This window comes from Microcaecilia unicolor, chromosome 7, assembly GCF_901765095.1.
Source record: "Microcaecilia unicolor chromosome 7, aMicUni1.1, whole genome shotgun sequence".
Lineage (NCBI taxonomy): Eukaryota > Metazoa > Chordata > Amphibia > Gymnophiona > Siphonopidae > Microcaecilia > Microcaecilia unicolor.
This window is the reverse complement of record NC_044037.1, coordinates 88,382,896-88,645,339: the sequence shown is the minus strand read 5'-3', so window position 1 is coordinate 88,645,339 and position 262,444 is coordinate 88,382,896. Positions and strand designations below refer to the sequence as shown.

At 43.2% G+C, this 262,444-nt stretch overlaps 2 protein-coding genes and 1 pseudogene across 2 annotated transcripts; 2 read left to right on the top strand and 1 right to left on the bottom strand.

The window, feature by feature from the left end:
• Positions 1-6,730: 6,730 nt before the first annotated feature.
• RAB33A (RAB33A, member RAS oncogene family) lies at positions 6,731-29,081 on the top strand. The gene is made up of 2 exons (XM_030209482.1): positions 6,731-7,247; positions 28,165-29,081. The coding sequence occupies exons 1-2, from the start codon at positions 6,999-7,001 to the stop codon at positions 28,609-28,611; spliced, it is 696 nt and encodes a 231-aa protein (XP_030065342.1). The 5' UTR covers positions 6,731-6,998; the 3' UTR covers positions 28,612-29,081.
• A 13,739-nt stretch (positions 29,082-42,820) lies between these two features.
• On the top strand, positions 42,821-80,138 carry SLC25A14 (solute carrier family 25 member 14). Its single transcript, XM_030209539.1, has 11 exons — positions 42,821-42,945; positions 50,714-50,800; positions 53,855-53,946; positions 59,387-59,534; positions 62,582-62,676; positions 67,185-67,270; positions 72,956-73,051; positions 74,819-74,943; positions 75,158-75,293; positions 77,174-77,254; positions 80,017-80,138. Exons 3-11 carry the CDS (start codon positions 53,883-53,885, stop codon positions 80,056-80,058), a joined length of 873 nt encoding a protein of 290 aa, XP_030065399.1. The 5' UTR covers positions 42,821-42,945; positions 50,714-50,800; positions 53,855-53,882; the 3' UTR covers positions 80,059-80,138.
• Positions 80,139-111,497: 31,359 nt separating this feature from the next.
• On the bottom strand, positions 111,498-244,430 carry LOC115475006 (annotated as a pseudogene).
• Between the last annotated feature and the right edge of the window lie 18,014 nt (positions 244,431-262,444).

The window sequence follows — 262,444 nt, the reverse complement described above, 5'->3', positions numbered from 1 at the left end:
TCAGAGGCGTGGCGAAGGCGGGACTGTGGCGTGGTTATCGGCCGAGGAGAGATGGGCGTCTTTAGCTGATAATCGAAACAAGAAGGGCGTTTTTGACGAGAATTTGGTCCACTTTATTTGGACCCTTTTTTTTCAGGTCCAAGTCCCAAAAAAGTGCCCCAACTGACCAGATGACCACCGGAGGGAATCGGGGATGACCTCCCCTGACTCCCCCAGTGGTCACCAATCCCCCCCTCCCCACCACCACCACCAACAAAAACCCACTTTACAAACTTTTTTTCCCAGCCTGTATGCCAGCCTCAAATGCCGTTCCCACCTCCATGACAGCAGAATGTGTTCTATCCGCTGACAGCCTTTCCCTGGTCTGATGTGGGTCTCGGGTGAGTGTGACACCTTTTCTGTTAAGGGCACTGCAGAGTCACATCAGCAATGCATTGTGGTGGGTGTAGGGTATTGGGCTTCGTGATTCCACTAGCTTGTGTTAAATGCTCACAATGTTGGTAGTTGGTAAGCTCTACTCCCATGGTGCTTTTCCCTCTGCTTACTGGGTCAGAGTTTGCCCTGTTTTGTTTCCGGTAGTCCATGAGGTAGTGGCCATTTGTGTAAGACACTTTTAGATCCCTTTCATGTGTTAGCCACGTTACAGCACTTAGTTCTTACCTTGAATGTTGCTGAAAAAGGGCATTGTACACCATTCTGCCAGCTTGGACCTACTGCTAATCTCAGTACCAGCGAGACTCGTTGCCAGTGGGGCACAACCTCTGATCTGCAGTTAACTGTGAGTAAAGGTGCTTATTCAAATAAAGGACGTTTTCAGCGAGATTAGTCTTCAGGTGTCAACTGCTGTGCCAAGGTTATACACCAGCAACAAGTCCTGTCCCTTTTAGTGGGTACTGCAGTGCACTTCAGGCAGGCAGACCCAGGCCCATCCCGCCCCCCCCCCCCCCCCCCCACCCGTAACACTTGTAGTGGTAAATGGGAGGCCTCTAAAACTCACTGTACCCACATGTAGTTGCCCCCTTCACCCCTAAGAGCTATGGTAGTGTTGTACATTTGTCCCTCCCACGACCAAATGGCTTAGATTGGGACGTTTCTGAGCTGGGCGTTTTTAGTTTCCATTATCGCAAAAAAAAAAAATGCCCATCTCAGAAGGGACCAAATCCATGGCATTTGGTCCGTCCAAACCGTATTTTCGAAACAAAAGATGGATGCCCATCTTTTTCGATAATACGGTCTGTCCTGCCTCTTCACATACCCGTTTTCGGACATAGATGCCCATGGAGATGGGCATTCGTGTTCGATTATCCCCCTCTTAGTATATCAGTAAACATAAAAAAAACAATACATTTTATGGTATGTGTATTGGCATTGCTAGAGGTCGATATTTATTTGTTTGGATTATGCTCGCACCTTTTTCAGTAGTAGCTCAAGTTACATTCAGGTTCACTGGGTGTTTCCCTGCCCCTGGAGGGCTCACAATCTTAAGGGTCCTTTTACTAATGTGTGCTGAAAAATGACTTGCAGTAGTGTAGACGGGTGTTTTAGGCGCGCAGAGAATTATTTTTCAGCGCACCTATAAAAAATGCTTTTTTAAAAATTTTTGCCGAAAATTGACGTGCGGCAAAATGAAAATTGCGTGTGTCCATTTTGGGTCTGAGACTTTACTTGCAGCCATTGACCTAGCGCTGAAGTCTGACACAGTTACCAGGCAGTAATGACCTATGCGCGTCAAATGCCACTTGGCGCGAGTCAGATATGTGCATCTGAAAATAAAAATTATTTTTTTAGACGCGTACTAAAACTGAAATTACTGCAAGAGCCAGGCGCTAACTCCATTTTGTTGCCAACGCATAGGTGCTTATGCAGCTTAGTAAAAAGGCAATTGAGGGTTAAGTAACTTGCTGAAGATCACAAGGAGCAGCAGTGGGATTTGAACTGGTCACCTCTGGATTTCAAGACTGGTGCTCTAACCACTAGGCCACTCCTCCACTCTACACACACATCACACAAACTTAAACAAGCTGTTTATGCCTTCCTTGGAGCAGGTGTAAACTGTAAATATGTGCACCTTCCTTTCCAGAGGAGCAGTTTTGTAAAGGCATGATAGGTACCTAGATTTCACTTATAAAAGCAACATCTGTGTGTGCTGTGCTTAGATGCCCTCTTATAAAATTATTCTCTATATAACACAGTAAATGATGGCAGATGAAGACCCACACGGACCATCCTGTGACCCCCAACAAGGTGGCCAGAGCCACACCTGCCACTCTGGTAGAACATAAATTGATCAACATGTGTAATCAGTTGGAGTGGTTCTCTAGTTCCTTTATTTGATTTGATTAGTTCTTATGGTTTGCTAAATTCCATTTAGATGATAAGCAAATTACATAAAATGAAGTCCTACATCTTAGGAGAATTACATTCAATCTTCCTCATCCTATAACAATCAAACCTTTCCAGAAAATAAATACAACCCCCCCACTAAGCTGTACTAGCAGCTGGTGGTGCACTAATACTGACACAGTATTGTCACACGGCTGCCACTAGCACAACTTAGTAAACAGGGGGGAGGGGGTAAAAGATTAAATATATCAGAATTTTACAAATTCATGGGGGTGAGTTCTTAAGTTTTCACTCCCAATACATTTTGAAGAAGAATGTCTCTAAAATAATTTCAGCTGATCTGTAGAGTACCAGAGGCTTCCACTTGGTCCCCTAATCTTTTTAATATCTTGATTAGTCCCCTTGATACAAAGTTTAGGGCTCAGCGTTTATTGCTACACTAATGATGTTCTTATCCTTGCCAAAATTTCACCAGAAACTTTAGATCTCTGTCAACTACAGAATTGTTTGTCTGCGGCAACTAATTGGTTGAAGGCAAATCTTTTGGTCTTTAACATCAATAAAATGTCAGGTATGCTGGTTCTCAGGAGGAAGCAATAGCACTGAACAATGATTTTGAAAACTATCTCATAAGTTTGTTTTAGTTAGGAATCATGTACTGACTTAGTTTTATAAGTATTTTATAACTTTGATGGCAGTTTGGTTGTACTTTGATATCTAATCACAGTTTTGTTGATTATATATTCCTGGAATCATATCCAGCTGAGTTATTGTTACCCACATTAAACTTTAATGACATGTGGGCTTATATGTTCCCTATTGTAATTGTAGACCAACATTAAATCCTATTCTGTTTGGTAAAAATATGGGTCCAGTTGATAACTTTAAATATTTAGGAATTATTAATCAGCTCATTTTTGAAAATCAGATTTCAATAATGTTAAAAAAAAAGGATTTTTTTTTACTTTGAGACAAATTTGGTCACTTAAGGGCCATTTTACTAAGCAGTGGTAGAGCTAACGCGCGGGTAGCATGCGCCAAATTGGCACTACTGCAGGAGTAGCGTGGGCGCCCTGCAGTGGTTTTGAAGTTTGTGTTCTGTTTCATGTGGTAGAAAATAATTTTGTAGTGCGTGGAGCATTCCCAGTGGTAATCGGCTGCGCAGCCACACTGGCACGTGCTACTTGATTTACCGCATGAGTAGCGCGTAAGCCCTTACCACTAGGTCAATGGGTGCCGGTAAGGGCTCAGGCAGTAAATAGCCGTATGCTACTTTTAATTTTAGCACACGGCCATTTACTGCCCATTTAAAAATGCCTTTTTTTCCCCCAGTCACATTAAAAAATGGCCCAGCGTGTGCCAAAAACATGTGCCCACACTACCGCAGGCCACTTTTTATTGTGGCTTAGTAAAAGGACCCCTTAAACATTTGTTGCATGTACTTTTCATATCTCACTTGGACTATGGTAATATTGTGTTTGCTGGTTTAACAAAAACAAATTGAAACAGTTATAAACTTTACAGAATTCTGCTATTAGAATGTTATGATTAAATTTACGTGCATTTCCCATCACGCCACTTTTTAGATTCTGTCATTGGTTGCCCATGTTATTGGTTAACATTTTAAAATCCTGTGCATTGCCCATATTATGAATGGCAGCCATCATACATGAGTTCTATGACCACCTCATATGTTCCACCTAGAGCACTTAGGGTCCCTCATACAAAGCTGCAGTAAAAGAGGCCCTGCGGTAGCATCGGTGTATGGATTTGCCATATGCTGAGGCCACCTTATACTGCAGCAGGTAAAAGGCTTCTTTTTTTTTTTTTTTTTTTTAAGGAATTGGCCTTGCAGTAAGTGACTTGCCATGTGGCCATTTCCCGGGGGGGGGGGGGAGGGGAACCTTAACGCTACCTATGTAGGAGGTGGTAAGGGCGCCGGCGCTAAACTGGTGGTAACTGGGCAGCACACACAGCTGCTCGATTACCACCAGATAAGCCCCCATTGCTAAAAAAAATGAAAGTATTTTTTCAGTGCCAGAACTTTATTTATTTAAAAAATGTATATACCATCTATAACCTTGGTGGTTCCCATATAAAACATACATAATAAAAACCAATTAAAATGGCATACAAAACAAAAGCATAATACAGAGCTCTGTTTCCAATATCAATGGACTGCTGTTCAGTAGCAAATCATACCCAAATCCAAAGCTGAATCAAAAAGACGCTGTCACAAAAAGGTGTCTTCAGAAGTTGTTTTGAACTGTGAGGTACTTGCACAATCACGAAGTGGACCAGAATGCATTCCATAACTGAATCCCTGATGCAACAAAAGCTGAGGCTCTAAAATAAGCATAATGTATCTGTACCACTATTTCCAGGGAAAGCCGCATTGCATTATCAGACCTCGGCATCCATCTTTCTATTTAAAACAACTCAAAGTTGTTTTAAATATAAAGGAGTATCTGCATATAAAGTCTGATGTACAATTGTCAATACCTTAAACTGAATTCTTTGCATTATGGGTAACCAATGCAGTTGTTTAAGAACTGGTATCACTTGAGAAAACTGACGTACCTACTATTACCCGAGCAGCCACATTGTGAATCAGCAGTGCCCTGATACTCAAAGATATCATCCCAAAATACAGTGCATTGCAGTAGTCCAGCCATGCCTTGAACCACACTTCTAAAATCATATGTGGATAACATAGGTTTCAGTTTATGTAAGATACGTAAATACCTAAAAGCCTTACTAACTTATGATCTCATTGTCAGCCTATTATCTAAAATAGCTGCTCATGTGTTGGGGGCAGGCAGTACCGTCGGGCTCCTGTGGTAGCCTGGTGGTAGTGCCAAATTGGCGTGCGGCAAAGTGGCGGTATGGGTACTGCTGCTTTGTAAAAGGGGCCCTTAGATTGCTCCAGGATCACAAGGATGTTTATGCCTCATTTAGGCTTTTTTGGAAGCTATCCACGAAGGACCTTTTTTTTGTTGATTCCCTCACTGTGGAACAATCTTCCAATAAGCAGGCCTTTGCTATGCACTGGGAGAGGGAGGAGAGGATTTATTAACAATGTTTGGTACTTACCTGTAACTTTTGTTTTTCCTTTTGGATGGATGGTTCTCTTTTATATGTTATTTTAGGTCTTTCCTTATTTTCTGTGGTGTTCCTTTCCATTTTATATGCTATGTATTTTTAGTTTTGTGAGGTGCTTTTTTATTCTGCAAAAGTTAAAGCGGTATATCAAATCTTAAATAAACATAAAAATTACTCCCAGCCTGCTCTCATTGGTGGTGGTGGTGGTGAAATGGGTTGGGCCCAGTGGGTGAGTCGTAGCTATAGTATGGTGCAGGCCTGCTAATATACTCCTGTCACAAAACAAAATGCCATTACAGAGAGAAAGAGATTCATGGAGAATTCACCAATGAGAGGGTTAGCCTTCCTCTCTCAGCAACGAGAGTTGGTCATTCTGAATTTTCTGAAGAGACTCGCAGTGATGGGAATAATATTCTTTCTGCCATTTTTTTTCCATTTGCTTAATTTTATCTGACAGCTCAGGAGTGAGATGGTTAACCTTCCTGTATGTTTTGAATGGAGGCCTTTCACTGAGGGGTCCATTTACTAAGCCGCATAAGCATCTACGCTCACCCAATGCGCGCGAAATGGAGTTTCCGCCTGACTACTGCGTGGCTCTTCTAATTTCATTTTTAGCACATGTCCGCTATGTGCATCTGAAAAAATATTTTTCATTTTCTGGTGCGCGTAGCGGACATGCGCCAAGTGGCATTTGGCACACGTAGGTCATTACCGCCCGGTTACCATGTGAGTCTTTACCGCTAGGTCAATGGCTGGTGGTAAGGTCTCTGACCCAAAATGAACACGTGGCAATTTTCATTTTGCTGCACGTCCATTTTCGGCAAAAAAAAAGGCCTTTTTTTACATGCGCACTAAAAAAATGGATTGGCGCACACCCAAAATCCGAGCCTACACTACTACAAGCCATTTTTCAGTGCGCCTTTGTAAAAGGACCCCTGAAAGAGTTAATCTCCCTCTGATCCCTTTTACATGCTGCAGTGAAAGGGTTACTCTCATGGCATGATGTGATGTAATGGTTAGGTTCTTCAAAGGGAAACTATTCTAAAACCAGACAATATTCTTTTGTTTAGTGCAGGTTTACTGCTGGTCCAATTGAATTTAGTAGAAGAAGGCTCTCTTACAAAGATTTATTTCACACAACACAAAGTGTTAATTTTCCTTTACAACAGAAACTCCATTTTGCAGAGTCATAGTAAATCATCTCTGTTTTTCCATTTCCCAAGTGTGAATTTCACAAGGGGGAGGATCTTTCTTTTGCTCCGCATAGCTACAACCCACCTGATCCTTCCTACCCACCCAGGATTTTCTTGTGACTGAATGTATAGTGAGGCATCTGAGGTTTTCCTAGGGCTGATTAACGTTCAGTATAGTTTGTGGTGCAGTCTGTATTTTGATTGAATTATTTTTATGACAGCACACTGAAAGAAGTGCCTTCTGATTTAGCAGCTAGCTGGTCACCCCCTCTGTCTGCTGAATTCACTAATGAACAATTGAGAGAGGGAGAATTGGAATTTTCCAACCGAGCTCTGGAGACAGAATCCCTCTGTTACATCATGGAAAATCCAGCATTAATAAATGGGAGTGTGCAGAATCCCAGCCTTTCATCCCTGGGCCTACAGTCTACTGTGGATCAATCTGTTCAGCTCCGGATATTTAAAATCATTGTTATTGGGGACTCAAATGTTGGTAAAACTTGTTTGACCTTCAGGTTTTGTGGAGGGACATTTCCAGAGAAAACAGAGGCTACAATTGGGGTAGATTTCAGGGAAAAGACAGTGGAAATTGAAGGAGAAAAAATTAAGGTAATGTATGGTTGTCTTTATGCCCAGCAGTGCCTAGGGTTTATAATACTGCAGCTGTTATCTGTTTTCCTTTCATTTCAAAATGGCTTTATCCCCTCCCCCCCTTTTTTGTTATTGTCTGCTACTGCATGCTGATTCAATGAATTTGTCTCATTTAAGTTTCTCTCTTATTTATAGAAAAAATGTGTGATATTTGTACATTTATCACCTCTGAGATTTCTTTTAGGAGGCTGCCTACAAAAATGCATTTAGCAAGTGCCTGGAATTAGATACAATAGCAGGTAACGTCTGATAGTGTTTTGTGCCCTGAGGCGGGATCCGTGCTTTATCTGTGGCATTCATATGGCTGGTAATATTGCAATCTGCCTGAATCTCCTTCAGATCTCAATTGTGTTTGTTTATACAGCCCTCTTAAGACCTCTAAGCGGCAGGCTTTTACCAGATGCCTGGGCTGTGCAGGTTCATTTTATATGGGGGATCCTTTGTGAGAAACAGTTAAACATGCAGAATGCATTCAGTGGTTCTCAAAATGTTCCTTCCATTCTGCTATTACATAGCCCTGTGCGTATGGATAGCACAAAATATATGGAATATAGAAAATTTAAACACACATAGGCCTGTGTAGACAGTGCCAAGCTGCATCCTATGCTTGCAACCCTGGTCTGTGCCAATGTGCTTAGCGTTTTTCAAAATGGGAGACAGCCTTTTGGCAAGGATGGTGAATTCGATGAGTCTGTTTTCCAGGTTTCCAGCAAAAATCAACAGATCTTCCATTGAACTCTGAAAACACTCAGAAGGTCTTGCTTTCATGTAACTAAAATATTATGCATTAATTATAAATATAAGATCACTTTACTGCCTTTACACAAGTGAAACCTGATGATTATGAATGCCAGATAGCCTGAAAACTAGGCCTGTTCTTGGCACTCAGACCAAAGTTTGCTGTCCCTTGGTAAGTATATATTTGACATCTAGGCCTGTGCAGACAGCACTACTATTGCAAAGATTTCATCTCAGAACATTATTTTATATATATATATATATTTTTTTTTTATTATTATTATTTTTTGTGGAGGCAAATAATATGAGAGACAGTTTATACCACATCTCATTTTGATATGGGCCTCTTCAGTTGGATAGTCTCTGTGACAATGCTAATCAGACAGGCCAAATGTCCCGGATCTTCCTGAAGTCTATTGAAGAGTTGCCAACTAGTTAATATGACCTGGCCAGTTTTCATGAAGGGTGGCTAGTGGGACCAGAACACCAGATAATAGAAGTGCCAGTTTTGTGCTAACCTCTGGCCTCTAGACTCCACTAAACCTCCCCTTATTGTCCCACAAACTTTCTTTTTTTTTCTAAGTTGGGCTGTCCCAAGGCCTGATCGCAGTAGTTTGATATTAATGAATAGACAACGGTAAGTTCGTCTTGTTTTTGTAAGAAAGAGAGATACCACATTGGAGCTAGCATGGAGATTCCACTTTCCACTCCAGCTGCATTGGTAAAAGGAAGCAAGCCAGAGAGTGAGCCAACAAGCACCCTGCTCTAGGCCACACAGAGGTCTGCCCCCTCCTGGCACCTGTATAGGAGACATGTATTAACCTAGACTCCTGCCACACTCAACACTGAACTACTGTTGCCATTGGGCTTTGGGATGGCCTATCTAGAAAAAAAAAAGTGCCACGGAGCAAGAGAAGTTTGGGGAGGGTGGGGGGGGGGGGGCGGTAAAACATTGGAAACCCTACTTCATAGCGCTGTTTACTCATCCTTCTGCTTCATGTCCTTATATTGTAGCCCCAGAGCAGCTTAGTGGTGGAGATGAAGACTGTATCTGAATTCAATGGAGCATGGGACAAGCACATAGGATCTCAAAGGGAGAGCAAGGGATAGTAGATGAGATGGATGGGCAGACTGGATAGACCATATAGTCTTTATTTGCCTTCATTTTCTCTGAGTTCAGCTGGAAGTAATGCAGTTGCAGATACAGAATACAGAAGTAACAATGTGAGGACAATAAGAGTTATTCTCTTCTCACTGCATGCTATGGTGCATGATAAGCAGATACCTACACTATGGTACAACTTTATACATTAAGATAGGCCTATTCTCCATGAAATGTTACTTGAAAATGGTGATCTTCCTAGAGAATGAAATGAAGAGCAGAATACCTGGAGCGAGGTCTTCAAACTGTTTTGCAGGCAACTTGAGGCCTTCTTTGACTATTCAGCTGAATTTAGCGAAAACTGCAGTGCTTTTTCTGGGGTCTCAGATAGGTAACAGGGAACTACAGGATTAGCTAGGAGCTGCAGCCTGAGTTCTAACATAATGAAGTCATTGCTTTCACTTATTTGCTGCAATTTGATTACACGCTCTTTCAAAGGAAAGGATAGAGTGAGTTATAATAACTAGCTAAACAACTGCCTTCTCACCTTGGACTAAACAGGTCAAAGGAAAGGTTATAAAAATTTGCTGAAAGATACATATACAGGCTCATTTTCAAAGCACTTAGCCTCCCAAAGTTCCATAGAAACCTATGGAACTTAGCCTCCCAAAGTGCTTTGAAAATATGCCTCAAAGTAACTTTGCAATGCTTGATAGTAATACACAAATTTATTCTGTATGGACAGACTTCCCCTCCTCTTCCTCTGCAGTGCACACTTCCTCTGTAAGCAAGAAATGTATGTAGTGATAATTAGTGGATAATGAATCTACCCCCTCTGCTTCTGCTTGAGCTTCTGGTGGCCATTCTGCTTACTATAGGCACTGTGACCCAAGGGAGAACGGAAGTGGAAGCAGCAGGAACAGTGGGGTGGAATGAGGCAGAGGAACAGATGAGATGGTGGATATGGAGGGATAATAGGGTGAGAGGCTGATGATGGAGAAAAAATAGTCTGATGAAAGGAAGACGATAGAGAAGAGAGGTATGACATACACATAATGTAGCACATATTAAATGAAGAATGGTGCTACATTGTTGAAATAGGTCAGATGTAAAAGACAAGTCAATGCACATAGCCATAAGCTCTTTACTGTTTGATAGGGGATGCACTGGAATTCAATCTCTCCCTTACACCAGTCTGGACTTCTCAAGATGTTAATATGTACTTCCCAAAGCACATAACGCCAGTTTTGCTGCCTGAATCCTTCTAGAACCTCTGGCCAAACCACTTCTGTGGCTTCAATAACTGCTCACAGTTGAATATTCCAGCTCCAGATTCTCCTTAGGTCTATATACTCTCTGTTCCTGGGAAGCTCCTTTCTTTGTTGTAAGGCCTATCTGGCCATGAAGAGAGACATTGCTTCTCAAAAACACTGAGCCCCACAGCCTCTACACCCAGACACAGTTAACTAGGCCCCCTATAGTTCCCTCTAAAACACAGCATGGAAATTCCTACTACTACTGATGGACTGGATACCTAGGCTCATATTCATCACCTCACCACACTCACAGCTTAGGAACAGGCACTCCAGATACATTCTGATGTCCTGCTACAAACAGAACAATGACAGGAGAAAGTGCAAACTTGCCCCCCCCCCCCCCCACCCTGTCATGCACACCTATATTTTCAATATGGATATTAGCTTTTAATTTTGAAATGTTTTTACTGAAGAGAATTTAAGTTAAATTTTTCATGTAAAACAATTAAGCAGTGACAAGTAGCACTCAGAATACTTCTGTCAGGGCTGCTCAATATTGGTCCTCAAGGGCTGCAATCTAGTTGAGTTTTTAATTTTTCCACAATGATTATGCCTGAAATCTATTTACATACAAAGAATGCAGTGTATGCAAATAGATCTCATGCATACTAATTGGGGAAATCCTGAAAACCCGACTGGGTTGTGACCCTCGAGGACCGACATTGAGCAGCCCTGCTCTGTGTAAAGTTTCCTAAGGCAGTGTTTCCCAAGTCCAGTCCTGGAATACCTCTTGCCAGTCAGGCTTTCAGGAGATCCACAATAAATATGCATGAAAGAGATTTGCATATAATGGAGGCAGTGTATGCAAATCAAGTTCATGCATATTCATTGTGAATATCCTGAAAACCTGACTGGCAACGGGCACTCCAGGACTGGACATGGGAAACACTGTTCTAAGGGGGTAATTCTATAGCTTGATGTATTCATTTAGGTCAGTGGTTCCCAAACCTGATCCTGGAGGCACCCCAGCCAGTCAGGTTTTTGGGATATCCAGAATGAATATTCATGAGAGAGATTTGCATGCTGTGGAGGCAGTACATGTAAATATTATTATTATTACGCAGCGCTGAACACCTTATACAAAGAGGCAGTCCCTGCTCTAAAGAGCTTACAATTTAAATATCTCATGAATATTCATTGTTAATATCCCAAAAACCTGACTGGCTGGGGTGCCTCCAGGACCAGGTTTGGGAACTACTGATTGAAGTACACCAATGCCACAAGCTGAGCCAGCGCCAATCCTATAATGGCCAAGATGCCGGTATAAAATACTAGCATAAACCTAAATTGATGGACCAAAATTTAGGATCAACCATGCACACCAGGTCAAGGGAAGGTGTAAATGGGTGCACCTAAGTGACTCGTGCAAAGCATGTAACTTACCATATTTTATAAATTATGTGTGTAAGTTGGAGACAAGCCCTTAGCCCTTCCATCCTCTGCCCAACACATACCCCCCTCCCTTGCAGTTATGCACTATAGCACTTAGGTGTGAGCGTATATAATTGTGCCTAGTGCACTTACATGTGTAACTGCCAATTTGAGCATCTCTGACATGTGTAAGTGCCACATCATAAGTATAGATGTCAGGTCGCAGAATTGCCCTTCACATTTAGAAAATAAGTTGCCACTGGTCAGCATCAGCCTGATCTCTCTCCCCCTGGCATGACCAGCCCCTCTCCTGATTTAAAAATTGCCCTGGTATCTAGAACACCCCTCTCTCCTTCAACTAAGAAAACCCACCTGCCCTGGTGTCTAGTGCACTGCATCCTTCTCTCCCCCCCCCCCCCCCCCCAATCTGATATGACTTCAACATTTGGAAAAAAAAGGCCCTGGTGTCTAGTGAAGACCCCTCCCTGTGACCTCTCTAAATGAGGTAGGAACGATGTCCACTCGCTCCTGCCTCCAGTGTCATCATCCTCAACATGGCAGTGCCCTTCCTCACACAGTACATTCTGGGATGCACCAGGCGGAGCTAGGATGCCATATAAGGGAAACATCTGTACACCTGCATTCTGAATTTGGCCACTAGGTGGTGCAGTCATATGATGGCCTAGATTTCCTTTACTTGGGAAGATGACATCGAACAGTAGTTGTGCTGACACAGCAGATAAGTAACGGGTCTAACCAGATGGGTCAAGAGGATTTTATTATTCTACTATGCTTTCTTTTCATGTTATGACAGCTGTTCAAACCTTACAGCTCCAATTTAGGACTGCCTCCCCCATCAATCCTCTTGTTGCAGGTGTCATTTCTATTTGTTAATTTCCACAGGCTTGCCACCATGAGTCAGGATTGCAGCTTTCCCAAGCTGACCACTAGTAACAGTAGAATGAAGTAGATCACAAAACCCAGGGCTTTAAAAATATATAATTTATTTAAAAGTGTCCAACATGGCCATGTTTCACCCACTTCTGGGCTGCATCAGGGGAGGGGACAGTACTGTAACATAGTAGAAAATACAGTTAAAATACTTGAAAAGTGCAAATAAGTAATAGCTTATTTAAAATCAAACCTAGAATTGAAGCATTTTCAAAAAAGAGTCTTTGTCAAAATAATATGTGCTAAAGGTTAACAGCTTTAAGGGACATACCAAACCAGTGACAGATAAGCACAAGCTACTTCAAACAATGGTCAAGCTGACCACTTACTGGTAGGATTTGCCATTGGGAGAGATCTGTAACCTTTTATTTGGTTCTAAAGTCCTCCCCTCCATCATGTTCATCGTATCCTAGACCGCTTGATAACAGTGATCATAATATGATCGGTTTTGATATTGGCATTGAAGGAAGTGAAACTAGGAAATCAAGTACGCTAGCGTTTAACTATAGAAAAGGTGATTACGACAAAATGAGAAAAATGGTGAAAAAAAGACTGAAAGGAGCAGCTCGCAGAGTAAAAAACTTGCATCAGGCGTGGATGCTGTTTAAAAACGCCATCCTGGAGGTTCAGGACAAATATATTCCACGTATTAGAAAAAAGGGAAAAAAGACTAAACGTCAGCCGGCGTGGCTAAACAGTAAGATAAAGGAAATCATTAGAGCCAAAAAACAATCCTTCAGAAAGTGGAGAAGAGAACCAACTGAAAGTAACAGGATAGATCATAAGGAATGCCAAGCCAAATGCAAAGCGGAGATAAGGAGGGCAAAAAAGGACTTTGAGAAGAAATTAGCGTTGGAAGCAAAAATACATAGTAAAAACTTTTTAGATACATTAAAAGCAGGAAACCGGCCAAAGAGTCGGTTGGGCCGCTGGACGAAAATGGTGTTAAAGGGGCGATCAAGGAGGACAAAGCCATAGCGGAGAAATTAAACGAATTCTTTGCTTCGGTCTTCACCGAGGAGGATTTGGGGGGGACACCGGTGCCGGAAAGAATATTTGAAGCGGGGGAATCGGAGAAACTAAACAAATTCTCTGTAACCTTGGAGGATGTAATGGGTCAGTTCAGCAAGCTGAAGAGTAGTAAATCACCGGGACCTGATGGTATTCATCCCAGAGTATTAATAGAACTAAAAAATGAACTTGCGGAGCTACTGTTAGAAATATGCAATCTGTCCCTAAAATCGAGTGTAATACCGGAAGACTGGAGGGTAGCCAATGTTACTCCGATTTTTAAGAAGGGTTCCAGAGGAGATCCGGGAAATTATAGACCGGTGAGTCTGACGTCGGTGCCGGGCAAGATGGTGGAGGCTATTATTAAGAATAAAATTGCAGAGCATATACAAAAACATGGACTGATGAGACAAAGTCAGCACGGATTTAGTGAAGGGAAGTCTTGCCTCACCAATCTAATGCATTTTTTTGAGGGGGTAAGCAAACATGTGGACAATGGGGAGCCGGTTGATATTGTATATCTGGATTTTCAGAAGGCGTTTGACAAAGTGCCGCACGAAAGACTCCTGAAGAAATTGCAGAGTCATGGAATCGGAGGTAGGGTATTATTATGGATTAAGAACTGGTTGAAAGATAGGAAGCAGAGAGTAGGATTGCGTGGCCAGTATTCTCAGTGGAGGAGGGTAGTTAGTGGGGTCCCGCAGGGGTCTGTGCTGGGTCCGTTGCTTTTTAATGTATTTATAAATGACCTAGAGATGGGAATAACTAGTGAGGTAATTAAATTCGCCGATGACACAAAATTATTCAGGGTCGTCAAGTCGCAGGAGGAATGTGAACGATTACAGGAGGACCTTGCGAGACTGGGAGAATGGGCGTGCAAGTGGCAGATGAAGTTCAATGTTGACAAGTGCAAAGTGATGCATGTGGGTAAGAGGAACCCGAATTATAGCTACGTCTTGCAAGGTTCCGCGTTAGGAGTTACGGATCAAGAAAGGGATCTGGGTGTCGTCGTCGATGATACGCTGAAACCTTCTGCTCAGTGTGCTGCTGCGGCTAGGAAAGCGAATAGAATGTTGGGTGTTATTAAGAAGGGTATGGAGTCCAGGTGTGCGGATGTTATAATGCCGTTGTATCGCTCCATGGTGCGACCGCACCTGGAGTATTGTGTTCAGTACTGGTCTCCGTATCTCAAAAAAGATATAGTAGAATTGGAAAAGGTACAGCGAAGGGCGACGAAAATGATAGTGGGGATGGGACGACTTTCCTATGAAGAGAGGCTGAGAAGGCTAGGGCTTTTCAGCTTGGAGAAGAGACGGCTGAGGGGAGATATGATAGAAGTGTATAAAATAATGAGTGGAATGGATCGGGTGGAGGTGAAGCGACTGTTCACGCTATCCAAAAATACTAGGACTAGAGGGCATGAGTTGAAGCTACAGTGTGGTAAATTTAAAACGAATCGGAGAAAATTTTTCTTCACCCAACGTGTAATTAGACTCTGGAATTCATTGCCGGAGAACGTGGTACGGGCGGTTAGCTTGACGGAGTTTAAAAAGGGGTTAGATAGATTCCTAAAGGACAAGTCCATAGACCGCTATTAAATGGACTGGAAAAATTCCTCATTTTTAGGTACAACTTGTCTGGAATGTTTTTACGTTTGGGGAGCGTGCCAGGTGCCCTTGACCTGGATTGGCCACTGTCGGTGACAGGATGCTGGGCTAGATGGACCTTTGGTCTTTCCCAGTATGGCACTACTTATGTACTTATGTACTTATGTTGTCTGCAAGGCTATTTGAAACATAAAGTATAAAGATTGATGCTGGTTACCTTGACAAGTCACTGTAATCAAACAGTGTGTGGCTGGCCCTGCACAAAGCTTTTTGCAGCTCTGAGTGAATTAATAGTTGCTGTCTTCTGGTGGGATTAAAAAATTGGGACGGGAGGAGCGGTGCTGCATTCTTCTGCCCTTGGCCCCTACCTCTGCTGCTTGGTCAGATGCAGCCACCTTGATTCAACGATTATTGCAAAATCCCCTATCTCTTTATTAAAATCATCCATTTACTGCCTTTTGCCTTCTGATATCCTTTATGCCTACAAACCACTCTCAGAATAGGAAGGATACATTAATGCTACTCTGCTGCATAAACATTTCCCCCCAAATTCTATATAGGTCACCCAAAGTTTGGTGTGCAGCACCTAAAGTAATGGCTAAATACATAGTAACATAGTAGATGACAGCAGAAAAAGACCTGCACGGTCCATCTAGTCTGCCCAATAAGATAAACTCATATGTGCTACTTCTTGTGTATACCTTACCTTGATATGTATCTGCCATTTTCAGGACACAGACCGTAGAAGTCTTGCCCAGAACTAGCCCCACCACCCAAACACCAGTGATAACAATTAATAACAAGCTCTAATTGGCACCAGTTACTGGTTATATGAGGATCTCTGATCTGTGCCTACTCTATAATCTGCATTCCTAATACATTTTGCTTATAACTCCAAAGGGCATTACCAAGGAAGGAGTATAGGTGGGTGGGTGTAAGATACATATATATATATAGGATGGGGGGGTATGGCCCATCCTGAGGGCAGAGGGGAATCCCCACCCTACTCAGACCCTTTCAAGAGTGCCTACCATCAACAACTTGGGTATAGTTAAGGCAAACAACAGGAACCTGTTTGGCTGGCAGTGGCCGAACACTAGGTGGGTGGTGGCAGGCTAAAACAAAACCCATTCTGAGGTTGTTGAGCCCATTCCCTGAACCAAGGAATGCTGAAAAGTGAAACTGAAAGAATGATCTGCATATGTTTTGCAGGGGCCAATGAACTTGTTGTTGACCTATCTTTTGGACCCTGTTAAAGGCTAGAGGAATACAGTGGGAATTTCCTAGGCTGGAGAGGTCCCAAAAGGGTTAGAGTAGGGAAGCCTCTGGGAACTCACCCTGAGTCAGGGAGGGAGCCCTGACCAGGACTTAACTGCCAGGGAATCCAGGGGGTTAGAACTAAATGGCTCCTTGTTTAGAAGTGAGAGGTCTCTTGGGCACATGAATGAGCCTTTTGAGGATTATCATGGACGTAACCCAGTTAGAGAGCCTCAACCTACATCTTTAGTAAACAGCATTTTTTCCACAGTGGGTTAAGAACCTTACCAGAATTTAGGTACAAACCTATAGAATACTTATATTTTTGTGCTTATTTACACCAGCTTTTGGTAGGCTTTTGGCACCTATCTTGCACACCTTACAGAATCAAGCCCTTTTTTAATGTGGTTTATCATCCTGATTATTTGGCATACATTAGCTCATATTCTTAGTGGGCAAGCTCTATCTCACTTAGGGGATCCTTTTACATGTTTTGTAGTGCAGTCTGATTTTTGTTGAAACACTTCAGCAACAAGGGACATCAGATATGTTAACAATTCCTGACTTTCCTGTTTACCTGAATATGAAGTGACAATCAAATTAACCAAGTCAAATATTGTTGTTTGACTTAATTTTCCTATTCCCATGGCTGGTCCAGCCACTAGGTGGACTAGGTAGCTGCCTAGGGTGGCACCATTTGGAGGGCAGCACTGAGGCCACTATCAATTTGCTTAAAGAAGCCTTACTGTGGCTGGCTCAGGGCTCTGAACATCCATGCATGCATGCTCAAGGCCAGCCAGATCCCATCCCCTCTGAAACAGGACAGCTGGAACCCATCCCTTCCAAAACAGCAAGTAGGAGGAGTCTTCAGCTGCTCCTTGGTGGTGGGTACATGACCAAAGGTTTGCCTAGGGCAGACTTGTCCAAGTTCAGTCCTCAAAGGCTGCAAACGGGTCAAGTTTTCAGCATATTCCTAATGAATATTTATGAAAAAGATTTGCCTGCCCACTACATCCATAAATGTAATACTATTTCTATAGGAAACAGTAGGAGAAGTGATGTTACTTGTCAAACTGTTTCTGCCAAAAATCTGGCCATCTCTGCACATCAGTTAGCCTCCACAGTGTACATTAAAATCTGTTTTCCTCCTGTTTCAGTAGAGAGCTATCCTTTCACTGCAACACGCAAAATTATCTCTAAGACCTTCTCTTCCATTTACTTGGTTCATCTAACACCTATTTATTTGTCCTTCACTCACAGCTGTAAAGGAAGCTAAAATTCTGGCATGTTTATATCTCAGCACATTTTCATCATATGGTTAAGGTATCTCATTATGTTTAATAGATTCTTGATATACTGCCAAAGCGGTTTATAAGTACATAAGTAATGCCATACTGGGAAAAGACCAAGGGTCCATCGAGCCCAGCATCTTGTCCACGACAGTGGCCAATCCAGGCCAAGGGCACCTGGCAAGCTTCCCAAATGTACAAACATTCTATACATTTTATTCCTGGAATTTTGGATTTTTCCAAGTCCGTTTAGTAGCGGTTTATGGACTTGTCCTTTAGGAAACCGCCCAACCCCTTTTTAAACTCTGCTAAGCTAACCGCCTTCACCACATTCTCTGGCAATGAATTCCAGAGTTTAATTACACGTTGGGTGAAGAAAAATCACATGCAGGTACTTTTTCTGTCTCTAGTGGGCTCACAATCTAAGTCAGTGATTTCCAAACCTGTCCTGGGGAACCTCAGCCAGTCAGGTTTTCAGGATATCCACAACAAATATTCCTTGGAATGCAAATATATCTCATGCATATTCATTGTGGATATCCTGAAAACCTGACTGGCTGAGGTTCCCCAGGACCGGGTTGGGAATCGCTGATCTCAGCTATGACATACAGGAGCTCATATTCTCAGTGGCCAAGCACTATCTCACTTAAGGACCCCTTTTACAAAGCTACGGTAAAAAGTGGCCTGTGGTAGTGTGTTTACATGAAAATTGCCACCCGCCGAGGACACTTTTACTGCAGCAGGAATTTCCATTATTTTAAATGGAACTCATAAATGGCCATGCACTAATAAAAATATTGGTGTGCTGCAATTTACTGCCTGAGCCCTTACTGCATCCTATTTAGCAGGCGGTAAGGGTTCATGTGCTAACCCGGCAGCAATTGGACAGCGCGTGCCAATGGCCGATTACTACCAGGCACGCCTACTTCCCCCCCCCCCCCCCATGCTAGAAAATAGGAAAAAATATTTTTTGGTGCGGGAAACGCTATGTGGCAAACACAGAACTGCCCCAGGGTACCACAGTGTTCCATGAAGTAGTTCTGTTTTATCGCACGGTAGCCCTACTGTGTCTTTGTAAAAGGGTCCCTTAGTTTTAAATACAGCCTATGCTCCCCCATTCATTAGGGATGTGCATTTGTTTTCAAACAAAATGAAAACTGTAACAAAGCTGGCTTGTGATCGGACTAGCACCAAAAATGAAATTACCACAAGAGCCACGTGGTAGCCAGGCAGTAACTCTATTTTGGCGTGCCTTGGGCGTGTATAGATGCTTATGTGGCTTAGTAAAAGGGCCCTTGTGTCTTACCTTACCATGTAAATGTATGAAGAACACAAATCAAGCACACAGATGAACTTTCTCCAATTTTATATATGTACTAGTAAAAAAGGCCCGTTTCTGACAGAAATGAAACGGGCGCAAGCAAGGTTTTCCTCGGTGTGTGTGTTTGAGAGAGTGTATGTGAGAGTGACTATGTGTGAGAGAGAGTGAATGTGCGAGTGTGTGTGTGTGTGAGAGTGTCTGTGAGAGAGAGAGAGTGGGTGTGTGAGAATGAGAGTGTGTGCAAGTGCGTATGTGAGACACAGTGTGAGGGAGAGAGAGTGTGTGTTTCACACAGATACAGTGTGTGTGAGAGAGAGAGAGAGAGAGAGAGAGAGAGTGAGTGTGTTTGAGACACAGACTCTCTGTGAGACTGAGTGTATGAGACCAAGAGAGTGTGTGAGTGACTGTGTGACACATAGAGAGTGAATGTGATACAGTGTGAGACATAGAGTGTGTGAGAGATAGTGTGTATGAGAGAGAGAGAGAGAGTGTGTGTGAGAGAGTGTGTGTGTGACAGAGATACCTCCCACCCCCCCTCTCTGGTGTCTGAGCGTTACTGTGTAGGACGCTGAGCTCTGGTTGTGCTTCAAGGAACTGACCAATCCTATTTAGTACAATGCACCTCCAACATTCTGAAGCCAAGAAACCTCATGTGGTTGGTCACTTCTGCTTGTGACAAACCCAGAAGTACGTGATGTCAATTCAGGAGATGGATACAGAGAGCAGGAATGCCTCAGCCATGCAGTCAGCTTCAGAATGTTGGAGGTGCATTTTATTATATATATATATATATATATATATATATATATATATATATATATATATATATATATATGAGAGAGAGAGAGAGAGCAACTAAATCCTAATTGTAAAAAAGATGGATAAGACTCATTAAATTTAAGGGTTTGCTTAAAGCATGCATATATTTATTTTAAATCAGGCATTGGGTTACTAGAAGTGTAAAGGACTCAGTAATACTCTCTCTGTGATTGTATTTGATGAGAACTTTTTTGTTTTGAGAAGTGTGATCTTTCCTATCTATTTATGGAGTTCTTTTTAAAGTCTGTTCTAATATATGTTTTTATTTATTATAAACAGTTGTGATCTATCATAGCTAAGCGGCATATCAGGTTTAATAAACTAAGCTAAACTAAAACTCTAAAATGTGCGTATGGCAAGGGGGCGTGGTCTGGGCATGCTTTGGGCTGAACTAAATGTGGACCTAAAAAATAAACATGCATTCCCCATTTCAGATCCAAAAAGATCAACACTGGGACTTACACCTGTTACCCAGGATGTCGATTTTTTTTTAGAAAAGTGCTTATATTGAGCAATACTGCAATGGAGAGTTTCAGAGAGGTCACCCTTAATCCCCCCCCCCACCCCCACCGTCTGTGGAACTGGCAAGGGATATCAGACTGTGTGACAACCTTGGATAAAATAAATATACATTCAAAGTCATTTAAACAGCAAGATTCAATTCCCAATTCAGTTGTTTATAATTTTTCTTTTTATTCTGAGCCCTCCGAGAACAGAAATGTATCTACTGCCTCTGAATGTATATAGTTTGTTACGGTTGTGAGTTCTTGTGCCTGTCGGGAGTACAGAGATGAAGACTCAAACCTGCGCTCCGATAGGCAGCCGAGCAATCCCGCGGCTTCATCTGTACTGACCGCCGTTCCCCGAGGGTTGAGCCCCCAGGTGCAGGCGGACGACAGGGCTTCTAGAAACAAGCGGGGAGCAAACTGATGTTGAGGCAAGGATCGGGTCAGGCAGCAGGCAAGGCATAACCCAGTATTCAGGCAAAGGTCAGGTCAGGCAGCAGGCAAGGCGTAATCCGGTATTCAGGCAAAGATCAGGTCAGGCAGCAGGCAAGGCGTAATCCGGTATTCAGGCAAAGATCAGGTCAGGCAGCAGGCAAGGCGTAATCCGGTATTCAGGGAAAGGTCAGGTCAGGCAGCAGGCAAAGCATAATCCGGTATTCAGGGAAAGGTCAGGTCAGGCAGCAGGCAAGGCGTAATCCGGTATTCAGCCGAGGTCAGATCAGGTCAGATAGCAGGCAGTAAACGAAGTCACTCAGGAGCACAATCCAATCTACACAAGTAGAAGCCGAAGCACTGAGGGCAGGGTTAGATGCTCCTAAATAGCCCCCCCATCGGGAGCAACAGGAGTCAGCTGAGACCAGAGGCTCCAGATAGGCTGGCAGCGGGAGAGGGGTGGAGCCGCAGTGTGAGGCCCAATCTCGACGGCTGGAGGCGGAGCCAGACCTCCCACGCCCCCTGGTCCACACCCGGAAGAGAAAGAGTTACCGAGGCGCCGGCACTGCCAAAATGGCTGGTGCCTCCACGCAGGGACCAGGATGCTCCCTCGGACCCGTGGTCCCGGGCGAATACGTGGCCCGAGGCCGCAAGACCATCGGTTCCCGCCACACGAGCCAACGCCCAATGCTCCCTCCCATGGAGACGCGGAGCGGAGCAAGCAGGGAGCGGGGCCGGCGACGAACGCACCGGTGAGGAGCATGACACAGTTTCAATAGAATTCAGGTTTACAGGTTCCTTATACATTGAAACACACAGGGCTGGCCTTAGTAATTGTGAGAACCTGTGTGGACCAGTTTGGAGCCTCATCCTCTCCCCCCACCCCCACACTCCCACCCCAGGTGTCAGGGATTTATTTGTTTAAACAGAATTATTTAATTGCCAACTACTATCATAACCTTAGGTGCCCTTTTACTAAGCTGCGGTAAAAATGGCCCTGCGCAAGAGGCGGGGGCCATTTTTACCACATACTGAGGCCCTTTTTTACCACAGAGGGTAAAAAAGCTGAAAAAAGACATGGTCATGTGGTAAGATTGCTCTTAGTCAGAGGTACAGTGAAAATCTGCCAACACTGAAATCCCACGGAAACAGGCAGACAGTGATAAGGAGTGGGAAGTAGACCAAGAGGGGCATAATCGAACGGGGTGCCCAAGTTTTCATGAGGGCATCCTTGCAGGACGGCCACGCGAAGGGGCGGGGAAACCCGTATTATCGAAACAAGATGGGCATCCATCTTTCGTTTCGATAATAAGGTCGGGGACGTCCAAATCTCAACATTTAGGTTGACCTTAGAGATGGTCGACCTACATGTTGAGATGGTTGTCCCCGTTTTTTGGCCAAAATGGAAACCGAGGACACCCATCTCAAAAACGACCAAATCAAAGCCCTTTGGTCTTGGGAGGAGCCAGAATTCATAGTGCACTGGTCCCCCTGACATGCCAGGACACCAACCGGGCACCCTAGGGGGCACTGCAGTGGACTTCAGAAATTGCTCACAGGTGCATAGCTCCCTTACCTTGGGTGCTGAGCCCCCCACCACCCAAACCCATTCCCCACAACTGTACACCACTCCCCACAGCCCTAAAGGGTGAAGGGGGGCACCTACATGTGGGTATAGTGGGTTTCGAGTGGGTTTTGGAGGGCTCACATTTACCACCACAAGTGTAACAGGTGGGGGGGGGGGGGATGGGCCTGGGTCCGCCTGGCTGAAGTGCACTGCACCCACTAAAACTGCTCCAGGGACCTGCATACTGCTGTCAGGGAGCTGGGTAAGACATTTGAGGCTGGCATAGAGGCTGGCAAATACAAATTTTAAGTTTTTTTTTAGGGTGGGAGGGGGTTGGTGACCACTGGGGGAGTAAGGAAAGGTCATCCCCGATTCCCTCTGGTGGTCATCTGGTCAGTTTGGGCACCTTTTTGAGACTTGGTCGCAAGAAAAAATGGACCAAGTAAAGTCAGCCAAGTGCTCGTCAGGGACGCCCTTCTTTTTTTCCATTATCGCTCGAGGATAGCCATCTGTAAGGCACGCCCCAGTCCTGCCTTCGCTGCACCTTCGACACGCCCCGGGAACTTTGGTCGTCCCTGCGACGGGAAGCAGTTGGGGACGCCCAAAATCGGCTTTCGATTATGCCGATTTGGGCAACCCTGAGAGAAGGACACCCATCTCCCGATTTGTGTCGAAAGATGGGCTCCCTTCTCTTTCAAAAATAATCCTGCTGGCCATTTAGGGCATCGTTTTGTGACTTAGACCAAAACATCTAACTTTTCCCTTTTTCTATTATAGCAGAAAAATATCCAAGTTTTGGGAATGCCCAGATCCCACCCACAACTTGCCCCTTTGTGATTTGGACACACTGCAGAGAAGAACATCCAAATGCCACTTTATGCCATTTTTTAGACATATTTCTCTTTTGAAACTGAGCCCCTATAGGGCTCATTTTCAAAGCACTTAGACTTACAAAGTTCTATAGGTTACTATGGAACTTTGTAAGTCTGGGCTTTGAAAATACACCTCCACATATCTTAGTACCTCACAGCAGACATTAAACAAACAGTCCATTAATAAAATTCTCCAATAGAAATGTTGGTGACTAGGTGGATATTGCATATTTCTCTTGAAAGCTCATGAGTTCTGATATACATATCTCCATATATGTTTAAAAGGACCTAGCTGAACTTTTTGCTTGTGAACTTTCAGAGTGGTCTTATTGTGATAATCCAGATTCAATCTTAGATTCAATTCCCAATTCAGTTGTTTATAATTTTTTTTTTTTATTCTTAGTTCTCCGAGAACAGAAATGTATCTACTGCCTCTGAATGTACACAGGTTCAATAGACTTTAGGTTTACAGGTTCCTTATACATTGAAACACACAGGGCTGGCCTTAGTAATTGTGAGAACCTGTGTGGACCAGTTTGGAGCCTCATCCTCTCCCCCCCCCCCCCCCTCCACTCCCACCCAAGACTTAAGATTTCAAAAGAGGTGTCAGGGATTAATTTATTTATTAAAACAGAATTATTTAATTGCCAACTACTATCATAACCTTAGGTGCCCTTTTACTAAGCTGCGGTAAAAAGGGCCCTGCGCAAGAGGTGGGGGCCATTTTTACCACATACTGAGGCCCTTTTTTACCGCAGCGGGTAAAAAAGCTGAAAAAAGACATGGTCATGTGGTAAGATTGCTCTTGGTCAGAGGTACAGTGAAAATCTGCCAACACTGAAATCCCACGGAAACAGGCAGACAGTGATAAGGAGTGGGAAGTAGACCAAGAGGGGCATAATCGAACGGGGTGCCCAAGTTTTCATGAGGGCGTCCTCGCAAGATGGCCCCGCGAAGGGGTGGGGAAACCTGTATTATCAAAACAAGATGGGCATCCATCTTTCGTTTCAATAATACGATCGGGGATGCCCAAATCTCAACGACCTTAGAGGTGGTCGTCCCCGATTTTCAGCCATAATGGAAACTGAGGACACCCATCTCAAAAACGACCAAATCAAAGCCCTTTGGTCAAGGGAGGAGCCAGAATTCATAGTGCACTGGTCCCCCTGACATGCCAGGACACCAACCGGGCACCCTAGGGGGCACTGAAGTGACTTCAGAAACTGCTCCCAGGTGCATAGCTCCCTTACCTTGGGTGCTGAGCCCCCCCCAAAACCCATTCCCCACAACTGTACACCACTACCATAGCCCTAAGGGGTGAAGGGGGGCACCTAGATGTGGGTACAGTGGGTTTCAGGTGGGTTTTGGAGGGCTCACATTTACCATCACAAGTGTAACAGGTGGGGGGGGGGGATGGGCCTGGGTCCGCCTGGCTGAAATGCACTGCACCCACTAAAACTGCTCCAGGGACCTGCGTACTGCTGTCATGGAGCTGGGTATGACATTTGAGGCTGGCAAAAAAAAATTTTAAGTTTTTTTTTTAGGGTGGAAGGGGGTTGGTGACCACTGGGGGAGTAAGGGGACGTCATCCCCGATTCACTCCAGTGGTCATCTGGTCAGTTTGGGCACCTTTTTGAGGTTTGGTCGCAAGAAAAAATGGACCAAGTAAAGTTGTCCAAGTGCTCATCAGGGACGCCCTTCTTTTTTCCATTATCGGCCGAGGACGCCCATGTGTTAAGCACGCCCCAGTCAGAACTATGGTCGTCCCCGTTACGGAAAGCAGATGAGGACGTCCAAAATTGGCTTTCGATTATGCTGATTTGGGCGACCCTGAGAGAAGGATGCCCATCTCCCGATTTGTGTTGCAAGATGGGCGCCCTTCTCTTTTGAAAATAAGCCTGCAAGCTAACCAGGAACACACGTGGAGCTTTCTAAGTACCTCGTGTGTTCCTGGTTAGCCTGGTCTACTTCCCACTCCCTATCACTGTCTGTAAGATTGCTCTTACCACGTGGCCATGTGGTGGGAAGCACTTACTGTTACCCACTGAGGTGGCAGTATGGCCTGGGCTTCCTCGCTAACCTGGCGGTAACTGGGTAGCGTGCAGTGCTGCCCGATTACCGTCGGGTAATCCCTGGAGGAAACATTTTTTGAATATTTCTGCTACCGCAGGAAATGCCACGTGCTGGGGGTGAAACTACTGCTGACGCCCATATTGGGTCGGCAGTAGCTCCAGATTGGTGCATGGTAGGCTCGCGGTGGGCTTACCGCTGCTTAGTAAAAGGACCCCTTAGTGGTTTAAAAGCTTGGAATACCCTGGACTGAAAAGGTAATAAAATGGCGCTATCCCTTTGAGAAGTGTGAAACCAAAGGATGAGGAGGAGTGAGAGGGAGGAGATGTAAGGGCTGGCTAGTGGTGCAGTAGGAAGAGCATCAGTGCTGAGGACCACAAATACCGAGGCGGAGAGAAAGAGACAGAGACAGAGAGGGAGATGGAAAGGAAAAGGGAAACATTACAAAGCTGACTCAGTGAAATGCAGGGCCCTGTGTGGCCGCCCCTGTTGCTCCTGCTTAAGGTGGGCCCTGCATGTACAGTAGGTATATTTTTGTCCCTGAAAGGCTCACAATTAAAAAAATAAATATCACAAACATCTGAAGTGGGATTTCAACCTGGGTCCCTTGGTTTTCAACCATTACACTAACCATTAAGCTACTCCTCCTCTACACAGAGGTCTAAGAAGTCAGTTTAAAACAGATTTTAGTACCATGATCATCCATAGTTCCTGAAGCTGCCACACAGTCCAGCAACCCTCGCTAATTTCACATTCAATGGAGGGAGGGGATTAAGGAGGTGAGTTGCCTTAATCCCTCCAGTGGACAGATGCCCAATCAGAACAACTATCTGTGACCTGGATATGCCAAGTACCAGGTCTAAATAAAAATGTCCAATATAAGATGCTCCTTCCCCTTCTGAAATTGGATAACCATATTTTGGCTCCATCCTAATCCCACCACCCAAAACACTCTCAGACCATGCCCCCTTGCCATAAGGATACACTGCAGTTTTAGATGTCCATATCCTGGCTTTATATAATTGGGATTTGAACCTCCATGCAATATGGATATCTAAATGCCGGTTTTCTGTCCAAAACATAAGTACATAAGTAATGCCATACTGGGAAAGACCAAAGGTCCATCAAGCCCAGCATCCTGTTTCCAATAGTGGCCAATCCAGATCACAAATACCTGGCAAGATCCCAAAAAAGTACAAAACATTTTATACTGCTTATCCCAGAAATAGTGGATTTTCCCCAAGTCCATTTAATAACAGTCTATGGACTTTTCCTTTAGGAAGCCGTCCAAACCTTTTTAAAACTCCGTTAAGCTAACCGCCTTTACCACATTCTCTGGCAACGAATTCCAGAGTTTAATTACACGTTGAGTGAAGAAAACTTTTCTCCGATTCATTTTAAATTTACTACATTGTAGCTTCATCGCATGCCCTCTAGTCCTAGTATTTTTGGAAAGCATAAACAGACGCTTCACATCTACCCGTTCAACTCCACTCATTATTTTATAGACCTCTATCATATCTCCCCTCAGTCGCCTTTTCTCCAAGCTGAAGAGCCCTAGCCGCTTTAGCCTTTCCTCATAGGGAAGTCTTCCCATCCCCAAAATAAAGCTTCTAAAAAAAGGGCCATAGCTTACAGTGCTCTATGTTACATATGGGAGTCCTGCCCATGCTCCACACAGACATGTCTATATGTATATAAACTTAAAAAATATACACTATGAAAGATAAATGTGTTAGTGCTTAGGCAGAATTTTGGCATTTATACATTATCCCCTGGATTCTATATATGGCGACTAAATTTGTGTGCTCAAATTAATTGATTAATGAGCCAATCAACTGGCTGCTAACAACCACTTATTGGCATTAATTGATCTTAAATGGGATTTACATGTGCATCGTATTCTATAATGATACATGCAAAAATCCTATAGTGTGTAAATTTAAGGGGGGGGGGCATTTCAGGGTTGTTCCCAGAACTTACACGCATTGTTATAGAATAGACCCGATCAGCGCTTAAATTAGGTGCCGTTTATGCTCTTAGCCGCTATTCTATAAAGAGCGTGGATCCTTTTTAGTACAGCGCTCAGTGCTTAAATGTTTTGGCTGTGGTCCTATATGTGAACACATAAGAGGGTACATGCTATTATTTTAATGAATTACTCACGTAATTGGTGCATAACTGTTCGCAAGCACAAAAGTAGGGGTGGAGTAAAAAATCACCAACAGCCGAATATGGATGACCAATCTTTATTGACAAAGCACCTTGTAAAAAAAGACCCGGCACAGACAGTGTTTTGGCTCGCCTGCTTCAGGGGTCCTGTGGTCTGTCCACTGCTGAAGCTAAATAATCACTGCGTGTTGACATCCATAAGAATCTGTTAAAAACATCCAAATCATAATACAATCAGCAAAGCGGGTCTTTTTATACAAGCTGCCTTGTCAATAAAGATTTGTCACCCATATTCGTCTGCTGGTGGGTTTTTTTGGTCCACTTCTACTTTTGTACTGGTTGCTGTCCACATAGGGTCTTTTTTCTCCATGTTTTCTTTTTCTTCTCTTCATTACTGTTAGTACATACTTTATATTCTTCCCCTGTTGGTGAGTGAACCATCGAAGGTCTCTTACCAGCATTTTCTTTTTCCAGGTACAAGTCTGGGACACAGCAGGGCAGGAGCGCTTCAGAAAGAGCATGGTGGAACACTACTATCGCAACGTACATGCCGTCGTCTTTGTGTACGACGTGACCAAGATGACGTCCTTCCAGAACCTGAAGACATGGATTCAGGAGTGCAATGGACACTCTGTTTCCCCAATGGTACCCAAGGTGCTTGTTGGCAACAAATGTGACTTAAGGAACCATATCCAAGTACCTTCTAGTATGGCATTGAAATTTGCTGATGCACATAACATGCTTTTGTTTGAGACTTCAGCGAAGGACCCCAAGGAGAGCCAGAATGTAGAATCTATCTTTATGTGCTTGGCCTGTAAGTTGAAGGCACAGAAGTCCTTGCTATATCGAGATATGGAGAGGCAGGAAGGCAAAGTACAACTTTCACAGGCCTCAAATAGTAAAAGCCCTTGTCCTTGTTGAAAAAAAGATTATTAGAGAAATAATAAAATAAAAAAAAGAGAGGCATTGTTGATGTGCTTTTTTTTTTCTGTGTTTGTATAACATTTATTGAAATCTGCTTGTTTCAGTTTGAATTACTATGAACAAAATAAAATTTGTATAGAAGATATTTGTTTCCCTAAGTATTCCCATTTACTAAAACTGACTTCACAGTTTTTATAGAGAGAGCTTTAGGTGGTCTTTTAAAAAGCGGAAGTAAGCCCAATGTGGGCTTACCACCGCATGCTAAATCAGAACTACCACCAGCCCAACACAGCCTGCCAAGGAACAAACGAGGAGACTTTAAAGATGGTAAAACGTTTATTGGTGCCTGCCTCAGAGGCCTTCTTCTCCTTTATTTATATGACATTTATTTTATATAACATTGTTTCTTTATGTAACACTGTTGTTTCAAAAAAGCCACACCTATTACATGTATTTTTTTTTTTATATTAATGTACCATTATATAATTTTTTCTTATACAAAGTTTTTCTTATACAGATGTATACATGTAATTTTTATTTCCTTTTTTAATGTATATGTACATATTTATATTATTGTTTTTAATCATTGTTTTTTAATTATTGTGTTTATTTATTGTAGGCCCAAGGCAGGCACTTTGCCGAAACACTAGGTGCCGTGTCGGGCATTATAAGAATAAAGGTTTTTCTACTGTAGTTTCGTCTTCCTATTGTTGTTGGTTTTTTTTTTGGAAGTGCCCTGCTGGTCACACTACTCCTTTGCATGTAACTTTAGGCATGGCTATTTGCACCAACTGAAACGTAGTGTAAATGTACACGCCTAGATTAGGTGCATATCCTTCCTTATTCTATAACAATGTGCATAAATGCTAGGAATGTCCCCGTTCCACCCATGACCCTCTCATTTCTACAACCCCTTCTTTTACTCACATATAAAATTTAGGCATGGATCCCACACCAAAATGTATGTGTGTAAATTCCATTTAAATCTAATTAGTGCCAATAATTGCTTGTTAAAAGCCAATAATTAGCACCAATTAGCTTGTTATTCAAGCTAATCAACCAGTGAGCCAGTTGATGTAGTGTATCTTGATTTTCAGAAAGCTTTTGATAAAGTTCCTCATGAGAGACTCCTGAGAAAATTAAAGAGTCATGGGATAGGAGGCAAGGTTTTGGTGTGGATTAGGAATTGGTTATCGGACAGAAAACAGAGGGTAGGGTTAAATGGTCATTTCTCTCAATGGAGGAGGGTGACGTGGAGTGCCACACGGATCTGTACTGGGACCGGTATTATTTAACATATTTAAAATGATATGGAAATCAGAACAAGGAGTGAGGTGATCAAATTTGTAGATGATACAAAACTATTCAAGGTTGTTAAAACGTGTGCAGACCGTGAAATATTGCAGGAAGACCTTAGGAAATTGGAAGACTGGGCATCCAAATGGCAGATGAAATTTAATGTGGACAAATGCAAGGTGATGCACATTGGAAATAATAATCCAAATCATAGTTACCTGATGCTAGGGTCCACCTTGGGGGGTCAGCTCTCAAGAAAATGATCTGGGCGTCGTAGATAATAAGCTGAAAAGTTCTGGTTGCCGTATCTCAAAAAAAATATAGTGGAATTAGAAAAGGTTCAAAGAAGAGCGACCAAAATGATAAAGGGGATAGAACTCCTCTTGTATGAGGAAAGGATAAAGAGGTTAGGGCTCTTCAGCTTGGGAAAGAGACAGATGAGGGGAGATATGATTGAAGTCTACAAAATCCTGAGTGGTGTAGAACGAGTAGAAGTAAATCGATTTTTTACTCGTTTCAAAAGTACAAAGAATAAGGGGCACTCGAGGAAGTTATATGGAAACACTTTTAAAACAAATAGGAGGAAATATTTTTTCACTCAATGAATAGTTGAGCTCTAGAACTCTTTGCTGGAGGATGGAGGATGCAGTAACAGCGGTTAGCGTATCTGGGTTTAAAGACATTTGGACAAATTCCTGGAGGAAAAGTCTATAGTCTGCTATTGCGGCAGACATGGGAAGCAACTGCTTGCCATGGGATTTGTCGTATGGAGTGTTACCATGATTTGGGTTTCTGCCAGGTACTTGTGACCTGGCTTGGCCACTGTTTGGAAAACAGGATACTGGGCTAGATGGACCATTGGTCTGACCCAGTATGGCTACTCTTATGTTCTTATGTTGTATCCGTTCCAAACTAGAGTACATTTTTTCCATTTTTTTACATAAATTACAGGTTACACATTTTTTTTTTCAAAAACAGTCCATGGACTACCAAGATGGATCCATAGTGAAGAATGAATCAAAGTGGATTCTTCTAGGTCATGCTAACCCTCTCATCACTGCTTTTCAAGGCATTGTACAAGATATTTCAGAATTAGAGAAGAGCTCACGAAAAGAGTTCTTCAACTTAACTAAGAAAGAAATGCGTTCTATTAATTCCTTGTCCCAGAATCAAAATATAGTCATTAAACCTGCTGACAAAGGAGGTGGTATAGTGATTATAAACAGAGACCAGTATGTGGGAGAGGTAGAATGGAAGATTTCCAATAGGGAGCATTATTTATCATTAGATGAAGATACCACCAATAAATTGCAGGCAGAAATCAGTCAGGCAGTTGCCTCTGCGTACAAAACGGGGTACATTACTTTGAAAGAAAGAGCTTTTTTTAACAGTTACTTGTTCTGTACTTCCCACTATTTATATTCTCTTAAAAGTGCATAAGTCCCTCACTAATCCACCTGGGAGACCTATTATATCAGGTAAAGGAACCTCTTTCTAAACCCACAAATCAAATCTTACATGAGAGATTGATCCCATATGATAAATCTGTTGGATGAATTCAATGGAGATTTGGAGGAACTTTTCTTAGTGACTCTCGATATTGAATCACTGTATACTAACATTCTCTAGGTTGAGGCCCTCTTGATTATTGAACAAACATTGAGAAATAGGACCACACATTTATGAATTCCCAATTGGTTTATTTTGGCCACGGCTACAATTGCTTTGACACAAAATTATTTTTGTTTCCAAAAGAAATTTTTTTTCCAGCAGATACAGGGAACAGCACTGGGTGCCTCTATGGGAGTGGACATTGCTAATTTGTAGGTTTCCAACTTTAAGCACAATTTTCTTCAGGACCATCCTTTTCGTACAGAAATTAGAATGTATAGGAGGTAGATTGATGATGTTTTTATCCTCTGGAAGGGAAACGTTTGGCAGCATCAGGGTCTTTTTTTTTACCGTTTACTGATATTGGCACTTGATTATACTACCTCAGTTCATACTTTGGTTCTTGAGTCCTGATGCAAGCTACCAAGCCAAAACACAGTGCCCATGTTGGGTCCTTTCAATAAAGGTTAACTTTACCCACACTCTACTCCAGTGTGTTTTGACTTCACTCCTCGTTTGCAGTTGGTTCTCTTTTTGTGGAAGTTTGGACTTCCTCTCTTCTTTGCGCTCCTTTGCCCCACCCATGCCTTGCCACACATCTCTTGCTACCCCTGCTATTACGCTCTTCTCCATCCTATCCCTGCACTAGGGGTTGCCATCTCAGAAGAAAGAAAATCTGCCATATGTTCTATGACTATTTCACAAACTTTACATAACAGAAATGGGTTAATTTTTATTCATATTGTAACCAGACGCCTCTCTTATGCAGCCAGAGATAGAACAATCGCCTCTAACCACAGGCTCCCGGTACAATGAAGAAACAGATATCCACCAGTTAACTTCAAACTCAAGGACTTTATTCCATGCAGGTTTCTAGTACACAGCCCAACAGCAGCATTCACCGTCAATCTTATACACATAAGCCACCTGAAAGTGTGTGGCCAGTAGTCCCCTTTAAGCCAAAGGCTCTTAGCACATGTCAGGATTCAATATAGGCTACAGTCAGCTTCAGTCTAGGCTCTTTATCCAGTGCACCATAAACATTAGTTCAATTCCAGCCAGCAGCAACCCCTTCAATTCATCATCATAAGTAAATCACCAAGCAGCAGTTATACTTTCTATTCTCTTCACCCTCATAATGAGTTCCATATTTTAGGGACTTCTCACACCCAAGGGATTCCCCCTGCAACAGCTTCACTAGTAAGGTCAATACTTTAGGGACTCCTTCTTACCCAAGGATTTTCAGCCTGCAAATACTTCCAAGACTTCAGTGCTTTAGGGACCTCCCTGCCCAAGGGTTTTCAGCCTGCAACTGCCTCTCGCCTTCCTTGCTGCTCTCCCTGAACTGAACTGCTGAGACTCCTTCCCACCTGCCTAATCAATCCCTGGCTTCTGCCTTCACAACCAATCATTCTCCACTCATTAGCTTCACTACACACCCATACCAGCTGAGTTGAGCATGAGCCTAATGAGGAGCTCCTGCACACAGGGTTTCCTAGCTCTCTTTCCCCCTAGTGGCCGCCAATCTACACCTCCTGTTTGCTTACACCCGTCTTCCCCTATTGCAGCTAGAAGTCCAGTCCAGGTTCCTCATCTCACCCCCTGGCTCCTTGCCTAAATGCCTTCTGGGACTTGTAGTTCAGACTGAAACTGCCTTAACCCAACTATCCTGGATGTGAGAATCACAATATGTAATGCAGATAATCCAAGCACTATATGGCAAGTATATTTTTCAAACTTTTTATTGATTTTTAAGACACATACCACAGCAGAAACACACTGCTGTTCCTCAACAGGGGAAGAAAAGGTAAGTAGTGTACTAGTTCTGTGATTCACATCTCACAACACTTAATGTGGAATAAAGAACAGGATACAAAGATGATCCAGAGGATTCCACACACCAGAGGACCCAGCAGAGATGGAAGATACAGAGAATGTGAAAATTCTGCATAAGAAGTCAATATGCTCAATTTAAACAGGCTGCTCAAAAGGCAAAAACCTTATCTGTGAAAAAGGCAACACTGTAAATATTAGACCAAGCCCGAAAACACCGATACACCACTTTGTGAGAAAACAGAACAAACAAGACTGCTACAAGATTTCCACACAGAACCCTGCATGCTAGCAGAACACTGCATCTTGGTCACATGCGTAAAGCACATACTCTCAGCAAAATGAAACAAGAGAGTACAGATCAGTAACAGTGATATGAAGACAAAAATCTGAACTGGAAACCTCGAAAAGTCAGGCTCTGCATATACAGCACATAAATACTAGAGAACTAGAAACTGAGATGCAAGACATCAGAGATGCACAATTCTAAAAAGTAAATAACTAAATAGCTCCTCCAATAACTAGATGACATGCACAGAGGCGGTATGGCACAGCAAAAACTGTCATATAAATATTAATAGTGAATAGTGGACCCTCAGTATCAATATAGATGATTGAGACACTCACCAGTGCTCTAATTCAGTAACAGTGATTGTGGGTCCCAATAGAGGATTTCACTTGCTGAAATGCTAATTGTAACTTGCATCCCAGGGTTCCACTATAACAAAACACCAGCTGAATCAAACATCAATCTAGTACTCAAAAACTGTACCCAACCTTTATATAGAGACATTCAAAATATTTAAACTCAAATGTTCAGAAAAAACTGACTCAATAGCAAATAATCTCCTAGTCCTATATAATAAAACTCACCCTCAACGTTCTGAGGACACTGACGTCAGTGTCACTTCCTTTGGGTTCGAAGGGTTCGTGGTGGTGAAGCCACCGAAATCACTGTCTCTGGGCCCCGCCCTTGCGTCAAACGTGATGACGTTGAGGGCGGAGCAATGGCGTCACAGAGGGCGGAGCAATGGCGTCAGTGGCTTCAGTACTCAGGAGATGAAGGTGGCGTGCGTTGACGAGGTGCGGAGCAATGGCGGTCAGTGGCTTCACAACATCGAAGGGGTGGGTAGGGAGGGGGGGGGTTCGGGAGGAAAACCTTGCTAGCGCCCGTTTCACTTGCTCCAGAAACGGGCATGTTTTACTAGTAGTCCATAAAGACTTATCGTCAAATAATGTCCAATATACAGGGAACAATCCAAATGTATCAGGAAGTGAGAAAGACCCTGGGATGTAAGATATGACGATTAGCATTTCAGCAAGTGAGAACCTCTGTTGGGTCCCGCAATCACTGTTATTGAATTAGAGCACTGCCTCAATCGTCTATATTATTACTGAGGGTCCACTTTTTACTATTAATATTTATATGACAGTTTTTGCTACCCTCTCTTTGCATGTCATCTAGTTATTGGAAGAGCTATTTAGTTATTTCATTTTTAGAAATGTGCATCTCTGATATCTTGCATCACAGTTTCTATTTCTCTAGTATTTATGTGCTAAATCCAGGGTCTGACTTTATGAGGTTTCCAGTTCAGTTTTTAGTTGATTTTTGTAACTCTTCTTAGAGTTTATTATTGTATGGGATTTACTTCATTTCTAGTAGAGAGGTGTGGTAGCCGTGTTAGTCCACTTTTAAAGGTAATCAATAGAAATCAAACAAAATAAAACATGGAAAAGAAAATAAGATGATACCTTTTTTATTGGACATAACTTAATACATTTCTTGATTAGCTTTCTAAGGTTGCCCTTCTTCGTCAGATCGGAAATAAGCAAATGTGATAGATGACAGTATATATAAGTAAAACATCCAAGCATTTCTTTGACAGTCTAACAGGGTGGGTGTCTGAGACTGTATTTTTCCATTCAATTTGATCCCAGTGCTCCTTTTCTGCCTTTCTCTGTTTCCCTCCTCCCCCCCCCCCCCCCCGTATTTGTAGGGTTTCCTGTCCATTTAACATTTCGTCTCTCTCCATGACACCATCTGTGTTCCCTCTATATCATCCTTTCCAACATCTCATCTCTGTGCCACTGTCCTTATTCTCCCTTCAACATCTGTTCTGTCTCTATTCCACCTCCTACCCCCATATTCAGCATCTGCCTTCTCAGTGTCCCTGTCCTCCTCCTGTGTCCAGCATCTTCCCTGTCCCTATCCCACCCCATTTCCAGCATTGTCCCTCTACATCCCTATAATATCTCCATACCGAGCATCTCTTTTCTATGTCCCTATCCCTCCCCTCTGTCTTCTGTTCCTCCCATACAACCCTCCTGGTGACCAGCATGTCTCCCTCTCTCCCCATTCCCCCTCGTGATCTGGCATCTCTCCCTCCCTCTGAGGGCCAGATGCACTAAACCTTAACGACCCTCTAACAACCCTTTAACGAAGGAAATTCCTAACCATTGCATGCATTAAAGGCCTTTTTCCAATGAAGCAAGCAGCTAACGAAAACGGAATACAAAAGAGTAACTACCATTGTAATGTGGGCGATTCGGGATGCACTAACAATACCGACGATCAAACCGAATCGTTTACCGCGACATATTAAACGTATGGTCAGAGCAGTCGTAAAGGCCTGAGCTGTCATCTCCCCGCTGCCCCCTGCACCATAAAAATCAAAGCTGGCATGTTTAAACAGAAAAGTGAGATAAAAAAAAATAAAAACACCACAAACACTGGCTCCCCGCTTTCCCCCTGCATAAAATATAAAAGCTTTACAAACATCAAAAAAGGATCGGGAGGGGGCAAAGGCGCTCATCAGGAGCGTCCTGTATGGACGGCCTTGCCCTCCCCCCCGAGATCGCCGCTGTTCCCCGCTTCCGCCCTTTACTAAATTAAAAACTGAAAATAAAAATCAAAACTTTTGCAGCGCCGGGCCCCCCTCCCTTCCTGTCTCGATCTTCTTCTTTTCCCAACACTGCTCTGCCTCCCGCCATCCTCCGCCCCTTGCCCCACCCCCTGAGTTCATCGCCACCGTTCCCCCCCCCCCAACGGACCCCCCCTCCGCTTTACCGGCCGTGCAGCACCTCTCACCTGTGTGTGAAGGCGCTGCACAGGATGAAACAACGGATCGTCGATCGCTTCTGCCTCCACCGACGTCTCTCTCCTTCTTCCTTTGCCCGCCCTCCTCTGACAGGCACAGGAAGAAGGAGAGAGACGTCGGTGGAGGCAGAAGCGATCGACAATCCGTTGTTTCATCCCGTGCAGCGCCTTCACACACAGGTGAGAGGCGCTGCACGGCCGGTAAAGCGGAGGGGAGGTCCGTTGGAGGGGGGGGGGGGAAACGGCGGTGACGAACTCAGGGGGCGGGGCAAGAGGCAGAGGATGGCAGGAGGCGGAGCAGTGTTGGGAAAAGAAGAAGATCGAGACAAGAAGGCAGGGGGGCCCGGCGCTGCAAAAGTTTAGATTTTTATTTTCAGTTTTTAATTTAGTAAAGGGCGGAAGCGGGGAACAGCGGCGATCTTGGGGGGGGGGGCAAGGCCGTCCATACAGGACGCTTCTGATGAGCGCCTTTGCCCCCTCCTGATCCTTTTTTGAGGTATGTTTAGTTTTGCAGTGATGCAGGGGGGAGCGGGGAGCCACGTATTTGTGTTTTTTTGTTGTTGTTGTTCTGACGTTTGTGGTATGCGCAGAGTAGCCAGCATAACGCTTGGCTGCTCCGCGCATGATTTAGGGGCTGATTACCGACGGGGATTACGAATCTTTGATACACTGTACTTTTCAATACCGCACCGAACAGGTGTGGCTTGTTTTTTTGGTGCATGCTTCGTTTTTTCAAATTCATTAGGGAGTTTAATGTTTTTGAATTTTTTTACGTTTGGTTGATGCATCTGGCCCTGAGTCCAGTGTTTCTTCCCTTTCCAAATCCCCTCCCCCTTGATCTCTTTCTTTCTCTCTCTTCCCCCCCCCCTCCTGTACCCCACCTCAAGGTTCAGCATCTTTCCTCCTCTCTCCCTCTCCTCCATTCTGGCTTCTCTCAGGATCTCCTCTTCCTACGCTCCCTCCTCTGGAGGATCCAACATCTTTCACTCTCATTCCCCCTTCCTCCCCCCAATGAGTTCAGCATCTCATGACTCCTACTTCCTCCCGTCCCTGGGTCCAATGTCTTTCCCGCTGCATCTCTCTCTCCCCTGGGTCCATCCAGCATCTCTCCCTGCCCCCTCCCTCCTGGGTCCTGAAATGTGCTTTGATTATCAGCAGCCCCAGAGATTCAGGCAAGCAGCGTCAGGGCCTTCCCTCAGCTGCATCCGGCCCGTGCAGCAACTGGAAATTGCAAATGGCAAATGTCAGTAATGTTTCCCATGTCATTTCATATTGATTATAAGGCAAAAAAAAAAAAATCAAACATACAAACATTTCATTCTGTTTCCTGACACTAATATTGTCCACTGCTGCGTAATAGGTACCTATCAAAGTGTTCCACAGGTGTCTATTCTTCTTTCTGTCTCTTTCCTATCAATATTTGTAATTTTTTTCCACACTCTAACATTAGCATTTATTGAAAACCACTTAGATAGTATGTTCACAGGTGGTATATGAAGATATAAATAAACTTGAAACTTGATGAGCAGAGACATACAATCAATGTCATGCCTAAAGTAACCATTGAAATCACAGCATCTAAACTCCATACACTGTTGAAATAAATCTGATAGGGAGTGTGTTCATTACTGCGTATTTGATTCATTGGAATGTTTTATAATATTGAGTGCACATGCTACATTGATTTAATTTCTATTAACCTTGAAAAGAGCAAGCTTTACATGAATTAGTGCACGTTAAAAAGTTTTAATGTGCATTCTGAAATTTTCATTTAAAAGAATGTGGGAAAACGAACTGAAAAAGTTTGCCTTGTGGACACATCTAGAACCTGAATTCCAGAAGGGCGTGTGATGACTTCCTAACACTGGTAAAGCAGCCCATTGAAATGCTGCAATTCCATCATTAGGGCCTTGGAATGAAAGCCTCATAAGCATTAGATTTAAGCTTTTCCACAAAATTCATTAAACCATGGACTGAAAAGAGTGTTAGATGTCATAAAGAATGAAATGGAAGCAGTTGGTTAGAACCTGTACTTGAATAGTTTGTCACTCATTCTATACAGCAGGTAGTAGTCTAAGGGACCCCTCCCCTTTTATTTTTTTACTAAACTGTGTTAGGTGCTAACACAAGCCTAACATAGCTTAAAATGACATACCATGGGATGCACTTATGCGTTCTGCAGTAGCTGCGAAATCAGCCCACGCTAACCACATGTGTCCAGGGGTGGAGTGGGCATTCCCGTAGCTGCACTAAATGATTAGTATGTTACCGTACACTAACTGGTTACTGTAGAAATTTTGCATGAGCTCTTACTACAATGTTGTAGCCACGGGAAAGGCCTTGGAGGCCTGGGCTCCCCCAATTAGGATTTGCCCCCCCCCCCCCAATCAAGATTGAGGTGCTGTCTGCTGCTTTGGCTGGAGAGGGTCCCTAAGCCCTGCCAGAAGAAGCCCTCCATCTCGCAAAGCCAGGCAGGTGGCGGTGCTTTTCCTGGGCTGCCACCATGCTGCCCCTCCCCCCACATGCTTGAGTTTTTGAAACAAAGCATGCATGAGGGAGGCTCGTCCCCTGCGCATGCTCAGTTTTTGCACACATGCATGGGGGGGGGGGAGGGCCTTCATCGCACATGGTCAGTTTCACAAATAAACAATTATGTGCATGGGGAGTGGAGGGTTTTGGTCGGCGCAGCAACCCAGGAAAATGCCACCAACTGCCTAGCTTCGTGAGGAGGGCTTCTGCTGGCAAGGCTTGTGGACCCCCACCATCTCAGATAGGTGGGTATGGGTTTGGGTGTGGATAGGGGTAGAGCAAGTTTTGTGCCCCTCCTCACTTCGGGCTCTGCCCCTCCCCCAAAATCTGAGGTCTGACTATGCACTGTTACTGCCTACAAAACAAGTGGCAGTAAGTGCTCATGTGGCAAAATTTTTTAATGGTTGTGTGCTAATAGCAACAATAGTGCATGGCCATTAATACAAAAAAATAGAGAAAGGTCATTGTTATGGCTGTGCAAGGGAAGGGAAATGGGACTTGATATACTGCCTTTCTGAGGTTTTTGCAACTACATTCAAAGTGGTTTACATATATTCAGGTACTTATTTTGTACCAGGGGCAATGGAGGGTTAGGTGACTTGCCCAGAGTCACAAGGAGCTGAAGTGGGAATTGTACCCAGTTCCCCAGAATCAGAGTCCGCTGCACTAACCACTAGGCTACTCCTCCACTAGCAACACTCCATGTAGAAGCCTGCCCTTGCAGATTACCAATGTGGCCGTGCAGACTTCTGTTTCTGTGAGTCTGACGTCAGACTCACAGAAACAGAAGCCTGCGTGGCCACGTTGCTGATCTGCAAGAGCAGGATTCTACATGGAATGTTGCTAGTGGAATAGCAACATTCCATGTAGAATCTCAAATAGTAGCAACAGAATCTCAATAGTAGCAACATTCCATCTAGAATCTCAAATAGGGAAAAGGGAAATGGGACTTGATATACTGCCTTTCTGAGGTTTTTGCAACTACATTTAAAGTGGTTTACATATATTCAGGTACATATTTTGTAACGTCTATTAGATTGTAAGCTCTTTGAGCAGGGACTGTCTCTCTTTGTTAAATTGTACAGCGCTGCGTAACCCTAGTAGCGCTCTAGAAATGTTAAGTAGTAGTAACAGGGGCAATGGAGGGTTAAGTGACTTCCCAGAGTCACAAGGAGCTGCAGTAGGAATTGAATTCAGTTCCCCAGGATCAAAGTCCACTGCACTAACCACTAGGCTACTCCTCCACTCCATTAAAGCCACTTTTTTTGCAGCAGCTTAGTAAAAGAACCACTAAGTGTGAGAACAAGTTTATTTATTTTTTTTTTTTCAGCAATTGATATATTGCAAGTGATTCTTGAAGTGACTATGCAGTTTACAATTTCTATTACAGGTACTCTGGACAGTCACTAATGGGCTCACAATCTAACTTGTATATTGTAGCTGGGGCAATGGAGGGCTAAGTGACTTGCCCAGGGTCACACAGAGCTGCAGAGGGAATTAAGCCTGCTTCCTCATGATCGTAGCCCACTGCTGTCAGGCAGCAGCAGGAATCAAACCTGGCTCCCCAGGTCTGCAACACACTACACTTCCACTTCTCCACTCAATTAAAAAATCCCTGATAAAAGATTCTCTTGAAAAAGCTAAAAGCTCCTGTTTTGGTGAAGGACCCTGATGCAGACACAAGGGCCTCAAGTGGGCTGATTTACAGGGAATTAGGGAAGAAAGTTACATCCAAGGCTAACACCCAAGGTCTGGACTGAAGAAAGGCCCTTTGTCAAGTCTGTATTGCCTAGCACATATCAGAAAACAGATAAATTATTTGACTCCTAAATGAAACCTCTTTTTTTTTTTTGAAAAATATCCTTTCAAATTTATCAGATTCAGTAAGAAAGGAGACTGGAAAGATGACCGAAGTGGGAATATCATCCAAAGATTCTTCTAGTTGAGAGCTGAATGCTGTCAGAAGATGCTACAACATATTGGGCCCCATCTGCCTCATTCCTCACTATCGTCCTGGAGGAAGCATAAAATACCTTAGAAAGGCCTGAAAAATTAAATATCTGAAAAATGAAGTATCTCATGAAAACAAATTTTTAACAGCTCCCAAAGGATATAAAGCCGAGTCTTAGGAAAGTCAATGTAAAGCCAAATTATCTTTAATATGAGCCACTTCAGTGACCTGAAAAACTGTTGCCTTTATCCCCAGCATGGATACTGAAGCTTGAACCCAGGCTAACTACACTAGTCTCATATCACATTTTTCCAGTGCAATATTCAACAGTTAGCTAAATCAGTTCAACATCTATGAGGAGGCTCAGGCTCTTAATCTCCAACTGTGTAACACAAATAATTGAAGAAGGAGCTTACTATATAACAGTGGCATAGCTACGGGGGGCCACAGGGACCTGGGCCCCCCCCAAATTGGCTCTGGGGCCCCCGGTTTGGCTGGCGGGGGTCCCCAACCCCCACCAGCTAAAGCGTTTGTCCTGTGCTGGTCTCACATTGCCTGACACCCTGTTCTGCTCAGTTTCATTATAATAAGCGTACACAGTGACTGAAAACAGAGCAGGGTACCAGGCAATGCGAGACCAGCACAGGACAAATGCTTTAGCTGGCGGGGGTTGGGGACCCCTACCAGCCAAGGTACCTTTGCAGTGGCGGTGGGGCAGAGGCGGGGAGGCAGACCAAAATGTGCCCCCCACCTTGAACTCTGCCCCCCCCCCCCCCCCCCATCGAGGTCTGGCTACGCCCCTGCTGTATAAATTGAAACCAAGTGGCAGAACCTATTCTTATTCAATATATGCAGGGTGAGTCGGTGCAATTAATTGCTGCCTTGATGGATTGTAGAATCAACTGAACAACTGTTGGAGCAGATGGTGAAAGATGAATGCTGAACCAGTGAAAAGAGGATAGAATTCTAGAGGGATGGAGGGGGAAAGAAAGAAAGACAGACAGACAGAGATTTTGTTCCCTAAAACGAGGGATGCAAAAGAATAGCTAAAAAGCTAGGGGGCTCTGGAAATGAGCACTAGGATAGCACTTAGGGCTCAGGCCCACCCAACAGTAGCACATGTTTTGTGGTAGCTGGTGGAGATCCCAGGGTCCACCAGCTGAACACTTTCCCCTGATGGTAAGGAAAACACTACTCTCCATCATACTGGCACCTGGGCATTCTCAGTTTTCAGTGCATGCCTGCAGCAAACTACCAAGGTGGAAAGAAGCATGCTGAGATTTTTTTTTGGGTGGTGGAGGGGAGAAGAACACTTGGTGCCCACCCACTTCTTGCCTAGGACCACCCAAAATCTGTTGTCTGGCTACACCCCTGAGGTGACCTGGGATTTCATAGAAGATCCGAAAGACAAGACTATTACTACAACAAATCAATTCTATAGCGCTACCAGTCGTACCCAGCGCTTCACTGAGCTGTCTATAATTAGGCCGGTCTCTTTATTTTTCTCTGTCTCTGATAAATACACTGTGGGATAGCAGAACTTTGAACTTGATGCTCCTCCTGTCTCATTATATATATGTACAAACTGTCATGTCCATACCGTTTCCCCAGTCTGGGGTAGTTTAGCATACCTACCTGTTTAGTATTCCCGCTATCATTCTTGCATTTATCTTGCTTACTTCAATATTACACACTTTGCAGCTACACTTAGACACTCTCTTTCTCTCTATCCGCTATTGTGTATCCTCTTCATCAATAGGACATAATTAAGGAGGAGTTTTTGTTTTAGGCAGACGAGTGATCGCGAGATCCTGCTGCATCCCCGAGACGAGTCAGCTTCTGCTTCCTCTCCATACCGTGCAGTTTCTGATCAGCTGATGGGATCCTGGGGTTCAGTCCCAGACTGGTTGGCCGACAGTCTGTCACCTCCCTCTGACATCACCAAGCAGTCCCGGAACCGAGCCACTAGCCCAATGCCGTGAAAATGCAGCGCTGTCCTTTACCAGGAAAACAGGTAGATTTCTTCTCCTCCACACTTCCCCATAAGCTTGCGAATTGCTGAGGTTCTGATGGTGGGGTTTTTTTTAACCTCTCCCGTGTGAGGAAGGTGATTGAGGTTTTCTGTCGCCCTTGACTATAAGGGGGGGGGGGGGGGGGTAGGTTACTGTGAGATGATGGATTCAGCTATCAGCTGGAGCAGAAATCTAAGTTTGCTAACAGCAGTAACGAGTAAAGAGCAGCAAAGAGGCAAATCGTGACTAACCTCCAGCACCTGAACTGATAGAGTAAAGTGATAGCAGCATCAGTGCAAAAAAAAAAAAAAAAAGTACTGTTATGAATGACACGGCATGCAAGGTGACATAAGAGACAGGGACAGAACTTCCCCAACACAGAGCAGGCTTTATTCTAAAAACGTGACAGTTTCCTCCTCTCTGCCTCCACTATCAGCACACTGTGATCTCGTTTTCTTCAGTAGAAGTGTATCAAAGTTCTGAGCGATCTTGTTTTCATGCTGTTTTTGTGCAGTTGTGTGGATGAAAGACCTGTCCCACTAACAGATCTGCTGGCAGGGGATTTGATGCCATCCTGATTCCACATTCAGTTTCAGCTTCAGCAGGGGTGATGTTCGATTTCCTTGCAGAGATTTAATAGTGCTGGAAAAATTAGTAGAATAGAACATAGATGATCCATATAATAAATAGCAATGTACTATTTAGTTAGATGGGCCAGCAATGCCTCCTTGAGAAATTTAATAGTGATCCCAGGCAACAAGGATTTGGAAAACAGAAAAATATTATGCTGTATTGATGTGAAACCCCACCTAAATTTAAATACAGTTTATGCGGTAATGATGTGATAGTCATCTGAACGATATATAGAGAGGTATTTTCAATATGATGTCTAAATTTGATTAAAAATCCAGTATCAGATATGACTATTTTCAAACGGGAAAAAGGTCTAACTTGTTGTTTCAAAAATATCCATTTGCTAGATATTTTTGTGTTCAGTGCGTCACACAGACATCACAGAAGAGCACTGGGGCATCCTAGGGGGCACTGCAGTGGTCTTCCCATAAAAGGTCCCAGGTACACATTTCACCGTTACTCCCTTATATTGTATGGTGAGCCTTCCAAAACCCACCAATGTACCTAACTGTACACCACTACAATAGCCCTTATGCCTGCATGTGTCACCTAGATGTAGGGGCAGTAGCTTTTTGGAAGACTCACACGTTCCACTGCAAGTATATTAGTTAGAGTGTAATGTGGGCCTGGGTCCCCTTCTCTACAGTTCACTGCACCAACCATTAGGTTACTCCAGGGACCTGCTTGCTCTCTAATAGGACTGGCCATAACATCAGAAGCTGTCACAGAGGTTGGTATGTATTGTTTCTTTGACATCTTTGAGGGGGGGGGGGGGGGTAGAGGGGTCAGTGACCACTGGGGAATAAGGGGGTCATGCCTTAATCCCTCTAGTGGTCATCTGCTCATTTAGGCACCTTTTTGTGACTTAGGTGTGTTATTGAATAGCATGCAGTGAACTGCACGCTCAAATCTCAGTTGATGCAAATTAACACCATTGTTGGCATCCAATTATTGACTTAATTACTTATTGGCAAATTGGGTTGTGTGTGCAACTCATTATTGAGCCCAATTTTTGTGTGCAACTTTCAGCGACCTTTATAAAATCTAAGGGTCAGCATTCAGTTTAGCAGCAGGTAAATGCTAGCGCAGAGCTGCGTTAAGGGGGAGATTCTATATGTGGCACCTAAACAATTGGTGCTGAAATCGGTGTTGACTAAGCGTATTCTATAATTGGCACCTAGTTTTAGCACCAATTATAGAATATTATGAAGAAACTGTGTTTTAAGCCTGTAAAATGTATTGGATATTTTCCTGCATTAATTATGTCTTGAAGTGTATTTCTCCTGTGTGGCAGCACGTGGGTTCTCTGCTGTAAAGCTGTTACAGAGAATGAATGCTCTTTAGTTAAACACAAACAAGAAGCAAGATGCAGTACATTTTTGAAATGTTGTGTTCTGGGCTCTGATTGGCCTGGAGTTTGAAGCTAACTAGTAGTTATTGGTTTTGAGTTCAGTCTTAGCCAGGAAGAAAAGAGAGCAGGATCTCTTTGCTGAGGCTCTGTGAACAGTTATATGTCCTGATCTTCCCAGGTACTATTTAGACAGTATACAAATCTTTAGTTAGTTTTCTAATTGATCCATTTTCCAGTTACCTGTTATTGGTTGCTGATTGCACGTTTTATATCCACTGTTCAAGTTCTGAGAATAAACATAATTGTTTGTTTGCCCTGCTTGTCTGGACTGATAAAGAATTCTGGTGGTTTGTATGTTGGGTCTGTAAGTGCTTTTTAGGAACTGTGGGGCCACTGGGAGTGTGGCTCCAGTAACCTAGAAATCACTGAGGATAATTGGAGAACAGGAGACTCGCCCAGAAGAGGTTGAGACCCAGTTGGTGGGTGGAGGGTGCTAGTATATAGTACATGCGGCAGGTGCAGGCAGACCTGAGCTGTGCAGGGGATAGACCCTCTAAGTGGCTGTGGGGTAACTCCAGGCAGTTGGCTAGGCATTTCATGACAAATATGCTTAGTTGATATTTCAGCGCTGATATCTGCGTGCATCCATTTACACCAACAAAAACCTGGTGTAAATCTCAGCATGTAGATTTAGGCGCACTGGGTCATATTGTATAGGCGCCTAAATTTTGGAACGCCCATGAAATGCCCATTTCACTGCCCATAACCATGCCCCTTGTTGCCTCCATGCGTTAGAAATTTGGTGCACATCGTTACAGAATACACTTAACGAGTTGTGCACCTATATTCTAGTTAGTGTCAATTAGTGCTATTCCACTGTGTTTTTTTCTGTTTTTTCTGTTTTGAAGTTTCCTTTTTTTTTTTTAAAAGATTAGCTCACCTTGGAGACAAAAACAGAAAAAAACACAGTGGAGTAGCAAAACTTCAGCTAAGCTAAGTGCAAGTTTGTTTATATTATATTGAAAAATCAAATTAATGGATGAAAGTTTAAAGATTGAGAATATTAAAATTGATGGATAATGACGAATACATGCCCACCACAGAAAAGTGCCTGGCTCATAAAATAGCCTGAATGGTGGTGACATGGTTATCTGATGGATCCAATATCTAATACCCTTTAAAGAATTTATATGAGATAGGTTAAGAAATGCTTGGAGCTGGCTAGTAATTGGGAAATGTATTCCTATGGGCATCTATAGCGTTTAGCACGTGCCTATTTTTATTGGGCGCTAAAAACGCCAGCACAACATAGTAAAAGACCCCCTCAATCCTCATTTAGGGGGTCTTTTACACAGGCGCGCTAGTGTTTTTAGCGCATGTTAATGATTGGTGCATGCTAAACACCAGAGAGACCTATAGGAATATATAGGTGTCTCTAGCATTTAGTGAACACTTATTTTTAGCTTGCGCTAAACACGCTAGTGCACTTTTGTAAAAGACCCTCTTACCTTGTTGTTACTACTTAATGTATACTATCCTGAGTCACTTTTTGTACTGTTAATTACAATAAGTTGTTAGCCACATTGAACCTGATCTATTGGGATAATGTGGGATATAAATGAAATAAATACTGGGAACACCTCCAGTATTGTGTCGCATTGAATTTGTAGCTACAGTGCAATAAAGTCCTGCATCAAGCTGCGGTAACTGTAAATTTTACCACGGTTTAGTAAAATGCCCCCCCCCCATCCCCCGGAGTCTGTGGAGGTCGCCCAAAGGTCAAAGGTGGGCATGGATCCCATAAGCGCGCATAAACTAATTAGTCAATTAGGTGCTAACAATCAATTACTGGAGCTAATTGGAGTTGATTGGCACTTCCTTGGCGGTAATTAAGAGTTATGTGCTCATGTGTCCTATTCTATAACATGTACAGCTAAATTTCTTCACGTGCAACTCAAAAGGGGTTGTGGCCATGGGAGGGTCATGGTGGGTCATTGGCATTCCCAGAAATTAGGCATGGTGTTATAGAATACTTATCAGCTTCCTAAAGGAAAAGTCCATAGACCGTTATTAAATGGACTTGGGGAAAATCCACCATTTCTGGGATAAGCAGTATAAAATGTTTTGTACATTTTTGGGATCTTGCCGGGTATTTCTGACTTGGATTGGCCACTGTTGGAAACAGGATGCTGGGCTCGATGGACCTTTGGTCTTTCCCAGTATGGCAATACTTATGTACTTATGGATTTGTGCTCCCAACCACTATCAGTTGGACGCAAGGATTTACACCAGGTTTCGGCAGACATAAATTCTTGCACTCAAAGTTGGATGCAGGAATTTGTGCTAAATGCTATTCTATAAAGGTTGTTTAGCGCCAGTGATGTAGCCATGGGGGGCCTTGTGGACCTGTGCCCTCCAATTTTGGGTTCAGGCCCCCAAGGTCTGCTGGTTTGGCTGGCAGGGATCCCCAATTCCTGCCATCCAAAGTTTTCCTGCAGTGATATTCGGCGCCGCACTACCTGTCCTGCTTTCCCCCTCCCCCACATGCATGTGTATACTCAATTTCACTAAAACCAAGCATGCACATTGAGGCGGGAAAGCAAGGTAGGCAGCCCAGTATTAAATATCGCTGCAGGAAGGATTCGGCTGGCAGGAATTAGGGACCCCTGCCAGCCCAGGTATGAGGGGTCTGGTAGGGGTTGAGAGCATCAGAAAGGTGGGACAAAATGTGCCCCCCAAAATGGAGGTCTGTTTAGCGCCAACCCCGGATTCTATATAGCGTGCCTAGAGAGCCATGATGAACTTGGCGCGGATTCTATAACAATGCGCACAACTCAATTGGCTTAATAAGCTAATGAGCACTTAACAAGCAATAATGAGCACTAAGTGGCACTGAATAGATATTTAGGCGCACAGCTCACTAAAGGTATTCTGTAACGATGTGCGCCAAACTTCTGATGCACGCAAGCAAAAAGAGGCCTGTTTATAGGTGGGGAAATGGACATTTCATGGGCATTTCAAAATTTATGCACCTACTTATAGAATATGGCCCAGTGTGCCTAAATCTGTATGCTGAGATTTATGCCACATTTTCGTTGGTGTAAATGGATGTGCGTAGATTTTGGCGCTCAAATATCAACTAAGCGTATTCTATAGGTGCCGATTATAGAATATACTTAGTGCTGATTTTTTAGGTGCCATATATAGAATCTCCCCCTAACTGACCTTGATAGAATTGTTGCCTACCTTTGGGCACCATTTACTGAATGACCCTATCAGGGGCATAATCAAAAGAGAAGGTCGCCCGACACAAATCGGGAGATGGGCATTTTTCTCTCAAGGTCGCCCAAATCGGCATAATCAAAAGCCGATTTTGGGCGTCCTCAACTGCTTTCCGTCGTGGGGACGACCAAAGTTCACAGGGGTGTGTCGGCAGTGTACCGAAGGCGGGACGGGGGCATGGTTAACAGATGGGCGTCCTCAGCCGATAATGGAAAAAAGAAGGGCGTCCCTGACGAGCATTTGGCTGACTTTACTTGGTCCAATTTTTCCACAACCAAGCCTCGAAAAGGTGCCTGAACTGACCAGATGACCACCAGAGGGGATCGGGGATCACCTCCCCTTACTTCCCCAGTGGTCACCAACCCCCTCCCACCCAAAATAAAAAAAAATTTAAAAACATTTTTTTCCAGCCTCTATGCCAGCCTCAAATGTCATACCCAGTTCCATCACAGCAATATGCAGGTCCCTGGAGCAGTTTTTAGTGGGTACTGCAGTGCACTTCAGGCAGGCGGACCCAGGCCCATCCCCCCCTACATGTTGTTACACTTGTGCTGGTAAATGGGAGCCCTCCAAAACCCACCCGAAACCCACTGTACCCACATCTAGGTGCCCCCCTTTACCCTTTAAGGGCTGTGGTAGTGTTGTACAGTTGTGGGTAGTAGGTTTTGGGGGGCTCAGCACCCAAGGTAAGGGAGCTATGCACCAAGGGAGCAATTTATGAAGTCCACTGCAGTACCCCCTAGGGCATGTGAGGGGGACCAGTGCACTATGAATGCTGGCTCCTCCCATGACCAAAGGGCTTGGATTTGGTTGTTTTTGAGATGGGCGCAGACCGGGTATATTCTATAACAATGCACATAGCTTTTAAAAATGCCGTTGACCTGCCCATTCCACGCCCATGTCCACACCCCCTTTTCAACTATGCAACTTATAATTTACCCGCATCACATTACAGAATACACTTAGCTGTGGATGTAAATTCTAATTAATGCCAATTAGTGTCAATTGCTTGTAAATTGGCAATTATTGGCACTGATTGGCTTGTTAACTAATTAAAGCCAGTTAGTACTGACAATTGATTGTTAGGGCCAAATTATTGGTGCTAATTGGCTCATTATTCAATTAAATTGTATGCACAAATTGGTGCACTCCCAAATTTGCACATGCAATGTAAAGCACCATTTATAGAATTTGGGGGATAATGTATTATTTTACTTGAATTGTTATGCTGTTAACAAAACACGCGCCCAACGTGCGTCAATTTTGAGTTAGCGCCCGGCTACCACGTGGCCCTTGCAGTAATTTCATTTTTGATGCGAATCCGCCATACGCGCCACAATATATTTTTATTTTCTGGCACATGGGCGGTAATTGGGCGGTGATCAGCATTTTACATGTGTAGACCATTACTGCCTGGTTACCGCATGAGATCTTACCGCTAGATCAATGGCTGGCGGTAAGGTCTCAGACCCAAAATGGACGCGCGGCAATTTTCATTTTGCCTCACATCTGTTTTTGGCAAAAATTTTTAAAAAGCCATTTTTTTACAGGTGCACTGAAAAATGATTTTGTGCGCGCCCAAAACACGCGTCCATACTACTGCAGGCCATTTTTCAGTGCGCCTTAGTAAAAGGGCCCCTGTAAGTTTTATATCCATCTGTACCTACTGTACACTTCCGTGGGTGGATCTCTTCATAAAAGCAGTTAATAAGTCCAATAAATAATTGATAAAATTACGTAATAGCAATTCTTTAATTAGAATGACTTTATAAGTATTTTTTCAGAGAGAGATTTGATTCAAATGCTTGGTTTTTTCTTTTAAAAATGTTTCAAATTTCTTTAAAAATGTTACAAAATGTTAAAAATGGAGGAGTAGCCTAGTGGTTAGTGCAGTGGGCTTTGATCCTGGGAAACTGGTTTCAGTTCCCTCTGCAGCTCCTTGTGACTCTGGGCAAGTCACCTAACCCTCCATTGCCCCTGGTACAAAATAAGTACCTGAATATATGTAAACCGCTTTGAATGTAATTTCAGAAACCTCAGAAAGGCGGTATATCAAGTCCCATTTCCCTTTCCCTATTTGAGATTCTGCATGGAATGTTGCTAATTTTGGAGATTCTGTTGCTACTATTTGAGATTCTACATGGAATGTTAATATTGCGTGTGTGCAGGATGTCAGACTCACAGAAACAGAAGCCTGTTCAGCCACATTGCTGATCTGCAAGGGCAGGCTTCTACATGGACTGTTGCTAGTGGAGGAGTAGCCTAGTGGTTAGTGCAATGGACTTTGATCCTGGGGAACTGAGTTCAATTCCCACATCAGCTCCTTGTGACTCTGGGCAAGTCACCTAACCCTCCACTGCCCCAGGTGCAAAACAAGTACCTGTATATAATATGTAAACCACTTTGATTGTGACCACAGAAAAGCGCTATATCAAATTTCCATCCCCTTTTCCACAGTTTTAAAAATCCCCCTCTCTCTCTCTTTCTCTGTAAACGTGCTCTAGCTCCCTTTAGAAGCGTGCTGCTGTTTCAGGAACTATGTGGTCTTTCTTTCTGTGACGTGCTAGGAGATTCAGGGAAACAGACACGAGGTAAGTTCCGCTGTCCATGTAGTAAGCATTGTACCTGACGTTTCTAGTGCAGTGCTTGTCAATCTTTTTGGGGTTGTGACACCATGATCGCAGCCAAATAAAATTGTGTGGAACCCCCCCCCCCCCACCCGAGGTGCAAAATGATGACGTTTATGTTTATTTATTTATTTATTATTTGATATACCGCCTTTACATTAAATAGGTCAAAGCAGTTCACAAAACAAATTTAAAAAATATAAAAAGGATGCAGAAAGGAAATTCCAGGCATAGATAAGATAGCAAGCAAACATACAAGAGCACAGTCATTCAAGCTTATGCATTAGTAGGGCAGTCTAGGATCAAGTGGGAGCGATCTACTACTACTACTACTTAACATTTATAAAGCGCTACCAGGGTTACGCAGCGCTGTACAATTTAACACAGAGGACAGTCCCTGCTCGAAGGAGCTTACAATCTAAAGGACAAAAAAGTGCAGTCAATCAGATTGGGGCAGTCTAGATTTCCTGGATAGATGAATAATTGTTAGGTGCCGAAAGCAACATTGAAGAGGTGGGCTTTGAGCAAGGATTTGAAGATGGGCAGGGAGGGGGCTTGGCATATGGGCTCAAGGAGTTTATTCCAAGCATAGGGTGAGGCGAGGCAGAAAGGGCGGAGCCTGGAGTTGGTGGTGGTGGAGAAGGGTACTGAGAGGAGAGATTTGTCCTGTGAGCAGAGGTTACGGGTAGGAGCGTAAGGGGAGATGAGGGTAGAGAGGTAATGAGGGGCTGCAGATTTGTAGGTTGCGTTACCTATGGAGAGGCCACCCAGGTCTCCAAATGTGGGTTTTGTGACCTCATTTGGGGTCCCAAGCCACAGTTTGGGAAGCTCTGTTCTAGTGTATTTCAGGTGCAGTGGAACATTTCAGCTTAAAGTTTTATCTGCCTTTTTGGTGTGGCCTCAGAAAGTATTGCAGCTTTCACTCATCAAGATAGCTGGTACTGAAAGGGATTAGCAGTGCTTTTGTTCACTGATATTTGGTATTTTAAAACTGTAGAAAAATATATATGGGAAGCCCCTCAAAATAAAAATCTCTTCAGAGCAAAGCTTCTCAAATCAGGGCCAGTGAAATAACTATTAGAGCTAAAAGAAAATCCTTCAGAAAATGGAAGAAGGAACTGACTGAAAATAATAAGAAACAGCATAAGGAATGTCAAGTCAAATGCAAAGCGCTGATAAGGAAGGCTAAGAGGGACTTCGAAAAAAAGATTGCGTTGGAGGCAAAAACACATAGTAAAAACTAAAACTGCTCCAGGGACCTGCATACTGCTGTCAGGGAGCTGGGTATGATATTTGAGGCTGGAAAAATATTTTAAAAAAATTTTTTGAGGGTGGGAGGGGGTTAGTGGTCATCCCTGACTCCCTCCGGTGGTCATCTGGTCATTTATGGCACATTTTCGATTATGCCGATTTAGGCGACCCTATGAGAAGGACGCCCATCTTGCGATTTGTGTCGAAAGATGGGCGCCCTTCTCTTTTGAATATAAGCCTGTTGCTGATCTAAACCTGTATACCCTGGAGAAAGGAGAAACAGGGGTGATATGATACAGCCGTTCAAATATTGGTATTAATTCTCAAACAAACCTTTTCCAGAGACAGGAAGGTAGTGAAACTAGAGGACATGAATTCAAGCTGAAAGGGAGCAGACTCAGGAATAATGTCAGGAAGTATTTTTTCACAGAGAGAGAGGTAGATGCCTGGAATGCCCTCCCGCGGGAGGTGGTGGAGATGAAAACAGTAATGGAATTTAAAAATGAACAGTAATGGAATTTAAAAATGCATGGGACAAACACAAAGGAATCCTGTTTGGAGGGATCGGATCCAAAAAAGCTTAGGGGAGATTAGATAGGAAAGCCAATGCTGGACTGACTTCTATGGTCTGTTCCCTGATGGAGACTGAATTAGATTTGGATGGGCCAGAGTGGAGCTTTTCGGTGGCTTTGACAACAACTTCAGAAATTTCAGAACAAGGCCAGTGCCCGGCAGACTTCTACAGTCTATGCCCTAAAAATGGCAAGGATAAATGAAAAACAGGTATACATACCATATGTAATGAGTTTATCTTATTGGGTAGGCTGGATGGACCGTACAGGTCTTTTTGTGCTGACATCTACTATAATTGGATGTTAACAAGCAATTATTGACACTAATTAGAATTTACGTGCACTGCTTGCTACGCGTGTTCAATAACATAGTCCGTGTAAATTCTACTGTGCGGATCACAAAAGGGGCGTGGTTTTTAAAGCGTTCACTCTTCCAGTTGCAGGTTGTTTTTATTGGTGCAGGGTTGTAGCACTTTAAGTTACCAGTTGTACCCACGCTTATTTTGGCATCTTTCAGTGTCTTGAGATTTCGCCATTTCCATTGTTTTTTTTTTTTTTTTTAAATTTTTGTAGTTTTTGGAATCTATGATCATTGCAAGACCCCTGACGCAGGCAGCTTTGCTGAAGCACGGACCGTGTCAGGTCTGTCCAATAGAGTTGATGCCCTTATTCCTGAGGGCTCCTTGTGCTTTTGTTTTTAGCATAGATACATCAACACAGGAGCACAACAATTACTCGGCCCAGGAATCACAAGACTGAATGGCATCAAGTCATAAAATTCACATGAAGATCACTTACATACTCAGTTTGAGTCTAAGGTTGATACACTCCTGATGCAGGCATTTTTTCCAAAACACATAGAACTGAGATTTTTTAGTAATTATGGTACCTTACAATTTTCTCTTGCGGCTGCATACCCATGAGGCTCATCTCTCCTTGTTTGTTCTGCAACTTGGAAAAGATATCCATACAAAATTGATAAGGTGAGAAAATGTGATCAGATTATTCTGTGCAATAATGAATGTTGGAGTAACTAAGACTGGGAGAAGCTATGGCAGTTGATGCTTGAGTTCTCCTATTTATTTTCCAAAGCTGTTTTTCCACTGACCTCAACAGCAACATGTCTCATGTGTCTTGTGAACTGTGCTTTAAAGAGCTCTAGCTAATATAATTAATGTCTCTTTGTCTAAAACAGAGATAGGAACTTAGTCCCAGGTTCTGCAATGTCTGGTCTGAACTGGAAACCCTTTGTTTATGGAGGACTGGCTTCAATTGTTGCAGAATTTGGTGAGTTCCAAACCTTGAAGGTAAAGTATGGAACAAACGCTCCTAGTTATGTTTTGTAGGAAACAGACATGAAAATACTGAAGACACCTTTCAGTTCTGCTTATGTGTGCTATGGTAGTTTGTCCCCCTTTGGAAATGGTTTGCTACTGTGATGGGTTGAACTTAGGCCAGGTTTATGGGTACAGCAGTTTCAACCTACTACTCGTAGGGTTTTCAGTCTGAAGAACAATTTTGCGTAGGACATCTAGAGACAAAATGGGATGTCCAAGTCTGAACATGCACAATGTCTTAAGAGGCTCTTTTACTAAACTGTGGTGAAAGGGGGCCTGCCCTAGTATCAGCGTATGTTTTTGATGTGAACCTGAGGCCCCCTTTTACCGCAGCGGGTAAAAGACTGTCCATTTTTGAGGAAAAGAAATGGCCGTTCGGTAAGTGAATCATTTACTGCATGGCCATTTCAATGGGAAGCCCTTACCGCCACCGTTGAGGTGGCGGTAAGTGCTCCCACACTAAGCCGGTTCTAATTGGACAGTGCGCGGCACTGCCCGATTACTGCCGGTTAAGATCAAGATCTACAAAAATATGAAAAATTCCTGTAGCGCCAGAAATGGTGCATTTTGGGGGTAGTTCTGGATTGCAGGAAATACACATTTGGTTGGGAACAGCCATTTTAAACAAAGGAACATGTTAAGAAAAAAAATGAGCAGCATCACCTAGGGTATTGAACATATAAATGCTGGTATTTAAATGTGTAACCTAGTGATTTTGCAACCTACATATGTAAATGCCAGCATATCCATGCGTAAATTTATTTATTTTATTTGAAACAATTTGGCTGCCATGTTAGAAGTCCAATTTGCATTTTGGACATGCAGAATAATGCATACTCATATAAATTCTGATTTTAGAAAGTCAGGATATACGTATCTGAAATGTGAATATGTAAAGGGGGCATGGTCGGGTGTGTTTTGGGCAGGACTAGGGATGGTGACAAAGATACACACATAACCCCTAATTGTATAAAAGTCACTAAAATTGTGTGTGCCAATTTGCATGCACAATTTAATTGAATAACTAGCTAATTTGTGCTGATAATTGGCTTAATAAGCAATTATTGGCACTAATTAGATTTAATTGAAGTGTCCGCCAGGGGGCGTAGCTACGTGGGGCCACGGGGGCCTGGGCCCCTGTAGATTTGCCCCTGGACCCCCCCCTGCTGACGACCCTCTCAACCCCCCCCCCCTCCTGCCACCAACAACCTGTCGCCTACCTTTGCTGGGGGGGGACCCCAACCCCTGCCAGCCGCGGTCCTTTTCTTCCCAATCCCGCACAAGGCTTCGTTCTAGTCTGACATGCAGGATGTCAGACTAGAACGAAGCCTTGCGCGGGATTGGGAAGAAGAGGACCTCGGCTGGTGGGGGTTGGGGTCCCCTGCCAACAAAGGTAGGCAACGGTGATGGCGGGTTGTTGGTTGCGGGAGGGGGGATCGAGAGGGTCGGTGGTGGGGGGGTTCGGCAATGGTGGGGGGGGGGTAAAGTTGGTGGCGGGGGGGTCGGCAATGGCGGGGGGGGGGGGCTAAAATGTGCCCCCTCACCTCAGGCTCTGGACCCCCCTCCCGCTGAAGTCTGGCCATGCCCCTGATGTCCACATGTAAATTTAGGCATGAGTCAAAAAAGGAGATGTGGAGATGTAAGGGTCATGGGCAAGCCCCCTCCCTGCCCATCTTCAAGTCTTTGCTTAAAGCCCACCTCTTCAATGCTGCGTTCGGCACCTAACTCTTACCTTTCAGGAAATCCTGACTGCCCCAATTTGACTGCCCCTATCAGACTGACTGTTCACGTATCCTTTAGATTGTAAGCTCTTTGAGCAGGGACTGTCCTTCTATGTTAAATTGTACTGCGCTGCGTAACCCTAGTAGCGCTTTAGAAATGTTAAGTAGTAGTAGTAGTAATCATGGGCATTCCTTTAAACTACGCACATAGTTAGAGAATATAGGCATCCGCTCCTAAATTTACCACATTTTAGTTTGTACAAATGGCCACACATAAAGTTAGGTGCGATTCCTAGGTGTAAGTGCTGTTCTATTAACTACCCCTAACTTTAAGTGCATTTTGTAGAATAGCGCTTTTTTCACTGCTGATTTTTTGCGTGCAATATATAGAATTTATCCTATAGTCTCCATTTCTTAAGGGGAATGTGTGTTTATGTCCGCCAACATGAACGTCGGGATTTACATCTGCTCCTGGGGATGTCTGGGATTTAGAAAGTTGCTAGTTATGTACAGTGTTGCACTGGAAGGACTAGAGTGATCTCCCTCGTCCCCTACATGATATTGGACTTTGTGACACCTTCGAAAACATAGACGTGTATGTTTATGACATGGCTGACACAGACATGTATGTTCCATCACATTTGCATGTATGTTTTGAAATGTCAGCATGCATGTGTATCAGTTGGCACCAGGGGTGTAGCCAGACTTCGGCAGGAGGGGGGTCTAGAGCCCGAGGTGAGGGGGCACATTTTGCCCCCCCCCCCCCCGGCACCACCAACCCCCCTGCCATTGCCGACCCTCCCCCCTGCCGCCACCACCACCACCAACAACTTTGACACCCCCCTGCCGACGACCCTCTCGACCCCCCCCCCCCCCGCTGCCAACCCTCCCCCGCCGCTGTCACTTACCTTTGCTGGCGGGGGACCCCAACCCCCGCCAGCTGAGGTCCTCTTCTTCCAAAGCAAGGCTTCGTTCTGTTTCTGTGAGTCTGATGTGCAGGACATCAGACTCACAGAAACAGAACGAAGCCTTATGCCGGAAGAACAGGACCTCGGCTGGCGGGGGTTGGGGTCCCCTGCCAGCAAAGGTAGGCGACGGTGGGGGAAGGTTGGCGATGGGAGGGGGGGTCGAGAGGGTCGTCGGCAGGGGGGTCCAGGGCCAAATCTATGGGGGCCCAGGCCCCCGTGGCCCCACGTAGCTACGCCACTGGTTGGCACATATACATTTATGTTGCTATGTTGACCCCATTAATATTTTAGACATTGATGTTCTTGCCACAGGTACATATTCTCTCCTGAATGTATTTTAGAAAAGGCTCTCATCAAATCCTGTTCTAAAATACTTGATCTGTCTCAGCTTAGATGTCTTAATTCTGATTAAGTGAAACTGGGCGTGATGTGAAAATCAACCACCACCAAAAAAAAATGTCTCTCAAATATAATTCTTGTTGCAAATCAATCCGATACCTGCTGCATTAATAGCTCTTAATGTCCAGGCTCCCTGAAGCAGCGATTTTTACTATAAAACTCTGGCAGCCATTGTCGGAGATGGACCTTTGGATATGAGCCCAGTTGTTTGAGCTAAGTGGTTTTCATAAATTATACATATATTTTTGATCACATACCTGTTTGGTGATACAGCAATAGAAGGTTTTTTTTGCCTGTTATTATTTATGTTTGAGCAAAATTAGTGTAGTGAGTAGTTTATGCTGTGAGGCTTTTTCCTTCCTGTTTTTGCTGATAGTAGTGAATGTTTGGTTATTTTTTTTGTTTTGAATTGATTTGTGACAATTATTTGAGTGACGTTTTTTTTTGGTATTGGTCAATTCTGATTTGGACATCTTTTCTAAAATCCACGTCTTTATACATCATACAAAATCCTACAAGCAACTAAGATAAGCAGTTAAAAATACTTCATCACTCTGTTTTAGTATAGCCCACAAAAGGAAAATGTCAGAAGCCATATCTTGCAAAACTGAGCATCTAAGGGGAGCCGTTTAGTGAGATGAGCAACAAAACCCTCAGTTATGGATTTTAGAAGTGGTTTTATATACCAGAGAGGTCAGCACAATTTTCCCTGAATAACTCCTTCAAATACCAGATCAAAAAGAGCACGCCTCAGACCAGGTGTAAATGCTGACCTGTAGAATTTGTGAAATGTGTGTGTATTGCCACCGCTAAACCAGATGTACAAATGTAAATTTCGGGCCTACACAAAACATACCTATCACGTGCCCCCTTCAAAAGTGTGCATACTGAGGATCTACATATGTAAGTAGTGGCTTTCTAAAGTCCTTTTTTTCGACGCATAAGACACTTACATATGTAAATGCCTCTATTTAATGTTGCACAAGCCCTGGTGGTCTAGCAGCTTCTTCGGGGGCAGGAAAGAACCCCACTGTTTCCTGCCAGCTGCTGCTACTCTGCCCGGCGGTGCCGCATTTTCAAAATGACTGCTGAGACTTCCCTGTGGCAGTCTTTTGAGACTTCCGAGACCCACGAGACTACCACAGGAAGTCTCGGCAACCATATCGAAAACATGGTGATGCTGGGCAGAGCTGAATGCTATTTTGGCTGATGCTTTGCTGGATGTGGATGAGAGTTTTCAAGGGAGGCCAATGAGGAGATACCCCAATCCCAGAGTATTTAGGCCCAGGATCCACTTCATGGACCTCACTGACCAGCAATGCCTTACTTGGTACTGCTTTGATAGGGCTTCCATACAGCACCTCAGTCAGCAGCTACAACCTCTCCTCTATGCCACGACATGCAGGAATAATCCAGTGCCAGTCCACCTTAATGCCAATCTGTCCCTCGTCTTTTTTGCCACCGGCACTTTTCGGTCAGCGCCAGCAGTCAATGTAGGCTTCATCCAGCCTGCCATCTTCAGCTGTTCCTTGATGCCTTCCTTACCCACACCTCAGACTATATTACCTTCCCCACTACCACCCAGGCCCTCCAGAGCATGGCTCTGTTCTACGCCATAGATCACTTTCCCTCAGTTATTGCCATCATCAGTTGCAAACACTCCTCTCCCTGACCACACATGCTTGGGTGTACAAAATCCCAGCAATGTGTGTGTGTGGGGGGGGGGGGGGGGGGGGAGGGGGAGTGTGATGGAACAGATGGTGCAGCTCATGGGCAGGAGGGCTTCCACTTGTGGAGCTTGGAGACCCCTGCCAGCCAATTGCCTCAATTTTGGGGGTGCCTGACCTTTGGCTTTTGAAAGCTAGTCAAAAAATGTATTAAGTTAGTGCAATAAAAAGGTATCACCTTATTTTCCATTTTTTTTAATTTTTACTAGTGTTTAGAAGTGACACCTAAAACTAATCACTGCTTATAATATTTGTACTGTTGCACATATTTTTCAGAGTAGCTGTTTCAAAAATGTGATTTGTAATAAGATTTTTTAGATTGTTTAACATTATTACATTTTGTAGCTTCATTAGCCATACCTAGTTTCCTTTTTGCTGTTATCTGCATTACATTGATTAAGAGTATATGTGTGCTATAAGCATTGTATTGGTATTGATATTGGTACACTTTAAGGAGTCGATATGTTCTATTTTGTGTGTATATGGGGGGGGGGGGGGGGGGGAGGGTACATTCATAGATGCCAAACATAAGCTTCATGCTGTCTATTAGACTGATTCTTGTTTTCTTTTCTCAGGTACATTTCCAATTGACCTAACAAAAACACGTCTTCAGATTCAAGGACAAAGTATTGATGTTAGCTACAAAGAGATAAGATACAGAGGCATGTTTCATGCCTTGTTCCGAATCTACCAGGAAGAAGGCCTCCTAGCTCTGTACTCAGGGTATGTGCACAGTAATTGTGGTAGTGTATGTAGGCAGAAGGTAAGGAATCCTGATTGTGTGTGTTTGGGGAGGGGGAGATGATAAAATTAAAATTAAAGTACAGCTGTAACATATTTGGCAGTATAGCAGATATGACATCCTGACTCTGTTCTGGGTAATAAAGAGCTGCAGAAAAAAAAAGTGGCAATACTTTTTGAAAATTTACTGTCTAATTTAGAACATTTTGTCCTATTCTGGATGCCATATTTCCTGACGCTCTAGGGGATATGCTAACATTTTTTATGGGTCAATATTCAGTCAGCGGCTGTCAATGTTTTTTAGATGTCAAACCACTGTGGGCTTTTTATACCCTGATATTCAGTGGCAGGCTGTACCCAGATACAGACAGTAAATATCCAAATATAACACAGCTGCCGGCATTTATCCAGGTACTGGCGATATTCAGACTGGTATCCAGGTAACTACTCAGATAAAGTTAGGACAGTTACCTGGTTAGTGGACACCAGGAGGCTTTGTAGCCTCCACCAGGAGGCTTTGTAGCATATCTAGGAGCAGCAGGCCCAGAGATCCTTTGTTCTCTGGAAATAGAACCCAGGTCTTCTGTATGCCGGAATACAGCAGTACTGCTGCACTGTCTTGCCCAAGGTGCAAGAGCTGATTAGCATAGGGTATCCCATCCCCACTGCTGACACAAGTTATTACAGTGAAAGCCTTGAATAATTTACCAGTTCTTTGTAAATATGTGATTATAGCTAGTGAGCTCATTATTGGCATATTCTGCAAACAGAGACCTAGAAGTTGATGCTTTCATTTTATGTGAAGCCCTTACAATTTACATACAAAGCCTTCAGAAAAATGGCAAATTCCCCAGGGATGCGTACTCATTAATGTGCATTCAGTGCATCAGTGCACCTTAATTATTTAGACACCCTTTTACTAAAGGGCATTAACCCTTACCCCCTAATTCTATAAAAGTCATTAAAAATTGCGTGTGCAATTTAAATGAATAACAAGCTAATTAGCACCGATAATTGGCTTAACAATTAGTTATCAGCACTAATTAGATTTGATTGGAATATGCACGTGTAAATTTAGGAACGGATTAAAAAAGGGAGTGTGAAAATGGGAGGATCATGGGCAGAACAGGGGCATTCCTAAAATTAACGTTCGCATTTATAGAATAAGGGGGGAAACATGCCTAATTTAGGTGCATACATTTGCACCACATTTGAGTTGTTGCAAATGGTCGTGCTATAGATAGGTGCGATTGCTGGACATAAGCTCTATTCTGTAAACTGTACCTAACTATAAGCACAGCTGATAGAATAGTGCTTTCTTCGGCACCGTATATAGAATTCATTCCCTTTTGGAGGAGATTCTATATATGGCGCCTTTAAAATCGCCCCTGAAATCGGCACCGACTAAGAGTATTCTATAATCTGATTATAGAATAAGCTAGTTAATATTTCAGCGCCTAAATCTGCACGCATCCATTTACACCAACTAAAACATGGAATAAATCCTGGCGCATAGATTTAGGCGCAGTGGGCTATATTCTATAACTAGTCACCTAAATTTCAGAATGCCCATGAATCACCCATTTCTCCGCCCATAACCATGCCCCTTTTGCCTGCGCGCTTTAGAAATTTGGCGCACATCATTATAGAATATGCTTAGCGAGTTGTGCGCCTAAATTCTAATCAGTGCCAATTAGTGCTCATTATTAAGTGCTGATATCGGTGTTCATTGTTAAGTGCTGATTTCAGCGCTCTGTAGCTTGTTAAGCCAGTCAATTTACGCGTGGTATTATAGAATCCACACTGATTTTGGGGCCTAAATCTAAGCGCACTGTATAGAATCAGTTAGTGCGCATAAACAGGTTACTGCAGAAATGTGTTAAAGCGTTTTATGGTATTCTGCTTCTTTGCACGCGGTAACCACATTATCAATTTAAAAAAATATATTTTTACGAGGGGAAGGAGAGTGGGAATTGCTGCGCTGTCCAGCTAGTGCATTATTATTAGCATGTGCTAATGCAGGAGCAATTAGTGCCTCCTAAATAAAAGGTAGTACATGTATTTTTGCAGATGTCAAGTGCTAAAGGGAGCATCAGTGCATGACCTGCAAAAAAACCCCAAAAAACCCTCCCTAAGAAGTGCAGTGTTAGATCTGGGCTCAGGGTGTGAGAAGGTCCCATCTTAGAACACACTAAGCCCAGGTATTCCACACTTCAGTAAAAGGGCCCCTTAGTGTGCACTAAATTGATTTAATACTCACTAAGAGGGAGATTCTATATATGGCTCCTAAAAAATCAACATGGAAAACACTTCCGACTAAGCGTATATATAGAATACGCTTTGTCGATATCCCAGCGCCTAAAACTACATGCCTCCACTTACACCAACAAAAACTTGGCGTAAATCTCGGCGCATAGATTTAGGCACATGGGGCCATATTCTATAACTATACGTGTAAATTTCGGAACACCCACAAAACCCTAATTTCCCCATAAAAAGGCACACATTAGTTTTAATTTTAGTGCTTGCCCAATTCCTTGGCCATTAAAAAAAAATGCCCTTTTTCCCAAGACACATTAAAAAATGGCCTGGCGTGCGCCAAAAACATGTGCCCACACTACTTAGACTTCAATATGTATATTTCGGAAGGAGGGAGAGGGGAGATATAATAGAGGTATTTAAATATACAGAAGGTGAGTCTTTTTCTACAGAAAGGAATGAAGGGCATAGGATTAATGTGGAAGTGGTAGACTCAAGAGTAATCTGAGGAAATACTTCTTTATGGAAAGGGTAGTAGATGCATAGAACGGCCTTCTGGTGGAGGTGGTGGAGACGAAGACTGCATCTGAATTTAAGAAAGCATGGGACAAGCATTATGGGTCTCTTAGGGATACGAGGAGATAGTAGATGGTATGGATAGACAGATCGGATAGACATATGGCCTTTATCTACCTTCATTTTCTACGTTTCAGTGTTTACTGTGATGAGCTCATTAATACCTTTTCTCTCTTCTCTTTTCTTCTGTATAGTATTGCGCCTGCTTTGTTGAGACAAGCCTCTTATGGCACTATTAAGATAGGCATTTACCAGAGTCTGAAGCGATTATTTGTGGACCGGATAGAAGGTTGGTACTGATTTTTGTGCTACTTGGTTTGGTGGGCCCATACAGAGATTTTCCAACTGAGGGAAAGGGAAGACTCATAAGTGGATTGATAATTTACCAATAGAATACTAAGGGCCCTGTTTACTAAGCCGCATTGTAGGCGTGCAAACCTTTTAGCATGCGCTTAAAATTAGCGTGAGCTAACAATAGAGACACCCATAGGAATATAATGGGTGTCTCTGTTGTTAGCGCTCGCTAATTTTTAGCTTGCGCAGCTTAGTAAGCAGGGCCCTAATAGTAAAATGCAGTCGGGTTGCAATGTTTTGATGGGTTTTGTAAGCTAGAAGTGGACATTTTCAGTTCTGTTTGTAGTTCTTTAGTGGAAAATTATATGGATTATCTTTCAATTCCAAAATTACTGAAGTAGATGATATTTTTTGTCCTGAATAAAAAAATGACACCTCTTTTTGAGGGACAGTCCCCCTTCTCTTTGGATAAAAATGTATTTTTCTTTTTTAATCTGGAGGCTTGATGCCAAATTTGACTTTCTAGTATATTCTTTAAGTTGCATAAAGACAGATTTTAGCTTGAACGTAGAAATTGGACAGAGCTGCCAAGGGGTCCCAATTTTTGAGAGGGAGATTTTAGTACACACCTCCAGCCCTGCCCACTTTGCCTTGGCCCTACCTACTCTACATGGCTCGGCCCCCCTGGTAAACTTCAATCCCTCAGCCATTCCAGAAAATATTTTATTTATTAGCCTAATACCTTTTTGAATTAACTTTCAGAGGTCAAAACCTCCTGCCTCAAGTCAGATCAGGATAGTATATTGCTGTTATGGTATCCTCTCCTGACCTGAGGAAGGAAGAGTTCGTTTCTGAAGGCTAATCAAAAATGTATTAAAATCAGTCCAGTATAAAGGTATCACCTTATTTTCTATTTTGTGTTTTATTTGCATTTATTAACCTTTATTAACATAGCTGCCACATTATTTTATCCTAAATTAAAAATACAATTATTTTCTGTACCTTTGTTGTCTGGTCATTTACTTTTTCTAATTGTGTTGGTCCTAGTTTTTTTATTCTGATTTTCATCGTCTTGTCTTAACTCTCATGCCAGAGTTTCCTGTCCATTTGTCATTTTTCTCTCCTTTTTCTTTCTTTTCGTCAATTTATTTTTCTGCCTCTCTCTCTCTGTCCAGATTTAATTCATTCTTACTATCCGTTCTTGAATTTCCTTCTTTTTACTTCATCTACCTATGGCTTTTCATCTTTTCCTCACTTTTGTTCTCCCTATGCTCCTTTCTCTTATTCTCCAGTCTTTCACTAACTCTATCCTCTCCCCCTTTCTATCCAGCATCTTCCCTCTTTCTCTCCCCATCCTTCTAGTGTTTCCCCCTCTTTCTCTCTGCATCCTTCCATCCAGTGTCTCCTCTTTCTCTCCCTATCCTTCCATCCAGCCTGTTCCCTATTTCTCTCTTACCCTTCCATCCAGTGTCTTCCCTCTTTCTCTCCCCATCCTTCCACCCATTTACCCTCTCCCAGTCTTTCCATCCATTGTCTCCCTCTATCTCCCCTTCCTTCTAGCCAGTTCTTTCTGTCTACTCTTTTCCATTCAGCATGTCCTCTCTCCCCATCCTTCCAGTGTCTTTCCTCTTTCTCTCCCTACCCTTCCATCCAGCGTCTTCCCTCTTTCTGTCCCCTCCTTCCAGTATTTTCCCCCTCTCTCTCATCCAGCATTTCTCCATCTGACCAGCTAGGGTCTTCGCCAGTTTCTCCCCATGCTTCTCTCCAACAGCTTCTCTCTCTCCTGCCCTTTTCTATGTCCTCTCTTTCTCTCCCCATCTTTCCACTCCTCTCTCTCTCTCTCTCTCTCTACCCCTCTTCCATCCAGCGTCCTCACTCTTCTTTCTTTTTTTCCCATCTGCTCTCTCCATTTATCACCTCCTGCCTCCCTCACCACGCCCTTTCCCCCTTCTCCTACCCTTTCCACCCAGTAGTTTCCTGCTCGGTGCTGCTTCTCCCAGTGAGCAGCAGCGGCCGCAACAAAACAAGAAAAACAAGCGCGGAGCTGCAGCAGCCTTCAGGCATGCCATTTCGGCTCTGCCATCCTCTGCCTATGCTGACGTCAATTTCCCGTTCCGGGGGCAGAGGACCGGCAGAGAGGACAGAGGTCCCTCTTCAGAGAGGGGGCAGAAGACCGCCTAAATTTTATAGAATAGACTTAAATTTCCACGTGGTATATAGAATACACCAAGCGGCTCACCACGTAACTAAATTTGGTCGCATCTATTTAGGCCACGTTTTACTTGGTGTAAATCCTGGCGCCTAAATTAGGCACAGATCTGTTGTGTTCTGTAATAATATGCATAGCTTTTAGAAAGGTCCATGCCCCGCTCCTGACCAAGCCCCCTTTTCAACTATGCAAATTAGAATTTAGGTGCACCACATTATAGAATACACTTAGTGAGTTGTGCTTGTAAATCTCAATTAATGTCAATTAGTGCTGATAATTGCTTGCTATCCATTTAACAGCGCTGATTAGCTAGTTAACCAATTAACTTATTCACATTGTTATAGAATACGCTTTGGTTTCTGTGTGGATTTTTAGGTGTCATATATAGAGTCCGGGGATAATTGTTTAGTGCAGCTACATTGCCATGCACAAGGTTAGTGCATGAACCCTTACTGCCTATGTAATGGGTGGTGGTAAAGGCTGACACACTAATGGCCACATACTAATGGTAAAATTAGTGTGTGGCCATTGAGCCTGCAAATAGGTGGGAAAATGTGGGATACAAATGCAACAAATAAATAAATAAAATACAAAATTGACCATTTTACCCAGACGGTAAAAATGGCCTTAGTATGGGGGAATGATTTGTGCAAGGATGTGCTAAGGACATTTTTTACCACAATTTTGCAAAACGGCCCCTTGTATAATTTATAATTCCAGCTTTCAGAAAAAGTATCCACAATTTAACTTATATTATGGAAAATACTTGGCAAACATTAGTTCTGCAGTACTTATCCCATAAAAAACAGGACACCACTGCCTTTTTTCTTTATTTTTTTAGGACCACCAGAGGCAAATTTTTTAATATGAGTCCTTGCATATAGTACACTCATGACTCACCAAGGGGCCCTTTAACTAAACTGTGGTAAAAGTGGCCTTTTAGCACGTTCTTACATGGGCCTAATTTTCTGATTTTTTTCTATTAATGGCCACATGCTAATTTTCCCATTAGAGCATGAGCCCCTACTGCCACCTATTTTGTGAAATTTAAGGGCTCCCATGCTAACTACACACTAATCGGTTAGCGCATGGCAGTGTAGCTGTACTAACCGATTAGTGCAGAACACGCCTACTCTCTACCCCAGACCCGCCCCCAGCGCTAAAAAATAAAATCTATTTTTTAGCATATGGGTAGCATATGCTGATGCCAAAATTACTATGGGACGCCTGAGTGTGCCCTGCAATAAGGCATTTTTAAGCTGCGGTAAGCACACTTTAATGCTTATTGGAACTTAGTAAAAGGACCCCCCAAGAGATTTATCAATTTACTGGTCTGGAGCTCATAGAAGTACATTCCACTTCTGAAATAGAGAATATACGTGTATATTTTTGCTCTGTCATAGGCTTTCCCAAAACAGGTCCTTATTATTTCGAAAGGCATATTATTGAAGATTTATTATGGCTAAGCTGTTTGATTGTATCAGCCATGGATGATTTAATTTTGTTGTAAGTTTTGTTATTGTAATTAGATATAAGGCTCCTTTTGCAAAGCTGCTGTAGCAATTCCAGCGTGGCAAATGTGATGAAGCCCATTCAGTTCCTATGGGCTTCATCGCATTTGCCACGCTGGAATCAGTAGCGCAGCTTTGTAAAAGGAGTCCATAATTTTTTATTTCTTATTATAGTTTTTTAAACTTTCCTTGATTTTATCTTGTTTTTTTTGTATTTTATGATTATGTTGTATTTTATGTATGTTTGTTGTTACCCGTTTAGGTTATTTGGATAATACAGGATATGAAACTGATAAAATAAAATAAATAAAATGCACATATTCACAATTTATATGTGTAAATATTGGCTTTCTAAAATTGGATTTTATGCGCATGTAAGATACACATGCACAGGCCAGTTTTGCACATGCAAATTGTGAGTAGGGCTAAAATAACTGCTGCAGTGTCCCAGTTTTTCACATGAGCCAGGGACGTGTGGGAGTAAGAGTTGCTGAGGACATGGCAGTGGACATGAATGCCAGATGATAATCAGAGGTTCACAAGGTATAAACTAATGTGTTCCACTCGTTTGGGTTGTAGATCAGGTTATAACTGAGCTTGTTCAGGTTGTATGTATTTCATTTTTCTTGAAACAGAGCCTCACAATGAAGTTACTGGAGCTTTAGAGAGATGCAACATCTTCTTTTTTTTTTTTAAGTTTGATCAATGTGGCAATACATAGTATTTTAGTACCAGTACACAGTATCCTTTTCTTACCTTTCCTACCCTTTCTTCAAACTGTAGATGAAACACTACTCGTAAACATGATCTGTGGTGTCATCTCCGGTGTGATATCCTCCTCTATCGCTAACCCAACTGATGTGCTAAAGGTACGACTTTAAATGCACTGCCTGTTTTATTTTATGTCTACAGTGTCTGGGAAGGGAAGATTCAACATATTATGGCAAATAAGGTATTTGAATTTGTTTCTGGTTCTTTTTCCTTGGGGTGGGAGCAGAAATGGCACCAGTCTCTCAGCAGTGGCAGCAGCTTTGTTTACATCAGGCAGAGTCTGTCCCAGTGTGTCAAGAGAATAAATCAAATATTTGATTTATTGGGGAGGGGGGGGGGGGAAGAGGGGTTGGTGGTTGGGAGGCGAGGATTGTGGAGAGCAGACTTATACGGTCTGTGCCAAAGCCGGTGATGGGAGGTGGGACTGGTTGTTGGGAGGCGGGAAGTACTGCTGCGCAGACTTGTACGATCTGTGCCCTGAATAAGGCAGGTACAAATCAAGGTACAAATTAAGGTAAGGTTTACACATATGTTGTCTTGTTGGGCAGACTGGATGGACCGTGCAGGTCTTTTTCTGCCGTCATCTACTATGTTACTATGTAAATATGTTGATTACACCTCACAATTATCACCCTTTCATAATTAATTTGCTAATGAAGTAAGAAATTTCATGGGAATCTCATGGATAACAGTATAAGGCAAAGGTGCAAGAGTTTAGAATGGTTTAGAATTTGGCAACTAAGATTTAATGCTAAGAATTTTAGAGTCATGCAGTTGGTCTGCAAAATCCCAAGAGAGCAGTACAGTGTATGGGGTGAAGTACTGCTGTGCATGAAAGAAGAGCAGGGCTTGGAGTGATCATGCCTGATGATCTTAAAGTGGCTGAACAGGTGGAAAAGCAATGGCAAAAACCAGAGAGAGGCTTGGGTGCATAGGGAGAGGAATGGTCAGCGGGAAAAAGGAGGTGATAATGCCTCTAGAAGTTTCTGGTGAGACCTCATTTAGGGCCCTGTTTACTAAGGCATGTTAGTGATTTTAATGCACCTACAATTAGCATGCTCGCTAACCGTGTAGGCACCTATATTGTAGGTACATACACAGTTAACGCACATACATGGTTAACGCGTGTTAAAGATGCTAACGCGCCTATAACGTGGCTTAGTAAACAGGGCCCTTAGAGTACTGTGTACAGTTTTGGAGACCGCACCTTTGAAAAGATATAAAGAATGGAATCAGTCTAAAAGGTGGCTATTAAAATGGTCAGTGGCCTTCATCATCAAGCATCTTGGGGTCAGATTTAAAGATCTAAATATGTATACTTTGGAAGAAAGGCAGGAGAAGGTTGATATTATTATAAAAAACAAAATCACTGATCATGTATATAGGCATGGATTAATGTGACAAGGCCTGCATGAATTTAGCCAACATGCCTCACCAGTCTGCTACATTGTTTTAAAAGGATGGATAAACATGTGGATAATGGTGAGCTGGTTGATATCGAGTATCTGGATTTTTGGAAGGCATTTGACAAATTACTTCATGAACAACTCCTGACAAAATTAAAAAGTCATGGGATAGGAGACAGTATCCTCTTGTGGATTAATAATAGGTTAAAACATAGAAAACATAGAGTAGGGTTAAATGGTCAGTATTCTCAATGGAAAGTGGTAGATAGTGGGGCTCTCCAGGGGTCAGTGCTGGGACTGCTGCTTTTTAACATATGTATACTGGAAACGGGAATAACAAGTGAGGTGACGAGGTGGTCAAATTTGTTATTGACACAAAGTTATTCAAAGATGTTAAATCACAAGAACCCCTTACAAGACTGGGAGACTGGGTATCCAAATGGCAGGTTATATTTAATGTGAGCAAGTGCAAAGTGTTGCACGTAGGGAAGAGGACCCCAAACTACAGCTGTATGATACAAAGTTCCACATTAGGAATCCACTTCCCAGGAAAACAATTTGGGTGTCATCGTTGGTGAAAAGTTGAAACCGTCTGCTCAGTGTGCAGCTGTAGCCAAGAAAGGAAATAGAATGTTAGGAATTATTACAAAAGGAATGGAGAACAAAACTGAGAATATTATATGCAGGAGTAGGCAACGGTGATCCTCGAGGGCCTCAACCCAGTTGGGTTTTCAGGATTTCCCCAAAGAATATGCATGAGATCTACCAGTATTTGCATAGAATGGAAGCAGTTCATGCAAATAGATCTCATACATATTCGGTGGAGGAAATCCTGAAAACCGGACTGGGTTGCAGCCCTCGAGAACCAAGGTTGCCCACCTCTGTTGTAATGGCTTTGTATCTTTCCATGGTATCACCTTGAATACTGTGTGCAATTTTGGTCACTGCATCTCAAAAAAGATATAGCAGAATTAGAAAAGTTATAGAGAAGGACGACAAAAACTATAAAGGAGGTTGGACAGCTTCCCTTTGAGGAAAAGCTAAATAGGCTAGGGCTCTTCAGCTTGGAGAAGAGACAGCTGAGGGGAGGTATGATAGAGGTCTATAAAATACTGAGTGGAGTGGAACAGGTGGACATGAATCACTTGTTTACTCTTTCCAAAAATACTAGGACTAGGGGGCACGCAGTGAAGCTAAATAGTAGTAAATTTAAAACAAATCAAAGAAAATATTTCTTTATTCAACATGTAATTAAACTCGAATTTATTGCGAGAGAATGTAGTAAAACCAGTTAGCTTAGCAGGGTTTGAAAAAGGTTTGGACAAGTTTGTAAAAGAAAAGTCCATAAACCATTATTAAGGAGGTTATGGGAAAATCCTACTACTGCTACTACTACTTATCATTTCTATAGCGCTATTAGACATAGGCAGTGCTTGTACACGTAACATATACGAGACAGTTCCTGCTCGACAGAGCTTACAATCTAATCAAGTCAGACATACAGGACAAATAAGGGATAAGAGAGTTACTTAAGATGGGAATTATAAAACAGACATGGGCACTGAACAAGTGAATATGAGTTAGGAGTTAAAAGCAGCCTTAAAAAGGTGGGCTTTTATCCTAGATTTGAAGATGGCAAGAGCTGGAGCTTGACGTACTGATTCAGGAAGTCTGTTCCAGGCATATGGTGCAGCATGATCAAAGGAACAGAGTCTGGAGTTCGTAGTGAAGGATAAGCAGCATAAAATATATTTTACTCTTTTGGGATCTTGCCAGGTATTGGTGACCTGGATTGGCCACTGTTAGAAACAGGATACTGGGCTTGATGAACTTTTGGTCTTTCCTGGTATGGCAATGCTTATGTACTTATGATATGATAGAAACATTTAAATGTCTCCATGGCATGAATGCACAGGAGGCCTATTTCAATTGAAAGGAAGCTCTAGAATGAGGGAGCATAGGATGAAGATGAAAGGGGATAGAATCGGAAGTAATATAAGTAAATACTATTTCATATAGAAAGGGTGGTAGATGCATGGAACAGCCTTCCAGTGAAGGTGATGGAGATGAAAACTGAATTCAAGAAATCTTGGGACAAGCACAGAGGATCTCTGTGACAGAACAGTGTGTTTTAAACCTGTAAAATTGCCTTTATTAAAGTGGCCAGCAGGTGATGCATGTTTTATGTTAAAGCTGTTATAGAAAAGTGCATGCCCTCTTTTAGTTTCACTTAATGAAGAAGTGAATCTACAGTACTGTGAGCAGTATACTTTTAAACTTGTTGACTGGCCTCTGATTGGCCTGGAGTTTGAAATTACTCAGCAGTTGTTGCTGGCTGTTGCTTCAGTCTTAGCCTGGGAGAAAAGAGAGACAGATCTCTTTGCTGAGGCTCGGTGAATTACATGTCCTGATCTCCCCAGGTACTTTTTAGGAAGTCTACAAATGTCTACTTAATGTTATAATTGATCCGTATTTCAGTTACCTGTTATTGTTTCTGATTGCACTTTTTTATTTGTTCATTGTTCCAGTGTGACAATAAACCTGTTTAGTTTGTTGACTCTGCCTGTCTGAACTGATAAAGAATCCTGGTGGTTTGTATGTTGTGTTTCTGAGTGCTTTCTGGGAACTGTGGGACCACTAGGAGTGTGGCTTCAGTAACCTAGAAATCACTGGGGATAATTGGAGAGCAGGCGACTAGCCCAGAGGCGGTTGTGACCCAGTCGGTGGGAGGAGGGTGCTAGTGTAGAGTATAAGTGGCAGGTGGACCTGAGCTGTGCTGGGGATAGACCCTCTAAGTGGACACTGTTGGCTAGGCATTTTGTGACAGTCTCTAAGGGAGAGAAAGGAATGGTAGAGATTAGTAATTGGTATGGATGGGCAGACTGAACAGGCCACATGGAACCTGTGAATTGGTGAATGTTCACAAGTCATGCCCTTCCTATTAGACTGGAAAACCATGCAGATTACTGGGATCTGTGAGGGCACACTGATACCCGAGGCCTTGTGCTGACTACTGCTACTATTGCCAAACATGCACTTTACAAATCTACATGCATCCAGGTCAGGATGGCTCAATGCCATTAATATTTTACAAAAAGCTTTGGATAGTGGGAAGGAGGAACTGAATGAACGAAGGAAGGAAGGAGAGTGAAGGGCAGCTATTTTGTTTTCATTATTATCTGGGATCCCATGAAATTTTAAGTTTTAAAATGGGGTCATATTGAATAAAAGTTTTGAAAGCACTGCACGCCTTAATAGATGAGCACTGTGGCAGGAACCAGGAAACTTGATTACCACAGACCTCTGTCACAAGTAAGTGGTGGTCACAGCTGATCTGGATGTTCAGATGCTGATGTTAAAGATTGGGCAACCAGAAACATTTTGTGTTTGGTGTCATTTCCTGTGTAATTGGGGGAATTTTTATTTTGTTTGAGGGTCCGCCCCTTTGTGTCATCACAGGAGATGTGACAAAGCAAAATGTTCTGAAGCCTCTCTTCCCCCTCGTGAGACACCCCCCCCCCCCCGAACTCCATTTGGCCTCTTGGGCCTACCTCAATCCTTGATAGTCCAGCAGGTGATCGTTGGGGCAGGAGTGATGTGCATTCGCTCCTGCCCATGTCCGTAGCTGCATCTGAAGTGGTGCATGGAAAATTATATCATACATATTTGTGTGGATGGTTTAGGAACTGCTGATCTACAATATGTATGTATTTTATCTATTGCTTTGTACTCCACATAAAAACTATGTGGATTACAATACATATGTAAAATAAGGGTTCCTTTGCTGTGGTTTTAATAGTTCCAGAGCCAAGTTTTCACCCCAATGAAGAGTAAGTATTGAAGACAGTAGATGGAATCAAGGAAAACACCTTTCAATAGTGATTTCCACACTGAGGGCTAGGACCCAATAGATAGTTACATGGTTTCTGTGGCTTATAAAATTAAACACAACTCTTAAAGCTCTTGACCTCAAGACTTTGATAGATAGAAGGAATGCACTCCAGGAACAATACGTCCACTAGAACTCTGAACTTCTAATTGTAGTTCCTCTACAATCCACATATGATCATGTTAACGTTTCAATAATCATAGTTACTCTTGTACTTAACTTAACTTTTTGTATATGTTTTAAGGTAGCAGTTTGTCTGCTGAAGAGGAATAAAGCACAGGTCTCTTATCCCTTCATTTCTTCTGAAAGTAGAGATAATACCAAGCCAAGACCAGATGTAGTGTGGTCAAAAGTGTGGTTGGTCATTCTGTCTAAACTGATCACAGCACCACACTAGTGAGAACTAAAGACTATAAAAATTAATGTCATTTTTATATTTTATCCCTTGTTTTTATATTGTATCACTTGTTTTTCTGCATGTTTTTCAGATTCGTATGCAGGCACACGGAAGTTTAATTCAAGGAGGCATGATTGGCAACTTTATAAATATTTACCAGCAAGAAGGAACTCGTGGTCTGTGGAGGGTAAGGACCTGCCAGGAGAACAGGAGGAGAATGAGTAAAGTAGAAGAATTTAAGAAGTGAAGGGTGTAGGGTGAAACATTCAGGAGATGGAGGGGGAGTCAGGAGTGTTCATGAGGAATATAGGCAAAAGGATTCTCAAGAAGAGAGGGCATAGTGGAAACTTTGAAGGGAGAGGACAGAAAGATCTTGGTTGCAATATGAAGAAGAACACAGTAGAAAAAGAATATGAGTTTGGATATAGCTGTTTAGGGGTAACTGAGGGGGGTGATGAGGAAAGTAAGGAAAAAGGAAGTAGAAGGGTTCTGGAGAGAGATATTGCTGTGACTTCATTTGTGGAGTATTTCTGGTCAACTACGCAGTTGGCTTTCTTCATTTTTGGTTGATGTTTAGTCGCTTTAGATTAGTGTGGGCACATTTCTTCAATTAGATTAACTCTTTGGTTCCAGCAGGTAGATTGTTGATGACTGCCGTAACAATACAATTAGTTGAAGGGTGTGTAACCAGTTTTCATAAGGTCTACTTCTCTCTTTGTTATGGAAATCCGATATATCAATTTGAAAAAAGGCCCCATATTTGGGGCTTTTGTAGAACATCAAACTATGGATTAGATTCACTAATATGTGGTTAACACATACTAACAGGCATTGATGCGATTTAATGCACTTTATGTTTCAACATTTTTATTAGTGAAGATACAAATATTCATTTCTTCATCATCCAACAATAAATGTAACTCACAATGTCATAACTGGTAACCAACAAGTCCAGCTAATCATGCAAATGATTGCACCATCCCTGTTTCCTCCCTTCCTCCTACCCAACACTCCCCCTTCCCCCGCCACAACCTGACTGCCCCCCATAGTCATAGCTATTCTTCTGTATAAATAGTAGCAGGAAAGGAAGTGCGATTTAATGCACTTTAATACAAGTCCTGTTATTGTCAGTGGGGGACTGTTTACTAACTAAAGGACATGTTTACTATGCTTCATTAAACAACTGGCTTGGGTTTTACTGAGTGTTAAATATTAATGCAAACCTATGCTAACAGCCAGTTCGGTAAAAATCTCATGCTAGCTGCTCAACACTGGAAGAGGTGAAGACTAGATATGGCTGAGGTAGAGCGGAGGAGTGGCCATGGAGGAGAGCTCCTCCCACCCTTCGGAACCCCCTGAAAACCTCTGGAACTTTCCAGGGTTGTCTTCCATGTTGGACTAGTGGGTTCAGGCAGGAGTGGTCCTCCTTTGTTCCCAACCAATCTGGCTCCAGCTGTGAACTTTCAGCAGTGGAGCCCTAGCTGTAGTGTTGTAGTACTACCACTAGAGGTCATCCTTCCAGTTAAGTGCAAAAACTTACTGCATTTTAGTTAATATACCCCTAAGTGCATAGCTCTTGCATTAGCATGGTAATAATACACATTAGGATATCAGGCCTTATGACTTCAGCAACTCAATGTATGTTATACTAGTATTCTTTTAAACAAATACATTTTAAATAAAGGAAATCATTTTTAAACTTTGGGGTAAGAGGAGATTGTTCCTTTAAGAACACAGGGTGTCATAACCTGCCTATCTTACCCCCTATTCTGTTCTATAACTCACATTTCACCTCCTCTGCTGTGCTATAATCTGCACATCTCTTCCTTAGGCTTATGCTGTTCCCTGCATGCACCATTCCCTGTTATATATAATTACTTGTATATAGGCTGCATATGCGGGCAGTTCTCAGTACTTCTTCATCTTTTGCTTTTCTGTCTCCTTTCTTACTCAGGGAGTTGTCCCGACAGCTCAGAGAGCAGCTATAGTCGTTGGAGTGGAACTTCCAGTTTATGATATTACAAAAAAGCATTTAATCTTATCAGGGTTGGTAGGAGACACCATTCTTGCACACTTCATGTAGGTATCAACTGTCATATTACATGAATTGTATGCTTTTGGGAACAAACACATGGGTTACACATGATACACTGCAGGGGCTCCTGAACTGATTTATACACTGTGACTCTTAAAGTGGTTTTGTCTTTGAAATGTGCAGACTAGCAGTATTCAGTATGATTCCTTTCTATGTTGCAGGGAGTTGTCCTAAATTTTGCATTTATGTTTTTTTTAGTTCCAGCTTTACATGTGGCCTGGCTGGAGCCCTGGCCTCTAATCCAATTGATGTGGTGCGAACCCGTATAATGAACCAGAGAGTAACACCAGGGAATCTAAATATTTACAAGGGCACTTTGGATGGCCTTCTAAAGGTAAGCAGTAAAAGGGGAAAATAGTGTACTGTTCAAATGACTAGATGACTGTCACTGAGATAAAACAGCAACAAATTGTGATCATTTCTAGCAGTAAAGTTGAGGTTTTCAAGCTGATGAGTAAAGGAAAGTAAAACCAATGAGGCAGTCACAGATGTAACGTATTTTCTTGTTTGGATGCGTTCATTAGCATTCATTTGTGAGCCCTTTTACAAAGGCATGGAAAGGCTACCGCGCAGGTAGCATGCGACAAAACAGCACTACTGCCGGGTGCGCCCAGATGCTGTGCGATAGTTCTGTGCCACGCACCGTTTCCCGCACTAGAAAATAATTGTTATTTTCGAGTGGGGGTTGGGGAGTAAGCATTCCCGGTGGTAACAGGGCATCACAGGCACATTGCCACATACTTCCCAATTACTGCACGAGTAGCGAATAAGCCCTTGCTGCTTCCTAAAAAAGAGGCAGTAAGGGCTCAGGTGGTAATGGCCACACGCTAATTTGGAAATTAGAACGGGGCTATTAATGGCAGAAATAGAATTTTGGCTATTTTAGAACCGCACAAAAAAGTGGCCAGAGCACACAGGAAACCCACATGCTAAAATTACTTCTGGCCACTTTTTAGCACAGCTAAGTAAATGGACCCCTTGGTTTGTTAGGACACTTTGAGAAGTTTAGTGCATGTAAATCAAAATGACTGCTGGGTCTTTGAGCTGCCCATGCTGGCTGTATTCTCAAAATGGCTGCCAGGACCTCCTGTGGAAGACTTGGCAGCCATTTTGAATAGGGTTTTGCTCCTGCCCTGACTATGCCATTAAATGAATGGCCACTCACGAGGATTACAACTAAGAAAGGTAGACTGACCTGGACTCGATTTAAGCTGTGCTGTTCCAGGGTTAAACCTAAGTGCATTTTGATTTTTTTTCCTCATATATGTGGTGCACCCATATTGTTGAACATTGGCGTTTGTTAATCCTTCCAGTTTGTTTTGCATTTTCTATAGGTAAGGATCTTTACCACTATAAAGTATCCTCCGTTTTTTTGCCACAGAATTTTTTCTCCAGATTGGAGTTTTTTACACAGAGGCTGTTTTCGGTAGTATGTTGGGAACCTATGATGATGAGTCCAATAAGGGTTAGACCATCTCTGTAGATCACCTGGACTCGTGAGGTTTCATTTTGGTAAATTCATTACAATGTTGGAAAGTTCCCTACCTAATAGAAATGAATGAGAGAGCTTTTCTTTATTTAGTTTCTTGTATGTGTGCTGTTTAGCTCTTTTTGCATATATAAGTAGTATACTATGCCATACTTTGTATTGTTTTTGAATATTTTTACTGCTGTAATTGCCTGTTGCTCATGCTGTTCTTACTGTACACCGCCTGAGTGAATTCCTTCAAAAAGGCGGTAAATAAATCCTAATGAATAAATAAATTTAACCAGCCAAGATTGGCACATGACCAGTTAAATTCCCCATAACTGGCTATCTGGCAATATTCAGTGGGGGATAGCAGGCTGTCTCCTGCTGAATATTGCCGGATATGACTAACAGATAGCTGCCAATTTTTCAGCTTCACTGTAGTGGCTATATTTGGCCACATAATTATGTGGGATATCTTTGGCCAGTTAGAAGATAACCGGCTAAGTCTGGATATCAACATAGCTGGTTATCTTCTAACCGGCCAAAAATAAAATGGATATTCAATTCCAGTCAGCGGAAACGGCCCAGCATGAAATATCCTGGTTTAGCAGTGACCGCGGGAGTTAGCCGTGTTAACTCTTGCAATCTGAATACTGGCTCCTGTGTCTTAATTTGCCACTAAAGACTCACCTGTCTGTTCCTCTGGATGATTTTGTGTTTTTCTTTCTCTTTTGTGTTTGAAGACCTGGAAGAGTGAAGGATTTCTTGCACTATATAAAGGATTTTGGCCAAACTGGTTACGACTGGGACCATGGAATATTATTGTATCCTTCACATTATAGAATGGAGATTTCAGATCTGTGCTGGTCAATGCATGTTCATTAGTGGAAAGAACAGCTGTGGTTGTTTGATGCAGAGCTTCTTTTCAGCAGGCAAAAACAGGTGAGGAATCCTCTCGCAGATGGTGTCCAACAAACTTCTTTATTTCAACAAACTTCAAAATTTTTCCAAGAGCAGTAAAGGAGACACGACTTGTGCATTTTCTGTACTCTTTAGACCCCTGATGCAGGCCGGTAGGGCCGAAACACGAGTCGTGTCGGGTCTCCTTTACTTCTTTTGGAAAAATTTTGAAGTTTGTTGAAATAAAGAAGTTTGTTGGACACCATCATCTGCGAGAGGATTCCTTTTTTCCTCCACTGATTTTGCCTGGTGTATTCCATCCGTGGAGTTTATTTCCCTTCTGTTTGTGACGGGCTTTTTTGTAGCCCAGAATGAGGAAATTAACTAAACCCTGGCCTGTAGTTTACAGCAGAGAATGCAGATATTATTTCTGTCTCCTAGTTTCTAATCTGTTGTAGGTTTCTGTCATCCCTGACCTTACCTCAGAAACTTTGTGTAACTTGGACAGCCATATGTCTCCAGTGACACTCCCTAGCTGCAGTATCATAATATGAAAGCCTAAATCCTGTATTTGATTAATTACCTGTGAACTCAAACATTTCTCTTGTCTGTTGGATTCCTATCATATTTAATGGGATTAGAAGTAACAGCATATTAAAAATATTTGCAGGATGAGGAGTGACATCCTTAAAGAAGAGTTAGATTTATTATTATTGGGGTCGATATTCAAAGTGCTTTAAGTGGCCAGGAGAGGCTCTTGGTCGTTTAAGTTGTTTGTGTGGGGCTATCCACTGATACTCAGCACACTTAGGGGCCCTTTTACAAAGGCACGCTAACGCTTTTAGCACGCACTAAAAATTCACATGCGCCAAACGCTAAGATACCTATCAAACATATAAATGACAAGTGACCGACTCACCCGCAAATGCGCAGTAGAGACTTCCCTCTCTGTCCCGCCCTCGCGTCAAGACGTGATGACGTCAAAGGGCGGAACAGAGAGGGAAACGGACGCTGCCACTGGAGCCTGGAGATGAAACAACATCACCGGCGCACCAACCTCCACCCCCCCATTCTCGATGTGGCTGCCGCTCCCGCCCCCTCCGTATCGGGCCCCCTGCACTGGCATGACAGCGCCTCTCACCTCCGTGTGGAAGCGCTGCAGGCAGCAGCAGAGCGACCTGCGAGGAGGGTAGCTGGACATGGGGGGAGGGCAGGGGGGAAAGAGAAGAGTTGCTGGACATGGGGAGAGAGCAGGGCAGAGAGGAGGGTTGCTGGACAAGGGGGGAGGGCAGGGGAGAGAGCAGGGTGGGGGGGAAGCCAAGGGAAAGAGGAAGGTTGCTGAATTTGGGGAGAGGGCAGGGGAGAGAGGAGGGTCAGTGGATGGGGTGAGGCCAGGGGAGACAGGAGGGCTGCTGGACATGGGGGGGAGGGCAGGGGGGACAGAGCAGGGTTGCTGGGCATGGATCGATGGAGGGGGGGAGAGAGGAGGGTTGCTGGACATGGGGGGAGGGCATGGGAGAGAGCAGAGTTGGTGGATGGGGGGGAGGCCAAGTGAAAGAGGAGGGTTGCTGGATATGGGGGGGAGGGCAGGGGAGAGAGGAGGGTTGCTGGACATGGGGGGGAGGCCAGGGGATACAGGAGGACTGCTGGACATGGGGGGGAGGGCAGGGGAGAGAGCAGGGTTGCTGGACATGGATCGGGGGAGGGGAGGGCAGGGGAGAGAGGAGGTTTGCTGGACATGGATGGATGGAGGTGAGAATTATTACATTTTGCAAAACACAAATCTCGCCCGTTTTAACGGGCTTAACGGCTAGTAGGAATATAATGGGCATCTTAGTGTTTAGCGCATGCTAATTTTTGGTGCGCACTAAAAACGCTAGCACGCCTTTTTAAAAGAGGCCCTTAACCAGTTAGTGCTGCTGAATATCAGCACTGACTGCTAAGCTGAAAGCCGGGTATTTTGTGGTGGTGGTGCGGGGGCGGAGTCGGCACTTATGTGGTTAAATGCTGATATTCAGCATTTACCCGCCTAAGTTAAATGGCCAAGTCGGACCACATGAAACTCAGTCCTGCCTTTATCAGTGTTATTTAACCGCCTAAGAGATAGTTGGCCGCGTAACCCCCATATTCAATGCCAGTGCCCAGATGTGGCCCGGCATTAAATATCCAGGAATATAAAAAATGCTCATCACAGCTGGCTGAATATCTGCATCGTTATTATTATTATTATTTTGTTCAATCACAGGCAGGGCACACATCAGAAGAGCATTTGAAGCAAGTCATAAACAAAGAGTCCCACAATCACACACATTTTACATAAACATATTTCAGTGATTCCTAAACATGGTCCTGGAGGCATCCGAGCCAGTCAGGCTTTCAGGATAGCCACAATGAATATTCATGAAAGAGATTTGCGTGCACTGCCTCCATCACATGCAAATCTCTGTCATAAATATTCATTGTGGATATCTTGAAAACCTGTCTGGCTCGGATGCCTCCAGGACCAGGTTTAGGAATCACTGACATATTTCATCCACCAACTCCATGTCATAAGTTGACTGCTGTGACCGAAGGAAATGACTACAGATCTGATGCTCTTCTTGGTCAAAAAGGCTGAGTACAGCACATGCATGGATTTCTGGGTGAATCAGATGTACTAGTTTACCTTCCTTGACTACTTTTTCAGTTTTTTATTACTTATGAACAGCTGAAAAGAATACCTTTATAACATGACTGGGAATATAAGTGTATTTCATGTCAGCATTATTGTCAGTAATATTTATTCTGTAGTAAAACATTTACACATCATGTTTTTGAGAGCGATTATGGTGCTGCTGCTGTCTATTCATTTCATCTTGTGCAGTATTTCCATCATACAGACCGGAAGTAGTAATACTCATCCTCTATCAATTAGGTTCCCTTCTGTTGCTATTTCTTTCAGCTGCTTACATTTGAAGCCAGGTAGAACTATGTCTGGAAGATGGTATAAGAGGTCAGGATTTAGGCATAGGCACTCATTGCTTCTGGCGCCAGATCTTGATAGGTGCAAAAGCGCCGCCGGGGCTGCTGTGTCACTGTCTGGGTTTCCTGGCACCAATGCTTTCTTCATTCATAGGCTGCCTGCCGTAACAGTAGCAGTAACAATTTGCAGAAAACTCAGGACAGGGCTGGTGAGCTGGCACTCAGTTGCAGACCTTTCAGTGTTCTGCCCCCTCTTCTGCATGAGTTTCCTGGAAAGCCACGAGGGGCCCCCGCATGAGCCCATGGGTCCTGTCCTTGGTTCTGTGCAAGTCGTTACAGCTGTTGTTACTGTAGCTGGCCAGTGGCAGAAGACAGCGGTAGCGATCCCAGAGCTGAGAGGGGAGCGGAAGGTCTGGACAGGTGCATTGGAGGGGACTACATATACCCAATAAAATCTGTGGGGGAGGGAGTGAGAACTTCTTCCCACATTCCTCCCTATTCACCCTATAGGCACATTTCCACATGCCTACGTGCACCCCAATTTTTTTTATCATTAACACTTTATTAATCTTTTGAACAATACATAACTTCTTGAGCAATGCTTACAAAGACATCCAAACTGTATATATTAATACAATGATCAACTCTAAGATTGGCCTTATTCTGGCAAACATTTCCCTCGCCCTACTCACACCCCTATTGTCTACCCCCCCCCCCCCCCCCCCCACACACACACACACACCTAACATGCCCATTTTAAATCTGGCCCTGTTGTATTAAAGGACTGGCCTGTGCTATGTACATACAGTTCTATTCATAGTACTCTGGTCCGTATCATGCTGTGATGCTCTTTCAAATATAGTTGCTCCAAAGATTCAGGAGAAGTATTAGCTTAAAAAGTTAAGATTAATGATTGAAAAGTAATATTTTGAAATGATACTTTCTACATGTATGTTTGAAATATTGCAGTACATGCACACTGGGTAGTTTTGAGTACTAGAAAAATATGTTTTATGTTGATGCATTAACCTGGAAACGATTAAGAGCCCACTAGGATGCACAGAATCTCGCAGGATTTCTGGAGAGGAGCATGAGACCAGCAGATGCTGGAGAAGTAACTTATCCTGGAATATTTAGGAAATATGGAAGGGAAAACATGAAATGCTATGATCCATGGCCAGAAATTTGTATCTTCCATGAAGACTTGTGCAACAAAGGTTTATTGGCTTTTGAACAACTTTAAATTATAAAATGTTTGATCTGTTCTGACATCGCCATAGTGTGCAATGAATTTTGGTTTCCTGGCTCTGATAATGGTGCTCCCTAAACATGGCTTGTCAATTTGTTTTTAATATGATGTAGTATTGATATATTTGTTTATGTGTACAGAGTGCTTTACGGGCTACCACAGATGTTTATTAGCCTTAAGTCTCCAGAATCAAAATGGGCTCAATTCACCAGAATTTATTTTGACTCCTGGAAACTGAATAAGAACATAAGCATTGGCATACTGGTTCAGACTGAAGGTCCATCGAGCCCAGTATTCTGTTTCCAGCAGTGGCCAATCCAGGTCACAAATACCCGTCAAGAACCCTAAAGAGTAAAAACAGATAAGCAGTGGATTTTTTCAACTCCATCTTAATAATAGCTTATGGACTTTTGTTGTAGGAACTTGTCCAAACCTTTTTTGAACCCTGCTAAGCTAACTGCTTTTACCATATTCTCTGGCAACGAATTTCTCTGATTTGTTAAAGAGTTAACAAGCTATTTACACCTACCCATTCCACTTCACTCAGTTTTGTTTTGTTTTATTTTTTTTTACCTCTCACAAAAGGAGATATTCATGGGGGAGGGGCAAGATGGCATCTGCTGGGTCACATTAGTCAGGTAGTCATGCTGCTGCTGTGACCTACTTATTTTGGATATTTCTCCTTCTGCGTTACTTGATTTGTCTAAATGTAAGGCGAAGCTCTTGTGCGTCCAGTTTGAGGTAAGACTGAGGTACATGTTTTTGTTCAGTCAAAGCAGCACCCAGCATCAGTGCTAAAGGAGTGGTAAGTTCTGCTGTGTGTATCTCTTTGCCAACAACATATGTTTCTTTCATGTCCCCTCCACTAAAATCTTTGTGCTCAGTGCTGGCTGATGTAGATTCTACAGCGCAAGCATAGCTACGCCTGGATTTTGGAATTTTGTCAGAGGAGCAGGCGCCGTGGAGTTCACAGGTCAACTGGGTTTGAGCTAAGCAATCAGAACTTCACTGTCTGCTTTTTCAGAGCTACTGTAGGCCCAGGCAGATGTTTCCAGGTTTGGTCCTTTGGACAGGAAAAATGCAGACACCTTTTTTACCACTGAGGCGAGTGAGCTGCCTGCTATTATAACTTTGGAAATGCTGTGGTCTACTCTGATGGGTATTAAGAAGGTGCTTATACCAGAGGAGAAACAGGCTTTTGAAGCCTAGTTACGTCAGTTCCAGCAGTCCTTCGAATCCATCTTGGGCAGGATGACTGCTCTCAGACAGCAAGTGGGACAGGGTTTAAAGTGGCAGCTAGCAAAAATGTCAATGCAATGCAGTTAACTATACCTTTTCAAATGCGCCACATTATTTGCCATGTTAACGGTTAACGCATGGTAACTATCTCTGCTTTAGCTGCAGGTTGCTGTCCTCCCCACCCATTCCATTCCCTGTTTCATGTTAACTGTTTGAAACCATTCTCATTGCCACATGAACAGCAAAGTTAGGAGCCTTTTTACTGAAGTACACTAAAATGTGGGCTTAACGTGTTCTAATGCGTGCTTTCCTGCATGCTAAGTCCTGATTAAATGTGGCATATTTGTAGGGCATTTTAAATTTCAGCTCATGTGATAATGTTTACATTAGTGTGTGGTACCTGTAAAAAGTTAGTGTGGGAGCCCTTATCACCTTCTATTTAGGGAGGCATTAACCAGATAGTGAGCGCTAGCTGATTAACACTTTCACACCCATTTCCCACCCATGGATAACACACCAGATGGTACGTGGAATCTGGCAAAATTCCTGTTTTTCCCCACGCTAAGCAAAAGGGCCCCATAGCTCTGCTGTAGACAGAAAATGTACTTAGAACAAAGAACTTGCATGTCGTGAACTTGATAAGTTTAATTATTTTTGGTATAGAGTCTTTTAAGAACTACCTTGTAGAGTGTTTATTGTTTCTTAGGCAAATGTTTCCTGTGATTACAAAGGTATATTCCATCCTTGAATTCCTCAGGCAGCCAAATCCATTTTTGCTAAACACAAGAGTTGGAAACCACTATGGACAGTTACATGGACACTGTTGCACTGCCAATAGTGCTGGTGATAGAAATTCAGTGTTGAGCTTTAATCTGTCAAAAACAGAGGTGCTTTGGATCTGCAGAAGGTACCCTGCAGGTGTAAATACAAAGTTTTATTTATTTGTTGATTGGTTTGCAAAACTTTCTATACTGCTCTAGCTGTGTACAGGCTAACATAGAAAACAGGAAAGGAACTCCATCAATGTAAAGGAAAACAAGGTAGTTAAGTTTAAACACACACACACACAGGTTTTCAGTTTTAAAGTCCAAGTGTGAAGAGCAAGGAAGAAGAATGCGCTGTGACATGTTGATTCCAAGTGTGCATGTTTTGGAGTGGGCAGGACTAAACAATGATCTTTTAAAGAACAAAGGGTTCTGGAGGGGCAGTAAGGAATAGTTAAACTGGAAAGATAGTTGGGGATACCAAGCCTAAACGCCTTTAAGGTGAGAGTGGCAATTTTATAAGTTATTCTTTGTTTAACGGGGAGCCAATGATTTAGGTTACTGATAAGCTCAGAAATTATGGGTCTTGGGTCCCTATTTACTGAAGTGTGGTTCGATTTTCCAGTTGCTGCACATTAATTGCCAAACTTAACACGTGAGAACTGCAAAACCTCTGTGTTAACTGTTGGGGATGTCCCTAGCAATGTCCTATTCAGACAATACAAGGAAAATATCATCACTGTATTTTAACTCTGTTGCAGATCATTTCAAATGTCGTTACCTGTGCCATCTTACTTGCCACATTACTAGTTAGAATAAACAAAACAAGGAGTGAAAGTGACCACAGTGAGTCTGTTTAAGTATTATTTGCACTGTAATTAATTTTGGTTTATTTTACATTTTTTATGAGGACTCCTGTGAAAGGCTTATTCGCCGAAACATGGGCCATGTAGGGTCAATCTGTATAGCACATGTTTGATAAGATTGAGTCTGCGCATCAGCTGGATTATTATATGTACTGTATTAAATGAACTCATTTTGAGATAATGCAGTTGTGAATAAATTTGTATCTATCCTCCTGGAACAGACTCATTGAAGTCACTTCTACTCCTTTTCTTGTTTATTCTTGCTTGACCTGTGGAAGTGTTTGGTTTTCTTTTGTTTCCTGAACATTACTAGTTAGCACATGGTTTGGATTTTTGATTTAGTTTGGACCTTTTCAGTGGTAGCTTAAGTAGAGTTACATTCAAATACAGTAGTTATTTTCCTGGCCCCAGAGGGCTCACAACCTAAGTCACACCTGAGGCAACAGAGGGATAAGTGACTTGCCCAAGATCGCAGGTGCATCAGTGAATTTGAACCGGGTTTCTCTGGTTCTCCATTCATACTGTGTTATATTCATAAATCACCTTCCTTAAACAAGTCTGAGACATTTTGTTTAAACTCTTTCAAATAAGAATAACCAAGGGGGAAAGTTATCAATATGGACTACTGTAAGGCATGTTATTTTACCAGTAACTCATGCTATTTTAGCACAGGTACCATTTTATGTAATGAGACCTAGTTACTAGTAAGAGGGGTTAACAGTAAAATAACACATCTTAATGGTAGCCCACAAAGATCATTTCCCCCTTAATTAAAGAAAAAAGAATTGCCTCTAGACAGGGGTGTGCTGGTAAATTTTTAACAACAGGCTCTTTCTCCGGACGTACCCAGCTCTGCAGTTGGAAGGGCCAGGGGTGGCCGGGGGGTGGGGGTGGGGGGGAGCAACAGTTACCTCTCTCTCCTCCCTCCCTTCGTGCGGGCACGCTAGGCATACCTTTGCTGCCAGCCAATAAATGGACTGCCACCATTCCCAATTTCTTGCTCTGAGCAGCATGCTGGAACTTCTCTCACATGCTCGAGAAGTCCCAGCCTGCTGCCCAGAGCTGGAAACAAGGAGCAGGGAGCAGCAGTAGTCTATTTACTTGGCTGGAAGGGCTCAGCATCCCCACCAGCAAAGTAAAAGATAATTCAGCAGGGGGCCCAAGCCCACATTTTGGGAGGCAGTTGTTAAAGTAGCTATGGAGGGCCCTACTTTAACAACCGGCTCCCAAAATTCTTAAAAACGTAACAACCGGCTCTTGCGAGCCTGTGAGAGCTGCTCCAGCACACCACTGCCTCTAGACTTTGAAATCACTGCTATATGTAGTAAAAGTGAATCACGTATAGGGCAATCAAGCCATTGTGACACTAATGAGGTTGGTTCTTACGCATTGGTGGAGTGAGGTATTATGACATCACAATATCAGTTCTGATCACCAGAGACTGAAACTCTTCACCCTAAGGGGGTAATTAACACGGGCTACTGTTAAGAAGTGTTATTTTACCACTAACTTGTGCTGTTTTAGTACAGGTTCCATTTCATGCAATGAGGTCTAATTTCTAAAGTCTGGGGTTAAGAGTAAAATAGCACATCTTAACAGTAGCCCACAATGACAAAAGAGCCCAGCCTCTTGCCAGTATCTTAGTGCCTGTTTCACGTGTTCTTAATTCAGACTCACCATTTTTCAGTTTATTACAGAAACTATATTCTCTCATTGGCATGCTTAATCTAGGTTAGAGGTTCTTAACCTTGTCCATGGGACATACTCATCCAGTCAGCTTTTATGGATGTCCACACTTAATATGTGTGATATAGACCAGTATACAATGAAGGTACTGCATGCAGGTCTATCTCATGCATATTCATTGTGGATACCTTGAAAACCAGACTGGCTGGATGTGTTACAAGGACTACATTGCTAACAACCTCTGTATAAACTGTAATGTACAGTTCCTGCTCATTTCATGCTCCATTGTGTTAACTGCTAGCAGCAGTTAGAACACAATAACAGTTAATGTACTGGGCTAATTGTCACATTAACAGCTAATACGGGTTAATAAATAGGCCTGTTGGTGTTTTACTTGACTCCAGATTGAAGTTGGAGATGTATGCTGTTACTGTGATGAGGGGTGCATTTCAAAAACTGTTGGCTAGATATTCAGCAGGCATCCGACTCCCTCCCACTGGCTTTATTCCCAGATATTCAAGCCCCGATGCTCAGAAGTAAACATGGGTGCTAGAGGCCATTAGTGCCAGACTAGCACTTGCGTTTACCTGCGCAGTATGCTCAGAGGCCCTCACCGTGGGACACCATGAGCATGAAGGGACAACGTAAGTAACATTAAAATTAGGTTTGAATTAGGTGATTTCATATTCCTCCCATGCACAGAAAACAGCGTGATTAAGTAGGGCACCTGTACCGCAGGAAACCCTACGCCGGCTCAGAGCTGGCGTTAGGGTTTGTGAAGAAGTGCAGGTGTGTTCCCTGTAAACATGGGAGCCGGCTACTTCTGCTTTTTCAGGTTTGCTTACTTTGCTTTTGGGCAGGAGCTGTTCTCTCCTTCCAGAGGTAACTGCTGTGATTTACGGCTGGTTTGTTTTGCTCTGTACAAACCTTTTCTGCTTACAGGGCTGGGGGTTGATGGCTGTTGTTTGTCAGTTTATTAGCTCCTGCTGCTCCCGGACCAATAATTAATAGCCTGAGTTGCACAAGTTGAAAGAAGGCAAGGCTTTTTTTTTTTTGTAGTTTTGCTGAAAATACAGAGATGTGTCCATGTTCAGCAGGTACAGGAGCCAGCACTTCTTCCTCCTTCCATCCTCTCCCCCCCTCTGGCACTTTGGGCACGCGCTCAAGAGCTGTGCTTAACGCACAACTCTAGTGCATGTGCCAACCAAGTACCAGCTTCCCCTTAGCGCGCCAAGAACTCCCTCATTCTCAACGCTCCGGACTATGCTTAAATTTGCATGTCATTAGCATTGAGCATGAGAGACCTATTCAGACACGCTGATCAGGCGGTATTTCTCTGGGACTGTTCGGAACAGAGACAGAGTTTTGATCATCTAGGCATTAATGTCAGGAACCAGTATTAAATATCTGGGCTTATGCAGCTGGATAAAACATAACAAGGCATACCAATAAGATCAGCAATTATCAAGGTAATACATCGCAACCTTACCTGTCATCAATAATGCTCTCTGCCTATACTCGCTTGTTTAATCCTCGAACACGTTATTTCCCACTGCATCTCCACCTTACGTTTATCATCATTTACCTGCTATCAGCTATGCTTTTGCCTGTATCTGCTGGCCTGAATTTCGAATACGTTATTTTCTATGGCACCCCCACCTGTACCTATTATCAGTATTATTTTCTACTTATATCCACTTGTTAAACTTCGATTATGATACTCTTTATGTAACAATAATTGTCATATCTTAACCTACCACCTACTAATAATAATTCACTGTAAGCCACATTGAGTCTGCAAAGAGGTGGAAAAATGTGGGATAGAAATGCAATAAATAAAATATAGCACTTAACTGGCTACAATGAACTGCATTTAGGGCCCCTTTTACTAAGCTGTGATAAAAGGGGACCTGTGCTAGTGTTGGTGCATGTTTTTGATGTGTGCTAAGGCCCCCCTTTACCGCAGCAGGTAAAAAGCTGTCTTTTTTTTTTAAAGACATGGCTGTGTGGTAAGTGAACCACTTATAGCGCAGCTATTTCAGGGGGGAGTACTTCCCATTGAGGTGGAAGTAAGGGCTCCTGCACTAAACCGGTGGTAACCGGGCAGCGCACGGCACTGCCTGATTACCGCCGGGTAAATATTGGTGCTATAAAAATAATAAATACAGTGATACGTTGATTTTCGTCGGTAATCCGTCTGAAAACAATCGGCGAAATCCAAAACTGACGAAAAACCGAGGCAACGCCACACTGAGCAGGAGAGCGCGTGGGTTGCCCTTTGTTTTCGCAAAATTAGCAGCGAGGTCACGTGGGCATGCCAAGATCCGAGGCAACCGACAAAATCCGAGACAAATTTTTCGCGGAAAAAATCGCCGATAACTGAAACCCACGATAGCCGAAGTCAACGAAAACCGAGGTATTACTGTATTTTTGTAGCGCCAAAAATGGCACGCGCTGGGGGTGGTTACTACTGCCAGGCTGTTGCGATAGCCCGGTGATAGTTCCGGAATAGTGAGCGGTAAGCCCGGGTTGGGCTTACCGCCTCTTAGTAAAAGACTTCCAAAGATAGGACTGTTGTTTTATGTTAGTCCTATATATGCAGTTATCCTAGCTGGTTAAATGCTGAATATTGGCACTTAACTGTTTAAGTGCCGACTCTGATCCCAGAACACCCGGAGAACGTGGTACGGGCGGTTAGCTTGACGGAGTTTAAAAAGGGGTTAGATAGATTCCTAAAGGACAAGTCCATAGACCGCTATTAAATGGACTTGGAAAAATTCCGCATTTTTAGGTATAACTTGTCTGGAATGTTTTTACGTTTGGGGAGTGTGCCAGGTGCCCTTGACCTGGATTGGCCACTGTCGGTGACAGGATGCTGGGCTAGATGGACCTTTGGTCTTTCCCAGTATGGCACTACTTATGTACTTATGTACTTATGTAAGTACTTGGTTTCAGCTTGGGTGCTAACTAGACATTTTACTATCCAGTTAAGTGCCACTGAATATGCCTTGTTAGCCTCAGACAAGTGATTTAAACAGCCAGGAGCCATTTTTGGCCATTTGAATATTGATCCCTGTAAGTTGTTGTTGTTTTTTTTTTTTTTTAACTCTGCTGCCCTTTCCTCTCTTTTTTCTGATTAAACTACTGGAAAGCCTGTTATTCTTTCAAGCAGCAAGATTAGACAAGGACGTTATTAATCTGGACCTACCACCGGCCCAACGCGGGCACTGGCGGTGGTTCCAGCCCCAGTGCACGCCATTTCCCATGTTAGGGAAAATAGGGCTGTATTTTTTAGCGTGGTGAGAACCCGGCAGTAATTGGACAGCATAATGTGCTATCCAGTTACCACCGGGCTAGCACGGGAGCTCATACTGCCACCTCAATGGGTGGAGGTAAGTCCTCCCCCAGTGGTGTAGCTACGTGGGGGCCTGGGCCCCCATAGATTTGGCCCTGGACCCCCTGCCAATGACCCTCTTGACCCCCCTCCCACCACCAACCCTCCGCCGTCTGCTACCTTTGCTGGCGGGGGACCCCAACCCCTGCCAGCCGAGGTCCTCTTCTTCCAGCTCAATGCTTCGTTCTGTTTCTGTGAGTCTGACGTCCTGCACGTACAACGTGCGGCTGCATTGCTGGCTGATCTTCAAGGCTTCGTTCTGTTTCTGTGAGTCTGACGTCCTGCATGACGTCAGACTCACAGAAACAGAACAAAGCCTTGCGCCGGAAGAAGAGGACCTCGCCCATGAAAGGTAGGCGACGGTGGGGGAGGGTTGGCGGTGGGAGAGGGTCGTCGGCAGGGGGGTCAAAGTTGGTGGTGGCAGCGGCACTGGGGGGGGGGATAAAATGTGCCCCCTCACCTCAGGATCTGGACCCCCCTCCCGCCGAAGTCTGGCTACGCCCCTGGCTCCCCCTCACATGGCCATACAGTAAGAGCAATCTTACCGCTTGATATTTTCAGCCTTTTTTTTACCTGCTGCAGTAAAAAGAGCCACAGCGTGTGGCTAAAATGGCCCCCCACTGCTAGCGCAGGGCCCTTTTTACCGCAGCTTAGTAAAAGGGAACCTAAGCGCTAAATATCACGCTTAACCGTCTATGTTGTATCCAGCCACATGTGCCCCGATATTCAGTGCCAGTGCCGGACATGGCCTGGCATTGAATATCTAGGAATAAAGCTAGTGGTGGTCAACAAAATGCTGACTGCCATCAGCTGAATATCGGGCCCGCAGTTACTAAAAACTGTAAAACAATACATCTTAACGGTAGCCCACACGGATAACTTCCCTCTCAGTGGCACTATCCAATCACCAAAGCTATAGTGGAGAGATGCAGAATATTTTATATTCAATAACTTTTAACATTTATTGTTTTATTATATTTATATATTATTTTCTCTCCATAACTGTTTTTAACCCCCACATGTGAAAATTTAATATATAGGGCCCTACTTGCTAACCAGATAAGTATCTTTGTACATTGGCCCCCATAGTTTTTACTTTTACGGTTTTGAATGATTTGGCGCCAACCTACTTTAAGGCCTGTGTGTAGAGATACAAACCTTAGCAAAGGATTCAGTAAACCACTGAAGTTAGGCTTGTTCTCCAAAAGCCTGGAAAGATAAAACGAACAGAGACCAGGAATAGAGCCTTTTTTAGGATTGCCTCTGAGTTATGGAACACTGTCCTGTAGGAAATTTGTAAAGAGAAAGTATATTTTTTTCGGAAAGGCTTTTTAAACAGGCCTTCCCTCAGGTTTAACGTTCTCAGGGCTATTATTCTGTAGGTAATGCAGGAATTATTGAGAGGATAATCTCATCTGGTCTGTCGTCGGATGAGAATCTTTAGGGATTCAACTACATTTAGGGCCCTGTTTACAAAGGTCTGCTAACATTTTTAGCACATGCTAAAATTAGCATGCACTAAACAATAGACAACCCCATATTTTCCTATCAGTCTCTCTAGCGTTAGCGTTCGCTAAAAATGCTAGTGCGTCTATAGCGCAGCTTCTTAAATGGCCCTTAACAGTTACTAATGTGTACTTGCATTAGCATGCCCAATTTTACCATGAGTTCCACTTTATGTAATGGCACCTACTTAATAATAATATTTGTTAACACAGGAGTGCACAATAGTAACCACAGATATTCTTGGCCACTTGATTCAGTGTTTTTATTGTTTGTTTTATTTTACAATTTTTTTTGGTATTTTTCTTTAATTCAGTCTATTCGTTAAGGGGCCCTTTTACTAAGTTGCATTGAGCCCTAAAGTGGGTTTTCCATAGGAAAAATGGACTAACTCAGGACCCGTTAAAGCTTGTACATTAGCTTTGCCATTTGCATGATTTAGCATATGGTGTTTATTTATTTATTTACTTACTTTGGAGGGGTCATGTCAGGAGCAGAGAATAGGGGTGGATGTGCTATTTAGCATTCTAATATTACCACTGCATGAATTGGTTAATGCGTCCATAATTTGGGAGCCCTTAGCGCCTCTTACATAGCACTCCTGCATTAATTTTTTTTAAACAGCGGTGTGCTATTGGTAATATTAGGACATGGCCAGAAATGTGACAAATAGAAATAGTTCTACAAAAATAACTGCAGATTATAATATAAGTTGCTCATAGGCTCTTAGTACTCATAAATTCTTCGTCTAAAAACAAAAGGAGGAAAAGACCTCAAAAGACCCAGGTGCTCAAGTGAATTTGTCACTGACGTACTTTCAGCATGAAAAAATGGTCCGTTGAGTGCTGAAAGTACGTCAGTGACAAGTTCACTTGAGCACCTAGGTCTTTTGAGGTCTTTTCCTCCTTTTGTTTTTAAAGAATTTATGAGTACTAAGAGCCTATGAGCAACTTATATCGTAATCTACAGTTATTTTAGTAGAACTTCCAGAGCCTGTGCATCTAGCCCCGTCTTTGGACGTTTTCAAGTCCAAACTTAAGGCTCACCTCTTTGCCATTGCTTTTGACTCCTAACCTCTACTCACTTGCCCTGTCCTTTATCCTCACCTATTTATTCCCTTACCCTTAATTGTTCTGTCTATTTACCTGTCTTATCTAGATTGTAAGCTCTTTGAGCAGGGGCTGCCTTTTTTGTGTATGGTGTACAGCGCTGCGTATGCCTTGTAGCACTATAGAAATGTTAAATAGTAGTAGTAGTAGTAATTGACAGTTTTTTTGGTAGAATTCTTACACTCTGTAGAAAAGTTTAGATGTTTTGAAGTGACAAATAGAAATATGCCTATTTTATGACTGCACTAAAAATGGGGCTTAGTGCATGGGAAAGTCTCATGTTAGGATACGCTAAGCCTATTTACTAGCGCAACTTAGTAAAAGGGCACCTAAATTTTCTTTATGCCACTAATCAAGGTTCACACACAGCAAATGAAAGAAGTATTAATGAAATGCATTCAGATGGTATCTTCTATTACATTAGCATTCATTTCGGACAATTGAACAAGCTGCATGTTCCACTGTTTCCAGATATCCTGATTATCTATATATATATATATATATAAAACTCACCCTCAACATTCTGAAGACAGTGACGTCAATGAAGCCAAGCCCTGACTTCCTTCAAAAAGGTTCGAAGGTTCGTGGTGGTGAAGCCACCGAAATCGCTCCAGGCCCCGCCCTCGAGGGCGGAGCAATGGCAGAACAACAAAGGGGTTGGCAGGGAGGGAGGCGGGGGGGGGGGGGAAATCGCTCCGGGCCCCACCCTTGCATCAAATGTCATGACTTTCAGGGCGGAGCAATACCAGAACAACGAAGGGGTTGGGCAGGGAGGGGGGGTGTTGGCCACGAAAACCTTGCTAGCGCCCGTTTCATTTGCTCTGAAACGGGCCTCTTTTACTAGTGTTATCATAAACCACACATTTAGGGACACCAAACTTCTTCAGAACAGATGAATATTTCATCTGGTGCCTCAATTGCTACTCAGATAGATTCTAAAGTTACAACAGAGGGCCTCAACAGTCTACTCCTCTCCATCTGAGCCATTGATGTTAACTGGCATTCCACCATCAGAGTGCTCTTGTCCTGGTCTTGTCTTCCCAATAACCTTTCCCAACTCATTTCAGTATAGATGGAGCCATCACAGCATTGCTTCCCACCTTGTTCAGATGCTTGAACTGAGCTGTTTATATCTGCCTGTGATAGTCCAGTATTGGATTTGTCCCATCCTTGCTGATGTCATAGTTTCATTTTATAATTACAGTATGTCAGTGTTTCCCAAACTTGGTCCTGGAGGCACCCCAGCCAGTCAGGTTTTCAGGATATCCACAATGAATATTCATGAAAGAGATTTGCTTGCACTGCCTCCACTACACACAAATCTCCCTCATGAATGTTCATTGTGGATATCCTGAAAACCGGACTGACTGGTTTGCCTCCAGGACCAGGTTTGGGAAACACTGCAGTATTTATTGAATGGTTATGCTGTATTATTTGTTGTGTTGCTATTTTGTTACACATGACATTACGTATTCTTTTTTATGATTATGTGTGCATTGAGTATTGCTTTCATCCGTACAAGAGATGACTCAAGATTCCTAGCTTTACACACTGTCTCTGGCATTCCCTTTCTACTTGTTCTCCCTTTGTAGAAAGGTTGCTACTGTACATGCCAGGTACTGTAGGTAGAGGAAAGTCTCTGAGGATAACAGTATAGAATTTGTTTTGTATTTACTATATTGTATATTAATTATGGTTATTTTTATAATGTTGATTACTTATTTGCTGTAATTTGCTTTGGTTTCTTGTGACTAAAGTGCTAAATAAATTGATACATTTTTCATAATTTAGATGACTTGTTTATGGGACTGACAGAATATTTGATGATGTTTCTCGTTTAACACAACTTCGGCATAAGACATTTTTGACACTTTGAACAGGGTCTCTAAAACTGGGGTAGGTTTCTCTCTAAAATATCTTGCCAAATGTAGCATTCTATATGCAGGCACCAAGTATATTTTCTGGGTTGCAAGACACTCAGAGCCTCTTTTATCAAACTTCGCTAGCAGTCCCTGGTGCAATAATTCCAAGCTAGGGGCGTATCTGCTATGGGGCCACAGGGGCCTGGCCCCCATAGATTTGCCCCTGGACCCCCCTACCGATGACCCTCTCAACCCCCTCCTCCCGCCATCACTCCGCCAAATCAAGGTCGGGTATACACATAAAGTAGAACATATGAGTTTAAATTGTTGGGCAGACTAGATGGACCGTGCAGGTCTTTTTCTGCCATCATCTACTATGTTACTATCCTGCTTATAATCGAACGAGAAAAACGCCCAAGTTCCGACCTAAATCGGGAGATGGGCGTTCTTCTCACAAAAACAAATAAAGCGGCATAATCGAAAGCCGAACTTTGGACGCTTTCAACTGCACTCCGTCGCGGATGCGGACAAAGTTGACGGGGGAGTGTCGGAGGCGTGGTGAAGGCGGAACTGGGGCGTGGTTATCACCCGAACAGAGATGGGCGCCCTTCGCCGATAATGGATGCGTTTGTAGCTAGAATTTAGGGCACTTTTCCTGGACCCTGTTTTTTGACGAATAAGGCCCCAAAAAGTGCCCTAAATGACCAGATGACCCCCAGAGGGAGTCGGGGATGACCTCCCCTGACTCCCCCAGTGGTCACTAACCCCCTCCCACCACAACAAATGATGTTTCACAACTTTTTACTTTCACCCTCAAATGTCATACCCTCCTCCCAAGCAGCAGTATGCAGGTCCCTGGAGCAGTTGTTAGGGGGTGCAGTGGACGTCAGGCAGGTGGACCCAGGCCCATCCCCCCCCTACCTGTTACAATTGTGCTGCTTAATGCTACTAGTCGTCCAACCCCCCCAAACCCCCTGTACCCACATGTAGGTGCCCCCCTTCACCGCTTAGGGCTATAGTACTGGTGTAGACTTGTGGGCAGTGGGTTTTGAGGGGGATTTGGGGGGCTCAACACCCAAGGGAAGGGTGCTGTGCACCTGGGAGCTCTTTTACCTTTTTTTTTGTTTTTGTAAAAGTGCCCCCTAGGGTGCCCGGTTGGTGTCCTGGCATGTGAGGGGGACCAGTGCACTATGAATCCTGGCCCCTCCCATGAACAAATGCCTTGGATGTATTCGTTTTTGAGCTGGGCGATTTCATTTTCCATTATCGGTGAAAAGCAAAAACGCCCAGCTCACACCTTGGCGAATAAACCATGGGCGTCTATTTTGTTTTGGAACATACGGTTCACTCCGCCCCTTCACGGACCCGTTCTCGGAGATTAACGCCCATGGAGATAGGCGTTTCTGTTCGATTATGCCCCTCCATGTATGTTACACACGAGACTGTTATAGTTACACTTAAGTGCTATTTGGTTGCTAAGCAGTACTTTAGTGTGCAACTCACTTACCCATGGAGTCTATAAAAGTCACCCAAATTTGTACAATCCAGAGATTCATGTGCAACTCAATTGGTTAACAAGCCATTGGCACTCAATATTTGTGCGCTAACAACCTATTGATTTTAACTGGCACCAATTAGAGTTTGCGCGTGCATCTGCCTGCACCCAACTTTATTTATTTATGACATTTATACCCCAGATTTTCCCAAAATATGAAACAAAATACATAAACCCACACCTATCAATAAGGAAAGAATCATAAATATATAAAGAATTCAACAATAAAGCATAATGGGGAGAATGGAAGGAGGAGATTAGGCACTAGGATCAACAGACAGAAATTTTTTGAAAAGGAAAGATTTTAAAAAATTATCAGAAACCAAATAATCATATTGGGATCTTATATTTTTCGGCAAGGCATTCCACTATTTAGCACCTTTCATAGCAAGTAGTCCAAAAGGGGGCATGGGCAGGTCAGGGGCTTTCCAAATATTTGGGCACGGTGTTATAGAATACAAGAGATGTGTCTCTAACTTTCATGCCAGGATTTATGCCGGGTTTCAGTTGGTGTAAGTCCTCACGCCCAAAGTTGGGTGTGGGAATCCACACTAAACACTATTCTATAAAGAACGCTCAGCCTTCGTCACTTTTTACAGAATAGCACTGAGTGCAGATTTTTTTTCCCGGCAGCTATTTTCTAGCACCATTTACTGAATCTGGCCCGTAAAAAAATCCACACGGAAAACACTTCCAACTAGGCGCATTCTATATGCGGCGCCTAGATATAGGCGCAGTATATAGAATATGCTTAGTCGATATTTTAGTGCCTAAAACTATACGCATCCATTTACACCAATGAAAACGTGGCATAAATCCCAGCGCATAGATTTAGGCGCAGAGGGCCATATTCTATAACAACGTGCATAAATTTGGGAATGCCCATGAAATACTACTACTACTACTTATCATTTCAAGCACACCCCTTTTTGCCTGCATGCATTAAAATTTAGGCACAGTGTGTTACAGAATACGCTTAGTGAGTTGTGCATGAAGATTCTTTTAGTTCCAATATTTTTATTGTGTTTTATAGAAGATAACAAAATGGCTAAAATAAATACAATTAGTCAACATAACAGGTTAACAATGACAAAGCATCAGTATACATGTTCAAGTTAAGGTTAGACAAGGATTATTGCTATAACAAATCGTTATGTAAGTTGTTATAGAATACACTTGGATTTCAGCACAGAACACTAGGCGCACCATATAGAATCCAGGGATTAATATGTAAATGTAAGGGGATGTGCACGAGAGGCATATGGACAGGTCTCATATTTATGTGCATAAGTTACAGAATGGTATTGATATGGCATATTGGAGCATGCCTAAATACAGTTGCGTACCAAGAGCGGGGCAGTGGGGGCAGTCCGCCTTGGGTACATGCTGCAAGGAGATGCAGGGAGCAGCCGCGCGGCTATCAGCTTTGCCAGTTCTCTGCTCCCTCTGACGTTACTTCCTGTTCCAGGGCAGGGAACTGGCAGAGCTGACAGCCGTGCGACTGCTCCCTGCAACCCCAGGAGGTAAGAGTGATGCACTTGGGGAGGTGTCATGATCCGCGGGGGGAGGGGGTGATGTGCCAGGGGTGCAGCGGCAATCCACCCCAGATGGCAGCTGATGTATGAACACCACTGCCTAAATGTTGGTGTACAAATGCCTACTTATGCTAGTTTTCTATAAGAGCTTCTGGGCGCCTAGACACCATTATACTGTAGAATTAACTGCTTAACATAGTGCACCTTGGCAACTAATCTTTGGTGACTTTTATAGAATTGCCCCCATAGTGTGTACTCTTGAAAATATTCATTCTGAACAATGAAATATGTAACAAAATGATATAATTTTTTTCCTGCCCCATCTCTGTTACAAGCAGCAGAAGTTGGGGAGCCCTCGTTGCTCGCTTGCACAACAGTAATGCACATCTGCATATGCCCTGGCAAAAATGAAAAGGCACACAGGGCAGGGGCTCTAATGAATGAGGAAATGGAAATGGAAAAGAAAACATTTTTAACACACAAAGATCTGTCCTGACTTGTGTAGAAACTAGTCTTTGGGTTTCAGTCCATGAAAACTCATGCTAGTGAAAGCATTTTGCCACAATAGTGGACTTCTTATTTGGTGTGCTTAGATGTGGTCAACTGGATTTTAGGAAACACAGAGGCCCTTTTCCAGGACTACCACCGGCCACCCGCGGTAGTCCCACCCTGAGCATGCACCATTTCCAGGGGAAAAAGAAAACCCCTGGAAATGGCTTGCATAGAGATAGCCTAGTGGTAATCGGGCATTGGCATGTGTTGCCCAGTTACCACCGGGTTAGCACGGGAGCCCTTATTGCCACCTCAGTGGGTGACGGTAAGGACTCCCTGGCACATGGCCATGCGGTAAGAGTTCTCTTACCGCATGTTCATGTGTGCTGGGGGCTTTTTTTACCTGCTGCAGTAATAAGGGCCCTGGAACATGGGAAAAATGGCCCCTGCTGCTAGCACAGGGCCATTTTTCCCACAGCTCGGTAAAAGGACGCCACAGTTCTGCTGTTTAGCAATGCTAAAAGTTGATTGATGGCCTGATTTACTAAGAGATAAATATTCAAAGAGATCTAGCTGGATCTATGCATTAGACATGGCGGTATATCAAGCACCAATAAACCATAAACAAAAACAATTTAGTTGAGTAAGAAGATGTATGTGTATCTTGCTGTATGAGCCTCTGTTAAAATTGTTTTATTTAATAGATTCTTGGGATTTTAGAGTGATTTTCTTGTTCATTTGATGCATGCTATTTTAAAGTTGATTTTACTGGAGCATTTTTAGATTTAATATGTTTCTTTCTTTGTTATGTTTTGCATGATTACTTCATTTTATTTACGATTTGATTATGTATCATCATTACTCTTGATGTTTGTGATCTGCATTAGAGTTGATGAGAGAGATGGAATATAAGTACTTAAATTAAATAAAACTCCTCACTGTTAGGTTCAGCTGAAAATTTCCCTAAAGATAATTGGTTGAAATTATCTGGTGATCATGTCTGCTCCGCTGGACTTTGAAAATGTACTTTAAATGAAATTTGCATTTGCTGACAAGTGATGAACAAACAACTTACGTATTTATATAGTCTCAGACCTTATAGAATACATATACAATCTGGCCATTCCATTCAACTCACTAAGGGGTGCTTTTGCAAAGGCGCGCTGAAAAATGGCCTGCAGTAGTGTAGGCATGGGTTTTGGGTGTGTGCCGATCCATTTTTAGTGCCTATAAAAAAACAGGCCTTTTTTTGCCAAAAATGGACGTGCGGCAAAATGAAAATTGCCGTGTATCCATTTTGGTTCTGAGACCTTACTGCCAGCCATTGACCTAGCGGTAAAGATTCATGCGGTAGCCAGAGGCGGTAATGACCTACGCGCGCCAAATGCCACTTGCTGCACATCTGTTATGCGCGCCCGAAAATAAAAAATATTTTTCAGACGCACATATCGGATGCATGCCAAAAATGAAATTACCGCAAGAGCGATGTGGTAGTCGGGCGGTAACTCCATTGTGACGCATGTTGGGCATGCATAGACACTTTGCGGCTTAGTAAAAGGGCCCCTAAACTTCCAGATTTTATCTGTATAATAAGGGGCTGGTTTTGAGACGAGTAAATGGGGAACTAGCAATTATCCACATAGTGATGATATCCAGCTGCTAACCCTGGGATTCTATATTCATCCATTCTGCAGCCCCCCATTACCTCTCCACTCTCATCTCTCCCTACATTCCTCCCCGTGACCTCCGCTCACTGGACAAATCTCTCTTGTCTTCCCCCTACTCCTCCACTGCTAACTCCAGGCTTCATTCCTTTTCTCTCGCGACACCTTATGCCTGGAATAAGCTTCCTGAGCCTGTACGTCTAGCTCCATCTCTACCTGTTTTCAAATCTATGCTGAAAATCCACCTTTTCACTGCTGCTTTTGGCTGCTAGCCACTACTCATTTGCCTCCCTTCCCCCTTGTTCCTTCTCACCCAGTATTTCCCTCGCCCTTAATTGTCTTGTCTGCCTGTGTTATTTTAGATTGTAAGCTCTATTGAGCAGGGACTGTCTCTCTGTGTCAGGTGTTCAGTGCTGCGTGCATCTGGTAGCGCTATACAAATGCTAATAATAATTCTATATAGCGCACTGAGATTTCTGTGCAGAAATCGAAGCATATTCAATAACAATGCGTATAAGCCAATTGGTTAACAAGCTAACCAGCATTGATAATTAGATGTTAACAACCAATTATCAGCACTAATTGGCATTAATTAGAATTTACATGCAGAACTGTCTACGCATATTCTGTAACATGGTGATCATAATTTCTAAGTCGTGAAGTTGAAAGTGGACATGGCCATGGGCACAGAATGGGCATGTCATGAGCTTTTCTAACATCTGTGTGTATTGTTATTGAATACACCTGGTCCGCGCCCAATTTAGATGTTGGCATTTACACCAAGTTTAACTTGGCGTAACTGCCCACAACTAAATTTAGTTACACAGACCAGTGCTTGATGCATTCTATATACCACATGGAAATTTAAACGTATTCTATAAAGTATGCCTAAATTAAGGCATACTTTATAGAATACATTCATTTCGGCACTGATTTTTTAGGCATGATATATAGAATCTAGTCCTAAATGGATATATATTATCCATTTAATTTAGACCTGCTAAACAGCTGGCACCTACTTAAATGGACAGTTGCCAGTGCGGTCACTGCTAACATATGTAATTCTATAACTGTGTGTCTACATATAGGCGCCCAGAGGGTACCTCATTAGCACCTGATTGATGCCTACTTTCCTTTACAGAATAGTGCAGCCGAGCTGGCATAAGTGTTTGCTTTTATGTTCTACAGTATGCAAGAAACATATTATTCTATATGTTACATGCATAGCTTTGCAACCATCCCATGATCCAACCATGTGTACACCCATCTGCGTACTATGCACTATTAGAGATATGTGTATAGTTATAGAATATTGGTTAGGTACATATCCTGCTTGTATGAAGGTATGTGCATATATTCCAAACATGTGCAAGGGCAGACTTGGGCTCAATTTACTGAATGTAGGCCATGGTGCGTAACGGTAAGTGTACCAGTAGACAGAGTATGGGTATGTCATGGGCATTCCACTTAGCAATGCACAAACCTTATAGAATAGTTTCAGATGTACACATTGCAAGGTGCACTTAGGCACACCTGCATATGCCCGTCATTGACATGGCATAAGCTGTCGCACCTAAGTTTTGGCACAACAAAGTGGCTTTGTGCTACTATTCTATAACAAGTTAGATGTGTCAATGCCATTGTAGAATTGGCGCTAACTGCACTTCTTTGTCAAGCCACTTTATACACTATGGGGCATATTCTATAAGTAGCACTGAAAAGTTAATGCTCTTAGAGCGATTCTATAAAGAGTATGCATCCTTTCTAGAATCACACTTAGGCATAAACTGTGCCTAACTGTAGGCGCCTGAAATTAGTCCTGCTATGAGCAGGCTTAAATGCCAGCGCCTACATTTGGACACAGTTTGGCCATATTCTATATCAACATGCATAACATTTGGGAATGGCCCCTGAAGCACTCCTATCCACGCCCCCAAATATGTATGTGTGTTAGGATTTATGGGTACATTGTTATAGAATACAATATATGTCTAAATCTTAACTATTGCCAATGGATGGTGATAATTGGCTGTTATAACCCAATTATCAGCGCTGATGGGTTCTTTACTCAAGTTACATCCATTAAATTGGGCACACGCCCAATTTAACATGCGTAACTCTTAGCACCATATATAGAATCTGGCCCTCTGTTTAAAAAAAAAAATCTATACAAAGCTTGTTTTCTGCACAACTTTGTCAAAACTTGAGCAATTTCGATAACATTTGGGATATTTCATCCTGAACAAATTTACAATAAGCCTACACTCATGCTGTCTACTTCACCTAAATGGGAGGATCCAAGAAAGCACAAAGGCAGACGGTCTGCAAACTCCAAGATGGAAAATGAACAGAGCAGATCGTTAAAAGACAAACGTAATTTATTGTTAAGAACCAATTTTTAAAAATATATACAGTATGTACACATAAACAGCCCGACACAGGCCGTGTTTCGCCCAACAGGGCTGCTTCAGGGGCTACAAAAGAGATAATAAAATAATGTAAATAAAATAGACATATATATTGTTTGTCATATACATATGCATCTGATTTAAAATGGCATCTGCGTGTATCATGATGATAATCACTAGATAGTAGCAATGTCATTTAGGTGAGGTGGCCAGAATGTCGGTGTCCCAGACATGCCAAAGAGAGACAATGATCATGTATTTTATATCACATTCATTGTTGGTTTAATCATGACTTGGTAATGAGTATGACTGTTGGGCTAACTGGATGGACCATTCAGGTCTTTATCTGCTGTCACTTACTATGTTACCATGTAAGAAAGAATTTGAAATAAAATGCTTTTATGTGATGTTTCTGTTATTACTGTCATAACTATTTGGAACAGCATAACATACTCCATCACTCTCAGTCAGACTTTCGCTCGGCACATAGTACAGAAACTGTACTAGGTTCGCTAGTAGATATTTCTAGACTTTACATGCATGAAGGAAAAAGAATGCTTATTCTTCAGTTTGATCTCTCAAGTGCTTTTAATTTGATTGATTAAACTAAACTTCTTCAAATTCTTGAGTACTTGGGGATTTCTTGGCGAGTTCTAAATTGGCTTCAAGTTTTTTTTTAACAAGTAGGTCTTATAGAGTTAAAATGGATACTATAGTTTCTAATCCTTGGTATTATTTTTTTCAATTTCATATAAAACATTTTTTTTTCAATTACATTTTTCATAATACGTTTAAATAATTTTTTAAAACGCATCGTTTCTTAGGTAATTTAAAATGACATTCCATATTAATTACTGTATTTTTTCCAAATTCGAAATCTATACTATTCTCCTTTGTTTATAATATAATTCTCCTTTGTTTATTTATAATATAATAATTATTTTTTATTCATCACAACAAATTTTTCATATTTCATATGTGTTTGCTCCGATCTTATGTTTAATTTCAGTTTTAAATGTTTTAGCCCATGATTTATATTCATATTACAAATACCATATTTCAAAAGACTGGCTTTTTATTACCTATATCTACAAAAAAATTGTATACATTTAAACAAGGCATTATTCATTCACTTCCAATTAAATATTAGCAACACACCATTACTCATTACCACATTTTTTCCTCAAAAGTTTTTTAATTAATAATTTAATTTTCAAAGAAAAGTTTTAATAATTTCTTTATCAACAGAAATAAAGTAATCACTATTCTTGACATGAATCCATCAAATCGCAATGTATGCATAGCCTCACCCTACAATTCTCATTGTGCACTATATTTCTGATTTTCATTAAACCTTACAATTTTCCTTATTCATTACATATCCGGTTTCCATTAAATAATTCACACTGACACAATTAGTTTTACTATCAATTACAACCCCATTTCAAACCAAGATTATCTCCTCTAAGTATGTGTTGAATTTCATCATTTATCAATATATTTGATTATCTACATAACATGACGCATTAGGATGATGTCATCCAATTCCATTAATTTTGGCGCCAAGATATATAATGAGAAACGCCGATACCAGTTTTCTGGAATAGATGATATAAACATAGGAAGTGTAAAGGTAAAATTTTAACTGGTTTTTATTTATACATTTGCATATTTCGCTATACAATATTTTTCATTATTTAATATTTTTTATTACTGTATGAGAAAAATCAATGTATAATTTATAGTTGGTTTGTTTTGTTGATTTATGATATACAGTTGGACTATAGTATTTTTAATGTACCAGCCAATGTCCATGCATTTCCATACATAGTTACTACTTATTATTTATGTATAAACATCTTTCTCATTTTTTCCTCATTTTACTTTAATTCCTATTTCTCCATATATTCATTAATAATGGTTTTAGAGAACTTGATATTTTACCTACCTCCATCACATGCAACCATGGGTGGACCCCCTTTTTAAAAGGTATATTTTTTTTTTTAAAAAAAAAGGTATATTTTTCAAACAAAATACTAAGATTTCTACCACTGGAAGTGATGTGTATATTATATATTTTTTTAAATATTTTTTTGGTTTCTACATTTGATTGTATATTCATGTATTTTTATGAACATGATTGGACCATATTACCATATTTTAACAATTTAATATTTTTATGTATTTCAATTATGTTTTATTAGACTGATGACAACATATATCTGTTTTTCTAAAAGAAAAGTTTTAGTTGACATCTCTTTATGTAATATTGTTTAGTTATTGATTTTAAATTATATACACACGTTCTGTATGTAAACACATATATATGTATAACATTTATATAATAACTTTTTATACAACTGTTTCATAAATACATCTTTTTGATATCGCTTTATGTTATTTATTAGATTTGATATAGATACACTATCCAGCTCATTTTCGAAAGTGATCGCCGGCCATCTTTCGACACAAATTGGGAGATGGCCGGCGATCTCCTGAACCTGGCCAAATCGATATAATCGAAAGCCAATTTTGGCTGGGTTCAACTGCTTTCCGTCGCAGAGCCGGCGAAACATCAAGGGGGCATGTCGGTAGGGTAGTGAAGGCGGGACGGGGGCATGCTCACGAGATGGCCGGCTTAGCCTGATAATGGAAAAAAAAGCCAGGCTTGACCAGCATTTCACCGGCTTTACTTGGTCCCTTTTTGTTTCACGACCAAGCTTCAAAAAGGAGCCCCAACTGACCAAATAACCACCGGAGGAAATTGGGGATGACCTCCCCTTACTCCCCCAGTGGTCACCAACCCCCTCACACCCAAAAAAAACCCCCCAAAAAACCCTTTTTTGCCAGCCTCTATGCCAGCCTCAAATGTCATATCCAGCTCCCTGATAGTAGTATACAAGTCCCTGGAGCAGTTTTTAGTGGGTGCAGTGCACTTCAGACAGGTGGACCCAGGCCCATCCCCCCCTACCTGTTACACTTGTGGTGGTAAATGGGAGCCCTCCAAAACCCACCCAAAACCCACTGTACCCACATGTAGGTGCCCCCCTTCACCCCTTAGGGCTATGGTAATGGTGTAGAGTTGTGGGGAGTGGGTTTTGGGGGGGCTAAACAACCAAGGGAAGGGAGCTATGCATCTGGGAGCTATTTTTTTTTAATATTTAGAAGTGCCCCCTAGGGTGCCCGGTTGGTGTCCTGGCATGTTAGGGGGGCCAGTGCACTACAAATGCTGGCTCCTCCCACGACCAAATGCCTTGGATTTCACCGGGTTTGAGATCGCCGTTATTATTTTCCATTGTGGCTGAAAACCGATGCTGGCCATCTCAAACCCGGTGAACTCTGACATTTGGTCGGGCCCAACCGTATTAACAAACAAAAAGATGGCCGGCCATCTTTTTCGAAAATACGGTTGGCTCCACCCACTTATGGCGCTGGTCCCGAAGATGGCCGGCGCCATTCGATTATGCCCTTCTATGTCAACTTACTGTCTTTATATGCTATTCTTATTTTGATGATTTTTTATGTTTATATATATTTTTAAATGTGTTGTATATGTTGTTCTTTTGATAGACTCCTGATGCAGACCAGATTGGCCGAAACACAGGTGTGTCGAGTCTCACCCACCCAGTGGCGATCCTAGGTCGGCTGCCACCCGGGGCGGATCGCCGCTGCGCACCCCCCCCCCCCCCCCCCGGGTGCAGCGACGTCCACCCCCCCAGGGTGCAGCGACATCCACCCCCCCCAGGGTGCAGCAAGACACCCCCCCGGCGCATCAAACACCCCCCCTTCCAGCGCATCAAACTCCCCTCTCAGCGCATCAACACCCCCCCGGGTGCCTTCTTGGCTGCTGGGAGCAGCCGCGTGCCTGTGGGCTCCGCTGGCTCCCTGCTCCCTGTGCCCTGGAACAGGAAGTAACCTGTTCCGGGGCAGAGAGAGCAGGGAACCAGTGGAGCCGACAGGCACGCGGCACCCCCCCAGCAGCGTGCACCTGGGTGGACCGCCCCCGCCCTCCCCTTGGTAAGCCACTGCACCCACCTTTTATATACAATTTTTTCATGTTAAATAAACTTGTTTTTACATTAGAAGCGTCATCTACCCCCTTTTTTGAGTCATCTTTGCTGTTTTGTTTGACATCATTTTTTGCGAAAACTGGTTTCTTCTGTTTTTTTTGCATCGTTCCTTAGGGGTTCCCATTGTTCCCCATACTGTTTAATGTATTCCTACATTCACTATGAAGTGAAATGGAGAGAACTGGCTATTTAAATTATAGTTATGTGGATAATATTACTGTCTTAATTCCATTGGGCTTTTCTTTGCATGCAGAAATGCCTAATATTCAGAGGTACAGTGGTGGAAATAAGTATTTGATCCCTTGCTGATTTTGTAAGTTTGCCCACTGACAAAGACATGAGCAGCCCATAATTGAAGGGTAGGTTATTGGTAACAGTGAGAGATAGCACATCACAAATTAAATCCGGAAAATCACATTGTGGAAAGTATATGAATTTATTTGCATTCTGCAGAGGGAAATAAGTATTTAATCCCTCTGGCAAACAAGACCTAATACTTGGTGGCAAAACCCTTGTTGGCAAGCACAGCGGTCAGACGTCTTCTGTAGTTGATGATGAGGTTTGCACACATGTCAGGAGGAATTTTGGTCCACTCCTCTTTGCAGATCATCTCTAAATCATTAAGAGTTCTGGGCTGTCGCTTGGCAACTCGCAGCTTCAGCTCCCTCCATAAGTTTTCAATGGGATTAAGGTCTGGTGACTGGCTAGGCCACTCCATGACCCTAATGTGCTTCTTCCTGAGCCACTCCTTTGTTGCCTTGGCTGTATGTTTTGGGTCATTGTCGTGCTGGAAGACCCAGCCACGACCCATTTTTAAGGCCCTGGCGGAGGGAAGGAGGTTGTCACTCAGAATTGTACGGTACATGGCCCCATCCATTCTCCCATTGATGCGGTGAAGTAGTCCTGTGCCCTTAGCAGAGAAACACCCCCAAAACATAACATTTCCACCTCCATGCTTGACAGTGGGGACGGTGTTCTTTGGGTCATAGGCAGCATTTCTCTTCCTCCAAACACGGCGAGTTGAGTTCATGCCAGAGAGCTCAATTTTTGTCTCATCTGACCACAGCACCTTCTCCCAATCACTCTCGGCATCATCCAGGTGTTCACTGGCAAACTTCAGACGAGCCGTCACATGTGCCTTCCGGAGCAGGGGGACCTTGCGGGCACTGCAGGATTGCAATCCGTTATGTCGTAATGTGTTACCAATGGTTTTCGTGGTGACAGTGGTCCCAGCTGCCTTGAGATCATTGACAAGTTCCCCCCTTGTAGTTGTAGGCTGATTTCTAACCTTCCTCATGATCAAGGATACCCCACGAGGTGAGATTTTGCGTGGAGCCCCAGATCTTTGTCGATTGACAGTCATTTTGTACTTCTTCCATTTTCTTACTATGGCACCAACAGTTGTCTCCTTCTCGCCCAGCGTCTTACTGATGGTTTTGTAGCCCATTCCAGCCTTGTGCAGGTGTATGATCTTGTCCCTGACATCCTTAGACAGCTCCTTGCTCTTGGCCATTTTGTAGAGGTTAGAGTCTGACTGATTCACTGAGTCTGTGGACAGGTGTCTTTCATACAGGTGACCATTGCCGACAGCTGTCTGTCATGCAGGTAACGAGTTGATTTGGAGCATCTACCTGGTCTGTAGGGGCCAGATCTCTTACTGGTTGGTGGGGGATCAAATACTTATTTCCCTCTGCAGAATGCAAATAAATTCATATACTTTCCACAATGTGATTTTCCGGATTTAATTTGTGATGTGCTATCTCTCACTGTTACCAATAACCTACCCTTCAATTATGGGCTGCTCATGTCTTTGTCAGTGGGCAAACTTACAAAATCAGCAAGGGATCAAATACTTATTTCCACCACTGTACATCATATTAAGTGAAAAATGGATGTTATAGCATGTTAAAACTAAACACTGAAAAAACAAAGTTCCTATTGGTGGATAATAATCCAGATTCTAATTTGACTTCTTTTATAAGTGATCAGCATATATATGAGGTTTCACCAGTTATCAAAATATTAGGAATATTTATTGATCAATCTTTGACATTCAAGTTGCAGCTCAATAGCATGGTTAAGAAAACTTTTTGTCTGAGGAGGAAACTTTGTGGTATACAAAAAATTTTTTACACGGGAGAAATCTTGACTACTGGTGCAGGCATTATTGGTTTCAAAACTTGATTACTGCAATAACGTTTATACGGCTGTTCAAAGCAAATGTTTTGAAAACATTACAATTGTTTCTAAATACGGCTGTCCATCTGATTTTTTTGCTTAAGAAAAGTAATAGTATCATACATTTTTACATATTCTTTCATTGGCTTTTTTTTTTGTTACATTTGTACCCCGCGCTTTCCCACTCATGGCAGGCTCAATGAGGCTTACATATTGTATACAGGTACTTATTTGTACCTGGGGCAATGGAGGGTTAAGTGACTTGCGCAGAGTCACAAGGAGCTGCCTGTGCCTGAAGTGGGAATTGAACTCAGTTCCCCAAGACCAGAGTCCACCACCCTAACCACTAGGCCACTCCTCCACTATTGAAGCTAGGCTACAATTTAAGGGGTCCTTTTAGTAAGCCACACTAAAATGTGGCCAGTGGTAGTTTTAGCATGTCGATTTCCTGCGTGCTCCAGCCACTTTTTAGTGAGGCTCTAAAATGGCCAAATTTCTATTTTTGCCATTAATGGCCACATGTTAATTTCCAATTTAGCATGTGGCCATTACCACCTGAGCCCTTACCGCTACCTATTTAGAAAGCGGTAAGGGCTCACAGTAATTATACATGTTATATGTATAATCACCTAAAATGATTATACATATAACCAGTGCGTTTTTTTCTAATTTAAAAGGTGCCGGTACTCAAATGCCAGGGCGCCCTTCAGGGGTGGGGTGATCACTGAGAGACCCACCCCACAATGGCCAGGTCCCCTGCAACCAGTCTCAGAATCTATGACAAGGCAGAATTGGTGTGTAGGGCCTGAGCTCTTTCATTAAAACTTGGGGACCATGGGTCAATTTTAGCAGATAATGAAAAAGGTGCTGGTACTCAGTACCCCCAAGTACCCCCTCAAAAAAAGCCCTGCGTATAACATGGAGCCAATCCCAACACAATTGTAAGAATACAAAAAAACTTAGGGACCCTTTTACGAAGGCACAGTAGGACTGCTGTGTGGGTAGCATGTGGCAAAACAGGACTACCACTGGCCACGCCCAGGCACCCAGCAGTAGTTCTGCTTTTTGCCATGTGACATTTCTGGTGCTAGAAAATAGCGTGGGGGCAGGGAGTAGGCATGCCCAGTGGTAATCAGACAGCATACATAAATATGCCCACACTGCATTATTACCACTGGGCATGCCTACTCCCTGCCCCCACACTATTTTCTAACACCAGAAATGGCACGTGGCAAAAAGCAGAACTACTGCTGGGTGCCTGGGCGTGGCCAGTGGTAGTCCTGTTTTGCCACATGCTACCCACACAGTAGTCCTACTGTGCCTTCGTAAAAGGGTCCCTAAGTTTTTTGTATTCTTCCAATTGTGTTGGGATTGGCTCCATGTTATATGTATAATCATTTTAGGTTTATAAATAATTTCAGAATACGTAGAAAGAGTACTTACATAGTTACATAGTAACATAGTAGATGACAGCAGAAAAAGACCTGCACGGTCCATCCAGTCTGCCCAACAAGATAAACTCACATGTGCCATTTTTGTGTATACCTTACCTTGATTTGTACCTGTCTTTTTCAGGGCACAGACCATATAAGTCTGCCCAGCACTATCCCCTCCTCCCAACCACCAGTCCCACCTCCCACCACCGGCTCTGGCACAGACCGTATAAGTCTGCCCAGCACTATCCCCACCTCCCACCACCGGCTAAGCTTCTGGGGATCCCTTCCTTCTGAGCAGGATTCCTTTATGTTTATCCCACGCATGTTTGAATTCCGTTACCGTTTTCCTCTCCACCACCTCCCGCGGGAGGGCATTCCAAGCATCCACCATTCTCTCCGTGAAAAAATACTTCCTGACATTTTTCTTGAGTCTGCCCCCCTTCAATCTCATTTCATGTCCTCTAGTTCTACCGCCTTCCCCTCTCCGGAAAAGGTTCGTTTGCAGATTAATACCTTTCAAATATTTGAACGTCTGTATCATATCACCCCTGTTTCTCCTTTCCTCCAGGGTATACATGTTCAGGTCAACAAGTCTCTCCTCATACGTCTTGTGACGCAAATCCCATACCATTCTCGTAGCTTTTCTTTGCACCGCTTCCATTTTTTTAACATCCTTCACAAGATACGGCCTCCAAAACTGAACACAATATTCCAGGTGGGGCCTCACCAACGTCTTATACAGGGGAATTAAAACCTCTTTTCTTCTGCTGGTCACACCTCTCTCTATACAGCCTAGCAATCTTCTAGCTACGGCCACTGCCTTGTCACACTGTTTCATCGCCTTCAGGTCCTCAGATACTATCACCCCAAGATCCCTTTCCCCGTCCGTACCTATCAGACTCTCCCTGCCTAACACATACGTCTCCTGTGGATTTCTACTCCCTAAGTGCATCACTTTGCATTTCTTCGCATTGAATTTTAATTGCCAAACGTTAGACCATTCTTCTAGCTTCCACAGATCTTTTTTCATGCTTTCCACTCCCTCCGGGGTGTCCACTCTGTTGCAAATCTTGGTGTCATCCACAAAAAGGCAAACTTTACCTTGTAAGCCTTCGGCAATATCACTCACAAATATCTATATATATAAAAGGCAAGACCAACGTTCTGAAGCCTCCAGCCGGAAGTGTGAAGCGCCAGAGATATCCGGTTTCCCCATGAGTGAAGGAAAACAGCACAGCACGAAATCCCTCTCTCAGTAACAGTGAAGGACTCAGAGGGGGGAGGAGAGAGATGCCCTCACTCTCTCTGTAACACAAACACAGCACAGCAGGAAACTTAACACTGAAGGACTGGACTCAGAGGGGGGAAGGGGAGGGAGAGAGGGCAGAGGGCAGGGACACTCCCACATGCACACTCTGAAGAAAACCTTGCTAGCCCCCGTTTCATTTGCATCAGAAACGGGGCTTTTTTACTAGTATTGAATAAAATCCATTCAGTTTTCCTTCATTACAAGTCTTTAAAGCAGCAAGATTGGGAAAGAATAAATGTAAAGCTCTACAGATTCTCTTTAATTATCAGAATTTCAGAAGGAGGATCATCAATAGAAATCAAACAAAATAAAACATGGAAAAGAAAATAAGATGATACCTTTTTTATTGGACATAACAATACATTTCTTGATTAGCTTTTGAAGGTTGCCCTTCTTCATCAGATCGGAAACAAGCAAAACTATTTTGTTTCAGAAATATGTATTTTATAAGGATTAGAAATCAGGATAATGTTACTTGAAATGTGATCAGTGTCAATTAATAATTAGTTGTTACTTATACAGTTGTGGATTTCAATTTTAATTTCATGTTTTTTATTATCTAATTTCCAGTTATTGTGCTGGTTTTCTTTGTGATCTGCTTAGAACTGAGGTACATGTGGAATACAAATTCTGAAGTTATGTTATGTTTATATATATGTCTGCCTTAAACCTTTGTGATTAGGCAGACTATAAATTTTGTAATATTTTTTTAATAAATCAGAAGAGAAACCTGAAAATTGCAGAAATGGCTATTTTATTGCTATGTTCAGAGACACCTCACGAGTACTAGATTACGGTAAATGTTGCTTCATGGTGTAAGATGGTAATTGCTGGTATCTCGTTCTCTTCCATTCTCTTTAGAATCCTTCACTGCCCTTGCCTTGTCATCATACTGAGTTAACATATTTCTTCATTGGGTTTTGCTCCCACTCTGGAAAAATTTCCAGTTGCCTGGAGACATTCTCATCAATTGGCCACCCCCACATCCTAAAGAATTCAGTCAAATTCTTCTCCACTGCATTTGAAAACATTTCATTCCACAGGTTCATTCTGTATTTGATATTTTCATTGATTTTTCCCAATCTTTTGTACTCTTTAAACATTCTGAAGAAGGGATCCCAGCCAAAGCCTTCCTGCAGCTTAGGAGCAAAAGATACATATTTAGAGGTCAGAAATAAATATGCCCCATGTTGGTGAACAATTTGCAGGTACTTTTGCCTGTAATAATCAACAGTCCATACAAGCTTTTGATTTGAATAGTGTCCCCTGGAATAATTATCAACAGATTTTATGTATAAATAGTTTATATAATCACTGAGCCTTGGTCTTTAGCCTATTTTCTCCCTTCCCAGGGAACTATGCCTACTTTCTGTGGGTAAATGTACATGCTTTGCTAAACAATGCATATTTCTACCCATGGACAGGTTGGACAATAATTAAAGCTCCAACTTCCTAATTCAGCCATGGAATGGGCTTCCATTATTGTCTTGTTAGTGAACACATGTCCTTGACGTAACTATCACATACAAAATGCTTCTGGTTGACTGGCACACTGTAAGTGAAATAATCAAACTGGTTACATTTTGGGAAACTCTGAGTGCAAGTTTTACCCAGGGGCTTGCTGGAATAAGCAAAACAAAACCAAATGCATTGTTTTGCTTGCTTAAAATGTGCAGCTTGTTTCCCTCAACATGGGAATGCCTTCAAAACATGCATTCGGGATGAGCAATAACAAAAGAAAAAGAAAACATTTCTGTGAGAAAATAGTATTTTACTCAAGGAAAGAACTTTTATTCCTGACATCTCTGTAATGAATGTGGTCTAACAGCAGAGACACTCTGAGGAGACTGTCACGGGTTACAGGCCCTCATTCTTCTTCTGATATCAGAAAGGCAAGTGGGAAAAGCACACAGAGAATGGCTCATGGAATTCTTTAGCAGACAGAAGTAGAGGCTGAATAAGGACGAATCCAACACTGGAGATGTTATCCAACAATCTTTTATTGATGCAGATAAGAAGGGACCCGACACGGTCCGTGTTCCGGCGTATATCAACGCCTACATCAGGGGTCAAATTACTAATTCTGTACCTCCGATCTCAATTCTGAGATTCTCCTTTGTCTCTCCCCATTGTTGCTGCTGCTGATGTAGGCGTTGATATACACCAAAACATGGACTGTGTCGGGTCCCTTCTTATCTGTATCTTTTACTACTGTCACATCTTGTCTTTTGCTGGGGGTGACTACCTGAATTTACCTGCTTCCATATGTCACCCCGATCTTCTAGTTTAAATGCCTAGAAACACGTCTGACTTTGTCACCAAGAATTCTTTTCCTGCCACGGTGAGATGCAGCCCATTATTACAATATAGTCTTTTGTTTTTCCATGTATTGCCCCCATCTTCCTATGTATCTAAAATCTTCTTGGTGACATCAGGCTTTGAGACACTTATTGAAGTTCTCAGTATTTTGAAATCTTTCCTCTCCTTTTCCATAAATAGGTAGTGCTTCAGAAAAAGCTACAGTCCATACCAAAGGTTTTAACCTTTCCCCCAGCTCCTGGAAAGCTGTTTGTGCTACAAGTAGGGTATTATTGGCTAGGTCATTTGTTCCCAGATGGATAACAACATTAGAAATAGAATCCATGGAGGGGTGTTTTTGATATAACGTTTAAATCCAACTTTGGACATTTTGCTCAAAACGTCCCAAATTCAAGTGGCAAATATAGCGATTTTCAAAACAGAAAACGTTTATCTTTTTGTTTCGATAAAGGCCATTTGTTAGATGTTTTTGTGCTCAGTGCCTCTATCTTTTTAGACCATTAAAAAAAAAAAAAACGTCTAAGTGAAAAGTGCACAAAATCAAGCCATTGATAGAAGGTTGCATACGGCGTGACCATATCACACCCTTCCTGCAAAAACCACACTGGCTACCAGTACCTTCCAGGGCTAAATTTTAAACTATCTTTGATTTTCAAAGCTTTCAGACAAAATGGGCCAGAGTATGAAAAGAATAAGTTAGCTCTTTACATACCTTTAAGACCTCCTATCTGTCCCCTCATCAAAAGAAATTGTATGATGTGATACCTACCAGCGAGTCTTCTCAGGAGTAACCCCCATGCTCTGGAATTTACTCCCAGCGGGGCTATGTATAACTCAAGACTACCTCTACTTTAGGTAGCAGGTAAAAGCCTGGCTCTTCTCCAAAGCCTTTAATACATAGGGTGACTGACTATACACCCATTCTGCACCTGGACTAGCTTGCTACACATACTATAACTTAGACTAGTCCATTATATCTTGATTAACTATACAAAGAACTTGCTTTTAGTTTAGCCACCCATTTATTTATCCCTACTGATTCTGTACCATGCATCTTGTTCCCATCTATATATCTGCATTTGGCCCCTCAGCTATATGATAAACTATATTGCAGAAAAGCATTAGTATCATAGCGATGCTATTTGAATGTTCTAATTGTGTGCTTATTAGATATTTCATTACTATTATGCTTGCATCTTATTATATCTCTGTTATTTGAATTTCAGTGCTGTTAAACTGTATCTATTTTCATCCTGTTTCATGGTAATCCTATTATTAGGTTTCAATTTGCAGTTTTCAGGTTTTCCTTTTTCATTGGTTTTATGTTTATGCTTGTTCATTTTACTATTTTTATACTGTTAACAAAATTGTAAGTTTGATGTTAAACAGTACCTACTGCACACCGCCTTAAGTGAATCTCTCCATAAAGGCGGTTAATAAATCCCAATAAATAGATAAACTGTACACCACAACAATAGACATTATGGCTGCAAGTGTCACCTACATGTGGGTACAGTAGGTTTTTGGTGAGCTCTGGAGGGCTCACACTTTCCATCACAAGTGTGTAACAGGGAGAGTGGGATATGGGCCTGGGCCCCCTTCTCTACAATGCACTGCACTGACCACTAGGCTACTCCAGGGACCTGCTTGCTGCTCTAAATATAACTGGCCATAACTTCTGATGCTGGTACAGAGGCTGGTATGTATTGTTTCTTTCACATCTTTGGGGGGTAGGGGGTGGGAGGGGGTCAGTGACCACTGGGGGAGTAATGAAGGGGTCATGCCTTAATCCCATTTAGGGCACATTTTTCTAACTTAGTCGTGATAAAAACAGATTTAGACCCAAATGTCTAAATTGTAGCCCTGGACATTTTGGTTTTGTTCCATTATGGCAGAAAAATGTCCATGTGTTAGGAGCACCCTAATCCTGCTCCCACCATGCCCCCGACAGGCCCCTTTGTGATTTGAATGCACTGTCGATGACTTGCATAGCAAAACATTTAAAAATGTGTTTTGAAAATAGCGATTTAAACGTTTTGGCAAGCAAAATGTCCAAATGCCAATTTGTGCCACTTTTTGAATGTTTTTCTGATTCAAAAATGAGCCCTTTAATCTCTTCTCTGATTATAGTCAATATCTGGCTGGTATTTCTGGTAGCTGAGGATTTTGGAAGGCATTTTACTTCGTTGGGCCCCTTAAACTGTGTTCCACAGGTAATGCCTCCTGATAACGGAATCCATTAGCAGCAACAATTTTCTGGTTTGAGCTTCTTTGTGGGTATCTTTTCTCTTGAGTTACCTTTATTGGTTCTGGTCCCACCTCAAATCTTTTTTCTTAAGTATCACAATGCTCTAGCAAAAGAATTATGTAGGGATAACAATTGTAAGGTAGTTATCTTTATATGCTATGTGGAAATATATACAAGCAAACGAGTAACTGCAAGTTTATATTCAGTTGTTGTATCACATAAGCACATAAGCACCGCCATACTGGGAAAGACCAAGGGTCCATCAAGCCTGGCATCCTGTCTCCGACAGCGGCCAATCCAGGCTTCAAAAACCCGGCAACCCCCCCCCCCCCCCCCCAAAAAAAAAAAAAAATTACATTTCCCCCAGCTTTTCAATGTCTTTCCCGATGTAGTATTGGGTTACTTCCTTATTTATCATGGCATATCTTCTTGCCTTAGAATGGATGAATTAACCCCCAACAACCTGATTGACTAGCTTTTTAACCATTTACAGGGGGTGATTTTCCATTTCAATGGGTTAGCATTGCTTTACATGCAAAAATAGCCTGTTACAGAATAGCCTGGCCAATTTTATAAAGATTTTTCTCACTTGTAAATCCCACTTTACAAAAGAAAAGGGTTGTGTGGTTGTATACGTGCCCTTAAGTATGTGGGCTGAAAAGATTGAACATACTTATACTGGTTGTAGGTATTCCTAGGGGTGTAGTTGGGCTGGAGTTGTGATGTGCAAGCATATTTTTAAAAATAAAATACTGTATCTAGGTACATGCATAGCTTACATAAACACATTTACACCTTCATTAGAGTACATATAAATTTATGCATGGGAACTTGTGTGTTATTGGGCCTGGTGCTGGGTGCTTAGTTTACAAAGAGGAGCATTTTTGATAAGACATCTAAGTCCAACTTTGGATGTTTTGCAAAAAAAACATCCAAAATCTGAATAGGAAAGAAGGCCATTTAAAAAAAAGAAAAAGTCTATCTCTTGTTTTCGAAAATACAAGGTTTTGTGATTTGGACGTTTAGTTTTTTGGTCCATTTTCAAACAAAAAACATCCAAGTGCAAAACGCACAAAATCAAGCCATTGAGATATAGCAGGAGCCAGCATTTTTAGTAGACTGGTCCCCTAGACATCCCAGGAAAGCAATAGGGCACCCTAGGGTGCACTGCAGTGGACTTTATAAAATGCACCCAGGTACTCACCTCACCATTACTCCCTTATCTTGTCTACTGAGCCCCCCAAAACCCACTACCCACAACTGTACACCACTACCATAGCCCTTACGGGTGAAAGGGGCACCTATATGTGAGTACAGTGGGTTTCTGGTGAATTCTGGAGGACTCACAGTTTCCTCCAAAAGTATAACAGGTAGGGAGACATAGGGGCCTGGGTCCACCTGTCTCTCCACTACACTGCACCCACCAGTAGACTATTCCAGTTACCTGCATGCTGTTCTAATGGACCTGAGTATAAAATCTGAGGCTGGAAAGTAATGTTTTTCATCACATTTTTGGGGGGTGGGAGGGAGTTAGTGACCACTGGGGGAATAAGGAGAGGTCACCTCTGAATCCCTCCAGTGGCCATCTGGTTGTTTAGGGCACCTTTTTGTGCCTTATTAGTTATAAAAACAGGTCTAGCTCAAAACGTCTTAGTTTTAGTCCTGGACGGTTTTGTTTTGTTCCAGTATGTCTGAAAAACGTCTAGGTCTTAGGAACACCCAAGTCCTGCACTAAACACACCCCCTTGAGATTTGGACGCACTTCTGAAGGACTTCAGAGAAAAATGTCTACTACTACTACTTATGATTTCTATAGCGCTACTAGACGTACACAGCGCTGTACACTTGAACATGAAGAAACAGTCCCTGCTTGACAGAGCTTACAAACTAATTAGGACAGACAAACAGGACAAATAAGAGATAAGGGAATATTAAAGTGAGGATGATAAAATAAGGGTTCTGAACAAGTGAATAAGGGTTAGGAGTTAAAAGCAGCATCAAAAAGGTGGGCTTTTAGCTTAGATTTGAAGACGGCCAGAGTTGGAGCTCGACATACTGGCTCAGGAAGTCTATTACAGGCATATGGTGCAGCAAGATAAAAGGAACGGAGTCTGGAGTTAGCGGTGGAGGAGAAGGGTGCAGATAAGAGAGATTTACCCAGTGAACGGAGTTCCCGGGGAGGAGTGTACGGAGAGATAAGAGTGGAGAGGTACTGAGGAGCTGCAGAGTGAATGCACTTATAGGTGAATAAGAGGAGTTTGAACTGTATGCGGAAACGGATAGAGAGCCAGTGAAGTGACTTGAGGAGAGGGCTAATATGAGCATAGCGACATTAGCGGAATATTAGTCGTGCAGCAGAATTTTGAACAGATTGAAGAGGAGAGAGAAGGCTAAGTGGGAGACCTGTGAGAAGCAAGTTGCAATAGTCTGAGGTGATAAGTGTGGATGAGGTTTCTGGTAGTGTGCTCAGAGAGGAAAGGGCGAAATTTGGTGATATTATAGAGAAAGAAACGACAGGTTTTAGCAGTCTGCTGAATATGTGCAAAGAAGGAGAGGGAGGAGTCGAGGATGACCCCAAGGTTACAGGCTGATGAGACAGGAAGAATGAGAGTGTTATCCACAGAAATAGAGAATGGAGGAAGAGGAGAGGTTGGTTTAGGTGGAAACAAGCTCAGTCTTGGTCATGTTTAGGTTTTGTTTTGTTCCACTATGGCTGAAAAATGTCTAGGTCTTAGGAACACCCAAGTCCTGCTCTGAACATACCCCTGACACACACCCTTGAGATTTGGACACACTTCTGACAGACTTCAGAGAAAAATGTCTAAAAATAGGTTTCAAAAATACTGATTTGGACGTTTTTGTGAGAAAAACGTCCAAATGCTGCTTTATGTCACTTTATAGATGTTTTTCTGCTTTGAAAATGAGCCCATAAGGCACATAGGCACCGATGCTACCTTCATAAAACAGCATAAAATAATTTCCTTTTATTGCTTTAATATAGGTACCTTCTTATAAAATTACCTCCTATGTGATAAGCTTGCATGCATACAGAGTGCATATGCATAAGTTTATTGCTGTTTGAAGAAGCAATGTACTTTTAAAAATTCCAGAGTATATGCATAATGTAACCAGGACAAATTGCACACCCCAATTTATTTGGTCTAAATGTAAGGGCATAGTTTTGTTTGTGATAAATTTCACAGCAGACATATATATGGAAAATTTGGCTAAGTCTACAGAGATGAAAAGTATGCATTCACTTTCCATCCCTGTGCATATTTATAAAATGATTCCAGACTGGGAGAAACTTAAGTAAATCTGGTTCTCATGAGTTGGGAATGGCGTTCCGATTCACTGTGTTTCATTGCTATTATCCATCTTCTCTTTAGTTATTCTATACACACAGTTAATAAAATCATAAGCAAAGTTCCTTTTCTTCACTAATTACCTGTAAGTAGGTTTCCAGACAAGTGAACACATTCCAGTTTTTCAAATTAGCACCATTTTTTATGTAATCTCTTATTCGTTGATCTCTTTCCTTTGGTTTAAGTGCCGGATGAGCAGACTGTCTTTGGATCTCCAGTGCTTTTTCATGGACATACACAACAAACAGATTGTTGGTTGCTTCCAGGGTGTGATTTTGCAATGTCCAGCCCCCATGATCAATATTGTGACAGAGCTCATGAATGGCTCCCCAGCTCCCTCTGCTTAGTATAAAACTCTTGTCTATTACAGATCTACAGAAAGCATCCGAGCCCATTACAGGATAACCAGCATGCATCGCACCTAAAACAAGACAATGGAAGAACAGGGTGGAAATAATAAATGCTAGATTGTTTAGATTATTTGCATAACCAAATCAAAAAATCCCAATTACAAAACCAAGTAACAAAATAGCAAAACACTTAAGGTTTTGTACAAAAAAACCCCTCCTATGTATATCAAGCAAATCACAAAATATTAGAAATGAGGAAACTTTGCAAAGCCCCTTGCCTTACTTGAGCTACCATTTTTTTCCAAACCTGTGAACCATCTAAAGTGCACTAGGGCAGAAAAGTCACTCACTGTGAAATCTGACATAAAGCAATCTTTGGTCAAAAATATAAATCAGTAATAAGCAGATGCTGCTGTACAATGCATATATATACTGATAACAGTCAAACAATGCCAAAAGAGGGCCACTTAAAATGTATCTGTTAATGCTATTCTTGTCCAACTCCGTTACACATCCACAATGGCTGGCTGTACAGAAGAGACCGACAGTATTTGTTGCTGAAAAAACTATATCACAATGGTAACAACAAATTTTGGCTTCTGCCATGTTTCTATTTGGGCATACTAGCACCTGGAACAGCAGCAGCAGTAAAACGTCAAAAAAAATAAAATAAAGAAAGTGTATATCTATAATCCAGCATTTCTTGTGGACAAGCAGAATAGCCATTCATAGCTGTTATAATAGCATAACATTGCCAGGTTGGGCCTGCTCCCTCAGAGCTCAGACAATCTGGAAGACTTTCTGAGCGTATGTTATTATGCAGCCACCTAGAGGTATTGTCACTCTTTCACCTGCTTGAACCTACCAGACACATTCTGCTCCTTGGTTGCAATTCCTTTTATTCATTTTACCATGCTAGATGACAAACAGAAAAAGAAATTAATAAAAGCATGAAGGACAAACAAAATAAGCTGGGGTTTAAGAAGTGCCCACAATGCTCCAAGAACATGGCCTTCTCTGACACCCACTATGTGTGTCCATTGTCTGGGGCCTTAACAAACATGTCACCCTGCTCAAAATGTACTCATTTGTCCCCCAGGGCCCACAAGAGCCACAGCCATATCCTTAAAGGGCTACACCATGCCTCTGCTTTTACCTGTCCTGAGCCCTCTACTGTTCTATTAGAGAACTGACATGGTACTCTGGCGGCAGCAACATCCACATCAGCATCTCTCCAGCAAAAAGGTAGATCACTGTAAATAATCGTCACAAATTGAATGCAGTGAAAAACAGGTTCAGGCTTTCTAAAGTAAACTAGGCCTCTAAAATCATAGCATCTTTCAGTCCTGATACTTCACTGAAGAAATGTGACAGCCTGCTTAACCTTGGCAGAGTTACAAAGTTGGCAAGGGTTGTGTATAGCTGGACATAGGCATACTGAGAAACTATAAAAATAATTGGGCCAGGTGAAGAAAAGTTCAATTTAAGGGTAAGCGAAGTTTGGAGATAAGAGAGCTGAAACTTGGTCATAATTGGATAAGAGATAAGAAAACTGCCACCCTACAACCCCTCCCACCTCTCCCCCTCCAGCCCCCTTTCCACCACCCCTCAACCCCTCCCTCCTCTCCCCCCTCTAGCCCCCCTTCCACCACCCTACAACCCCTCCTCCTCTCCCCCCTCCAACCCCCTTCCACCACCCCTCAACCCCTCCCTCCTTTCCCCCTCTTGCCCCCTTCCACCACCCTACAACCCCTCCCTCCTCTCCCCCCTCTCGCTCCCTTCTACTACCCTACAACCCCTCCCTCCTCTCTCCCTCCAGCCCCCCTTCCACCACCCCTCAACCCCTCCCTCCTCTCCCCCCTCTAGCCCCCTTCCACCACCCTACAACCCCTCCCTCCTCTCCCCCCTCTAGCCCCCCTTCCACCACCCCTCCACCCCTCCTTTCTGCATTTGAGAACTGTTTTATTTCTTATTTTAGCCACCAGAGGGGGATTCCATTATACAGATTTCCAGTTATGTTTGAATTGTTGGGAGATTTCTAAGAAAGCAATATGGTTGTTTGACACAATCCCATTCATTTATGGGGTATATTATGGGTGTACGGTTACAGAAAGGGTAATTTGATATAGAAAGTTTCAGAATGTTAAAATGTTTTTTTAGCTGTTTATGTGTCAATTGGATGTCCCTTTTACAGGTGCATATTGTAGGAAATGTACATAACAGAACATTTAGCGGGTTTTAACGCATGTCGCGGTGGTGCGAGGATGTCGCAGAAGGTGTAGAGTTATGTTCAAATGTTTTGAATTAGGAAAATGTATTTCCTATCCTGTTTCTACTACACTTTTTTTAATGGGCTACAATAGTACTATATTTATTATTCCACATTACCCTTACAGACACTACTTTCATTAATTCGGTCCTGCCTTCCATACTTTATTTTTTCCTTCTTTACTCTGAGTTGGCATCCTTTTGAAGCATGCTACAACACTAGTCTCCCATCAGTGCCACCTACAGCTACATTCTTGGAGGGATAATTATTCATACCTACTCCATTTACTGGATCAACTGTTACACTCTATTTATTTATTTATTTTTTCTTTTATACACATTCTGTTCCATGCTTTCTGTCTCCTTATTAGATGTACACGCCTATGTTTATGTTGTAATTCATGTTTCGTACATGCCTTTGCAGACACTATAATATGTGAAGTCTGCTACAAACCTTGACTCAGCCATACTTCATCCTGTATGCATAGATATTTATGGTTCTAGATTTTTCATAAATTTCTACTTATTCTCACTGCCTTATTTGCAACACTGTTGTTTACATTCTGTGTTGCTCTACCATTTCTGAAAGAAATGCTATGACATTTTAACTTTCTTTTGTTTTTGTGCTGTTTGAAATTGTTCCCACACAAACCTACTAGGGGTCCATCCCTTTATCGCTGCTATTCTGACTGTTTTTCTTTCTCTATTGTTGAGCACTAGTGTCCACATATCCTCAATCTCTTCTGCTTGCTAACTTCCAAACTTGAGACTACATTCTACTCCAGTTAATCCAAGAAGTCTAAGGCATCCAGAGCAGACCACCTTCTTGCATGGGTAAGCCCGGCTACAAAGGGAAGATGTTTCAATAGGACGCCTTGTCTCAAACCGGTTAAGATCATAACAACCTAAGCGAGAATTTAGGGTCCAAATGGAATTCTTCACACCTGATACCGGATGACCCACGTGAACAATTGACTACACCAATGTGGACTCACCAGTTCGGCCTGCACCTGTCTCATCTGGATACTTTTGCATTTGCACTTTTACTCTACATCACCTTTTCTTCCAGGACATTCTTCCTGCACAATTTGGGACTCTTGATTATATGGCTTTCTACTGCTTCTATTGTGTTTACCTATACTGCATTCTGTGTTATATATATATATATTCCCTTTTTCTCCCCAGGTCCACACTTAGGTCAGGTATTTTCTTATGTACCCACTCTGACCTTATTTTAGCTTCACACGCATAACTAGCTTTAATTTGGCTTCCTTCTTTTCAATCTGTTATACCCTTCATCAATTGCCCCCTGCTAATTATTATTTGTACAGGTGATGATTTCTCAATCATCAAGAGGAGAGGTACTGATAGCCTTTAGCTTTGCCTCTGCCTCCAGTCATCCAAAAGCTCTCACAGTTGGAGACTTGGTGCTCTGGAAGTACTACACCAGCCACCCCCACCAGTCCAATGATTGCCACTCCTCCTAAACAATTAGCCACCACTTCCTGACCTGATACCTGTGTCAGAAGGGCGTATTCCAAATTTAACAAAGAAAAACAAACTGGTGTCCCTGTTAACCTATTTTCCTTTTGAGAAGATCAGTTTGTAATGAGCTAAGTTATGTGAAATGTTCAGCATGTATAGAAAAGATATTGCAAGTTAGCTAGAAGGAATAAGAGATGTGAAAGTTTTTTTTAACAGGATTGTATAGTTTCAGAACAGTGACCCCTACAGTTGCATTGTCATGACAGGATATTTTGTCATGTTTGATAATGCTTCGGTCTACATAATTAGATTTTTACTAATGAAGTGGTCAACTATTAGATGGACTGTTTAACTAACTGGAAACCACAGAAGTCTTCAGTAGAAGTCTCCTAGATGCAACATGATGTCTTCCATGTGAACCCCTGCCTGCCTGAGTGAGCCTGCCCGAGTGAATCGTTCAACAGTATACAGACTGCTGTTTCACCATACCTGAACCACCTACACCGACTTATGAAGTCCTCTGATGCCAAAATTGTCTACTCATCACATCAATGAAATTTTAAGTGACTTTTAATTCCCTGATTTCTAACTGCTTACACATTGTGGACTCTTTTCCAAAGGATTCTGTTCTTTTTACTGAATTATCCCTTTATATCATAAGCTGTTTTATGCATTGCTAATGTTATACAAATGTTCACCATGCTAGGGAAACTTTTATACTTCTCAAATTGCTGTATAAATCCTGTATCAAAAGTTTAGTACAACAGTTAATTGCAACTGCGTTACATAAGAAAGAACCTACAGGTCACTATGTCCTGTATGAACACCCTATGGCTGATACCAAGCACACTACCTATGTATTTTCCAAAATAACTCAACAGTGCCTTCATATATGATCTAGATCTATACACCCAGCAGCAACATAGTGGCAAAACTATTATCTTGCTCATAATTATAAAACTACTGCAGGTTAAGCAGTGCAACACTCATTATAATGCTCTTGAGTTTGCAGTGGTTATTCATTATTTGGCCAATATTAATCCTTTTTAAATGATACAATGAAATATTTCTGCCCTATTAATACCAGTTTTGGCTATATTTATACAATCAAAGCTGATCATTAGTCAAACTGATTGAAATTTTTCTTTTCCCCTGCCTTCCAACACCAGCTTTGTAATAATGATACATTAATTGATTGCAATCATACACTTGAACTTATTGATTCCATTGTATGATACCTAGACTTGGTTGAATTCTCATATTTCCAAGTTTCGCTCTGCCCTAGAGGGGTAGTTCTAGGATAGTTAGGCCCCTTGGGTTGGTTATGATAAATGGGGAATCCCAACGCTGTATTTCATCCAGCATATAATTATGTATCCACATACTGACTCCTGCTATTGCCTAAGTCCCTCATCATGACAGAAAACCCATGCCTCCTCAAAGATATACATTTCTCTCCACAGGACTCTGAGAGCCCTCTGGAACAGATGGCCACACCCACTCATAGTCATGTGTGCCGGCCCCCCCTTGGGGGCCCGGCAAGAGGGGAGATGTAAATAATTGTCACAAATTGAATGCAGTGAAAAACAGGTTCAGGCTTTCTAAAGTAAACTAGGCCTCTAAAATCATAGCATCTCTCAGTCCTGATACTTCACTGAAGAAATGTGACAGCCTGCTTAACCTTGGCAGAGTTACAAAGTTGGCAAGGGTTGTGTATAGCTGGACATAGGCATACTGAGAAACTATAAAAATAATTGGGCCAGGTGAAGAAAAGTTCAATTTAAGGGTAAGCGAAGTTTGGAGATAGGAGAGCTGAAACTTGGTCATAATTGGATAAGAGATAAGAAAACTGAGACTTGGTCATGATTGGATAACAGATAAGCAAACTTGCTAACGTTGAAACTCGGTCCTAATTGGATGAAAGATAAGAAAAGTTAGAACTTGGGCATAATTGGATATATGTGCCAATTATAAAGAAAGTGCAGGTGGGAAAGTGAAATGCTCATAGGGATCTATGGGATCAAAAAAGTATAAAAGGTCTGCTACCTAAGCAGTTTTTGGAGGGAGAAGAAGAGTGAAGCCAGCAACCTTTGAAGGCACATGTCATCAGTCATGAAGTGTTGTTCTACCATGTGAATGTCTGAACTGCTTGTACTATCTTTGGGTAAAGATGCTTTTGCTAATAAACTATCTTACTATATCTTTTGAACACTGGGTTTCCTCCTAATTACTGAATTTGCTACTGCCTAGACTGTAAATCTGACAGAGCAGATACAAGGTTATAGTAATTAAGTATTTAGAGGGGATATGCAGTTCTTTCCAGGATAGTACAGAGAGCCCTTGGCTTCCGCTGCCCAAATGGGTGAGACAGACAAAATAATAATATATACATCACCCAACAACTTCTAAGAGTCTAGCTGCTACCACTGTTTCAATTCCTGGGCTTCCTTCAAGCCGCATTGAGCGCTTCTTGGCCTCGACTGCTGACTCTGCATACACAGCTAGCTCCACCTGCCTGCCTGACACTGCCCAATGCAGTGAACAACCTTGCCCTACTTGTTCTTCTGGTGCAGGGATAGGCTAGAGACTTTGTCTAGCACTGCCTCCTCGTCCTCCTCTCCCCGATGAAGAACACACTATCAGTGGAGGCCTCAACAGAGGTAGGAGGCATGGTGTTGTGTTGTTCTTTGAAGATGGGCTAAGGTTCTTGTGTGTCATGGGGGACAAATGGACACGTTCTTGGTGCACTGTGGGCACATTTTAAATCCCAGTTTATTTTGCTTGTCCTTGGTGTTCTTTTTAATTTTCTGCCATGGTAAAATGAATAAAAGGAATTGTAGAAAAAGAGCAGAATCCACCTGGCAGGTTCAAGTGGATGAAAAAGACTGGCTGAACACAAGGAGGTTGGGCTGGCAGTTAACAGCAGAACAATGCTTCAAAAAAAGATCCTGCAGGCCCTGTGATCCAGCACTAATATGCTCACAGACCCTGAGATGACTCCACCTCTCCCACTGGCTCCCTCAGTAACAGGAAGCCCCTGTAAAAGGAAAGAGTAAGGTTGGCCAGGGCCTGTGGGTGTGAATGTGCTGGATCACAGGCTCTCCTGTGTCAGTTCTTGAAGTATTACTGCTCAAGATCTCCAGGTGAGAGGATGTGATTTTAGGGAGGGAGATGCTGTGTGACCTGCCACACACTCTGATCTTTATTGGGGATTGAGAGGGAGGTTTGGAAGAGCCTCCCCTTCCATGGGCACACACTGTTGAAATCCAGTTTCTGAGGAAAGAGCTGTAGCAGGTGCTTGTAGCAGAGCTTAGCGCTGGCAAGGTACGGTCGTAAAAATTATATGGTCTAGTCAATTCTGTGCCTGTAGAAAGTCCATGATCTTATCTGGAGAGAAGATTTGCAGGGCTGCGTCTTTAACTGTGCAACCTTATATTCTCCAGCAGTATCACTGCAAAGGCTTTGGCAAGATGTCAAAAAACATGGCAGTGCTTTCAGCCTCTTTCTCTTAGGCAGCAGCGAACTTTCTTAAGCTGCTCAGGTCAATCATCATTAAGGAGCTATTTGCACCTATCTATAGCCATTTCCTAAGACAGGGTAAAAGTCCCATCAAAAGTTAGCAAAAGCAGTGCCTTCAGGCTCTGCCCCATAAGTATCGTGTTATCTTTTAATGTTTTAATGCTTTTCCATGGCAGTTTCAGCATTTCTACCTGGATGTCCAACCGCCACCTGAAACTGAACATGGCCAAGACCGAGCTTATCGTCTTGCCACCAAAACCCACTTCTCCTCTTCCTCCACTCTCTATCTCAGTCGATAACACCCTCATCCTCCCCGTCTCATCTGCCCGAAACCTCGGAGTCATCTTCGACTCCTCCCTCTCATTCTCTGTGCATATCCAGCAGATAGCCAAGACCTGTCCTTCTTTCTCTTTAACATCAGCAAAATTCACCCTTTCCTCTCTGAGCACACCACCCGAACTCTCATCCACTCTCTCATTACCTCTCGCCTTGACTACTGTAACCTACTCCTCACTGGCCTCCCACTTAACCATCTATCCCCCCTTCAATCCGTTCAGAACTCTGCTGCACGTCTTATATTCTGCCTGGACCGATATGCTTATATCACCCCTCTCCTAAAGTCACTTCACTGGCTTCCGATCAAGTACCGCATACAGTTCAGGCTCCTCCTTCTAACCTACAAATGCACTCAGTCTGCAGCCCCTCATTACCGCTCTACCCTCTTCTCCCCTTACGTTCCCACCCGAAACCTCAGCTCACAGGACACATCCCTCCTCTCAGCACCCTTCTCCACCACCGCCAACTCCAGGCTCCACCCTTTCTGCCTCGCCTCACCCTATGCTTGGAACAAACTTCCTGAGCCCTTACGCCAAGCCCCCTCCCTGCCCATCTTCAAATCCTTGCTCAAAGCCCACCTCTTCAATGTCGCCTTCGGCACCTAACCTTTATACCTCTATTCAGGAAATCTAGACTGCCCAATTTGACTGCCCCTATTTGACTGACTGTACATTTGTCCTTTAGATTGTAAGCTCCTTGAGCAGGGACTGTCCTTCTATGTTAAACTGTACAGTGCTGCGTAACCCTAGTAGCGCTTTAGAAATGTTAAGTAGTAGTAGTAGTAATTTCTGGATGCTCAGTGGAAAACCTAGTCTATATTAGAAAAGAAGATAATCCACTGTAACAGACTGAGCCCTGATATATATTCCACTATTGTTCAATCACCCAATTAAAAATTTTGATAATAATTAATCAAATTTTTAATCGCTGCCCAGCTACTGCCACTGTCCAGATTGTGGTGATATTCAGCCTGGTACCATACCTGCTTCAGGTAGCAGGCTCATTATTGGGGGAAGAGTGGGTTAGTTTTGTTGATCCTTCCCCTAAAGCCCTCCCCACAGCATCCCCTCCCAACACCCCTTCTCAAGAGCATCCCTCTCCCAAAGACGCCTACAGGGCATCCACTACTCTTGAAGGCCCCCCCCCCCCACAGTATTCCTCCTATCAAAGGGTCCCACCTGGAAGAATCCTTCTCTTGAAGACCCCTACCAATAGCATCCACCCTACCCCCCTGTAGGCCCCCTATGGCCTGCCTGGTGATTTAGAGCAATGTTCTCAACCCTCTCCTGGAGGCACCCCAGCCAGTCAGGTTTTCAGGATATCCAAGATGAATGTTCATGAGACAGATTTGCATGCACTGCCTCCTTGGTATGCAAATTTCTCTCATGAATTTTCATTGTGGATATCCTGAAAACCTGACTGCCTGGGGTGCCTCCAGGACCAGGTTTTGGAACCACTGATGTAATGGGTCCCAGTTTATGCAATGTATCTCATGTATATTCATTGTGGAAAACCTGACTGGCTAGATGCGCTCCAGGAGAGAGTTGAGAAGCATTGATCTAGGGTAGGATGGGCAAGAGAGATCCCTTGTTGCTCTTGTCCATGCCAACTCCATGTTCAAAATGGCAGCCAAAACCAGTACTGGCAATTTCATGTTATTACCACTAGGGATCTGACCCCTAGTAGTACTGTAAAACAGCCATGAACCCAGAGCTGGAACAGGCAGGAGCAACTGGGGATTGGTCCTTCCCTAGACCATCAAAGCATCCTTAAGGTAGGCCCTGGGGGCCTAAAGGGGGAGGGGTGGGTTCTTTTGGAGGAGATAGAGGCTCATGGGGAAACGGTTTTTGGTGGGGTTTTCCAGGAAGCGCCTCTTGAGAGGGGCTTTGAGAGGGGCTTTGAGAGGGGGTAGATGCCTAATTTCAGGCTGCAGTGGTCTGTGATATTAATAATTTTAATCACCATTAACATTTGTATGTTAATCACAAACATTAATGGAGATTAATCAACAACACTAATATCTATCTATCTATCTATCTATCTATCTATCTATCTATCTATCTATCTATCTATCTATCTATCTATCTATCTATCTATCCCCTCCCTTTAACCTTCTTCCCCCATGTAAACAGATAGACCAAGGTACTCGTGGAAAAAAACCCTGAATTTCTATACTCTCTCAAAAAAGATACATGGCTGGAAAACAGAACCATAACCAAGCAATTTGAGACTGATAGCCAAATGAAAAAGCATACCCTTACCCTCTACACAACCCTATATGTGACAGGAGAAATAAAAATAAAGTAACAGATACTTAAATGATATAGTAAACAAAATAAATACTAAAATAAAGTAAAATAAATATTGCATGTGTGAGATATTAGGACTGAGTTAAATCTAAAAAAGAAAAACAGAAACCTGAATGAAATGTAAAAAGCATATGCTAGAAACCATGCATTACCATGCAATACGCTGCATTATTCCTGCTGCATATTCACCCCGGTATACCTTATAATGTAACAAGTTTCAATAAAATAGTTCCAAATCTGTGCAGTTCATGCCCTTTTGTTCTCCATATCTAATGTTTTCTTGTTCCCTTTTTCTGATCAGTCCTAATTTCATTCACCTATTTTCTTTATTACTTTACTAGTAAAAGAGGGCCCGTTTCAGAGCAAATGAAACGGGCGCTAGCAAGGTTTTCATCGCCAACACCCCCTCCCTCCCTGGCCAACCCCTTCGTTGTTCTGCCATTGCTCCGCCCCCAACGTCATGACGTTTGACGTGAGGGCGGGGCCCGGAGCGATGTCCCACCCCCTCCGCCTCCCTGCCTCCCTCCCTGCCAAACCGTTCGTTGTTCTGCCATTGGCTCCGCCCTCGAGGGCGGGGCCTGGAGCGATTTTGGTGGCTTCACCACCACGAACCTTCGAACCTTTTTGAAGGAAGTCAGGCTTGGCTTCACTGATGTCAGTGTCCTCAGAACGTTGAGGGTGAGTTTTATTATAGTAGATTTGTACCGTCATTTTTTTTCAATTCTCCTTATTTATTCATGTTCCATTTCCCCCACATTTCTTTCTTTGCTTGCATATTCTATTCTCTCAAACTTTCTTCTAGATGTTTTCTTCCTGCTACCCCTTTCTGATTTTTTTCTCACATTCCATTTCTTTGTAATTTATCACTTTTGTTTCTTTTTATCCTATACCTTATTATATTTAACAAACTCTTCCATTCTACCTCCTCCTCCTCCTTCTCACACACACATTTATTTCTCTTGCAGAATTTCTCTCTCTCATACATACACATGCACCTCCTTTCCTCTCTCACACTCTTATCTTTTCTATCTTCTCTTATACTGCTCATCTGCTCCTCTATATCCCTAACTGCTATTCTTGACTTCCTTCCCTTTTTGCATCCCTCTCCTATTCCTTCCTCATGTCTGTCCTCTAACTGTCCCTCCTTCAGTCTTCCCACTGTTGTTCTCCTTCTCATCTTTATCTTCCATACTCTCTTCTCAACCCTTCTCACCTTCTTCTTCTCTTTTTCTTCCCCCCCCCCCCCCCCCCATTTGTTTCCTTAGTGCTGCCTTTTTCCTTTCCTTCTTCTTTGTTCTCAATCCACCTCCTTTTCATCTTTGATCCCTTTCTCTTCCACCCCTCCTTCTTTTCAGTGTTTCTCTGTCCCTCTGAAATTCTGTGATTAACCAGCAAAGCACTTATATGGTTTATACCAGCAGCCCCCCTTGGAGTTTACACCAGCTTTCTTGTAATTCTATGCTTCCTTAAAATAATGTCCTCTCTCACCCATTCTGTTCCAGGTGCTTCTATCAAAGCTCTCTTGAACCAGCAACAATGTAGGGAGCAGGAACTCTGGACATGTGTACTGCCTATCCCTGTGGCCTTTCTTCCTTCTCACACACAGTTCTTTGAACAGACAGTAAGCAGGTGCTAGGAGGAGGGGTTGTTCATGGGACAGGGAATATTGTGCATGTTCAGCATCTCCATGGCCTGCATTGCTTCTATTTCCCATGCCCCAGTAGATCTGGGAGGTCTGCTCCCACTGCTCCACCTCCATATCTACTGTATCTCCACCACCCAACTCAATATTGCCGACATTGCACATCCAAAGCAGATGACATCTCTGCGGGAGTATTCTGCTCTTGTATGGGAGACTTCCAGTATGGAAGACTTTGCAAGACTGTACATCTATTGCCAGGAATTAATTAGTAGACATGAGGAAGTTGAAATTTAGTGGTATGTGGGGAAAAGGGGGCAAAACAGGACAGGGTTGGGCCTGGAGGTGAACTGTGTATGTGGGGGTGGACGGCAGCAGCAGGCGGCAGTTTGGGAGGAAGGTGGGCTCAGTGATGGCACTCACTCACCCACCCCTGGCTCTCCCCCTACCCATAACTGATCTCTCCTCCACCAATTATCCCAATGTTCTCCCCCTGACCATTGCTCACACCCGTGGTATGCCTTCATCAGTCACTCAGACCCATGCTCTTTGTCCTCCTGGTCATTCACACCAGATAATAACTGCATATAGAGAGCTGCAAAGGACAGAACCATGATGTGTCTGAAAGATGGCAACCTATTACTGCACTATAGGGTGAAACACATCTCTACCCTTTTTAATTGCTGTCCATAATTCCATGTATCTCTTAGATACCTTCCTCCTGGTAGGGCTTCTTTACCACACTTATTCATTTTCTTAAAGTCAGTCTTCTGAAATCTGAGACCCTTATTTAGCATACTTGGTTCTGATCCATGCTTACAACCGAACCAACTGTACAGTGATCACTGGACCCCCAGATTATCCCCTACCATAATCTTAGACATTTGTCTCCGTATGTGAATACCCCAGATCTAATATTACCTTGCCATGAATAGGTTACTCAACTAGTCGTGTTAGAAGGATTTCTAGTACAGATTTCAACCTCCGGTCAACAGCAGTAGAGTTAAGTATCCAACTGCCAGCATCTCACCTTTGCAATGTTAATCTTTGGATGACTTCTATCATGACTCATAGCTTCCTTTTATCTTGGTGATGCTGGTTTATAGGTTATATCTACATAGATGTTAGACCCCTTAGGTTTCTTCAAGGCAACACAGACCAACTCAGCTACTCACTGTTCACTTTGAATTGTTTCTATTATTAATTTTCATATAAGATTTTTAAATAAATTGTTGCAGCTTTTCAGATAGGTTATACATTTCTCCTGATTTTTCTATAAATGGAGTACTTTTGTCTTACCCTTTCTCCCACCTTTTCCACACCATTAAACATGTTTATAATTAAGTGATATGCTTAACTTGCAGTTGTAGAGAAGTTAGTATTGCCTTACTATGATGGAGGAGATACTTAACCGGGGCGTATCTGAACATCTAACACAATCCGCTCTGGCCTAGAAATACAGGCACTGTTTTAAATACTAGCTCTGACATCTTCACCATTATATCAGCCCAGAGGGTAAGTAAGCCATTAGGATTCTCAAGACTTCGAATTAATTCACAAGGAAGGGTCAAGATAAGGTTTTCTGTAGCAAGTTCAGCCCCAGGGACATGGCAGTTTACTGAGGGTTGAAACCCAAAAGGAAGTCTCAGTTTTACCTGTGTCAGAAGAAGAGATGAAAGGAGACTCTCAGATTTTATTTGAATTTAAGTGATATCAACAATACTCACACAGGAATCTAACAATCAAAGTTTCCTCAGTACTAAATTCCAGTAATCTTATAGGAAAGTTCTTACATTAATCTACGATTGTATTATCATACAGATTTATTTATTTCAAAAATCTTTATTTTTTTGTGCAAAAATCTATTTCTATACAAAAGCACAGCAAACTATCATAACATATGAAACATAACCCCACATTCATACATTCCCCACATTTATACCTTATTAAAAACCTATCCAGGTTTGGAGTCAGTCCGTGGTAAAAGTTTTTCTTTCCAGTGTGTCACTAGTCCTCCAGGTGAACCAAATCAATCCAGTTCCACCCATCACATAGTCCCAGTGTATACACAAGGAGGTCTTTCCCAAACTCCTCAATCTTTACTGGTCTAGAGTTACCACTCTTTGTTTCACTCTCCAAATGCTTGTCCATGCCTGACTCCCAAACACTGGATAAGGTTTTTAATATGGTATAAATGTGGGGAATGTATGAATGTGGGGTTATGTTTCATAAGTTTATGATAGTTTGCTGTGCTTTTGTATAGAAATAAGATTTTTGCACAAAAAAGATTTGTGAAATAAATAAATAAATCTGTATGATAATACAATCATATGATTAATGTAAGACCTTTCCTATAAGATTACTGGAATTAAGTGATATCATTCAGTACAGGCAGCTAAGTTAAAAGGAAGGAGATTGCTTCCCTCCTGTCTGTGAAGAAGGAATACCCTCTAGAATTTTAAATGGAGATTCTGGAGTAGGGTGATGAAGGGCAGGGCCGATCAAACCCGGTAAGCAGGGTAAGCACTGCAGGAGGGCACCTGCCTTTAAGGGCGTCAGTTTGCAAGCAATCTAATCTCTGCTGCTCATCTCAGTCTGGCTCCAAAGCTGTCAGCTCTGTGTCCCGTCCCCTCCCCCCTCCCAAGCAGAGAAATATCCTCCTTGTGTTTGTCAGAGCACCTCACTGCTCCAACTGAATCTAGCTTTGAAATAACTTGTGGGAGCTCAGCTAACCTCTGTCCTCTGCCCAGAGAGGGCTCAGACAGAGACAGCACAGCAGAGCCTGGAACCTTCTTTTGTCAGAGACTGCTGTTTAGTGCTGCGCCTGACCCACCCTTATCCACCCCCCCCCCACCCCCAACACAGCAACTCACAGGACAAGAGGGCTAGATGCCTGCTTTCAATTCCTAACCATCACCTATCTCTCATTCCCACTTCAGCAACTCCTGTTAGTCTGTCCAGCTCAGATTGTAGAATATGTTAGTTTATGCTGATTAAGTCTGTCCTAGCTAGATCCTAAGCTGTGCTTGATGGGAAGGCTATTGTGCTGCATGCAGAGTCCTAACTTCTTAGGATTTCAGGTTAATTTTTGAAGAATTTGAAGAGGGGCTATCTCTGTTCTACATGTGTGACTGCAAGGCCAAGTGTCTCAATAGGGATCTGTTTGTTAGATTCTGAAATTTTGATAACACATTGTTTTTCAGAGTTGGCAAGACTGTCTGTTCTCCTAATTCCTGGTCTGTGTGCTAAGTTATTTTCTTCTATACTGGTGCAATATTTTCAATGATGCCATGGCTGATAAAAGGGTGTGTCTACTGTGGGGGTGAGCCATAGTGATCCCGCCTCTGGATGGGTAGGGGCGCCGACTAATAGACTGCAGGAGGGCGCTAGAAACCCTAGGGCCAGCCCTGGTGAAGGGCCTGGATCTACTTGATGAAGGGAAGGGGAGAAAGGAGGCCACCCAATAAGCTCTATTTAATTGGGTGGTGGGAAGGAAGGGATCACTACTTAGGGGAAAGGAATTAATGTCACTCAGGGAGTAAGCTTAAGCAACCAGTTTCAGTCAAGGCTGAGCAGCCATTTGGTCACATAGATTTCAGATGAATTGTGGAGGCACTGATTTTTTTTTAGTTCAATCAATTTTTATAGATTTTTTCCACAAAAGACAATAATAAAACAATTTAGTACCAATGACTAATAACAATTTAACAAATAGGTCAATGTACTCTGACTATGTACGTGATAATAACAGTATATAAAAGCAAGCAAGCAGTTTTTGGAGTATGCAATCATATCAAATGTTATTAATTAAGGCATGTATTTATATTAATAATACCCATATATGATTTATTGTAATTAACTGGATGATATGTGATCACCGGAGACCAAATTCTGTTAAATGCTATAAGGGGAACCACATTTCTGAGCTGCAACTTTTCATATTTAGAGATAAGACATACTGAGTTCCACCACATTTCATGAGATAACTTCGTAAAGTCTTTCCAATTTTGACAGATCAATTTTATAGCCACTTGAATCAATATGCATAACAGTTTGGCCATATGCTGTGGCGTGTGGCATTAATACCGAATTCCCCTGCAATTATAATTTTATATGTTAAAAAGATCTTTAAGTTTAGAATATTAGAAATTGTTTCCTCTATACGGGATGAGTATTCATCCAGTAAGGGACAAAAATGCATTAAATGGTCCAAGGTTCCTATATGGTTTATTACAAAACCAGCATCGATTGGAGGCTTCTTTAGATATTTTAGATAGTTTATAAGGCGTCCACATAGCTCTGTGTAGTATGTAAAATGATGATTGTGTAAGTGCAGATGATTTTGAGGATTTGTATAGTGATATCCAAATTTTTTCTCATTGATCTTCGGAAAGTTGAGAATTGAGTTCTTTGTTCCATATGTTTTGTAATGCTAAAGGGAGGATGAGAAGAGTGCTCTTGGAAAATTTTATACCATATTGAATCCATTTTCTTTTTTGTATCCATTTGATGGCATAACGTTAAATAGCTTGGTGTGTCTCCTTTAGTATATTAATATTAAAGTTAGTAGAGATGCAATGTTTTAGCTGTAACCATTGATATAGCAATGGTTATGTAAATTCTAGGTTCTTGTAGTATATGAAATGGTATCCATTTGTGTTATCTAATAGTTGATTTAGAAACCATATTTTTGCTTCTATCCACTTAGTCCAACTATGCATTTCCCCATTTATTTTGAGTTTTGGGTTATTCCAAATATGGATCAGGGTGGTCAATTGTAATGGTATGTTTACACATGATTCCAATTAATTGAATGATGATTGAGATGCAGTAATGATGGGATTAAGTTCTAAATTGTGTAGCGATGACCAAGCAGTAGAGATGTTGGAGTATCCTTAAATGCCTTCGCTTCCCATTTTATCCATAACGGATCTGAGTGATCATCGTTAGAGGTAATCCATAGAGAGCTTTGTCTGAGTAAAAAAAGCTTTATGGTAGTCCAGAAAGTTTGGAAAATTTACTCCTCCATGTTGTTTAGTAGACTTGAGAAATTTTAATGCCATACGAGGTGGTTTATTAGACCATAAGAATTTAGATAATATTTGTTCCATATTTTGTATGTACTGGCATTTAACATTATTGGTAACATACTTAATACATAGTTAACCTTTGGTACAATCATCATTTTTATGGTACCTAGTCTACCCCACCATGATAATTGAGTGGTGACCATTTATTAGTCATATCTGTAACACAGTTCAATAGGTATGTGATGGTTTCGTTGACATTAATGCCAAACAGGACACCCAGGTATTTTAGACTAGTGAGGGACCATTTGAACGGTGACAATGTAGATTGATATGATCTAGGTGCCAAGTTCATCGGCAACATTCTGTTTTAGTAGGATTTAGTTTGTAACCAGAGATCAATGAGTAATTATTGATTACTTCAAGAATATGAGGGATGGAGGATGGGGTGGTATATAGCAATACATCGTCAGTGTAAGCAGAGAGTTTAGCTGACATATTATCCATTTCTACTCCTTTAATATATTCAGATTGTAAGATTGATAACAGTAGAGGTTCTAAAGCTATATTAAATAATAATGGGGATACAGGGCATCCTTGCCTTGTACCTCTAGATGTCTAAAAGAAGGAGAGTATTGTCCATTGATGAATAATTTATTGGATGGGCAAGTGTAAAGTATTTTGATCATTTTAATGCATTATGTGTGAATCCGAACCACTGTAAGGTTTGAAATAAATACGGCCATTCTATGCGGTCAAACGCCTTTTTGGCATCTAGAACCTATGGCCACATAAGGGATGTTAGAAGTTTGTGTCCTGTATAAGTAAATTAGTAAATAATCTAGTATTGTCATAAGAATGTCTGCCATGCATGAATCCAGTCTGATTGGAGTTTATAATTTTAGGTAAAATGTTTTGTAATCTTTCCGCTATGATTTTTGCATAGATTTTTGCATCAATATTTATGAGCGATAACGGGTGATAATTTTGTATTCTTTGGGGGTCGTTCACAGGTTTTGGAAGAACAATTGGAGTAGCTTCTGTAAAGGTTCCAGAAACTTCCCCAGATATTATTAAATAATTGAATAAGGAACTTAATATAGGGGCAAGTATTTCCTGAAAAGTAAGATAAAATTCCAGTGCAAAGCCATCAGGACCGGGTGCTTTTTTTTGCCATGGATTTATAGCTGATAATACCTCCTGGTCTGTATGGGAGCTGAGAATGTTAAGTTATCTTCATTGTCGATAGTGTTGTGGTTTATATTATTATAAAAGGAAGTATCTATAGGTTCTGTTTTAGTTTCTGATTTATATAGTTCATCATAAAACTTTAGAAAAGATGTTAGTATATGTTTGGTTATCAGTTAGAATGACATCATTAGAATCTTTTATGTGAGAGATATCATTCTTTCAGCTCTTGTTTTAAGATAGCTGGCAAGCAAATGTCCAGTTTTATTATTACTAGAGTAAAATTGAGCTGACTTCATGAAAATCTCTTTGTTTGCTGTATTGGCTAATATTACATTGTATTTGTATCTGGCTTTCATTAGTCTATTTAGAATGTCCATATTAGAGGGTGATGTTTGGTGGATTTTTTCAAGGTGGGCTATTAAATTTTCTAATTCTGTGATTTCATGCAGTTGTTGTTTTTTTTTTCTTTGCTGTGAATCGGATAATTGATCCACGAATAAATGCTTTGAAAGCATCCCATCTTGTTATCCATTTAGTGTCATTCAGTGTGTTAAATTTAAAGTATTCCAATATATCATTTTTTATTTCATCTTGAAATTCAGGATATGACAATAAACTAGCATTAAATCTCCATGATTTTGTTTGTGCTTTGGGTGAGAAGTCAGACAGTTTTATGGAAATGTTTGCATGATCAGATAATTTAATGTTATCTATGTGGGTGTCAATAACTTTGCCCAATAATGCTTCAGATATTAAGAAGTAATCTATACAGGAATGAGAGTTGTGTGGTAGAGAGTGGAAGGTGTAATCTCTTTCATTATTATGAAAAGTTCTCCATACATCACATAATTTAAGGTGCTGCATTAGATCTTTCAGGACAAACCATGCTTTAGTTTTCTTAAATGTGTAACTGGATTTCCTATCTAATTCAGGATTTAAAATAGTGTTGAAGTCCCCACCTATGATGAAAGGAGTGTCACCTTCTATTGTAATTATATTTGCTATGTCATGAAAGAATTCTGGACTATCTGTGTTTGGAGCATAAATGTTAAGTAATATCAAAGGATCACCATCCACTGTGATACAGACTTTAATCCATCTACCTATTGAATCTTTATCTGCAGATATAATTTAATATTGTTTTTTTTTCCTTATTAGTATGGCCACTCCATTTTTTCCCCATCAGCTACTGAGTAGTAAGGAATTTCTGACCATGTGGTTTTAAGTTTAAGAGATTCATGATCAGATAAATGTGTTTCTTGGAAGAATATATATCAGGTACATATTTGTTAAGTGCATTTAAGAATTTTTTTTCCATTTTATTGGGTTATTGAATCCCTTAACATTAAGGGATATAATGTTTAACATTACTCTGTATTAGATAAGTAGATCAGATATGAGAATATTCTGCATGCTCCTTTATCAGTATATGTTCTAATATGCTTTAAAAATGTTATATTCCTATAGTCAGGTGCATTTACAAAAAACATAACCATGTATAACCAAAAAAACATGGTTTGATATAACCATGAGTTGTGGAAACCAGAATAGTCAGCAACATCTCACTGACTCCCTTAGAATCTTACGTCATGTGAAAATACTGTATTATATAAGACTAGCCGTTAAGCCCGTTAAAACGGGCGCCTATTGGAATTTTTTTTTCCCAAGGCCCCCCCCTCCCGTTGCAGCTGCAAGGCCCCCTGCCATCCTCCTTCCCTGCCAGCTCCAAGGCCCCCTCTGTCCCTCCCTCCCAGCTCCAAGGCTCCAGTCCTCCCCCCTTCCCAGCTGGAAGGCCCCCTGCCCGCCCTCCTTCCCTCCCAGTTCCAAGGCCCCAGGCCCTCCCCCCCAGCTCCCAAGGCCCCCTTCCCTCCCTCCCAGTTCCAAGGCCCCCTGCTCTCCCTCACAACTGTAAGGGGGCCCCATTCCCTCACAACTGTAAGGGCCCCCCCTGCCCTCCCTCCCAGTTCCAAGGCCCCGTGCCTTCTTCCCAGCCAGCTGGAAGGCCCCCTTCAGTCCAGCCCTCCCAGCTCCAAGGCCCCCCCTCCTTCTGAGACCTCCCATGTCCCCTCCACCCCCCAAGGTAGCCGCTACCGCCCCCCCACCCCGGAGTCGCCCCCGCCCCCCCTTCACCCGACCCGGGCCCTCTCTTCGTTATTCAACTTACAGCAGCGCCGAAACAGCAGCAAGCAGCTCAGCTTCAGCTCCCGTTGGCCTTCCTTCACTGCCTGTGCCTCGCCCTCGTGTGACGTCACGTTGGCGAGGGCGGGGCACAGGCAGGGAAGGAAGGCCGACGGGAGCTGAAGCTGAGCTGCTTGCTGCTGTTTCGGCGCTGCTGTAAGTTGAATAACGAAGAGAGGGCCCAGGCCGGGTGAAGGGGGGGTGGTGGCGACTCCGGGGGGGGGGGGCGGGTAGCGGCTACCTTGGGGGGGGGAGCGGTAGCGACGTCAGCGGTTCCCTCCCTCCCCTTCAGCGCAGTTTCCCTCTCTGTCCCGCCCCCCTCCCCCCGTCATCACGTCTTGATGCGGGGGCGGGACAGAGAGGGAAGTCTCTACTGCGCATTTGCAGGTGAGTCGGTCACTTGCCATTTATAGGTTTGATGATAAAAGTTATAATTTTCATTATACAACATAATATTGATAATAAAGAATTTTTTGAATTATTGAACATTTGTTATTATAGTTTAATTAAAGTAATATCATAGCATATAATAAAATCTTATCTGGTATCAAAACAAACATTTTTAATCATCATATGCAAAAAAACATTTTGTTTCTTAACTGCTATATAGTGCTTGACAGAGATTATTAGACATTATCCTCTTGGTTTAATTAAGATGTAGTTTTAGGAACTCATTAATAGCAGATGTTAGCTATGATTGCTCTAATTGTATATCATCTTGGTATTTGCCAGGGTTAAATATACACTAGAGGCATTTTCGAGGATATATCTAACATTACATTAGCTTCACGTATAATGCAGCTTAAGGTTTTACTGTATACCACTGATTTTAGCGTCCTCATGCTAACTTTTTAATAGGGTCACTTTACCATGAATATTATAACCTTCCTACATAGAAATTATATATATTATATATATTCATGTACAATTTGGTCTCAGTATGCATATTAAGAGTAGTTACTTACCTGTAACAGGTGTTCTCCGAAGACAGCAGGCTGCATATTCTCACAAGTGGGTGACGCCACGTCAGCCCCGGAGGATTTTAAAGCAAAATCTAAAAATCTCTTGTACGGCGTTCCGTCGCGCGAGCGAACGCACTGCGCATGTGCGCACACCTCTTCCCGCTCGCCGTGCGGACACGCCCCTCAGTTAAATCCAAAAGATGGAGGAGACAACTCCAAAAGGGGAAGGTGGGAGGGTTTGTGAGAATATGCAGCCTGCTGTCTTCGGAGAACACCTGTTACAGGTAAGTAACTACTCTTTCTCCAAAGACAAGCAGGCTGATATTCTCACAAGTGGGGTATCCCTAGCTTCCAGGCTTACACAACACAACAAACAGTGGTCAATTGAGTCTCGCAACGGCGAGGCCAGAATAAAATTGACCTGAAAAGAAGAAACATCTAAATGAGTGTAGCCTGGAACAGAACAAAAATGGGCTTAGGAGGGTTGGAGTTGGATTCTAAACCCCAAAGAAGTTCTGCAGCCCCAACTGCCCAAACCGACTGACGAGTCGGCTATTGCTGAAGGCAGTAGTAAGATGTGAATGTGTGGACTGATGACCACGCCGCAGCTTTGCAGATCTCTTCAATAGTGACTGATCTTAGATGAGCCACCGACTCAGCCATGGCTCTAATTTTGTGAGCCGTGACATGGCCTTCTAGAGTCAGTCCAGCTTGGACAAAAATGAAGGAGATGCAATCTGCTAGCCAAGAAGAAATTATGCGGTTTCCGACAGCAACTGGCATTAAAAGAAATAAACAACTGGGCGGACCGTCCGAGGGAGCTCGTCTGCTCCACGCAAAAAGTGCGGAGCTTGCTTTCGCCAGGGCTTGTAAGATGAGGGAGAAAGAATGTTGGCAAGACAACTGACTGGAGCAGATGGTACTCCGATACCAGCGCCAGTAAGAACTTTGTCTGCATGCGGAGAACTACTCTGTTAAGATGAGAAGTAAGGTAAGGCGCTTGAGCTACTAGAGACCGAAGCTCACCGACCTTACGAGTTGAAGGAACAGCCACTAAGGAAAACGACCTTCCAGGTCCAATACTTCAGATGGCAGGAATCCAGTGGCCCGAATTGAGCTTGCAGCAGCTGGATGAAAACGACATTGGGACCCCAAGATACTGGATAAGGAGTGATAGGAACTCTGACCGAAGCATAAGAGCCAACTGTCAAAATTATTGTGGGTGCTAAGCCCAACAGAAATAATCTCCCCTAGACACATACAAGGAATTCTCTCAATATTGGGGGAGAAATAAACCTCTCGTGAAGTGGACAGCTAAAGGCTGACCTTTCACACGTTGATGATAAGCTCTTATTGCACGAAGATGAATACTGACAGAGTTGGTCTTGAGACCAGACTCAGACAGGTGTAGAAAGAACTCAAGCAAGGTCTGTATAAGACAAGATGCAGGATCTAGGGCCTTGCTGTCACACTAGACGGCAAACCTCTTCCATGAAAAAGAATATCACCTCTTTGTGAAATCTTTTCTGAAAGCAAGCAAGAGTCGGGAGACACTCTGGAAAACTCAACGAAACCCCACTCTCAACATCCAGACCGTGTGAGCCAGAGATTGGAGGTTGGGATGTAGAAGTGCCCCCTCGTTCTGCGTAATGAGAGCTGGAAAACATTCCAACTCCAGAAGAAGAGGGAATCCTATCTGACGCAGCTAGAAAAGAGCAATCAGAATCATGGCTCCACAATCTTGCTTGAGAAACAGCAAAGTCTTTTCCACCAGATGTATGGGAGGATACGCATACAGAAAACCTGTCTCCCAAAGAAGGAGAAAGGCATCCGATGGTAGCCTGCCATGAACCTGCAGCCTGGAACAGAACTGAGGGACTTTGCGATTGGACTAAGTAGCAAAAAGATCCACTGAGGGGTCTTTCGAACTATAGGCATGCTCAACTGTAGCATTATCCTGCTCAGCCTGTCGGCCAGACTGCTGTTTACGCCAATTAGATAAGTGGCTTGGAGAAAACATGCCGCATTGCGGGCCCACCGCTACATCTGCATGGCATCCTGACTCAGAGGGCAAGATCCAGTACTCCTTTGTTATCGAGTACATCACAACCCGATTGTTTGTTGAGTTAAAATAATTTGGTTGGATAGCCAGGAGGGATGCAACCTTCGTCAGCAGCTTTTGACTGAGTAAGGTGCCTCAGAATCAAAATAGAGAGAATTAACCACCTCTGAGGGGAATACCGAAGACTGGCGAACAGTCGGGTTACATCCTCTAGATACCCTAAACTTGATACCACTGGGAAGCTAGGATGCACTGAGCGGATGTCATGTGCAAAAGTGCCATGGGAGTTACGTGAACTGTGGAAGCCATGTGTCAAGAAGTCTCAATATGTACTGAAGATACGCTGCAACAACAGCCAGGCACTAGGAAAAAAACATACTCTGGATGCAAAGAGAGTATAAGTATCCTGTAAATCCAGAGAGCATAACCAATCGTTTTCCTGAAGTATGGGAAGAAGGATGCCCAGGGAAAGCATCCTGAACCAAATCTGTTTAGGCCCCTTATGTCTATGATGGGACGCAACCCACAAAGAAAGACCTGGAATAGAATCTCAACCCTTCTTGCCCTGGTGGAACGGGCTCGACTGCATTGGCGCTGAGAAAAGCAGAGAGTTCCTCTGCAAGTACTCACTTTTGATGGAAGCTAAAGGATTAAGCTTCCAATGAACAATGTGGAGGGTTTGATTCCAGATTGAGAATGTATGCTAACCGGACTAGTTGAAAAAACCCACCGGTTGGAGGATAAAAGAAGTCACCTTTGGTGGAGAAAATGTAAACTTCCCCCCCGACAGGCAGATTGGCCGGTACGGACATTTTTTTTTTTTTTTTTTTTAGTGGCTATACTGAATTGGAGCCAGTCAAAAACCCCTCTGGTTCCTGGGGAATAGCTGCAGGGGCCTGATTAGGTGCACGCCGCTGACTAGAACGAGCGTGCTGAGGCATAGCCCGAACCGGCTGTCGAGAAGTAGGAGTATAGGTACGACCCCTTAAGGCACAAGGAAAACTACTCCTCTCTCTAACGAACTTCCAAGATGAGGAAGTGTATGCACAGCATATCTACAGTTTTCTGCTGAGTCTCCTCCTCCAGGAGAGAGGCACACAGTCATGAGAGTCTGCGCATCACTGTACCTAGAGCAGAAATCTAGGTGTTACATTACAAGTGTCGAAAATGCCCTTGGACAGGAACCTGCGACACACCGTGTGCTACCTGACCACTTGGTGAAAAGGTTTAGCCTACTCCGGTGGGAATGCTCGTAAAGATCTGACAAGACTTGATTTGGGATGCGATCATGCCAGCCTGGTACGCCATTCTCCAAAAGAGGCTAAGGATGTATGCTCTGGCCCCGGGGGCGCCGAAATAAGTTCTTAGAACTCCTATCTGTTCTGAGTGCAGAAGACTCAGGTGAAGATAGTAGTCCAGGACCTCTAGCATCTGGGCATTGGGATTCACAATCTCCACTGTAATGTCAGATGACCATCATTGAACTGAACTAACTACTCAAACAGAGCAGCTCAGATCCAAACGCGTCCGATATGGAGGCTACTATGGGTCGAGAAGTTGCCCCAGTAGGGTGCGAACACCCATACCAGAGGCAGCATCGGTGAAGGAGACCAGGTGAAAAGCCAGATGCCGCAGGAGGTGGTAGCACCCATGGCATCCAATGGTACCCATGGTCCCGAAGCCAAGGACAAAGTCTGGAAATGCAAGGGAATCGAAACCAGACTGCTAGACCATGGCACTGACGGTACCGATGATACACATGGTACCGATGGACCCCGGTACCAATGGTACCCATGGTACTTGGTACCGATGATAGTCATGGTATCTGGTATCGATGGTACCCATGATACCTGGTACCGATGGTAGCCATGACATGTGGTACCGATGGTACCCATGATATCCGGCACCAACAGCACCGACGGTACACATGGCACCGACGGTGCTCATGACACCTGGTACCAATGGCACCGATGGTACCTGGTCATGATATCTGGTATCGATGGTACTCATGTGCCGACGGCATCCATGATACCTGATACCCATGTATCCACGGTACCGACGATACCTGATACTATGGTACCGATGGCAGTCATGATACTCGGTACCGATGGGCGATGATACCTGGGACCGATAGTCGATGGTGCCCATGATACCTGGTGCTGATGGTGCCCATGATTCCCGGTACCGACAGCACCCACGGCACCGATGACACTCGGCATCGACGGCACCCATGGTACCGATGATACCCGGTGCCGACGGGACCCATGGTACCGATGATACCCGGTACCGACGGGACCCATGACACCGACCATGGTACCAATGTGGTTGGTATCGATACTCCTCGGTACCGACGCACCGATGATATTCGGTACCGACAGTACCCATGGCACCGATGATACTCGGTACCGACGGCACCCATGGCACCGATGATACCCGGTACCGACAGCACCCAAGGCACCGATGACACTCGGCATCGACGGCACCCATGGTACCGATGATACCCGATGCCGACGGGACCCATGGTACCGATGATACCCGGTACCGACGGGACCCATGACACCGACCATGGTACCAATGTTCCTGGTATCGATACTCCTCGGTACCGACGGTACCCATGACACCGATGGTATCCACGGCACCGATGATACCTGGTACCGATGTACCGGTGCATCGACGTCCAATGCCAGGATACCTCCATAACAGAGGGAGCAACGCTCTCGGCACCGACTGATGTCTGAAGCCCGGATACCTCCATAACCGAGGGAGCAAAGCTCTGGGCATCTCCTTTGGGCATCCCTGGCAGAGTAGAATACGTCTCGTCTTTGAGACACTACTTGCGCTTCACAGGGAGATGATCCGGCCCAAGACACATCCGCCGATGCGCCCGAATGACCTGCCAAGCAGGAGGCGCCGAGGCAGGTGGAGACCTATTCGATGCATAACTATACCCAGCGTGCATCGGTCTCTGTCGGACTCCAGAATGACCTCCTTTGGGCATCCCTGGCAGAGTAGAATACGTCTCGTCTTTGAGACACTACTTGCGCTTCACAGGGAGATGATCCGGCCCAAGACACATCCTCCGATGCGCCCGAATGACCTGCAGAGCAGGAGGCGCCGAGGCGGGTGGAGACTCACTTCAAAGGTTACACCACTGATATTGTGTCACCAGGTTGCCCATTCAGTGGCTGACCAGGGATGCACCTGCTTAGGTTCCTGGTTTTTCCTGTGACATACACCTTCACACTTGTGGGGCTTAAAGACAGTGGTGTGCTGGAGCAGGCTCTCACAGCTCTGGAGAGCCATTTGTAAAGTTTTAATAAATGGATCCTAAAAATGTGGGCTTGTTTAGTTTGCTGGCGAGAGAGAGCCCACAGATAACAATATGCCAGCATTTTTATAAGAAAAAAGAAAAGAGAAGCTTATATGCTTTGTTTTCCTTTCAGGCACAGCCCCTTGTGACTCTGGCAACTACTTAACTTTTCCTTGCCCCAGGTACAAAAAAGTACCTGTATATATAAGCCACAATGAGCCTGCCATGAAAGGATCAAATGAAAAAATAAAGAACACCCAAAAAGGGTAAAATAAAAAAATAAAAAAAGAGATTTTACTCCGAGGACCTGAAGAAAACACGAAGCACTAACGAACTCCGTGTCTCCTCAGACGCGGAAAAAGAAAAACTGAGGGGCGTGTCCGCACGGCGAGCGGGAAGAGGTGGGCGCACATGCGCAGTGCGTTCGCTCGCGCGACGGAACGCCGTACAAGAGATTTTTAGATTTTGCTTTAAAATCCTCCGGGGCCGACGTGGCGTCACCCACTTGTGAGAATATCAGCCTGCTTGTCTTTGGAGAAAAGTCTATTATATAAGCCAATGCATCTCAAGCTTTTATCCAATATGACTCCATTTTAACACTCAAAAATTCATGTGAGCCCAGATGATGAAAAAAAAATGGCAGACCTCCATTCCTCTCCCTTCTCTCACCCACTTCCTCCTCCTTCCACCCATCCAAAAAATGAAGGAAGCAGCAACAGCACTGGTGGCAGTTAGCATAGGCCCTGTGTGTTTGTGTGTACTCACAAACCCCCCAAACCCCCAATACTCTGTGTACATTTATACTTTGACATGAAACCTACAAGGGAAGAGAGAATAGGTCCTGTCAATATTCAACGACACAGAGAGGGGCATAATCAAACGAAAACGTCTGTCTCCATGGGCGTTTATCTCTGAGAACGGGTCCGTGAAGGGGCGGACCGAACCGTATTTTCGCAAAAAATAGACGTCCATGTTTTATTCAACAATTTGTGAGCTGGGCGTTTTTGTTTTTCAGCGATAATGGAAAATGAAAGCGCCCAGCTCAAAAATGAATAAATCCAAGGCATTTGTTCGTGGGAGGGGCCAGGATTCATAGTGCACTGGTCCCCCTCACATGCCAGGGCACCTTAGGGGGCACTTTTACAAAAACAAAAAAAAAGGTAAAAGAGCTCCCAGGTGCATAGCACCCTTCCCTTGTGTGTTGAGCCCCCCAAATCCCCCTCAAAACCCACTGCCCACAAGTCTACACCATTACTATAGCCCTAAGGGGTGAAGGGGGGCACCTACATGTGGGTACAGTGGGTTTGGGGGGTTGGACGACTAATAAGCATTAAGCAGCACAATTGTAACAGGTAGGGGGGGATGGGCCTGGGTCCACCTGCCTAAAGTCCACTGCACCCCCTAACAACTGCTCCAGGGATCTGCATACTGCTGCCAGGGAGGTGGGTATGACATTTGATGGTGAAAATAAAAAGTTGTGAAACATCATTTTTTTGTGGTGGGAGGGGGTTAGTGACCACTGGGGGAGTCAGGGGAGGTCATCCCCGATTCCCTCTGGGGGTAATCTGGTCATTTATGGCACTTTTTGGGGCCTTATTCGTGAAAAAACAGGGTCCAGGAAATGTGCCCTACATTCTAGCTACAAACGCATACTTTTTTTCTATTATCAGCGAAAGGCGCCCATCTCTGTTCGGGTGATAACCATGCCCCAGTCCCGCCTTCACCACGCCTCTGACACGCCCCCGTCAACTTTGTACTCTTCCGCGATGGAGTGCAGTTGAAAACGTCCAAGTTCAGCTTTCGATTATACCGCGTTATTCGTTTTTGTGAGATAAACGTCCATCTCCCGATTTAGGTCGGAACTTGGGCGTTTTTCTCATTCGATTATAAGCAGGAGAGGCTCCATTGCTGTCTCTATGGGGAACAGGTCACAGTGGAGGTCCAGAGAGAAGGGGAACAACCCAGTAAATAAAAATAAATGTATACTTTAATAATAAAGTAAAAGTACAATGAACACATTAAAAAAATTACTTAAGTAAAAGTATAAAAGTTATTGCCTAATATAATACTTTGTGAGTAAAAGTACTGCAACTACAATGAATGCAACAATTATTATTCATGATTTTATCCCAACTTTATTGCTCTACAATTCAATCCACTTTGCTTCTAGTAAAACTAAATTTTTGAAAATGACTGTCACTCATGCAAGTGTGCTTGTGAGACATCAATCCAGTAGAGCTAAAAAAAAAAAAAAACTCAAGAACTACACTAGCAGAAAGTGGATTGTTCAGTCTGATAAAAAGCTCCTTCAAATCAGGCCAGGTTGCAATATAGTAACATAGTAGCATAGTAGATGACGGCAGAAAAAGACCTGCATGGTCCATCCAGTCTGCCCAACAAGATAAATTCATATGTGTATACCTTACCTTGATTTGTACCTGTCTTTTCAGGGCACAGACCATATACGTCTGCCCAGCAGGATTCCCCAACCTCCCAACCACCAGTCCCGCCTCCCATCACCGGCTCTGGCACAGACCGTATAAGTCTGCCCTCCACTATCCTTGCCTCCCAACCACCAACCCCTCTTCCCCCCAATCTCTGAAATACTTGACTTCCATATAGCAAAGAATACTTTCTCATCATTATTGCAGAGGCGTAGCCAGGTTTTGACATCAGGGGAAGCAAACAATTGTTAATTAGGCACCGGTCAGTGTCGGACAGGCAATAGTGCCAGTATTGTCGTTCAGGTGCAGTGACTGTGGCCAGCAATGATTAACACAGGCTGCCTCTGCTGCATTCCATGGAAGTTACAGGAGTAGGGAGGTAACAGAGGTCCCAGGACTGGCCAGAGCAGGCAGCCTACCTTCTTAACTGCAAGCAAAATTATTCAAATTATGACCATCACCTCAAGAACACTCCTTCCACCAGTAGAAACTTTGTCTAAATCAGATGGGCTTTTGTTTGTGTGGTGACTCTATAGGATGTGGAGCCCATTAGTCCTGAACATTTTTATTTTTGGTAACAAGGGCCACCAAAGGCTGCCCTTGCCCTACAGCCTACTTTGAAATAGAGCCAGACAGTTAAGAAATAACATAAAACCCTGCAAAAAGGGGAGTACATCAGTTCTTATATATTAAATGTAAACATGCTCTGCATCAACAAAAACCTTATCTCCCCCACAAAAAGACACTAAAACATATAAAGAAAATTTACCACACCATATCAGTCCTAATCCACCTATGAAAAGCTAGTACTGTAAATATTACACTGGGTCCTAGAGCACCAATATACCTGCTACTAGGAAACTGGAACAAGCTGGACTGTTACAGATTCTTACAGACACCACATACTAGCAGAATGCTTCAGCTCAGCTGCACATGTAGAATATGGACAGATCCTCACTTGGTACAAAATAGGGGAACCCCCCCCACCACCCAAGAAATCCAGACTCTATAAGCAGGGCACTATTGGTAAAAGAGAAACAGAAATGTATTGTCCTTTGTACTTTGCAAAATAAAAATAGAAAAAAATGTACATTTTACAAAGCAGCACATCTCAGTCCTTAAAGTATTAAATTAAATGTATCTTCTACCTTTGTCTGAGAATTTTATTTTTCTAATTAGGCTGGTACATAAGTACATAAATACATAAGTATTGCCATACTGGGACAGATCAAAGGCCCATCAAGCCCAGCATCCTGGTCCCAGTCTCTTTTCCACTTTACATTTCTTCTCTCTCCTCTTGTCTTCTTCCTTTCCTTCTTTACATCTGTCTGTCTTTCGTTTTATGTTTCTCCACCCCACATACACATACGCACTTTTCTGTTCCCTGCAAGTGTTCCCTCTGCTGTGTCCCACTTCCTCTGACATGACTTCCTGTGTCAGCATAGGTGGGACACAGCAAAGGGAACACTTGCGGGGCCAGCCAGAGGCAGTTCGCTTTACTTGGTGACACTGACAGCAGACATAGAAACACTGGAAGACCACCGAGGAGGAAGAAAGGCTAAGAGAAATATAGGACTACACAGGACAGGGGAAAGAGGGAGAAATGCTGGACTGCACATTGTGCAACTCCCCGTGCGACCCTATAGTTATTCCTAGGCCAGTTGTTCTCAACCTTTTTTCAGTCAGGGCACACATGATGGATGATGCTCGCATCCATTACACACTGCATACATTATCCTCATGGACCTTGGTCTGATACAGTACATCAGTTCTTATATATTAAATGTAAACATGCTCTGCATCAACAAAAACCTTATCTCCCCCACAAGAACAGGTGCAAATCATAACTAGGACATTTTCTGCATGGAAATTACCATACAATTTTTAAAAAAAAAAAATTCCGATTCTCACATCATCTCAATAATTGTGAAATAAATCTCTTCACTACCAGGCACATTGTGAAATAACAGAAAACCTGAAAAATTCCTAACTCGACATACATGTAGCAAACCTGCTAGAGTAGCACTGATTTAAACAAGAATCCTACTTAACAGGCAGCACTACAAATATTACACGGGGCCCTAGAACACCAATACGTCTACTACTGGTAAAAGAGAACACAAGTGAGACTGCTAAAGAGTTCTACGAATAAACTACTTTCCCACAGAGTACTACACCTTGGTCATACACCAAATACAGAACAAGGGATCACAAATAAATATAAAGATAAAAATTGAATTGGGAACCCCAAGAATTCAAACTAGGCATGTTCCACAACACAGGAGAAATGAAAACACAAATGTATTTTCTCCTGTATTGAAAACAAAAATTACAAAAAACATCCGTGATGCACATTTCCCAAAGCTAACATATTCCACCAAATAAATTCAAAATAAAAAACTTTTTTCTACCTTTGTTGTCTGGGTATTTTATTTATTCAAGCATTTTGGTCCCAGTTTCTTCTTTTTGGTTTTCCTTTCTGTCTTCTGCTCTCTTTTTTAAGTTGGTGTGGTCCATTTGTCCTTTCTCCATTTCTCCCTCTTATCTTCTATTCCCTCACTATATCTGTCTCTGACATTTCCTCTTTCTCTGTTTTCTGTCTCTCCCCTCAGATTTTATCTTCTCACTCTTCAGTCCTCCACCTATATTTCACTTACCAGTACCTATCAACTTTCCATCTTCTCCTCTCACCCCTACCTCTCCTGTCTCACTCCTTCCCTAGCCTCATATTCCCTTCTTTTTCACCCACTCCCCATTACACAATTCTACCCTCTATACTTAACCATATTCCTCTCACTCATCTCTCCTTGAGAACCTCAATGGTCTCTCCCCACATTGTTCCACCATGTCAGTATCTCCCCTCCCTCTCCCTTTTTATACCCTTTTAGGCCAGCATCTCCTTGTTCCCCCAACCCCTCTCTCTCCTCCACCACTATGGTCCAGCATTTCCCTATTCCCTCTTCCTGTCCCCTCAACCCTTATGGTCCAGCATTTTCCTATCCCCTTTCCTTGTTCCCTCCACCCCTATGTTCCAGCAATTCCCTGTCCCCTCTGTCCCCCTTTCCTCCTTATTGTGCCAGGAGACATGGCTACACAAATCCCCAATGCCATGTGCCTTCCAGGTTGTATAGACAGCAAACTGCACACCAGAAGTGAAAGCCTGCTAAGTGTACTCAATCCAGGAAGGAACCAAGCTATCAGGGTTTGTGTAGCTGCATCTCATTTGGGTCCAGCATTTCTCCCCTTCTCTTACTCACACTCTCCCTCCTCCTCCTATGGTCCGTCATCTTCCTCTTCTCTTCCCGCTTTCCATCTTTATAACACCAGGTTTCCCAAGGCAGATTATAATAGTTAACATAAAGTTGAACTCATCAGGAAACAGGATATCCTCACTGAAATTTGGTCATCTGTATTGTACAGAACAGTGTAGAAAAATGAGCACAAAATACAGAGTTTATTAGTGCTATTTCTACCAGTACTAATAAACTAAATAATTTTTAAAGCTGTTTTAGTGATATTCGATTGTTATTTCATGATATTTATATCTACATATGGGAAGCTTTCAAATAAATTAAAAAGCTGTCAAATAAGTTTAAAAAAATGTAAAAATATTTTGTCCTCCACCTTTTAAGGCACTGGAACAGCTTTAGACGTTTTACAGAAGAACCATGCATAGAATCAGTTTTTGCTATTGTTTTCAATAGCATTTGCTATTGTTTTGGGTCAGAAGGTTAGATAGCCTCACCCCATCTCCTGTTTTATTTAAACTCTTTTCCTTCAACCCCTCTCTCCGAGTCCAGCACCCTCTGTTTCCCCTCCCTCTCGCCCTACCGCCAATACCATCACCACCCTCCGGACCATCAAGCCTGCTTTGTTTAGCGGTCCCTGGAGCGACACTGCCTGAGCTGGCGTTGGATCCACGCCTCTGGCTTAGACACAAGTACTTCCTGTTTACTCGAGGGTTGGATACGCAAGAAGAGGGACAGATCCGATGACATCTAAATCAGGCAGCGTGTTATTGCTGTAGGGGCTGCTAAACAAAGTAGGCTTGATGGTGTAGGAGGGGTGGAAGAGAGAGAACAGAATATGGTGTTGGACTTGAGAAGGGAGGCATGAGTGGAATGGTGGGGTGGGAAGGGAAGGATAGGGAGGGGAGAAAGTTACCACAAATTTAAAAAATAAATCCTTGCTGCAGTGTGCCAGTCCCGCCGGTTGAGGACTACATAGGCACCATTTTTTTTGTTAAAACTGTTTGGGGGAGCGACCACTCCCTCTGCACCCACCTAGCTAAGGCACTGCATTATTGTCATTATCATCAGAATTAGAAGTAGTGCTGTGTAATTCATCACTTGCATCGTCATCTTTATCTTCATTATCATCGTCATGCTGTCTAATTACAAAGAAGGCATTCAGAAAGTTGGAATCATTGCCTCTGGTTGTTCCAACAATTTTTCATCTGATGACAAACTGAATATTTTTGAGAATTGATGCAAGGACATCAAATGTGTAGGAACCCTTCAGTCTTATGGCCAGACAAATAGGTTTCCTCACTAAAGACTCATCAATCCAGTGGACAGTCAACCCAATGTAAAATTTCTCATGGGATGATGAGCAGTCTATTGTGGTAGAGACGTATGCCTGTTCACCAAGAATTGCTACCAGTTTCATCTCCACTTTAAAGTGACCCAACTCATTACTGTTCTGTTTGGCTGGAGACTAGTTATCACTTCAACAAACACAGGCAGCTCCTCTGTTCTTATAGGTTATACTCACTGAACAGCACAATTAAAGATTAGATGATCCACTATCTGCGTGACGAGGTTTGCAATAGCAAAATCCTGTTCCCAGTTTTGCTGTTTCATTTGGTTTACTAAGGAATCATCATTTACGTCTCCCATCCCTTTTTACTTTTAACTGCAAGTATCAGATGCAACTGAGTAAAAGTAGTAAAAATTTGCAAAATTATTACTCCAATAAAAGTAACAAATATTATCCTGTACTTATTTACAAGTAAAAGTAACAAGCTTTTACTTAAGAATAGTTAACTAGTTACATTTACTTAGTTACTATACAACACTGGTTTCATTCACTCCTACTTCCATCCTCTGTCTCCCTTACAGTTGCTTTTTGCCACCTCCAGCTCTTCACAGCAGTATTCTTTCTCCCAGCCAGTAAACACTTTCAGTCCCCTTCAGTCCTTCTATTTCTTTCAATACCTGTAAAATTGTCATGCCAATAAAAGTTACATGACTCAAACTTCTTTGTGCAGTGTGGCCTAATGTATAGGTGTTTCACTTTGGATCGGAAAATTAGGGATTCAAGTCCTGTCATGGTAGGTAGCTTATATCATAACATTTATTGTCCCAAGACTCCATCATATTTAACTGCCTATATGTGGTTGACATGATGGCAAATTGCCAACCAGTGTTTAAATATGAATGACTATAACCTGGCCACCTTGTTGGGCAAGCTGGATGGACCATGCTAGTCTTTATCTGCCATCATTTTCTGTGCTACTGACATGTGCTTTTCAGTATCTAACTGCTGCTCTTCCCCTCCCCATTGGTAGCTGTAGACATAATTAATAACATAGAAATCTGGAAAAAAAAGCTAGCATAAAAATGAAGTTTCAACAATCTTGTGAAGCACAGAATACTGACAGAACCTCGGTGGTAACTCGTTTCACACTGACAACCAAAATCGTCATTGGTTCATTGTGTTAGCACAATTCTCTAATCATATGTCAGCATATTATCTATCTATCTATCTATATAAAGCAGACGTGTGTGTTTTGCAGACGTATTTGTTTGTTCATGTCCGAACTCCTCTAGCCCCCGCAGAGTTACAGCCACCAAACCCAGCATGCAGATTCTACCTGCAGTTGCTGAGGTTATTGTTTACTTTGAAGCGATTTGGTTCACGGGGGCACGCAGGGGAGTTAAAGTTATTTGTCCATCAGCATCACATTTTATTTTTTCTTCTCCTAACTCCAGAAGCTTTTTTGAAAATAGTTCAACAGATTCATAGCCTAAAGTTTGTTTGCATATTTTTGGTCAGTTTTATGTTTCAATCATTTTTATTTGTTCAATTAAAACAATTCCAGCAAGTTAAGGAACATTTTACATTTATCACTAAACCCCCCTTTCCTTCCACCCGCCCTTCCCCAAAATCTACCCTTACCATCATCTGTGTAATCTTGCATGGTAACTATCGTAAACATTAACAACACGTTATCCTACAACCCAATAACATGAAAACACTGCCCCCCCCCCATCCCATCCAATCTACCCCCCCTTCCCCTTCTTCCCCCCGCCAGACGGTTCCTCTTCCATGTCCATTTATCTTGGTGCACAATTACTTAAGAGTTCACTCCTTGCTGCCGGCTGCAGCGTGTCCCAAAATCTGCTCCATGTTTGTTTGAGGTGTCTGCCCTCTCTGGACTCCAGTTCTCGTACACCGCACCTCTCCACTTTCATCAACTCGATCATATGCATTCTCCACTGACTCAGTGAGGGTCCCCCCTGCCTCACTCCAACATAGCAATATGACCTTTTGGTCAGTTTTAAATACTGCAGCAGAAGGAAGGCTCCAGGGCAAGTCTCAGCAGCATGTATACATTGCTGCTGCTGCCAGTGCCCTCTAGGAGTTTGAAGGTGGACTGGGAGATGCTGATGCAAAAGTTGGCTCAGGATACCACAATCCCTTGGGACAGCCCTGAGTACAGCATAAAATATTGGGGGTGCCCAGGCAGCCACAGAGCTGGCCTCTGTTTCCACAGTTACACAGTTCCCATAGAAGTCCTTGAAAATGATTTTGACATTTAAAAATTTTAAATTTTGTGTACAATTGGAAACACAATTGGAATACACTTTAACTGTATCAGAAAATACCAAAACAAAATATTAATAACTTTTTTTTCACTTTTAAATATTGCTTAATGTGTTCAAAGCAAAAAAAAAATCAATTTGGAAGGCCAGCAACAATTTTACTACCAGGGATTATGGTACTCATCTCTATTTTGACCTCTCCAAATACATACACATTGCACTATAGTAGAGTGATTTTTATGGACTATGGTTTAGAGCAGGGAGGGCAACCTTTATACAGAGAGCCGCATGATTGCAAGTACTATCCTTGGTGGGCTGCAACATTACGTAATGTCGGAACCAGAAATGCCCAGGGCTCCACAGAACGTCTGTGATAAATAAATAAGTAAAAATGTATGACGGAAACAAACAGCTAGAGTGACTATTCTGAAAACATTTGTGAAATACAGTATTTAAAATTGCCAAAACTCTGGTTAATGACATTTTCTGTGTATATTTCCCACAGTCTCAGGGGCCACATATAATTCAATGGTGGGCCACATTTGGCCCACCCCTGGTTTAAAGAATATTGAAAAAAAGATAAAAGTAAATATTGGCCAAGGCCCCCAGTGGCTAACACCACTGCCCCATACAATCTTATAAGAGCCCTTTCCACATGTAAAACATGCTTTACACATGGAAAATACTTTGTAAACTCACCCTCCCCCCTCCATATAGGGGCCTTTTTACAAAGTTGCAGCAAGCCTACCATGGGCTTGCTATGCGCCAATTCCCCACTACTGCTGAGCCACCATGGAGGTAGTTCCCACCTTCCACTGCGTGCCATTTCCAGTGCTGAAAAAATGCATTAATTCTTTTTAGCACCAGGAGCTTACCTGGCAGTAATTGGGCCGCTCCACGGATTGCCAGGTTGCCGCTGGGTTGGTGTGGGAGCCCTTGCCGCCTCCTATGCCACCGCAGGGGTCCTTTTACTGAAGCTTTGTAAAAGGGCCCCATAGTGCATTAAATTGCTGTCTGACTCATCTACACTGAGTATGGAAAGCATTTGATAACACACAGTATCTATTCTATTGAAATTGTAGTTCCTTCCCTTTTCCTTTAAGCTATTGTAATTCTGTAAACCGCTTTGTTTGCTTTGCAGAAAGGCAGTATATTAAGTATTTTTAAACATTAAACATTATTTATTCCTCTAGCACACAAGCTACTTGCCATATATATCACTCTCTCACCCTTCTTTCATGCCACACACACATAAAATTTCCACAGACCATGCAATACTTAGATCTTTTAAATCACATGAGCACAATGTAAATATGTCATATGGAACTAAGACCACATACTAGATATAAAAGCAATTTTATTGGTGGAAAATAACATTTTAAAAAGCCTAGCCTCTCAGCGTCTTTTCTGCAGGCATTCTGATTAGAGATAGGGAGAAGGGTCTTTATCCCTTTCCTCCTTTTCTGTTTCTGCTGGAACTTGGGGCAGTTGGTTTCTCCTTTACTCTCACGTCTGATGCTAGTCTGTCTGACTGTGTCAATAACAGCATTTCAATGTACAGCTATAAAAAAAACAAAAATAGCCTGTGAGTGATGAAGTATTTAAACATTTCCTTACACCACCCATTTTTAACAACACATCTACAAAAAAAAAAAAAAAAAAAAAGAAGCAAACAGACCATGAAGTATTGAGAAAGAAAACAGTAACAGAAAAAAAAAAATGACAATAGAATAAAGCAAATCATTACAGAATGTGACAACACTTTAACCAGTGACACCAGCAGTGGCATCTGTAGACAAAAATATTTGGGGTGGCAACAGGGGGGCAATCTAGGTAAGGAGGGGGGGCAAGCCAAAGCAACATTTCCACACATCATGCCAATATATCACACAACCCACCTCCTAGCCCTCTTGTTTAAAACTAGCAATATAAGACACCACAAGCTTCTATGCATCAAGAAACCCTCTCCCTCCAGCTAGTTTCAGCTTCCAGGTAAAACTACCATTACAATTGATAGCATCATTCAACAAAATTCTTCTGTGTGGAGTGAAGTCTGGATTCTCTAAAGGATTTGGTCAGAATCTCAAAATAAACTCTGCACCTCCAGTTCTGTATCACAAACTCCATATTCCCCAACAACGGAGCTATCCCTCTTACAACACACTGTACAAAAATATTCAAATTGTGATTACTATCTCAGGAACAGCATATGATCCTTCCACTGCCGGACACACTGATTAAATCAGATGGGGTTTTGTTTGTCTGGTGACTACAGAATGTAGAGACCACTAGTCTTGAGCATTCTTATTATGGGTGCATAGAGCCTGCTTTTAAATAGGCCAGGCACTTTGCAAAATAACAAAACCTTGTAAAAAGATATTCAAAACTATATAGCAAATTTACCAAACCGAAGCAGGCCTAACTCACCAGACAGCGCTGTAAATATTACACTGGGCCCTAAAGCACCAATATACCTACTACAGGGCAACTAAAACAAGCTGTACTGTTACAGATTCCTACACAGACACTATAGCAGAATCCTTAACCTCAATTGCACATGCAGAACACGGACAGTCCCTCACCTCATAGGCATCAGAATGGGGGGAAGCCACAAGTGCCGTGACATCCCTAAAAACTTCCTCCCCCACCTCAGCCTCTAGCACTTCTTTCTCTCATGCTAAGTATTGATTTCTTAATGCTCTCCCTGAGGGTGGTGACTCTGCAATCTGCTTAACAATATGGACTTGAGGTAGATATTCAAATTGACAGGATATTCAAACTGACAAGAGCGGCTCCAACCCAGTTAAATCACATTGGCTGGCTCCCCCACTGATATCCATTGGCCCTTAACCAGATAGCATTGCTGAATGAAGCAGGTTGGTCCCTGAAATTATCCAGGCAATGGCGATATTCACTGTTGTATCCGAGTAACTATCAGGGTAAGTAGGAACCCATAAACAGCTTTCCTAACCTGCCTGGATATCTATCAGAGTACTGCACTGAATATTGCCAGTACTTGGATAACATCCAGCAGCTGTGGAGTGCCTAGAGATTCAATACCTATGCCAGGATTAGGCCTGGCATTGAATATATGGGTCTAATTCAGTCCATGGTGGTCAGTAACTAAAATCGTTGATTACTACTGGCTCAGTATCAGAATTTCAAATGTCTAAATGACTGTTCTCATTTTCCCCCACAGAAACACATAATCCACTAAAATCTATCCCTACATGAATGCATCACAGATGACACATTGACAATTAGCATATGCTAGAGGTGGGCATTTAACTTGTTGTTAATGCAATTAAAACACTTAAATTTGCAATTACCTAAGGCATGATGCATGAATCAGTTGTTTCTTCCTATGCACAACTGATGTCGTACCTTCTCATGACATTACTTGTGTGCCAGAAGAAGCCCCGCAGTGACAGCTCTTTTATCCTGTGTTGTTCCCAAGACCTATGCACCTGCAGGAAGTTGGATGGAGCTTTTGAGGGTAATTTTATAAGGAAGTACTTAGAGGAACTAAGAAAGCATGTAAATGGCAGTATTTCAGTCATTTATGTGTATATGTGTAAAGACACTCTTTTCTCCTGGGCACGATTTTATAAGCCAATAGTCAAAAGGCTCAATACGGCCAATTTTGGATGTGAAACGCTATGAGCCAGATTCTGGGTGTTACCACTTGACATATCTCAGCCCTATGTGTACTATATTCGTACCAGTCTTCATTTTTTCACACTGTTGTTTATGTGGTCAATAAGATAAGGCTTCTAACGAAGGCATGTCTGCCAAAACACGGCCGTGTCGAACCTTTTGGCAATTGGCTTACATCAATTTTGTGGCAATAAAGACCTGATTATTTGGATTAGCTTTGGTCCCCCTCCCCTTTTGTTTGTTTGCTCACTCCTAACTGTTGGCTTCATATGCTTTCATGAGGTTTGGAGTTTCTCCTTCCTTTTTTTTGTGTCTTGTATATGGAACTTGGGGGGCACGGGAGCCATAATGTTTGTATGTTCAGAGCACCCCTCTGAATAATGAATCAAGGGTTACCTGTAAGATTTATTTCACCCCCCCCCCCCCCCTCTAATTATTCTGTGTGCTATTTTCAAGCCTTGCTAACTAGATCAGGCTGCAGGGTGGCCTTTTGAAATTGTGCAAGGACAGTCATGTGACCCCCACACTCCTACTAACTATACTGGATCCAAAAACATGTTTACGATTTAGTGTGATTTGTTGGTCAAGCAATGGGAGAAGGGGAAGTGACCCTTTTTACTGAGACAGATGTGTGTGGGTGAGAGACGGTTATACAAGATCTTGGGGGAGGGAGATGCGTTACGAGAACGGAAAACCCCCTTTGTTTTTTCTGTATTTTTGCTGATCAATATTAAGATCATGTCTAGGGCAAGATACTGTACAAGATAGCTTAAGAATTTATTGATTGTGAACTTTGATACAAGCTTTTAGAAGCTAAGTACATGCATATAGAATGGTTCAATGCAGTTTTTTTCTTTATTTATAAATTTAAATCATTAAGTCCAAGAATTTACACTTGTACAGAAAAGTGTTTACATTTCAAAAATGGAAAAATTTAAGGAAATTTAAAATATTATCTGTAACTTAACACTCAAGTCCACATTATTGGATTCCAAGATTAACAAAAAAGAGGAATTAAAGCAAACTTATTTAAACATTCTTGCACTTAGGAAAGAACTGGTATTATTCTAATTACTCCCTAGATCTTTTAGAGGCAACAAAACATGTTAAGTGAGAAGGTTCCATGAATACATCATTAACTCCATTATATTTTACTATACATTTACAAAGAAATCTCAAATAGAATGTTCCACCTAATTGTACAACAGCAGATTTCAAAATCAAGAACTGTTTCCGCCTTCGCTGGGTTTCCCTCGAAACATCAAGGAAACAGGGATATTTTGAAGCCCAAAGAGGATTTCTCTTTATTCTTAAAGAACATTGTTTATCAGGCAACAACGCCACAGTAGCTACTAAAGTTGCCACCGTGGCTAACTCAGTTTCAGAGGATGGTCCAATCTAATTAAGATAACTTTAATGGATATTTAGATTTATATTAATCTTTGGGTCAAGATTTTCTGTGTTTCATACAGTTTGAAACCACACTGTAGTTAGATAGTGAAAAGGGGAAGTTGGAAACAAGTCTGCTAGCTTAATCACAAGGTCAGCTGGTACATATAGTTTGGATATGTGATATAAAAAAAACTGCTGAAGTAGCATGAGGAGGTGGGCTTAGAATTTGTGACAAAAAGTACAATGGGAGAGAAGTTTCTAGTGAGTGGATGAAGATAGCATGACTGTGACTCAGAGCCAGGTGGGGTGGCGTAACTGCTATTCTAAGAATTAGGGTATGTGTTGGATTAGGAAAGTAGATGATTGGTTAGTGGGATGTGTTAAGATGGTAATTAGTTTCTGGATTATTGTATAACATGTACTGTCTAAATCAGTTGTATAAAATGAGAGAAATCTATGTTCGGGGGGCTTCCATGTTCCCAGGGCATTGAACTGGCATGGAGACAAGGAAGTCTCTCTAATAATTTCTTTTCTTCATTTCAGACTTGCTATAAGCCTCTGCTTGAGCTACTATGTACTTGTTTCCAGAATAAACTTTTCTTTTTATTTCACTTCTGAGTAAGTAAATATTATTTGTTTTTATTAGTGCAAGAAACAAACCCAAGAAAGTGGGTGTTCTAGCAGAAATCAGTTGGGGTTTGGCTAATGTGGGTGCAGACCCCAACACTTGTCATAGTTTTATAAGTACAAGTGTAGAATCGATGGTATGTTCTTTTCCGTTGGACTTCCGCATGAGTCTGAGCAGAGCGCACAATTGTGTGAACAGATTATAAAATCTTACAATTTATGTGCATTCTTTAGAAATATAGGCACAGGTATTACACCAGTTCTAGGGCTAGTCTAAATGCCAGTGCCTGCAATCTAGGTGCAGATTCTGCTATAGATGATAGTATTTTATCTAAAAAAAAGTAGGTGCCTCTGTAAACACAATGTTCATAATAACATCAATTTAAATAAGCTGCAAAAAATTAAAAGGTTTGCCCGAAGAAAATTAAATTCAGGATGTTCCCACTTGCATGAGCACCTATGATATGCTGTAATGACTGCTAAGGCATAGGGAACCGTTCCTTGCAGCGCTAACAGAACAAAAATATCACCTTACAAGCTTATTATCAAATGAATGGGAAAAGTTAGAGAAAGTTTCTAAGGTGTTTCAGACATGCCAAATGGCAACAGAACAACTGAGTTGTGAAAACTACATATTGTGCTTTGTTGTCCTGCCCACAGTTTTACATATGCTGTAAGAATTTACCCTCTCCAAAGATGATCCAGCATTCATCGTATGATTTAAGGGTGCATTCCATGTTGATGAAATTGCAAGGCCAAAAATAAGTAAATAAACTTTAACTCGGAATCGCTATCATGTCTGCTTTAGACCCATAGTTTAAGAAATTAACATTAACATTTTTGCCTCATGCTGATCATGAGATGACATAAGTATGCTTAAAAACTTATTATCTCCAGCAAATCCTTGCACCTCCAAAGAAAAGTGTAATTTAATCTACCGCCTAATTCAGAAAATGAAGCTGTGGCATATAAAGAAAATGTTGATACCAAAATTTCATGATACAGAACGCAACCAATCCTGTACAGAGAAAACATAGACTAGTGGAAATGCCAGATTTTATAATACCCTGTCTTATCTACTGTATATTAGCAAGGAAGTATCTAGGAACATGTTCGATAACAATGCTATGTGAATATTTGTTTTCCATGGCAGGTCACATATTAAGCAAATACAGAGCAACAAACTAGAAAATGCTAATTAACTGTTCCTTAGCATCCCACCAGATCAGTCCAGATATGTGAGTTTGCCTTCTCCTGCCAGCAGATGAGCACTAACTAGTGACATAATTACTTAAATAGCTTGTGCAGTCCCTTTACATGTCTCAGTCTCCAGCAGATGGTAAGACACAGACTGTGTAGACTGTCAACTGATCTGGTAGGACAGGTTGGAGGGGACGGTCTAATTTTAGGTTGAATTTGGAACTGAAATCCCAACACCCCACCCCAATTTAAAAAAAATATCTATTAAAAGGAGCATAATGAAAGGGCTGTTATCTTGTACAAAGGTGTGATAATTTTAACACTTCATGGCTAGGGGGTATTACAGTTGGTGGGTAACACATTCCACCTTCCTTCCCACTCCTGCTGACTCCACTAAGAGTCAGCTATTGTTCCTTGGTCCTCCCTTCCCAACTTTGAGAGAGAGACCTTGAGAGCCTCCTAGGACCAATTTAAAAAAAAAGGTTATGTTAACACATTTTATTCAACTGGAAGAGCCATTTTCATAGTGTATTCAGCATTGATTGAGGCTGTTTAGACAGACTGTATTGTATGTCAGTGGGTGCCCTTTTTCGGCAGGACAAGGGCAGGGAGTAAGCTCATAGCCATTGCTGCAGGGCTGAGCAGGCAGTGTTTTTAGGCGCTCAGGCCGGGAAGTGCATGGCCATGTGGCTTGGATGCACTTCTCTTCACCCAGTTAGACCCAGTTATCTATGGCCAGGTGGGGCATTGCCTTCTGACAGCATGAAAGATCCCATTTTGGCAGGAAACTCTGCCATTTCACACTTGGTAGAGTTTAAGCTACTTTAATGAGTTGGAGTCAACTGGCAGAGTAGTAAATAACTAGGGTGATCCTGCTTCAGAATTACCTTCCCTAGTACAAGGTTTTTCTCTTACTCATCCTTTTAATGTATAAGGCCAGAGTTTACCTGTGGATCTCCCAGTGGCTCCAGTTAGGGATTCTGAACTTTCCAAAGAAGGGCTCTCGGGGCCAAGAGACCAAGATGACTGGAGCTAGATGAAGACTGTTTGAAGTGGAAGTAATTGGTTTTGGAGGATTCCCTGCAATAAACAGAAGAGAGGCTGTCTCACCTATCACACAAGGAAGAATGGTTCTTAGAGAATGAGGTAATCCAGGGGCAGAATGAGGTAATCCCAGGTGCGGATGCTTCCATGCTAATTTTTCACAGGAATGTGTTGTAAATAAAAGCAAGAGAAAAAGGAAACCGATATGGTTCTCCAAGCAAGTGGCTGAGAAAATAAAGGCTAAAGAGTTAGCATTCCAGAAATACAGAAAAACTCAAGAAGAGGAACACGGGGAGGAATACCGGAGGAAACTGAAAGAAGCCAAGAGAGAGATACGTCTGGCGAAAGCGTAAGCGGAAGAACAAATGGCTAGAAATGTAAGAAGGGGTGACAAAAATTTCTTCAGGTATATTAGTGAAAGGAGAATGACTAAAAAGGGAATTGTGAGACTGAAAGATACTGCGAACCGCTATGTAGATAATGATGAAGAAAAAGCAAATTTGCTAAATAGATACTTTTGTTCTGCTTTCACAGAAGAAAATCCTTGAGAAGGACCGCGATGGACTGGAAAAGGTACAAATGAGAATGAAGTGGATAGAGCACCGTTCACGGAAGAGAGTGTGTATGAACAACTTGAAAAGCTAAAGGTGGACAAAGCCATGGGACCGGATGGGATCCACCCCAGGATATTGAGGGAGCTCAGGAAGGTTCTGGCGGGTCCTCTTAAAGATTTGTTTAACAAATCCTTGCAGACGGGAGAGGTTCCGAGGGACTGGAGAATGGCAGATGTGGTCTCTATTCACAAAAGTGGTGATAGGGAAGTAGCTGGAACCTACAGGCCGGTAAGCCTCACTTCAGTTATTGGAAAGGTAATGGAAGCGATGCTGAAGGAAAGGATAGTGAATTTCCTAGAAGCCAATAAGTTGCAAGATCCGAGACAACATGGTTTTACCAAAGGGAAATCGTGCCAAACGAATCTCATTGAATTCTTTGATTGGGTGACAGGAGAATTAAATCATGGATGGGCTATAGACGTAATCTACTTAGATTTCAGCAAAGCTTTTGACACAGTTTCCCACAGAAGGCTCTTAAATAAACTGGATGGGCTGAAGATAGGACCCAAAGTGGTAAACTAGATTAGGAACTGGTTGACGGACAGACGCCAGAAGGTGGTGGTGAATGGAATTCGCTCGGAGGAGGGAAAGGTGAGTAGTGGAGTGCCTCAAGGATCAGTGCTGGGGCCGATTCTGTTCAATATATTTGTGAGTGACATTGCCGAAGGGTTAGAAGGTAAAGTTTGCCTATTTGCGGACGATACTAAGATTTGTAACAGAGTGGACACCCGGGAGGGAGTGGAAAACATGAAAAAGGATCTGCGGAAGCTTGAAGAATGGTCTAAGGTTTGGCAATTAAAATTCAATGCGAAAAAATGCAAAGTGATGTACTTAGGGAAGAGAAATCCACGGGAGACGTATGTGTTAAGCGGTGAGAGTCTGATAGGTACGGAAGGGGAGAGGGATCTTGGGGTGATAGTATCTGAGGATCTGAAGGCGACGAAACAGTGTGACAAGGCGGTGGCCGTAGCGAGAAGGTTGCTAGGCTGTATAGAGAGAGGTGTGACCAGCAGAAGAAAGGAAGTGTTGATGCCCCTGTACAAGTCATTGGTGAGGCCCCACCTGGAGTATTGTGTTCAGTTTTGGAAGCCATATCTTGCGAAGGATGTAAAAAGAATTGAAGCGGTGCAAAGGAAAGCTACTAGAATGGTATGGGATTTGCGTTACAAGACGTATGAGAGGAGACTTGCGGACCTGAACATGTATACTCTGCAGGAAAGGAGAAACAGGGGTGATATGATACAGACGTTCAAATATTTGAAAAGTATTAATCCGCAAACGAATCTTTTCCGGAGATGCGAAGGCAGTAGAACTAGAGAACATGAAATGAGATTGAAGGGGGGCAGACTCAGGAAAAATGTCAGGAAGTACTTTTTCACGGAGAGAGTGGTGGATGCTTGGAATGCCCTCCTGCGGGAGGTGGTGGAGATGAAAACGGTAACAGAATTCAAACATGCGTGGGATAAACATAAAGGAATCCTGTTCAGAAGGAATGTATCTTTGGGAGCTTAGCCAAGTTTAGGTGGCAGAGCCGGTGGTGGGAGGTGGGGCTAGTGGTAGGGAGGCAGGGATAGTGCTGGGCAGACTTATACGGTCTGTGCCAGAGCTGGTGGTGGGAGGCGGGACTGGTAGTTGGGAGGTGGGGATAGTGCTGGGCAGATTTATACGGTCTGTGCCAGAGCCAGTGGTGGGAGACAGGGCTGGTGGTTGGGAGGTGGAGATAGTGCTGGGCAGACTTATACGGTCTGTGCCAGAGCTGGTGATGGGAGGCGGGACTGGTAGTTGGGAGGTGGGGATAGTGCTGGGCAGACTTATACGGTCTGTGCCAGAGCCAGTGGTGGGAGGCGAGGCTGGTGTTTGGGAGGCGGAGATAGTGCTGGGCAGACTTATACAGTCTGTGCTAGAGCTGGTGGTGGGAGGTGGGACTGGTAGTTGGGAGGCGGGGATAGTGCTGGGCAGACTTATACGGTCTGTGCCAGAGCTGGTGGTGAGAGGCGGGGTTGGTGGTTGGGAGGCGGGGATAGTGCTGGCCAGACTTATACGGTCTGTGCCCTGAAGAGGACAGGTACAAATAAAAAGTAGCACATATGAATTTATGTTGTTGGGCAGACTGGATGGACCGTGCAGGTCTTTTTCTGCTGTCATCTACTATGTTACTATGTTATCCTTAAGATGTTGAAGATCTCGAATGTGATATCAAAGGAGGTGGAAAAGGAGAAGATCTTCTTCCGGAGAGCATTAAGCAGCTTCCAAAATCCTTTCCAGTATATAGAGCACTAAAGGAGATGATTTCAGTGGAATGGAATAACCTGGATGTGTATCCCATCCCAGTGACTAAGCTATAAAATTTTCAGTTACCAGTGGTGGATGCCTTGATGTCTCCTGTCATGAATATTACTCCTGTTGAAGGTGGAACAGCACTGAAAGATTCTCTGGACCATCAGATTGAGATTCTTTTAAGGCAGGCTTTTGATATGTCCATTTGTTCTTGCAAGCATGATCTGTGCTGGCCTAGTGGCAACAACCTGTTTCTACTGGACAGAACAATTACCCAAGGGGTGCAACACGCAAGTGATCAGGATCTGTCAATGTCAGCACATCTTGAAATGCCTTTCTGGCTGACTCACTTTACAGTCTACTGCATGCTTTGACCAAGTCTATTGCACAAGTAGTATCAGCATGAAGGTCATAATGGCTGAGAAATTGGTCAGCAGTTTAGCTTCCAAGAATTGTTTGAATAAGGTGCTGTTTAAAGAAACATTGTTATTCAGTGAAGACATGGAGCAGTTAGTCAAAAATCTGGCAAATTCCAAGATTCTCAAGCTACCAGAAGACTGGTTCCAGGATGTTGTGCAGTAAGTCCTCCTGGAGTCATTTTTGGAAGGCTAGGAGATATAGGCTAGGGGGTTAGCATGGTAGATTACATCCTGGAGGCAGTCCTTTCAAGATGGCTGAAGAGGATGACAAGAAAAGTCCTTGAGATCCACAGGAGATCGATCAACTCAATGAGATTTTGGGGGCTCACACTCTGGTACCTCCATTGGGAGGATGCTTACAATTGTTTTACTAGAGATGGACCCAAATGATCTGAGACCAGTGGGTCCTGAAATTAACTTGAGATGGTTACTCACTCACATTCACTTGTCCTCTCCATGACAGATTCTTGGAATTTCCTTGCCATTCACTAATAAAGGTGGCAGTGGTCAGATCAATTCTGATCATTTCCTGATAACCCCATTTCCACAAGAAAAGTGAGGATTGGATCAGTATTCCATTTACTTCATGGTTTCCAAAAAGGATTGTTTTGGTCCATTCTGAATCTCAAGAAATTAAACATGTTTTTAAAGGTCCCATATGAAAACTCTCCATTCAGTCATTATGTCAGTTCAGCACAGAGAGTTTATCATATCATTAGATCTGACAGTAGCCTACTTACATGTTTGTATTCAAGCAGATCATCAGCACTTTCTACACCTTACCATTCTGGATAATCATTTACCTCTGCAGGAGCTGGGTTGGGCTAACAACTCAGCCAAGAGTCAGCTGGCTCCCTCACAATCCATAGAGTACTTTGTCACTCGATCTAACACCCAGAGAAGGAAGGTATATTTGACTAAGTTGCTGAATCAAATCAACAACCTATTGCGGATGAATAGACCAATAGCCTGGGATTATCTTCAGGTCCTGGAATGGATAGCAGCCACACTGGAGTTGGTTTCTTAGACCAGAGCTCATATGAATCCATTACAGAAGGCATTGTTTTCTTGCTGGTCCCCTCGAGGTCAGAAATGGAAGGAAGTAGTGTTTATTCTTCACAGCTCTGGCTCTATGGAATAGTCTTCCCCTTGAAATTTGAAATGAACTTTCCTTAACCAAGTAGATCTGCTATTAAAACATAGCTGCTCAGACAAGCCTTTGATGTCTCTCTTTAATTTGAATCTGTGGCTATATTCTGCCTCCTTCCCCCTCCATCCCCCCTTTCCCCCATCTTATTCCCAGTCCTTCCCTTTTCTTTCCCCTATATGGTTTGGCTGATCTATCTATGAAATTTGTATTTCTTTTGTAGCTGTTATTAGCCTGTACACTGCTTAGTTCTGCCTGTCAGTTGTTGCAGTATAGCAAATCTGAATAAAGAATAAAGTACTACTCTTATGGAGGAGGCAAGGTTCAGTCTGAGTGTTTGGCTTTGCTTGTCAAGTTTGACCAGAGGGATGAACTGGACCCCCCACAATAGATTCTAGTAATGACAGATGCCAGTCTAGAAGGATGGGGGCGATTGCTGCCAGGGCAAAATAGTACAAGATAGATGGTCAGTGGAGAAGACCAGGTGGCCAATCAACAGCTTAGAAGTGAGAGCTATGTGACTGGTCCTGAAACCTTTCAGTCATTGATTCAGGGCAAGGAGGTTCAACTGCTCTTGGACAATGCTACGGTGGTAGCTTACATCAGTTGCCAAGGAGGGACCAAGGAGCGTCTCAGGAGATCAAGAATTTATGGTCAGAACGGAAAATGTTCAGGCAAATTTTCTGAGTCAGCACATTCAGGACTCAGGGGAATGGTCTCTGCTGGACAAAGTATTTGTGACCATTGTCAAAAGGTAGAGAACTTTGGTGTTGGATCTCATGGCTTTAGAAATGAATGCCAAGGTTCCCAAGTATTTCATCTGCAGGCATGATCAGAGGGTAAGCAGGCATTAATGTGCAGCCATAGCCTCAGAAAAAGTTGCTGTATATGTTTCCTCCATGGATTTTCCGTGGGGTTAGTCTTTCTGGTAGCCCCAGACTGGCTCAGAAGGAACCTCCTACACGTATGAGTGGAATAACCATTATTTTTTCCAGTTTCGGACAACCTACTAGAGCAAGGGACCAATTTGGCAATTTGGATGCCAGAGGTGAGTCAATTCTGTCTTACAGTTGGCTCCTGAGAGGGAAAGATTGAGGAAGAGAGGCTATGCCACATGAGTTTCTACCCATGCTCTTGTCTTCTCATAAGTTTTTGACCCTCCTTAGATTATACAAGGGTATGGAGGAGTTTTGAACAATGGTGTGACGATCACAATGTGAAAGGCCATTGAACTCTTCAGTCATATTTTGGATCTTCTCCAAGACAGTGGATAAAGAACTAGCTCTAGTTTTGCTGAAGGTGTGAACAGTGGCTATTTCTTGTTACGGAAGTCTAATCTATGGAAAATTTCTTCTTCTCATTCAGATGACCTCTTAGATATCCTGTCATTCCTTCTTGGAATCTCAAGCTGGTGTTCTGTGTCCTAGTGAATCAACCCTTGAACTGCTGGCAAATGCTACTGTAAAAAGATGTAACCCTGAAGATTGGTGTTTTTAGCAGCTTTTGTTTGGTGAGATGTATCTGAGTTGCAAGCCTTATTCTGTAGGGAACCTTTCCTGGTCATTTGTAGAGGAAAGTGCTATTTTGTCCGTTTTCCTCCTTTCTCCTCAGTCATATCAATATATATTAATCAGTCTACTTTGCTCCCAGACTTGTGGTAACATTTAGATTTTCAGGAGTAGGGTCATCTGCATTGGGTTACACATCAGAAGATTGTTGTGAAAACTAAGGGAGTGGAAGAATTTGAACAATGGATTTGTTGTGGTGTTTGGTGGTCATAAAAAATATGTAGTGCCTGCTAGATTATAGAGACCATTGAATCTGCATACCTACGTAAGATTGTCAAGTGCCACCATCACAATCTACTTCTTGGGCAGAACATAGTCTTGACTCTTTCACATGGCATCTGTAAAGCATCGATGTGGTCCTCGTTGCATTCCTTTGTATATCATTATTATCTGAATATGCAAGCATCTCAGGATGCTTCCTTTAAGACTGGGATCTTACAGAATATCCTGTCTGTTTCCCCCATCTTAGAGAATACTGCTTTGATACATCTTACACATCTGGTCAGGGCTTACCTGCTACTTTTCTTTCCTCAGTCTCTCCAGACCAATGCAGAACCCTCTCCAGGTGGCTGACATCTGCTATTCTCTTTTTTTTTTTTTTTTGCAGAGTAAGTGATTGATTATACATAGTTTTGGAATTTGGGCTGTCATGCCTGTCTCTAGTTAACTATTGGAGTTAGCTTTTTGGCCTTTCTAACAAATCATTTTGTTTTCTGGTCCCTGGGTTTGGGGAACTTAGGGGCATAATATCACTAAGGCCTACTGTTAATATGGGTTATTTTACAACTAACTTGTGCTGTTTTAGCACAGGTCCCATTTTATGCAGTGAGATCTAATTACGAATAAGTGGGGTTAACAGTAAAATAATACATCTCAACAGTAATCCACGTTGATAACTCCCTCCCCCCTTAGTGATGCTTTTTCTTCTTTGATATTGAAATACTGACTAATGTAAGGACTGCACAGGCTACAGTACTTAAATGATGTTGTCACTAGTTAGTGTTCTCAGTCTCCAGCTGCTGGCAGGCGAAGGCAAATCCGCACGTGTGGACTGGTCTGGAGGGCTGAAGGAAGGAAAATTAGCAGATAAGACCTAATTTCACCTTAGGTTTGTACAATTGGTTCAACTGTGAATAGCGCTTTAAAGAAATCTTGAACTTTGAGACATTTTTGAAAAATATGTTCCATTTCAAAAACTTTCTAATAAAATGACAATTTTATTTATAATATTTTGAACAAAATTGGTCTTCTGATTAAAATTTTCAGTCACCTGATTAATCAAAATATAGAGAATGTCAATGTCAATAAGAAGCAGCTGTTTGGATGTCTTTCCAAGCCCTTAGCCATGTTGGTTGTGGGTATGGAAGCACGCCAGAGAGTCAATTATAGTATAGGCACTGCCAATACATACCTGCTAGTTGATACCAAGTGGGTTGCTAGTGTGAGACAACATACCTTTATTTTGAGCAGTTCTGTGCTGTGTATCAAAAGGGTATGGAGCTGCAGGGTGAGGGGGGTTAGGGGGCTCCTGTCTTGCTGCAAGCTGAAAGGAAGAGACAGGGAAATGTGTGGAGTAGCTGAATTGTGGCTCACATGACTACATGTTGCCCCCTACCAGCAGGGCAACTAGAGATCTAGGATCTTGGGCAAAGGGCACCTGTGAGGGACCCAGGTTCCAGCATCCAGAATAGAGCTGGACTGGGGGACCAGTATGACAGGTTGTCTGCCAATGCTTCCATCAGAAGCCATGCAACCCCATCAACCCCAGCTTTCCCTCACAACAGATATCAGGTGGCAGCATTGGTATTGGAGAAGGCCCAGGTAGTTTCCCCCAGGGGACAGATGACTACGGATTCAATGGGGCGGGAGGTGGGCAGTCTGCCCCATACTGTGACCTGTTTTTGTCTGATGTCCAGGTCACTATACCAACATAAGGGGTTCATCTCCTTTAATGCCTCTATATTCCAGACCTCCCACTAATCCCCATGAGGGACACTGCAGAGATGATGGGTGTGTAGGGTATGTGGAAGTGGAGCCCTCCTGAACAGAGTTGAGAAGTCAGATGTGCATGTAGTGGCAGGATTCTATGCACATATCTCTCAGACAGTTGTCTCGCCAATCTCCTCCCCAACTGAGGGGCCTGCCTGCCCCCAGGACCTGGCAGGCCAATATCTGGCCCTCGAGTCAGCTCGGGAATGGACCCACTCCCCCATGCCCTGCAGCCATGATCTTGGAGAATGGAGTAGTGAAGGAGACTGCGGGCCTGGGTTTCCTTCCATGCCCCCCCAGGTCCTGAAATCTCCCTTTCCCAGAACTTGCCTAGTAGTGGAGGCACCATAGCACCATCAGCCTGGCATATCAGGATATCAACACATTTGGTATAAAGTGCAGACACAGACCTAATCCAACCTTGTAATGCAAGACACAAAAGTTGGTACAAAACATAGACGTTAGTCCAAGCATTAACAAATTAAAATCTTCCCCATTGCAAGCCCTGGCCCTCAGTGAGGGTGGTAGTGCTACGAATGAGCCTCTGCAGCAGGCCTACTATGGTCATCAGGATCTGGAATTGGGCAGGGCCACCAAGAGACTGGGCCGGGCCCGGGGCAAGGTCACCCCTGGTGCCCCACCACTGCCGCCCCCCTGAGGTCATCATTGTCGCCGCCCCACTCTGTCCACCACCGGGCCGGGCCCCCCCTGAATTCAAATCATAGCGCCTCACCTCGACCTCGCTTCATGTGAAAGAAGCGCAGCAGCAGCAGCAGTCTGCAGATCGCCTCCTTCGGGCCTTCCCTCCCTGTGTCCCACCCTCGTCTGATGTAACTTGCGCAAGGGCGGGACACAGGGAGGGAAGGCCCAAAGGGAGGTGATCTGCAGACTGCCGCTGCTGCGCTTCTTTCACAACGGAGGGAGGTCGAGGTGAGGCGCTAGATTTGAATTCAGGGGGGCCCAGTCCAGTTGTGGATGGAGGGGGGTGGGTGGAGGGGACTGCGGCGCTGGTCCCCCTGTAGGCCCGGGCCCAGGGAGTTTGTCCCCCCTGCCCCCCCTCTCGGTCGGCCCTGGAATTGGGGCCCCCAGCTCATGTACCAAGTCCCTGTACATGGCAGAGACATGCTGCATGAGCTGGAGGTGTGGCTCAGCCTGGCTGGTCCCAGCAACAGACATGCTGTCTGTGTGTGTAACAACATCAGCCACAGCAGTACCTCTGTTGGGGAAGGGGGATGTTGCTCATCCTGTCCTCTTCTTCCGCCTCCGAGGGGGGAGGCATGTTTCTCCATGGGTCCTCCTCCAGGTGCACCTCCACCTCCTTCCATCAGCTCTCGGACCCAGGTTCACCCACAATTGCTGGCTGGTCCATGGCTGCTGCTGGCTAGTCCATGGCTGCTCCTGGCTGGTCGGTGCTTGCCTGCTCTGCACCTGGATGGTGTTCTGTGTGTGTAAAAGGTTTACATTTGCGATCAGCACATTCTACATGGCTTCCACAGTGGGGGCATCTGGCTGTCGGGTGCCAAGGACAGGTGGAGGCCATCAAGTGGGGGGCAGTTTATGTTACCTGGAAGACATTTCTAAGGTGTGGCATCAATGAGATGACATAGCAGGGAACCCTGAAGGAAGTCTGATAATGGGCACACAGGATGGATTGGCAGTGCGCTGCACAGATGGAGCCATTGTTTCCTTGTTGTGTGTGTGTGCATGCCTATGTGTATGTGTCCAACAGCAGGCTGGGAGATGGCAGGACCCTGTCATGGGCACAGATCTTCTGGCCACCTCTGCTAGGCCTCCCCAAAGGAACAGCAGTTTTTAGATATGAAGGTGGGAAAGGTAGGTTTGGGACCATCTGTGAGGTGGTCATTCTAGTTGTTTTAAGGGGCTGACTGATAATGCTCATCTACCCATAACTCATGGCCATATTTTGGGGGTGGCCGGAGTAGGGGGAGAGGTGTTACACCTAGGTGGGAGTTCCCTTGGCAAGGGTTGTGTGTACACCCCAATATGGAGATTTCAGGGGCCCCCAGACTGATCTATGAGGGATGTCTCGCAGGACAGCATAATAGCCCTTTGGATCTAATAGTGGTATATCCAAGTAGTATGGGTTGGGGCAATGACAGGGCTGCCATTTGAAGGGGCTAAGGAATGCCTGTGCTAAAAGGCCCTCTGGGTCAGTGTGCTGTTCCCCTTGATATGTTTTTGGTCAGGCTAGTGTTATTCATGGGTTAGGGCTGTTGGTACCTGATTGTAAGGGTTCTGGGTTCAAGTCACACTATGGATACTTGTGGTTAGTCCTTATTTCCAGGGCTGCAATGTCCATTGATGAGATGGGCACTTTTGTAGTATTGCTGGGGGATGAGGACCCACATTCTTCTCCCCTCCCACCACCACCACCACCATTCCTTTTCAAGTCATCTCATAGCTTGGGGGTTGGCTGCAACACATTCACAAAGATATGGGGTTTGGGCCACACTGTAGTTAAGGTAGCTGCATCCTGAGGCTGATGGGGGGGGGAGAGAGAGAGACATTATAGCATGGATAGTGGAGGGGGGTCCCCAGACTCACTTGTCAGGACATATTATGCACATTGTGATTTCAGCACTGTTTTTTTTTTGTTATCCCAAATATTTACATGTATTGAACAACAAGGGGACCTCAGTGCATGTGACCCTGCCTAGGCTTGCACATGAGTGGTACTGTGATCCTGGGGAACACTGTTTCACACCTACCTTCTCAGGATGTCTCTGATTGTTCGCCATGCCCTCATGGAGACAGCAGGTTGTGGTATCTATTGAATATATATCAGCACAGGAGCACCAGGGGCTCTGTTTCCTCCACTGAATAGCTGGGCTTCCTTCTCAGAGACATGGTGCCCTATAAGGAACGTTCCTCCACATGCTGTGCTATAAATAGATGTGTTGCACATCGCGTGAACATTTGGATGTTACCGCGGGAATGTCTTGATGCAGCTGTGGATGTTTTTAGTGAAATGTTTTGAGTAGTTTATTTTTGAACAGCAGAGACAGTTTTCGCTGCTGTTTGGAGCCGTATTGTTTCAAGATGTATATTTCACACGTTTTTGGATCTCAGGAAATGTTTATATATTTTTTGATTATGGCCCTCTGACTTTCGACATTTTGCAATAAATGTCTGATGTAATTTAGATGTCATATTGAAAATGCCCCTCCACATAACTTTATAAGTCTAAGTGCTTTGAAAATATGCCTCAAAGTTCCTTGATGAAATCAAGGACTGCTTTATGGAGCAACTGGTTCAGCACCCAAAAAAGGGGAACAATTCTAGATTTAGTCCTTAGTGGAAAGCATGATCTGGTACACTCAGCAAACATAAAGAGCCTTAATCTGGATCTGGGAGCCCAAACTCCCCACCAACTATGCTTCAGAGAATGCTTTCTGAAACAGCAAAGCCTATCTGTTTCTAAAATACCACCAAACAGTGCCATAGCGAGGGTGGCTGACACCCGGGGTGGTTCGCCGTGGGTGCAGCATGGCGCACCTCCCCCCCCCCCCCCCCCGGAGCGCATTCTTACCACTAGAGTAGGAAAGGGGGTGGGGGGGGGGGCCGGTCCGCCCTGAGTGCAAGTCGCTGGGAGCTGCATCGGCTCCGCTGGTTCCCTGCTCTCTCTGCCCCGGAACAGCAAGTAACCTGTTCCGGGGCAGAGAGAGCAGGGAACCAGCGGAGCTGACACCTCCCCAGCAGCATGCATCCGGGGCGAACTGCCCCACCGCCCCCTTCCTACGCCACTGCACCAAAGAAGTCAATTGTCGTACAGAAAGAGGCAAAGCATTCCACATTGAGGTCCGACAACGGAAAGAATCTGCACACGAACAGCCTGCAGTCGAATACTATGGACAGAGGGAACAATTCTTGATCCTGCAATTGCCAGGATCTTCTAGCATAATACTTCTGCAAATTTTAACCCACAGCACAAGAAGCCTTATCACACAATACCAGCAGTTTAAACTGAATCCGCCAGGCAATGGGCAACCAATGCAATTCTTTCAAATCTGGGGTAATATGCTCAAACTTACTTGCTCTAGTAAGCAGTCGAGCTGCAGTGTTCTGCGCCACCTGCAGAACTCGCAACACTCCACACGGTAATCCACACAACAAGGCGTTACAATAATCAAAGTGCAGTAACATAACTTTGCAAAACCACATGAAAATTCTGCTCCGAAAGAAAACCTCATAACAGAGGTACCAACGCAGTATAAAAAAAACACTGCATGAATCACCGACCCAACAAGGTAAATTCATTGACAAGATCATGTCTAAGGTCACTCCTAAACTCTGAATAGAATTCGACACTGGCAAGAAAACAGAATCCAAATAAAAAAACTGAAAAAAGGACAATCCTCACACACCAGCGACAACCACAAAATTTGGTCTTTGCCACATTCAGACTTAATCTGTTCATCCTAACCAGGACTGAATCTTACAAAAATGAGACTCCACTAACTGAACACTCTCGACTAATGTATCTGGAACAGGAAAATAAATTAGATGTCATTGGCAAACGAGCAATAAGAAACACCCAATCTTGCCAAAATTTAGCAAACTTGCAACAAAAATCAAATTAAACAATAATGAAGACAAACATGAACCTTGCGATACCCTGAACTCACAGTAATCCACGCTGACTTGAAGAGCCTTGTACTACCTAAAACCAGGCTAACACCTTCCCAGTAGTCCCAAATGATATGTAAATAAATAAATAAATAGAATTATTAGGAAAGGAATGGAGAACAAAAATGAGAATGTTATAATGCCTTTGTATTGATCCATGGTGTGACCGTACCTCGAATACTCTATGCAATTCTGGTCACCATATCTCAAACAAGATATAGGGGAATTAGAAAAGGTACAAAGAAGAGCAATGAATATGATACAGAAGATGGGATAATTTCCCTGTGAGGAAAGGCTAAAATGGCTAGGGCTCTTCAGCTTGGAGAAGATTTGGCTGAGGTGAGATATGATAGAGGTGCATAAAATACTGAGTGGAGTGAATGGGTAGATTGTGAATTGCTTGTTTACGCTTTCTAAAATACTAGGACTAGGGGGCATGCAATAACTTCTAAGTAGTAATTTTAAACAAACTGGAGAAAATATTTATTCACTTTAATGTGTAATTAAACTCTGGAATTTGTTGCAAGAGAATGTGATAAAAGAAGTTAGCTTAGCAGGGTTTAAAAAAGATTTGGATAATTTCCTAAAATCAAAGTCATAAGCCATTATTAAGATGGACTTGGGAAAACCCACTGCTTATTTCTAGGATAAGCCAGCATAAAGTCTGTTTTGCTGTTATGGAATCTTGCCAGGTACTTGTGACCTGGATTGGCCATGGGCTTGATGGACCTTGGTCTGTCCAGTAAAGTAACTCTTACGTCTTATAATAAATATTTTGCAATTGTCTTTCTTGTATCATGCTTCCTTTCCAATATCTTTGTCTTCTTTCTTTTTCCTTTCATTACCCATTAAACAAATAGAGATGCAAAACAATGCAGATACATCCTGTTAGCCACCAAAGATCTGTGTGTGGCTGACATTTTAAGTGTTTTCAAACCTTGTAGTCTTGCACTTAGCTATGTTATAAGATCACCATATCCAATCACATATATCATAACAGGTCAGTAAAGAAACAGACACAGTTACAATAGATTCAGATTGTACACTGACTTTCTCACTCATTATCAGATACTAGACTCTTTGAACTATAAACTCTTATTTCTGGTCTCCTCTGTTGCTTCACTGACATGATAAAAGGAGAATATCTCTCAAAAATGTGGTCACAGAAGTATCAAGTTAGTCCAACTAAAATGTATCACTACAAGTTGTTGGGGAGTACAGATCCCTGCAACACTCCACTATTTACCCTCCTCCACTGAGAAAAGGGCCATTTAACCTTACCCTCTTTTTTTCAGTCCAATAACCAATTCCTAACCGCAAAAAGGACATGCCTCCTATCACATAACTTTTAATTTTTTCAGGAGTCTCTTATGAGGAAACTTCGCCAAAAGCTTTCTGAAAATGTAGATTCAGTACATCAACTGGCTCACCTTTATCCACATGTTAGTCCACACCTTCACAGTTCTCAATGTGCTGTCATGACAACCAAAACAATTAGTGAATACCCTGTAAAAAAAATGCTCCCCCCCTCCCCATGTAGCATATATTCCAAAGTGGAACAACAATAACTCAGCATTAGCTCTATGTGGGAAAAGGGCAGCACTGCAAATATTATACTGTGCTCTAGACCTACCACTACACTTCCTATTATTTATTTACTGGGATTTATTAACCGCCTTTATGAGGAGATTCACTGAAGGTGATATAGAGCAGATAAAAACTTATAATTTTCTTAACAGAATAGCAATAGTAAAATGACCAAATATAAGCATAAATACAATCAATGAGGTAAACTTGGTAAATTGAAACCTAGTAATGAGATTAACATGAAACTATATCAGAAATATACACATCTAATAGTGCTGTAGAACAACAGAAATAAGATAATTATCAGTACAATACATACGATACCATAAAGGACAGCATGGAAGAACATTTAAATAACAAAGATATAATGCAATATCAGCATAATACCAATGAAACACATAATATGCAATGAATTAGAACATTCAATTAACACAGATATGATGCTAATGCAGTTCCTAAATAAAATGAAACATCTTACCATGTAGCTGAAGGACCAAGTGCAGATAAGTAGATGGGTACAAGATAGATAGTACAAAGTCAATTGGTATAAATAGATGGGTGGCTGTGTACAGTTAAACAAGATATGAGGAACTGGTCTAATTTATAGGATGTGCAGCAAGCCAGACCAGGTGCAGAGCAAGTGGTCAGTCAGTCACCCCATGTATTAAAGGCTTGGGAGATGAGCCAGGCTTTCAACTGCTTTCTGAAGTAAAGGTAGTCTCAAGTTAGACGTAATATACTTCCCCTTTTGTTAAAGCTAAGTTGTATAGGTGGCCACATCCACTTCTGATCACATCAGCCAATCAGAATCAAGGATCTGCCCACCACACCCATTCTCTGCCCAAGCCACACCTATACCTTGCCCCACCCCACCCCCTTGATAATGTCACTGGATGGCATAGCCCCACCCATAGCCCTGCCCCTTTTGTACAACCCCTCCCTTAACCCCACCTTAGTTGCATAACCCTGCCTCTAACCCCACCTCTTTTGCATTTCCCTATCCCAAACCTCACCCCTTTCAGTGACATCACAGGCAGTGATAACTCTGCCCAGGTCACACCCCTTTTCCAAGATGACAGCGACCACTGGACACCTCCATGTCACTTCCTGTTTCACACTACTCGCCACCATCTTGGATGAGTAACATGAAAGGAAGTGATGTCAATCACCCCCTCCGACACTGCCCCCTATATTCCTGGAGGAGCATGCCCAGTTTGTTTTAGCCCTGTCCTTAAAACCATTTTTAAAATTGTTCATTCCCCCCGCTTGTTTTTCAGCCTTCTGCATTTTTTTAACACGTGGCATCAGGCAGAAGCCTGTTACAGCTAAATGTTCATTCCCACAGATACATGGGCATCACCTTCCTTTCAGAAAAAAACAGAGAAAAATAAAATCAACTTTCTTTTTTAAGACACAGCCCTCCTGATTCAAGGCATCATAGCAGTTTCCCTGATTTAAAAAAAAAAAAACCACCAGAAAACATCCTCTACTGTGCACTCTGAGTTTTCTTTCTCTCTCTCTCTCTCTCTGCACCCAGACACAAAGCTGTTTAAGATAACTTCCACCAAAAACACAGAGGAGGGATCTCGCTAGCCACAGCTTTCTTCAATACCGCAAATCATGCTGTTTTTAAACTCTTTTTTCTGAACAGTGTAGCAAAAAGGCTAACCCCCCCACCCCCTCTCTCCTCTTCCTCTCATCTTCACCCCCTCTCTCTTCTAAACTTGCAGCTCTCATACACAGAGACCAGTAATCATGCTGGTTTTAAACTGTGCCAGTCTATGTGAACTCAATCAGGCTGTTCTTCCTCCTCCTCTTCCCAGAGACAGATGTTTTTGCAAAAAACTTTCTCGTGTAGCTGCTTTAAAAGGTATTGTTTAACGACATGCTGAAGTGCCCATCAAGGATGCTAGTTTCAGAACTGCAGGGTAGAATTTCACACAGCTGTAGACTCATAGTCAGCTTTTCATTTTGGAGCTATAGCACAAGTCATGCAAAACACACACAAGCTTGTACAGGAGTTCTTTAAAAAAAGGTTCTAAGAAAACCATAGCACTCTGTTTGGGGCAGCAGATGCCCACGTAAAGCAGGGATGTGGCAAGATATTGCCACACAGGTGAACTACATATACCTCCACAATAGAGATGTGGAGGACATTAAGAAAAAGCAGCGTGTATTGAGCAAAGATGTAAGAAAAACAGGCTTCAAATATGCAGTTCCCTCTTCCCACTTGTAACAGCAAGTACTGAATGCCCTTGAAATGGCGTTGCTTGAAAGTGTGGAACAGGTGGCCATCTCAGGAGTGGTGGAACAAGATATCTCAAAGCCAGATGAGCCCTGTAAGTACAGAGCTTCATGTGGTTATTCTGTTCTCTTTTTTACTACCAGTGGATATGTTGGATAGGCCTCATTACAACACAAATATTAATATCCATTTTCTCCCATACCACTGTTGTACAGATGCTGTGGCTAACCCTTAGTATGGGTGTTACATGTAGAATGTGATATGTTCTCATAGTGCTGTGTGAATAGAGGCGATGAACATCCCTTAGCTCTGTGGGTACTTTGCCTTTAGAACTCATATGATAATCCTAATTTATGTCCGATGCATGAGTTCATACGGTATGCATCTGAAACTGCATTTACCTGGGAATATACTGGCTAGGTTGAAACCAATGTTTTTAAAATGTGAATTTCGGTCAGTGGTACAGAGTTTGGTGATTTGCTGCATTGATTTCTGCAATGCGCTGTATCTGGGTTTGTCTAAATCTAAGATACAGACATTGCAGATAATACAGAATGCTTCTGCTCAATTGCTAGCAGGTATGAACAAGTAGGGCCTGCTCCACTGTAGGGCACAGTCTGTAGCCTGAGCTTAAGAAGTCGATCCAGGACCTCTGCTGCACCAATGTAAGATGTAACACCATCTATTGAAGACAGAAAATTCTGGCAAGTTCCAGGGCTGTACCAGTCCTTATATTGGTTATGATGTCACTGGAAGAGCTGTGTTGTCTCCATCTGCTGGAAGGGTGGCAGGTGTCTGGACTGGTTTAGCAAGATGATACTGAATAGACTTTACACTATGAAAGCAAAGTTTCAAGGGGATCTTTAAGAAAATAGTTGTTAAGGTATTATATGGAGTAGATAATTTAACGCAAGGAAAGTCCATTAAAAAAAGTTCTCAAGTTTACATCTTGAACTGTGGATCCATTTTCTGTCACAAAAGAGTATTATCCTAAAAAAAATTAAGACTTAGTTGTCTTTCTAAAGGTTGACAAACTGTTTAGAACACCATCCTAAATCCACATCTTAGACAGGCAGATTCTTCCATTTCTCTTCCAAACATTTCTCCTAGATGGTACATGGTTGAGTTCCTTCAACCGTCCTCCTAATCAAAACCACATGGGTCTGAAGAACAAGGCAAAATCCTGGTCAAGTGGATAAATCTGCTGGGCAGCAATGATGGAGGAAACATCAGAGCTCAGAGGAGAAGCTTTACAATCTGTTGCAGGTCTCACTCCTAGAACTCCTATGTACTGATATTGAGCCACTGAAGTCACAAAGTCTCATGATGAGGGATTGGAGGTTTAGAAAGGCAAGTTTTGACTTCTCTTTCTTTTTCCCTTAGCGGCCAAAATTTTAAAAATAAAACAAAACAGGATAATAGATTCTTGCAGAGCTTCTCTGTGTCACTATAAGCAGTGGGTTGACCTTGATGCTGGAGTGAGGAGCAGCATTGCTGCAAAACGCATATGGCATGGAAGAAACAGAAACTCTAATGTTGTATTGTTCAATGTTTGTATTTTATTCTGTCTTTCATAAAAGATTTAAATAAATCAAATGCATGTGACATATACTCTGACTTTAGACTTAGATCTTGGGTGCTAGGTCCCAAGTTGTCCAACTCCAAGGTCATGTTATCAAGAGGGAGACAGCGTACACTCATCCCTATCAGAAACCTATGGTGCTATAGAAAGCAAACATGATAATATGGTGAGAAAAACATTCACTGAATTCTTACCATGTCTGAAAAAGGGAGCCAGAGATGCTCCTTCTACAATCACACTTAGTTCTCCAAGACTACTTCCTTCTGGTATGATAATATAAAGGAGTCCTCCCCAGACGCTCGTGACAGATAACACTTTTTTGTTAACTGTGTATCTTTGTATCGCTTCTGGGGGACGTTTCATCCAGGTATGGTTCTCAGAAAGGTTATCAGCTTGGCATCCAATTTGCACCTAAAAGTAGGTCAGATAATGGAATAATAAAGTACATATGTAGATTTGAAGTTAAAGCAATATTTCAAAATTCCAAATTAGAAAGTGTAGGGCATGTTTCAAATATAATTTGAATGCAGTGTTAAGTGATAGAACATTGTATCCTTGCAGAAAGATACCCTTGACACTGACATCATTTCACTAAGATGTAAAATACTAGTTTGTTTCTCTAAAAAAAAGACACAGCTTTACTAGTTATTCCCATCCTTTTGCTTTTTGGAAATGATATCAGAGCATCATCCTGTCATAAAGGGACTGTGGCTAGCAGGGCCCTGTGTACTAAGCAGCGTTATAGGTGCATTAACGTTTTTAATGCGCGTTAACCATGTACCTGCCTACAATATTTCTATAGGTGCCTACATGGTTAGCGCGCATGCTAAGTATAGGCGTGCTAACAACACTAACGCACATTAGTGAACAGGGCGCTTAGACTGCACCCTAGAGAAGCAATACTGGTGAGAGGAAGACAGCTAGCATCACAATTCCCTGCCTAGTGATGTGACTGGAGAGGTTCTAAGGGAAGGAGATCACCACTTATGACTGTGGGTCTGGAAATAGTTTTGCATGAAGGGAAGGAGCACTTTAGGGTGGTCCCAGTGTCAGTGATATCACAGGTGCTATCATGGATTTTTTTTTTTTGTTGTGACAGCCTCAGGACTTGTAAAGAGAAACATACCGCGGAGTCTCACACTCATGCACCCCTACACAACAGGAAGTGAGCATCAGAGGGACCAGGACCTGGCATGGACTTGATGTGTGCATGAGTGTGAGGCTCTGCAGTAGATTTCTTTTTATAGTCCTGATGCTGTCATGGAAAAAAAAGAAGCTGTGATAGCAAGGTTTGAGGGAATGCGGCAGACCATGGAAGGGGTGGTGGCAGGAAGGGGAGATGCTAGATGGGGAGGGACTGGAAGAGAGGAAAGAACAGACATGTTGGACATGAGGAATGAGATAATAGGGAGACAGGAGAGATGGTGGAAGGGGAGAAAAGAAGGAGGTGGAGATGCTGACTGTTGCAGGGGTGGGGGGAAGAGAAGATGCTAGACCATTTAGGGGGCCAGGAGAAGGAAGAATGAGAGAGGGGAGATGCTGGAGGGAATAGAGAGACATAGGGGAGATGATGAATTGGGGAAGGGGGAAGGAGAGGCATAAGGAAACTGATGCTGGCAGATGTTAGGATGAGAGAGGGTCTGATACTAAAGATGGGAGAAGGGAGCTGACTAGCAGATGTTAGGGATGAAAGAAGAAGACTAGTGATGGGTCTGAGTATTGAGCTGGGAGAAGGTGGCTGAGTTTAGAAGAAAGGGTCTGCTGCTTAGGATAGGAGAAGCAGTGGCGTAGCTAGGTGGGACGCAAGGGGAGCGGTCGCTCCCCCAAATAGATTTCTAAAAAATATGGCGCCTATGCTGATGCATGCGCCTCACCTTCCCACTTTCACACGGTGGCACCGTCCCTTGGAGGTACTGCCTATGCGCACTGCACTTCCACCTTCCCGCTCTTGCACGCTGTGCCGCCAGTGCTTGGAAACGTTGCAGATGATCATCGTCGTCGCCTGCCTGCCTGAGCCCCAAAAGCGAAGAACAACAGACTGCCCGCAGCACACTCCCCGTCTCCTGTCCTGCAGAAGTGCTTGAAGCCAGGAGAAGGAGAACGTCGTCCAGAGAGCCGCTCAGCCGGAGCCACAGCGGACACTGTGGTAGTAACTTAATCGTTGTTACTTACTACATGGCCGCTGCGCTGAGGTGAGCTCTCTCAACGACGTCCTTCTCCTCCTGGCTTCAGGCAGCACTGTGGGGGCACGCGGAGCCTAGCCAGGGTCCTCCTCTTCACACGGTCTGCATCGCCAGGTGTGTGGTCGATGCAGGGCAGTTAGCTGTTTGGCGGCGGTGTTTGTCCTTGACGCTGTGATGGAAGTGAGCTCTTCTTTGACTGCTGGCTTGGCTGGGGGTAAGGTAAGAAGGGTCCAGGGACTCTATGGGCGCGTGCTGTGTGAGATTATTAAAATAAATGCGTGGTCCAAAGTCTAAAGCTGTGCCAATTGGATAAGCATTAATGGCAGTGTCTTAAAAGGTGGAGGACAAAAGATTTTGCTTTCTTTTTTACTTATTTGACAGCCTTTTAATTTATTTGAATGTTTCCCATAGCTAGATTTAAGTAAGAAATAAAAATTGAACATCACTAAAACAGCTTACAATTATTAAAGCTGGTAGAAACAGTAGTTATAATCTCTGTATTTTGTGCTAATTTTTCTATGTTGTTTCATACAATACAGTTGGAGAAATTTCAGTGAGAATACCCTGTTTTTTTCATCTTAACTGTTCATCTGTTTCTGTAATCTGCCTTTGGGAAGCTTGGTGTTATAAAGATGGAATATATTGAAATTAAATGGAAGTAGAATTAAACTCTTTTCATTGGGGCACATGGAATCACATTTGCATCTGATGTGCTCACTTGGTGGCCCATTACTAGGTGAAAACATCTTCATGAATACAGGGGGAGTCCCATAGCCAGCCCCTCCAAATGATACTGATTTAAAATGTAGAACAAATTAGTACTCTAATCGAGGTAAACCAATACTTCCTCTTTGTACATCCGTATGCTGCACAAGCCAGCATGTTTGAAAATTAAGAAAGATTAATAAAAATGCTACCAACAATAAAGAATGACAACAAGGATATAGCAAGCTCATAGGTTTGCTTGCTTTGTTTTGAATGTACCAGATGGCTGGGGGAAACATAGACTAACTAAATTAATTGGCTTCAACTTTCTGATGTCATCATCCCATTTCCTGTTTTCTTCAAACTTCTTGAGGTTGGACTTGATGGGATAGGAGGAGGCAATGGAAACAAGGAGAAGATACACCTTGGGAGGGCAAGGGGAGGAATGAGGAGATGCCGGATCCGGGCATAGGGAAGGAGCAGAAGATGGATGGGACTGGGAGAGGTTGGGGCAGAGGTAAAGAGTAGGAGATGGATGGGACTGGCAGGGTGGTGAGCAGAGGGAAGGAGCAGAAGATGGATGAAACTGGGGGGGGGGTGGGGGGAGAGGGGAAGAAGTAGGATGTGAAAATGGTGGATATGAGAAGAAGGCAAGAAAAGGGGATGATGTGGGTTGAGAATAATGTGAATGATCTGGAAGACTGGAGAGAGGATAAGAGGCATTGAAAAGGGATTGGGGTACTAGTGAGGGGTATAGGAGAAGGGGATGAGTCTCTGAAGGGGGTTGAGTTAGGGTAGAAAGGGGTTAAAAGATGGTGGAAAGAGAAGCTATTGGGGAATGGGTATAGGGTAACAGACAGAAGAGTGGCCTTGGAGGCAAAGGAAGGAAGGAGAGACATGGATGGAGCTGGGACGATAGGGTGATGAGGTGCAGTGGAGGGTAGATGAGGGCAAAGAGGGTGAGTACAGAGGATGGGAATGGGGGACTAATGAATTGGGGTGAAAGATGGGAGGAATTTAGGAGACTGGGTAAGGGAGAGAGAGAGGGGAAAGGGAGTGCTGGGAGATGGTCAAAGCCAGTAGGTAGATGGATACTAAATACTAAAGAGTGAGAGAAAAGTAGGGGGGGGAAAAGTGTAAAATGAAAGATCAGTGCCAGACAGATGCAGAGAAGGACAGGAAGAAGACAAGAGAAGAGCAAAGAAATGGAAAAGCCAACCTGGAAAAGAATTTAGAAGACTGACACATGGAAAGTGGAAAAGAGAGTGGGACCAGCTTAACTAGAAAAATAGAATGCTCAGACCACAAAGGTAGAAAAGAAAACATTCTTTTTATTTAATGTTTTTTAAGGACTAAGATGTGCCTGCTTTGTGAAATGTACATTTTTTTCTATTGTTGTATTTTGCAGAGTACAGGAGAAAATATATTTCTGTTTCTCTTTTACCAGTATTTGCACTGCTTACAGTCTGGCTTTCTTGATGAGATCTATATTTCGGTTTTTCTGGGCATGTTTTTTGTGGTTCCCTATTTTGTATCACATGAGGGTTTGTCCATGTTCTGCATTTATGACTGATGTGATGGATTCTGCTAGCATGTAGTGTTTGTGTAGGAATGTGTAACAGTCTAGCTTGTTCCAGTTTTCCAGTAGCACGTATATTGGTGCTCTAGGTTCAGTGTAATATTATAGCTATGTCTTTTCATAGGTAGGTTAGGGCTGTTGTCTGTTAAGTTTTATGTGAAGGTTTTGTGTTATTTTCATAAAGTGTCTGGCCCTATTGTTTTTGATATACTGGTATCATATTCAGCATTTTAGTCTGGTGCGTGTGGGTGTTTGTTGTCGTTTTTAAAAAAATATCCATAATGAATATGTATGAGATGTGCACATGCAAATGAATATGCAAATGTCCAAGCCACACCCCCCCCCCCCCCAAAAAAAAAATGAAAAGGTGAAACTACGCCCATGTCTGGCGCCTATTTTACAAAAGTCTGCTCCCCCAAACATCAAAACTTAGCTACGCCTCTGAGGAGAAGAGGGATGGTAGAAGGGGGCTGATTCTCTTCAGATGTTGGAGATGGAAGAGGAAGGATGATGCTAGTGGTACTGGAGAGGATGTTGAGCTGGGAGAACAGAGATAGAGGCTGATGCAGAACTGGGGCTGGCACTCAGTTCTGTGGAATCTCCTGCATCTGACAACTTGCCCAAAACTTGGTCTTCATGACTCAATTTGGCTTGCACTCAAGGTACTTCAGCAGACTGAGAGTCCATTTATTCATCTGATTTATAGCCTCCAAGCAGAAGGCACAATTTAGTATCACATGATGCAGAGCTGCCAAGGGGACCCAATTTTCAAGAGGAAGATATTAGTACACGCCCCAGCCCTGCTGAACTCCATCTCCAGCCCCGCCCAACTGTGTCCCAGCTCCATTCGCCAGTGTTGTTAGACCATTGGGAGCAGTGGAAGTCACAAGGCAACCCAGAGAAGCATAAAGAGTCAATTGGCCTAGGCCAGTGGGATCAGTACTAGGAATAGGGGCCCCTTTCCCTGCTAAAACTCTTTTGTTTTCTCTTGGTCTGCTAGACTGGGTAGAAGAGTCAAGAAGTAGCAGCAGTCATAGAATAGCAAACCTTCCCTCTACTATTACAAATCAAGCCCCCCCCCCCCCCAACCCCCAGGTCACGTCATCTAGTCTTCTCCTGTTCTAGGAATGTTTTCCTGGGTCACCTTTGTGGGTCCGGTACCTATTTTATGCTCCGAGTCATACTGCCATGGTTTCTGCAAAATTCTCTGCCTTGCAGTTTGGGGGATTATGTTCTGTGCCATCAAGGACACTGCTTGCCTGAATACTATCTTTGTCTATTGTTCATTGTGTGGACCTGAGGCAAGGGAGGTTCCCAGCAGTGGACCAATCTTGGGAGGCAACATTGTTTCAGAACCAGTTCTGCACTAAAGAAAGCAGCAGCTGGACCACTGAGCAGACTAGTTGGATGGACCCAGACTTCTGATCGGGGCAGTGAAGATCCGGAGTAACAGCTAATCCGAGTCACCGTTCCTATATTGTTTGCCATCAGATAGGCATTCTGCTGCATGTGTGACTCTGGCAGCTCACTGGAAACAGTCCTCTGTCCCTTCTTTGGTGAAGTAGGTGAATACATTTTGGTATATTTGGGACATCGAACGTCTACTGGCTACATGCTGTCATACCCTTGCTAAATGGGAAGCAATTTGGGAGCCCTTCTTGAGTCAGTGTTCCTTTTGACTATACAAATGCTAGTTATTCCCTATCCTGGATCTTTGCATGGCTGGGGGGAGGGGTGATACTTTTTCTTTGGGGGGTGGAGTTAAAACTGTTGAAAAAGTGCCTGTTGGGCTATTTTTATCAATTGGGGCTGTGTGCCTCTTCTTGGGGAAGCCCCTCTCCCTCCCCCCGTTTCCTTTGCTTGTACAGTTGATAGTTGCTGTTTGCGATTTCTAATTGTTTCTGTTATTTATATCATACTAGCTCCTGGTTCTTAATAAACACTTTTCAAAATAAAATAAAAAAAAAAAAAAAAAGAAAACATAAGAATAGCCACACTGGGTCTAGCTCAGTATCCTATTTCCAACAGTGGCCAATCCAGGTCTTAAGTACCATCCTCCCTATGTCTATCTCAACAGCAGCCTATGGACTTTTCCTCCAGGAACTTGTCCAAACCTTTTTTAAACCCAGATATGCTAACCGTTGTTACCACATCCTCCAGCAATGAGTTCCAGAGCTTAACTATTCATTGAGTGAAAAAAGTTTCCTCCTATTTGTTTTAAAAGTATTTCCACGTAACTTCATTGGGTGTCCCCTAGTCTTTTTATTTTTTCAAAAATCGATTCACTTCTACTCGTTCTATACCACTCAGGATTTTGCAGTGTTGTTCAAAGTACTAGGTCAAAGTACTTAAGTAAAAATAAAAATAAATTTATATTTTAATACTTAAGTAAAAGTACAATGAAGAACATATTTAAAAGTTGACTTAAGTGAAAGTAAAAGGTTATTGCCCAATATAATACTTTTTGAGTAAAAAGTAAAAGTACCACAACTACAATGAAAGCAACTATTGTCAATGTTTTTATCCCAACAACTTTATTGCTGTACAATTCAATCCACTTTGCCGAATGGGTCCATTCAAGTTGAATGGGCTGTGTCGGTATTACTGCACCAATAGCTGCTAGCAAGGCTTAGTAAACAGGAGGGTACATTTTTGAAAATGACCATCACTCGTGTGAGTGTGCTTAAAATGTATTGTACTATTTTGGGATCTTGCCAGGTACTTGTAACCTAGGATTGGCCACTGATGGAAACAGGATGCTGGGTTTGATGAACCTTCGGTCTGTCCCAGTATGGCAATATTTATGTACTTATGAGTATCATCAAACTGTGCAAGCAAGTTAGGCCCAATCTGGGCTATGGATCCTGCCTCTGGCCTTGAGGTTGGGCTAGAACTCTGGATATGAGCCATTTCCATCTCCAACTTCATTTTCTATAGCTGGAATTCACACTTCTTACACCACCGTTGGTCTTCCTCTCACCGCTGTTCCCGTTCTTCTCACCACAGCTTCTGTTGGCCTAGTTGCTGTCACTCTTACCATGTAGATCTGCCAGATCGCAGTTAGTGTGTCATCCAGCTCTTCCAAGTCACGGGCCTCTGCCCACAAGGAGTCTGGACTCCCCCCAGGAGAATTCTGCACAGGTCGGTCCTACCGCTCCTTCTCACTGAGGTCATCTGGTCACTCTTGTGTTAGGTCAGACATTTCCGGTGTCTGAGGGCTGCTGCCAGTCACCATCAGCATGCTGCTAATCTCCTATCACTACCAAAAAAAACTGAACAGGAAAGGGACCCTGTTACTGCTGCACTTGTTCACTGTGCTCTGTGTCTGGAGGTTACAGATTAAAAAAAAAAACCTCTGAACCACTCAGTGGATGGTGACCTTCTCCCTACACACTGAGCCTGTCAAAAAGAAGGACAAAGGTCTGTCAAGGAACACCTAGCACCCACTTGGGGTTAACCTTGTGGCCACCTGGAGGGTCTGTTGCCAGCACTGCTCAAGCCTGCCTGCACCTGGCCACATTCTCTCACACTGGTATACCCTTCCATCCGCCCTGCTGGGTTCCACTTGCCTCTGGGTGAGTCTCCCACCCACAAGTTATTCCCCGATGATTTCTAGGACACTGGGACCACACTCCCAGGGGTCCCACAGTTCCTAGAAAGCACTCATAGACCTAAAACATAAACTACCAGGATTCTTAGTCAGTTCAAGACATCAGAGCTAATAAACTAATGGATGTATTATCACAGAAATAGAACAGTGGTCAATATAAAACAGGTGGAAAAACAAGTAATAACATGTTACTGAGTAAGGATCAATATTAAAACTATCTAAACACTTTGTCAAACACTTTGTCTTTACCTGGGTAGCACCTGGGGAGTTTCAGGAAAATAACTGCTCACAGTTCTTGAATAGGGCCTCTGGGCAGAGATGTTTACCCTCTGCACTCCCTATCTGAAACTGGAAAAAATTCAGTACCTCCTGGCTGGATTTGAACTCCAGGGCCAAACAAGAGAAATACACGACATGAAAATATTAATAGAATTCATAGGCTTGAAAGTTCTCTGTTTTGTCACACTGGGGCCTAAAGAGACATTCTTTTAGAATCATATCTTTATGAACTTCCACAAGGACCTCACGGTTACCTTTCAAGAGCTTCTTCAATTGTAAGTGTTCATTCATGATAACTTGAAGAGTGATATCCGTCTCCCTAGGGCCTGTTGATTTCCGTAGCATAGGAGGATCTTGTTTAGACTGCTTAACATTCCCTGTCAGAGTGCTAGCAAATTTGAGCTTGGCAAGTATAATTACTGTCATTTTGGGTCAGAAATATTGCTTTCACTACAGAAATAAATCAGATTCATAAGATGCAAGACATCACTAAATGTTTAGAGTAGATGGAGCCACAGCACCATGTAGCTATCTTGAGATGAGCTCGCTAACACCTTTTTTCTCTTCTATGATTTTGAAGGGAATAATAAAAGGCTCTGTATTCAGAAGCATAAGGCATTCTTTCCTGCAAAGAAGTCTGTGGAAGCAGAACAGGTTGTAGGAGCCCAAAGGGGCTTCAGATATAGTCAGAGATGTTGCTTCCTGGTTGGCGAACTAGGTCACCAGGTGGGAGTACTGGTATTCCTAAACTAGTTAAGCTAAACCAAGTGACAAGCTTTTCTGGAGAGAAAAGGTGAATAAGCTCCAAAGAGGATTGTGGTTGGAAGATAAGTTTGAAGAATCTAGAAACATACAATTTTGGGCTCAGAGCAGAAGTGCCCAGACTCCTGCTGCCTAGAAGGTAAGTGCCCCTCAGAGAAGTGAGTGGGACCTGTATCTCAGGTGCATCTCCCTTCATGAGTGAGAAGATCCAATGCTGCAGTGTAAGGGACCTGTCTCCTAGGTGCATCCCTCAACCCCAGACTAGGTGTGTTTTTGAGATTGTTGCTGAAGTTTAATATTTGCCTTAAGTAAGAGATTCAACAATCCAAAACCCACCAAGAGGAACTCACCAAAACAACTTCAAAATAGAAAAAGTAACCCTGAGTGCTGGTGAGATTCAATGTGAAAATCAATAAAATATATGAAAAACTAACAACTAAATAATTTAGTGATGGGAGCGTTCAGAATCCCTACCACCTCCCTCTTAAAAGGAGGAAAACCAGGGAAGATTACACAATATAGGTCTAAGCCTATGAGTGGGAAACAATGTAACCCTTAACAAAGGCAGGTAAGCCCCTGTGTATATCAATTTTCACACCATCATAGATACTCCCAATGTATTGTACCAAAATCAATAAAGTGCAAAGACACACATACACATATTAAATCTCATCAACACTCATTAAAAAAAATTGCTCAAAACAGAAGCAAAGTTTCAATGGACTGAAATTTTCTAAGAATCACATATCATGAAAAGTCCAACAAAAAAACACTTATCTCATGTAGTTAAAGCATTCAATTTATAATCTAAACTGCCACCAGTGATGGGTCTGTTACTTTTTAAAAGTACTTAAGTAAAAAGTAAAAGTATTGGCTTCAGAATTTAGTATGTTTACAAGCAGCAGTTTAAATATTACAAGTTTAATAGCCTTTTAACAAGCTGGGCAACAATCTGTCATTCTCCCTCTCCCCTGCCCCCACGAAGTGTAATACCTGTTGAGGTTATTGAACAAGTTGGACACATCATTATTTTAGTCTTCTTATTTGATGTTATCTTGGGGAACTTGTGAGGTTCTGATGTCTAATCTCTCTGGTATAGGGGAGGAGAGTGTGATGGTTACATTAGGTCTGCAGAATATTGCACCCAGGTGGAGTGGTCAGGAAGAAGACACTTGGGGAGATACTGGAAGATTGGAATATGGCACAAACCTCTTCAATAGTTACTTCTGGGTGCTTTTGAAGGCTGGTTGCAATGGTTCATACTGGATCTCTATGGAAGTTTAGAGAAAAAGGACGATACCTTTATGCTTGGCTTGTGGCCCTCCCTCAGTATCGTCCTTGCAACCTTCTATGATTCTTGCTGCTGCATTCTGAATCAACTGGAGCTGGTGCAGGCCCTTTGTAGTCAGACCATTGTATAGTGCATTGCAGTATACAATGCACTATACAATGGTCTTGATGTTATCATTGCATGTACAACTGGGATAAGATTTACCTTCTCGATGTAAGCAGAGAGGCAGTGTAGCTGTCGCAAATAGTAGAAGCAGCTCTTGAAGGTTGCTTGGATTTGCGGATCAGTGTAAGTGTTGAATCTAACTGTATACCAAGGTTTCTGACTTGTGATTTGAGGGGGAGTTCATACTCTCCAAAAGGGATTTTGATGTCAGGTATGTATCCACTTGTGTTAGGGACCCAGAGAAGCTGGGTTTTACTTGGTTCAGGCAAAGTTTGTTGAGTTTAGGCCCATTTTGAATTGATGTTAGACAGGTAATCAGTTTATTCAAGGCTGTAGGTAAGTCAGGTTCAATGGGTATGAGTAGCTGCACATCATCCGCACAGATGTAGAACTGAGGGTCCATTGACCGAATCAGCTCAGCTAGTGGTTTGAGGTAGATATTGAACAGAATAGGTGACAGTATTGATCCTTGTGGCACCCTGCAGGTCAGTGTCCATGGTGGTGATGAGTTGCTGCCAAACATTATGGATTATTGCCTGTCTGATAGGTAGGATCTGAACCAAGCAAGTACTGTTCCATTGATTCTTGTTTCTGTCAGTCATGCTAGCATGATATCATAATCCACGGTGTCAAAGGCTGCAGAGAAATCAAGCAGTACTAACATTGAGGTGAATCCCTTGTCTCGGTTTCTGTGAAGATCATCTAGTAGGGATACAAGGACCGTTTCTGTACCAAAACCAGGTCTGAATCCAGATTGGCATGGATCTAGCCAGTTTCTCTTTCCTAACCAGTCAGTAAGTTGAACACAGACTGTTTGTTCTATGAGTTTCCCTAGAAACGGGATGTTGGATACTGGCCTGTAATTTTCAGTTTGTCCTGGTCAAGGTTGTTTTTCTTCAGCAGAGGGTGGACCACTGCCCTTTTTAATGCTGTTGGTAGCTGCCCATTAAAAAGAGAGGTGTTCACAACTTTTGTGGCGCCTTCTATGAGGCCCATATTTGCCTGCTGCACTATCTTTGATGGGCAGGGATCGAGGGAGCAGGTAGTTGGTCTCTTAGGATTTTGTCAAGGCTCTCCTCTGTCATTGGGTTAAAAGTGTCCCATCTGTCTCTGTCAGGAGAGGGCGAGTTTCTGCACCCCTGGTTGACTGGTTGGGGACTAGGTGGGATTGCCAGTGAATCCTGGCAGAGACTTTTAATTTTGTTGGCAAAGTAAGCAGCAAACTCATTGCAATTCAGTTTAGACTGGGCAGGCATTGAAGAATGCCTAAAGCTTGAGTCAAGGGTTTCATTACAGAGATATATTCTGCGACAAACATGATTTCTGAACCACAAAATTCAACAACATCTAACCATTTGTGGACTGAATTCATGACATCGATGCCTTTTTCAGCTATTAAACAATTAAGCCATTCCATTGAGTTATAAATGGAGTTCCAGCGAGTCTGGTTAGGAATAACAAAATGGAGGTCAAATGCTTGTTCAATAACCTCAGCAGACATCACACTTCGTGACTGTTTGTTCCATAATGCTTGGCATTTGGCAAAAGTTGACTGATGCAGCTTTTTCTAAGCCAAATCAGATTCTGCCTCTGCAGTATCATGTGTAGCAACCAGATTTAAATGCAACACTGATGTGGTGGCAAATGAAAATCACCAGCCTGAGCTTGAAAACAGCTGACTGTGCAGACACTTTGCAAAATAACACAAGACCCTGAAAAGACACTCAAAACCTATACAGCCCTAACACCTATGAAAAGACAGTGCTATAAAATAAATATTACACTGGGCTCTAGAGAACAATATACTTACTACTGGACTTTTATAGATTCCTTCACAGTGAAGAAATACGCAACACCACAGTTTATAACAACAGCAACTAGAACGTTATTTGTGCAGTGTTATACTGAGATAAGTTAATATAAATTGATGAGTGTTTTCAAGAAGCGACTAGATATATACACATCATCATGGAGCATTTAGATATACTTTAATTCTCTCCAAAAGCACTAGTTCAAATTACGTATTCAAATACAAATACAGGATGTGACCACAAACTAAGGGGCTCTTTCACTAAAGCGTAGCAAATGCTAATGGAATTAGCATATGCTAAATGCTGCATTTCCTATTTCATACCTATAGGCCACAGAGCTCTTAGCACATGCTAATTCCCGTTAGCGCATACTAAGCTTTAGTACAAGGGCCCCTAAGAGTGGAAATATGTAAACAACAATTAGCTTGAAAGCTCAAGAAGTCAGACTCTACAGGCAGCACAACACCAGAGAAATAGAAAAGATTGCATTTCCTTATGTACAGTGCAAAATATACAGGTAGCAGATGTCAGTTCCCAAAACTGACACATTGCAATCAATAAATGGAAAATAAAATTATTTTTCAACCTTTCTGCCTGGTAATTTTATTTTTCTAAGCATAGTGGTCCCAGTCTCTGCTCTTTATCTCTTAGATCGCTATCCAGGGTCTCCTGTCCATTTGCCATGTTTTCCTCTCCTTTTATCTTCTTAAATTTCTTCCACTCAGGCATTGATTTTTTTTTATGCTCAGCTTCCCCCAATACATTTGTTTTTTGCCTCTCAAATTTTATCCCTCTTTCTCCAGTCTTCCAGCTCCCTCTTTTTACTGCTTCTATCTAACTCTACATCTCTATTGCCCACCCATTTCTAACATCTCCCCTCTGTTCTCTTTTCTTTCCATCAATGCCAGGCATCTCTCTTGTCTTCCCTTCCTTCTTGCCCAGCACCTCTTCCTGGTTTTTCCTTCCACCTTCCTTCCTAACCAGTATCTCCCCAATCTCTCTTTCCACCTTCTCTCCTCCTCTCCAGCACCCTCCCCCGACCTTTCCTTCCACCTTCACTCCTCTGTACCCAGCATGTCACCCTAATCTCTCTTCCTACCCTCTTCCATGCCCAGCATGACCCCTCTATTTCCCCTCCCACATTCCTCCATGCCCAGCATGTCTCACAGTCCCCCCCTCCACCATGCCCCTGATCTCCCTTTCCACCCTCCATACCCAGAATGTTCCCCAATCTGTCCTCCCCATTCCTCTGTGACCAGCATGCCCTCAAACTCCCCTTCCACTATATTCAGCATGTTCCCCCAATCTCCATTCCCACCTTCCTTCTCCTCAGTCTCTCCTCCCATCTTCCTCTGTATCTAGAATGTCTCAACCTGATCTCCCATTCCTACCATCCTACTACTACTACTTATCATTTCTATAGCGCTACTAGACGTACGCAGCGCTGTACACTTGAACATGAAGAGACAGTCCCTTCTCGACAGAGCTTACAATATAATTAGGACAGACAAACAGGACAAACAAGAGATAAGGGAATATTAAGGTGAGGATGATAAAATAAGGGTTCTGAACAAGTGAATAAGGGTTAGGAGTTAAAAGCAGCATCAAAAAGGTGGGCTTTTAGCTTAGATTTGAAGACGGCCAGAGATGGAGCTTGACGTACCGGCTCAGAAAGTCTATTCCAGGCATATGGTGCAGCAAGATAAAAGGAACGAGTCTGGAGTTAGTGATGGAGGAGAAGGGTGCAGATAAGAGAGATTTACCCAGTGAACGGAGTTCCCGTGGAGGAATGTAGGGAGAGATGAGAGTGGAGAGGTACTGAGGAGCTGCAGAGTGAATGCACTTATAGGTCAATAAGAGGAGTTTGAACTGTATGCGGAAACGGATAGGAAGCCAGTGAAGTGACTTGAGGAGAGGGCTAATATGAGCATAACAACCCTGGCGGAATATTAGTCGTGCAGCAGAATTTTGAACAGATTGAAGAGGAGAGAGATGGCTAAGTGGGAGACCTGTGAGAAGCAAGTTGCAATAGTCTAAGTGAGAGGTGATAAGAGCGTGGATGAGGGTTCTGGTAGTGTGCTCAGAAAGTCTGATAGGTACGGACGGGGAGAGGGATCTTGGGGTGATAGTATCTGAGGACCTGAAGGTGACGAAACAGTGTGACAAGGCGGTGGCCGTAGCTACAAGATTACTAGGCTGTATAGAGAGAGGTGTGACCAGCAGAAGAAAAGAGGTTTTAATACCCCTGTATAAGACGTTGGTGAGGCCCCACCTGGAGTATTGTGTTCAGTTTTGGAGGCCGTATCTTGCGAAGGATGTGAAAAAAATGGAAGGGGTGCAAAGAAAAGCTACGAGAATGGTATGGGATTTGCGTTACAAGACGTATGAGGAGAGACTTGCTGACCTGAACATGTATACCCTGGAGGAAAGGAGAAACAGGGGTGATATGATACAGACGTTCAAATATTTGAAAGGTATTAATCTGCAAACAAACCTTTTCCGGAGAGGGGAAGGCGGTAGAACTAGAGGACATGAAATGAAATTGAAGGGGGGCAGACTCAAGAAAAATGTCAGTAAGTATTTTTTTACAGAGAGAGTGATGGATGCTTGGAATGCCCTCCCGCAGGAGGTGGTGGAGGAGAAAATGGTAACGGAATTCAAACATGCGTGGGATAAACATAAAGGAATCCTCCTCAGAAGGAAGGGATCCCCAGAAGCTTAGCCGGCGGTGGGAGGCAGGGCTGGTGGTTTGGAGGTGGGGATAGTGCTGGGCAGACTTATACGGTCTGTGCCCTGAAAAGACAGGTACAAATCAAGGTAAGGCATACAGAAAAAATGACACATGTGAGTTTATCTTGTTGGGCAGACTGGGTGGACCGTGCAGGTCTTTTTCTGCCGTCATCTACTATGTTATGTTACTATATGTGCTCAGAAAGGAAAGGGCGAATTTTGCTGATATTATAGAGAAAGAAACGACAGGTTTTAGCAGTCTGTTGAATATGTGCAGAGAAGGAGACGGAGGAGTCGAAGATGACCCCAAGGTTATGAGCTGATGAGACAGGAAGGATGAGAGTGTTATCCATAGAAATAGAGAATGGGGGAGGAGGAGAGGTTGGTTTAGGGGGAAAGATAAGAAGCTCAGTCTTGGTCATGTTTAGTTTCAGATGGCGCTGAGACATCCAGGCAGCAATGTCAGACAGGCAGGCTGATACTTTGGCCTGGGTTTCAGCTGAGATTTCTGGTGTGGAGAGGTAGATCTGGGAGTCATCAGCGTAAAGATGATACTGAAAACCATGGGATGAGATCAGAGTACCAAGGGAAGAAGTATAGATGGATAAGAGAAGAGGTCCCAGAACAGATCCCTGAAGTACACCAACTGACAGTGGGATAGAAGTAGAAGAGGATCCACTAGAGTATACACTAAAGGTACGCTGGAAGAGATAAGAAGAAAACCAGGAAAGAACAAAGCCCTGAAATCCAAGTGAGGACAGCGTATCAAGGAGCAGGCTGTGATCAACAGTGTCAAAAGCAGCAGATAGATCGAGAAGGATGAGGATAGAATAGAGACCTTTGGATCTGGCTAGGAACAGATCATTGGAGACTTTAGCAAGCGTTGTTTCAGTTGAATGAAGGGGACGAAAGCCAGATTGAAGTGGATCAAGAATAGTTTGACATGAAAGAAAGTCAAGGCAACGGCGGTGAACAGCACGTTCAAGTATCTCGGATAGGAAAGGGAGGAGGGAGATGGGACGATAGTTGGAAGGACAGGTAGGGTCCAATGAAGGTTTTTTTTAAGGAGTGGTGTGACTACGGCATGTTGGAAGGCATCAGGAACAGTCGCAGTGGACAGTGGAAGATTGAGGATATGACAGATAAACGGGATGACAGTAGGAGAGATTGTGTTAAGTAGATGGGTGGGAATAGGATCAGAGGAACATGTAGTTAGTTTCTTTGCACAGTTCCTCTAATCTCTTCCCACCTTCCTCCATGCTCAGCATGTCCCCTGATCACCCCTTCTACCTTCCTCCCAGCTCTGAGCTGGGCTGCCCCTTTTTTTTACGTTCAGCCTTTTTTTTTTCAAAGCCCTCCCTCCTCCCAGCTCAGCTCCACCTTTTTTTAAAGCTGTTTTTTTCACAGATCTCCCTGCTTCTCAACCTGCTTTTTTTTTTTCCCACAGCCAGACCTCCCTACTTCCAGCTCGGCTCTACCTTGGGTTTTTTTTTTAAGCTTAGTTTTTTTCACAGCTCTCCCTGCTTCTCAGCCTGTTAGGCTTCAGAGTCAATTTTTCGGAGGTGGGGGGGGGGGGGGGGGGGGGAGCTCTCAGCTGATTGTCTGAGACTGAAGGGAGGGGACCTTGAAACTCCACACCACACAGGCTTGGAAGCGTTTGGTAGGTCTGTCCATCGAGGGGGGGGGCAGGGGGAGGTAGATTTGAAAGGTAAAGTAACTATAGTTTGTCACCTGGTAGCCAGCTACTTCTCCTCAGTGCTGGGAGGTTCCCATGCCTCCTTACCATCAGTGAGGCAGCTAAGAAAAACTCCTCTAGTCCTCCTCCACCTCTGATGACTCACTGCACCCTCGTGCTCGATAGCCGGCGCACCTCAGCCACAGAGTATCATGCGTGGGAAATAAAGTGTGCCTGCGCAGTTGTCCTGGAAGGTGATGAGACATCAGATGTTGGCTTGAATCTGATTGGGCCTGAACTTCTGGTCCCAGCTTAGTTTTTGGGACTGGAAGTTCAGGCCCAATCAGCTGCAAGCCCTGAGGGGGAGAAGCAGAGGTAAGGAAGAATACTTAAAAAAAAAATACTTTCTTAACTTGTACTTCGTTACCAAGTACAAAAGTTCAGATTATTTGTAATGAATTACAGGTAAAAGTACTGGGAAAAAAACGTAACTCGTTACAAGTAAAAAGTACTGACAATTGTAGTACTTACATTACTACCCATCTCTGACTTTACAGCTGGGCTCTACAAAGTTTGTTTCGAATTCCTTCTTCATGAGCCCCACTCTGGCACCGGAGAAAACAGACTTGTTTCAATCTCATGATGGTGTGAAAATTGATATACATGGAGGGGCATAATCGAAATGGGCACCCAAGTTTTCCTGAGGACGTCCTTACAGAAGGGGTGGGGAAACCCGTATTATCAAAAAAAGATGGGCGTCCATCTTTCGTTTCAATAATACGGTTGGGGATGCCCAAATCGCAAAATTTAGGTCGACCTTAGAGATGGTCGTCTTTAGAGATGGTCATCCCCAATTTTCGGCCATAATGGAAACCGAGGACGCCCATCTCAGAAACGGCCAAATCCAAGCCCTTTGGGAGGAGCCAGCATTCGTAGTCCACTGGTCCCCCTCACATGCCAAGACACCAACCGGGCACCCTAGGGGGCACTGCAGTGGACTTCATAAATTGCTCCCAGGTGCATAGCTCCCTTACCTTGTGTGCTGAGCCCCCCAAAACCCACTCCCCACAACTGTACACCACTACCATAGCCCTTATGGGTGAAGGGGGGCACCTACATGTGGGTACAGTAGGTTTGTGGTGGGTTTTGAAGGGCTCACATTTACCACCACAAGTGTAACAGGTGGGGGGGGGGGATGGGCCTGGGTCTGCCTGCCTGAAGTGCACTGCAGTACCCACTAAAACTGCTCCAGGGACCTGCATACTGCTGTCATGGAGCTAGGTATGATATTTGAGGCTGGCATAGAGGCTGGAAAAAATATTTTTTAAAATGTTTTTTTTGAGGGTGGGAGGGGCTTAGTGATTACTGGGGGAGTAAGAGGTCATCCCCGATTCCCTCTGGTGGTCATCTGGTCATTTTAGGGCACATTTTTGTTGCTTAGTCGTAAGAAAAAAAGGACCAGGTAAAGTCGTCCCAAGTCAGGGACGCCCTTCTTTTTCCCATTATCCATCGAGGACACCGAAGTGTTAGGCCCGCCTTCCCTATGCCTCTAACACGCCCCCATGAACTTTGGTCATCCCCGCGACGGAAAGCAGTTGAAGACGCCCAAAATCGGCTTTCCATTATGCCGATTTGGGCGACCATGTGAGAAGGACGCCCATCTTGCGATTTATGTCGAAAGATGGGCGCTCTTTGTTTCGAAAATAAGCCTGACAGGGGGTTACCTACTTTGTTAAGGGATACATTGTTTCCCACTAATTGGTAGACTTAGACCTGTATTGTATCCTTCCCTTGTTATCGTCCTTTTAAGAGGGAGGTGGTAGGGATTCTGAGGGCTCCTATCACTAAATTATTTAGTTACTAGGAAAAAAGGCCCGTTTCTGACACAAATGAAACGGGCGCTAGCTTACAGAGTGTGTGTGAGAGTGAGTGTGTGATAGAGAGTGAATGTGTGAGTGTGTGTGACAGAGAGAGAGTGAATATGTGAGTGTGTGTGATAGAGGAGTGAGACTGGGTGCGAGAGTGTGTGTGTGTGAGAATGAGAGTGTGTGCCAGGGGCCCCCTCCCTCCCTCCCAGTTTCAGGGTCCACCCGCCCCCCTCCAAGTTCCAGGGTCCGCCCTCCCTCCCACCCACCCACCTAGTTCCAGGGTCATTGCCCCCTCTCTCCCCCTCCCTCCCAGTTTCAGGGTCCACCTGCCCCCCCTCCAAGTTCCAGGGTCCGCCCTCCCTCCCATCCACCCACCCAGTTCCAGGGTCGTTGCCCCCCTCTCTCCCTCCCTCCCAGTTCCAGGGTAGTTGCCCCCCTCTTCCCCCCCCCCCCCAGCCACCCTGCGACGTTTAAGTGCAAAATTAGGGAGCTGTGTAGTGTAATAAAACACACCTGCAACGTTGTGAAGCTGACTCCGTTGCTTCATTGAAGTGAAGGGTTCGTAAGGTTCATCAAATTCATCACTTTGTCACCATCTCTCTCGGCCCCGCCCTCGCACCTCTGATAGGTCCGCCACCCTCGACGTCAAAACATGGTGATGTCGAGGGCGGCGGACCTATCAGAGGTGCGAGGGTGGGGCCGAGAGAGATGGTGACAGAGTGATGAATTTGATGAACCTTATGAACCCTTCACTTCAGTGAAGCCACGGAGTCAGCTTCAGAATGTTGGAGGTGCTTTTTATTATAGTAGAGATTAGTTTTTCATATAGTTTATTGATTTTCACATTAAATCTCACCAGCACTCTCAGGGTTACTTTTTTTCTATTCTTAAGAGAGCAAATACTTCCTAAATTTTATCTCCATCCGGGAGATATATATTCTTGATACCGAAAGGAGGAGATTTGGATTTTTGCATCAATGTCCAGAGCATGAGACACTGATGGTGCCTGTTTGAGGTGTATAAGTATTTGGAGTTTGTATTTTTGTAACTATCTTGCAGAAAAATAAAATTAAAGGGAAAGAAAGAGTCTGAGGTGATCAGCCTGGTACCAAAGAAGAGGAGAAGAAATATCAGAACAGCAGCTTCAGGTCTAAGGATATTGAAACTTTACTTTTCTTGTGATATGAGTAACTTTATGTCATTTATTTATTTCATTTTATATCCCACATTATCCCAATAGATCAGGTTCAATGTGTTACAAAAAGTGATGTGGGATAGTATATATTAAGCAGTAATAACAAAATAAATGAGGATTGAGTAATTACAATATGTAATATGGAAACGAATGCTAGATGCAAAAAAGGTAACAATTTATAGTCATCCATGTATAATAATAATTAGAATGGAACTGAGAAATTGAATAATAGTAAAATTAGGGGTTTAAATTAATTATTATAATTGTCAGAAATTGCTTAAACAGAGAGGCTTTGAGGTTGTGACAAAGCTACATCCCCGATGTATAGAGTGAAGCAGCAGAACCATGAACTACATATCCCAGAATGCATTTCCAGTCCTAGCAGTGAGATCCCAGGGGATAGGCAAGCTGGCCATATACCGTCTCTGACCACAAGAGGGAGGGTGAATGAAGGAGCCAATTCCCGGGACCAGCAATCTGTATATCATGCTGCCCACCTGTAATAGGGAGGGGTGTGCTGAGAAGCAGGAGGAGGATTGGATGGAAGAAGGAATTAATCAGCCTGAGCAGGGGAAGAAAGCAGAACGGAATGGGAGCTTGGGAGCTTGAGAGCTGAGGAAGGCAGCCCCTGAAGGTTTGGAAACCTACATGGTTTTGGGAATTTATTTTGGTTTAAACTCTGCTTAAGTGGAGAAGCCTGGTTTTCTTTTGGGGAAACCCTGAGTGGTGGGGGAATTACTAACCTGTTTTGAAACCTGATTATTGTGAGAACCTCTGAAGGTGGAAGGCTTGTTTATGAAGGAGGGCTGCCTGGTGGGAAGGGGGGTTCAGTTCAGGAGGAGAGGAGCAGTGTAGGTTATTTCAATATATTTATTAGACTTTCATATATACACCAAGAACACCTCTTGTACCACTACAGGAGAACAGTATTTACATGTTATACAGGAAATAATAAAACTTCACAATTACTATCCCGCCTCCTTCCTTAGTCCACACCTAGGGAACCCAAGCCACAGTTCTAGGAAAAGAATTGTAAATCAAAACCCCCCCTAAAGGGGAGACACAAATAAAGCGACTCAAAAAGGAGATGTAGAGGATTATTATAACTGAGGTGCTGATCTTATCTCTGCTCCAGGTACCAGAGAAGGGGCACCCGCGCCCCCCCGAGAGTCCAGGAACGTTTTCAACTGCAAAGGTTCAAAAAACACATACTTCACAGCCTCCATCTTCACCACACATTTACAGGGATAATTGAGCCAAAAAAGGCCCCCCAACTGAAACACAGTAGGGCGCAGCTTCAGAAAAGCTTGCCGCCTCTTCTGCGTAACCTTGGTCACATCAGGATACATCCGAACTTGAACATTCAAAAACTTTTCCTTCCGAAATTTAAAGAACAGCTTCAAAATCCGATCTCTATCAAAATGAGAAATAAATGTCACAATAAGAGTAGCTCGCTCCTGCCGCTCCTCTTCACCCTCCAGCTCCCTCCTGAAGTCCAAGGTGTCAAACCGCACAGCAGACTCCTCAACACCAGCCTGCACACCCTGCGCCACTCGTTTAAATGGTTGCAAATAATATATCTGTGAGATATGAGCAGTGTAGGTTAAAAATCCTTGGGCAAGACAGGTCCCTAAAGAATTGAAGCAGGCTGAAATACCTTGGGTGGAAGGAAGTCCCAAAAGTATTGAACCTCCTGAAAGTAAAGGCTGCTTGGTGATTAACACTGTCTTGAGGGGAAATCCTGCTTGTGGGACAAGTACTATTTGTTTGCTACTGACTGGGACCCAAAAAAGTAGGGATTTCCAAAGGACTAATGCATTCCCCTCCGGGAAGGGGGCAAAGTCTTTGTGTAATTGGTTGATGTACTAAGCAAGGCAGAACAGCCCTGCCTGAGAAGCAAGTCTCTACTCTGGAGTGAAGCTTTATTTATGAATCTGGAAAATAAAGGAATGTTTTGAAGTATTTCCTGGTGGCAGTTTTTTGAAGTTCTGGCTATTCATGGGAGGCAGCTTCCTCTCCCATACTGGAGCAGCGGGCCCGTTTACAAGGTATTTCTGGAATATCAAATAATTAGGTTCTTATCTGATGAATTATGGGAGGGAATGTCACCATTTGGTACAGAGGTAAGAAAATTCTGACATGTAGATTGACTTGTAGATCACATTTTTTGCAACTGGGATAGTGGAGGGTTAGATAATCTCTTGAACCAGAGAGAGTGTTGCGAAGGGGGAGATTAATTAAAGGTTGCATACAATCAGAGGGTTAAGCCATACAAAGTTTTGAAAACAAATGTACATAGTTTGAGGAGTGTGCTGGCTTTGATTGGGAGCCAGTTGTAACTTTATAAACAAAGAGGCTGCACATTCAAATCTTGTAGCCTTGTAGACTTATCTGGCTGCTGTATTTTGAGCTATCTGCAGTTTTTTTCAAGGAAGATTCCTTACAGCCAGCATACATTTTTTATTATTTTATTTATTTTGTTGCATTTGTATCCCACATTTTCCCACCTATTTGCGGGCTCAGTGTGGCTTACAATACATTGTAAATGATGGAATTACGATTTGTTACAACTCAGTTATGGATTACATTATGAGAAGTTATGCAGAGACAAAGTATCATTAAGGGAATAGGACAGAGGAAAAGAACAATGGAACAGTGGAAAGAGACAGCGGGAAACTGATAGGGTAATAGTACATTAGCAAAAGAACATTTGGTATAACATTTTCTGTGAGTAACGGTATAAATGTGATAAAATTATGGGGAATGAGAATTCAGAAGAGAATGTATTGGTGTATTTCTGAAACAGTGATTGTGGACTTCATGTGTTTTAATCCTTACAATAAATTTTGTCGAAGAGATGAGTCTTCAATAGTTTGCGGAAGTTGGTTAGTTTGTGGATCATTTTCAAGTTGCATGGTAGTATATTCCAGAATTGCGTGCTTATGTAGGAAAAGGTTGATGCGTGCAGCGCCTTGTATTTTATGCCTTTGCAATTAGGGAAGTGGAGGTTGAGGAAAGTTCGAGATGATCTTTTAGCGTTTCTGGGTGGTAGGTCTATTAAGTCAGACATGTAGGCTGGGGCTTCACCGTGAATAATTTTGTGGACTAGTGTGCATACTTTAAAAGTGATGCGTTCCTTAAGTGGGAGCCAGTGTAGCTTCTCTCATAAGGGATTTGCACTTTCATATTTTGGTTTTCCGAAGATGAGTCTGGCTGCTGTGTTCTGGGCTGTTTGAAGTTTCCTCAGTATTTGCTCTTTACAACCTGCGTATAGTGAATTGCAGTAATCCAGATGGCTGAGTATGAGGGATTGCACTAGGTTGCGAAAGACGGATCTTGGGAAGAATGGTCTTATTCTTTTCAGTTTCCACATGCAGTAGAACATCTTTTTGGTTGTTTTGTTTGCATGGGTTTCGAGTGTTAGATGGCGATCAATAGTGACTCCAAGGATTTTTAAAGTTTCTGAGATTGGAAGGTTTAGTCTTGGTGTGTTTAAGGCGGTAAATTCATTCGTGTTGTATTGGGAGGTGAGTATTAGGCATTGAGTTTTTTCTGCATTTAGTTTCAATCGAAATGCATCTGCCCAGGTGTTCATAATGTGTAGACATTGGTTAATTTCTTTGGATATTTCTTTGATGTCTTGTTTGAAAGGGATGTATATATATGGGTTAATGTTATGATTTGATAGAAGGTTTGCCAATGGGATCATCATTATGTTGAAAATGGTTGGTGAGAGGGGTGATCCTTGCGGTACTCCACATTCAGGTGTCCATGAAGCGGACGTAGTTGAATTTGATGTGACTTGATATGAACGCAGGGTTAGGAACCCCTTGAACCAGTTTAGGACATTTCCTCCAATGCTGAAATATTTAAGTATGTGCAATAAAATTCTGTGGTCAACCATATCAAAGGCACTTGACATGTCAAATTGTAGGAGGAGTATATTGCCAGTTGCAATCATTTGTTTGAATTTAGTCATTAGGGTAACTAATACTGTTTCTGTGCTATGATTCGATCGGAATCCTGATTGGGCATCATGCAGTATTGAGAACTTGTTTAAATAGTTTGTAAGTTGTTTTGTTACCATCCCTTCGGTTATTTTGGTTATTAGTGGTATGGATGCTACTGGTCTGTAATTGGTTATTTCGCGTGTGCTTTTCTTTGTATCTTTGGGTATTGGGTGAGTAAGATTTTTCCTTTTTCCTTTGAGAAGAGTCCGTTTTGTAGCATGAAGTTTACGTGGTTCGTTAGGTCTATTATAAATTGTTGAGGAGCTGATTTCATGAGGTTGTTTGGGCATATGTCAAATGATTTGCTAAATCCTACTGCAAACTAAAGTGTTTCAGAGATAAGGTCTTCTGATAGTAATTCAAATTCGGTCCAGGTTCTGTCTGCTGGGTATATTCCGTCTTCTGGGTGTAGACAGTCTAGAAGTGAGGCGTATTCAATAGTGCTGGCATTGCAATAGTCAAAGTGTGATAATACTAATGTTTGCACTAGGGAAAAGATGCCCGATTCTTTTTGGTTTCCATATTGCTTTAAAGGTTTATCGTTTATCCATTTGCTTTTATCCTATTTTAAATTGTAGAACTTTATTTGTGGGGACCACCAATAAAGGTGTTTTACGTAAAGACCCTGGTGTCCAGTTGTCTTGTCTGGTATTTTTTTAGATCCTTTTACTAAAGCATAGTGCAAGCTAAGAGACATTAGCGCGTGGTAAATTCTGCACATACATTAACCCACGCTATGCTTTCGTAAAAGGACCCCTTTGTCTTTAACTTAGGCTCTGAGGTTTTTGCCTCCTCCTACCATCAGGCCCATTTATTTTGTTTCACTGGTACATTTTTGCTGTTTCTCTCTATATTTTAATACTAGCACCCTCCTTTTTTGTTTTTAATGTAGGACCTTTGGGATTACCCTTATCCCCTAGTGAGAGGTACCACCAGTGGCGTAGCCAGATCTGAATTTTTGGGTGGGCCCAGAGCTAATATGGGTAGGCACTATATATATAGGTGCGAGTAGTGTTTCTTGGGATACTACAAAATAATACCTTAGAATGAACTTGATGATATATTTCTCTACCCAATAGCTGCCCTGCTTCAACATAAACCACATACATACTTAAAAGGAAAAATTGATAACTATAGTTACATTATCCCATATCTTAAACTTGACCAGATATACGTCTACTATAATGGCAAACATCTCAACACATGTGACAGGATCTTGCAATATAATTACAGCAATGGCATATATCCTTCAAACTTTGTTTTAAAACAAATGTAAATGCCTGATTAAGCAAAACAGGTAAATACCTTACATTTTTCAAAAATGTTAATCTTTGTCTGTTCTTCAACACATCAAAAAAACCTCATGAAGCAAAGCCCCAGATTTCTCACTGATGAAAAGAAAAATCCTACTGTCAACATCAAGATTTTTCCATCTGCTGTGGAATCTGTAGCATAAAGAACATAGCTAGAATGCTTCCTTTTACAGCTTTCCATAGGGAAAATGTATTGAAATTCTGGTAGCACCTCAATAATAGCAACACAAAACCCTTCACTGCCAGGTACAGTACTTTGTGAAGTAACACTAAATCCTAAAAAGAAGCTTCTTAACACCAATTCTGAACACAAATACCAATAACTTTACCTTTTAAAAAGACAGCAGTGAATATACACAACAGCAATGTGTATCCCATTGGAAAAGCTAGACAAGTCAAACTCATAGATCCCCACACAAACCACATACCAGCAGAATCTCTCACCTGCTCATTCACAGGCAGAACACAGACCAACCATCATCAATTACAGAATAAAGGACCAAAAATTATAAACTGTCCCATAGATCGGCATCAGCCCTGCCCTGCCCTACCCTTCCCTTCCTCACCATCCATCCCCATAGCCTTCGCTTCCCTAGCATCTGTCCTATTCTCTACCTATCCTCCCACAGTCTGGCATCTCCTCTGCCCATCCCAGTCTTCCACCAACATCCCACCTACATTAAATGTTTAAAAAATATATATTTTAACCTAGGCACTGTAGAGACCATCCCCATCCAAAAACCCACCAATATGAACAAATATACAACTTTTTTTTTTTTCATTTTAAACTAGGTACTGATTGTACCCCCACCAATAAACCCAACATTAAAATTTATTGTTGATGGGTTTCTGAGTGAGGGTTGGCTTTTCACTGCCTAGAGAAAAAAGAAAAAGGTATATTTAATCATTAAATAAATATACCATTTCCCCTAGGCATTGAAGAGTCCACCCCCACCCAGAAGCCCAGAACCAACATTATACTGTAGATACTTAAAAACAAAAAAAACCCCAAAAACATTTTACCTGGGCAGGTGCAGACTCAAAGAGCACTGCAGTGTGCTCCATGTGCTGGCTCTGTGCCTATCGGGGACCACGGAGGCGTGCCGACGCCTGAGGGGCTCAACCAAAGAAGGTAGATCGAATAGGGAGCAAGTCAAAGCGAGGGCCCAATAACTTCTCTGTGGAACAGTGAGGGAGCCATTTCTGTGCAGCGCTGGCATCTGTGCACGTTGCAGGGGCAGTGGGGGGCAAGGCAAGGCAGAAACCATGAGACTAGGCCTGTCGAAGAGCAGCAGAGCACAGCACTGCGATAGCAGTGGTGCGTCGCAGCACTAGAGCGGCCGTTCCCAACACGGACCCGCACTTTTAAAAAATCAGGTAAAAAAACTAGGCAGGTTACTGCATTTAGGCAGCCGGCTCACTCTAAAGCTGTCTTTGCTGCCGGCTGCCCTAATAGGCCCGTCGACGAGCAGCAGAACACAGCACTGCGACAGCAGTGGTGCGTCACAGCACTAGAGCGGCCGTTCCCAACCCGGACCCGCACTTTAAAAAAATCGGTTAAAAAAACTAGGCAGGTTACTGCATTTAGGCAGCCGGCTCACTCTAAAGCTATTTTTGCTGCCGGCTGCCCTAAATGCACGCGACTGGTCCGCAGAAGAACTAAAACATGCAGTGCGTGCACTTCCAATGCATCAATTAGAGAAGGACAACCAAATGGGTGGGCCTGAGCTGAGATTGGGTGGGCCTGGGCCCACCCGTATCTACGCCCCTGGGTACCACTACCCTAGGATTCATTAAAGACAGTAGTACCTAATACAGAGCAGTAAGGATCTTTGAGCAGTGCTGAGGTACATGAAACTACGGGGCAATTCACTGTCTCCAGTATTAAGGGAGGCAACTTCTGCTCACAGAAATAAAGGACCATTCCGGACCATTCCTTTTCTCTCCATCTCAGCAGATGGCAGCAGGGAAATCTCTCTTTGGAATGCAGCGATTGTGTGCTCGCTGCAAAAAATAGTTTATTTCCAACAGTGGCATAGCCACGGGTGGGCCAGAGCCCACTCACTTAGAGCTCAGGCCCACTCAACAGTAGCACACTTTTAGCGGTAGCTGGTGAGGAATCCCATGCTCTGCCAGCTGAAGATTTCCCCCCGATGATAAGGAAAACGCTGCTCTCTACAATACCGGCACCTGCACATGCTCAGTTTTCAAAGCATGCCTGCTGCAAAGTGGAAAGAAGTGTTTTCCCGCCAGTTGAGATATTTTGTTTGGTGGTGGGGTGGGGGGAGAATACTTGGTGACCACCCACTTTATTAATTTATTTACTTGACATTTATATCCCACATTATCCCAAACAAGTTTGAGTTCAATGTGGCTTACAAAAACAGTAAAGGACACATAACAAAGAATAATGCATAAGAAAGTAATTTGTTGTAAGAATCCAATTTTGCAATACAATATCATAAACATACTGGGAAAGCTATGGATATTTAACATTTAGAAAATCTATTATGAATGAGAAATTGTACATGAAGCAAAGAGAAAGTTAATGGTAAATAGAGTAATAACCAATTCAAGTAATTAATTGTTTGAGATATGGTTGTTTTTTGTGAGGGTTTATTTGAATAGGAACAATTTGAGGATTTTGCAGAATCTAGTATATTCCTGTATATTTCTTATTTTGGTTGGTAAGGAGGTCCACCTTTTGGTTCCTAGGTAAGAAAAGTCTTGCCTAGGCCCACCCAAAATCTGTTGTCTGGCTACACCCCTGGCTGGTGCCAGTTTTTGAACTCTGTATAGTTCTACTATTAGTAGGATATAATATGTATGATACTACATCAAAATCTGGAACAAAGAAAAAAAACAAGATATTCACTGACAGCATTTCCTGCTTGTCTTCATTTCCTACTGACCTGAGTCAGATTCAAAGTGGGGATTCACACTAAGCTGTGCCTCCTATTCCAAAAGATAGATGACTTTATAAAAAGTTACCTTCAGGCCTTTATTGACAGCAGAAGAAGGAAATGTAAAGGTCGCTGTTTGAGCTTCATAAACATACAGACATGTGCTCCTCCAAGCTTCCGAATCTGTAAGAAACCCGCAGGACTCATAACAATTCATTTTAATGGCAAACAAGTTCCCTAGAGGTTTGTAACCAGGATTTTACTGCACGAACATGTCAAAAATCTAGTATTCTGTTTACCTGATCCCTCATTTGAGAAAGGACTCCAGACATGTGCACTACATTGATGTAACAAAACAAACCAGTATCCTCAAACCTCTCTTCAAGCTGGGATTTCATCTTGAACAGGCAGTATATTGTGAGTAGTTTAATAACTAGTAACTTAGAGTTGATGCAGTAAAGCAGGTTACATTTGGGTATAGAAGTTTATTTTTTTTGGGGGGGGGGGGGGGAGTTAACATGGACTAGAGAAATCCTCACATTAAAAGATTTGGGGCCACAGATTGGCTAAATTCTGGTCAGACAACCCATTGCCTGGCCAAAAGTTACATTGTTGTGAAAGATAATGTTATCCAGATAGCGTAAGCCTGATATATCTGTGGCTGGGGTAACTGCATAAAGTTAACTAGATAGCAACTGAATATCACCACTATCCAGTTAACATTGAGGCCCAGCCTCAGAATGTATAAAAACCCTCCTAAATTTGAAACATGTAACTTTTGGCCAGCCAAGATGGATTTCTGCCTGGGTTGATATACTGCTACAGCCTTGGTTTCCAGGCCAAAGGTGAATAGAGAAACTGTGTGTCAAGTAATGCCTGAGTTCTACCTGTGGCCACCTGGAGGGTCCTACCCAGCACTGCCCAGTCCTGCTTGCACCTGTGCATGTGCGCCTACACAGGCATACCCTCCACCTGCCTGCTGGGTCCTGTTTGCCTCTGGGGCAAGCCTCTCACCCACAAGTTATTTTCCCAGTGGTTCCTAAGGACACTGGGGTCACAATCCTAGGGGTTCCACAGTTCCCAGAAAAAACAATCACAGACCAAGAACATAAACTGCCAGAATTCTTAGTCAGCCCAGGACAACAGAGCTAACAAACTAATAGGTTTATTATCACAAAAAATAGAACAGTGAATGGTAAAAAGTTGTAAAAAGCAAACAGTAATAGGTAAAATAGCAAGAATTCAGTGAAAGAGCTAACTTAACACTTTTTTACTACCTAAGTAGTACCTGGGGAGATCAGGAAAAGTAACGGCTCACAGGATTTGAGCAGGGTCTCAGTGCAGAAGTCTACTCCCTCCACACTCCCAACTGAGACTGGAGAATTCCAGTACCTTCTGGACTAGATCTTGGGCTTCAGGGCCAATCAGGGTACAGAGCATGGTATTGCAGGTTACTCTTCTCCTCAGGGGTTTTCCTCTTTTCTTTAGGGAAAGTAAGCTAAAAGGAAAACAGATCTCTGCAACAGCTATAGTGCAGAGGACAGACACCACCTGCTGGCCAAACAAGGGAAATACCATGAAAGGGAAAAAATGTCATAACACAACATTACAAATCACAAGCATGAAAGTCCCCTGTTTTGCCACACTGTGCTCCTATGTTTACACTTTGCTGTGCAATAATTTGTTCCAGTTTGAGACTTTATGCATTCAGCCAGCCATGATCTGAACAGAACTACCAACCAAGCCACAATATGATATTCCAGAACGGGATTTGTCATGAGGACGTCTGAGACACTGTCTCTTGGTGACCCATGTGAAAAGGGCCTGTCTGGTTAGCTGCATCAGAGTTGATGGAATTCATACAACCAATCACAAAGGTTTTAAACTGAAACTTTTCCTTGAGGTAGAAACTTAACAGCCAAGAGTATTAGAAAGCATAGTAGCAATGCTCAAACTGTCCTAAAAAGTTATTTTCTGTTCTTTGCCTGCTGGAGAAGTAGCACTGCTACTGACCTGAATTAGGTGGTAATTAAGGTGTGATGAAGTAGACATTTATTTATTAGGATTTATTTACTGCCTTTTTGAATGAATTCACTCTGCAAAGGTTACTAAGGGCAATATGATTACTGGGCTAGATTCAACTTAACTTTCTTTCTGAGACATTCTGAGAGAAGAGGACATTTCTCTGGTAAGTGACATTACTTTGCTCTGTGCTTGGTAACTTAAAGATTAGGTTTAAAAGAGGAATTGTAGGATATTGATAAACACAGTTAGAATTTTAAAAAAAAATGGAAGCAAACTTTTAGTTAGACTCCATACCCTTTCCCCCATAGCTTTAAAACTTGAATTTTCTGCTACAGCTTTAACAGATATACTCTAGAAGGAAAAGTAGCCTAGCCCATACCAGCCCACCAGGGGATGCAATATCCTCTCGCACCGAGGATGTGTTTCCAGGAGCTTCTGGCTAGGGGAAAGGGTTAGGACTGCTGTTGTAGTTGGTGATTTGATTATTAGGCATGTAGATAGCTGGGTGGCTGGTGGACGTGAGGCTTGCCTGGTTACTTGCCTGCCTGGTGCAGAGGTGGTAGATCTCACGCATCACCTAGATAGGATTTTAGATAGTGCTGGGGAGGAGCTGGCTGTCTTGGTTCATGTGGATACCAATGACATATGAAAATGTGGGAGAGATGTTCTGGAACACAAATTTAGGCTCTTAGGTAGAAAGCTCAAATCCAGAACCTCTAGGGGTAGCATTTTCTGAAGCACTCCCCATTCCACACACAAGGCCCAAGAGACTGGCAGAGCTCTAGAGTCTCAATGCATGGATGAGAAGTTGGTGCAGGGAGGAGGGTTTTACATTTGTAAGGAACTGGGCAAAATTCTGGGGAAGGGGAGGCCTATTCCGGAATGATGGGCTCCACCTTAACCAGGGTGGAACCAGGCTGCTGGCATCAGCATTTAAAAAGGAGATAGAGCAGCTTTTCACTTAGAACCTGGGGGAAGGCCGACAGTCATTCAAAAGCAAATGGTTCAGCACGAGGTATCTTTCAAAGATATCACCAAAACAGGGAAGATAGGGCATCCCAATAGCAAGGTTGCAATAGAGACCATAGTAGACCAAGAGGGGCATAATCAAACGGGGCACCCAAGTTTTCCTGAGGGCATCCTCGCAGGATGTCCCCGGGAAGGAGCGGGGAAACCCGTATTATTGAAACAAGATGAGCATCCATCTTTTGTTTCGATAATACGTTCGGGGACACCCAAATCTCAACATTTAGGTTGACCATAGAGATGGTTGTCCCTAGAGATAGTCGTCCCCGGTTTTCGGCGATAATGGAAACTGAGGGCGCCCATCTCAGAAACGACCAAATCCAAGCCCTGACATGCCAGGACACCAACCGGGCACCCTAGGGTGCACTGCAGTGGACTTAAGAAATTGCTCCCAGGTACATAGCTTCCTTACCTTGGGTGCTGAGCTCCCCAACCCCCCACAACTGTACAACGCTACCATAGCCCTAAGGGGTGAAGGGGGGGCACCTACATGTGGGTACAGTGGATTTTGGAGGGCTCATATTTACCACCACAATTGTAACAGGTGTGGGGGGGATGGGCCTGGGTCCGCCTGCCTGAAGTGCACTGCACCCACTAAAACTGCTCCAAGGACCTGCATACTGCTGTCAGGGAGCTGGGTATGACATTTGAGGCTGGCATACAGGCTGGCAAAAAATATTTTTTTTTTTTTTTTTTTAGGGTGGGAGGAGGTTAGTGACCACTGGGGGAGTAAGGGGAGGTCATCGCCGATTCCCTCAGGTGGGCACCTTTTTGAGGCTTGGTCGCAAGAAAAAATGGACCAAGTAAAGTTGGCCAAGTGCTCGTCAGGGATGCCCTTCTTTTTTCCATTATTGGTCGAGGACGCCCATGTATTAAGCAAGCCCCAGTACCACTTTCGCTATGCTTCCAACACGCCCCTGGGAACTTTGGTCGTCCCCGCGATGGAAAGCAGATGAGGACGCCCAAAAATCGGCTTTTGATTATATTGATTTGGGCGACCCTGGGAGAAGGACGCCCATCTTCCGATTTGTGTCGAAAGATGGGCATCCTTCACTTTCGAAAATAAGCCTGCAAGTGTCTTTAAATAAAAAGCAGACAAAAGATTGCAAATTATCACTGTTAACTGCTGAACAAGATGTAAATAGGAACAACAAACATAAGGGTATGTTTACTAAGGTGCGTTAGTGTTTTTAATGTGCCTGTAAATTTAAGGCATGTTAAACACTAATGTGCCTATACATTTCTATGGGTGCATTAGCGTTTAACACGAGTAAACTATTTACGAGTGTTAAAAATGCTACCACGCCCATAGCGCCACTTTTTAAACATAGGCGATAGTTTGAAATGTCTATATGCAAATGCCAGAAGCCTAAGAAATAAGATGGGAGAGTTAGAATATATTGCACTAAATTAAAAATTAGATATAATAGGCATCTCTAAGACCTTGTAGAAGGAGGATAACCAGTGGGACACCATCATACCAGGGTACAAATGATATCATAGTGATAAGGTGGATCGAATTCGTGGAGGGGTAGCATTGTATGTTAAGGAGGGCCTTGAATCAAATAGATTGAAAATTCTGCAGGAAACAAAACACATTTTGGAATCCCTATGGATGGAAATTCCATGTGTAAAAGGGAGAAGAATAGTGATAGGAGTGTACTACAGTCCACCTAGCCAGGATGAACAGACGGATGTAGAGATGTTATCAGAAATTAGGGAGGCTAACAAACTGGGAAACACAATAATAATGGGTGAAATTAATTCAATATTGACTGTGTAAATGTAACATCAGGGCATACTAGGAAAATAAAATTCCTGGACGAAATCAAAGACTGCTTTATAGAGCAGCTGGTACAGGAGTCAACAAGAGGAGGAAAAATTCTAGAACTAGGGGAAGATGAGCTAAAACAATCGTTAATGCCCTTCCCTTACCGATTCCTTAGCGAATCGGTAAGAAACGGGCATGCATCAAGGAAATCCCATGCAAATGAGCTGGTCGCTGCTAGCTCATTTGCATGGGATTTCCTTCCAAGCCAGTTGGCCAGCTGAGCATGCGCAGAGCAGCCAAGCGTTATGCTGGCTGCTCTGTGCATGCCAAAGACGTCCAAAAAGGACATCCCTGACGAGCATGTGTCAGAGCCACGGGCCGGAGCTCAAGCTGCAGCCGCCGGTTCAGCCTCACGCTCTTGGCTCCTTCCCTCCTCAAACTCGATCACCCCCACACCAGTGGCACACTCGTAGCTTGCTGCTCTTCATTCCCATGGCTCTCACGGGGGTGGGAGGTGCCCCAAATAACCACCGCCGGCATCGGGACGTGCGAGGACGTCCAAATCAAAAAAAGCTATTTGGACGTTTCTTTCCATTATGCTCCGCCTCCAGGTTCTCAGCCAATCACAGCACGTTTAGCTGACACTGGTGACAGCTAAACGCACTGTGATTAGCTGAGAGAGATGTGGCGGAGGGGCATAATCGAAAGGAACGTCCAAATAGTTTTTTTGATTTGGACGTCCTCACACGTCCTGCTTCTCTCCGGCGGTGGTCATTATGGGCTGTTTCCCAGACCAGCTATGTCCTGTCGCAGATCTTCCTTACCCCTTTTGGCTCAGATTATCTCAAAGCTACGTGTGATGGGGGAGGTAATTTCCTGTGGGGGAGGGGGGCTGCATGTTGTCTGTTTTCCCCAGTCAGAAATATGTCTTTAAGGGGTAGATGCACTAAAAAACAGAACACCCATCACAAAACAAATCTGGGGGGAGAAAAACGTCCAAGTGCTCGTCAGGGACGTCCTTTTTTGGTCTAGTGAAGGACATCCATGTTAGGCACTTTAGAAGGATGGCCCTAACTCGTAGCTGCTGGCTTCGGCCTAACCCCTGGTAAGCCTTTCCTCAGCTGAGAGGTGCCCACCTCTACCACCGGCTGCCTTTCAGGTGCTGTGGAGGACTTGCAGCTCATCTGCATATCCTTACAGCCTTCTCCGGGGTGACACCCAGGTCCACCCCGATCCACTCAGGGCCTCCGCTCTAGGTGCCCAGCGCTCCCACCAGGTGCTGTGGAGGACTTGCAGCCCTTCTGCATTTCCCCACAGCTGTATCCGGGGTGACTCCAGTTCCACCCCGATCTTCCCAGGGCCTTCTCTCCAAGTGCACAGAGTTTCCAGGTGCTTTTTGGCTAGGATCAGGCGACCCTCAGGGGGAGGAATGCTGGCTTCGGCCTAACCCCTGGTAAGCCTTTCCTCAGCTGAGAGGTGCCCACCTCTACCTCCGGCTGCCTTTCAGGTGCTGTGGAGGACTTGCAGCTCATCTGCATATCATTACAGCCTTCTCCGGGGTGACACCCAGGTCCACCCCGATCCACTCAGGGCCTCCGCTCTAGGTGCCGCGCGCCGTTATTTTTCTCTTTGTATCTAATCTTTTTCCAGTTGCTAAAGTACCTTAATCATTCATGGCCCCTATTCACATTCTCTTCCTAGCTCTGTCCCTTCCTAATCTTTTCCCTCACCCCCTACCTGTCTCCGCTACAGGAACTCACTTCCCATCCATTGACTTCATCACCTCACCTTCTCTCCTACCCTCTTCCTCCCTCTTGGCTTTTAATCTCCGTCTCTTTCTTCCCTCCATTTTGCCTTCCCCATTCCACCTAAATACCTCTCTCCTTCGACGCCTTCGTGGCCACACCTCTCCTTCTCTTACTCTCAGCTGGTGACATCAATCCCAATCCTGGCCCTCCTCACCAACTATTATCCAAACTCTACAGATCTCACCATGACCTCTCTAACCTCATCTCTATTCCTCTACTCCCCTTCTCTTGCGCCCTATGGAATGCCCGCTCTATCTGTAAAAAACTCCCCTATATCCAGGACCTCTTTATCTCGCGTCACCTCCATCTTCTCGCCATAACAGAAACCTGGCTCTGCCCTGATGACTCTGCTTCAGTCGCAGCCCTCTGCCATGGCGGTTATCTATTTTCACATACTCCTCGCCCTGCTGGCCGTGGGGGCGGTGTTGGACTACTTCTCTCTCCCTCCTCCAGATTTCAACCCCTTCTTCCACCTCAATCTCACTGTTTTTCCTCCTTTGAAGTCCACTCTATCCGCCTTTTCTCTCCTCTGCCTCTTCGAATAGCGGTCATTTATTGTCCCCCTGATAAGTCCCTTTCATCCTTTCTCTGTGACTTTGACGCCTGGCTTGCCTTCTTCCATGATCCTTCCTCCCCCTCTCTCATCCTTGGTGACTTTAATATTCCTGCTAATGATCCTTCCAACTCTTATATTTCCAAGTTACTCGCTTTAACGTCATCCTTTAATCTCCAACTATGCTCCACCTCCCCCACTCATCAAAATGGTCACTGTCTTGATCTCATCTTCTCCTCCAACTGTTCACCTTCTAGTTTCCTTGCCTCTGATCATCCCTCCTCTGATCACCATCTTATAACTTTCACACTTAAATCTCCTCCCTCCCAGTCCCGTCCTATCCTATCTAATTTATCTAGGAATCTTCACGATATTGACCCTTCATCTCTATCCTCCCATGTTTCAAACCTCTCTACTGTGGCACCATCCACGTCTGTCAACGAGGCTGTTTCTTCTTACAACAATACTCTATCCTCTGCCTTAGACACTCTTGCACCTTTGATGACCCGCCCTGTAAGGCGTACAAAACCCCAACCTTGGCTGACTTCTAATATCCGCTACCTACGTTCCTGTACCCGCTCCGCCGAACGCCTCTGGCGGAAATCTCGGGCCCTTGCTGATTTCTTACACTTTAAGTTCATGCTGACCTCCTTCCAATCTGCTCTTTTACGTGCCAAACAGGATTATTATATCCAACTGACCAACTCTCTTGGCTATAATCCTCGACTTCTCTTCACCACATTGAACTCTCTCCTCAAGGTGCCCCCTCCCCCAACTCCCCCTTCATTATCTCCTCAGACCCTTGCTGAATTCTTTCACAACAAGGTTCAAAAGATAAACCTTGCTTTCTCTACCTCACCAGCTCTCCCTCCACTAGTCCGTTCCCCTCTCTCTCCTTCCCCTCATTTCCTTTCCTCCTTTCCTGAAGTTACTATTGAGGAAACTACACTTCTCCTTTCTTCCTCAAAATGTACAACCTGTTCCTCTGATCCCATTCCCACCCACCTTCTTAATGCCATCTCTCCTACTCTTATTCCTTTTATCTGTCACATTCTCAACCTCTCACTTTCCACCGCGACTGTCCCTGCTGCCTTTAAACATGCTGTGGTCACACCTCTCCTTAAGAAGCCTTCACTTGACCCTACTTGTCCCTCTAATTACCGACCCATCTCACTCCTTCCTTTTCTCTCCAAATTACTTGAGCGTGTTGTTCACCGCCGCTGCCTTGATTTTTCTCTCCTCACATGCTATTCTTGACCCATTACAATCTGGTTTTCGCCCTCTCCACTCAACCGAAACTGCACTTACTAAAGTCTCCAATGACCTATTACTGGCTAAATCCAGAGGTCAATATTCCATCCTCATTCTTCTTGATCTTTCCGCTGCTTTTGACACTGTCGATCACAGCATACTTCTCGATACCCTGTCTTCACTTGGATTCCAGGGCTCTGTCCTTTCCTGGTTCTCTTCCTACCTCTCCCTCCGCACCTTTAGTGTTCACTCTGGTGGATCCTCTTCTACTTCTATCCCTCTAACTGTCGGCGTACCTCAGGGTTCTGTTCTTGGTCCCCTCCTCTTTTCTATCTACACTTCTTCCCTTGGTTCATTAATCTCATCCCATGGCTTTTCCTACCATCTCTAGGCCGATGACTCCCAAATCTACCTTTCTACCCCGGATATCTCACCTTGCATCCAAACCAAAGTTTCAGCGTGCTTGTCTGACATTGCTGCCTGGATGTCTCAACGCCACCTGAAATTAAATATGACCAAAACCGAGCTTCTCATTTTCCCCCCCCCCCCCAAACCCACCTCCCCGCTCCCCCCGTTTTCTATTTCTGTTGATGGCTCTCTCATTCTCCCTGTCTCCTCAGCTCAACCTTGGGGTCATCTTTGACTCTTCTCTCTCCTTCTCTGCTCATATCCAGCAGACCGCCAAGACCTGTCGTTTCTTTCTTTACAACATCCGTAAAATCCGCCCCTTTCTTTCCGAGCACTCTACCAAAACCCTCATCCACACCCTTGTCACCTCTCGTTTAGACTACTGCAATCTGCTTCTTGCTGGCCTCCCACTTAGTCACCTCTCCCCTCTCCAGTCGGTTCAAAACTCTGCTGCCCGTCTCATCTTCCGCCAGGGTCGCTTTACTCATACTACCCCTCTCCTCAAGACCCTTCACTGGCTCCCTATCCGTTTTCGCATCCTGTTCAAACTTCTTCTACTAACCTATAAATGTATTCACTCTGCTGCTCCCCAGTATCTCTCCACACTCGTCCTTCCCTACACCCCTTCCCGTGCACTCCGCTCCATGGATAAATCCTTCTTATCTGTTCCCTTCTCCACTACTGCCAACTCCAGACTTCGCACCTTCTGTCTCGCTGCACCCTACGCCTGGAATAAACTTCCCAAGCCCCTACGTCTTGCCCCATCCTTGGCCACCTTTAAATCTAGACTGAAAGCCCACCTCTTTAACATTGCTTTTGACTCGTAACCACTCGCCTCCACCTACCCTCCTCTCTTCCTTCCCGTTCACATTAATTGATTTGATTTGCTTACTTTATTTATTTTTTGTCTATTAGATTGTAAGCTCATTGAGCAGGGACTGTCTTTCTTCTATGTTTGTGCAGCGCTGCGTATGCCTTGTAGCACTATAGAAATGCTAAATAGTAGTAGTAGTAGTAACATGCACTTGAACGTTTTTTGTTTTTTTTTCCCCCTTCCGATTCCCTCACAGCAGCCCCAATGAGAGGTGCAGACCTCCCGTTAGGTTTCCTACGGTGAGGGGATCGGAAAACGGTAGTGCATCTCATTACAATACGATTTATACACATTATAATACTAATTTGCTCATCTGCATTCCATTTTCGTTAGCTGCTACCTTGATCGGAAAATGGCTCGGAGAACCCTTTTGTGCATGTCACGGTTTATGTAGACAAACAACGTTGTTTGTCTACATAAAGCCACTAAGACATTTTACATATATACTTCATAGTGGTGTTTCTTTACTATAGATTTTTTACTATATGTTTTTATTACCATTATAAATCATTTTTTAATCGGCTAATTTTTTTAATTGTTATATTTTATTGTGATTTATATGTTTTGTTGCTAGACCCCTGAGGCAGGCGTTGTTTCACGCTGAAACACGGCCCGTGTCGAGTCACTTGTCAATAAAATACTCCTGTTGTCTCAGTCTTAAAGGCCCAGTGTTGCTTTTTTGTTCATCTACATCCCACCCTCATATATACAGAATGTTACAACAGAGGGCAGGAATGCAGCAGAGGAAAGGCTCCAGGTTGGCCCAGGCAGCCTGTCATGGCTGTCACTACAAGTGAAAAAGTGAGGTTTGATAGATGGGAGGAGGGCTGAGGGAAGAAGAGAAAGAGTTGCTGCCTGCAACCATAAGGGGGCTGGGTGGGAGTCAAAGAAGAAGTTCTGGATTCACTGGGGGGCTGAGAGAAGGGGAGAAATACTACACCTGCAGGGGGGGCTGATGGAGAAGTGTTGAACCTGCAGAGAGAATGGGAGAGAAGAAGTGCTGGACCTGCAGGGGAAGGGCAGATATCAGACCATGGAGGAAGGGAGGGAGGAAGTAAGTACGTAAGAGAGATTAACTCTGAGGCATGGAAGGAAGAGAAGATGCTGGGACCCACAGGAGATGTGGCTACACAAAGCCTGATGCTGTGCTCCTTCCTGGGTTGTGGAGGTGGTAAACTACACTTAGCAGGCTTTCACTTCTGGTGTACAGTTGGTTGCTTATAGAACCCAGGAAAGAACACAACATTGGAATTTATGGAGTTGCATCTACTGCCACCAGGCTGAAATTCCTGTGGCCTATCCCCTCCAAGCTGCTGCTGCCCTGCTGAACATTGAAGATGGACTTTGAGGGGGAGAGAGGGGACAGGGAATTGATGAACTTCAAGTGTGGGTAAAGAAACAGAGAGGAGATGCTAGGGTAAAAGGATATGGAGAGGGGAGATGTCTGGCACGGTGGAACTATGTGGGAGAGACCATGGGCATTTTTGAGGAAATGAGAATGGTGAGTACAGAGAGTAGAAGTGTAGTAATGGGGAGTAGGTGAAAGAAGGGAATAGGAATCCAATGAAGGAATGATGCAGGATAGCTAGGGGTGAGAAGAAGAGATGGAAAATTGATAGGCAAGTGAAAAACAGATGGAGCACAGAAGAGTGACAGGGTGAAACTTGAATGGGCAGACAAAAGAGAGAAAGAAGTATGTCAGAGATGGTTGAAGCAAAGGAATGAAAGAAGGAGGAAAGTGGAGAAAGGACAAATGGACAGCATCCACTGGAAAAAGAACAGAATATAGACAGGAAAGCAGAAAAGAGAAAGTGGGACCAACGTGCTTGGAAAAATAAAATGCCCAGACAACAAAGGTAGAAAAAAGTGTTTTATTTTGAATTTTTTCAGGTGGCATATGTTAGCTTTGGGAAATGTACAGCACTGATTCTCCTTCCAAAGACAGTCTCCTAAAACATCCATTATATTTGACTCACACAGAGCTGTTTGTACTGATCCAGAAATCATATCACTCAATGTCCAACCCCTTCACAATCTTAACTCCTACATTTAAAACTTCATTCCTCAGTACACTTACATTATTCTCAAAAATGGATGCTAATTGTTCAGCAGTTGACATATCATGATTTCAGATATACAACACATTATTAGCAGACAGGAGATGATGAGTAACCTGCAACAATCCTCTAATACAATTACCACATAAGAATAATTTGTTTAGTATAATAATGTTTCTTCACCTTATCTGTCTTTTATAATTTCATAAAGCAAGAAAGCTTCCAGTCTTCTTTATCCACAGAAAGACAAGTTGATCTCCCAGAGCAAAGTGAAGCTAGTGGTGACACATAGGGGATGCCAGACTGCTGGCCTTGGTTGGTACAAGGGCCATCATATGATTGGTCTAGTAGCCATAGTGTTGTGTTTCTAGTATTTCATATTAATGTTATAATCATCCTATTATTTCAGTACATGTTTTATAAGTCAACCTCCCATATATCATAAATTATGAAAAAGAATACCATACCTATATTTGTAGCATTGACACTAAGTGTGACTGAAGATTGCACAGGAAGTTCCAGAGGATTTACAATTGCTTTCTTTATCCATGTTTTCATATCAGGTGCAAAATTGTGAACACTAGCTGCTATCATTAGCAGGAAGAATTCCTTGGAATTCTTTCTAACTTGGTTCGCTGTGCTGACTTTTGGAATTCCAGTAAATATTAACAATTGAAGAAGCATTCCCTGAATAGAGGAAAACATCATATTCTCAGAGTATGGGACATCCTTGATAGTTTTATAGTCAAAGAGTAATTTCTTAGACCAGGACAACAGTTGCGGTTTAATCTCTTGTTTGAGTTCGATAGCAGTTTGGAAGTCATTCAGTGCTTTTCGGAAGTGGTAATGCTGCAATGAATTTTCAGAGTTTAAAGTCTTGATGTTTTCAGAATTGGCATAAGTGCTTGGGAAGGTAATTCCAAACCTGTTGAGTATTTTATTGCCAGGAAACTCAAGCAATACATTTTTGTCCTTGTTTTCATGCGCCCAGAACCAAGCTCTTCCTGCAATAAGTAGGCCCCTCCCTTCTGCTACAAACTTGTGGATTTCATCAGCATCTTTATCATTGTAAACAGTGCAACAGTAGACGCTGGCACTAGCTTTGAAGCTTGACAGCTCACAGGCAACGTTTTCTTCAGAAAGGATACCATGGAGATTTTTTAATCCTTGTTCTACAGCAACATTTCCTTGCCTTCCATTGTCAAGCCAGGATATTGCATTGAGAATAAGCTGTTTGTGTTCTGGACTGTTGATGTAGTCCTGATGGCTTGCAACCACAACACGCCCCCTGCCATAAAAGGCTGCTGCTACATATGTTCGTTGTAGGTCATCCACTATAAGAGAAAATGCCAATGCACCATGCACCAGAAGATGGGATGGAGGATCCAACCTGTCCATTTGTAATTCAGTCACCCCATCCAGTAGATGATTTATGTCTGGGTCAAAATTTCTTCCATGCCTAAAAAAAGAACAACTACTTTAAGGAAAATATAAAACAGGTATCACCATGGGCATAGTTTGACTGTTTCATTTGAGGGGGCAAAGGATGGGGTGGGGCATATTAGCATATTCATTTGTGTGTGTGTGTGTATATATATATATATATATATATATATATATATATATATATATATATATATGCTAATATGGAGGAAGGAAGGGAGAAAGAGCTGGCTTTTTTGGGAATAAACATAATGAATATATATGAGATATCTCATACATATTCATTATGGCTATTCCCAAAAAAGCCAGCTCTTTCTCCCTTACTTCCATCTTTCCTCCTTACCCAGCACTCCCTCTTCTTCTCCAGTATTATTTCCCCACCCCCTTTCCCATACCATGCCAGTGTTGACCTTAGAAATGCATAGGCTCTATCTGTAGATCCTTCAAGAGGTAGTGTGTCATGATTTAGGCTCTAAAATCCTTTCTGATGTTTTGGTGCCACCTCAGTAAGACCAAAACGCTATACACAAACTTGTGCAAGAACACACTCATAACCTTACCAAACCATAACAGCACTAATTCCAAGGACAGGATAAGCTACAACCTTATGTGTGGAAAGGCAGCACTGTAATTACACCGGGCTCTAAAACACCAATACACTACTTCGTGAAAACAAAACAAAAAGGGCTGCAAATATTATACGCTAGCAGAATACTGAACCTTGATCACACATGAAAAACACATGACACAACAGACATGACACAAGGAACTTGAAAGCAAAATATTGAACTGGAAAGTTACCTCAAGTAGTCAGACTCAGCATGCAGCAATACTCGAAAAATTGAAACTTACACGCAAAATATCACAGATGCACATTTCCAAAAGCTGACATATTCCAATTAATAAATTCTGAATAAAATGCTTTTTTTCTACCTTTGTTCTCTGATCATTTCATTTTTCTATTCGCTTTGGTCCCAGCATCTTCTTTCCATTTGATATTTTTTCACTCACCATGTCCACCATCCTCATGTGTCCCTATGCATCCTGTCTACCATCTGTAGCCCTCTCCCTATCCTTTTTCCAGTTTCAGCATCTGCTCTCAAAGTGTTCCGATCCATCCCTTAAATTCAGCAATTTTCCCTCCATCCATATCCAGCATTTCTCCTCACTCCCCTCCCCTCCATCCATGTGCATCTATTTCCTCTGTCTTCCCTCCCCTCCATCCATGTCCAGCATTTCTCCTCTCTCCCTTCTCCTCCATCCATGTGCATCTCCTTCCTTTGTCTTTCTTTCCCTCCATCCTTGTCCAACATTTCTCCTCTCTTCCCTGCCCTCCACTCCATCCATGTCCAGCATTTCTCATCTCTTTCCTTCCCTCCATCCATGTGTATCTCCTTCCTGTCTTACCTGCCCTTTATCCATCTATCCATGTCCAGCAACTATCCTCTCTCCCCTGCCATCCCCTCCATCCATCCATGTCCAGCAACTCTCCATTCTCCCCTGCCCTCTCCTCCATCCATCTCCAGCAAATTTCCTCTCTCCCCTGCCCCCTCCCCTCCATGTCCAGTGGTTTCTCTTTTCTCCCCTGCCCTCACCCTCCCCTCCCATCCCAACCATGACCAGTGACTTCCCCAGCTCCCCCATTTCAGTTCCCGAGTTCAGTTCCAACCCAGCTCCTCCTTCCCACCCTCAGCTCCCCGACAGCCCTCCTCTCTGTTCCTGATGACCTACGTTTAAACCTTTTATTATAAGTCGCAGCGACGGCACTGAAAACAGCAAAGCGGGCTCACCTCCAGCCTTTTCCTTCCCTCTGTGTCCCGCCCTCATGGAAACAGGAAATGCATCATCAGAGGAAGGCGAGACACTGAGAGGGAAGGAAAAGGCTGGAGGCGAACCCGCGGTGCCATTTTCAGTGCCGTCGCTGCGACTTAAAATAAAAGGTTTAAACGCAGGGTGGCAGGAATGGAGAGGAGGGCTGTCAGGGAGCTGAGGGCAGGAAGAAGGGACTGAGAGCTGCCTGCAGCCGGATTGCACCGGCCCTGCATTTGGGGGGCAATGCCCCTCTCACCCCCCCCCCCCAACTACGCCCATGCATATCACATAATCTTCTTCTCTGAACAAGAATGTAGAGGAGGTTGATATTCAAAAGCAAACTATACAAATGCTTGAGTTATTCATTCAGGGGAACAATTATCTTACCTTCGTTTATTAAGCCATACTAGCGGCTCCCGAGCGCTAATGGCGACACAGCCCATTTACTTTGAATGGGCTGTGTCGGCATTGCTATGCAGCAGCCGATAGTGCAGCTTAGTAAACGGGGGGGGGGGGGGGGGGGAAGGTTAAGTGCAGCTTAGTACACAGGGGGGAGGGTCAGCTTTTATTTTTAGTTTGCTTAAGGGCCCTTTTAATAAGCTGCACTATAAGGGGGCCTGAGCTACTATCAGCACATGCTTTTGATGTACAATGAGGCCCCCTTTTACTGCAGTGGGTAAAAGGCTGTCTCTTTTTAAAAAAAGAAATGGCCATGTAATAAGTGAACCACTTACCACGTGACCATTTCAGGGGGGAGCACTTACTGCCACCCATTGAGGTGGCAGTAAGGGCTCCTGCGATAACTGAGTGGTAACTGGGCACTGCATGACACTACCCGATTACCACTGAGTAAACATCGGTGCTACAAAATAGAAAATATTTTTGTAGCGCTGGAAATGGCACATGCTGGGGGTGAGAACTACTGCCGGGCTGCAGAAGTAGCTCCGTTGTAGTTCCTGTTTGGCATGTTTACTGCATGCCAAACAGGAACTATATCTATCTATCTATTTATCTATATCTATATATAAATATAACTTTTATAAAATGAGATTGAAAGACCTAAATATGTACACCCTCCTTTAGGTTTGTTTATTTTCCGGATTAACTGGTTTTTCTTGGGATATCAAAGAGGGGCATAATCGAATGGGGCGCCCAAGTTTTCCTGGGGCCGTCCTTGCAGGATGTCCCGCGAAGGGGCAGGGAAATCTGTATTATCGAAACAAGATGGGCGGCCATCTTTCGTTTCGATAATACGGTCAGGGCCGCCCAAATCTCAACATTTAGGTCGACCTTAGAGATGATAGTCCCTAGAGAAGGTCATCCCTCATTTTCGGCGATAATGGAAACCAAGGACGCCCATCTCAGAAACGACCAAATCCAAGCCATTTGGTCATGGGAGGAACCAGCATTCGTAGTGCACTGATCCCCTCCCCCCCTCATATGCCAGGACACCAACCAGGCACCCTAGGGGGCACTGCAGTGGACTTCACAAATTGCTCCCAGGTGCATAGCTCCCTTACCTTGGGTGCTAAGCCCCACAAAAACCCACTCTCCACAACTGCACACCACTACCATAGCCCTAAGGGGTGAGGGGGGGGGGCACCTACATGTGGGTACAGTGGGTTTCTGGTGGGTTTTGAAGGGCTCACATTTACCACTACAAGTGTAACAGGTAGGGGGGGATGGGCCTGGGTCCGCTTGCCTAAAGTGCACTGCACCCACTAAAACTGCTCCATGGACCTGCATACTGCTGTCATGGAGCTGGGTATAACATTTGAGGCTGGCAAAAAAAAATATTTAAAGGTTTTTTTGAGGGTGGGAAGGGTTGGTGACCACTGGGGGAGTAAGGGGAGGTCATCCTCGATTCCCTCCGGTGGTCATCTGGTCAGTTCGGGCACCTTTTTGAGGCTTGGTCGCAAGAAAAAATGGACCAGTAAAGTCGGCCAAGTGCTCGTCAGGGACGCCCTTCTTTTTTCCATTATCGGTCAAGGACACCCATGTGTTAAGCACGTCCCAGTCCCGCCTTCGCTACACTGCCGACACGCCCCCGTGATGGAAAGCAGTTGAGGGCACCCTAAATCAGCTTTCGATTATGCCAATTTGCGCGCCCCTGAGAGAAGGACGCCCATCTTCCGATTTGTGTCGGAAGATGGGCGCCCTTTTCTTTCGAAAATAAGCCTGCTGCTTATATCATAATGGATTCAAAATTTGGTACAAAAAGACATTAACATATTCTGTTAAAAATTTGCAATATATCATTAATAAGAATCATATTTTGAAATACTTGTGATATAAGTCTTTAAGGGGGTCTTTTACTAAAGCTTAGCTCGAGTTATCTGCAGCAGGGCCCATGGGAATAAAATGGGCCCTGCTGCAGATAACTCGAGCTAAGCTTTAGTAAAAGACCACCTAAGATTTTACAAAATAGTAAATATATCATTCCAGACCTTACTAAATTAAAAAAGAAAAAGGTCCATCCAACAAGCGCTTAAATTGATCAAGTTTAGTAGAAGGATAGTCTAAATTAGAGAGAAACAAAATCGTGATGAAACATGAAAGATATAAGAAACAGAACACAATCCATTATAATTTTAAACACCAAACAGGTAATTTTAAATTCAATTCTAGATTTTATAGGTAGGTAGTGCAACTGTAACAGTGGTGTAACCCTATCAAACTTTTGCAACCTATATATCAATTGCACTGTAGCATTCTGTAGCAATTGGAACCATGAAGAAAGTTTAAAAGAGATCCGTAAATATAAATGTAGCCTGAGTCTCGCCCCTCGGCTAGAGCTCAGTTCCCTCAGACCAGGGCTCACAGGGACAATTCCACCAGTTCACCCACACTCTACCCCTCCTCACACTCTCTTTCAATTCCTGATCCACACTCTAGTCAAGCTGGGGGTGGGTTCTATGGTCCAGAATTGCGATCCGGGGGTTTGGGAGACAATTGCACTCTCTAGGGTCATCTCATTCTTGCCTGTCGGTCCCCAAAGATACACCATAATTCACAGTCCTATGCGAAAACTCAAACTTTTATTCTCCAATTCCGCAATAGCAGTAACATCAACAGTTCAGCAATCCAACTTCAAATAAATGCATACCAAGTTCCAAGTTTTCTGTTGTTCCTCAGAGAACTCCTTTACCACTTCTCTCCTCAGGGTTATTTACAAGGACAGTTTTCCAGTAGAGAGTATGTGCATATATATATACAGTTCTCCTATCCATGCTTATGCTTTGGATAGTGTTATTCTTGCTGGCCGCGCCTCCTCTTCTCAGTACAGACTTAATTCTCTGCAAGCACATACCTCCTTCTGATCTGCCCCTATACCAGTGCTGACCCCCTTCTGAATCCACCCTGGTACTGGGATTCCCTGGCTGCAATTCCCTAGCTCCCGGGTTGGGTCTCTTCTCTGCCCACCCTTAGCTCACACACTTTAACGCCTGATGCTTCTGGAGCCACAACCTCCATTTTTAACCGGAAGCCACATTCCTCACTTGGGATTCCCCTTTTCTCCTTCTGGTCTCTCGGTCAGGGATTATGAGGCAACCAAAGACCCCTCTATGGGCATAATTCCAATCTTTATCCCCTTTGCAACTCCTCCCTCCTGTCATTCAGCACAAGGGTAACTCTTTTCCCTGTCTATTTCCAAATCACTCTCCATGGGCTGGGACTCCTCCCACCCAGGGACACCCTACTACACCAGCCCTCTGGCAGGGACCTCCCTACCCCCAGGGTCCTAGAAAAATCCATCATTCTAGCAGAGGTGTAGCCAGACCTCGGCGGGAGGGGGGGGGTCCAGAGCCTGAGGTGGGGGGCACAGTTTAGCCCACCTCCCCCAGCCGCCGACCCCCCCCCCCCCCGCCACTTTGGACCCCCTCTCGCTGCCGACCCTCCCCCGCCGCCAGGTACCTTTGCTGGCAGTGGCCCACAACCCTCGCCAGCCAAATTCTTCTTCAGCGCCGGTCAACTCTGGCGCCTTTGCAGATGATCTGTTTCTGGCTACCAATGTCCTGAGTGCACGTTCTGTATGTAGCCCCATTCAGGACATGCACGCAAGCCGTCAGGAGTCAGAAACAGATCATCAGCGAAGGCGCCGGAGTTGACCGGTGCTGAAGAAGATTTCTGCTGGTGGGGGTTGGGGAGGATCGGCGGCGGAAGGGGAGGGTCGGTGGTGGCGGAGGGAGGGTCCAAAGTAGAGGAGGCCAGGGCTTAATCTGTGGGGGCGCATGCCCCTGCATTCTAATAGTACTCATTCTATGGGGCATTACATAAAGAATTATTATTTTTCTGGGTACGACATAGTTATTTTCACAACTGAAATGTAATGGAAGGGTATTCCAAAGAAATGGTGCCAAGTAGCTAAAATTTACTAAGATAGAACAAACAGCCAGTATGGTTAAAAGGTGAAGTGAAGGAGGCTATTAGAATCAAAAGAACATCTCTCAAAGATTGGAAAAAGGACTCGAATGAAGAAAGTAAGAAGCAACATAAGCACTGACAAGTTAGATACAAAGCATTGCTAAAGAAGACTAAAAGAGAATATGAAGAGAAACTTGCCGCAGAGGCAAAAACTCACAGTAACAACTTTTTCAGGTACATGAGAAGCAGAAAGCCTGTGAGGGATCCATGAGATTGTTAGATCATGAAAGAGCAAAAGGGACACTCAGGAAGAACAAGGCACATAGGGAGGACAAGGACATTTTTTGCTTCAGTCATTATGGAAGAAGATGTAAGAGATCTACCTGTACTGGAAATGGTTTTCAAGAGTGATGATGGAGAAGAAATGAAAGAAATCTTGGTGAACCTGAAATACATACTGTGCCAAATCAACAAATTAAAGAGTAGTTAATCACCTGGACCGGATGGTATGCACCCTAGTGTACTGAAAGAACTCGAACATGAAATTGCTGATTAGTTGCTCGTGATCTGTAACCTGTCATTAAAACTGTCCATAGTACCTGAAGATTGGAGGTGGGTGATGTAATGCTGATTTTTAAAAAGAGTTCCAGGAGTGATCCAGAAAATTACAGACTGGTAAGCCTGACGTCAGTGCCAGGTAAAATAGTGGAAACTATTATAAAGAATAAAATTATGAAACATATAGATAAACATGGTTTAATGGGACAAAGTCAGCATGGATTCAGCCAAAGGAAGTCTTGCCCCTCCAATTTCCTGGCCTCCAACATAATCTTTTTTTCGAAGGTTAAGAGGGACTTTGAAAAAAAGATTGCGTTGGAGGCCAAAACACTTAGTAAAACCTTTTTTAGGTACAGTTAAAAGCAGGAAGCCGGCAAAAGAATCTGTTGAACCGCTAGATAACCGAGGAGTAAAAGGGGCAATAAGGGAAGACAAAGCCGTAGCGGAGAGATTAATTGAATTCTTTGCTTCAGTCTTCACCGAGGAAGATTTGGGTGGGATACCGATACCAGAAATGGTATTCAAAGCTGACGAGTTGGAGAAACTTTTTTTTTTCCTGTTTAGATTTTTTTTTCATAAATCTTTTTATTTCAAGGCAATGCAACAATAGCAATCCACTCAGAGAAAGCATACAACACAGTAAGTATTTTGCCTGAAACATTTTAACATTTGAACCTAACTCACCCCCCCAACCCCACCCTCCTCCCTTCCTCTTCCTTCCCCCCCACCCTCAAAGAGGTCAAACAGTTGCTTGGGAGCCGGTTTCCATGTGTGATTCCACATCCGGGATACATGGCTGCTCAATTCAGTCCAAAAAACGCTTATTGGAGCACAAGCCCAATACATGTGCCCCAGATGGGCAGAAGTGCTCGTACATTTTGGACACTCATTCAACTCTCGCAGCGTAGCTCTATACGCTCTATGCGGGGATAAATGCAAGCAAAACAAAAACTTATATTGTATCTCCCACCAAGCTGCATTGTTTGTCAAAGCAGAAATGGAATTAAGGCAGGACTGAAATTGTTCCAGTTGCAGGTTAATCCGCAATTCCAAGTTCCAGGCTTGTACCACCAGGCGACAATCCACTGGTTGCAAAGAGTCTCTCAAACCACGATGAAAGTAGTTTAAGGGCACACGGAATTGTGCCTCCAGCCCAAGAATGTCACCAAATTTTTCCCAGGAAACATTATTTAATGAGGTTACAGGCAAAGAACTGACGTGGAGGGGCATAATTGAATGAAAACGTCTATCTCCATGGGCGTTTATCTCCGAGAACGGGTCCGTGAAGGGGAGGACCGAACCGTATTTTCGAAAAAAATAGACGTCCATGTTTTATTCGACAATTTGTGAGCTGGGCGTTTTTGTATTTCAGTGATAATGGAAAATGAAAGCGCCCAGCTCAAAAACGAATAAATCCAAGGCATTTGTTCGTGGGAGGGGCCAGGAGTCGTAGTGCACTGGTCCCCCTCACATGCCAGGACACCAACCGGGCACCCTAGGGGGCACTTTTACAAAAACAAAAAAAAAGGTAAAAGAGCTCCCAGGTGCATAGCACCCTTCCCTTGTGTGTTGAGCCCCCCCCAAATCCTCCTCAAAACCCACTGCCCATAAGTCTACACCATTACTATAGCCCTAAGGGGTGAAGGGGGGCACCTACATGTGGGTACAGTGGGTTTGGGGGTTGGACGACTAAGCATTAAGCAGCACAATTGTAACAGGTAGGGGGGGGATGGGCCTGGGTCCACCTGCCTGAAGTCCACTGCACCCCCTAACAACTGCTCCAGGGACCTGCATACTGCTGCCAGGGAGGTGGGTATGACATTTGAGGGTGAAAATAAAAAGTTGTGAAACATCATTTTTTGTGGTGGGAGGGGGTTAGTGACCACTGGGGGAGTCAGGGGAGGTCATCCCCGATTCCCTCTGGTGGTAATCTGGTCATTTAGGGCACTTTTTGGGGCCTTATTCGTGAAAAAACAGGGTCCAGGAAAAGTGCCCTAAATTCTAGCTACAAACGCATACTTTTTTTTCCATTATCGGCGAAAGGCGCCCATCTCTGTTCAGGTGATAACCACGCCCCAGTCCCGCCTTCACCACGCCTCCGACACGCCCCCATGAACTTTGTACGCTTCCGCGATGGAGTGCAGTTGAAAACATCCAAGTTCGGCTTTCGATTATACCGCGTTATTCGTTTTTGGGAGATAAACGCCTATCTCCCGATTTAGGTCGCAATATAGGCGTTTTTGTCTTTCGATTATAAGCTGGATAGTGTCTCAATTGAATGTATGCTAACCAATCTTGCACACCCAACCCATATTCTTCCTTCAATTCCTCAAATGATTTTAATACCCCTTGTTCATTCACCACATGCCATAGATACTTGATTCCCGCTGCGGCCCACCTCTGGAAAAGAACCAAAGAGCCACCCGCCGGGAAAGCCAAGTTACCTCCAAGGGGCAACAGGGCAGAAACCCTTGTGTCTATCTGATAATGCTTACCCAGCCACCTCCAGGTGGCTCTCAAAGGAGAGAGAATATAGCGGAAGGGACCCAACCCCGGCAACTCGCCGGAGGGCGCATGGAGCCAATAGGAAAAATGCATTTTACCCAAAAGTGCCACTTCTGCCCCTGTGCAAGAGAAAAAATTAGTGGATCGGAACCAGTCAGACAGATGCCTCATGCTACTTGCCAATGAAAAAATTTTTAAGTCTAAAAGTCCTAACCCCCCCCTTTGAACGTGGTAATATTACTTTAGAAAAAGGCAAACGGGCCCTTTTTCCCTGCCATAAAAAATAGGTCAATTTTTTCCTCAACCAGTTTCCCTCACTGGGCCGCAAATGAAATGGCAGCATCTGAAACACATATGTCCACTTGGGAAAGAGGCCCATATTGTAAAGCGCGATTCGACCCAATAAGGTGATCGGTAGAGCATGCCATCGCTGCAAAGACTCCGCCGTCCTAAGTTTTAGCGGCTCCATATTTAATGCATAAAGGTCTGCTAAATCCGCAGGAATGTGAACCCCCAAATATTTAATACTGGATTGTGCCCACTGAAATGGAAATTTTCCTTCCCACTGTCTTCAAATTCCCTCTTATGATAGTTTAAAGAAAAGCCCGTCAAAAAACTAAATTCCTCTAAAATTGCCGTTAAATGTTGTATCAACGAGACTGGATTAGTCAGGGTCAGCAAAATATCATCGGCAAACGCCAACACCTTGACCTCCAACGATGGCATGCTCACCCCCACAACATCCGGATCCCTCATGATTGTTCGTAAAAGTGGCTCTAAGTATAACAAAAACAATAATGGAGATAGTGGGCAACCCTGCATTGTACCCCTCTGTAACGGAAAGGAAGCGGACTGCATCCCATTCACAACTACCCTAGCCGAAGGGTTATTATATAATGTTGAGACCGCTTCCATAAACCAGCCCCCCACGCCTACATAGTTTAACACTTGGAACAGATATGCCCATTGCACCCTGTCAAATGTTTTTTCAGCATCCAAACTTACCAACATCAACTGTTCTCCCAAGGCATGACTGCGTGCAATGGACAGCAATACCTTTCATACATTTACTGTGGCCTGACGACCTCTCACAAATCCCACTTGATAGTTACCAATTAAAGATGGCAAATGCTGCGCAAGCCTATCTGCCAAAACCCAGGCCAGAATTTTAATATCCACATTTAATAAGGATATGGGCCGGTAGGTTTCAATAAGATCTGGGGATTTGCCCGGTTTTGGGATTATAGTAATAAGCACCTCATTTTCTCCTGGAGAAAAACACCCTCGTCCCACCACAGCATCAAAATAAGAGACTAGGGGGCCCACTGAGTCCGGACCCAATATCTTATAATACTCACTCGAAAAGCCATCAGGGCCCGGAGCCGAACCCACTGGAAGGGACTTTATAGCCTGTTAGATTTCCTGTGCCCTAATGGGGAGAGCCAAAGCTTCTCTAACTCGGGGCTCCAAACTCAGCATACCCGCATCTTCTAAGTAGTCTTTTATCATAGAGCTCTGATGATCCCCCGGCTGAGAATAAATCCCCTTAAAATATTCCTGAAACGTTTTCAGGATCTCCACTGGCTGCGAGACCCAAGACCCATCTTGTAAGTGAATATGGGATATAAATTGATTTGACCTCCGGACTCGAGCTGCCCGCGCTAATAATTTACCAGACTTGTTCCCAAATCTTTGAAAATTAAGGCGCCTAGCAATGAATAATCTCTGGTGTTTCTCATGTATCATCATGTTCAATGCTGCCAGGGCAGCTGCCATGTTTTCTTGGTTTTCCTTAGATGGATTAGCTATATGGCGTCGCTTTGCAATCCGATATGCCGCTTCCAATCTAATAGTACCCACCACCAGACACTTTGTGCGTGTGCTCATAAATGCAATAAACCTCTCCCCTAAGCACCGCTTTGGAGGCCTCCCAGAATATTATTGGTGATATATCAGGCTGTGCATTCATCTCTACGTAAAAACGCCATCGATTTCTCACATGATCTATAAACTGCTGGTCCTGGTAGAGGTAGGATGGAAAGCACCAATATTTACTAACGGGCCCCCTAACACCCATGACCAATTCTATCCCAATTATAGAATGATCTGAAATTTCAATAGGACCTATAAAGGCTTTCCTCACTCTAAAAAAAACAGGACTGTGTCAACAAAACATAATCAATTCGAGACCAAGAGTGGTGCACTTTAGATTGATGAGTATAATCTCTGGTATCCGGATGCAGCAGGCGCCAAGGATCAACCAAATGTAGGGATTTGCACAACGCCGGCAGACCCCTCCCACGACCCAACGCTGCTATAGCCCGGGGTGAGGACCTATCCAATTCAGGTGCTAGTTCTTGATTAAAGTCCCCTGTCCACACCCATGGGGCATCCGCATATTGCAATCCCAGCGCTGTTAATGACTGAAAGAATTTTGGAGAATATTGATTAGGGCCATAAACTGCACATAGATAAAATTTTGTTCCTTGGTAATCTAAATGAGTAAGCACCACTCTCCCCTCTGGGTCCCTAAATATCAATTTAGACTGGCAAGGGAGGCCTTTTTTTACCAGGACAATCACCCCACTTTTTCTATTCCTGGAGGAAGAGTAATGACAGTCTCCCACCCACTGCTGACATAGTTTGGCATGCTCTTCATCGGACAGTTTTGTCTCCTGGAGACAGGCGATATCAGCCCCATGCGCCCTCAGTTGCAACAAAATTTTGTATCTCTTTACCAGGGAAGTGATCCCCGCCACATTCCACGACAGAATCTTCAAAGTTCCTTTACCCTGCATTCCTATCAATTAAGAAATTTACAACTCCAGTTCTTCCCATCTCAACCACCCCCGAGGGCCCAGCCTCCCCCAAGGGTATCTGCCTCCAATCTTTGGGCCCCTGAATAGTTTGTTCTAAATGTCTCAGCCTCCCTTTAGTAACAACTACAGGTATCTCCACTTTCACTCCATATCCTTTCACTCCATCCTTCCCCCCCTCCCCCCCCCCCACAACCAACCATGTGCTCCGCCATCTGACATCACTAGGGTCACTCGCCTGCTAGGGACCCCACTCCCCCAAACTTCAAAATCATATTATTAACATTCAAACATGTTGTGTCTTTCCAACCATACAGTTTACCTACACAGGAATATCGCATTAAATGTCCAACAGATTTTTCCTCTGCTTTGCGCCATCCAGCTTCGACTGGCCACTCCACACTCTTCATAAAGCAGGGACTTGGCCACTAAGTTCTTTATTTATAAAGTCTATGGCCATCTGCTCTGTGCCAAAATTGTGCCATTTCCCATTCCTGTAGATCTTTAGAACAGCCGGGTAAGACAATGTAAAATGAATCTTTTTCTCTGCTAATGTTGTACATAGCGGGTGAAACCTCCTTCTCTTCTCCTGCAGGGCAGCCGAGTAATCAGGGAAAATTAAAATCTCTTTCCCCTCAAATGTCAGGTTACCTCGTTTGGACTTAAATCCTGCAGGATTTCCTCCTTATGAAGGAAATTATGAACTTTAATAATGACAACCCGAGGTTTCTTTCCCTCTTGAAATCTGCCAAGCCGATGTGCTCGTTCAATACAGAGGCCTCCACTGCTGTCTGAAAGTGCAAACTCGTGCTGCAGCCATTTTTCCAAAGCCGGCCCCAGATTTTTTTTCCATTACAGTCTCTGGTATGCCAACCAGTAACAAGTTTGAACGGCACGCTCGATTTTCCAAATCATCAATTTTTTCTGCATGCTCACTGACCTGTTTTACCAGAGCTGCTACTTTCGGCTCCATTTTGTGCCACGTGTCCTCCGCATCTGACATGCGCTGTTCCAGCGCTTGTGTTCGTGTGGCGATCGCCGCTATACTGGCTTCAACCTTCCCCAGCTGGACTGCCAGTGAATCTAGCTGTGGTTCAAGAACCGCTTCAACTGCCTTCGAAATCTGGGCCAGTTGTCGCTCCGAGAGTTCCTCTCGCACCACTAGTCCTCCTTCCGCCATCTTGGGTTCTGCGGGCAGAGGCGAGGTTTTCCCCTTCTCTAGTTTAACACTGCATTTCACTGTTCCATCCAGCATAGCCACCAAATACTGGTCCATACACCTTCCCGCTGCAGTAGACAAGGTCAGAAATTGTCAATCTTTATTTTTTCGGTTATTTTATGGCTGTACGAAAAGTGGAGTCCCCGGAGCTCAGCTACTACGCTGCCAACGCTCTCAACGCATCACGTGATCGAGTGAGTCGGAGAAACTTAATGAATTCTCTGTAAACCTGGAGGATGTAATGGGGCAGTTCTACAAACTGAAGAGCAGCAAATCTCCTGGACCGGATGGTATTCATCCCAGAGTACTGATAGAACTGAAAAATGAACTTGCAGATTTATTGTTAGTAATTAGTAATTTATCCTTAAAATTGAGCGTGGTACTGGAAGATTGGAGGGTGGCCAATGTAACACCGATTTTTAAAAAAGGTTCCAGAGGAGATCTGGGAAATTATAGACCGGTGGGTCTGACATCGGTGTCGGGCAAAATGGTAGAGACTATTACAAAGAACAAAATTAGAGAGCATATTCAAAAACATGGATTAATGAGACAAAATCAATATGGATTTAGTGAAGGGAAATCTTGCCTCACCAATCTACTACTTTTCTTTGAAGTGGTGAACAAACATGTGGATAAAGGTGAGCCGGTTGATATTGTGTATCTGGATTTTCAGAAGGCGTTTGACAAAGTACCTCATGAAAGACTCCAGAGGAAATTGGAGAGTCATGGTATAGGAGGTAGTGTTCTATTGTGGATTAAAAACTGGTTAAAAGATAGAAAACAGAGAGTAGGGTTAAATGGTCAATATTCTCAATGGAGAAGGGTAGTTAGTGGGGTTCCCCAGGGGTCTGTGCTCAGACCGCTGCTTTTTAACATATTTATAAATGACCTAGAGATGGGAGCAACTAGTGAGGTAATAAAATTTGCTGATGACACAAAGCTATTCAAAGTCGTTAAATCGCGGGAGGATTGTGAAAAATTACAAGAGGACCTTACGAGACTGGGAGACTGGGCATCTACATGGCAGATGACATTTAATGTGAGCAAATATAAAGTGATGCATGTGGGAAAGAGGAACCCGAATTATAGCTACGTCATGCAAGGTTCCACAATAGGAGTCACAGACCAAGAAAGGGATCTAGGTGTCATCGTTGATGATATGTTGAATCCTTCTGCTCAGTGTGCTGCTGCAGCTAAGAAAGCAAATAGAATGTTAGGTATTATTAGGAAAGGAATGGAAAATAAAAATGAGGATGTTATAATGCCTTTGTATTGCTCCATGGTGAGACCGCACCTCGAATATTGTGTTCAATTCTGGTCGCCGTATCTCAAAAAAGATATAATAGAATTAGAAAAGGTGCAGAGAAGGGCGACGAAAATGATAAAGGAAAGGCTAAAGCGGCTAGGGCTCTTCAGTTTGGAGAAAAAGCGGCTGAGGGGAGATATGTTTATGCTTTCCAAAAATACTAGGACTAGAGGGCATGCGATGAAGCTACAATGTAGTAAATTTAAAATGAATTGGAGAAAAGGTTTCATCACTCAACGTGTAATTAAACTCTGGAATTCGTTGCCAGAGAATGTGGTAAAGGCGGTTAGCTTAGCGGAGTTTTAAAAAGGTTTGGACAGCTTCCTAAATAAAAAGTCCATAGAACATTATTAAATTGACTTGGGGAAAATCCACTATTTCTGGGATAAGCATTATAGAATGTTTTGTACATTTTGGGGATTGTGCCAGGTATTTGTGACCTGGATTGGCCACTGTTAGACTAAACTAGATCCTGCAGTGCCTGCTAGAGTCTATCTGTTAATGCTGTGGTACAAAGTTTTTAAAACTAAGGGGAAAAGACTATGGGGATTAGTTGATAAAATTTGCTTGTTTATATTTTTACTTTGCCTATCACTAACATATAATTCCTCCTTTAAACTCCAATCTTTAAGTTCCCAAAGCACGAAGTAAAATAGTGTTCACTTACCAGAGAAATGTCCTCTTTTCTCAGAACTTCTCTATAAGCGGGGAAATTATCAGCATGGGCTATCATTAAGACATGTTATAGTACTGTTAACCCCAGTTATTAGTTAGTACTTAATAGGCTCATTGCATAAAATGGAACCTGTGCCAAAATAACACAAGGTAGTGGTAAAATAACACATCTTAACTTTAGTAAATGTAGGTAACTACACCTCTGAATGTATTATTAGTTGCTCTCTTTCTCTTTATTTATTTTCTTTTTTCCCCCTTTCTATGGCTCACATACAATTGATTCCCTCCTGCTGTTATGTTTGGTTTACCTTTGTGTACAGCCTTGCCTTCTTTTTGCTGGTTATTACTGCAGCAATGCACATCAATATGATATACATGTCAAAATAAGCTATAATTTTACTTCAGAAGACTGATTTGAATGCCTATTTATATGCTGTTTTAAAATATCAAGATATATTCTTTTTCATGTAAAATAAATCAGTCTGGGCTGTCAAAAGCCTGGACCTATCAAACATTCAAGCTGGAGGTCCATGGGACCCCCCAGACCCCCCCAAAGGCAAGGCCTTTGTGGCCTAGTGCTTCCCAAGCCTCAACACACCCCAGACAGTGACACAGGGTCTGGAGGTCTGGTGAACCTATAGTCCCCTCAACCCCTCCCCAACATGAGGGCACAGGGAGGTTGTTGGTCCAGTAGACCTCTAGGCCCCCTAACCCATCTGACACAAAATATAACTTCCTGGTGGCCCAGTGGGCTACATATCCCCACCCCCACCCACCCTGGTGGTCTAGCAGCCCCTTCACTCCCCTTACCTTGTAATGACGGAAGCTGGAGTAGCACTCCTGCCTCCTTCCAGCGCTGCCTCCAAAATGGTCGTGCCCTGTGCAGTGCATCCTGGAAGTGCTGAGTGGGGCTTCCCTACCATATAAGGGAGAAAGGGGGTTCGGGGCCACTAGACCACTAGGTAGGGGCTGGAGGTCCACCAGACCTCCAGCCTTCTCTTCTATCATGGGGTGGAGGGTCAGGTCCTCTGTTGGGGGCAGTGGGCACTGGTCCTCTGCAGGGGGCACAAGTGTGTGCTAGACCACCAAGGCTTTCTGTCTGGGGGAGGGGGTTGAGGGTCCACTAGATCCCTAGCACTGGTGGCAGCCTGGGCTGACAGTGACAACCCAGGCTGCCTGGCATGGGGAGGAGGAAGAGATCCTTAACTCTAACATCAGCTCTGAGCTGGCTTAGGGTTAAGGCGCTATTCTTCCCATACAATCAGAGCGCAGTACTCTGATCATACGGGTGGAATACCACAAAGGTCTAAATATAATTTAAATGAGTTCTGTGGTATTCCCTGTGTGCTTGCGCCCAACCCCATCTGCGCTGGGTAAATGCGGGCACTAGTCTGGCACTAGTAGCCTCTAGCACCCACATTTACTTTTGATCATCAGGTCTAATTCGCCATCTCCCTGTGCTATCTATCCTTTCTCTATCCCCTCATAATAATGGCAGTTCATGGAAAGAAGAGAGGAGCACTGGTCATCCCCTTCTTTCCTGCTGCTTATGGCTCTGCCAGGGAAGGGAAAGAGATTGGCCAGCCCTTCTTTCTCTCATATAGGCCAGTAGAAACACATCAGGAAGGGAGAGGAGAAGAGGCCAGCCATTCTTCCCCTACCATAGTAATGGTGTCAGATCTTTAGAGGGATGAGGGAAAGGAGAGGTGGAGGATTGAAAGCTGGCTCTTGGGTGGCAACAGAGACAGCTGTTAAGATGAGGAGGTAAGGTCTGAGCCAGGGCTGCTGAGAGGTGGGGCAGGGAGGACAAATTTCCCAGGCCTAGCCTCCAAGGAGGGCCTGGCACCAGCCATAAAAACCTAGATGTGCCCTCTGCGATCCATTATCGCTGTCGTCTTTCCCACCTCCCCTTCAGCGGTACTCCATCATTTCTGTAGGCTGCCAGCAGCATCAATAAGGAGAGTAAGCTGTCTCTGGATGCCCCTGGAAGCATTCCCTCTGCTATGTCCTACCTCCTCTGACACAACTTCCTGTATCCACATAGATGACACACAGCAGAGGAAATACTTCCAGGGCCAGCCAGAAGCAGCTTGCTGTCTTTATTGATGCTGCCAGAAGCCCACAGAAACGATGGAGGACCACTGAAGGGGAGGAGGGAAGGATGATAGCAATACCAGACCATGGCGGGGGGAGGGGGAAGAAGAATAAAAGATGCCAGCCTGTATGCAAGGAGGGGGAGAGGGACAGAGATAGCAGACCATGGGGAAGCAGCAGGGCCCATAAGATTGTTTGCCACAGGCCCAACTTTGTCTCTCTGCAGCCCTGGTCTGAGCCAGTATGCTGCAGCACCCCTGGTCTCATGTGAATTTCTTTGATGTTTCTTTTGTATGCAAGTTCCTTTTTCCTCCCCCAAAAGTTCCTTCCTATAAGATGCATCCCAGTTTGGATTGAGTTACATTGTAATTTAAAACAATTTATTTTCAATATTTTAACACTGAGATTTCTCAAACTAAACTCTGTTGATCAAGGAGTTCTAGAAAATAAATGGCACAGAGTCTGGCAATTTAACAATGCAAATGAATAACATATAATAAAATCAGTAGACCTCTGTGATCACAGAAATACATATTTTTATGATGAGCAATAACCTGTAATGATTGTTTTAGAATGCTATAAGTAATCCTAAAGAGGAAACCCAAAGGGTAATTGGTTAAAATACTCACAAGAAGATGATTGGACTTATTGGCATTTCTGTAGAGACAGGGAAAATCCCATTCCCTGTGCTATATCCATTGAAATAAATTCCTGCCACGCTTGTTATTTTGTTTCCAGGAAAATCAAAGAGAACGTTCTCGGCACCATTTTCATTTGACCAGTCGATGCCTTGACCAGCAATAAGGAGGCCATTTCCATTCTTTAGAGATTGGATGAGTTCACTTGCTTGTTCATCATCATAGGCATGCGTGCAGTAGACACCAAAGGAATCTGAAAACTGATTACTGGCTTGCACATTGGTACCAGAGTTTGAAAGGGAATTCAGCAAGGAATCAAAGCGACTATGGACACCCACCAAAGCATCTGGAGATGGTTTCAGCCAATTCACAACATTTTGGAGGAAGGAGGTCCAGGAGGGAAAATTCAGATAGGCGTCATGGGAGATAACCACAATCCGGCCAGTGTAGTATTGAGAGGCAGCGATCACAACTTGGTTTCCATGGCTTAATAGAATAGGGAAGGCATTCTCACCTGTCACAATCAGGTCACATGGAATGTATTCTCCATTACAATCTAAGCTATCAGTTCCATTTATCAGCAATTTATACACCTCAGTAGGAGTCATTTCTTGGGGGATTGTTGGTTCTGCCTACGATTTAAAAAAAAAAAAAAAAAAAGGGGGGGGGACAATTAATGTTTTTGATGAGGATAGGCAACAGGTTTGTAATCCCTGGACATTTGTACCCTCAACTCCCTCCCCTCCCCCCACATCTCCAACCCTATATATTTTTTCCACATGAACAGAAACTCCCCATCAGATCAAATGTTGAAAACACATGCATTTTTTCATATGTGAATATATGATGGCCGGAACATATGAGTATATAGAGGTCAATTTTCAGTAAAATGAATAATTGGAAAAGTCTAGTCTAGATGCTTCAAATTATTCCTATATTCCAGCAACACTATAGATATAGCTAGCACTGCTGAATATGTAAGTATAAATTAAGTTTACGTATACATAGAATATCTAGATATCAGGGCTTCTTTATAAGATGAATGTATAAGACCCCTTATCTTGGTGTTATATAGATAAATTATACTTTTGGCTCAAATAGTCTGTTATACCTAGTTTTCCCATGTTTGAATCAAACATATTATCCATATAGAGAGAGGCTGAATATGAGTGCCTATACATATCATTTATATTTATTGGTGGCCCCGTCTCTGGAATGCCATCATCCCACCCCCTTTGCTTTATGTATAGAACTATACCTATAGCAGATTTATACATGTAGCATTACTCAGTCAAGTCTAAAAGTGGCCACCTCCTTTTAGGTGCCCCAATGCCGCATGATGCTCAGATTCATTATAGAATGCTAGAGTAGATCGGCATTGGCATATCTTACATATGCAGTTACACCATCCTTGACCTCATATCTTGTTGACCACACAATTAAAGATATTTGCTCTATCAACATCACACTCTGTAATGCTTCTGCACAATTGGCTGCTCCATTCCATCAAATGTCTAGAGTCGCATCTCTTGCTGAGAGACTTGAGGGATTGTTCATTTGGGACCTGGGGATGCAGCACGTGCAATAGGTTTTCTTTTTTTACTTGTACTGTTCTTTTCTATTGATTTATTGACATTCTTGTTATATTTATTTTGCATATTTTATGTATTCTACTCCACTTTGGTGGATTTGTCTTTTAAGTGGTTAATCAAATAAATTGAACTTGAACTTGGGTGCCGATCAATGTGATCTTGGACATCAAAGCAAACATTGACCCATACACCAGCACTTTTTGCTTTCAATGTAAAATGATACAGGAAAATCACTTATTTTCTCCCTACTTCTATTCATCCATTATATGTCCCATACTGTATTTCATTTTGAAGAGACTGCTCCTGCCATATGCTGCAATGGGGAAGTCAAACCCTCATAGGCATCGTAAGCCCTTGGGGAATCCACCTGATTACTGGCTTGCACATTGGTACCAGGTGGATCCCAAACCTGGAGGCACCCCAGCCAGTCAGGTTTTTGGGATATCCAAAATGAATATTCATGAGAGAGATTTGCATGCAGTGGAGGCAGTGACCACTGCATGCAAATCTCTCTCCGAATATTCATTGTGGACATCCTAAAATCCTGACACGCTGGTGTGTCTCCAGGACCAGGATTGGGAATCACTGGCCTATGGAACTATCAACTCCTTAGGTGCCCTGGAAGTGTGGAGGGAGCAGTCTGAGCCCAATCATAAAATGTCCCTCCTCCCCTCCCCCTGAGTCTCTCTCTCATTTTTTATCAGCTCTGCTCCTCTCATTTGCCATCCATCCCTTGGTTCTGTATGGTTGTTGCTTTACTCACCTACTGCTATTTTTGCCTCCGAGCTCTGCCATTTTTCAGAGATGTAAAAAGATGATCCTTTTAGGTACTCCCTCCTAAAATCTCTTTCTCCCTTAAGTGTCCTGTTATACAATTGCTTCTTTATGTCAAAATTGAGGAAAGTTACTTATTTTAAGCCTGTTTTATAAAGGCAACATAGTTGTTTGCGTGCCTTTATAAAATAGAACCACAAATTCTCATGCACAATTTTATACCTGCTTCACAGAAAGTGTAAATGTGAATTTGAACTCTATAGGGTAAATTTAACATATTTAAAACCTGTTTAGATGCATAAGTACATAAGTACATAAGTACATAAGTAGTGCCATACTGGGAAAGACCAAAGGTCCATCTAGCCCAGCATCCTGTCACCGACAGTGGCCAATCCAGGTCAAGGGCACCTGGCACGCTCCCCAAACGTAAAAACATTCCAGACAAGTTATACCTAAAAATGCGGAATTTTTCCAAGTCCATTTAATAGCGGTCTATGGACTTGTCCTTTAGGAATCTATCTAACCCCTTTTTAAACTCCGTCAAGCTAACCGCCCGTACCACGTTCTCCGGCAACGAATTCCAGAGTCTAATTACACGTTGGGTAAAGAAAAATTTTCTCCGATTCGTTTTAAATTTACCACACTGTAGCTTCAACTCATGCCCTCTAGTCCTAGTATTTTTGGATAGCGTGAACAGTCGCTTCACATCCACCCGATCCATTCCACTCATTATTTTATACACTTCTATCATATCTCCCCTCAGCCGTCTCTTCTCCAAGCTGAAAAGCCCTAGCCTTCTCAGCCTCTCTTCATAGGAAAGTCGTCCCATCCCCACTATCATTTTCGTCGCCCTTCGCTGTACCTTTTCCAATTCTACTATATCTTTTTTGAGATACGGAGACCAGTACTGAACACAATACTCCAGGTGCGGTCGCACCATGGAGCGATACAACGGCATTATAACATCCGCACACCTGGACTCCATACCCTTCCTAATAACACCCAACATTCTATTCGCTTTCCTAGCCGCAGCAGCACACTGAGCAGAAGGTTTCAGCGTATCATCGACGACGACACCCAGATCCCTTTCTTGATCCGTAACTCCTAACGCGGAACCTTGCAAGACGTAGCTATAATTCGGGTTCCTCTTACCCACATGCATCACTTTGCACTTGTCAACATTGAACTTCATCTGCCACTTGCACGCCCATTCTCCCAGTCTCGCAAGGTCCTCCTGTAATCGTTCACATTCCTCCTGCGACTTGACGACCCTGAATAATTTTGTGTCATCGGCGAATTTAATTACCTCACTAGTTATTCCCATCTCTAGGTCATTTATAAATACATTAAAAAGCAACGGACCCAGCACAGACCCCTGCGGGACCCACTAACTACCCTCCTCCACTGAGAATACTGGCCACGCAATCCTACTCTCTGCTTCCTATCTTTCAACCAGTTCTTAATCCATAATAATATAGTTTTATATAGAACTGCATTTTGATACATTCCAACTGAAACTAAACACCGAAAAAACACACTACCTCATCCTCTCATCACAACAAAACAAATACAAACCTGCAACTATAACTACCCCAGGACACACACTCCCTCCCCATCTCAGAAAGCCTAAAAATACTTGGTGTCACACTCGATCGGAGCCTCACACTAGAGAACCAAGTAAACACGGTAATAAAGAAAATGTTCCATGCAATGTGGAAACTCAAACGAATAAAACCTTTCTTCCCAAGGGAAACTTTTCGAAACCTAATACAATCAATGGTCCTAAGCCATGCAGATTACTGTAACGGAATCTACGCGGGATGCAAAGCACAACTTACAAAAAAACTCCAAACCGCCCAAAATACAGCAGCCAGACTGATATATGGTAAAATACGATTCGAAAGTGCCAAAACCCTACGAGAAAAGATGCACTGGCTCCCAATCAAAGAAAGGACCATCTTCAAAATCTGCACCTTGGTACACAAAATCATCTACGGCGTAGTACCAGGTTACATGATAGACCTAATAGATCTACCAACCAGAAACAGAATCAAATCATCAAGATCATACCTAAACCTACATTACCCAATCTGCAAAAGACTAAAATACAAAACAACCCACGCATCCAACTTTTCCTACATAAGTGCACAACTATGGAACGGACTCCCAAGTACAGTGAGAGCAATCCAGGACCACCTAAATTTCAGAAAATCACTCAAGACTCACCTATTCAAAAAAGCCTACCCCAACAATCAAACATAAAACCCCAGCCCCCAGCGACACAACATAACTAATGATCGTACTGGACAATTTAATCTCCGCCTCTTTTGACCCCATGATACTTGATCTAAACCCATCTCATCTGTTCACAACATAACTTTGTATCTGTTACCAACCGAACCGGCAACAGCCTATACGGTACCATGTGAGCCACATTGAGCCTGCAAATAGGTGGGAAAATGTGGGGTACAAATGTAACAAATAATTAAAATGTATTTGTGATTAATAGTGCGATTAAAAAATAATTAACCGCGGTTAATCACACAATTAAAGCTATTGATTTATTTATTTTCGCACTGCAGCTCCTTGTGACTCTGGCAAGTTACTTAGGGGGTCTTTTACAAAAAATTTGCTTGAATTATCTGCAGCAGAGCCCATTTTATTCCTATGGGCCCTACCAGAGATAGCTCGAGCTAATCTTTAGTAAAAGACCCCCTTTAACCCTCTATTGCCCCAGGTACAGAATAAGTACCTGGATGTAAACCACTTTGATTTTAACCACAGAAAGTCGGGATATCAATCTGAAAGAAACATTTCTGCCAAGTCAGAAGCAACAGGCGTTTTTGAAGCACAGTTAGCACAAGACATTGCTCAACGCACAGAAGTCAAAGACCAGAATAACACACACCAAGACACTCTTTCAGGGCTTGAACTACAAAGGGTTTTGTTTGCTGGCTGTCTCCTGCCTTCTCTTAGGTATGACTTGGAGGGGACTTCGGAGGACAAAGGGGGTTGGAGAGTAACCTAGCCACAGGGGATTTGATTTTTTTCTAATTCAAGGGAAAGGGGGATTGGGTCGGGGGAGGAAGAGGGGGTCCTAGACACCAGGGAATTCTTTTTTGACGTTAAGAGGAAGGGGGGGGGGGGTCAGGTCAGGAGCAGGGCCACTGGACTACCAGGGATTTTTATTTTTAATTTCAGAGACAGGGGTCAAGTTAAGGGAGGAAGAGAGGCCACTAGACTACCGTGGATTTCAGATGTATAAGGGAATCATGACAGTGGGGGAAGATGCAGAAAATGGAGATGGGTTGGGTCAGAGGCTATGCAATTGGCTTGTGGCTCTTTTTTTTTTTTTTAATGTCCCCCATTCCTGTGAGTGCATGAGCTAATCACCACTGACACACTGACAAAAGTGAGGACATTCTGCAATGAACTGTGGATTACTGCCGCGATTTTAATGTGGCAATAATTTGTCCTTGCTAACAGCATGACACAGTGTATTTTGATTGCTAATTTTGCAAAAAAAGCTGCATCAACCCAAAATGTTAGTCCTGCTTCAGAGCAAGTGTAACTTTATGCAGCAGCCTTTAGGGATCTACAGTGGGGGAAATAAGTATTTGATCCCTTGCTGATTTTGTAAGTTTGCCCACTGACAAAGACATGAGCAGCCCATAATTGAAGGGTAGGTTATTGGTAACAGTGAGAGATAGCACATCACAAATTAAATCCGGAAAATCACATTGTGGAAAGTATATGAATTTATTTGCATTCTGCAGAGGGAAATAAGTATTTGATCCCCCACCAACCAGTAAGAGATCTGGCCCCTACAGACCAGGTAGATGCTCCAAATCAACTCGTTACCTGCATGACAGACAGCTGTCGGCAATGGTCACCTGTATGAAAGACACCTGTCCACAGACTCAGTGAATCAGTCAGACTCTAACCTCTACAAAATGGCCAAGAGCAAGGAGCTGTCTAAGGATGTCAGGGACAAGATCATACACCTGCACAAGGCTGGAATGGGCTACAAAACCATCAGTAAGACGCTGGGCGAGAAGGAGACAACTGTTGGTGCCATAGTAAGAAAATGGAAGAAGTACAAAATGACTGTCAATCGACAAAGATCTGGGGCTCCACGCAAAATCTCACCTCGTGAGGTATCCTTGATCATGAGGAAGGTTAGAAATCAGCCTACAACTACAAGGGGGGAACTTGTCAATGATCTCAAGGCAGCTGGGACCACTGTCACCACGAAAACCATTGGTAACACATTACGACATAACGGATTGCAATCCTGCAGTGCCCGCAAGGTCCCCCTGCTCCGGAAGGCACATGTGACGGCCCGTCTGAAGTTTGCCAGTGAACACCTGGATGATGCCGAGAGTGATTGGGAGAAGGTGCTGTGGTCAGATGAGACAAAAATTGAGCTCTTTGGCATGAACTCAACTCGCCGTGTTTGGAGGAAGAGAAATGCTGCCTATGACCCAAAGAACACCGTCCCCACTGTCAAGCATGGAGGTGGAAATGTTATGTTTTGGGGGTGTTTCTCTGCTAAGGGCACAGGACTACTTCACCGCATCAATGGGAGAATGGATGGGGCCATGTACCGTACAATTCTGAGTGACAACCTCCTTCCCTCCGCCAGGGCCTTAAAAATGGGTCGTGGCTGGGTCTTCCAGCACGACAATGACCCAAAACATACAGCCAAGGCAACAAAGGAGTGGCTCAGGAAGAAGCACATTAGGGTCATGGAGTGGCCTAGCCAGTCACCAGACCTTAATCCCATTGAAAACTTATGGAGGGAGCTGAAGCTGCGAGTTGCCAAGCGACAGCCCAGAACTCTTAATGATTTAGAGATGATCTGCAAAGAGGAGTGGACCAAAATTCCTCCTGACATGTGTGCAAACCTCATCATCAACTACAGAAGACGTCTGACCGCTGTGCTTGTCAACAAGGGTTTTGCCACCAAGTATTAGGTCTTGTTTGCCAGAGGGATTAAATACTTATTTCCCTCTGCAGAATGCAAATAAATTCATATACTTTCCACAATGTGATTTTCCGGATTTAATTTGTGATGTGCTATCTCTCACTGTTACCAATAACCTACCCTTCAATTATGGGCTGCTCATGTCTTTGTCAGTGGGCAAACTTACAAAATCAGCAAGGGATCAAATACTTATTTCCCCCACTGTAATTTTACAAGACATATATGTTATTTTTATAAAGTAGGTGCAACATATGCACCTGTGTGCCTCTAGGTGCTCTGTTATAAAATTACCCTCTAGGCTTGAATATCGGGTCACTATGGTTTATTTGACTTTAAGGGGCATTTAAGGGGCATTTTCAATATGACGTCTAAATCCAATTTTGGACAATTCTGTAAAATGGCACCTACATGTGATGGTGCTTAGTTTGCAGGTGGGCATTTACAGGGGCGGAGTTTGGACAGAGCATGGGCAGGGCACACATTTACATGCATAGATTATAGAATACTATAATCTCTGTGTTCTTTAGCGATCTAGGTATGATTATTTACATGGCTGGTGTAAGTGATTGTACCTAGAATGGATGTGTTCTCCCACCCCGCACTCTCACCCCAGCTTCTCACTTTACTGTAAATAATGGATAGGGGGATATTTCAGCTGCTAGCTCCTACGTTTTTGGTCTAGCACCTAAACCCAAACAAAATTTGTCAAGGCTACCTTACATTATTCACTAAATAAATGTGCCCCCTTTACAAAGTCAAAAGTCAGAAGTATCGCTGTTGTGCTTTTACTTAATTTGAGTGACATAAAGGGGCATAAGCGAATGGCGCCGGCCAAATCGATGACCGGCCATCTTCGGGGCCGGCACTGTAAGCGGGCGGAGCCAAGCGTATTTTTGAAATACGCTTGGCGCCGGCCAAATTGCTGGCCGGGTTTACAAGAGGATCACCAGCGGATCGCCGGGTGTATATGAGATGGCCGGCTTCAGTTTTCAGCCATAATGGAAACCGGGCCCGGCAAGGCATTTGGGCATGGGAGGAGCCAGCATTTGTAGTGCACTGGCCCCCATGACATGCCAGGACACCAACCGGGCACCCTAGGGGGCACTTAAAAAAATTTAAAAAAAAATTGCTTCCTGGTGCATAGCTCCCTTACCTTGTGTGCTGAGCATAGGCGGTCAGTGGCCCAACTGTTTGGGGAGGCTAAAGGGGGCGGGGTTAGGTGTGGGGCCAGGGGTGGAGCTTAAATCCATAATTGTCTGATAACACACAGAAAAAATAAATAAATAAAAATAAAAGTCACAATTAATACCTTTTATTAAATTTAGATATTAGATATGTATCATATGTCAAAGAATAAAGTGGTTGCTCAAAGCATATTCTAAGCACAATCGCTCAACTGCAAAACACTATGCACAACTTTGTCCAAAAACACACTCAGAACCTTACTGTACCATAAATATTACACTGGGCAGAACGTAATACACCAATATACCACCCATATGGAAAATGCAGACCGTCAACAAAATGAAACAAGGGATCATATCATCACAATTCGCATGAAGAGCCACAAAACACCCTAATTCATGTTTAATGTGGGATAAAATGCCATAAATAAGTAAATAAATATAAACTTTTAATGTTGAGCACCTGATTCTCAAAGTGGACATATTCCAAACACTATAATGAAAATAAAATGATCTTTTCTACCTTTGTTGTCTGGTGACTTTTTCTGATCAAGCTGGCCCAGTATCCGATTCTGTTGCTATCTGTCCTCAGTGCAGGTCAGGAAGTCATCCTCTTTAAATATCTCCCTGGCAACACAGGACACCTCCAGCCAACCCCCCTCCCAGCAGTAAGGTAAACAAACCATAAACCAATTTCTACAACTGCTTACAAAAGGCTAGAGGGCTTTCACTGCAGCTCCTGCTGTGAGGATGGAGGTAAATCAACAATTTAAACCCCTCAGAGCACAGCAGGGGAGGCTTAGCCTGTCCAAGCCTCTTATACCGGGCGCCTATGGTGCTGAGCCCCCCAAATCCCCCCAAAACCCACTCGCCACAACTCTACACCATTACCATAGCCCTAAGGGGTGAAGGGGGCACCTACATGTGGGTACAGTGGGTTTTTTTTTGGGGGGGGGGGGTTTGGAGGGCTCTACATTAACCACCACAAGTGTAACAGGTAGGGGGGGATGGGCCTGGGTCCACCTGCCTGAAGTGCAATGCACCCACTAAAAACTGCTCCAGGGACCTGCATACTGCTGTCAAGGAGCTGGGTATGACATTTCAGGCTGGCATACAGGCTGGCAAAAAAGTTTTTGTTTTTGTTTTTTTGGGTGGGAGGGGGTTGGTGACCACTGGGGGAGTAAGGGGAGGTGATCCCCGCTTCCCTCCGGTGGTCATCTGGTCAATTGGGGCACTTTTTCCAGACTTGGTCCTAAAAATAAATGGACCAAGTCCAGCCGGCGAAATGCTCATTTGAGCCGGCCTCTTTTTTTCCATTATTAGCTGAAGCCAGCCATCTTGTACCCACACCCCCCTCCCCTTATCCCGCCTTCACTACCCTACCAACATGCCCCCTTGAAGGTTGGCCGGCGCCACAACGAAACAGCAGTTGAAGCCGGCCAAAATCAGCTTTCGATAATACCGATTTGGCCGAGACCAGGAGATCACCAGTGATCTCCCGATTTGTGTCGGAAGATCGCCAGCGATCCCTTTCAAAAATAAGCCTGATTAACATCACACTTGGAATTTGGAATTTTCAGTCCAATTCTACATTTTGGGCACAGACTGGCCATTACAAGGTGACATGAAACCGTTTGAGGTTTCTTTCTTTTTATCACCTGAGTTCTCCTGAATCTACAATTACAGTCCACAACTGCAGCTTACTTCTGATGAAGGCTGATAGCCGAAACACGGCCTGTTTCGAGTGCGTCTGGGACTGAATTTTTGTAGCTATCTTTGGACAAGACTGAATATAAAATAATCAATAAAGGAACTGCTTTTCATCACCTTGGATCATCTTGGTGCTTTATCCCTTCTACTTTTGAGGTTTGCTTGTACTGTTACATGGGAGCATCAGTTACCTCTTTGCCCTTCAGATCCCTCCCCCTTTACAAAGGACATTTGTAGAAATTAGAGAGCAAGTGGGATGGTTCATTTGTAAACGTATCCCTTTCATTGTGTGCTTCTTTTAGAAGGTAACTAATCAAACTGCATGCACTGCTACAAATTCCATAGGCAATTTTTACCCATGGGGTTTGCACAGATAATCAAAATAAAACTGGCTGCTTTTGCTCTGCTTGTTGCCCCAGGAAAAAGTAATGTAAAGATTTGGACCTGCTTTTTCTGCTGGTACTCTTGCTAGGCAAACACTGCACATAGAGCTAAATTTGTATTATTTACCATGTATGTATTACTCAGGGACCTTCATGCACTACTATAATTCATTCTTTACCATGTATGTATCACATGGCATATATATATATATATATCATGATCTGTTCCATATACAATATGTCCCATATATATTACCATGTAGGTATACACCACGAATGTTACCATTATGTATACTCCTTAATGCAATACCAATTGTAATTCTGTTTACCCAGAAATGGCAACTGCCATTACGGCAAAGGTAAGCCACATTGAGCCTGCAAATAGGTGGGAAAATGTGGGATACAAATGCTACAAATAATAATAATAATAATAATTTACTAAAAATTGCTACCACATTACTGCACATTAGCAAGTATTATGTACCCTAGGCCTCTTTTAATGCCATGTCACCTATTTCCTAATAAATATGTCACAGCTTCCCAAACTATGGCTTGCGCCTCCAAAAGGGGTCACAAAATCTATGTTTGGGGTTGCTACCTGGGTGGGCCAGGAAAAAAACCTCTTTGGCCTGCATCAGCCAATGAGCCCACACAATAATTAGGTTTACAAGGGCTCCATGGAAGGTGGAAGATGATGGCTGTGTCAGCTACAATGCTATAGGAGGGCCAGGACCAATGGCATCCTCTGGGGTTGCATGCTCTCTGTGGCCTCAATAATGTGTTCATGGCCACAGAAAGTTTAACAAACACTGTGATATGTGGTAAAGTATCACTAGGCATAGTCATTTGGTGGCAACATAAATTGCCAGCAGGGGGACTATTGTACCTCTCCTACTGGTGAAGCTGGATGTGATAAGATAGGATTCTGGTGACATGGGGGCAGTGGTGTACAATAGCTCTCAAGCACCTGGGAGCCAGGACATGCCTTTACACCCCACAGCCCCTCCATCTTTCTTGTAGAAATACTTAAAGTCAGATAAAATCAAAGTTATACAAAGATATGTGTGTTCTTCCTTTTTCTGTTTTGTTTGAACTTATTCTATGTCTTGTTTGTTTCCTTTAACATTTTCCCCTACATAATCTTCTTTCATAAGGGGAACTCAGCATGGTGAGACAAATCGGTTTAGGGTGGGCTGGAGAGGGCTTTGATGGGAACTCCAGTAATTTGGAATGTGAGGACAGTACAGGGCAGACTTTTAAGGTCTGTGTCCCACAAATGACAAGACAGAATTGGATAGTCTGGAGTGGGATTCAATGGCAACTTCAGTAGTTGGAACCTAAGGACAGGGCCAGGAGGATTTCTTCAGTCTATGTCCCAGAAATGCCAAAGAGAGACAATGATCAAGTATTTTATATCACATTCATTGTTGGTTTAATCATGACTTGACAATGAGTGTGACTATTGGGCAGACTGGATGGACCTTTTAAGTCTTTATCTGCCATTATTTGCTATGTTAGGTGCTTATTTTGTACCTGAACAATGGAGGATTAAGTGACTTGCCCAGAGTCACAAGGAGCTGCAATGGGAATCAAACCCGGGTCCCCTGTCTCTCAGGCCACTGAACTGCACTAACCATTAGGTTACTCCTCCACTCTGCAACATATTCACACACGTTACCAGGAATATAACAAGGGATTTTGGAGCTTATGACAAGCTGTCAGGATGTTGGTTCCCTATGTTGCAAACTTACCACACCAAAATAGTATTAACTCCAAGGACTCAAACAGCAACAAAACAATAACATTTCACATATTACACTGCGCCCTAAAACTACATTGAGAAATGCATTATAACAAACAAGTTACAGATTCCTACACAGAAATTCGCTCCAGCTCTATCTCACACACAAAATACAGTCAGACCGTCACCAAATTAGAAACAGAAATGCACAAACAAAATTGAAGCAGATACCCCAAGAAGTCAACCCTGCATGCAGTACACACTAGACCAATATAGACAGTTCAAGTTCAGACCACTGGCTTCACTGAGATAGGAGGGAGGAACAGGTATGGGAGAGAGAGGATGTTACAGTATGTCCACAGTCCCCGTTCTTGAAGTCAGCAGTGGTATTTGCTAAATATTGGAGCAGAGCAAACTACCCAGCACAGAACAGCAACATCTCAGCATTTGAAAAGATATAAAATTGTTCATATCCAGTCTATAAAAACTGTAAACCTCAATTTAGAGCAAAAATCACAATCTGATTTAGAGAATATTTTTTTCTACCCATGTAGCGGTTTCTCTTCTCCATTTTCACGTTGTTGATCTTTTTCTGATTCTTCTTCCCAGATGTTTTTGTTCTTTTGTGTCTTTTTTCCTATTTTCATCTGTCCTTCCCTTCCACCTACACCAATGCTTTCTTTCTAGAAAAACAGCTGCCAGTAGTCACGTGCAGGACCACCCTTAAAGGGTGGAGTGATCACTGAGGTCATGCCCCTTGGAACCAGCCAGAGTCAATGAAAAGACTGCTACAAATCCCTACATAGTAATAATATGCTCACAAAATACATCAGGGATAGGGTGTTACCAACCACAGAATAAATGACCACATATTAGAAATAAAAATGTGTAGACAAAAACTGAACTATCCTAAGAAACTGGACTCTGTCTGCAATGCAACACCAAAGAAATAGAAACAGAAATGTGTTTCTTCCTGTATAGTGCAAAATACAAAAATATCACTGATGCTGCACAGTCATATTCCCCAAACTGGCATATTCAAACCACTAAAGCAAAACTAAATATTTTTTTTTCTTCCTTTATTCTCTGAACAGCTCAGCCTCTGTAGCCCATATCTCCAACATTTTGCAGACGTAGAGCATGAGCCTGTCGGAAGTGGCTGAAAAGAGTGTTTCTCCCATGGAGAGACGCTGTATGTGGTATCTGAGGTGTGCAGAGCTTGGGCTCTTTTATTAATATTTGTGACCGTGGATCAATTTTAGTAGGAAATAGGAAAGGTGCTAATATTCAGTACCATGGAGTCTCCTCCCCCTCCCCCGAAAAAGTCCTTTAAGCCTTTTTCTCTGCTTCTATGCCTCTCTTCCTTTTATTAACACCTTTACACTTTTCTCCTTCCTCTGTATCCTTAACCAGGTCTTCTTCTCTATCTTCTAACTACCTCTCTCCTATTTTTCTCATTTCTTTCCAATGAATTCCTTGCTCTACCTCTCAGATCATTTTCTCTTTTCCTCTCCTAGCACTCCCTCTTTCCTCTCTTCCTAGTGATTTCATCTCTATATTCACTCTCCTGAACCCCCCCCCCCCCCCTTCCAACTATCATGTTTTTCAGTGTTCCATCCAGAAGCAGAGAAATACCTTTTTTGCTTGGAGGGGCCAAATGAAGCCCTGCTCCTATGTTCTCTGATTTCTGGTGACACGTTGGGCAAAATATTGGTGAGGCCCATTCTGTTTCATTGCCTACACTTTCATCTCGCTCCTCAGCCACTCCCTTACTTCTCAATTTCTCCTTTTCATCCTCCCTAACCCTTTCCCTCTACCCCAAACCCCATCTCTCCCATCTGAAGTTCTCCCTGTAAGTTAGTCTCCAAGACTCTCTCTCCTCAATCAGTCCCCCATTAGTCTCCCCTCCTTAGCCAATCTCCTGTCAGTCCCTTTCTCACCTTAGTCAATCCCCCATTAGTGTCTCTTCTCCTTAGCTTCTCACTCACCTCCACCAGCCTGCATAGCTACTGTTGCTCCTGTTCCTACAAAACAGCAAAAGTAGAGACTCTACTTTTGTTGTTTTGCTTTGACTTTCTGTGGAGGCTCCTCCTGTCTTCTTGGATTTGCTCCTGTTCCTACAACACTCCCTTCAGCCCATGGGGATGAAGTTGGTGCTGGCCCCATAGCCATGTTCCTTCCATCTGTGCAGCTGCTGCTGGCCATGCCCCACATCTGGACTCTTTTTCTGCCTCTCTTAGCTACTGCCTCCTCCACTGAATGTGGGGCCAGCTAATGGCACAGCAGTAAAGCTATTCAATGGAGGCTTAGCAGCAACCTTGAAGGATGCATCTACAGTATTCCAAGGCTTAATTTCCACATCTTTATTTCTATGCCATAGTTGGATGCAAATTTCAAATTTTCATTTATCAACCCCGAGAGTATCTATCAATATTCCTTCTAATAGAGGGGATAATTTTTGCAACAAGTCTAATAAAGCACATAGGTATATATGTTGTGCCTATTTCATAAGGCAATGTATTTCCCTATACCTTTATAAAATTATCACATGGAAGATCAGGTATAATTTTGTGCATGCAGGGGCTGGTAAGAATATTCTCCACACTTGAGAATGCCTATATATATATATTATATAAAAGTAGGCACTATATATAGAAGGTAATTCTATAAGGGACTGCATAGAGTTAGATGGTAAGTATGGACATAAATGCCAGTAGTCTAGTCATTTAGAACATAAGCATAAGCGTTGCCATACTGGGACAGACCGAAGGTCCATTAAGCCCAGTATCCTGTTTCCAACAGTGGGCAATCCAGGTCACAGGTACCTGGTAGAATCCCAGAACAGCAAAACAGATTTTATGCTGCTTATCCTAGAAATATATAACAAAATATTCAAACAAACATGAATACAAGTATATATTTTTTGCTTTTTCTTGCTTTTTCTGTATATAAAGTGGAGTAGTCTCATATATGTCACACGAAAATAGTGATTTTCTCACTCAGTAGCTGAGTGTATCATCCGTGTATATGATCTAATCATTGACTTGACCTCCACCAACCTTTACTATTAATTTGCTTATATCTTATATTAATACATCTCTCTTTATCCAATCGGATGTATTAATATAAGATATAAGCAAGTTAATAGTAAAGGTTGGTGGAGGTCAAGTCAATGATTAGATCATATACACGGATGATACACTCAGCTACTGAATGAGAAAATCACTATTTTCGTGTGACATATATGAGACTACTCCACTTTATATACAGAAAAAGCAAGAAAAAGCTAAAAAAGCAAAAAAATATACTTGTATTCATGTTTGTTTGAATATTTTGTTATATATTTTACGCTCGACAGAGTGTTGGCATAGTTTTTGTTTTGACAGTTATCCTAGAAATAAGCAGTGGATTTTCCAAAATGCATCTTAATAATGGCTTATGGACTTTTCTTTTAGAAAACTATCCATGCCTTTTTTTAAAACCCTGCTAAGCTAACTGCTTTTACCACATTGTCTGGCAATAAATTCCAGAATTTAATTACATGTTGAGTGAAGAAATATTTTCTCCAGTTTGTTTTAAATTTATTACTTAGTAGCTTGATTGCATGCCCCTTGTCCTAGTATTTTTGGAAAGAGTAAACAAGCGATTTACCTCTACCCGTTCCACTCCACTCAAATGTATGTAAATGACAGTCTGGCTATGTACTATTCTGTAAGTATGCAGCTATCTTTGATGGCACAAACCTTGAACATAAGAATATTCATACTGGGTCAGAGCAATGGTCCATCTAGCCCAGTGTCGTGCTTCCAACAGTGGCCAATTCAGGTCACAAGTACTTGACAGAATCCCAAATAGTAACTAGATTGATGCTACTGAACCCAGGGACCAGCAATGGCTTTCCCCATGTCTATCTTAATAGCAGACTATGGACTTTTCCTCCAGGAACTTGTCCAAACCTTTTTTATAAGAACATAAGTGGGCAATCATATAGGTGGACCATGGGCAGGGCACACATATATATGTGCATAAATTATAGTATACTAGGAGTCTACATGTGTAGTTCTCCAATGTAGGAGCAAGCATTTATACTAGATGTATGGCTTGTGTAAGTGTTCACGCATAGAAACATATGCATGTTTTTACTCGGTTATGCTAATGTTATATGAAAAAAAGTCGGTGCCTACTTTTCTTTATAGAATAGTTTCTGAATAAGTAGATAAAGGGTTTGATATACTGCCTTTTCTGTGGTACAATCAAAGCAGTTGACATTTGTTATATGCAGGTACTTTCTCTTTCCCTAGTGGGCTCATAATCTGTTTTTGTACCTGGGGCAATAGAAGTATAAGTGACTTGCCCAGGATCACAAAGAGCTGTAGTGGGAATCAAACCCAGTTCCCCTGCTCACTGCACTAACCATTAGGCCACTCCTCCACTCTGTAGTGCCTAAATATTGGCACCCTCTTATAAATTTACCCTTTATAAGGATAATTTTATAAAGGTTTTTTTCTCTTATATGCCAGTATATGGGTGTAAAATGCCTCTTATGAAATAGCAGCCATGTGCAAGTACTTGGATGTACATGCCTCAGTTGTAGGCATGTTTGGGAGAGGAGTTTGGAGTTTTTATACTGGTAATTTGTAAAGGCACATAGGCGTCGCTAAAATGACCTTCCACATGTTTGCATACTTATATTGTATGTGCATATATCCTGAAACAAATTTATATGTCCAGTATTTACACCCTTACATCACTTATAAAATCACCCCCATCAAAAGTTTCCAAACATCTCCAGTGGTAGAGTGTGTCATGCATCTTCCACCTTATCTGTGAAGAAATATTTACTTATATTATTCCATAGTTTACCGTATTTCATCCTCATACCATGACCTGATGTGTTAGAGTTTCTTTTCCACTGGAAAAACAAAATCTTACTCTTATGTATTACTCATATTTTTGACTTTTTTGATTATCTCTGCTTCCACTTCCCCTCCTTTAAGGTATGCACATACTTATATGCTCCAGTCTCAGCCCATGGTACAGACGCTGCACCATTTTGGTAGCTTTCCTCTGTAATGACCACTTACCATTTATTGTATATCACCAGGAGATGTGTCTCCCTTCTTTTTTTAAAAATTGGTCATCATACACATCTCAAATGTTACTGTCTCATATACTTTCTTGCTATAGTTTGCCTCAAAAGAAACCCATGGAACAGTGGGATACTCACATTGCCAGACCAATGTATTCTATATTAACAACTTGTTGTAAAACATTCCTAAATAGTAAATGTCCTTATAGAACATTTAAAACCTAGTAAGATCTCGGGGCCTCATCCCCTCATCTTCTTAGGCTTTTTCTATTTGTTTAATTATGATTTCAGCAGTGAGTAACAAGTCTGAGGCAAAAATCCTAAATCTTCCTATAGAACACCTAGTAAATATAGCTTCATGCCATGACCTCATGATGTTTGGGTGGTGGTGCTAGTTCTGGGCAAGACTTCTACGGTCTGTGTCCTGAAAATGGCAGATACAAATCAAGGTAGGTATACACAAGAAGTAGCACATATGAGTTTATCTTGTTGGGCAGACTAGATGGACCATGCAGGTCTTTTTCTGCCGTCATCTACTATGTTAGTAATAAAACTCACCTGGTGTCCATGAAAAATAAGGCATGCAAGATGTTCTTGTGTCTGTTGAAAATTCCTAACCAAGCCCCTACATTTTCCAGTACGTGTTGGCAAGTGTCAATGAATAACTTTGCTTACATCTTGTTTCATGGAAATGCATGATATCATTCATCTATGACATCACAGAGCACATGAATCAATTGCACTCTAGAGTGTGAAAAGCACTGTATGGCTTCCAAGCACAGCTGTTTCCTGTGGGTGTAGAAGAGCAGTAGAGAAGCTACTTCTAAGGTCTAAATCCACCTGCATCCTTCAACAGGTCAACATGCTAGTTTCTTACCTCTTTTTTTGCCCTGGGTTATTATTCTAAGAATCAACTTTCTTTGTATCAAAATATATTAGTTTCATTTGGTACTAGACTGATACAATAAAATGGTACACCCTGGTTGAAAAACGTACAGAAATGATTAACAATATATCATACAATGCCACTCACAAAAAAAGGTCAAAGTTTATTTTATGTATCGAGTGAGCTGTTGAGCCCTGACAAATTCCCTGGGTTTTTTGAGCAAAAGAGTACATTTTCATTTGAAAACCTAATTGCACAGGTATGTGTGTATGTTTTAGCAAGCACAAAAAAGGGTGATTTTTGAGCATGTGGTACCCAACTACCCATGCACGTTGCGAGGCCTATTTACTAAGTCCTCGTAAATGGGTCTGAGCACTATTATACAATGTGAAATATTACTGTAAGATTAACAAACCTGCAGAATAGCAATAAATAGTAGCATTCCTTAAGCCAGGAATGGGGGTCAATTCTATAAAGTGCACTAAAAGTTAGGTGCCATGATGTAGTGTACTATGCATTAATTCTATAACAGCATCTGGGCACCTAGCTTCCATTATAGAATACTAGCGTAAGTTATGCATTTGAGCTGCAAAAAGTGGTTCAGTTTAGGGGGTAAATACTTTTGTGCACAGAAGAAGACAGGGACTTGGGTGTGATTATATGTGATGATCTTAAGGTGGCTAAGCAGGTAGAAAAGAGCAACAAAACCTAGAAGAATGCTTGGTGCATAGGAAGAGGAATAGTCAGCAGGAAAGGAGGTGATGCCTTTGTATAAGTCGCTGGTGAGACCCATTTAGAGTACTATGTACAATTCTGGAGACCACACCTTCAAAAAGATATAAATAGGATGGAGTCTATCCAGTGCATTATTTCTAGCAAAAAAGGTGTCGGTACTCACATGCTAAGCTACTCTTCAGGGGTGGGGTGATCACTGAGGGACCCACCCCAGAATAGCCAGGCCCCCTGCAACCAGTCACAGAATCTATGACAAGTTAGAATTGATATATAGAGCCTGAGTTCTTTCATAAAACTTGGGGTCCATGAGTCAATTTTAGCAGACAATGGAAAAGGTGCTGGTACTCAGTACCCCCAAGTACCTCCTCAAAAAAAGCCCTGAGTGTATCTAAAGGGCTGCTGCTCAAATGGTCAGTGGTCTTCACATAAAACATATGGGGAGAGAGTTAAAGATCTCTCTCTCTCTCTCTACATATATATATATATATATATATATATATATATATATATACTTTGGAAAAAAGGCAAGAGAGGGGAGATATAACAGAGACGTTTAAATACTTCTGTGGCATAAATGCACAGGGAGCAAGTCTCTTTCAATTGAAAGAAAGCTCTGGAACAAGAGGGAATAGGATGAAGATGAAAGGTGATAAACTCAGAAGTAACCTGCAGAAATACTTCATCACGGAAAGGGTGGTGAATTTGTGGAAAAGCCTCCTAGTAGAAGTAGTGGAGATGAAAACTGTATCTGATTTCAATCAAGTTTGGGAAAAGCACAGAAGATCAATAAGGGAGAGAAAGAGAGAGTAATGGCATGGATGGCCATACTAGATAGACCATACAGTCTTTAGCTGCCTTCATGTTTCTATGTTTCTAAGTCAGCATTTGCAATCCAACATTTAGGCATGCCTACTTATGCCATGTTAATTGCAGGCATAAATGAACATGCCTAAATACAGCACCTTAGAATGTAACTTACAGTATTCTATATGTTATGTATGTAAATGTGGGAGCCACCTAAGCCCCACCACTTGTATGCTTTTGTATTTGCATGCCAAACAATTTGCGCACCAAGAAATAAACAAATGAAATCACCAACTACCGTCCAGCAGCATCAATCCCATTGGTAGTCAAACTGACGGAAGGCATGGTAACCAAACAACTTACAGATTACATAAACAAATATTACACGAACCACAGACAGGTTTCCGCCCCCTCCACAGCACTGAAACAGTACTACTCACCCTCCTAGCCAAATTTAAATGGGAAATAGCAATAGGCAAAAACATCCTTCTCCTCCAATTCGACATGTCTAGTGCATTCGACATGGTAAACCATAATATACTAATAAGACTACTAGGTAAGTTCGGGATTGGTGGAAATATACTTAGCTGGACCAAGGGCTTCCTAACCACAAGAACATACCAAGTAAAACATCAGGCGACCCTCAGGGGGAGGAATGCTGGCTTCGGCCTAACCCCTGGTAAGCCTTTCCTCAGCTGAGAGGTGCCCAGCTCTACCACCAGCTGCCTTTCAGGTGCTGTGGAGGACTTGCAGCTCATCTGCATATCCTTACAGCCTTCTCCGGGGTGACACCCAGGTCCACTCCGATCCACTCAGGGCCTCCGCTCTAGGTGCCCAGCGCTCCCACCAGGTGCTGTGGAGGACTTGCAGCCCTTCTGCATTTCCTCACAGCTGTATCCGGGGTGACTCCAGTTCCACCCCGATCTTCCCAGGGCCTTCTCTCCAAGTGCACAGAGTTTCCAGGTGCTTTTTGGCTAGGATCAGGCGACCCTCAGGGGGAGGAATGCTGGCTTCAGCCTAACCCCTGGTAAGCCTTTCCTCAGCTGAGAGGTGCCCAGCTCTACCACCGGCTGCCTTTCAGGTGCTGTGGAGGACTTGCAGCTCATCTGCATATCCTTACAGCCTTCTCCGGGGTGACATCCAGGTCCACTCCGATCCACTCAGGGCCTCCGCTCTAGGTGCCGCGCGCCGGGGCATTTTTCTCTTTGTATCTAATCTTTTTCCAGTTGCTAAAGTACCTTAATCGTTTATGGCCCCTATTCACATTCTCTTCCTAGCTCTGTCCCTTCCTAATCTTTTCCCTCACCCCTACCTCTCTCCGCTACAGGAACTCACTTCCCATCCATTGACTTCATCACCTCACCTTCTCTCCTACCCTCTTCCTCCCTCTTGGCTTTTAATCTCCGTCTCTTTCTTCCCTCCATTTTGCCTTCCCCATTCCACCTAAATACCTCTCGCCTTTGACACCTTCGTGGCCACACCTCTCCTACTCTACTCCGCTCTCTTTTACTCCTTCTCTTACTCTCAGCTGGTGACATCAATCCCAATCCTGGCCCTCCTCACCAACTATTATCCAAACTCTACAGATCTCACCGTGACCTCTCTAACCTCATCTCTATTCCTCTACTCCCCTCCTCTTCTCTGCCCTTCTCTTGCGCCCTATGGAATGCCCGCTCTATCTGTAACAAACTCCCCTATATCCAGGAACTCTTTATCTCACGTCACCTCCATCTGCTCACCATAACAGAAACCTGGCTCTGCCCTGATGACTCTGCTTCAATCAAAGCCCTGTGCCATGGCGGTTATCTATTTTCACATACTCCTCGCCCTGCTGGCCGTGGGGGCGGTGTTGGACTACTTCTCTCTCCCTCCTCCAGATTTCAACCCCTTCTTCCACCTCAATCTCACTGTTTTTCCTCCTTTGAAGTCCACTCTATCCGCCTTTTCTCTCCTCTGCCTCTTCGAATAGCGGTCATTTATCGCCCCCCTCATAAGTCCCTTTCATCCTTTCTCAGTGACTTTGACGCCTGGCTTGCCTTCTTCCATGATCCTTCCTCCCCCTCTCTCATCCTTGGTGACTTTAATATTCCTGCTAATGATCCTTCCAACTCTTATATTTCCAAGTTACTCGCTTTAACGTCGTCCTTTAATCTCCAACTATGCTCCACCTCCCCCACTCATCAAAATGGTCACTGTCTTGATCTCATCTTCTCCTCCAACTGTTCACCTTCTAGTTTCCTTGCCTCTGATCTTCCCTCCTCTGATCACCATCTTATAACTTTCACACTTAAATCTCCTCCCTCCCAGTCCCATCCTATCTTATCTAATTTATCTAGGAATCTTCACGATATTGACCCTTCATCTCTATCCTCCCATGTTTCAAACCTCCTCTCTACTGTGGCACCATCCACGTCTGTCAATGAGGCTGTTTCTTCTTACAACAATACTCTATCCTCTGCCTTAGACACTCTTGCACCTTTGATGACCCGCCCTGTAAGGCGTACAAAACCCCAACCTTGGCTGACTTCTAATATCCGCTACCTACGTTCCTGTACCCGCTCCGCCGAAAGCCTCTGGCGGAAATCTCGGGCCCTTGTTGATTTCTTACACTTTAAGTTCATGCTGACCTCCTTCCAATCTGCTCTTTTACGTGCCAAACAGGATTATTATATCCAACTGACCAACTCTCTTGGTTCTAATCCTCGACTTCTCTTCACCACATTGAACTCTCTCCTCAAGGTGCCCCTCCCCCAACTCCCCCTTCATTATCTCCTCAGACCCTTGCTGAATTCTTTCACAACAAGGTTCAAAAGATAAACCTTGCTTTCTCTA

Coding starts and splice junctions, on each gene's coding strand:
- SLC25A14 (XM_030209539.1), top strand. CDS start 53,883: ATGTCTGGTCTGAACTGGAAACCCTTTGTTTATGGAGGACTGGCTTCA. Junction 67,271..72,955: donor ACCCAACTGATGTGCTAAAG/GTACGACTTTAA, acceptor CATGTTTTTCAG/ATTCGTATGCAGGCACACGG. Junction 77,255..80,016: donor TGGGACCATGGAATATTATT/GTATCCTTCACA, acceptor CTACTTTTTCAG/TTTTTTATTACTTATGAACA.
- RAB33A (XM_030209482.1), top strand. CDS start 6,999: ATGGAAAATCCAGCATTAATAAATGGGAGTGTGCAGAATCCCAGCCTT. Junction 7,248..28,164: donor TTGAAGGAGAAAAAATTAAG/GTAATGTATGGT, acceptor TTCTTTTTCCAG/GTACAAGTCTGGGACACAGC.